Source organism: Diabrotica virgifera, chromosome 3 (genome assembly GCF_917563875.1).
Source record: "Diabrotica virgifera virgifera chromosome 3, PGI_DIABVI_V3a".
NCBI lineage: Eukaryota > Metazoa > Arthropoda > Insecta > Coleoptera > Chrysomelidae > Diabrotica > Diabrotica virgifera.
Window position 1 is genome coordinate 164,072,249 of NC_065445.1, and position 288,358 is coordinate 164,360,606.

At 35.1% G+C, this 288,358-nt stretch overlaps 2 protein-coding genes across 2 annotated transcripts; both read left to right on the forward strand.

Moving 5' to 3' along the window:
• The first annotated feature begins 24,790 nt into the window (after nt 1-24,790).
• On the forward strand, nt 24,791-62,334 carry LOC126882617 (uncharacterized). The gene is made up of 4 exons (XM_050647591.1): nt 24,791-25,517; nt 28,181-28,751; nt 28,924-29,503; nt 62,140-62,334. Exons 1-4 carry the CDS (start codon nt 24,791-24,793, stop codon nt 62,332-62,334), a joined length of 2,073 nt encoding a protein of 690 aa, XP_050503548.1.
• Nucleotides 62,335-98,080: 35,746 nt separating this feature from the next.
• On the forward strand, nt 98,081-217,842 carry LOC126881375 (serine/threonine-protein kinase BRSK2). Its single transcript, XM_050645613.1, has 6 exons — nt 98,081-98,282; nt 98,337-98,477; nt 114,774-114,940; nt 134,394-134,580; nt 211,879-212,042; nt 217,447-217,842. Exons 1-6 carry the CDS (start codon nt 98,081-98,083, stop codon nt 217,672-217,674), a joined length of 1,089 nt encoding a protein of 362 aa, XP_050501570.1. The 3' UTR covers nt 217,675-217,842.
• The last annotated feature ends 70,516 nt before the right edge of the window (nt 217,843-288,358 follow it).

Here is a 288,358-nt window from a genome sequence, read left to right on the forward strand (position 1 = left end):
GATGATTGTTATTAGCAGTCAATTGCGTCGACCCTGGAAAGTGAACACTTAAAAGATGCTCTACAGCCTCCTTCTCTGTGTCCGTATACTTCCCATTGGGCAATTTCATTGACTTGGGTTTGTTAATGTTATCTCTTTTGAGGATTCTGTTAACCCTGGCGCTTTCAGGTACACTTTCAATGTTTTCACAGAATTCTCTCCAGGATCTTTCCTTAGCGGATTGGATTTTCTTATTATAGGTTTTCAGTTTAGCCTTATATGCTTCCCAATCACCTGATTTCTTCGCCCTATTGAAGAGCCGTCTTGTTTCTCTTTTGAGATCAGACAGCTCCTTATTCCACCAAGTTACTTGCCTGGGAGGGCGACTTTCTTTTAACGGGCAGTTTTCCTCATATGAGACGACTATTGCATGCTGCAACCAGTCTACTGCCATCTCAACCTCAACATTGTTTTTTGGCCTTTTAGGATAATTCCGTACCCTTGTTCCAAGATCCCTCTTAAAGGATTCCCAATCGGTCACCTTAGGGTCTCTATAGAACCTTGGTTCCGGTTTGACTGAGTTTATCTCAAAGCATATGTATGCATGATCCGATAAGGATAACGCATCCGACACATGCCAGTCAGATATTATGTTCCCAATCCCCATAGAGCATAGGCTTAGGTCGATTAGTGATTCTGCTCTTGATGTCCTGAAGGTGGGCTTATTACCCCTGTTCAGAAGATCAAGTTCAGTAGTGCAAAGGTACTCAAAAAGTAACTTACCTCTATTGTTTGTATCTCTGCTTCCCCAAATGATGTGGTGGGCGTTGGAGTCGACTCCAATGATAAGTTCTGTATGCTTATCATTGGTGTATTCTAGAAGGTTCTCTATGTTAGTCCCTGGAAGTTGTTCTTTACTGTCAATAGGAAGGTAAAGAGACGCAACAATCAACTCTGTAACCAACCCATTGCAATTCAGTTTAATTCTGGCAGCTGTCATGTCTCCCGTACAGAGCTCCATAACTGGTACCAGGTTAAGGTCAGATCTACAAAATATACAAGTTCTGATTTTATTGTCAGGTACTCCCAAAATTAGTTCCCATCCCTTAACATTTTATCCCCGTATCTTACCTTCATTTATCCACGGTTCTTGAATAAGCACCATATTAATGTTTTTCTCAGCTACTTCCTGGCACAAAAGTGCCGAAGCTGTTTTTTTGTGCTGCAAATTGATCTGTATGATCTTAATGTTGCAGTTTATTCATTTTTGGGGTCTCTAACAGGCCCTCTTGTAATTTCTTCCACCTGCATAGATTCCCCTTCGGCCTCCTGCAGTTCGGAAGTAATCGTTGCAGGTTTTGGTTCCCCAATGTTCCCAGCCTGTCTTGCTTTACCCTCTTCCAACGGTATAATACTTGCTCGCTGTAGAAGGTAATAAGGCTTCCATTGAAGCCTTTCGAGCTGTGCCTCTGACTCCTTATCAATTCGGAGACTCACATGCAGTCCTCCGTCAGTTGCTGGTTTGGAACTCAGAATTGCCCAACGACTGGTCCTTAGTTCAGGATTTTGTTTTTCAATTCGTGCCAGTGGCACTTTCAGATCCTCATTTTTAGTCTCTGGAAGGTACATCAGTACACGCTTCGATTTTGGGAGTTCCTCAGCCTTAACGACCTTCCACTCCGTATTTTCTTCCAAGAAATCCTTTGTGATCTTAAAGGACTCCTCGTCAGCACATATCAACCCATAGTATCCATCCATGAGCCGATTACCTTCGTAACGAGGTGCGCAAGGAACCTCATCGATAAGTTTAATTAGGGCCTCTTTTATTGCCCCAACGTCTTTTTCCGTTACAGATATGTCTGGGTATTCTTTGGGAATTATTGCCGTCTTTACTCCCGTAAGAGCTGCTTTGCAGTTGCTGCTGAGCTTTTTGAAAGAGGCAGCAGCAGTTCTGCTCTTTTTTATTAATTTCTCCTCAGGAGTGCTTCTATCAGACACAGTCCGCTTGACAGCTTGTGTGATTTCGGCATTTCCAGGAGTTTTATTTTGAGGTCTAGGAGGTAATTTGACCTTAGAAGTGTCAATTCCCTGTTCTCTCATTTTCCGAAGCTTTCTTCTCTGTGCCCCAGATATTTTTGGCCGAGAAACCTCATCCTCAGCATCTTTTAAATTAGTCCGCATTGCGTCCTCAGTATTTTTATTACCCGATGTGATGGGATTATTTTCTTCCAGATTCTGCCGAACAGTCTCAGTGGAAGTTTGATTGTTTGTTGGGTTCTCCTGCGAGACCCCTAGGGTTAAATCTTTTAAATTTTTGCATGGTTCCATATTGATCCCACGAGTATGGGAGAAATAAACTGTCCATACCAGCAGCGCTCCCTGTGCCGGTACAAGGCCTTAAATGAAAGGGGGTGTGGCCTGGTTCCCCCAGTCGACCGTTTGAGACAGTTCAATTTAGACACACAACTGCCATGCAGGCCTGGGCACGGTACAATTACACCTTTACCTTGTGTGTTGTATCAACACCCTTTTTAAAGTCGCTATTAATTTTGATAGTCGCTATTTCATGACGTCACTTCGTTAGTTCAACTAAAATCTACAAGGCTCGCACAATCGCATTTCAACCGTCGCCATATTGAAAGTGACTTGTTTTTGGTCGAAATTTGATTTAGAATCAGGGCCCAGAGATTTTGATCATCGACGTATCTTTGGGGTATTGTTATGCATTGAGTATTTAAAATAAAAACATGAAATGTATTTAAAATGAAGAATTTGTGTCCGGTTAATGTTTTATTAAGTTGCTCATATTACGTACATATGTTTCAATACATACAATCTACAATTTTAGATGATGATTTACTTTATTTTTTATGAAATTTTAACCTTCAACGAACACCCACCACTGGCAACCCATTGTTATTTTTGACGTGACCGCCATGTTTTTGGTGACAAATAAACCAAAAACTGGCTTCACTTTTGGAACGTGTGTGTTAAATGAGTATTACCCGTCCTCTCTTTTTTCCTTGTCTAAGGTTTCGGATAACGTCCCCTACCCCGACTGACATTACGATGTTACAACCTGTAGTTATACGGGCAACTAATTTATTACCATTGTGACAACTACATACCACACTTCAGTTTTTTCAACAATCGCAACGACTTAAAAATGTTATAATGCTAAACTAATTATTATATATTTTATTTTGATGGAAATTTTCGATTTTTTTAGCAACCTGTTTATTTGTTTTTTTTAATAGCTGGTTTCCATTCCATTGTTTTATCAGTAGATTTGAGATTTGATAACCATCTTTGTATCTGCTTTGGTAGACAGGGTTGCTCAGTAGATTCTTTTTAGGCCATGTAAATATACAGTAATACAGTGATATGCACATCCGTCCTAAACGTCCCAAGAGGAATTCCACAAAATTGGAAACCTAATTATTCCAAACCACCAACTGGTAACTATCATTTTTTAGCTAAAATCTACTAAATCAAAAACTAAAATATACTGTAGCGGAAGAGAAATCTTGGCCGATCCCCGTATAACAGTAAACACCTCGAGAATGACGTAATCGGATGTGCTAGGCCTCGCCGGAGAATTCTGGAAGGTACGTCACGTAGGCGGAACAAGCCGATAGCTCGAGATGGGAGTCGATTGTTCCAGAATAACAACTGGGTATAAATACGGGCATATTTTGTGAATAAGTTTAGTGTATAAGATAAATTCGTCTGTAACTTATATAAATAAAGTCGTATATAAATTACGAACCGCTAGTTTTATTGTAATTAGAAGTAATTACACTAATCACGCTACAGTTGGTGTCGGTGTTCGGTAAACTTAGTGCGATATAAATAAGTGAATTACAGAGAGACTTTAAAAGACTTTTGAACTTTATTCGTCGGGAATAACCGGAGTGCGTTAATTGTTCGGTATTCGGAAAGACTTTAAAAGACTTTTGGACTTTATTCGTCGGGAATAGTTAAAGTGCGTTGATTGTTCGGTATTCGGAAAGACTTTTAAAAGACATTTTGGAAAGTACGTGTGTGCCGACCAAAGATGTTGCTACGAGAACTTACAGTAAAACAGCTCCGTGAACAGCTAGAGGAACGGGATCTGGACAGCAGTGGGCTCAAGATAGTCCTACAAGAACGACTCGAGGAAGTCCTAACGAAGAACGGAGATGATCCAGAGACGTTCCACTTCCAGTCAGCAGAACAAGCAATCTTATCGAAATTAAAAACTGTTTCTGAAACGATTGATGATACTTCTAAGATAAGCAACGAGAAATTTGAAAGTGTTTCTCAAAAGATCGATGAAACTTCTAGACAGAACAACGAGAAACTTGGAGAAGTTAGTAGAAAAAGCGACGAGAAATTCGAAAATGTTGCTAAAAGATTCGATGAGACTTCTCAAATAATTAAAGAGGTCTGTAGGCAAAACAACGAAAAACTAGAAGAAGTTTGTAAACAGAACAATGAGAAATTTGAAGAAGTTTCTAGAACATTCGATAAGATGCAGAAAAGTGTAGAGACCGTAGAAGAAAAGATCAAACAGCTAGAGAGCAGGATAACCGATACAAAAGTACAACCATCAGTTAATGCAGCAGCGTTAGATCCTTTAGTGAAAGATGAACTACCGAGAGACGAAACGTCGCATAATATGAGATTCAAATTACCACCATTTGATGGAAAGTCCTCTTGGTCCATATATCTTAGACAGTTTGAAGCTATTGCGACCGCCAATCATTGGACCGAACAAGAAAAGGCTGTTTCCTTGACTGCTGCTTTACGAGGTGATGCTGCAGATATATTAAGGTCAAATCCCAAGGGTCAAGAAAATTGTTACCAGACCTTGTTCACTCGTCTAGAAAAACGCTATGGAGATGCCCATCTACAACAAGTATACAAAGCACAACTGCGAAGTAGAAGTCAACGAGCAAGTGAGAATCTGCAAGAATTTGAAGCAGATGTGGCTCGTGTGGTGCGGTTGGCTTATCCAGAGGTGCCAGACAGCGTTTTAGAAGAAATTGCAGTAGATACCTTCGTCAATGGGCTGAAAGATAATGAACTACAGAAAGCTTTACGACTAGCAAGACCGAAAGTTTTAGATGAAGCACTTGCTATTGCATTGGAACACGAAACGGCTAGTCAAACTTCACGAGGCCATAGAGTAAGAACCATTGAAGAAAGTGACGAACACAACGATGAACGTCTGGAGGAAATAATACGGAGAGTATTAAGTAATCAGATGCCAAAGAGACGCGAGCCTAGATGTTGGAATTGTGGAGACGTAGGCCACATTCGTCGTAATTGTAAGAAGATCGTACAGCCGTCGGAAAACTAGAGCGGGTCGACACCAAGGGGCAACTGCCGACCTCGAGAACTAGAGCCCCCATAGTAACTGTCAACCTTACGTCCTCCGGTGGAATCCACAACTTATACATCGAAGGTCGTATCAGTAATAGATGTAGATCATTTTTGGTGGATACAGGTGCAACGAGAACTATCGCACGTCCAGACGTAGTACGAGACCATAATAAATTATCACCTGCAACAGTAAAGCTTAGAACAGCGACTGGTGAGCTAATTAATACATATGGCGAGGCTAATATGTCAGTATCCATTGGCCAGACCACAGTTGAACATCAAGTATTAATTGCCGAGATCTCCGACGAGTTCATATTGGGGATGGACGTACTACGAAAAGTGGGGGCAATATTGGATGTTCAAAATGGAGTTCTCAGGATCAACGGTGAAGAGTTGCCCTTTCACGACGACAAAGAAGATGTCATCCGCTTACTAACTACATGCGACGTAACCATACCCGGTAATAGTGAGAAAATTCTGATGACCATGCTTGATGGACACTGCCGAGAGGGAAGTTTAAGGATGGTCGAAGATGTAGAAAATGTCGAGTTCCTAACGGCGAGAACTTTGGTAAAAGTTCGAGATGTCATCCCTGTAAGAGTTATGAATTTAAGGGAAACTGCTATTAAGTTAAGTAGAGGAGCTTTGATCGGACAGTGTGTTCCCGTGGCTTCAATTTGCTCTATGAATACCAATGAGAAATCATCAAAGTCAAAATATCCAAAAGACCTTGTCGAGATGATCATTGAAAGATGCCAAGACCTTGACTATGAACGAACGGAAAAAGTAAGGTCTATGCTGATAGAGTATCAAGATGTTTTTGCTATTGATAAGAAGGATAAGGGCAAAACAAGCATAGTAACGCATAAAATAAATACCGGAGACGCTCAGCCAATCAGACAACGGCCTAGACGACTTCCATTTGCGAAAAGAGATGAAGCCGAAGAGATTATCAAGGATATGGACAAACAAGGGGTAATTGAACCATCGAACAGTCCATGGACATCACCAGTAGTTCTGGTAAAGAAGAAAGATGGTTCAACGCGTTTTTGTATCGACTACCGCCAGCTCAATGCGGTAACAAAAAAAGATAGTTATCCTTTGCCCAGAATAGACGATACATTGGATACTCTCTCCGGTTCTCGTTGGTTTTCCACACTCGATTTAAAAAGTGGATATTGGCAAGTAGACATGGAGCCAGCCGATCGGGAGAAAACCGCATTTTCGATAGGATCAGGACTTTGGCAGTTTACGGCTATGTCGTTTGGTTTATGTAATGCCCCTGCCACATTTGAAAGATTAATGGAGGCAGTTTTAAGAGGTCTAACATGGAAAACATGCCTGGTTTACTTGGATGATGTAATTGTGGTTGGAAGGTCCTTTGATGAACATGCCAAGAATCTAATAGAAGTGTTTCAACGATTGAGGGCAGCGAACTTGAAGTTAAGTCCGAAGAAATGTCACATGTTTCGACGAGAAGTTAAGTATTTGGGACATATTGTATCGAGTAATGGTGTAACAGCTGATCCTGAAAAGATTGTAGCAATTAAAGATTGGCCAGTACCAAAAGATAAACATGAAATTAGAAGTTTCCTTGGCCTATGTACATATTACCGACGATTTGTCAAAGGATTTGCCAATATCTCCAAGCCCCTAACAAAGTTGACGGAGGAGGGCAAAGAATATACATGGAGTGAAGAGTGCCAAAAAGCTTTCGAACAACTACAAATGGCTCTGATCAGTGCACCGATATTAAGCTACCCGGGACAGGCAGGAAAATTTGTTTTGGATACCGATGCTAGCAACAGTGCTATAGGAGCTGTTCTCTCCCAAATCCAGGACGGACAGGAAAAAGTCATCGCTTATTTCAGCAAAGTCCTGTCGAAACCGGAAAGAAACTATTGCGTTACCAGAAGAGAACTGCTGGGTGTAGTGAAGGCTTGCGAACATTTCCATAAATACTTGTATGGCAGAAAGTTCCTTCTTCGCACCGATCACGCTGCTCTAAAATGGCTCATACAATTCCGTAATCCAGAGGGCCAGATGGCAAGATGGTTAGAACGATTACAAGAATATGATTACGAGATAGAACACAGGGCCGGAAGAGTTCACTCAAATGCTGATGCCCTTTCGAGACGACCATGCAGTGCGAATTGTAATCACTGTGCCAAATTAGAGGAACGATTTTGCCCCGTGAGACGAACCACCGTAATAAATGAGCAATGGCAGCCCCAACAGTTACAAGACGCCCAAGAAGATGATCCATGTATAAAAAGAGTATTGGATTGGATGCGGCAAGGTGAGAGACCTAGTTGGCAGAACATTAGTGCATGTAGTCCAGAAGTCAAGGCCTACTGGAGCCAATGGAATTGCCTGGTACTAAAAGATGATCTTCTGTACAGAACCTTTGAGAACGATGATGGTACAGAATCTAAGCTTCAGTTAATTGTACCTAAAAGTAAAGTGTCAGAAGTATTGCGTCAGTTGCATGACGGTACATCAGGTGGACACTTTGGTATTACGAAGACTCTGCAAAAGGTTCGAGAACGGTTCTATTGGGTGAACTGTAAAGATGATGTAAGAAGATGGTGCCGAAAATGTGAACCGTGTGCATCCGGTAATGGTCCGGTTGGTAAAAAGAGAGCACCCATGAGACAGTACAATGTTGGAAGTCCTATGGAAAGAGTAGCTATCGACATTGCAGGTCCATTTCCAGAAACCGATGCTGGAAATAAATACATCCTGGTAGCCATGGATTATTTTACAAAATGGACTGAGGCCTATGCATTACCAAATCAAGAAGCTGCTACCGTTGCAGAGGTACTTGTTAAAGAATTCTTTAGCCGATTTGGTGTTCCCTTGGAGATCCACTCCGACCAAGGGCGAAACTTTGAGTCAGCTCTTTTCCAAAACGTTTGTAAATTGATTGGTGCCAATAAGACCAGAACAACACCCCTGCATCCTCAATCAGATGGGATGGTCGAGAGGATGAACCGAACGATGGGTAAACACTTGTCCAAAGTTGTATCTGAACATCAGCGAGATTGGGACCAACACATTCATTTATTCCTGATGGCCTACCGCTCGGCCGTAAATGAAACTACAGGTCAAACACCAACCTGCCTGATGTTGGGTCGTGAAGTTCGGTTGCCCTGCGACCTAGAGTTTGGCTGCGGACCTTCCGAGGAACATGTTGCAGGCGAAGACTACGTTGACCGCCTGAAATTACGAATGAACAACATTCATGAACTTGCCCGACAACACATCCAGATAGCCAGTGACAGAATGAAAGATCAATATGATTCTCGATGCAAGAATGAAAGCTTCGAAGTAGGTGATCTTGTCTGGCTTTATAATCCGCAACGTCGTCGAGGCTTGTGTCCTAAACTGCAAAGACAATGGGAAGGTCCGTATGAAGTTAAGAAGAAAATAAATGACGTAATATATAGAATTAAAAAGTTGCCAAACGGTAAACCAAAAGTTATTCACATAAATCGTCTTGCACCATATGCTGGCTCAAATGAAACAGAAGAAGCACGAGTCCTCCAACAGGAGATGAAAGATGTCGCACAGCCAAGTTTTAATCAATTTATGTCAAATTACGCAGCGAGAAAGAGTGCTAGATTCGGCGTGACCACAGAAGTTCAGCAAGATCTGTTTGGTGTTCCAGAAAACGTCTCTCTGGCCCACTGTGTTGCCCAAGACCTCGAGATGACTAAAGGAATATCGTCCGTATTCAATAGAAAGTTCGGCCGCCTGGACGAGTTAAGAAATCAGCAGCCTAAAATTGGAAGAGTACTGCGATTGGAAGATGGTCCTCGATCTTTGCTGTATATGGTGACCAGAAAGTCTTATACGGACACGCCAAGCTACGAGAACATATGGCGTGCTCTAACTAATTTGAAGAAAATCGTGTGTAATTATGACATCAAAAATTTGGCTTTACCAAAAATAGGCCATGCAGTAGAAAATCTGGATTGGAAGATTGTGAGAAGCATGCTTGAAGTGGTCTTCAGAGGAACTGGTGTACAAATCACTGTGTGTTGCATGAACCCGAAGATGTCGTACCCTTCAAAGACAGTAGACTGTTATTTCTTCTTGAAGGGTGTATGCAGAGCTGGAGAGTCGTGTAGATTCCGCCATCCTGGGCCTTCATTTAGAGTTGCTGATCGAGACGCTCAGATCTTAAGAGGGGAGCAGTGTAGCGGAAGAGAAATCTTGGCCGATCCCCGTATAACAGTAAACACCTCGAGAATGACGTAATCGGATGTGCTAGGCCTCGCCGGAGAATTCTGGAAGGTACGTCACGTAGGCGGAACAAGCCGATAGCTCGAGATGGGAGTCGATTGTTCCAGAATAACAACTGGGTATAAATACGGGCATATTTTGTGAATAAGTTTAGTGTATAAGATAAATTCGTCTGTAACTTATATAAATAAAGTCGTATATAAATTACGAACCGCTAGTTTTATTGTAATTAGAAGTAATTACACTAATCACGCTACAATACTTAAGTATTTTTGGGATATATTTGGGATTTTTTATAATAAAAACAACAGCTAACTTAACGGGATAGGCGCAAAATGTCGTCTGTTAAAATGTTCAATGTATTTTAAATGTTTTCGTTTTTTGCGAATCCTTAGAAAACTAATAAGTATTTTTAAAAAATTTAAACGCACAAAGAAAGTGTTGTTTAAAGTATCAACACAGTGGATATCTTACTGGGAAATTAGAAAATAAGTAAAACGCCATGTGCTCTTTTGTATAGTTCAGTATTAACCATGCTTTATTATACATAACCTCACATAATTCTTATACATGGCATATGACATAAGTCATCTTCATAGAACATTACTTTTGAACTAAATATTACCAACACCCCCACTAGTTCAAAATACAATATAACCCTAAGAAACCAAACAAACAATATTCAAACAATTCATAAATTTATAATGTTTAGCACTATGCAAAGCTTTAGTTAATAAGTCTGCTGGCATATCAGCTGTTTCTAAATATCTCAGTTCAATTTCTTTTCTGGATATTGTATCCCTAACAAAATGATAACGCACATCTATGTGCTTCGACCTTTTATGAAATACACTATTCAGAGAAAGCTTTTGAGCCCCTTGATTATCATTGTACAATACAACAGTAAAAGATTTACCCAAGAGTTCTATCAAAATATTTCTCAAATAAATAGCCTCTTTTGAAGCTTCACTAATTGCCATATATTCCGATTCGGTACTAGAAAGTGCCACAGATCTCTGCTTCGTACTCTCCCAGGATATCACAGATCCAGCAAGTTTAAAACAAAAACCAGTGTAAGACTTTCTATCACTCACATTTTGTGCCCAGTCAGCATCAACAAAACCTTCCAAATTTTTGTCATTTTTAGTAAATTTCAGACAAAACGACTTGGTAGCCTTTAAATATTTTAAAACCCTTTTTGCTGCATGCCAATGAGATTCATTAAAACAATTGTTGAACTGACTTAGGTAACTTACGCAATAAGAAATATCAGGTCTAGTCATAACACAAAGATACATTAAACTTCCAATCAAATGTTGATAAGGCACATCTAAATTACAATTGCCTTTTTCAAAAATTGGATTAACTTCCATTGGTGTGGTCACAGTTTTAGAACCTGTCATCTTAAACTTTGCCAATAAGTTGTCAATATATTTTTCTTGATCAAGTGTTATAATATTTTTATCTTTGTTAATATTAATTCTAACACCTAAACAGTTTTTAGCCTGTCCCAAATCTTTGATTTTAAATTTTAAACTCAATTCCTTCTTAATAAACTCAGTTTCATAAGCATTATTCGAAAAAAGGAAAAAATCGTCTACATACAAAGCAATTATTGTCATAAGACCATTTTCTCGTTTAATAAAAACACAAGAATCATAATTTGACTTTTTATAACCTAATTCTGTCAAAACTACTTCAACCCTCTTATACCAAACCCGAGACGATTGCTTTAAACCATAAATGGCACGTTTGAGCTTTAAAACTTTATTTTCCTGACCCTGAATGATAAAACCTTCTGGTTGCCGCATAAATACATTTTCTTCCAGCTGACCATTCAAAAAAGCTGTGGCCACATCCAAATGAGTTATATCTAAGCCTAAATTAACCGATAGTGCTATCAATAACCTAAAAGTGGAATGCCTGACTACTGGAGAAAAAGTTTCCTGAAAATCAATACCATATTGTTGTGTAAAACCCTTGGCCACTAGTCTAGCTCTATATCTAGTCTTACCTTCACTGTCAGTCTTTCTTTTAAAAACCCATTTACAGTCTACCACACTGCCTGTTTCTGGAATGTCAGTCATTTCCCAAGCATCATTTTCATTGAAGGATTGCATCTCTTCTAACATTGCTTGCTTCCAATTATTCCCATCTGGTCTTTCCAGAGCTTGTTGGACAGTAATCGGATCATTTTCTAGATTATTTTCTGTGCATAGATATGTCACATAATCAGAAAAATCTTTAGGTTTTCGGATACGCTGAGGTCTGTCTCTATCCTCCACTGGTATATTCTGCCCCTGCACATCTTCTTCAGGTTCATATTCGCTAACATCACTCGATTCATTTACAGAAGAACTATCAGGTGTAGCAAAGGTTTCTGTGTCAGTTTCTTGCTCTACTAACTCTGGGTTTTCTGGAAAGTTTTCATTTTCCCCCACTGAAACTGATACTTTCACATCTTTTGCAGAATTTTCACTTATAGGATTAATAATTTTATCCTCAAATATAATTACATCTCTGCTAGTATTGATTACGTTTGTTTCTGGGTCAAACAGCCTAAAACCCTTAACGTTTTCTGAATACCCAATAAAAATCTGTTTCTTAGACTTCTTGTCCCATTTCAGTCGCTTTTCTTTAGCAACATGGACCATTGCATGACTACCAAAAACTCTAAAATGGCTAATATCAGGTTTTTTATTATACCACATTTCATAAGGAGTTTTGCTGCCTAATCCTGATACAGTAGAACGATTTCTAATGTATACAGCTGTATGAACAGCTTCTGCCCAAAATTTCTTTTCCAATTGAGCATCAAATATCATACACTTTGCCTTTTCTACAATGGAACGGTTTAATCGTTCAGACATACCGTTTTGTTCTGGGGTATAAGGGTTTGTTTTCTGATGTACAATACCATGACTTTCTAAAAAACTGTCAAATTGTTTGTTCACAAACTCACCCCCGTTATCTGATCTAAATGATTTAATCTTTAGGTCAAGTTGTGTTTCAACTAACACTTTGAATTTTTTAAACACTTCGAAAACTTGATCTTTTGTTTTTAAAAAATAAACAAATGACATTCGTGTATAGTCATCAATTAAAATAAAAAAATACTTAGAGCCTCCAATTGACCTAGTTTCCATGGGCCCACATAAGTCTCCATGAATAACTTCAAGTGGCTTTTCTGCTCTTGTACCTGTGTTTTTAAAAGACATACGAGTCTGTTTACCTTCACAACAAGTAATGCAATTAGATTTACTTAGCTTTGTAACATCTGAGTAACTGAGTCCTAAAACAGAACCATTTTTCATTTTATCCATGTCCAAACTATTAATATGGCCAAGTCTACGGTGCCATAATTCAGAAGAGACATTAAAATTACATTGTTCAGAATACTGTACATTAGCTACATTAAGTTTATACACACCATTACAAAGTTCAGCAACAGCAATTAGACTATTATCAGCATTAAAAATTTTACACAACATAGGTTCAAATACTACCTTATTTCCATTTTTAAGCAACTGACTAACTGACAAAAGATTTGTCGACAATTGTGGTACACAGAGAACATTTTTTACAGTAACATCAAAAACATCTTTATTTACAATAGTTTTTAAAAGTACGTTACCTGTAGCTACTACTGGAACCATCGTTTTATTAGCTACCATAATTTCTTGACAAAAAGAGTCTGTACATACCTTGTTTAACAAATTTCTATCAGCTACTAAATGCGAACTAGCTCCTGAATCTATATACCAATCTGTTTTCTGAAAGTTCGTACTCAAAAATACAACACTAAAGGCATTTTCCTTTTTGTTTTGAGATTTTTCTTTTGCTAACAAAGGACACTTGTTTTTATAATGGCCCCACTGTTTACATCCGAAGCACCTATCTTCACGAGTTCGTTCTTCTTTTTCAACTCTATCACTTTCACCAAAATTGTTGCGCACTGTCGAATTTGACTGATTTCGATTTGGCTTATTTCTGTGACGGGTAAAAAATGCACCACTTTTATTATCACTATCACTTTCCATATCAAGGAGTTTTGTTTTAATACTATCAGTGGTAATTTTAAGAGAGGAATTTTCAATTGCTAGTACCATGGGTGTGAATTTCTCAGATAAGCCCGCAAGCATTAAGGAACCCACCAGTTCATCATCAATCCCAAATCCGGTACCTCGTAACCTCTGGCTTGTTTCTACAATCTGATTAACATAAGAAACCATTGTATCACAATTTTCTAAACGAATAGAAATCAAATTGCGTAACAAACTTATGCGTCGTGTAATGCCAGAATCGTCAAACATTGACTTCAATTTATCCCATAACGATTTTGCAGTCTTCGCCTCCTTTATATGTATATAAAGAGATGGATCTATGGTTAAGATAAGTTTTGCTTTAGTTTTCTGATCTTCACTCTTCGTGGCTTCGTCAGTTCCTGGTTCACTTTCGACACGTTCAGCAAGTCCTTCTAAGATGAGAAAATTCTGAGCAGCGAATGCCCAATCGTCATAATTAATACGACCTTTTAACTTCGGCACGTTCATCAAATAATTGGACGCCATTATCTCTACAACAAAATCTGCACTTACTTGTATTACTATCAATTTTCTAATAATCAACCCTGGATATAACACGAATCAAACTGGACCATAACCTGTTGTTTAAAGTATCAACACAGTGGATATCTTACTGGGAAATTAGAAAATAAGTAAAACGCCATTTGCTCTTTTGTATAGTTCAGTATTAACCATGCTTTATTATACATAACCTCACATAATTCTTATACATGGCATATGACATAAGTCATCTTCATAGAACATTACTTTTGAACTAAATATTACCAACAGAAAGATTACGTTATTACCGAGGACCGAAAGTCCCTGAAAACTTCTGTAATGTTGAAAATTTAGTGACTTTTAATTCCAAATATCTCGTTCAAAAGAAACGTTTTGGTTTTTATAAATAATGCAGTCTTTCATTCTGCGTTTAAATTTTTCAAAAGGACTTATTATAGTTTCCTCATGATTCGAAAAAAATGGATCAAATTCTGTTGAAATATACCAAAAATCTACTAAAAAATATTGCCTACTAGAATTTTTTAAAAAATATCAAAAATCTACCAAAAAAGTAGAAATCTACTAAATGTGGCAACGCTGTTAATGAAAATGATACACTTTTGACACTGGTCACATGACCTCTGTCACCCAATAAGAGGGTGCGTTCTAAAATGGTTTTGATAGTCGGCGCAGCCAGGTTTGGTTGGCGATTGGACTTCTAAGTTGTCTTATCCGTCTAAGGTTGGTAATAAGGTATTTTTTAGTAATATTGGTAATATTGTTTAATGCGCCATTTTGGTTTTACTTGAGATTTTTGGGATGTAAAGAAAATGAAAACACAGAATATAAAAAATGCAGGCATTTTCTGATAACTTTAAAAGCAACATCAATACATTAAATTTATACAGAACATCTTTAACATAAATTTTGACTTTTATATTAAAATTTTATTTTTTAAATTTGCATATTTTTTGTCAAAAATGTCATAAAAAAAGCAGCGCGTGTGTTTTTTAAAGGTGAAATATCCATATTTGACGGTAATCTGAGATGCGTTTATAAATTTCACATCAGGTAATAAGTCCTTTATGTATTTATATCATATAAATTTAAATACCCAATACGATGTCAAAACAGTTTACTTTTTGGTTTTCGCATTCACCATACAGGTGTTAAAAATATAGGTAAAAAACATAACTAGTCTGACTTCTTGAGCAACCATTGCACGCTCAGGTGCTTTTTATAGTCGCTTCAGTTGTCTTATGCAACGGTTACGAAACGATGTTGCTTAAACAGGAGGTTGCCTAGGCAACGTCAAGACAACTCAAAAATCGTCCACCAAATCAGTGCCGAATAGGGTTGTCTTTTAGGCAATAACAACGTTGTAAGAAAACGTTGCCACGCGGTAGACAACGTTGTCGCGTCGACAAATTGCTACTTGGGTGATCTTAAAAAGCTTTTGTTTTGAGTTTGTCTTTTAGCTAACATCTCTTGTCTTAAATGTTTTACTAACCTAACCTAACTTTTAAATTCGTAATTATAACCTATTTTTAAGAAAAAATGTCTTAAATATGGTGTTTAAAAGATATCTTAAATTTGGCGTTTTAAAGATATCTTAAATTTGGCGTTTTAAAGATATGTTTTAAAGGTCTTAAGACATTAAGACCATATTTGGTTGTAAATAAGATATCTTAAAGATGACCTGTGCTGTATTCACACATGACATAATTAGCATATAAGCAAATCACATTCATTGAATGCGCTTCGCAATTAAAATCTAGAGTTTAAACAACTAATTAAATTTCGTCAGCCCTAGCTTTTCACCGACCTTCAAGTGACTTTACATCAATTGATTTTGAATGTTGAGTCTATACTTTCCCAAATTTAATAAAATTTGTGATTTTTTATATTATCTAATCGTTGTTTTAGTTAAGTCAAACATAGCAACAGATCAATCTTTATAGTACCTAATTAATTTTCAGTTTCATTTTTAAGTACATCTAAAAAGTTACTACCTACATAATTTAATTTATTCATGCCTTACAATGTGAATTTTTAAAGTGGTTAGGTAATATAGCAAAATTTTATTATTTATAAAATTCTTTCATACAGCATGACTTGCTCGAAAACCATTTATATACCTTTCCTTTGTAATATCTATAAATTAATAATTTTCCCATTTCTATGTAATATTTTTTAAATAACTAATTTCTCCGATTCATGTTTATATAGGCAACCCAAATTACACGGCGCAAAGTAGTGGGTCAGTATTTAGACAGAATCCATATCCAGCAGTTAACTTAAGGTGGCTTAAGAGTTGAACATGTCGCGTCACGCGTCTGGAAAAATATGTGTTAGTTCTCGATCGCGCTACGTCGTAACTAGAGCTCTTGAACATTATTATTCTAATATTGAGGTACTTATTTTTACTGTACTTATTTTATTGTATTTCAGAATAATTTTGTAAGTAATTTTGTAATAGAATAATGGCGTTGCATCTGTTGAATCCAGTTTTAATAAAAAAGTGAGTTTAATTACATTTTTATAAAATATCTACTATTTGCACTATTATATTTGTCATACTAAAAATGTCAAAATCTTGACGAGCTTGAGTTGTTTCCACATATAAAATATGAGACAGCCTGTTATTTTCTCGATGATAACTTAAACTTAGACACGAATGTTTTGTATTCTCTTTATGAGTTATCAAAGACTGCAGAAAGTGCCAGTAACGATGACGATATTTCTAGTAGTTTTGATGACAGTGATGCTGGTACAGTCAGGGCCGTAACTACCATTGGGGCAACCGGAGCAGTGCCCCGGGGCCCCCGGCCAAGAGGGCCCCCGCAGGGGCCCCCGTTTCGTTGGCCGTGCATAGATTGTAACGAGGTCAAATAAACTTTTTAAAGTACTTTCAGTCAAGTTCTACTTCGAGTTGTCCGATTGTAATAAGTACACGGCATATTATTTCTAACAACTTCAATGATTGATTTTAACCTGTTTCACCTGCACCGTTATAAAAAATTTTGTCCCAAAATATCTCCATAAAGTCACCTTATTTTCTTTGCTTTCAAACCAGAAAGCAGCTCCGTCTTTTAGATGGCTTCTTATAATTTCTTTGCAGTCTTCGAAGTTCAGTATCGGATATCGTTTTCTAAATTAAATCCCCGCCAAATTGAATTCTGCTCTCATTAGAGCTGTATACAATTACTTTCTGACGGTCTCCTCCCTTTTGACATTATCCTATCTCCTTCAATTTTTCTTCCACTTTTTCCATATCGAGTTTTAACGCATTCTAGAATTTTCTTCCACCTTTTGAATTTCCTGTATCGTCTCAGCAATCTGGTTTACCTCTTACTGTATTTTCTCTAAATAAACCTTCATATCTTCATATTTTTCCAACTCCCAACGAACAGTATCGTTCGTTGGGAGACACTGAAGTCCTCATACCAATCTGAAAGATGTTCCTCGAAAGTGACTCTAAAACATCTCAATTCAACACGCTGGACTGGAAGATTTGATGCAGTCAATACATTGAAATACAGATTTTGCGATGTTTTGAAGTGCCTTTCAAGTCTAGTTCTCACAAGTAACAACAAGTAACAAAAGAAATGAAAGAGACGAAGCAGCACAACTGAAAAATAGAAAATAGAATCATTCAAATTTGTTTTGTTACTAGTTGTACAAAATAAAATCCTTGAAATCCTCATAGTCTCGAAAACACTGCAATCAAAATCTTTGGACCTTTTAACAGCTTACAGTTTACTTGAAGAGAGCTTCTTAAAACTAACTGAAATGAGAGGACAATTTGAAACCTTTTTTGAAGTGGCTTCAAATATATGTCAACGTTTGGGACTTACCATTAAAGTTCGCTCCAAAAAGAATGCAGAAGACGAAAAAACATTTCGATGAATTGTGCGAAGATAAAAGACTTCAAGATCTCAAGTCATGCTTTAGAGTAACCGAGTTTTACTCAATGATCGACACATTATGCCATCAGCTAGACACTCGCTTTCAAGGAATGAAAGCAGTGTAAGATACGTACCGAATTGTTCAACCTGATTTTATTTTAAATGCCAACGAACAAGACCTTCAAAACAAAGCAATCAACTTCGTAAAACGTTTTCCAGATGATTCCAGATGAGAGATGGAGGGTTTACCCCCCCACTTCCTCTGGGCGGTAAACCCCCGATACCCCCGTAGGGGGCCCCCAGATCACGTTTGCCCCGGGGCCCCCAACATCGTAGTTACGGCCCTGGGTACAGTTCATCTGAATAAGAACTTCCTAAGATAAAAGCTCTCGTAAATATTACGAAAACAGATAATGAGGTATGTTTAGGTATTTTATAATAAAATAATATTTTTACCTAATAAATATTCTAGATTACTGCTCGTCATATTATATCCTGTATTGATAACGGCCTTTCCAAAATAAGGAGAAAATCTGACGGAAGCTTTGATGAAAACAAGAAGAACCAACGTGAATTTGAACCCATTCCAAATCTTGTGAATATAAGTGCAACTTCCACAAAGGTACAAATTGATGACTAATTTTCTAAACATATTTACTTAATAATTTTTTGTAGGTGCTGTCAGTTTCAACGAATGAGATTCCCGCTTCAAACAATGAAATCTTATAGAAAAAGAAAAAGTGTTGAAAAAAGTCTTGAAAAAGTTGAGAGGAATAAGAAAAAACACCCGATTCGACCAATATGCAAAGGTAAATGTAGAAAAAAGTGTAAATACTTAGACGATGACCCAAATCGCCAAATCATATGGGAAGAATATTGGAATATGGAATACACCAGCCGTCGAAAGTGGTTGAGTAAACACGTCAAACTAGTTCCTGTGAAAACTCGAAAAGTTAATGTACACCATCAAAGATCAGAAAGTAGACAATTCACAATGCCCTTGAAAGATGAAACTGATATTTCAGGATGTAGATTAACATTTCTGAATACCCTAGGGTATAGTAATGACTCCGTTATCACCCAGTTGGTAGCAGCTATGAAAGGTGCACCATGCGGCTCTATGGTAAAGGAACATAGAGGAATTCATTCTAAACCGAAAGTCAATCGAGATATAATCGTGAAACATATTGAATCCTATCATCCATGCGTAAGTCATTACCGAAGACATAATGCTCCCAATGTAAGATATCTGTCTAGGTAGGGAATTAACGATGAACCAAATGTTTCACGATTTTAATTCAAAATACCCAGAAATTTGCAAAATAGATAGGTATCTACCGAGAAGTTATGAAGGCTATGAATATTTCATTGCGCCCACCAAAGTCTGACGCTTGTGAAGAATGTACGCTATAAAATATAAAAATAACTCTAATGACAACCATAGTACTGGTAGCAAAGTATATTGCTTCCTATCATGTCGCAAATAAAATCCAGTTTTTTTAAAAGCAGGCTTGTGGTATTTAATGAAACGTTTGCTTCTTTGGGTAATGCTAGTCATTATAAAAGTTACTGCGTTCTCTGGCACGAGGCAATTGGAGGTAGAAAGGCAGAAGCAATAACCGATTCGATATTGAAAATAATTTTCCAGGAACGTGATGTTTTTGAATTTGTATTTTGGGCAGACAACTGCACAGCACAAAATAAGAACTGAGTTCTCTACCCAACATTAATTAACATCGTCAATCAGGGCCGTCTTAACCATACACGGCGCCGGGGTGCAAGACTCATCTTTGCGCCCCCTTTTGTCAGAAGATTATATAGGTTATCAGCGGTTCCCAACCTTTTTTAGCTTGAGGCACACTAACTTAAAAACTCGTTCAGCCACGGCACACTTGAGTAAATAATCTTTATAATGACTATAATCATAATGTATTGTTATGTGAATTTCGCGGCACACCTACAGGAACTTCACGGCACACCAGTGTGCCGCGGTACACTGGTTGGGAACCTCTGGGTTATAGGTACGCTAAAATTAAAACTAAATATGTTTGCTTCCTTTATTTATTTTATGTATTAAAAACATGGTTTCAGTATAGGGCTTTTCATTCACAGTCATTTGTTTCGAGCTTCTATCATATGTCGTATAATCCGTGTATATTAATATTATACACAGATTATACAACATATGACAGAAGCTCGAAACAAATGACAAAGCCCTATTCAAAAGAGATCAATCTTATGACATTGTACCATACCTTTTAACGTATATCAAAGTCAACTTTTCTAACTTTTAAGTTGGCAAAAGGCTTGTTCCAACTCGACACAAAACCGTTCTTGAACGGTTCGTGAACCGCGCAGTAACGAAAAATGTGTTACTGCGCATAATTGTTCGTTATTGCGCATGAGCGTGGCGGTTCAAGAACGGTTTTGTGTCGAGTTGGAACAAGCCTAAAAGTTTTTATTGCTTCGGTCAACTTCGGTGATATTTATTTTTACTTGCTTTTCTATACTTACTACAGCCAGGTTCGTTAATCTGTCTAGGTCTATTGTTGAGCGCAGGTAATTTTTATCAATTTAAGTTTAGAAAAAGCCCTTTCTCCTTCAGCTATTGTTACTGGAAGTGTTAAAAAATATCCTTAGATATGTAGAAAGATTTGGGAAAACGGAGAGTAAATTATTATTATATATAACTTAAACGTTGGATAGAGTATTCTTTGCTTAAACTATCGAGTAGACTCGTGTCTATATTTTATAAAATGTATTGGTAACAATTCTAACTCATGGAATAGATCTCCACCATCTATATCAGACCTATTTCCATGCGCTGGTTTCTTTTTGTAAATTTAAACATTGTGTTTTTTTAAGTTTTCTTCGGAGTTGCTCAATATACTTACTTTCCAAGAAAGAAAAATTATAATTATGTAACCTCAACATTTCAAATCTTTCACTTAATTTTGCAATGGCAATGTCCAATAAATAATAATAGAAGGTAACTTCAAAATTTTCTTTGGGTCTAAAAGAGGTTCGTCTGCAGCCACGTAATTAAAATGTCTTTTTCGGGGACTAGGACGAACAGTTTCATAAAATTTAGTTTCGCAATCAAATTCTTTAGCAATAATTGATACCGAGTCAATTAATATCTTCTCAAACACAGTGTCAGTGCGGGTGTTGGTTATATCTTTACTAACTTGATCAAGCATCTTACAGCTTCCGAAATAATAATATCGCTCGTTTGCAAAGTTTTGCTGACAATATTAACCTTTGCTAAAGCGGTTTTAATGTAAAGGTAGGTATCTCATTCATTATGACATTCCACCGTAATTTTGATACAGAAAAAAACATACCTAAATTTCTTTAACAATTTAAAATTTGTTATTTCTATTGAGAATTTAGCGGCATAATTTAGCACTAAATTAAGGCTGTGAGCCGCACAAGGAACATAAAACGCACGAGGATTCATGTCTAAAATTTTTTTTGAAGGCCAATAATTTTTTCTCTCATATTTGCCCCATTATCATACCCTTGGCCTCGTAAATCAGCTGAATCAATATTCAATAATTTCATAAATTCTAACAAATAATTTGCTAATCCTTGTTCGGTAGTATCAGTAACCGGTAAAAAACCTAGAAAATGCTCTCTAACTTCGGCAAGCTTTTTTGACGAATTAGGATAAACGAACCTAACAATAATAGTAAGTTGTTCCTTGTGTGAAGTATCAGGTGTGAAATCTAAAATTATAGAATGATATTGAGATTGTTTTAAAAGATCAACAATTGTGCATTTAATTTTTTTACCAATTAAACTTAACAATTCATTTTGAATATTATGTCCAAGGTAATGAGGCATACGATGCTGAACACTTTGAATCCGTGCAATGTGTTCTGATAGCGTATTATCAAAATTGGAAATCCGATTCATACAACCTTTCATTGGTTCCTCTTAATGGTAAATTTTGTCGTGCTAAAAATGTTATTATTTCGATAATTCTTTCTAAAACCGCCTTCCACCTTTTTCTTTCGCGTTCAACTGCTGCTTGATTGACAGAGTCTACTGTATGACTTTATAGTGTAAGCCTTTTTTTAGATCTACATATTTTTTACAGAAATTAAGTGTATAATAACCGTCACCTTTTTGAAATTATTGTCTGAATAATCTAAATGGTTTTCATATTTCATTTGCATATCGTAGGTGTAGTAAGCATTAACACTAGAAAGTCGGAGGGGCCAATTTGGCCCCTGGTGCGATTTAAAGTTATTATAGTTTTTTTATTTGAGGCAATAATATTTTCATATTTTATGACTTTTATTGATACAAAGCCTTCTTTAAAACAAAAAAATATTGTTTACTAAATTTATTTATTGGTTTTTTTAACAAATCTACCATAGAAGTCTAAAGGGGCCAAATTGGCCCCGTGTAAGTTATTATCGTTTTCTGGGAAATTCGACGATCCTTTCTTTCAAATTCCTGTCGAATGGGTAAAATTATATTTATGTATGTTTATTGTAAATGGTTACCCTTATACTGGTACTGATCATCTACGTAATAAAGATACGATTGTTGGCGAACACAAGTGAACACAAACATGCAATTGTTGGTGTAGAGGACCAAATGACGCGTCTTTATACTACAAAAGTAACTTCAAGACGATGGCCTATGTACTTGTTTTATAATACTCTTGACTTGGAAGCAATAAATGCATGGATTATTTATAAAGAAATAACTGGAACTAGACTCAATTTTCGTAAGTTTATTCTTCGGCTGTGTGAAGAATTATGGGCCCCATAATCTGGAACTACGTCTAGCAACACCAGGTCTACCAACAACTATCACTGTTACTATCCAAAAACGAAAAAAATATCAGTTGAAAATATTTTGTAAAGGAAATCACACTTCCAATCATTGCCACGGTTGTAACAAGGCAATGTGTGGCAAATATCAAAAACTGCAAATTGTATGGTGTTCCGAATGTTTTTGATGGGCAGCGAATGTGTTAAACAATAAAAGTAAAAAATAAAATTAGATTCTACCGTCTAGAGTAGATTTAATTTCTTTAAACTGAGTTTTAATTGATTAAAGAACGTGGGGCCAAAATGATCCCTTCCGGCTTTCTAGGTAGGTAAGCTTAGCCCGACTTTCTAGTGTTAATAGCCTTTGCAAAAAAATACCGAAAGTGCACTTGTGTGTTTTTATTATTTGTAATTTTTTTAAGGACAAAAAGCGCAAATTTGAGTTTAGCAAGTGTTTGGCGTGCGCCCCTTGGACTTGGCGCCCGGGTTGAGACGCCCTGTCGTCAATCGAAACGAAGGTCCTTCTAAAGTAATAATCAGATACCTGACAAAAGTCCACACTTATATGAGTGCCGATAGAGTAGGTACATGGAAAGAGAGAAAAAAATTCTAAAACATAGAAATGTCTACGACTTTCAAGAATTATGTGACTTAATACAGTCTAGCAGGGCAAACTTGAATGTGATTCAGTTGACGGAATTTCACGGCTGGGAAAATAAGAAAAAAATATCCACCAAAGGTTCTGGCAACGAGACAATGAAAGACTTCCAGTTAAAAGACGTCGTTGAAGTTTGCTTTACGAAAGAAAGTCGAAACCTGAAATTCAAATTAGATTTTGATGACGAATTTACGAAATTGGATTTCTTGCAAAAAAAGTATCGTCTTGATCACGTCCCACAGTCGTTACCAGTTCGTAATATAGCAACAGCTAAAAAAATAAAATACTTAAGAATTTAGTTCAATTGATGCCAGCAAATAGGCAAATCTTTTGGAAAGGAAAACCCTTCCCGAATCAGATGTATCATCCGATCTAAGTAGTTGAGTTCACGTCGTTCTAGAACACTGGTTTTCGGCAAAATAATTACGTAGGTATTCTGAGTTTTACTATTGGCTCCGTGCGTCTCCCCTCTACTTACAGTCACGTGACACGCTGTCAGATTTTGTAAGGACGTTTTAACATTGAGTCTTATGGGATTATTTTGTTAAACTTGAATATTTTATTTTGTAGTGATAATAACCGAATACAATTGTTAGAATTCATTAGTTATTAATTTATACTGTAATTTATAGTGCAACAAATTATTTTCTTTTTCGTTAATAAAGATTTATTGACATAAACTGCGATAGTGAGGTTATGTATACAAAATCAAACTGATAATCAATATTGGAAAGTGAAGAATTTATATCAGATTAAGTGCGTTTTTATTTTCTGTTTATATTAATACATAGTATCACTAGCGTGACACGGCATTTTTTTTAAATATCTCATTTAAACATACACAAAGCGTCCTTATAAAATTTCAAAAAACCGTCACCATGAGCAGGTCAGTCGATTTTGCTTTGACACTTTGTTAACGCTCGGAGCGAATACTATTAGTACAGTTTAGTGAATAAAAAGTGGATTGGCAACAATAAACAGTGTTATAAATTTTAAGAAAAACTTCTGAAGTAAGTTGAAGTTAATAATTATTGTATTGACACCAACATACTATCAAAACTGCTATCCTATCAAAATGTCGGATTGTCATGCGTGTGGGAAGACGATACCAGCTAATGACAGCAGTTCTCTCGTCTGTTTACAATGTATACGGCCGTGGCACGGAGTTTGTGCCGAACCGCAGCCTACTGATGGAGATCCTACTACACTTCGCAGTTGGAAATGTTCTCGATGTATTTCGCCAAGCGGTGATATTGAAACCTCCACTTTAATGCTATAATGGCCCAGTTTACAATCCTTAATAGCGCTTTAACTGATTGCAAAACGCAAATTAATAATTTAACAGATTTAGTAAGCGCTCAGTCACAAACAATAAGTACATGTGTTGCTGACATTTCAGACTTACGCAAAGAAAATCAAAGCCTTAATAACAATTTAAAGGCTTTAGAAAATAAGGTTATTAAACTGGAAAGCAAAAATGTGCCAACTACGAGTGAAAGCGTATTTCAAGAGTCATATGAAAGGCTTAAAAGATCTGAAAATATAATAATAACGGGCGTACCAGAAAGCAATAATACCGAAGATGATATTTCTAAAGCATCAGAGATCTTAGAAAATGTAATACCAAAAAACCACTTTCAGATAAAATCAGCTGCTCGATTGGGAAAAATAGATTTAAACAAACCTCGAGTGTTCCGCATCACTTTAAATTCACGGGATCAGGTATTGTCAATATTAAAAAATAAATATAAGGTTCCAAAAGACAAGTATCCCAGGATAAACATTATATCGGACTCCACACCCCAACAATTACAGTTTATATCCGAGGTCAGAAATGAGCTCACAAGAAGAAAAGATCAAGGTGAAGAAAACCTAACAATAAAATATGTTAAGGGACAACCAACCATTGTTATTGATGGCAACCCGACTATAATCTCAACACAATCTGACCGTCCAAAACGCAATCGGAAAGAAGACAGTTCCCTTATTCATAATACAAAAAAGGGTAATAAATTGGCTAATTCATCAAAAAACTAAAAACAATTATTTTTTGGAACTGTCACGGTTATTCAAATCTAGAAAATTACTTAAGAGACCACTTTGATTTTGATTTGTTATGCGTCAGTGAAACCTGGCTTGTGTCAAATCCAATATGTTTAAACGAACAGTATAGAATAATTTCCATACCTGCTGTCAAAGAAAAGTCGTTAGGTAGACCAAGTGGGGGTCTCTGTGTTGTATATAAAAAAAACTTTAGGTCTAATTGTTCTCCATCAGTGTTCATGGTGGTTGTTTATGTTAATAGATGCACCTTGTGAAAAATATATAGTATGTAACTTATATTTTAAGCCGTCATTTGATATTGAACATAAGTTAAATCTGTTCCAATGTACCCTGAATGAGATAATAAATAATTACTCTGACTGCGCTATCATAATTGGAGGTGATTTTAATAGCCGTCTCGGGACGTTGGGTTCTATTCCGGATGAAATAATTAGTAATACAAGTTTATATGAAACTAGGTTAAGCCGCGATATTATTAAAAACAAAAGGGGTACAACTCTACTTGATTTTATGAATAACAATTCCTTCAACCTGCTTAACGGCAGAACTTCTAGCGATCGTCCAGCGAAATTTACATGTATCACACCTCAAGGTTGCAGCACTGTCAACCTGGTGTGTAGGGATGGCGGTTTTTGACAAAACACCGGTTTTCGGTTATACCGGTTTTTTTTGTTTACGGTTTAACCTGGCGGTTATAACCGGCCAAAAAAAAACGGTTTTTGCAAAAACCGGTTTTCGGTTTTTTTTAATCCAATAGGTTACAAAGTTACATTTACAATACACTTTAGTTTGCGATACTCCATTCGACTCGATATCAATATGATCAAAATTAGTACTATCGAAAGAACATAATAATGTATTACTTTTAACACGTTTGTATATTTGTAGAATAGGTACATTTTAACGTATTTAATACTTCCTGTATGAGTGTATCGTTTTGAAAACGTAGCGAAATTCTTGGAGATTCGTATTCGTAATCAGTAATTCGATATTCATAGTCAGAGCATTATTTTTGGTAATCAGAAAAAGTCCTTCACCCACTTTCAATGTCAAGATTTAAGTGTGAAAAATAGATGATGTTTGCGTCTAATTCGACCAGATCACTTCTTATGTAAATATTATGATTACAAATACCTTTTCAAGGAAATATTATAATAAAACTTAATAATTGTTTCTGGCTGATGTGAGATTGCACTTTCAATTTGCTTCTGTATTTTATAAAATAAAATAAAATTTGAATTATGGTTTTGTTTGGAATAATTACTTGGGAATAATAATTAGGATTGGGATCCAACATAATGCCTAACCTAATTCTAATCACCGTAAAAACCTAATAACCGGTTTTTTACTTTAAAAAGAAAAAACCGGTTATAACCGGGACAAATAAACAACCGGTAAAACCGGTTATTGCGAAGTAAAAAAACCGGTTTTAGGTTTAAACCGGTAGGTTTTTCCCATCCCTACTGGTGTGGGTAAATAGTCTTTACCTTTCAAACGTTTTTGATTTGGAAGTTGGTGATGATAGGTCTGGATCCAGCGTATGAAAAAAAAGTTGATTAATAGCAAGCTGAAAATTTGTTAATAGCTTACGGGTGTCTAGTCGGACAAACTTTGATATGTGGGAATACTGGAACAGGGGAAGTTTTAATTGTGGAACAGGTTAAAAATTTGGAACGGTCAGACCACGAAAACGGCACATGTATTTTGTCCGACAGAACAGACTTCAACTCTTCGAATAGAGATTAAACTCTCATGCAAAAATCAGACTGCTATTTATCACCAAATGGGCGTTTTAATGAGTGGAACATGTAGAATATGTCAAATGACAGGAATTATGACAGGTGATAAATAGCAGTCTGATTTTTGCATGGGAGTTTAATCTCTGTTTGGAGATTTTAAGTCTGTTCTGTCGGACAAAATAAATGTGCTGTTTTCGTAGTCTGGCCGTTCCAAATTTTTAACCTGTTTCACAATTAAAACTGCCCCTGTTCCAGTGTTCCCATATATCAAAGTCTATCCGACTAGACACCCTTAAGCTATTAACAAATATTCAGCTTGCTATTAATCAACTTTTTTTTCATACGCGGGATCCAGACCTATGACGATTATTTATCAGATCATTTTCCGGTTTGTCTGAAACTTCATCAACAATATTCTATTGCTATAGATAATGTGAGCGCTCCTAGTTCATTCACTAAAAAATTATTATTGTGGGATGATGATAAAGCATTATCGTTTAAATTGTGCATGCGGTCGTCCCCTAATGTCAGATTTATTAATGACGTACAACTTTCATATGACAATTTTTACAGAACTATTGTAGAATGTTGTGAAAGTTTAGATTTAATTAAATAGGTAACTATAAAAACCAATGATAGTAGAAGAAGTTTAAATAAACCCTGGTTTGATCTAGATTGTATTAATGGAAAAAACAAATTTAAAATTACTATTAAGCGAATGTAGGAAACAAAACTTTACCGCAAATGTTAGAGCCAACTAGGTATATTGAACGGAAAAAAGAGTATAAAAAAATTAATTAAGTACAAAAAAAGAACATACGAAACCAACATAATTACCAAATTATCTAACGTAAACGATTCAAAGGAATTTTGGCTAACGGTAAAGCAGGCTATAACAAACGTTTTTCACTAAGCATTGAAATTTGGGAAAACTTTTACAATCAGTTGTACGCCAACCGCCTAACTGACAGCTCTGTCTTTATAGATGTCCGTCATCCTTACTTAGATGCAACAATTACGATTTATGAAGTGTACGCAGCACTTAACAAGTGCAAAAATAAAAAATCTCCCGGCTTGGACATTATTCCTTATGAAGTATATAAAAGTCTTCCTCATAATTGGGTGCTTTATATGTCATCTCTGTTTAATAAAATTTTTGAAACCGGAACCATTCCTAAAAGTTGGTGTGGAATTCTTCTTTCGATGCTTCATAAAAGTGGACCTCCTGATGAACCCACAAATTATAGAGGTCTGGCACTATTAAATTGCTCACTTAAAATTTTTACCAACATACTTCAGTCTAGACTTTCATCTTGGTGCGAGGAATACCATATTCTACCTGAATCTCAAGCGGGTTTCAGACCAGGCCGCGGCTGTATTGACAATGTTTACACCTTGAGCTCTGTTATTCAGTTTCACATAAGGCAAAAAAAAACGTAAGCTATTCTCCATCTTTGTTGACTTTAAAAGAGCATTTGACTCAATAAACCACGCATTACTCTGGCAAAAATTATACCGTTCTGGTGTGACATCTAGGATCCTACAAATCGTTAAAAATTTATATCAAACTGCTTATTTTAAAGTAAATGCTTCAAATGGTTTGTCTAGGTCATTTGATGTTACAGCTGGTGTACTACAGGGTGAAACTTTAAGCCCCTTACTTTTTTCCTTATTTATTGCGGATATTGAAACATTCTTCTACGGAAATGGTGCTCGAGGTGTAAGCATTGATTCAAAAAATGAAATTCTGCTACTCCTGTATGCTGATGACTTAGTTATATTAGCTGACTCTGAAGCGGATGTTGGAAGAAAACTAAAATTACTTGAATCCTACACTAAATCCAACGATCTCACTGTTAATACCACAAAATCAAAAATACTCATATGTTCAAAAGGTGGCCACACCACAAACAACATTAATTTTTTTTACAACAATAATCCAGTGATCTCAACCAATGCATACAACTATTTGGGAGTGACATTTACTAAATCATCACTTTTTCGCGAAATGTCGTATACAACCATCGATAAAGCCAAGCAAGCACTTGGATCAATTCTTCCAATTTTAACATCTAGTAAAATAGACTCGTGGTCACCAAGAATCAAACTCTTTGAGTCACTGGCATTGAGTGTGATGTCAAACTGCGCTCCCGTTTGGGCACTTAGATACACTGAAGCTCTCGAAAAAGTACAAACTACTTATTTAAAACGAATTCTGTTACTCCTAAAAAACACCCCTGATTATGCAACGCGGTTAGAAACGGGACGTGTAAAATATTCGTATAATCTTTTTAAAATGACTTTGAGTTGGTTACAAAAAATTTTGCTTATGGACGATAAACGTTATCCCAAACTTTGTTACAATCAACAACTACGATTAGTAGGTTTAGCAGATGAAGCATATAATTGGGCAGCACAGGTTAAAGGTATGTTTGATTTCATTGATTGTACAGATATATGGATTAATCTCAGTCTACTTCGCTTAATAAAAATAAAAAAATGTTACTGCTAAAATTTTATAACAAATTGCATGAAATGGACATAACTTTATTTCAGAGGTCTTCTTTTCTGTCTTTCTACCCTACATTTAAAGTATATAGAACCCCAAACCCTTACCTATTACTTAAACTGCCAATACAGGTCACGCGGACTATAACCCAACTGAGACTGTGTAATAAATTTCGAATTTCATTCATAATAAGGGATGTTACTATTCTATCGATCCAGATAATATTTGCACTGCCTGTAACACAAGACAACTCGAAACTATTGATCACCTTCTATTTAACTGTCCTATCTATAGCACTATGAAACCAGTAGTTATTTGTTTTCAAAGCATGGATTCACTATTAAATGCTCTTGATAATCTCACTCCCAACAACGCTAAAATCATTGCAGGGTACATATGGAACATTTTAAAACTCAGAGCGTTTATCTTGAATGAATAATTTTTCTCATATAAATTCCATTGTGCAATTCTATGTTTACCGTTTATTTATATATATATATGTTTACATTTTTTTTGTTTGTAATTTTTGTATCACTATTATTCGTCTCTTTGTAATGTAATTTTGTCATGTGTGTATTACTTATTTATTACCTATTTATTGTGTCATACTATCTCTGCATGTCACTATACGTATTTGTTCAAAAATTTTTATTATAGTATTGTCGAACAAACCTCTTGCTATGGACTTATTGTATTCCAAGAAGCAATAAATATTATTATTATTATCAGATTTAGCCATACGGCTCACACTCCCTCTAAGGGGAAAATTGACTCATCCCAGATACCTACGGTGTCAAAAGGATTGAGCTCTGGTGGGACTCTTTCCGTGTTATCGAGCCCTAGGTGAATTGGAATGCAGGTGTATCTCCCAGAAATTTTCGTACGCATCTGGCCGTCGCGAGTAGTACAGCTTTCTGCATGGTCTTATAAAGATGTTCATTCAGACCCAGCTTTTTTTTGCTTTCGAGGAGGGTCTTCGGAATGACTCCAGTAGTAGAAATAATAATCGGTATCGTCTGGGTACTTTGCATTCTCCATTGCCTTCGTATTTGAATTTCTAGATCTCTGTATTTGCCGATCTTTTCTGTATTTGGCTTATTATTATTATTATTATTATCCAGATTTAGCCATACGGCTCACACTCCCTCTAAGGGGAAAATTGACTCATCCCAGATACCTACGGTATCAAAAGGATTGAGCTCTGGTGGGACTCTTTCCGTGTTATCGAGCCCTAGGTGACTTGGGATGCAGGTGTATCTCCCAAAAATTTTCGTACACTTCTGGCCGTCGCAAGTAGTACAGCTTTCTGCATGGTCTTATAAAGATGTTCATTGAGACCCAGCTTTTTTATGCTTTCGAGGAGGGTCTTCGGAACGACTCCAGTAGTAGATATAACAATAGGTATCGTCTGGGTACTTTGCATTCTCCATTGTCTCCGTATTTGAATTTCCAGATCTCTATACTTGGCGATCTTTTCTGTAAATTTACTACGTAAATTATTGTTGTTAGGTATCGCCACATCAATTAGTGTTGTTTGTCTTGTTAATTTATTAACTAGTACGAGATCTGGTCTATTATGTGCCACTGTTTGGTCTGTAAGCACACTGCGGTCCCAGTATAGCTTGTAGTTGCCATCCTCAAGCATACTCTCAGGAACGTATTGATAATATGGGAGATGGTCCGTTTGGAGAAGTCCCAACTTGTTAGCTATCTCTTGATGAAGGATTTTTCCCACTGCGTCATGCCGTTCCTTATATTCAGTTGCAGCAAATGCTTGGCAGCCCCCTGTAATATGTTGGATGGTGTCTTGGGCTTGACATCCATATCGGCATCTGTCGTTTTGAACCTGGGGGTCTTTGACGATATATTTCAGGTAATTTCTGGTTGGTATAACCTGATCCTGAATGGCCAGTAATGAACCCTCCGTTTCAGGGAACATCTTTCCTGATGTCAACCAATAGTTCGACGCTGTATTGTCGACATAGTCTTGGCTGACCTCATTGGGATGTCGCCCGTGCAGAGGTTTACCCATCCAGGCGCGCAGTTTTTCGTCCTTAGTAAGGTGGTTTAAGCGCATTTCTGGTTCCCTCAGTTTGATCGGTGTTGTGTCATCTACTGCGCAAATGGCGCGGTGTAGAGTAGATGTCTCAGCCTGCATCTGAAAATAAGTTCTTAAATTAGCAATTTGTTTATCTAATTGCTCACCTATATCCATAAGCCCTCTTCCTCCTAAATACCGGGGTAATGTCGTTCGTTCTACTGCACTTTTAGGGTGGTGTTTTTGTGCCTTTGTGAGGTGTGTTCGTACTTTTCGCTGAAGATTTTCTACATCCGTTTTTGTCCACTTAACAATACCAAATGAATAGCTAAGCGCGGAACAAGCGTAGGTGTTTAGTGCCTTAAACAAATTTTTACTGTTAAGCTGTGAACGAAGCAGCTGTTTTACCCTTCTTATAAACTCAGTAGTTATCTCAGTTTTCATTTGCTTATGGTCAATCTTCCGCGCCTGCTTTACTCCAAGATATTTGTACATATCGTTGTCGCCCATGGCCTCGATGTTCTGGCCATTTTGCATATCGAATCCACCGGGCTGTACCTTTCCTCTGACTATATTGAAAACACGGCACTTGTCTAGACCGAACTGCATACTAATATCATTAGAGAATGTTTCTACAGTTTTTAGCATCTCTTCTAGGTGTTCTCGAGTGGAAGCCATTAATTTCAAATCATCCATATACAACAGATGATTGAGCTTCGCTACCACAGTATTATTGCTTTTAATGCTAAAACCTGAGTCAGTGGAGTTTAATAGCTGGGAAAGGGGGTTCAAAGCTAAACAGAACCACAATGGACTCAACGAGTCTCCTTGAAATAGGCCCCGGTTGATTGCGATATTTTCGGTTTCGATATTGTTTTCACCAGGTATTTGGAGGTGAATTTTAGTCTTCCAATCTCTCATTATATGCCTTAAAAAGGTCACTAGGTTATCATCGACTTTGTATATTTTCAATATATCTATTAGCCATTCATGCGGTACTGAATCAAAGGCCTTTTTATAGTCAATAAAAGCAGTAAAAAGGTTCCTTTTTTTAGTGAATGCCTGGTTAGAAATGACTGAGTCGATGATAAGCTGTTCTTTGCAACCCATGGAACCCTTAGCGCATCCTTTCTGTTGAGGCTCTATGATATTGTTTAGAGCACAATGTTGGTAGATACGCCGGGTTACACAGGATGTGACCAACTTATACAAAGTTGGAAGACAAGTAATTGGGCGGTACTTGGATGGATCTTGGGTGTTATTTTGATCCTTGGATATTAAATAAGTAGTTCCCTGAGTTAGAAATGATGGTAATTCCTGCGGATTAGAAATAACATGATTAATTAATGTTGATAAGCACTCATGAATACTCCAAAACTTTTTAAGCCAGAAGTTCTGGACTCCGTCTGGTCCAGGAGATTTCCAGTTATGAAGCTCTTTGATGACATTTGAGACTTCTTCAGTCGTGAATGGTTCGTAGTTAGCAGTGACGTAGTGGTGACAGCTGTGCGTCGTATCTTCTATCCAGCCAGCATTGTTGTTAAAAACAGCTGGTGTGGAAAGTTGATTTCCCCAAAACTCATGAATTTCTTCTTGGCTTGGGTAAGACTTGTCGACACTTTCTACGGTGGAATTGAGTTTTCGGTAGAACGCCTTCTCAGAGTTCTCAAAAAGTGCATTGTCACATTTTCGGTTGTTACTAACTTTATACCTTCTTAATCGTCCTGAATAGACGGAGAGTTTTTGTTTTAAGGTATCCAGACACTGTTGGGCTGTGTTATTTTCTGGATCGTATCTCGAGTGTCTTGCAGTGCTCCGCATTATTTCTTCAGCTCTCTTAATGACCTTTCTACTTGTTACACCTCTTACATATTCTGTAACTTGACCAATATCCCTACGCAATAATTCAATTTTTCCGAGAAGTCTTTTTTCCCAGGGTGCAGTTCTGTTACCAGTCCTTCCGTTATTAGTACCCCGTCGTGTTCTGATCTTAACGCCCATTACATTAGCAATTGCTGTTGCTGCACAGTAGATTAGCATATGCAGATATTCCAATGTGTGGGCTTCTACGGCATAATTGGGTAGGACTTCAGTGTTCACAATTTGTAACAGCGCACCTAGTTTCTTACAAGAGTTTATTCGTGGTAGCGGTGGTCTGCTAAGTGGATTTGTTCCATTAAACTCTTGTACGGCACGCGCCATTTCGTTTGCTAGACTATCGCGCAACTCGTTGTTTTCCTGCTGTGTATTGTCAGGTTGAGTTTCTGGTATGGGAATCTCAGGGATCTGCTCATCAAGGATTTCATTAGGGACCTGATCTAAAACTAGCCTAAACCACAGAAACTAGCTAAACAGAACCACAGTGGACTATCTATTAGCCATTCATGCGGTACTGAATCAAAGGCCTTTTAATAGTCAATGAAAGCAGTAAAAAGGTTCCTTTTTTTAGTGAATGCCTGGTTAGAAATGACTGAGTCGATGATAAGCTGTTCTTTGCAACCCATGGAACCCTTAGCGCATCCTTTCTGTTGAGGCTCTATGATATTGTTTAGAGCACAGTGTTGGTAGATACGCCGGGTTACACAGGATGTGACCAATTTATACAAAGTTGGAAGACAATAATTGGGTAGGACTTCAGTATTCACAATTTGTAACAGCGCACCTAGTTTCTTACAAGAGTTTATTCGTGGTAGCGGTGGTCTGCTAAGTGGATTTGTTCCATTAAACTCTTGTACGGCACGAGCCATTTCGCTTTCTAGACTATCGCGCAACTCGTTGTTTTCCTGCTGTGTATTGTCAGGTTGAGTTTCTGGTATGGGAATCTCAGGGATCTGCTCATCAAGGATTTCATTAGGGACTTGATCTAAAACTAGCTCTTGGTTATTAATCTCCCGTTCGACTTCGCTTTTGATCGTATTGCGTCTAGTCTCTGGGATAAGGTTGTTTCTTATGATTACCCGGTATTGATCTGATACTCTTTGCTCCGATACTTGAATATCTGGGTACTCCCTGCAAAATTCGGCATACAGCTGTTGTCTGTAGCCGATCGTTTCTTGACCGAGGTTGGTCACCTTATAATAGAAGCGCAAAATGCTTTCGTTTATGGACACAGTCCATTTCATGCGCTGCCTCGGTCGTCCCGCTTGAGTGAGCGCCGGCTGATGTTCCAGCGCAGCACCTTCAGCGAGTGGAGCTCTTGCTGTTGTTTGGCTCCCTTGTGGTTGTTGTTCTTGTTGTTGGGCTGTAGCTGTTTGTGTGACAGGGGCCCGCCTCCTCAACACCCTGCCACCGACGTCCCGCATGCTGTCACGTCCAGCGCCGGCTCCAGACGTGCCCTGGCGATCCCCAGGCAGCGATCCTAAACATAAACCATAATTCTCCATATCAATGGGTGTGCATTTTAGACCTACTGCCAGGTGTCAGTTTTTGTTCCACGGCAAGTATCCCTGCTACTCTCTGGGTACTGGCGCTACGAATACCCAGAAAGTATCCCCCATTCGCAGGGGGCCGCGCCTGATAGAAGAACTGACAAAAAACTCCCACAGGTTATTATTATTATTATTATTATTATTATTATCCAGATTAAGCCATACGGCTCACACTCCCTCTAAGGGGAAAATTGACTCATCCCAGATAACTACGGTATCAAAAGGATTGAGCTCTGGTGGGGCTCTTTCCGTGTTATCGAGCCCTAGGTGACTTGGTATGCAGGTGTATCTCCCAAAAATTTTCGTACACATCTGGCCGTTGCGAGTAGTACAGCTTTCTGCATGGTCTTGTAAAGATGTTCATTTAGACCCAGCCTTTTTATGCTTTCGAGGAGGTTCTTCGGAATGACTCCAGTAGTAGATATAACAATAGGTATCGTTTGGGTACTTTGCATTCTCCATTGCCTTCGTATTTGAATTTCTAGATCTCTGTACTTGGCGATCTTTTCAGTGAATTTACTACGTAGATTATTGTTGTTAGGTATCGCCACATCAATTAGTGTTGTTTGTCTTGTTAATTTATTAACTAGTACGAGATCTAGTCTATTATGTGCCACTGTTTGATCTGTGAGCACAGTGCGGTCCCAGTATAGCTTGTAGTTGCCATCCTCAAGCATACTCTCAGGGACGTATTGATAATACGGGAGATGGTCCGTTTGGAGAAGTCCCAGCTTGATAGCTATCTCTTGATGAAGGATTTTTCCCACTGCGTCATGCCGTTCCTTGTATTCAGTTGCAGCAAATGCCTGGCAGCCCCCTGTAAGATGTTGGATGGTTTCTTGGGCTTGACATCCATATCGGCATCTGTCGTTTTGAACCTGAGGGTCTTTGATGATATATTTCAGCTAGTTTCTGGTTGGTATAACCTGATCCTGAATGGCCAGTAATGAACCCTCCGTTTCAGGGAACATCTTTCCTGATGTCAACCAGTAGTTCGACGCTATATTGTCGACATAATCTTGGCTGACCTCATTGGGATGTCGCCCGTGCAAAGGTTTACCCATCCAGGCGCGCACTTTTTCGTCCTTAGTAAGGTGGTTTATGCGCAGTTCTGCTTCCCTCAGTTTGATCGGTGTTGTGTCATCTACTGCGCAGATAGCGCGATGTAGAGTAGATGTCTCAGCCTGCATCTGAAAATAAGTTCTTAAATTAGCAATTTGTTTATCTAATTGCTCACCTATATCCATAAGTCCTCTTCCTCCTAAATACCGGGGTAATGTCGTTCGTTTTACTGCACTTTTAGGGTGGTGTTTTTGTGCCTTTGTGAGGTGTGTTCGTACTTTTCGCTGAAGATTTTCTATATCCGTTTTTGTCCACTTAACAATACCAAATGAATAGCTAAGCGCGGAACAAGCGTAGGTGTTTAGTGCCTTAAACAAATTTTTACTGTTAAGCTGTGAACGAAGCAGCTGTTTTACCCTTCTTATAAACTCAGTAGTTATCTCAGTTTTCATTTTTCATTATTATTATCCAGATTTAGCCATACGGCTCACACTCCCTCTAAGGGGAAAATTGACGCAACCCAGATACCTACGGTATCAAAAGGATTGAGCTCTGGTGGGACTCTTTCCGTGTTTTCGAGCCCTAGGTGACTTGGTATGCTGGAGTTTCTCCCAGAAATTTTTGTACGCATCTGACCGTCGCAAGTAGTACAGCTTTCTGCATGGTCTTATAAAGGTGTTCATTTAGACCCAGCTTTTATATGCTTTCGAGGAGGGTCTTCGGAATGACTCCAGTAGTAGAGATAATAATTGGTATCGTCTGGGTACTTTGCATTCTCCATTGCCTTCGTATTTGGATTTCCAGATCTCTGTACTTGGCGATCTTTTCAGTAAATTTACTACGTAGATTATTGTTGTTAGGTATCGCCACATCAATTAGTGTTGTCTGTCTTGTTAATTTATTAACTAGTACGAGATCTGGTCTATTATGTGCCACTGTTTGGTCTGTGAGCACAGTGCGGTCCCAGTATAGCTTGTAGTTGCCATCCTCAAGCATACTCTCAGGGACGTATTGATAATACGGGAGATGATCCGTTTGGAGAAGTCCCAGCTTGATAGCTATCTCTTGATGGAGGATTTTTCCCACTGCGTCATGCCGTTCCTTGTATTCAGTTGCAGCAAATGCCTGGCAGCCCCCTGTAAGATGTTGGATGGTTTCTTGGGCTTGACATCCATATCGGCATCTGTCGTTTTGAACCTGAGGGTCTTTGATGATATATTTCAGGTAATTTCTGGTTGGTATAACCGGATCCTGAATGGCCAGTAATGAACCCTCCGTTTCAGGGAACATCTTTCCTGATGTCAACCAATAGTTCGACGCTGTATTGTCGACATAGTCTTGGCTGACCTCATTGGGATGTCGCCCGTGCAGAGGTTTACCCATCCAGGTGCGCAGTTTTTCGTCTTTAGTGAGGTGGTTTATGCGCATTTCTGGTTCCCTCAGTTTCATCGGTGTTGTGTCATCTACTGCGCACATAGCTTGATGTAGAGTAGATGTCTCAGCTTGCATCTGAAAATAAGTTCTTAAATTAGCAATTTGTTTATCTAATTGCTCACCTATATCCATAAGTCCTCTTCCTCCTAGATTCCGTGGTAATGTCGTTCTTTCTACTGCACTTTTAGGATGGTGTTTTTGTGCCTTTGTGAGGTGTGTTCGTACTTTTCGCTGAAGATTTTCTATATCTGTTTTTGTCCACTTAACAATACCAAATGAATAGCTAAGTGCGGAACAAGCGTAGGTGTTTAGTGCCTTAAACAAATTTTTACTGTTAAGCTGTGAACGAAGCAGCTGTTTTATTCTTCGTATAAACTCAGTAGTTATTTCAGTTTTCATTTGCTTATGGTCAATTTTCTGCGCCTGCTTTACTCCAAGATATTTGTATATGTCGTTTTCACCCATGGCCTCGATGTTCTGGCCATTTTGCATATCGAATCCACCGGGCTGTACCTTTCCTCTGACTATATTCAAAACACGGCACTTGTCTAGGCCGAACTGCATATTAATATCATTAGAGAATGTTTCTACTGTTTTTAGCATCTGCTCTAGATTGTCTCGAGTAGAAGCCATTAATTTCAAATCATCCATATACAACAGATGATTAAGCTTCGCTACTACAGTATTGTTGTTTTTGATGCTAAAACCTGAGTCAGTGGAGTTTAATAGCTGTGATAGAGGGTTCATAGCCAAACAGAACCACAATGGACTCAGTGAGTCTCCTTGAAACAGGCCCCGGTTGATTGCGATATTTTCCGTTTCGATATTGTTTTCACCAGATATTTGGAGGTGAATTTTAGTCTTCCAACCTGTCATTATATGCCTTAAAAAGGTCACTATGTTATCATCGACTTTGTATATTCTTAATATATTTATAAGCCATTCATGCGGTACTGAATCAAAGGCCTTTTTGTAGTCAATAATGGCAGTAAAGAGGTTTCTTTTTTTGGTGAATGCCTGGTTAGAAATGACTGAGTCGATGATAAGTTGTTCTTTACAACCCATAGAACCCTTAGCGCATCCTTTCTGTTGAGGCTCTATGATATTGTTTAGAGCACAGTGTTGGTAGATACGCCGGGTTATACAGGATGTGACCAATTTATACAAAGTTGGAAGACAAGTAATTGGGCGGTACTTGGCTGGATCTTGGGTGTTATTTTGATCCTTCGGTATTAAACAAGTGGTTCCCTGAGTTAGAAATGATGGTATTTCTTGCGGGTTAGAAATAACATGATTAATTAATGTTGATAAGCACTCATGAATGCTCCAAAACTTCTTAAGCCAGAAGTTCTGGACTCCGTCTGGTCCAGGAGATTTCCAGTTATGAAGCTCTTTGATGATATTTGAGACCTCTTCAGTAGTGAATGGTTCGTAGTTAGCTGTGACGTAGTGGTGACAGTTGTGCGTCGTATCTACTATCCAGCCAGCATTGTTGTTAAGAGCAGCTGGTCTGAGGGTCTTTGATGATATATTTCAGGTAGTTTCTGGTTGGTATAACCTGATCCTGAATGGCCAGTAATGAACCCTCCGTTTCAGGGAACATCTTTCCCGATGTCAACCAGTAGTTCGACGCTATATTGTCGACATAATCTTGGCTGACCTCATTGGGATGTCGCCCGTGCAAAGGTTTACCCATCCAGGCGCGCACTTTTTCGTCCTTAGTAAGGTGGTTTATGCGCAGTTCTGCTTCCCTCAGTTTGATCGGCGTTGTGTCATCTACTGCGCAGATAGCGCGATGTAGAGTAGATGTCTCAGCCTGCATCTGAAAATAAGTTCTTAAATTAGCAATTTGTTTATTTAATTGCTCACCTATATCCATAAGTCCTCTTCCTCCTAAATACCGGGGTAATGTCGTTCGTTCTACTGCACTTTTAGGGTGGTGTTTTTGTGCCTTTGTGAGGTGTGTTCGTACTTTTCGCTGAAGATTTTCTATATCCGTTTTTGTCCACTTAACAATACCAAATGAATAGCTAAGCGCGGAACAAGCGTAGGTGTTTAGTGCCTTAAACAAATTTTTACTGTTAAGCTGTGAACGAAGCAGCTGTTTTACCCTTCTTATAAACTCAGTAGTTATCTCAGTTTTCATTTGCTTATGGTCAATTTTCCGCGCCTGCTTTACTCCAAGATATTTATACATATCGTTGTCGCCCATGGCCTCGATGTTCTGGCCATTTTGCATATCGAATCCACCGGGCTGTACCTTTCCTCTGACTATATTCAAAACCCGGCACTTGTCTAGACCGAACTGCATACTAATGTCATTAGAGAATGTTTCTACAGTTTTTAGCATCTCTTCTAGGTGTTCTCGAGTGGAAGCCATTAATTTCAAATCATCCATATACAACAGATGATTGAGCTTCGCTACCACAGTATTATTGCTTTTAATGCTAAAACCTGAGTCAGTGGAGTTTAATAGCTGGGAAAGGGGGTTCAAAGCTAAACAGAACCACAGTGGACTCAACGAGTCTCCTTGAAACAGGCCCCGGTTGATTGCGATATTTTCGGTTTCAATATTTTTTTCACCAGGTATTTGGAGGTGAATTTTAGTCTTCCAATCTCTCATTATATGCCTTAAAAAGGTCACTATGTTATCATCGACTTTGTATATTTTCAAAATATCTATTAGCCATTCATGCGGTACTGAATCAAAGGCCTTTTTATAGTCAATAAAAGCAGTAAAAAGGTTCCTTTTTTTAGTGAATGCCTGGTTAGAAATGACTGAATCGATGATAAGCTGTTCTTTGCAACCCATGGAACCCTTAGCGCATCCTTTCTGTTGAGGCTCTATGATATCGTTTAGAGCACAGTGTTGGTAGATACGCCGGGTTATACAGGATGTGACCAATTTATACAAAGTTGGAAGACAAGTAATTGGGCGGTACTTGGATGGATCTTGGGTGTTATTTTGATCCTTGGGTATTAAATAAGTAGTTCCCTGAGTTAGAAATGATGGTAATTCCTGCGGATTAGAAATAACATGATTAATTAATGTTGATAAGCACTCATGAATAGTCCAAAACTTTTTAAGCCAGAAGTTCTGAACTCCGTCTGGTCCAGGAGATTTCCAGTTATGAAGCTCTTTGATGACATTTGAGACTTCTTCAGTCGTGAATGGTTCGTAGTTAGCAGTGACGTAGTGGTGACAGTTGTGCGTCGTATCTTCTATCCAGCCAGTATTGTTGTTAAAAGCAGCTGGCGTGGAAAGTTGATTTCCCCAAAACTCATGAATTTCTTCTTGGCTTGGGTAAGACTTGTCGACACTTTCTACGGTGGAATTGAATTTTCGGTAAAACGCCTTCTCAGAGTTCTCAAAAAGTGCATTGTCACATTTTCGGTTGTTACTAACTTTATACCTTCTTAATCGTCCTGAATAGACGGAGAGTTTCTGTTTTACTGTATCCAGACACTGTTGGGCTGTTATTTTCTGGATCGTATCTCGAGTGTCTTGAAGTGCTCCGAATTATTTCTTCAACTCACTTAATGACTTTTCTACTTGTTACACCTCTTATATATTCTGTGACTTGACCAATATCCCTACGCAGTAATTCAATTTTTCCGAGAAGTCTTTTTTCCCATGGTGCAATTCTGTTACCAGTCTTTCCGTTATTAGTACCCCGTCGTGTTCTGATCTTAACGCCCATTACATTGGCAATTGCTGTTGCTGTACAGTAGATTAGCATATGCAGATATTCCAATGTGTGGGCTTCTACGACATAATTGGGTAGGACTTCAGTGTTCACAATTTGTAACAGCGCACCTAGTTTCTTACAAGAGTTTATTCGTGGTAGCGGTGGTCTGCTAAGTGGATTTGTTCCATTAAACTCTTGTACGGCACGAGCCATTTCGTTTTCTAGACTATGGCGCAACTCGTTGTTTTCCTGCTGTGTATTGTCAGGTTGAGTTTCTGGTATGGGAATCTCAGGAATCTGCTCCTCAAGGATATCATTAGGAACTTGATCTAAAACTAGCTCTTGGTTATTAATCTCCCGTTCGACTTCGCTTTTGATGGCATCGCGTCTAGTCTCTGGGATAAGATTATTTCTTATGATTACCCGGTATTGATCTGATACTCTTTGCTCCGATACTTGAATATCTGGGTACTCCCTGCAAAATTCGGCATACAGCTGTTGTCTGTAGCCGATCGTTTCTTGACCGAGGTTTGTCACCTTATAATAGAAGCGCAAAATGCTTTCGTTGATGGACACAGTCCATTTCATGCGCTGCCTCGGTCGTCCCGCTTGAGTGAGCGCCGGCTGATGATCCAGCGCAGCACCTTCGGCAGGTGGAGCTCTTGTTGTTATTTGGCTCGCTTGTGGTTGTGGTTGGGCTGTAGCTGATTGTATGACAGGGGCCCGCCTCCTCAACACCCTGCCACCGACTTATTATTATTATTATTATCCAGATTTAGCCATACGGCTCACACTCCCGCTGAGGGGAAAATTGACTCATCCCAGATACCTACGGTATCAAAAGGATTGAGCTCTGGTGGGACTCTTTCCGTGTTATCGAGCCCTAGATGACTTGGAATGCAGGTGTATCTCCCAAAAATTTTCTTACACTTCTGGCCGTCGCAAGTAGTACAGCTTTCTGCATGGTCTTATAAATATGTTCATTGAGACCCAGCTTTTTTATGCTTTCGAGGAGGGTCTTCGGAATGACTCCAGTAGTAGACATAACAATAGGTATCGTCTGGGTACTTTGCATTCTCCATTGTCTCCGTATTTGAATTTCCAGATCTCTATACTTGGCGATCTTTTCAGTAAATTTACTACGTAGATTATTGTTGTTAGGTATCGCCACATCCATTAGTGTTGTTTGTCTTGTTAATTTATTAACTAGTACGAGATATGGTCTATTATGTGCCACTGTTTGGTCTGTGAGCACACTGCGGTCCCAGTATAGCTTGTAGTTGCCATCCTCAAGCATACTCTCAGGAACGTGTTGATAATATGGGAGCTGGTCCGTTTGGAGAAGTCCCAGCTTGTTAGCTATCTCTTGATGAAGGATTTTTCCCACTGCGTCATGCCGTTCCTTGTATTCAGTTGCAGCAAATACCTGGCAGCCCCCTGTAATATGTTGGATGGTTTCTTGGGCTTGACATCCATATCGGCATCTGTCGTTTTGAACCTGAGGGTCTTTGACGATATATTTCAGGTAATTTCTGGTTGGTATAACCTGATCCTGAATGGCCAGTAATGAACCCTCCGTTTCAGGGAACATCTTTCCTGATGTCAACCAATAGTTCGACGCTGTATTGTCGACATAGTCTTGGCTGACCTCATTGGGATGTCGCCCGTGCAGAGGTTTACCCATCCAGGTGCGCAGTTTTTCGTCCTTAGTAAGGTGGTTTATGCGCATTTCTGGTTCCCTCAGTTTGATCGGTGTTGTGTCATCTACTGCGCACATTGCGCGGTGTAGAGTAGATGTCTCAGCCTGCATCTGAAAATAAGTTCTTAAATTAGCAATTTGTTTATCTAATTGCTCACCTATATCCATAAGTCCTCTTCCTCCTAAATACCGGGGTAATGTTGTTCGTTCTACTGCACTTTTAGGGTGGTGTTTTTGTGCCTTTGTGAGGTGTGTTCGTACTTTTCGCTGAAGATTTTCTATATCCGTTTTTGTCCACTTAAGAATACCAAATTAATAGCTAAGCGCGGAACAAGCGTAGGTGTTAGTGCCTTAAACAAATTTTTACTGTTAAGCTGTGAACGAAGCAGCTGTTTTACCCTTCTTATAAACTCAGTAGTTATCTCAGTTTTCATTTGCTTATGGTCAATTTTCCGCGCCTGCTTTACTCCAAGATATTTATACATATCGTTGTCGCCCATGGCCTCGATGTTCTGGCCATTTTGCATATCGAATCCTCCGGGCTGTACCTTTCCTCTGACTATATTCAAAACACGGCACTTGTCTAGACCGAACTGCATACTAATATCATTAGAGAATGTTTCTACAGTTTTTAGCATCTCTTCTAGGTGTTCTCGAGTGGAAGCCATTAATTTCAAATCATCCATATACAACAGATGATTGAGCTTCGCTACCACAGTATTATTGCTCTTAATGCTAAAACCTGAGTCAGTGGAGTTTAATAGCTGGGAAAGGGGGTTCAAAGCTAAACAGAACCACAGTGGACTCAACGAGTCTCCTTGAAACAGGCCCCGGTTGATTGCGATATTTTCGGTTTCAATATTTTTTTCACCAGGTATTTGGAGGTGAATTTTAGTCTTCCAATCTCTCATTATATGCCTTAAAAAGGTCACTTTGTTATCATCGACTTTGTATATTTTCAAAATATCTATTAGCCATTCATGCGGTACTGAATCAAAGGCCTTTTTATAGTCAATAAAAGCAGTAAAAAAGTGTTCTTTTTTTAGTGAATGCCTGGTTAGAAATGACTGAATCGATGATAAGCTGTTCTTTGCAACCCATGGAACCCTTAGCGCATCCTTTCTGTTGAGGCTCTATGATATCGTTTAGAGCACAGTGTTGGTAGATACGCCGGGTTACACAGGTTGTGACCAATTTATACAAAGTTGGAAGACAAGTAATTGGGCGGTACTTGGATGGATCTTGGGTGTTATTTTGATCCTTGGGTATTAAATAAGTAGTTCCCTGAGTTAGAAATGATGGTAATTCCTGCGGATTAGAAATAACATGATTAATTAATGTTGATAAGCACTCATGAATACTCCAAAACTTTTTAAGCCAGAAGTTCTGAACTCCGTCTGGTCCAGGAAATTTCCAGTTATGAAGCTCTTTGATGACATTTGAGACTTCTTCAGTCGTGAATGGTTCGTAGTTTGCAGTGACGTAGTGGTGACAGTTGTGCGTCGTATCTTCTATCCAGCCAGCATTGTTGTTAAAAGCAGCTGGCGTGGAAAGTTGATTTCCCCAAAACTCATGAATTTCTTCTTGGCTTGGGTAAGACTTGTCGACACTTTCTACGGTGGAATTGAGTTTTCGGTAAAACGCCTTCTCAGAGTTCTCAAAAAGTGCATTGTCACATTTTCGGTTGTTACTAACTTTATACCTTCTTAATCGTCCTGAATAGACGGAGAGTTTTTGTTTTAATGTATCCAGACACTGTTGGGCTGTGTTATTTTCTGGATCGTATCTCGAGTGTCTTGAAGTGCTCCGTATTATTTCTTCAGCTCTCTTAATGACTTTTCTACTTGTTACACCTCTTATATATTCTGTGACTTGACCAATATCCCTACGCAGTAATTCAATTTTTCCGAGAAGTCTTTTTTCCCATGGTGCAATTCTGTTACCAGTCTTTCCGTTATTAGTACCCCGTCGGGTTCTGATCTTAACGCCCATTACATTGGCAATTGCTGTTGCTGCACAGTAGATTAGCATATGCAGATATTCCAATGTGTGGGCTTCTACGACATAATTGGGTAGGACTTCAGTGTTCACAATTTGTAACAGCGCACCTAGTTTCTTACAAGAGTTTATTCGTGGTAGCGGTGGTCTGCTAAGTGGATTTGTTCCATTAAACTCTTGTACGGCACGAGCCATTTCGTTTTCTAGACTATGGCGCAACTCGTTGTTTTCCTGCTGTGTATTGTCAGGTTGAGTTTTTGGTATGGGAATCTCAGGAATCTGCTCCTCAAGGATTTCATTAGGGACTTGATCTAAAACTAGCTCTTGGTTATTAATCTCCCGTTCGACTTCGCTTTTGATGGCATCGCGTCTAGTCTCTGGGATAAGATTATTTCTTATGATTACCCGGTATTGATCTGATACTCTTTGCTCCGATACTTGAATATCTGGGTACTCCCTGCAAAATTCGGCATACAGCTGTTGTCTGTAGCCGATCGTTTCTTGACCGAGGTTTGTCACCTTATAATAGAAGCGCAAAATGCTTTCGTTGATGGGCACAGTCCATTTCATGCGCTGCCTCGGTCGTCCCGCTTGAGTGAGCGCTGGCTGATGATCCAGCGCAGCACCTTCGGCAGGTGGAGCTCTTGTTGTTATTTGGCTCGCTTGTGGTTGTGGTTGGGCTGTAGCTGATTGTATGACAGGGGCCCGCCTCCTCAACACCCTGCCACCGACGTCCCGCATGCTGTCACGTCCAGCGCCGGCTCCAGACGTGCCCTGGCGATCCCCAGGCAGCGATCCTAAACACAAATTATTATTCTCCATTCTCATGGGTGTGCATTTTATACCTACTGCCAGGTGTCAGTTTGTGTTCCACGGCAAGTATTCCTGCTACTCTCTGGGTATTGGCGCTACGAATACCCAGAAAGCATCCCCCATTCGCAGGGGGCCGCGCTTGATAGAAGAACTGACAAAAAACTCCCACAGGTTATTATTATTATTATTATTATCCAGATTTAGCCATACGGCTCACACTCCCTCTAAGGGGAAAATTGACTCATCCCAGATACCTACGGTATCAAAAGGATTGAGCTCTGGTGGGACTCTTTCCGTGTTATCGAGCCCTAGGTGACTTGGTATGCAGGTGTATCTCCCAAAAATTTTCGTACATATCTGGCCGTTGCGAGTAGTACAGCTTTCTGCTTGGTCTTGTAAAGATGTTCACTTAGACCCAGCCTTTTTATGCTTTCGAGGAGGTTCTTCGGAATGACTCCAGTAGTAGACATAACAATAGGTATCGTCTGGGTACTTTGCATTCTCCATTTCCTTCGTATTTGAATTTCTAGATCTCTGTACTTGGCGATCTTTTCAGTGAATTTACTACGTAGATTATTGTTGTTAGGTATCGCCATATCAATTAGTGTTGTTTGTCTTGTTAATTTATTAACTAGTACGAGATCTGGTCTATTATGTGCCACTGTTTGGTCTGTGAGCACAGTGCGATCCCAGTATAGCTTGTAGTTGCCATCCTCAAGCATACTCTCAGGGACGTATTGATAATACGGGAGATGGTCCGTTTGGAGAAGTCCCAGCTTGATAGCTATCTCTTGATGAAGGATTTTTCCCACTGCGTCATGCCGTTCCTTGTATTCAGTTGCAGCAAATGCCTGGCAGCCCCCTGTAAGATGTTGGATTGTTTCTTGGGCTTGACATCCATATCGGCATCTGTCGTTTTGAACCTGAGGGTCTTTGATAATATATTTCAGGTAGTTTCTGGTTGGTATAACCTGATCCTGAATGGCCAGTAATGAACCCTCCGTTTCAGGGAACATCTTTCCTGATGTCAACCAGTAGTTCGACGCTATATTGTCGACATAATCTTGGCTGACCTCATTGGGATGTCGCCCGTGCAAAGGTTTACCCATCCAGGCGCGCACTTTTTCGTCCTTAGTAAGGTGGTTTATACGCAGTTCTGCTTCCCTCAGTTTGGTCGGTGTTGTGTCATCTACTGCGCAGATAGCACGATGTAGAGTAGATGTCTCAGCCTGCATCTGAAAATAAGTTCTTAAATTAGCAATTTGTTTATCTAATTGCTCACCTATATCCATAAGTCCTCTTCCTCCTAAATACCGGCGTAATATCATTCGTTCTACTGCACTTTTAGGGTGGTGTTTTTGTGCCTTTGTGAGGTGTGTTCGTACTTTTCGCTGAAGATTTTCTATATCCGTTTTTGTCCACTTAATAATACCAAATGAATAGCTAAGCGAGGAACAAGCGTAGGTGTTTAGTGCCTTAAACAAATTTTTACTGTTAAGCTGTGAACGAAGCAGCTGTTTTACCCTTCTTATAAACTCAGTAGTTATCTCAGTTTTCATTTGCTTATGGTCAATTTTCCGCGCCTGCTTTACTCCAAGATATTTGTACATATCGTTGTCGCCCATGGCCTCGATGTTCTGGCCATTTTGCATATCGAATCCACCGGGCTGTACCTTTCCTCTGACTATATTCAAAACACGGCACTTGTCTAGACCGAACTGCATACTAATATCATTAGAAAATGTTTCTACAGTTTTTAGCATCTCTTCTAGGTGTTCTCGAGTGGAAGCCATTAATTTCAAATCATCCATATACAACAGATGATTTAGCTTCGCTACCACAGTATTATTGCTCTTAATGCTAAAACCTGAGTCAGTGGAGTTTAATAGCTGGGAAAGGGGGTTCAAAGCTAAACAGAACCACAGTGGACTCAACGAGTCCCCTTGAAACAGGCCCCGGTTGATTGCGATATTTTCGGTTTCAATATTTTTTTCACCAGGTATTTGGAGGTGAATTTTAGTCTTCCAATCTCTCATTATATGCCTTAAAAAGGTCACTATGTTATCATCGACTTTGTATATTTTCAAAATATCTATTAGCCATTCATGCGGTACTGAATCAAAGGCCTTTTTATAGTCAATAAAAGCAGTAAAAAAGTGTTCTTTTTTTAGTGAATGCCTGGTTAGAAATGACTGAATCGATGATAAGCTGTTCTTTGCAACCCATGGAACCCTTAGCGCATCCTTTCTGTTGAGGCTCTATGATATCGTTTAGAGCACAGTGTTGGTAGATACGCCGGGTTACACAGGTTGTGACCAATTTATACAAAGTTGGAAGACAAGTAATTGGGCGGTACTTGGATGGATCTTGGGTGTTATTTTGATCCTTGGGTATTAAATAAGTAGTTCCCTGAGTTAGAAATGATGGTAATTCCTGCGGATTAGAAATAACATGATTAATTAATGTTGATAAGCACTCATGAATACTCCAAAACTTTTTAAGCCAGAAGTTCTGAACTCCGTCTGGTCCAGGAAATTTCCAGTTATGAAGCTCTTTGATGACATTTGAGACTTCTTCAGTCGTGAATGGTTCGTAGTTTGCAGTGACGTAGTGGTGACAGTTGTGCGTCGTATCTTCTATCCAGCCAGCATTGTTGTTAAAAGCAGCTGGCGTGGAAAGTTGATTTCCCCAAAACTCATGAATTTCTTCTTGGCTTGGGTAAGACTTGTCGACACTTTCTACGGTGGAATTGAGTTTTCGGTAAAACGCCTTCTCAGAGTTCTCAAAAAGTGCATTGTCACATTTTCGGTTGTTACTAACTTTATACCTTCTTAATCGTCCTGAATAGACGGAGAGTTTTTGTTTTAATGTATCCAGACACTGTTGGGCTGTGTTATTTTCTGGATCGTATCTCGAGTGTCTTGAAGTGCTCCGTATTATTTCTTCAGCTCTCTTAATGACTTTTCTACTTGTTACACCTCTTATACATTCTGTGACTTGACCAATATCCCTACGCAGTAATTCAATTTTTCCGAGAAGTCTTTTTTCCCATGGTGCAATTCTGTTACCAGTCTTTCCGTTATTAGTACCCCGTCGGGTTCTGATCTTAACGCCCATTACATTGGCAATTGCTGTTGCTGCACAGTAGATTAGCATATGCAGATATTCCAATGTGTGGGCTTCTACGACATAATTGGGTAGGACTTCAGTGTTCACAATTTGTAACAGCGCACCTAGTTTCTTACAAGAGTTTATTCGTGGTAGCGGTGGTCTGCTAAGTGGATTTGTTCCATTAAACTCTTGTACGGCACGAGCCATTTCGTTTTCTAGACTATGGCGCAACTCGTTGTTTTCCTGCTGTGTATTGTCAGGTTGAGTTTTTGGTATGGGAATCTCAGGAATCTGCTCCTCAAGGATTTCATTAGGGACTTGATCTAAAACTAGCTCTTGGTTATTAATCTCCCGTTCGACTTCGCTTTTGATGGCATCGCGTCTAGTCTCTGGGATAAGATTATTTCTTATGATTACCCGGTATTGATCTGATACTCTTTGCTCCGATACTTGAATATCTGGGTACTCCCTGCAAAATTCGGCATACAGCTGTTGTCTGTAGCCGATCGTTTCTTGACCGAGGTTTGTCACCTTATAATAGAAGCGCAAAATGCTTTCGTTGATGGGCACAGTCCATTTCATGCGCTGCCTCGGTCGTCCCGCTTGAGTGAGCGCTGGCTGATGATCCAGCGCAGCACCTTCGGCAGGTGGAGCTCTTGTTGTTATTTGGCTCGCTTGTGGTTGTGGTTGGGCTGTAGCTGATTGTATGACAGGGGCCCGCCTCCTCAACACCCTGCCACCGACGTCCCGCATGCTGTCACGTCCAGCGCCGGCTCCAGACGTGCCCTGGCGATCCCCAGGCAGCGATCCTAAACACAAATTATTATTCTCCATTCTCATGGGTGTGCATTTTATACCTACTGCCAGGTGTCAGTTTGTGTTCCACGGCAAGTATTCCTGCTACTCTCTGGGTATTGGCGCTACGAATACCCAGAAAGCATCCCCCATTCGCAGGGGGCCGCGCTTGATAGAAGAACTGACAAAAAACTCCCACAGGTTATTATTATTATTATTATTATCCAGATTTAGCCATACGGCTCACACTCCCTCTAAGGGGAAAATTGACTCATCCCAGATACCTACGGTATCAAAAGGATTGAGCTCTGGTGGGACTCTTTCCTTGTTATCGAGCCCTAGGTGACTTGGTATGCAGGTGTATCTCCCAAAAATTTTCGTACATATCTGGCCGTTGCGAGTAGTACAGCTTTCTGCATGGTCTTGTAAAGATGTTCACTTAGACCCAGCCTTTTTATGCTTTCGAGGAGGTTCTTCGGAATGACTCCAGTAGTAGACATAACAATAGGTATCGTCTGGGTACTTTGCATTCTCCATTTCCTTCGTATTTGAATTTCTAGATCTCTGTACTTGGCGATCTTTTCAGTGAATTTACTACGTAGATTATTGTTGTTAGATATCGCCATATCAATTAGTGTTGTTTGTCTTGTTAATTTATTAACTAGTACGAGATCTGGTCTATTATGTGCCACTGTTTGGTCTGTGAGCACAGTGCGATCCCAGTATAGCTTGTAGTTGCCATCCTCAAGCATACTCTCAGGGACGTATTGATAATACGGGAGATGGTCCGTTTGGAGAAGTCCCAGCTTGATAGCTATCTCTTGATGAAGGATTTTTCCCACTGCGTCATGCCGTTCCTTGTATTCAGTTGCAGCAAATGCCTGGCAGCCCCCTGTAAGATGTTGGATTGTTTCTTGGGCTTGACATCCATATCGGCATCTGTCGTTTTGAACCTGAGGGTCTTTGATAATATATTTCAGGTAGTTTCTGGTTGGTATAACCTGATCCTGAATGGCCAGTAATGAACCCTCCGTTTCAGGGAACATCTTTCCTGATGTCAACCAGTAGTTCGACGCTATATTGTCGACATAATCTTGGCTGACCTCATTGGGATGTCGCCCGTGCAAAGGTTTACCCATCCAGGCGCGCACTTTTTCGTCCTTAGTAAGGTGGTTTATGCGCAGTTCTGCTTCCCTCAGTTTGGTCGGTGTTGTGTCATCTACTGCGCAGATAGCACGATGTAGAGTAGATGTCTCAGCCTGCATCTGAAAATAAGTTCTTAAATTAGCAATTTGTTTATCTAATTGCTCACCTATATCCATAAGTCCTCTTCCTCCTAAATACCGGGGTCATATCGTTCGTTCTACTGCACTTTTAGGGTGGTGTTTTTGTGCCTTTGTGAGGTGTGTTCGTACTTTTCGCTGAAGATTTTCTATATCCGTTTTTGTCCACTTAATAATACCAAATGAATAGCTAAGCGAGGAACAAGCGTAGGTGTTTAGTGCCTTAAACAAATTTTTACTGTTAAGCTGTGAACGAAGCAGCTGTTTTACCCTTCTTATAAACTCAGTAGTTATCTCAGTTTTCATTTGCTTATGGTCAATTTTCCGCGCCTGCTTTACTCCAAGATATTTGTACATATGGTTGTCGCCCATGGCCTCGATGTTCTGGCCATTTTGCATATCGAATCCACCGGGCTGTACCTTTCCTCTGACTATATTCAAAACGCGGCACTTGTCTAGACCGAACTGCATACTAATATCATTAGAAAATGTTTCTACAGTTTTTAGCATCTCTTCTAGGTGTTCTCGAGTGGAAGCCATTAATTTCAAATCATCCATATACAACAGATGATTTAGCTTCGCTACCACAGTATTATTGCTTTTAATGCTAAAACCTGAGTCAGTGGAGTTTAATAGCTGGGGAAGGGGGTTCAAAGCTAAACAGAACCACAATGGTCTCAACGAGTCTCCTTGAAATAGGCCCCGGTTGATTGCGATATTTTCGGTTTCGATATTGTTTTCACCAGGTATTTGGAGGTGAATTTTAGTCTTCCAATCTCTCATTATATGCCTTAAAAAGGTCACTATGTTATCATCTACTTTGTATATTTTCAATATATCTATTAGCCATTCATGCGGTACTGAATCAAAGGCCTTTTTATAGTCAATAAAAGCAGTAAAAAGGTTCCTTTTTTTAGTGAATGCCTGGTTAGAAATGACTGAGTCGATGATAAGCTGTTCTTTGCAACCCATGGAACCCTTAGCGCATCCTTTCTGTTGAGGCTCTATGATATTGTTTAAAGCACAGTGTTGGTAGATACGCCGGGTTACACAGGATGTGACCAATTTATACAAAGTTGGAAGACAAGTAATTGGGCGGTACTTGGATGGATCTTGGGTGTTATTTTGATCCTTGGGTATTAAATAAGTAGTTCCCTGAGTTAGAAATGATGGTAATTCCTGCGGATTAGAAATAACATGATTAATTAATGTTGATAAGCACTCATGAATACTCCAAAACTTTTTAAGCCAGAAGTTCTGAACTCCGTCTGGTCCAGGAGATTTCCAGTTATGAAGCTCTTTGATGACATTTGAGACTTCTTCAGTCGTGAATGGTTCGTAGTTAGAAGTGACGTAGTGGTGACAGTTGTGCGTCGTATCTTCTCTCCAGCCAGCATTGTTGTTAAAAGCAGCTGGTATGGAAAGTTGATTTCCCCAAAACTCATGAATTTCTTCTTGGCTTGGGTAAGACTTGTCGACACTTTCTACGGTGGAATTGAGTTTTCGGTAGAACGCCTTCTCAGAGTTCTCAAAAAGTGCATTGTCACATTTTCGGTTGTTACTAACTTTATACCTTCTTAATCGTCCTGAATAGACGGAGAGTTTTTGTTTTAATGTATCCAGACACTGTTGGGCTGTGCTATTTTCTGGATCGTATCTCTAGTGTCTTGCAGTGCTCCGCATTATTTCTTCAGCTCTTTTAATGACTTTTCTACTTGTAACACCTCTTATATATTCTGTGACTTGACCAATATCCCTACGCAGTAATTCAATTTTTCCGAGAAGTCTTTTTTCCCAGGGTGCAATTCTGTTACCAGCCCTTCCGTTATTAGTACCCCGTCGTGTTCTGATCTTAACGCCCATTACATTGGCAATTGCTGTAGCTGCACAGTAGATTAGCATATGCAGATACTCCAATGTGTGGGCTTCTACGACATAATTGGGTAGGACTTCAGTATTCACAATTTGTAACAGGGCACCTAGTTTCTTACAAGAGTTTATTCGTGGTAGCGGTGGTCTGCTAAGTGGATTTGTTCCATTAAACTCTTGTACGGCACGAGCCATTTCGTTCTCTAGACTATCGCGCAACTCGTTGTTTTCCTGCTGTGTATTGTCAGGTTGAGTTTCTGGTATGGGAATCTCAGGGATCTGCTCATCAAGGATTTCATTAGGGACTTGATCTAAAACTAGCTCTTGGTTATTAATCTCCCGTTCGACTTCGCTTTTGATCGTATTGCGTCTAGTCTCTGGGATAAGGTTTTTTCTTACGATTACCCGGTATTGATCTGATACTCTTTGCTCCGATACTTGAATATCTGGGTACTCCCTACAAAATTCGGCATACAGCTGTTGTCTGTAGCCGATCGTTTCTTGACCGAGGTTTGTCACCTTATAATAGAAGCGCAAAATGCTTTCGTTCATGGACACAGTCCATTTCATGCGCTGCCTCGGTCGTCCCGCTTGAGTGAGCGCCGGCTGATGTTCCGGCGCAGCACCTTCAGCGAGTGGAGCTCTTGCTGTTGTTTGGCTCGCTTTTGGTTGTTGTTCTTGTTGTTGGGCTGTAGCTGTTTGTGTGACAGGGGCCCGCCTCCTCAACACCCTGCCACCGACGTCCCGCATGCTGTCACGTCCAGCGTCGGCTCCAGACGTGCCCTGGTGATCCCCAGGCAGCGGCCCTAAATATAAACTATTAGTCTCCATTCTCATGGGTGTGCATTTTATACCTACTGCCAGGTGTCAGTTTTTGTTCCACGGCAAGTATTCCTGCCACTCTCTGGGTATTGGCGCTCCGAATACCCAGAAATCATCCCCCATTCGCAGGGGGCCGCGCCTGATAGAAGAACTGACATAAAACTCCCACAGGTTATTATTATTATTATTATTAAGTAAAGTGGGGCATTGTTTGGAGAATTTTAATGCCACCCATTTAGTGAAAACTAAATTTATTTTGTTTATTATTTCTTATTATTTTTCATTCTGTACTATTCACAATATTTTGTGATTAATAAATTAATGTTTGAATTTTGTGAAAAAGTTTATTTAACATTTTCCCTATCATAGAATGAAATGTGCTGAACGCTTTACATTTGCAATTAAAAAAAAATGATAACTGAGATTCCACTTTCTTGTTTTTCCGTCGTTATTAGAGAAATTAAAAAATTATTACTTTACATTAGAAACACAGTTATTGCACTTACCTTATTAAAGTTTTTTTACTATTGTCCGCATGGTGTTTAAAAAAAACACAGTAATTTCCTTTACTGTGTTTTATTAAAATAATTTGTATGTTATTTATTATCACAAACCAAGTATAAAAACAAATACTCTGGGCTAATTAGCAAAATTCATGGAAAAGTTATTTACCAGCAATTTCATTGCTGGAATCGAATTATAAGATCCTCCATATTAATAATATATATATGCAAAGTCCGCAGATAGTGTGCTACTTTTTTTATAAAAAAAATGGCGCCGACAAATCGTATTTTTTTTTTAATTATTGCTCTATAACTCCGAAGATTTTAACTTTACAACAAAAACACCCAAATAAAAATTCACCGCAATTAAATTCTGCATAGAGATATGTTTTTCACGATTTGCTCCGACGAAAATTTTCCTCGGAAAATGCGGGTCTTCCTAACAAAAACTCCAATTTTCAAATAAAGTTTTAGGTAAGTAATTATAATTATTATTCAATAATTAAATAACTTAGTGACATCAAAGCTTTCTTAGTATAGATTGTAATTCCAGAAGCCGGTGAAAATTAAACGAATATTTTAGCAACAATTCAATTGTTAATTAACAATTTATGATCGCAATAAAAACCAAAATAATCATGATACATTGATCAAACTTATAAAGATTATAAAGATGAGATGCTTATTTAATATTTTATCGACAAAATATAAATTTTTCTTTTTTTTTGCATAATCTATACATTTTGAAGAAAAAATAGTTATAATACGCTGGTCTAATTAGTAAAGTACAAAGAAAGGTAATTTTATTGCTGGAATCGAATTATAAGATCCTATATATTATTAAAATAGGTATGCAAAGTCCGCAGATAGTGTGCTACTTTTTTTATAAACAAAATGGCGCCGACAAATCGTATTTTTTTCAATTATTGCTCTATAACTCCGAAGATTTTAACTTTACACCAAAAACACTCAAATAAAAATTCACCCCAATTTAATTCTACATAGAGGCATATTTTTCTTGATTTGCTCCGACGAAAATTTTCCTCGAAAAATGTGGGTTTTCCCAACAAAATCTCGAATTTTCAAATAATTTTTTTGGGCCAGTAATTATTTATTAATAATTATATAGCTTAGTGAAATAAAAGCTTTCTTGGCATAGATTATAAATTCAGAAGCAGGTGAAAATGAAACGAATATTTTAGCAACAATTCAATTGTTAATTAACAATTTACAGTCGCAATAACAACCAAAATAATCATGAGACATTGATCAAACTTAGAAAGGTTATAAAGGTGTGATGCCTATTTAATATTTTGTCGACAAAATATAAATTTTTCATTTTTTTGCATAATCTTTAAATGTTTAAAAAAATTGTTATAAACAAATTAACATTTCTCAGAAATTGTTTATTATATTCTAATTTTAAAAAATACTTAAAATGCGTATTTCATAGGTCTTGAAAATGAATGCTTTAAAAAATTTTTCCAACCATTTGCAAAAAAGTTATGAAACACCAAAGTAAATATACGATATCTCCGTTGTTTATAATTTGTTTTAATTGTTTCAAAGCTTAAAAGTGAGTCTATGGTACAATCTAATTACTCACAAAGAATGTCAAAAATTAGTGCAATGGTTATATTTTAATCAAAGATTAAAAATACTTTTTTTGTAATTTTTAGCGCAAAAGTAGGCCTGATAGAGAGTCGGAGCTAAAATGTTCACTCGAAGCGACTGACACGCAGCGTACATTATTTATTAAAAGTGTACGTCGCGCGGCCGCCGGTCGTCGCTCTGAGTGAAAATTTTAGCTACAGTTCTGTATTATTCTACTTTCGCGCGTGTAAAAAAATATATATATAATCTTTAAAATATAACCATTAAACTTATAATCGATATTTTTTTGTAAATAATTAGCTTGTACTTTAAACTCACTTCTGCGCTTTGAAAGAATTAAAAAAAGTTATAAACACCGTAGTAATCGTATGTTTACTTTGCTGTTTCATAACTTTTTTGCAAATGGTTGCAAAAAAGTTTTAAAGCATTCATTTTCAAGATATTTGAAATGCGCATTTTAGCTATTTTTTAAAATTATAATATATTAAAAACTTTCTGAGAAACGTTAAGATTATGCAAAAAAATTAAAAATTAATATTTTGTCGAGAAAATGTTAAATAGGCATCTCATCTTTATAAGATTTCAAAGTTTGATCAGTGTATCATTATTATTTTGGTTATTATTGCGAACGTAAATTATTAATTAACAATTGAATTGTTGCTAAAATATTCGTTCAATTTTCACCAGCTTCTGGAACTATAATCTAAACCAAGAAGGCTTTTAAGTCACCAAACTATTTAATTATTGGTAGATAATTACTTATCTAAAACTTTATTTGAAAATTAAAAATTTTGTTGGGAAAACCCGCATTTTCCAAAGAAAATTTTATCGGAGCAGATCGGGACACGTCTCTATGCAGAATTTAATCACGGTGAATTTTTATTTGGTGATTTTGTTGTAAAGTTAAAATCTTCGGAGTTATAGAGCAATAATTGAAAAAAACACGATTTTCGTGCGCCATTTTGTTTATAAAAAAAGTAGCACACTATCTGAGGACTTTGCATACCTATATTATTAATATATAGGATCTTACAATTCGATTGTCAGGTTGAGTTTTTGGTATGGGAATCTCAGGAATCTGCTCCTCAAGGATTTCATTAGGGACTTGATCTAAAACTAGCTCTTGGTTATTAATCTCCCGTTCGACTTCGCTTTTGATGGCATCGCGTCTAGTCTCTGGGATAAGATTATTTCTTATGATTACCCGGTATTGATCTGATACTCTTTGCTCCGATACTTGAATATCTGGGTACTCCCTGCAAAATTCGGCATACAGCTGTTGTCTGTAGCCGATCGTTTCTTGACCGAGGTTTGTCACCTTATAATAGAAGCGCAAAATGCTTTCGTTGATGGACACAGTCCATTTCATGCGCTGCCTCGGTCGTCCCGCTTGAGTGAGCGCCGGCTGATGATCCAGCGCAGCACCTTCGGCAGGTGGAGCTCTTGTTGTTATTTGGCTCGCTTGTGGTTGTGGTTGGGCTGTAGCTGATTGTATGACAGGGGCCCGCCTCCTCAACACCCTGCCACCGACGTCCCGCATGCTGTCACGTCCAGCGCCGGCTCCAGACGTGCCCTGGCGATCCCCAGGCAGCGATCCTAAACACAAATTATTATTCTCCATTCTCATGGGTGTGCATTTTATACCTACTGCCAGGTGTCAGTTTTTGTTCCACGGCAAGTATTCCTGCTACTCTCTGGGTATTGGCGCTACGAATACCCAGAAAGCATCCCCTATTCGCAGGGGGCCGCGCTTGATAGAAGAACTGACAAAAAACTCCCACAGGTTATTATTATTATTATTATTATCCGGATTTAGCCATACGGCTCACACTCCCTCTAAGGGGAAAATTGACTCATCCCAGATACCTACGGTATCAAAAGGATTGAGCTCTGGTGGGACTCTTTCCGTGTTATCGAGCCCTAGGTGACTTGGTATGCAGGTGTATCTCCCAAAAATTTTCGTACATATCTGGCCGTTGCGAGTAGTACAGCTTTCTGCATGGTCTTGTAAAGATGTTCACTTAGACCCAGCCTTTTTATGCTTTCGAGGAGGTTCTTCGGAATGACTCCAGTAGTAGACATAACAATAGGTATCGTCTGGGTACTTTGCATTCTCCATTGCCTTCGTATTTGAATTTCTAGATCTCTGTACTTGGCGATCTTTTCAGTGAATTTACTACGTAGATTATTGTTGTTAGGTATCGCCATATCAATTAGTGTTGTTTGTCTTGTTAATTTATTAACTAGTACGAGATCTGGTCTATTATGTGCCACTGTTTGGTCTGTGAGCACAGTGCGATCCCAGTATAGCTTGTAGTTGCCATCCTCAAGCATACTCTCAGGGACGTATTGATAATACGGGAGATGGTCCGTTTGGAGAAGTCCCAGCTTGATAGCTATCTCTTGATGAAGGATTTTTCCCACTGCGTCATGCCGTTCCTTGTATTCAGTTGCAGCAAATGCCTGGCAGCCCCCTGTAAGATGTTGGATTGTTTCTTGGGCTTGACATCCATATCGGCATCTGTCGTTTTGAACCTGAGGGTCTTTGATAATATATTTCAGGTAGTTTCTGGTTGGTATAACCTGATCCTGAATGGCCAGTAATGAACCCTCCGTTTCAGGGAACATCTTTCCTGATGTCAACCAGTAGTTCGACGCTATATTGTCGACATAATCTTGGCTGACCTCATTGGGATGTCGCCCGTGCAAAGGTTTACCCATCCAGGCGCGCACTTTTTCGTCCTTAGTAAGGTGGTTTATGCGCAGTTCTGCTTCCCTCAGTTTGATCGGTGTTGTGTCATCTACTGCGCAGATAGCACGATGTAGAGTAGATGTCTCAGCCTGCATCTGAAAATAAGTTCTTAAATTAGCAATTTGTTTATCTAATTGCTCACCTATATCCATAAGTCCTCTTCCTCCTAAATACCGGGGTAATATCGTTCGTTCTACTGCACTTTTAGGGTGGTGTTTTTGTGCCTTTGTGAGGTGTGTTCGTACTTTTCGCTGAAGATTTTCTATATCCGTTTTTGTCCACTTAATAATACCAAATGAATAGCTAAGCGAGGAACAAGCGTAGGTGTTTAGTGCCTTAAACAAATTTTTACTGTTAAGCTGTGAACGAAGCAGCTGTTTTACCCTTCTTATAAACTCAGTAGTTATCTCAGTTTTCATTTGCTTATGGTCAATTTTCCGCGCCTGCTTTACTCCAAGATATTTGTACATATCGTTGTCGCCCATGGCCTCGATGTTCTGGCCATTTTGCATATCGAATCCACCGGGCTGTGCCTTTCCTCTGACTATATTCAAAACACGGCACTTGTCTAGACCGAACTGCATACTAATATCATTAGAAAATGTTTCTACAGTTTTTAGCATCTCTTCTAGGTGTTCTCGAGTGGAAGCCATTAATTTCAAATCATCCATATACAACAGATGATTTAGCTTCGCTACCACAGTATTATTGCTTTTAATGCTAAAACCTGAGTCAGTGGAGTTTAATAGCTGGGAAAGGGGGTTCAAAGCTAAACAGAACCACAATGGACTCAACGAGTCTCCTTGAAATAGGCCCCGGTTGATTGCGATATTATTATTATTTTGGTTATTATTGCGAACGTAAATTATTAATGAACAATTGAATTGTTGCTAAAATATTCGTTCAATTTTCACCAGCTTCTGGAACTATAATCTAAACCAAGAAGGCTTTTAAGTCACCAAACTATTTAATTATTGGTAGATAATTACTTATCTAAAACTTTATTTGAAAATTAAAAATTTTGTTGGGAAAACCCGCATTTTCCAAAGAAAATTTTATCGGAGCAGATCGGGACACGTCTCTATGCAGAATTTAATCACGGTGAATTTTTATTTGGTGATTTTGTTGTAAAGTTAAAATCTTCGGAGTTATAGAGCAATAATTGAAAAAAACACGATTTTCGTGCGCCATTTTGTTTATAAAAAAAGTAGCACACTATCTGAGGACTTTGCATACCTATATTATTAATATATAGGATCTTACAATTCGATTCCAGCAATAAAATTGCTGGTAAATAACTTTTCCCAAAAATGACCTATTCTCCGATAATCAGCCCAGACTAAAAGTAGAGTTGCGTTTCGACGAATATTCACTATATTAAATAAAACCGAATAGTAAATCATGCAGTACAGATTGTATAATGCCATTGCTTAAAATTAGGACTTCCACTGCACTAATATGGAATGGCTGCATTTTTTTGTAAAATGTGATTTATCTCAAAACTTGTGCAATTCGATTTACTGTGTTTAACCGTATGGCAGCCGATATAGTGGTCTACATTTTCAAGACTGACGTTGTCAATAACAAGATTAGTTTGTTCATTACTCATTATTTTTGTTTTCTGAAGATTCATTTTGAGACCTATTTTATTTGACTGCTGGTTTAATTCCTTCATCATTTGATCCAGTTCCTTGATATCTGCACTGAATAGTACTATGTCGTCCGCAAACCTCAAATGACTCAAACGTACACCATCAATGTTTAGACCTTTTTCGTCCCATTCCAGCTGTTTGAATACATTTTCCAATGCAAAGGTAAAAATTTTTGGTGAAAGAGTATCACCTTGTCTAATATCTTTACCAAGGCGTATTTTTTCGGTTTTTTCGTCTTCATTGATTTTGATGTGGAATGTGGCCTGGGCCCAGAGCACGCCAAATAGAATTCTATTTTGCTGACGTCACAAAATAGAATTTCATAATGGGAGAATCGACGGTTGCTAGACAACGTGACGTCACTAAAATAGAATTCTATTTGGCGTGCTTCCGCACCTGTTCATAAATGTTTTTAATGAGTGTAGTGTACCGTGAGTATATTCGAGACAATATATTATTATAGGATAATACATATATGTATGGATGATGTGAAATGATACCGGCATTATATATTTAATTGACAATTTATAAAAATATCGGATGTTCAAAGAATTTAAAACTTAGAAAGGAAAGAACTTAAGTAGACTCAGAAACTTATGATTATAAGCTCCAATATTATTTCAGAACTTGATACTAAGTGATGTAACATAACCCCACAAATTAAGAATATCATTACAAGATAATTTTCCCTTTGGATGAATATTATAGACATTTGAATGATTAAAAGATACTAAATTCAAGGAATAAATTTACTGAGAAGATTTGTTAGTAAAGTAATATTTCAGACGTCAAAGTAGATGAAATAAAATATGCCGGCCATAATTTAAAAAAATTATTACCAGATTTTAATTACCAAATTTCCAAAAGCACTACTGAAAATAATTACCAAATTTAAATAAACTTGAACTTGAAACTACTTATTGAAGCATTCGTAGCGTTGTTTGAATATCTAGTCACCTGCCACTTCCGACTTCAGCTAAACAACAAGTAAAGTCAAAAATTTACCTCGTTCAAAGAGCAAGACGTCAAATTACGATTTAATTTCCTCACTAGGTGGCGTACTTCTATACCAACTTAAGAAGTACCGCCAACTGACATTTAGGTGTGACGTCATTAAGAGAAATATAAATTTTATAGTATTCATTCTTATTGTGATTAAAGTATGATTTAATAACCTAACGTTATTAAAATTAAAATAAAATAATAATTATAAAATTAATAAAAGGTTTCCTACTACCGAATACTTTATTAACGTGACGGAACGTTACAAAGTGTGCATCGCACACAGGCGGCCAAAAGCAGGCCACTGATGATAATACTTTTTTAACACGAAAAAATTCAAATAATTAAATAGTAGTTATTCAGATAATTCTGTAAACTCTAATATTCCAAAATATAATTATTATTACCTGATAATACTAGAATGCGTTTCATTTATCATTTGCGTTACGGATTATTTGGACAAACATTATTTGGACAAATTATGTGAAGTGCTTTTGGTTTTATATTGTTAGATTTGTCCGGCCTCGTCCGAAAGAAAAAGAAAACGAGTTTTGGGCTTTCAATATAGACAAATAAAATAGGCAAAAACCGAGGAGAAATTAAACTAAGTGGTGCACTGGAATCATTTTTGATAAATAACATAGATACACGAAAATAAAGAACAGTGGGATATAAATTTAGGACCTTCAAATTTAAACGAAGTCCAAACTATCAAAAAAAGTACCAAACAATTGAATATTTCTGCAAATAGAGACGGGGAGTTGATGACAATAATGGCGATAGTGCGAGTGCTGATACTGAAATGCCCGAACCTGAAACCACCAAGCAAGACAGAACAATTAATGTTCCAGTTAATCTGGATTGCAGTGTAGGAAGCTCCAACTTATACTTGGTTTCAGATGATCCCGGAAAATGGCCTGCAAAACTGAATCCAAGTGAAGTATAATTTGTTGTTGAAGATTTTCATCGGTAAATTAAAAAAATTAATGTTACTCTACATCCCACCAGACTGAAAACAATTGGAACTTCTCTGGTTACTCCTCCGAAGCTTCTACAAGTTGCAAGCCATACGGATGCTGAGACTAAGGAAGATGAGGGAATTTTACAATTTATAATTCACGCCCCATCTGCTCAGCGCGTAAGGTTCCAACGGGAATGGTTCCCTCCGTACTCCAATCAGAGTAAACATGTAAATTAAAAATGAATAACCATTTTCAATTTCGTTGCAAAACGAAAATACAGCCGCATCATATTCTAGTTCAATCAGAGAGTGCAACAAGCACCTCTACCCTTTTCGAAACTTATTAGTGTCTCATCAGGAGGCACATATGCTGCTCTCTCTGATCCAACCAAAACAAACCCCGGCGTGCAGTCACGTATTGCAACCAACGAAATGGCATAGATGACCTAGCGGCAACTGCTAGCAAAAGACTAAGTTTTCACTCTAATGGTATATAAAGCAACACAATGTTACTCTACATCCCACCAGACTGAAAATAATGGGAACCTTCTCTGGTTACACCTCCGGATTGGAGTACGAAGGGAACCATTCTCGTTAGAACTTTACCGCGCTGAGCAGATGGAACGTGAATTATAAATTGTAAAATTCCCTCATCTTCCTTAGTCTCAGCATCCGTATGGCTTGCAAATTGTAGAAACCTCGGAGGTGTAATCAGAGAAGGTTTCCATTGTTTTCAGTCTGGTGGGATGTAGAGTAACATTGTGTTGCTTTATATACCATTAGAGTGAAAACTTAGTCTTTTGCTAGCAGTTGCCGCTAGGGCATCTATGCCATTTCGGTCGTTGCAATCCGTGACTGCACGCCGGGGTTTGTTTTGGTTAGATCAGAGAGAGCAGCATAATATGTGCCTCCTGATGAGAGACTAATAAGTTTCGAAACCGGTAGAGATGCTTGCTGCACTCTCTGATTGAACTAGAATATGATGCGGCTGTATTTTCGTTTTGCAACGAAATTGAAAATGGTTATTCATTTTTGATTAAAAAATTAACTTATCCATGGATACAAATAATATGAAATTTTTCAAAAACTTATTAGGTATTATCGCATATTACCTAATCAAGACCAAATTCATTATCGCATATCACCTAATCAAGGCCTCTAACGAGGTACGCACTTTAAATAGCGGAAAAGGGTATGATTGGACTTGTGTTGGATGTAGAGCGGTAGGAAAAGATTTAAAGGAATTAAAAGCTCTAATTCTGAAACAGCAGAACGAAATTAAAGAGTTAAAAGGAGTAAAAAATACAAATTTAAATTCGCCAGACTTTGATTTCGAAGAAATTATTTCTGAAATATCTAAGCGGCAAAAACGAAAAAAAAATATTGTAATTTTTAATGTTACCGAACCTGATCAACAAAAATCGATAGCGGAGCAGAACGAATCGGATGGAAATATTGTCAGAGATGTTATGGGTGCAGTGGCTCCTGACTTGTTAAACATTACCTTTAAATCGTATAGATTGGGCTATTTCACCAACAATAAGATTCGTCCTATAAAAGTAGCATTTAAGAATGAATACACCGTAACAAAAATTCTAAAAAACTCCAAACAGTTGAAAACATCAAGACAATTTAACAAGTTCATCATAGCAGCAGACCGTACCAAAAGGCAGATTGAATATTTTAAAAAAATTAAGCAAGACTTAGCGGACCGAACAAATGCCGGAGAAAACTGCCGTATTAAATACTTCAACAATATGCCTAAGGTGGTACCTTTAAACTAAGTCCCCCCAGCAGCCTCAGTACTTGTGATATATCTATTTATTACCAGAACGTAAGAGGTCTCAACACCAAGATTGACTCTTTTATTTCAAATATAAGTGACTGTGACTACAACATCGTTGCACTCAGTGAAACAGATGTTAATTCGAGTGAACTGTTTACTAGTAAATATGAAGTATATCGCAGTGATCGTAAATTTAATCAACTAGATCTCTCTACTGGTGGAGGGGTGTTACTTGCTGTAGACGGAACTATTAAATCTAAACTGGTTAACTCTTCTGATTTTGATACTAATTTTTCAAAGGTTGATTTTTTAGTATGTAAATGTCATCTAGCTTTTAAATCTTTTTTTGTAGCAGTTTTGTACATTACCATCTACTATCTACCACAGTTGATGAGTTTGAACTCTTTTTAGAAGCACTAGAGAACTGGGATGTACTAAACTCTGATAAAGTTATTATACTAGGTGATTTTAATTGCCCAAATTTTGTAGTCAATAATCTAAATGACAGGAAAGCTGCTTCAGTAAAAAACTTATTAGCTTTTTTAAATATGAGGCAATGTAACAATATTTTAAATAACTACAATAGGATGCTTGACTTAGTAATTAGTAATAGAAATTGTACTGTTTCTAGAGATTACGTGCCATTTGTAAACGAAGATCTTTACCATTCATCTTTATCCATTATAATGAGTGGGCTTCGTAAAAAATGTGATAATATTAACACAAATGTCAACAGTAAAACATAATTATAAAAAAGCTAATTTCATATCTTTGTACAACGATTTCATAACAACTGATTGGCACTTTTTAATTAATTGTACGGACGTAAATACTGCGGTTCAACATTTCTATGATAAATTTTATAAAATTTTAGATGCCAATGTACCGCTTTTTAAAAACTTTAAGCATAAATATCCGGTTTGGTATACTAGTGAAATAATTAAACACATCAAAGTAAAAGCAAAACTTCATAAAAAGTTCAAATCTACAAATAATATTATTTATTATCACCAATTTAGTCGATTTAGGTCAAATATTAAGCAAGAAATTAAAAATGCTTACCAATCTTATGTACAAAAGATACAGTACTCACTACGAGATGAACCTAAGTCTTTTTGGTCATTTATAGATAACAAAAACAAGTCTTCAAGAATACCTGGTAGAATGTCTTATAACAATGAACAAATTGATAACCCCCAATCTATTGTTGACGCGTTTGGAAATTTTTTTGCGTATTTTTGCCTCCTGAAAATCAAGATCAGCACTTTGCTATTAATTTCGATCACAACGTACTTTTAGACATTAGTTGTGAACCAATATCAGAAGAAGAAATTATACAAGCGGGTAAAAAACTGAAAAACAAGTTCACAAGTGGTCCGGATAAAATACCGTCCTTTTTATTAAAAGACTGTCTACCATCACCCATATTAAGCTGCACCCCCCACCATGGCGAATAAAGTTCGGACTAGGCAAAAAATTTGGTGCTATTTATGTGCTAATTAGTTGCTCTATGCCGAATTTTGTTGCTCAAACCGTTTACCAGGAAATCGCGTTGAAAGTGGGGGGGTGCAGGTTAATGTAAAGCTGCACCCACCCACACCGAAAAAAGCTCAAACTTCTTGATTTTTTTGGTGATAAATTTAGTGCTATTTATGTGCTAATTAGTTGCTCTATTCCGAATTTTGTTGCTCAAACCGTTTACCAGGAAATCGCGTTGAAAGTGGGGGGGTGCAGGTTAATGTAAAGCTGCACCCACCCACACCGAAAAAAGCTCAAACTTCTTGACTTTTTTTGGTGATAAATTTAGTGCTATTTATGTGCTAATTAGTTGCTCTATTCCGAAATTTGTTGCTCAAACCGTTTACCAGGAAATCGCGTTGAAAGTGGGGGGGGGGGGTGCAGGTTAATGGAAAGCTGCACCCACCCACACGGAAAAAAGCTCAAACTTCTTGATTTTTTTTGGTGATAAATTTAGTGCTATTTATGTGCTAATTAGTTGCTCTATTCCGAATTTTGTTGCTCAAACCGTTTACCAGGAAATCGCGTTGAAAGTGGGGGGGTGCAGATTAATGGCAAGCTGCACCCACCCACAACGAAAAAAGCTCAAACTTCTTGATTTTTTTTGGTGATAAATTTAGTGCTATTTATGTGCTAATTAGTTGCTCTATTCCAAATGTTGTTGCTCAAACCGTTGACCAGGAAATCGCGTTTAAAGTGGGGGGTCCAGCTTAATGGCAAGCTGCACCCACTCACACCGAAAAAAGCTCAAATTTCTTGATTTTTTTGATGAAAAATTTAGTGCTGTTTATGTGCTAATTAGTTGCTCTATTCCGAATTTTGTTGCTCAAACCGTTTACCAGGAAATCGCGTTCAAATTGGGGGGGTCAAGCTTAATGGCAAACTGCACCCACACACACAGAAAAAACTTCAAACTTATTGATTTTTTTGGTGATAAATTTAGTGCTATTTATATGCTAATTAGTTGCTCTAATCCGAATTATGTTGCTCAAACCGTTGACCAAGAAATCGCGTTGAAAGTGGAGGGTGCAAGTTAACGGCAAGTTGCACCCACCCACACCGAAAAAAGCTCAAAATTCTTGATTTTTTTGGTGAAAATTTAGTGCTATTTATGTGCTAATTAGTTGCTCTATTCCGAATTTTGTTGCTCAAACAGTTGACCAGGAAATCGCGTTCAAAGTGGGGGGGTCCAGCTTAATGGCAAGCTGCACCCGCTCACACCGAAAAAAGTTCAAACTTACTGATTTTTTTTGGTGATAAATTTAGTGCTATTTATGTGCTAATTAGTTGCTACAATCCGAATTTTGTTGCTCAAACCGTTGACTAAGAAATCGCGTTGAAATTGGGGCGGTGCAAGTTAATGGCAAGTTGCACCCACCCACAGCGAAAAAAGCTCAAACTTCTTGACTTTTTTGGTGAAAAATTTAGTGCTATTTATGTGCTAATTACTTGCTCTATTTCGAATTTTGTTGCTCAAACCGTTTACCAGGATATCGCGTTCAAAGTGGGGGGTCCAGCTTAATGGCAAGCTGCACCCACTCACACCGAAAAAAGCTCAAACTTCTTGATTTTTTTGGTGAAAAATTTAGTGATTTAGTGCTATTTATGTGCTAATTAGTTGCTCTAATTCGAATTTTGTTGCTCAAACCGTTGACCAAGAAATCGCGTTGAAAGTGGGGGGGTGCAAGTTAATGGCAAGCTGCACTCACTCACACCGAAGAAAGCTCAAACTTCTTGATTTTTTTGGTAATAAATTTAGTGCTATTTATGTGCTAATTAGTTGCTCTATTCCGAAATTTGTTGCTCAAACCATTTATCAGGAAATCGCGTTGAAAGTGGGGGGGTGCAGGTTAATGGCAAGCTGCACCCACCCACACCGAAAAAAGCTCAAATTTCTTGATTTTTTTTATGATAAATTTAGTGCTATTTATGTGCTAATTAGTTGCTCTATTCCGAATTTTGTTGCTCAAACAGTTGACCAAGAAATCGCGTTCAAAGTGGGGGGTCCAGCTTAATGGCAAGCTGCACCCGCTCACACCGAAAAAAGTTCAAACTTATTGATTTTTTTTGGTGATAAATTTAGTGCTATTTATGTGCTAATTAGTTGCTGCAATCCGAATTTTGTTGCTCAAACCGTTGACCAAGAAATCGCGTTGAAATTGGGGCGGTGCAAGTTAATGGCAAGTTGCACCCACCCACAGCGAAAAAAGCTCAAACTTCTTGACTTTTTTGGTGAAAAATTTAGTGCTATTTATGTGCTAATTACTTGCTCTATTTCGAATTTTGTTGCTCAAACCGTTTACCAGGATATCGCGTTCAAAGTGGGGGGTCCAGCTTAATGGCAAGCTGCACCCACTCACACCGAAAAAAGCTCAAACTTCTTGATTTTTTTGGTGAAAAATTTAGTGATTTAGTGCTATTTATGTGCTAATGAGTTGCTCTAATTCGAATTTTGTTGCTCAAACCGTTGACCAAGAAATCGCGTTGAAAGTGGCGGGGTGCAAGTTAATGGCAAGCTGCACTCACTCACACCGAAGAAAGCTCAAACTTCTTGATTTTTTTGGTAATAAATTTAGTGCTATTTATGTGCTAATTAGTTGCTCTATTCCGAAATTTGTTGCTCAAACCATTTACCAGGAAATCGCGTTGAAAGTAGGGGGGTGCAGGTTAATGGCAAGCTGCACCCACCCACACCGAAAAAAGCTCAAATTTTTTGATTTTTTTTTATGATAAATTTAGTGCTATTTATGTGCTAATTAGTTGCTCTATTCCGAATTTTGTTGCTCAAACCGTTGACCAGGAAATCGCGTTCAAAGTGGGGGGTCCAGCTTAATGGCAAGCTGCACCCACTCACACCGAAAAAAGCTCAAATTTCTTGATTTTTTTGATGAAAAATTTAGTGCTGTTTATGTGCTAATTAGTTGCTCTATTCCGAATTTTGTTGCTCAAACCGTTTACCAGGAAATCGCGTTTAAATTGGGGGGGGTCAAGCTTAATGGCAAACTGCACCCACCCACACCGAAAAAACTTCAAACTTATTGATTTTTTTGGTGATAAATTTAGTGCTATTTATATGCTAATTAGTTGCTCTAATCCGAATTTTGTTGCTCAAACCGTTGACCAAGAAATCGCGTTGAAGGTGGAGGGTGCAAGTTAATGGCAAATTGCACCCACCCACACCGAAAAAAGCTCAAACTTCTTGATTTTTTTGGTGAAAATTTAGTGCTATTTATGTGCTAATTAGCTAATTAGTAATAAAACTATGGTTTACAACAATTACGTTACGACTATTGCTGATAAATGTACTTACTTGAAAACGAATTAATTCAAAATTCATTCAAATTTTTTGCATATAAAGAATATATTTAGTCGGAATGAGCGAAGCGAATTCTGAAATTCACATGAGTGACTTAAAAATGTACTTTTTAACACGTATATCATACAATATTTTTTCTACAAACGTTATAAATATATAAAATACAATATTTTTGTTAATTGCTGAAACCATGAAACCTATCACCCGTAAAAGATAGAACTGGTTGTCTACACTCGAGGGGAATATCTAAAAATTCTTAGCGAAAATATTATACCGTTATATAAACTTGTTTTTTCTACAAACGTGTTAAAATGCAATAATAGAGTTTAAATTAAATTTTAAAAAACCTTTTAAACCACCGTTTTCAAATTGTGCAAGTTTTACTCTTAATATTAATGTTAGTAAATGAAATATAAATATTTTGACTTTTCACAATTTGACAATTCACTTTTAACTGCAGTGCCTTAAAAATTTTAAAGCACTAGTGCTATAAAGTAGCATTTTTAACGCTCCAATGGAGTGCTAAAATAGTTATTAATGAAACAGTTCGTGAAGTATGCTTTTTGCGATCGCACGCGATTTTTAGAGCACGAGCGACAACGGAGCGAGTTCGCAAAAAGTACTTCACGCACAGTTTCATACAATATTTTATCTACGATAAACAAATAAAAAAAGCTGTAACTCTTCTATTCTACAATTTTTAGAACTTTGAAATTTAAAAATTACAACTACTTTCAAACCACAAAACTGTCAAAACTCTTGTTATAATCCATTGCTCATATTGTCATCACCATGACAACGCGAAAATTAAGGATTGTCACCATGACAACTCGAAAGTTACAAACAGTGCGAAAAAGTAAATCCCATTTAAAATACATTGTTACTTAACGCCAGGGGCGTAGCTACCGTCGTATCAGCCGTATCAATTATACGGGGCCCCCGACATTCAAGGGGCCCCCGACATTCAAGGGCCCCATCGCGGCATGTCGAAACAAAATTCCATTTGCAAAGATTGAACTAAATATTCTACAGGTATTTCACTATTAAAACGCTTTGAAACAGTGTATGTTGTTTGGATATCAACATTTTGGTGTAGTGGATTCTTTATATATACCTATATAAATCATATTTACCTATTATCTATTCTCTGCCCCATAACAACAGAGCTTTATTGTTTTCAAGGTATCTCTCATTGTCAATTCCGTTGGCTGTGTGTGAGTTATTGTATAATGTATATTGAAGAATGCCGAATTGCAATTTTTGTAATCGCTTTATCTTTGAATATTTGAAACAGTATGTATTGTTCGGGTATATTATGTATGTTCGTATAATCTGTTCTTTATCTTTATTGTATTTATGTATATCTACATTTCTCCAAGAAATTAACGTATCACCTTAAAAATTGGTCATTTTTTATGTCTCATATTTCCTAAACCTGTTTTCGATATATTTTTGAACATTTTCGTTTAATAATATTGTTGCTAGACAGGTAAATAGACGACCGGAGTGTGACGTCACAGCCAACTGCGGCTATATTCAGTGTTATGATGATCACTTGCAAACAAAGATTGTAAACACGTTGAAAAGTAAGGTTTTACCGAATCTCAAGACTTTTTAATTAGTATTCAATCTAAAAAAATAAAATAAAATATAAAATCTAAAATTTATAAAAAACAAATAAATTGTAAACTTACTTCACCGAGATATACATTTTATTGTTATTTATATAAAACGTCATGCTTTATTATTTACACAACCTTCTAAAATTGTTGTAGTAACTATAATAATACTTAAATATTGCAAAAAACGGAAATATTCTCTGTAAAAACTGAAAAAAACAATAAAAAATACAAATTTGCCACACTAAACAACGTTTGTTTGGAAAACTCTGACATGACATATGTCAATAAAAATTGACACTTCTACGTCATCACTCCGGCTGTCCATTGTTATTGTATACCGGGTGTACCAATCAAAAAGTAATTTTTTCTCAAAGTCACCACACCCTGTGGAATATTCTTGCATTTATAAAATACTGAAATTAAAACCCAACTATAGCCTCATGTGTTCTTAACATTCTGTTTTTCGATTCATTCGCTTATGTTGGATAGTAAAAAAGTTAGGTAATAATTTAACAACTCGCCTTATTTTTCATCGATACAGGGTGTTTTTAAATAAGTATGGCAAACTTGCAAACTTTATTGCAGCTTCCAGCTTCTCTTGTACTACATTGCTACCTTGTAATGTCATATTTAAATTCTTGAAGAAGTCAAAAATATAACAAATATACGCTACCTTGATTAACCGATTGGCATCATGAAAACTGTCTTTAAATTGAAATATTGCATCCCTAGCCGTTGGTGGATGTTGTTCTAAGAATATTGAAATTTCTTCCTTGAATTATTCAATTAATTCAAAAAAAGTTTTCTTTAAACATTCCCTTTTGATAGTCAACGCACTTCGCAGTCTAAAAGAAGATGTTCATGTGAAACGGCGAGGCGAGGCGACCCGGCATTTTGCTTTCGTGGCCCGGTACCGGGTCGCGACCCACCATTTGGGAAACGCTGCTCTAGCGCGTAGTTTGATTTTACGCTCGTCGTCCGTAGCAACCGTACAACCATACAATACAATCACATTGAACATTCAAACTGAAAGATATAAAAGTGAATGTTATGACATTATAACGACAGATATAAAATAGTTACAATAAAGTTAGTGATTTAAAAATAGTTTCATTTTATTAAGTGATTGTAGAAAAAATGTTGTATGTATTACAAGCGCAAAGTGACATTATTTCTTTCGAGTAATTACCGCTCTCCGCTACGGTCGAGTGGTAACTCTTACTCTCAAGGAATAATGTATCACTTTTCGTTCTTAATACATAAATAACTATTCAATTTGAATTTTCAAATTGTACGAGTATTGTATGGTTGTACGGTTGCTACGGACGACGCGCGGTAATCAAACTTTAACGCGCTAGCGCTATAAAGTGACGGTACTCAGTAAACGTTAACTTTTCGTTGCCATTGACAAGCGAAAAAGTCTTCTTTATCAAGTGATTGTAGAAAAAATTTAATAGATTTGCTTGAGTTTTACCGCAAATAATTTGTGCTATATCAAAATGTATTTTATTTCTGTTAATATAATAATTAATAAATGTAAGATATTGTATTAGATTTTGTAATAAAAAATTTTAAAACTATATTAGTGATTTCTATAAAACACTCACCAGTGTACAGTCGGGCCAGATTCAGTGTGTATTTGAGATTTTGGATGTGCACTAATGTTTGGCGTTCGGGTTTTCCACATTTTCTGAATTTTATTTTGGTACCGTGAAGGTATTTTACTTGACGAGATGTTATCAAAATAAAAATCACAAAATTTGGAAAATCCGAAAGTCAACAACAATGCGCATCCAAATCTCAAATACAAAGTGAATCTGGTCGGACTGTAAGATACCTCACCGAAGAATGAAACTTCAGCCGCTTCAACACCACCTTTAAGACTAATATTCAATTGTTTTATTTTTAAAACATTCACAAGCCACAAAGATTTTGTATTTTTTTTAGAAATTTATAATTCACACTCGTATTCGTATCTTACATCAACATGATGGTTACTTGGTGAAAGTTTGTATGTTTATTACAAAATGTAGAAGTATGTATATAGTCCATATGGTGAGACCGCTCCATATAGTCCATATGGTGAGTCTGAAAACATTTCTGATTCGGTTTCTTTGTGGATTATTATTAAAACATGTCCCCTTTAAACAAATCTGAAGGGTACCGATTATCAGAAACAAATATTACAATCAAACGGCAGAAATCAAAATAGAAGACCAGTTAACTGATAAAATTGCAATAGAACGAGGAGTACGACAGGGCTGTATTTTATCTCCACTACTATTCAATATTTACTCTGAATGGATATTTAAAGAAGCTTTAGACGGTTGTGCGAAGGGGGTATTAATAAATGGTGAATGGTTGAATAACATTAGATATGCAGATGACACCATAGTTTTCGCCGATAATCTGAATGATTTACAGATATTAACAAATCGTATCACAGAAGTCAGCAACAGAAGAAGACCAAATTTATGACAATTAGTAAAAAACCAATATTAAACGCTCAACTTACAGTCAACCAACAGAATATCGAAAGAGTTGAGCAATATACATATCTGGGTACGAATTTAAATAGCCAATGGAACCACTCAACAGAAATTAAACAGCGAATAATAAAAGCGAAAGCAGCATACGTTAGAATGAGACCAATGTTCAACAGTCGAGACATATCATTAAAAACAAAATACCGTCTGTTGAAAAGCTACATATTCACAGTTCTGCTCTACGGAATGGAAGCGTGGACACTAACTGTTGCATCTATGAATCGGCTCGAAGCTTTCTAAATGTGGTGTTATAGGCGCATCTTACGTATATCCTGGGTTGAACGAATTAATAATGTAAAAGTGCTGCGTAGAATGGGGAAAGACTGTGAAATTCTCATAACCATCAAAACAAAAAAATTAGAATATCTAGGACATGTAATGAGAAATCAAGAACGTTACGGCCTTCTCCAACTGATTCTCCAAGGGAAGGTAAATGGTAAAAGAGGGCCGGGAAGAAGACGCGTTTCCTGGCTTCAAAATTTACGAAAGTGGTATAACACCACTACCACTGAACTGTTCCGCGTTGCGGTAAACAAAGTCAAGATAGTCATGATGATCGCCAACATCCGAAACGGATAGGCACTTTAAGAAGAAGAAGAAGGATATATGGCGGAATTTTTATGCAGAAATTGTTTAAACAATTTTTTTAAACAAATACAAAAGACCACCTTTTTTGCCCTGGAACATATATTTCTAGATTGTAAACTAGCCCTAAGAAAAGATAAGAATAAAAAATCTCCAGGCGAAGATTGTGTAATTACTGATGCAATAAACATCGGAGGCACTTGTCTTCTTAAGAAAATAAAAGACCTTTTTAACATGTGCCTTTTAGATAGCAATATACCCGACAAATGGCGTAATGCTCAAGTAATAAAAGGAGATCCCCATGAATTAGAAAATTACAGATAAGTCTTCTTAGTCACTTATACAAACTCCTTACAAGAATAGTTACCAATCGTCTTGAGAAAAAACTTGATTTCTACCAGCCAATTTGGAACAAATGATCACCCACAGAGCATTAAAACGGTAATAGAAAAGACTATCGAATACAATCGACCACTCGTTTTGGCTTTTGTAGATTTCCATAAAGCCTTTGACACGGTAGAATGTGACAAAATTCTGGAAGTACTACAAGCATGCCGCATTGACTACCGATACACAAGGTTAATTTACAATACATACAAGAACGCAACTATGTCGGTGAAACTACATAAAAACACGGACCATATCCCAATCGGCAGAGGAGTCCGACAGGACGATAACTTATCGCCTAAACTCTTTACCGCAGTACTAGAATATGCTTGTAAATAACTTAACTGGGAAGAGCGAGGCCTGAATATTGACGGTAGAAGATTAACAAATTTGAAATTCGCAGACGACATAGTTTTGTTCTCTGACAACCTCAAGAAGATATGTACCATGCTACATGAACTTTAGTTAGTGTACGCCAGTGTAGGTGTCTCAAAATAAATATCTCCAAAACAAAATTCATGACAAACCTAGTACCTAGCGGAAATATCAATATTGGAGAAAACGAAGTAGAGCTAGTGGAAAAATACATATACCTTGGACACGAAATAAAGATCACAAGAGACAAACAAATATGCAAACTACGAAGAAGAATAAACCTACCATAGGTAGCCTATGGAAAACTCAAAGACCTATTTAAAAGCGACATACCAATTTCTCTAAAACGTAAAACATTTGACCAATTTGTGTTGCCTATGATGACTTATGGTGCCGAAACTTTGACATTGACAGCCACAGCTTCTAAAATGCTGCAAATAGCCCAGAGGAAAATGGAAAGGTCAATGCTGAGTATGTCGCTTCGTGACCGAGTTAGAAATGAAGACTTAAGGCGAAGAACAAGAGTTACCGATGTAATTTCCCGAATTGCCACCCTGAAATGGAACTTGGCCGGACACGTCGCCCGAATCAGTGATGGGGAGTGGACGAAGAGTGCAGGCCGAGATTAGACAAAAGAAGTAGAGGAAGACCATCTACTCGTTGGACTGATGAACTCAAGAAAATGTCAAGAAATTGGATGCAAAGTGCTCAAAATAGAGCACAATGGACAAAAATGAGGGAGGCCTATGTTCAGCGGTGAACGAAAAGGGCTGTATGATGATGATAATGATACGTACTATCGAAATATATCGGTATCCGATTTTGTTGCTAACCGTAGAATTTGCAAATGCATTAGTTAATCCCACCCGACCTGGCTCCGCGCTATGTGTCTCTGTTCTATGTTAAATAAATAAGTTACTCGTACATATTATTTGGTACTAAAATAATTTAGGGAACACGTACCATCAAATTATACTTCTATCTGATTTTATTTCTCATTGTTTTAGTGAACATACAAGTGTTTCGTTGTGCGTCTAATGAGAAGCTGGCACCGCCCCACTTTGAACGCGATTTCCTGGTCAACGGTTTGAGCAGCAAAATTTAGATTAGAGCAACTAATTAGCACATAAATAGCACTAAATTTTTCACCAAAAAAATCAAGAAGTTTGAGCTTATTTCGGTGTGGGTGGATGCAGGCTTGCCATTAACTTGCACCCCCCCCCCCATTTTCGACGCGATTTCCTAGTCAACGGTTTGAGGAACAAAATTCGGAATAGAGCAATTAATTAGCACATAAATAGCACTAAATTTTTCACCAAAAAAATCAAGAAGTTTGAGTTTGTTTCGGTGTGGGTGGGTCAGGATTGCCATTAAACTGCACCCCCCAATTTCAACGCGATTTCCTGGTCAACGGTTTGAGCAACAAAATTCGGATTAGAGCAACTAATTAGCACATAAATAGCACTAAATTTATTAAAAAAAAAAAATCAATAAGTATGAACTCTTTTCGGTGTGGGTGGGTGCAGCTTGCCATTAAGCTGGACCCCCCAATTTGAACGCGATTTTCTGGTCAACGGTTTGAGCAGCAAAATTCGGATTAGAGCAACTAATTAGCACATAAATAGCACTAAATTTATCACCAAAAAAAATCAAGAAGTTTGAGCTTTTTTCGGTGTGGGTGGGTGCAGCTTTACATTAACCTGCACCCCCCCACTTTCAACGCGATTTCCTGGTAAACGGTTTGAGCAACAAAATTCTGAATAGAGCAACTAATTAGCACATAAATAGAACTAAATTTATCACCAAAAAAAATCAAGAAGTTTGAGCTTTTTTCGGTGTGGGTGGGTGCAGCTTTACATTAACCTGCACCCCCCCACTTTCAACGCGATTTCCTGGTAAACGGTTTGAGCAACAAAATTCGGAATAGAGCAACTAATTAGCACATAAATAGCACTAAATTTATCACCAAAAAAAATCAAGAAGTTTGAGCTTTTTTCGGTGTGGGTGGGTGCAGCTTTACATTAACCTGCACCCCCCCACTTTCAACGCAATTTCCTGGTAAACGGTTTGAGCAACAAAATTCGGAATAGAGCAACTAATTAGCACATAAATAGCACTAAATTTTTTGCCTAGTCCGAACTTTATTCGCGATGGTGGGGGGTGCAGCTTAATATGGGTTCTACCATCTTTGCTTTTACCTTTGAAAGTAATTTTTAATCTAATATTGAAAACCTCAATTTTTCCAGATAAATGGAAAGTAGCAAAAGTATGTCCAATTCATAAACAATTGGATCGGGCGAACATTAGTAATTATAGACCCATATCTATATTATGCAATGTCGCAAAGCTCTTGGAAACAATCCTATATAGTCGCATTTATCTGTGCACGGAAAATATTATATATGTCCATCAACATGGCTTCATGAGTTCTAGATCAACAATTAGCAACTTATCAATTTTCAGCCAGTATTTGTGCGAAACATTAGACAGAAGAGGACAGGTTGATGTGGTCTCTACCGATTTTTCCAAGGTCTTTGATAAAATTAGCCATGTCATACTTCTTAGAAAGATTTTCTTGATGGGTTTTCCTGAGACATTGTATCAACTTCTTAAGTCTTACTTACATAATCGTAATCAGTATGTTTGTTACAATGGATATAGTTCAGACACTTACCTTGCAACTAGTGGCGTTCCACAAGGTTCCAATTTAGGTCCGTTATTGTTCCTAATATTCATTAACGATTTATGTGAGTCCATAAGCTGTAATAAATTAATGTTTGCTGACGACCTAAAACTTTATGATTCGGTATCCAATATAAATGATTGCATTATGTTACAACAACAAATTGATTTGTTGCAAAGGTGGTGTTTGAGCAATAGACTTTATTTAAACATAGCTAAATGCAAAGTCTAAACATTTAGTCGTAAAACAAATACAATATTTTTTTCGTATGTCATTGATAATACAATTTTGGAGAGAACTGAAACAATTAGAGATTAAGGGGTTCATTTTGATATTCATTTAACATTTAACGTTCATATTAACCTCATTGTCAGTCAAGCTTACCGCACATATGGATTTATATTTAGAAATTGTGGGAATTTTACTGATGTAACTGCGCTGTCGTGTCTATTTTTTAGTTTAGTGAGAACAAAATTGGAATATGGATCTCTAATATGGACTCCTATTTATGCTCAATATACAACAGCTGTTGAGAGGGTGCAAAAGAAATTCTTAAAATTTCTTAGTTTTAAAGTTGACGGCGTTTACCCTGCTAGGGGTTGCAATTATTTTAATTTATTAGAAAGATTTATCTTTGTCTCTCTAGAAAAACGTAGAAATCAGGCATCAGTATTGTTTCTACATAAGTTATTAAACGGTGGGATAGACTGTGCAGTGTTACTAAATCAATTAGATTTTTTTGTTCCGAGGCCTGCATTAAGACAAAATGAGACGTTTCTGTGCAAAAGAGCTCAAACAAATCTAATGTTAAAAGCGCCGATTAATATGATGTGTGCTAATGCAAACAAACTTTCATCTGTTTGTGACATTTTTTGTTGTAGTGTCTCGGAATTGAAAAACAAATGCAATACTTATTTGTAATTTCTAATCAGTTACCTCATATAAGCATATAAATTTTCTGTTTTATTATCTCTGTAATATTTACCTATATTTTATTCTTTTTCTTTTTGTTTTATTGTTCTACTTTAAGTTGCGCAACCTTAGATTTTAAGTTCTATTATTTGTATTAAGCATGCAGTGCTGTTATAACTTCTTATTCTTTGTATTCCTCTGTAAATGGGAAACTGTTGGGGAATAAAGGCTATTATTATAAGGCTATTATTATTATTATTATTAATAAGACCAAATTCATCGCCCGTGGTTACTTTACTCAGTATCACCGTTGATTGAATACACGATTATTCGAATACTCGGTTATTCAATCAACGGTATCACTAAATAGTCTTTTTTCTGCACCTTGTAAATAGTCCAGAGAAATAAGGATTTTCTCAAGACATTCAAATATCCAGGTAGCTGACTACCTTTTCAGTTGTTGTAGACATATAGAATGAAAACCTATCTGTTTCCTGCCTAGAGTTCGCGTCCGTTTTTTAATTATTAACAATTCAGTGTAAAAAACCCGATTTTTAAAATTTTTTGCACTCCATTAAAAAGCTATATAGTTGACATAAAATTACAAAATTTGATTTTTTTTAGAATATTGAAAAAGCTACAAAATTCTGATTTTTAATTGTTAAAAAGTAAATTTGTTGCTTCGGAACTTCTAAAATAATGAAAATCGATATTTGTTAATAACTTTTACTAAATTTAACTTAAAACTTTAGGGTTTCATCCAAAGTTGTGTATTGGGGTACTTAACAAACCCTCAGAATTTGAGACTGATCCATGAATTAGTTTAAAAGTTATTCTATTTGTTTATCCCAGAGATATTTGCTTTGCAATAACATAAGACAGAAATTCATAAAGATAGGGCAATTCTGCGTATGCCAAATAAAATTAGAAGGTCGATACTATCAAAATTTATTAAAAAAAGTTTAAAAAAATTATTTAATATAGTAAGAAATCTTAATGTCACATTTTTGAAATTTTGTAGTTTAGAAACATTTAGAATAACTTTAAAAATATGGTCCGTAGAAAAAATATTTTTATACATTCGAAAAGCTAGTATTCTAACACGAATTTTCAAATAAAAAAATTAGCCTAGATTCATTCGGGCCAAAGTTAGCCATATATTTTTTTTAATTCACAGCTAATTTGTTCACAACAAAGAATGGGATTTGTATTTTTTTCGTTAAAAAATTTTCACAAACATTGTACCTTTAGAGGACCCTCTAAGAATTTTAAAAAATGCAGTTCAAATGGTTACTAGGGAAAACCTACCAATCCACCGAGTTCAAATACCGAAAAAGCAAAAAAAATAATTTTCTGTACTCGTATCTCCGGACTACTCAATGGATTTTGATGTTTCTTTTTTAATTTACATGTAATTTCTACGTACATTACAAATATGCAATTTGTTTATAAATTTATTAATTAATAAACAGTCTAATTTGTTTAAACCATTCTAAAAAAATATTTTTTTCCAAATATATATATTTTTAATCTTAGTATCATATATGATCAAAACAAAAGTTAGAGTAGGTACACTTTAAATAAATTATTTTTATTAAATAATTATTTGTTTATATATTTATTTATTAAAGTATACCTTAACTTTTTTATGATCATTAATGATACCTACTATGAAAAAATAGATTTTTGGAAAAAAATTATTTTTTCGAGAATTGTCTAAACAAATTAGACTGTTTATTAATTAATAAATTTATCAACAAATTACATATTTTAATGTACACAAAACGTACATACAAATTAAAATAAAAAAGTTCAAAATCCATTGAGTAGTTCCCGAGATATAGAACATGATAGTAGTATTAAGTTGCTTTTTAGTTTTTGGACTCGTGCATTTGTCGGCTCTTAGCTCCCATTTCACTTACCACGACTAGGCACCATTTGATCTACAGTTTTAAAAACTCGTGTAAAATACCAGCTTTTCGAATATGTAAAAATATTTTTTCTACGGACAATATTTTTAAAGTTATTCTAAATGTGTACCAAATTTCAAAAATTTGTCATTTTTTGATTATATTAGATATTTTTTTTCATTTTATAATACATTTTGATAGTATCACTTTTATACTTTCATTTGGCATACGTAGAATTGCCGCATCTTCATTATTTTCTGTCTCAATATAATAATAATGTTCTTGAACTCCTAAGTGGAGCATAGAGATTCAGTGAAAACGCGCCATCAGGTTCTATTTTGCGCTAGGACGTTCACCTCATTCCAAGACTTTCCTTGACTTCTTATCTCGTCCATGATGGATCTTCTCCAAGTTTGTGCTGGGCGACCTTTTTTTCTTTTTCCGTGGGGATTCCACTCTAGGGCAGTTTTTTCAATACTGGAACTATATTTTCGGAGTGTCTGACCTATCTAGCCTCACTTTCTGCACTTTATTTCATTTCTTACCCTCTTTTGTTGGGTCAGGTGTAGCAGATCTTCGTTTCTGATGATGTTTGGCCCAAAAATACGGAAAATTATTCGTAGACATTTGTTCTGCGTTATCCCTAGGCATGCCTAGCATCTCCTGAAAGTGCTCTTTCCATCTCTCTACTTGGTCATCTGTTGTAGTAAGTAGATCACCTGTCTTGGTCTTACAATGTTCGAAGAGTTGGGCCCATTTTTTATTAATCGTCTAGTAATTTGGTACAGCTCTTTAGTCCTGTTGTGTTGTGCAGCTGATTCTGCTTGTTTTGCCAGTTCTTCAGCCCACCTTCTTTTGTCTCTTCTTGCATTCCTTTTAACTGCTTTATTTAGTGTTTCATATTCTTGTTGTCGGTTTTTTCTTCCTTTTACAGTTCTTGCTTGCAAGATATCCTTTTTTCGCTGTTTTTTTTCTCGATAAGATTCCAAGTTCCATCTGATATCCATTCCTTTCTATCTTTCTCTTTTTTATCCAGTTTGTCTTCAGCTATTTCTGTCAAAACATCTGCCAAATCTTCCCAGCTATTTACTTCACGTTCTCTTGTTTTTACTTGAATCTCCTCCCTAAACATGTGTTTTCCTGGGAGCGTTTTTAATTTGTTTAGATTATATGTGGGTCTATTGGCGTTTCTTGTGATTTTGTTTTTTGCCATCTTGATTTTAATTGTACCAATTAAAAGATCGAGGTCACTTGCGATGTCTGCTTCTCTTTACTTTTTGATTAAGTACATCAAGAAGAGATGATCGCCATCTTTTTGATATGGCAATGTGGTCTATTTGATTTTATCTTGTATGACCAGGTGCAGTTCATGTTACCTTGTGAATATTTTTATGTGGGAAGATGGTTCCACCAATAAATAAACGATGATTGGAGCGAAAATTTGTGAAGCTCTCTCCATTTTCATTCATCACTCCCAGGCCAAGGTTTTCTATTACAGTTTCTAAATTAATATTGTCTTCTCCAACTTTAGCGTTCATATCGCCCATCACTATTAGGATATCGCATTTGTTTACTTGTTGGGTCATTTGTTCTAGTTTTTCGTAGAAAATGTTTCGTGGTTTGTCTATTTTCGTGGAGAGATGTGTTCGTAGGGGCATAGCACTGAATAACTGTTATCTTATGGTATCTGGTATAAAATCTGGCAGTCATAATTCTATCATTAATGGGTTTCCATTAAATGAGGCTTTTTTGGCACGTTTGCTGAGTAGAAGACCCACTACGCTCTCGTGACTTCCATTTTCTTTACCACTATCTATATAATAGAAGTTCTCTTGTTTGGGTATGGTGTTCACCATCTTACTTCCGATAGACCAACAAAGCTTAATTTATATCTCTTTAATTTTCTGTCTTATGTTATTGCAAAATAAAGGTCTCTGGAAAAAACAAAAAGAATAACTTTTAAACTAATTAATAGATCGGTCTTAAATTTTGAGGGATTGTTAAGTACCAAAATGCCCAACTGTGGGTGAAACACTAAAGTTCTAAGTAAATTTAGTAAAAGTAAGTAATTTTAGTAAAAGTTACTAACAAATAACGATTTTCACTTATTTTGCAGTTTGTGAAACAACAAATTAACTTTTTAACTTTCAAAAATCGGCATTTTGAAGGTTTTTCGATGTTCTAAAAAATTAAATTTTGTAATTTTATGTCAACTATTTAGCTTTTTAATGGAGTGCAAAAAATCTAAAAAATTGCGTTTTTTGCGCTAAATTGTTATGGTAGGGGAGCCCAAGCGGGGATTTTTGCAGTTACTCGAGCGCGTCAGATTATTACATAGGGAAAAACCTTGTACTCTGAAAATGTACCTCTACCATATATTGGCTGTTAATGCAGGGGAGTTCGTTAAGGGGGGCCGAAAAAAAAATCTATCCTTAGAAAAACTCGAAATTGTCAGATTAAGATAAGGTAAGTTAAGTAGGTACATGCAAAACAGTGTCTATTTTAAAAAATCTGACGATTTGAGCAGGGCGGGGAGTAAGGAAATGGATGAGTCCCAAAGTTTCACAAGAAAAAAGCGAATATTTCGCGAAATGAATGACATATCGAAAAACTAAAAAATACGATCAATAGTTTTCAAAAATCTATCGAATACGACTTCCCACGGAGAGGGGTGGGGGAGGGGGGGTAAATTTAAATTTTTAAATACGAATCCCGCGATATTTTGCGAAATGAACATCAGATCTAAAAACTGAAAAATATACTTATTCAGTATTTTTGAAAAATCTATTGAATGGAACCAAACACGACAACTCACGGAGGTGGGGTGGGATGTTACTTTAAAATCTTAAATGGGAGCCCCTCTTTTTTATTCCAGATTTGGATTCATTACGTAAAAGTAAGTATTTATAACTTTTATTCGAGACATTTTTTCGAATTATGGATAGATGGCGCTATAATCTAAAAAAAAAGATTGTTGGAAATGGAAAATTAAATTAAAAATAGAAAGTCCCTACTGAAATGGAAAACTGTACTTAACTTTTTTTGGTTTTAGGACCTACTCTTCACAACCCAATAGGTCCCCATAACGCTCGAGTGACTGTACATTGATTATACTTTGCTCCCCTACCATTAATAATTAAAAAACGGACGCGAACTCTAGGCAGGAAACAAGTAAGTTTTCATACTATAGGTCTACAATAACTAAAAAATTGTCAGCTACCTGGATAATTCAGTGTCCCGAACATAGTCTATTTCTTGCTTATTTCCCTGGAGTAACTGTTATGTTGTGATGAAAGCAGCCGACATTTACTTAACGGATTTAATGGGGAAGCGACTGGCAACATTTAGCTATTATTTTAAAAACACACGAATTACAGCAATAAAAAAAGAATTAACATTTGTTGACTCTGCTCATCAAAAATTATATGAAGTGGAGAAAAAAATTGGAGTGATCTTGTTGAAAGAGTAATATTAATTGTAAAATGTTTATCTATTCTAAACCATGTTTAGCCTTTGGCCAACTAATGTAAATTCTTTGCAGTTAGTTGAACTGATTTTTAAGTTTGATGCTGTATTTTCTGAGCATGTTCCTCGTGTGGAATCCAAGAGTACAAATTAATTATTTAGGATAGCAACATCAAAATGAATTTATTGTTTTATTGGCAACCTCTGTTCAGGACGTTATCCTAAAGCAAATTCTAGAATCTAAATATTTTTCTGTTATTAAATATTATTAAATATTTTATTAGATTGTAGTCCAGATGTAATACGCGTAGAACAAATAACAATAATAAAATTGTAGTAAGATGCGTTTCAACAATAGGGCAGTCAATGAGGGTATTTGGCTCCGAATTCCATCCTACTACATCGATTTACTTGATATTTTCACAGTAAGTAGGGAATAGCTTAAGAAACAAAGTCTAATCTATGACGATGTGCGCTTTTATCTTGGGGGTGGTTTCCACCCGTTTTCGGGGGAGAAAAATTTTTTGGTTAAAATAACCACGGAAGAGGCTAGAGAACCTAATTCTAAGCAAAAACTGTTCTATAATTATTTTTTGAAATCTCAATACTTTTTTGAGTTATTCGTGATTGAAAATTGGCCATTTTCATTAAAAAATGACACCTGATTTTTGCCAATACAACAAAAAAACTATATAAAATATTTTTGTACCTTATAAACAACCAAAGAGTTTCGTTGCTTCATAGATCTTCTAGTTATACTACAAAAAGAGATAGGGTAGGTGAGAAAAGTTTGTTTTTTTGGTGCATGCTCAAATCGGTGTATTCAACTTGAAATAACAGAGAAACGGTCGATTTTAGGCTTATTTTTTTTAACCATTCATTTTAAACCCGTCCAACTTTTTAAACATAGAAATAACACTATAATAAAATGTGTTGTAGAAGGAAAACGATGCATTTACATTCTGATGGATGGTGGTTAAAATTATTTCTCATTTTTTCTTAAAATACATTAGTTATCAATTTTGTTTGAAACATATCTCGCTTACTTTGAATGTAATGGATATTTAAATATTGCTCATTTTAAAGGTCTTCTCAAGCACTACAAAAGGTATTGATAGCATTATACACCTAAAATCGACCGTTTCTCTGTTATTTCAAGTTTAATACACCAATTTGGGCATGTAACAAAAAAAAAACAAACTCTTTTCACCTACCATATTTTTTTTTGTATTATAACTAGAAGGTTCATGAAGGAACCAATCTCTTTGTTTTTTTATAACCTACAAAAATTTTTTTTCATTTTTTTTTTTTAGTTAGATGCATAGTTTTTAAGATATTTGCGAAAAACCGTTCGAAAAAGTTTCAATGAAAATTGCCAATTTTCAACCACGAATAACTCAAAAGTATTGAGTTTTCAAAAGAAATATATAGAAGTTTTTACTTAGAATTAGGTTCTTTAGCCAATTCCGTGATTATTTTAATCAAAAAAATTTTCCCCCTCAGAAGGGGTGGGAGCCACCCCAAGATAAAAGCACACATCGGCATAGGATAGACTTTGAATTAGGAGATAAGTAGAGGCTATTTCCAAAATTTCATTAAAATCCATGCAGTAGGATAGAATTCGGAGGTAATATCCTATTCTTGCTCCCATTGACTGGCATACAACACCAGTTCGGATATTTGATTACTTCTTGGGCTTTTTCTCTTGTAACTGACAAGGTCTCTTTGAATTTATAGAGAATAAACTGTAAGAAATAAATATAAATATGAATAATTTGCGTGGACAGGGTGACGATAATGTTGTAAATATGCGTGGTAAACACATTTGATGACAGAAAAAATCTTAGAGAAATATCCTCGAGCATTTTTCATTTTTTATTCAGTGTTCTGCGCATAGTTTAAATCTGGTGGTGAATGATTCTTCGAATATTAGATGAAACATTTTATTAAAGCACCTGCTTCAATCCAAAATTGACATTAAAAGCATTGTCGGACAGCCTTAAAAGTTCGTATTTAGTTTTTTTCTGTGTTTATGTTATCTATTCATGGTTTATTTAAATTAAAGGACGTTTTAATTGGATATTAGGGTATACATATACTGGACGTTGGATCATGGATATTAGTCTAAATGTTCAAGTAAACATTTATCTATTTACAAATTATAATTATTAATGTTATGCATCTTCTGCGCATTTCTTTAAATACTACTACCTATGTACTTCTAAAGTATTGGAAGTGGGAGGCAAATATTCAGTTGCACACGGGCGGCCAACACCTTAACGGCGGTCCTAATTCTACCTCAGCATAATTTGAAATATACATTAAGTTCTCACACTGTCTTATATGATACTATTTCAGAGGTGCCGGTCGGTGCGGTTGAGGCCATACCGGGCTCTATGGACGCTTTCCGGTCCTGTGAATTAGACCGGGATGAATTTCTGGTCTACCATTATTCTTAGCGTATTCTCGTGTGTACAGGAGAAAATCTGACACAAGAATAAAATAAAGTGGACAAGTGCGTGATTTTGGCGAAAATACCACAAGTCCAGTGATATTTAGGCTCGGGTGTATGATCTACGGATGTAGAAATATCACTAGGGTCTTAGAGAAAAATAGAAATACGATAGATATATTTTCAACGATAAAATGGCAATGTGAAAAATACGGCAAGTGCCTAACGTACGAAAGGAGTACCACAAGGCTAGTATTTTTCGAAAAAGTGAAAAAGACAAAATAGAAAATAAACAGAAAATAGCATAGAAAAATTATGTTTCAAACGATGTTTTTAACTTACGGAAGAACACGCAGAGAAAATAGAATAGTATGCATAAAAATGTCTAAGTATTTCTTTGACTTACGGAAAGAAATGACCTAGAAAAAGAAAGAAAATAGACCACACATATAACAAATAAATGAGTAAGTGCTTCCTTAACTTACGGAAGAGAAACAGCGTAGAAAAGAAATAAATATGCGACAATAAAATGGCAATATTCTTCGCAAAAATGGCAAGTTTTTCCTTAATTTACGGAAGGAAACTGACTTAGCACAAAACATAAAATATATCAAATAAATGATAAAAGTAAATGGAAAAATATCTCAGATGCGTGACCTACAGGAGAAATACCACTAGAGAATATTTTCAAACAGTAAAAATGCAACTATAAAATGGCAAAGAAATGTGTGTTTTTCAAAGCGCGTGGTCTGCGAACAGAGATACCGCTAGAAATAACACAAAAATAAGCAATATACAAAATATCAACAATTCTCAACATGGATAAATAGCAAGAAATAAAAGGCAGATTCCAGGTGGGAGTGCAATATACCGAACCTAGGAGTATTCGATTACGAGGTACAGATCGTACTCAACTGGCGGATGAAGCAAGCAAGCAAGCAATTTGATTCAACCCGACCTGTAGGAGATGTCCACCCTATCGAAAAAGTACATTCGGGTGTAACAATTAATTGGGGCGAGGTGTTTTGACCCGAGTAAAGACATGGAGCACTCCACCTCGCTTCAATGCCACAGGCCATCCCTTTCCCCTCCCCCTAGCACGCTGATGCGCGATGGGGGCACAACTATCATAGCCAAATGCTCTTCACAATGGAATCCTGGGTAATAAGAAACCAATGTGGTGCCCTAATCGAATTCAAAACTAGGCCAGCGTGAAGCGCTCTATGTCTTTATCTCCTAATTACTTATCCGCGGAACTAAAAATTGCTTGCCTGGGCCTTAAGTCATTGTACCAAGCCCCACTGAAGCCCAATGGCTTGGTGCTCAAGTATTTTTTGTTTTTATCTTTTTTATATTTTTTTGGTGGCTTGCGCCTTTTTGGCTTTTTAAATTTTTTTGGGGCTTGCGCCTTCTATTTTTCTATTGACTGACTTTACCTGATCGTGGTGTTGGACCTACACTTTGGTTACGTGTTTCTTCGGCACTTGGTGTTTTCGAGCTACGAACTATCTATTATTACTTATTTTTACTTCTTAATCACTTTGCTTTCGCTTTCTCTTTATGTGTCTCTTTATTTACTTTATTTATTTCCCTTTATTTTCACTTTATTTTCTTCACTTTATTCCACTATTTGTTGTTTAGGACGTTTGTGCTTCCATCGGTGGAAAGCGTCATACCCTAACATATCTCGCAGTATGGGACTTGGGTGGTGCTCCAGCTCCGCGAATTTGACCCTCGCTTTGTCTGTCATCATTTCGGTAACTCTCACCTGTTGTAGTTCTCTGAACAGGAATCTTTCAGCGACGTATCTCGAGACTCTGGCTGCTTCTCTTAGCTTGTATCTTATTTTTGTGAGTTTTGCGTACTTGGCCCCATGCGAGAGATGCGTATGTTAATACCGGTAATATTATGCTGTTTATTAATGTTAACCTCGTTTTTAGTCTTAATTTGCTTTTCTTGCCTGTGAGTCCTCTTAATGTTGCTCTTGCCATGTTGGCCGTCTGGACTGTGGCTTCTACATGTTTTTGGAAGGTTAATCCTTTGTCCATGATGACTCCCAGGTATTTAGCTTCATTTTTCCACTCGATGGGGTTGTTCTGCACCGTCAGTTGTTCTTCTGGCTGTTGTCTTCCTTTCTTGTATAGTACCGCTTGCGTCTTTTCGGAGTTTATGTCTATCTTCCACTTTATACTCCATTCCTTGATGTCTTCTAACGCTGTTTGCAGGTTGGTCACTGCTATGTCTACGTTTCTATGTTTAGCCGCTATCGCTGTGTCGTCAGCGTAAAGGCTCATAATGGTACCTGGGGTTCTAGGTACGTCAGCGGTGTATATTGTGTACAGCAGAGGTGACAGGATCGTTCCCTGTGGCACTCCAGCCTCCGGGCTTCCGATCTCGGACAGGACTTGTCCTATTCGAACCCTGAAACTCCGACCACCTAAGTACGAGGAGATCAGCCTCGTCATCGCCCCGCTGTACTCATAACCTCGCATTTTATATATGAGCCCCTTATGCCATACTCTGTCGAAAGCTTTGCTTACGTCCAGGAATGCTGCTCCAGTGTACTGCTTGTCGTTGAATCCAGCTGCTATGTACTCAGTTAATCTGAGTACTTGTAGCTCGCTGGAGTGCTCTGTTCTGAATCCGAATTGAGCTTCTGGGATTATCTCTAGTCTGTTTGTTTCCGCTTGCAGTCTGCTGAGAATAATCCTTTCCACTATCTTGCTGATCGCTGGGAGTAAGCTGATTGGCCTGTAGTTCTGCGGGAATGTGTGGTTCTTGCCACGTTTTGGAATCATAATGACATGAGCCTCTTTCCATCTGTTCGGGAATATTTTATATCTTAGTATCGCGTTCACTATGTTTGTAAAATACACTATAGCTCTTATAGGCAAGTACTTTAGGGCTCTATTTGTTATTTCGTCTAGACCAGGCGCTTTTCTCGGTGAACTCTTTTTTATATGTTCGTTTTTTTCTTCCGGTGATGTTGGGGGGATGATGTCTTCTGGATCCTCTGGTCTTTCTTCTTGCTCTTCGACTTCTTCCATGAAGTCTACGTCCTGGTCTGGGTGTTAGTTTAACCTGCATTCTCTTTCGAGTGTGGACCTCACCACCTCTGCTTTTTCTTCTATGGTATATACCATGCCGTTTTCTCCATGCAATGGGGGGATGGGTTTTCTGTCACTTCCTAGCATTTTCTGGAGCTTCCAAACATTTTTCATGTTTGAGTCTAGTTCTTCCATCTCTTGTAAGAAGTTGTCCCATTTTTCGCGGCGTTGTCGAAGAGCCGTTTTGACCTCTCTGTTTAATGTGTTTGCCCAGGTTTTCTCTACTCGGTTTCTTGTTCTTCTGGTTATTTGCTTGGCTCTGTTTTTTTCCTTATCAAATCTTCTTGTGGTACGTCTTTAAACCTTCCCGTGTGGATCTCAACTTCTTCCTCTGTTGTGCTGTTTCTAATTGCTTCTTGGATGATGTTTTCTAGCTCTAGGACTTTTTCTTCTATTTGTTCTGGATCGTTTATGATTGGCACTATATTTATTTCTTCACTCACTAATCTTTTATAATTTGTCCACTTTATTTTCTTTAGCTAGGAGCTACCACTCCTGGAAATCCTGTTTACCGTGTAAACTTTTTCTTTTTGGGTTATGGTGAGGATGGCCCCTGTCTCACTTACGCTCTGTAATTTTATTACAGGCGGCTTTCGGTGTGGTGTTGCCTGTTGTTCAGGAAACACGGTGGTATCTTCACTCTGGTTCGTCTCCATGTTCTCTGTCTCCGAACAACTGGGATGCTGCAAGGCAAGCGTATCTCCATTTGCGTTCGTCGCTGGGTGGATTGGATCTGCTGGTCCTTGTGGCAGGATGAGCAGTTCCTGCATTGGAGGTGAAGCTGCCCTCATGGTATCATCTGCTTTTCGTTCCCATGACGTCGATTCATCTTTCGAGATTGGAGATTGGAGTAATGGGAAGTCTTATTTTGTTTTCTTTGGCTTTTCAGCCTTTTCCTTCATTTTTGCGGTCGGCTGTGACTTTTTAGTCGTTGTCGTCGGCTTCGACAGTTTCGTTGGGGGCTTTACCTGTTGTTGGCGCTTGTTGTCCGCTGGTTTCTGGGCTTCCGTCAGCTCGTTGAACCGGGCTTCCATCCGGTCCGCCATCTTTATCAACGCATCTTTTAGCTCCGCTATTTCGGCCCTCTGCTGGGCTATCTCTTCGTCCTTTTTCACCAGCCATTCCTCGTACTGGGCTTCTCTGGGTTTGGTGGCTTCGAACAGCTGTGTCATCAGCTCTTTTTGGTCTGCTACCTCTTTTAGGAGCTGCTCTTCTTTGCCGTTGTTTTCTTCGTCACTCGCTTCATTTGCTGTCCTGGCCCTTTTGGTGGTACCTCTGCCTGCCTCGTCGGGGACTTCTTCCTCCATGGCCTCTACTTGTGGGTTTTCCTTGTCTTCCTTCTTTTCCTCTGATTTCTTTGTTTTATCTTTCTTATCCTTCTTCTTCCCTCGTCTAGGGATTTTAAATTCCCTGTCTTTTTCATTTATTTCCTTTTTCTGGACGCTGGTCATCTACGGTTGAGTAACCGTCGGATTTTTCTTCTTTCAGCTCCTGAAACAGGTTAAGATTCACTTTTCGTGAATCTTCATAAGTTAGTGGCCATAGAAAGGGGAGGTGATCGAGACGTAGCTCGATCAGTCATCTGAAGGCGAAAAGTCCTAATTTTGTCGAGCCTTTTTTGCAGCCCTCTGGCCCGATGCCAGCACGGTTTCAGGGTCGGCGTCCCTGGACCAATCACGGTTGATTACTTACCCAGACAGAACTGGGTAAGGGTTCCTCTTGCTGATTCTCGTTCTACTGACCCAAGGGGCCGGGGCTGCCCGATGTAGGTTTCTAAAAAACTACACCTTGCAGTGTCGATACCCTTACGGAGGCACAGTAGAAATCCCGTAACGGGCTCACGTCGAGCCCGTTTTGCTTCTTCTGATATCTAATCTTTAGTGGTAGCGTCTCAGAGAATCCAATAAAAATCAAATTCCCTAAATTCACCACATCCAAAAGATTAGCCTTTGCCGCTCCTTCTTGCCTAAGGAGTTAGAAGTGCTCGACTCGCAACCACGCTTAAATTCGTGGCCAAAATGGAAATTCCAGCTTATCGAGACTCCCTTCTCCGTTCAGCTGCTCTCGGCTACTATTCCGCTCCGCTCGCACGTCTGCTTCCTCCGGTGACTGGCACCGGACAACTCCAACTGGCCGATGACAGAAAATCCACCTGATTTTATGGCAATTTTTCTTTTGTCTTGCGGATTAGTGACGTAGCAGAAGTGGACTTTCCGATTAACGGTCCAATAGAAATTTGTAAATCGTCCAAAAACCGGGAAAATCAAAATTCCGGCCGATGGACGCTCCAGGTCAACATAAAAATTATGGAGATATAACCACTTTAAAAAAAAGTGTGTCAAACTAATATGTTATGTTATGTGGATGACTGTGTGTTATTCATAGCCGCGAATTCTAATTCAGCTGATTCACGTCTTTCTAAAATCAATCAAATCCACCCTAATATTAAGTTCACCATGGAACTAGAATCATCCCAATCCATTAATTTTCTTGACCTCACTATCACCAGATTAAATGACCATTTCGATTTCAGTATCTATAGGAAACCAACACAGACGGATCATGTCATACTCCTCTCATCTAATCACCCTATTTCACACAATTATTCAGCATTTCACAGTTACATACATCGTTTAGAAACTATCCCTCTATCACAATCCAATTACAATAAAGAATTGAACATTATTAAACAAATAGCTTTCAATAATGGTTACGAACCCAACATCATAGACAATCTTATCCATAAGAGACAACTAAGAGTCTTGTGAGAGGCTGCGTTACCCAGGGATTTGACCACCAAACCCATTTACACTTCTTTACCATATCATCATGAACGTTTGCCTGGAGATATTAGAGATATTATTAAAAGATGAGTTGATAACAATAAAATTTCATTCAAAGTATCAAGTAATTTAGGACAGTGTCTCTCCAACTCCAAAGACCTTATTAACTACATGAATCGTAGCGGTGTCTACAAATTACAATGTTCTGATTGTGATGCTACATATATATGGAGAACTTGTAGGTCACTTGCCTTCCGTTCCCTTGAACATACTAAAAGAGAGAATACATCAACCTTTTCTCAACATCTTAAACAAAAAAACCATACTTTTAACATCCCGGATAACTTATATCTAATACATAACATTCCCGACAAGAACTTTTTAAGATTGGGCCTTGAGGAGGACCTTGAAATAGTCAAAGAGAAACAGAGAAGTCCGAATTGTGTTAATCGCCATGTGTCTTTCAATCGTGACTTTCAACCCTTACATCGTCAACTTTTTTCATAAATTACATTATAATCTGTTTCTCATTATTATCTTTTGCTTTCCCTAACTATTGTCATCTACATTAATACTGTTCCTATTTCTTTCTTTTATTTCTTTCTTATCCACATTCACACTTCCACCCAATTTTTAATAATCATCTAATCCTTTCTTCAAAATTTTCTCCCAAATAATTCATTTTTAACGATATCTACAACATCCATTTGTCACATTTTTTACACAACTATATCTAATCAATATCTCTCCCATTCTCTTCACATCATCTTTTTCAACCTTGTCTTTAGTGTCCAATCATAACCATTTCATATTTCCAACTCATTCATCCAACAATACTTTACAATAATTCAATCAAGTTTCACACATCAAGTTATTCTATTCAGCCCACTTTTTACTCTCATCATCTGGTTGGTTTGGTTGGCGGGACTTTGTAGTTCCCAGTCTCTCAATAATTATTATCATTAGTCTCAATTCTGATATTAAATTTAATTTTATTCCACAACCTCATTTACCTATCCACCTTTATTTTATTCTGTTTTACGTTCTAATTTAATTAAATAAACACAATTTTAATTTTTCCCACATACTCAACAATTTTACTCAACACTTATCTTCATCTGACCTCACTTTAGACATAGCTGAGATACTTTTATCCAATTGTATTATTTTTCCTTGCCCTAGATGTTATTTAGCATAAAAAGACAGAAGAAAGAAATTTGGACTAAGCTTTTTAACCCTTAACTTGGCGCGCCCATAACCGCTGTAAGAAAAATGTTTTTGCATACTGAATGTCATTTTTAGAGGGCTCCATTACCAGAGTCCATCACATTTTATTTTCTATTTTAAATTTTTTGACATTTTATTGACATTGTATCCCATAAGATACACTACTAGGCGTACCGTACATTACAATGTACCTCGCAAGACACATTGCCAGGAACACTATAAAACAAGTACTGATGCCCAATAGATACATTGCCAGGTTATTACAAAAATACCTCCGTATCTAGAAAGATACATTGCAAAAATGTATATTTGTAATTTGGACCAATGTATTAAATAATATTGGGTCATTGAATTAAAACAAAATTATCAAAATTCCACAAAATATAATGAAAACAATAAACAAATCTACAATAAATTATCTAAAAGTCTTGTCGCTAAAAGTCTTTAGAATTTTCAAGACTTCTAGCGAAACATTTGTAGATTTGTTTAATGTTGTCATTTTATTTTGTGGAATTTTGTGTTACTTCATTTATGAATAGATGGCTTTTTGTGTAGGGGTTTTAACCATACACATAGTATTGAATCAACTAATACATTAATCATGTACATTTATAAATTATAAATAAACTACAATGATGATCAAACATTTATTTTTAAAACTTAAATTCAAAACTTCAAATAAAACTTGGAACACTAAAAAAATAAAAGTAAAAAGTAATTATGAGTAGGTCCATAGTTAAAAAATTACAAAATTTAGTTATTATGAAAATCATAAAAACAATTACGGGATTCCACCAAACAAATTGTCGCCCTACATTTTGTAAAACACATTGCTGTTTGTCCTTAGGAACAGTTTCGGCATCGTCCTTTGGTTGTAAAAGTTGGAAAGTGTCCGAAACGATCTTTTCTGACATCTCCAGGTATATTCTGAACGTGACTACGAATCTTATGCCAAATCGCCATAATGCCATGCCATTATGCCAAAAAATCGTAATTCAAAAATAAAAATCGATCTGTTTAGGGAATTTCTAATAATATTGTTTATTTAGGTAAGAATGAATTTATGTGTTACTTTATAGACGCACTGTATATACCTAATATATAAAAAATAGAATTCAATAATATGAAAACATACTGTATAACAGTTTTTTATACTAATACTTTCAAGAAATATTGACGGGACATACATATATGATTCACAAGCTTTTGGAGTAGATAAGAACATACGATAAATCATTACAAACATAATATACCAAATGTTTTTATCACTTTTCTGTTAATCCTCTAATGGGCAAAGTAGCTAATAAGAAACAGTTAGTATTTGTCCGTATACCGGGTAATGTATCCAAAAATATACTCATTCAATTTTCATCAGTACCTGCCAAAGTATATTCAAGGATACTATCTAAATTGCCGCTAACCTGGCAATGTATTTTCAGAGATACTACTTTTCAAAGTGATCCTATCTGTTTGTTTATAAACAAATTCTGAATATTATTTTATACGATTGTTTGTTGCAGGCCTAATTATCTAGAAATATAGTTTACCAATTCATATAATAACTCAAAACATTTAAAAAATGAATTTACTTTCCGAACGACACAAACTAACACCTTCCTTGGAAGCCATTTTGAGCACGCTTACATAAAACGCTCTCTCATTGGTGGAAATCTCTGTGTATGACATTCAAATTAATTTATTGGTTAGGCGAATGCTTTATGGAGAGGGTATGTTTAAAATCTCGCGGCAACTTTACGTATATATAGAGAAATTAATTTTAATAAATAACGTATCCTGGAGTACACACCGCCAAGTTAAGGGTTAAAACAACTAGTCTTTTAAATTTGTGTTGATGAATCCATCTATATCATATTTACTTATAAACAAGTTTTGCATTTACAACATTTTTCAACATTTGATATCACAACCCCTACTTAGTTGTCTCATCTTTATTTCAGCCAGCTTTATCAGCCATCATTTGTGTTGGGTCACAAATATTACATATCTATAATATCTATTGCCAATACAAAGGACAAAACATACCTTCTGTATTTTGGATTGCCTATCTTTGCTTCATCAATTCAAGTACACCTCATTGATGATTGCGGGTTTTCAAATTCGCCCCTTTTTTACATTTTGGATAATTTATTCTCACATTTTGATACTATTTTTATACTCACACTATTTTTATAATTCCAACACACTGATGTTAGCTGTTATCATTGCTTGTACCTTAAACAACTTTAAATTTAGTGGCTGCGTAACCAACATTTCATAAAACTTCAAGAGTCAATGACAACTGTTGTCCTGACATCAGACCGATTCGCTTTTGAAATCTCATCTCTTAGTTGCCTGTTGCCTGTCACCTCTTGCAACATAATAACCTAATTGTTACCTATTGACCCACTTACCACGTGTGGGAGTCATATCCCTAATAACACAAAACATTCCAGGAATGTTCCTAGAAGGTACACACAGGACATTGAAAACATTCCTGGAATGTCCCCAAAAGCACACGAACGTCCCTGGAAAGTCCCAGGAAAGTGCTGTGTCAGCATTTTAAACATTCCTTGAATGTCTTGTTGGAACATTCCATGAATGTCTACGAATGTTCTTTGAACATTCACAGTATATTGTTTAGACTGAATGTCTTGTTGAAACATTCCATGAATGTTCTTAGGACATTCAAAGTATATTTTTTAGACATTCTCTGAAATATATCGTCAGTGATGTGACAATATGTTTTTTCATGAGTTTTGCAGGAGACGAAAAACATTTTTTACGGTCACCTCCTGTTTTCATACGTAAGTTTTGACTTGTTTTGTAGTAAATAGATAGTTGAATTTACTACAAAACAAATCAAAAAATATATGAAAACACAAGGTGGCCCAAACAAGTTTTTCATCTCCTACAAAATTCATGAAAAAGCAGATAGGAGGTATTGTCACATCACCGACGATATACCAGAAGTACAGTAGGAAAAATGAAAGAATACCCATGAACGAACATATAAAACACGCTGTATTTTCCTGTCACCGTGTCACACAAAAAACTGGTCAGCACAAGTACATGTAATAATTATTGTTACTTGCACTGGACAATTTTCTTTGTGACACGGTGACAGGAAAATACAGCGTGTTTTATATGTTCCTTCATGGGTATTCTTTCATTTTTCCGACTGTATATGTAGCCATACCAAATAATACATCCTTGATAAATATAAACATTTTTATTGCACAAAATCTTGTCATATATTTTTTTCCATAATCATCACTACGATGACGATTCAGTGTATTGAATTGTTCATTAGAATTACAATCTGGTCATAACTCTGACCAATGAGCAATTTTAATTTAACCTAAATTACTACTGTTCCTTAAAATGAAGAGCTTACCCATAGCGTCTCTTATCTAATCTAACAGGCACACAAGCACTATGCTCTGCTTTTCTAACCGCACTATTCTAACATACACATGCACACAAGCATTATGCTCTGCTTTTCACTATCACTCAAACTAGTTCAAAAGGTTTTGTCCTCTTCAATCTTCTAGTTTGCCCAGTAGTATTCAGGAGCTGGATTTCCTCAATATTCTTGTAGGTACTTACGAAGTTGTTGCTTGTGGCTTCCAACTTTACTCCAACTTTAAAAACAAATCCAGCTGTAAAATATTTATGTGCCTGAAGGCTTTTGTATGCTTTCATCTATAATATCTATAATAGTAATTTGGTGGAATGCACTTTATGGTAAAATCCAATTCTGACTGAATTGTATATGAATCTAAATCCCCAATTATTTTCAGCTTCAATAAATATCTAAAACAATAAAAGAAATAATGTTATTGCTTGCAAAATTCATCAATATTGATAAATATCAGAGAAAAATGAACATTGATAAAAATTGTTTGCCTTACCTTTCTCCAAACATCTGGTATCTCCAATAATAATTTCCTTCAATAATCACTTTGCAGTGTGGTAAAGTTTATAAAGTTCACAAAATACAGCAAACGAAATCCAAATGAATCCAAAATATGACGATAAACAGTGAAATGATGAAATGAAATGATATTACTAACATAACCTCTGTAACCTGTATGTATGCCATGCCAACCAGAACCAGAAGTCACGTGGTTTGGATTGCCTAAATACATATACACGCGCAGCAAATTTGAAAATGAATGCAAATTGAATAGTAAATGGCCTCTCTTAAAATATAGGACATTAATAGTATGTTCATAGAATGTCTTGTGGTAACATTCCACGAATAACTTAATCAGATATTCACCGAATGTTCCTTGAATGTCCAGTACATTTAAACATTAATAGAACTTTGATAGTACATTCCTGGAATGTTTTGTGTTGTTAGGGATGTTGCCCTAGGGCCGTAGCCATAGGAAATTTATCCATCCTTTGGATTTTGCCATGTTTGTATCTATATAAGACTTTTAGTCTGTTTTTGAAAGGCTTTGACGTTTGTATTTTTTGGTTGGCTCACCAGTTGTAAGTATAACCAAACTTTGCTTTTACGGTGGTCATCATTTTAACTTTAACATTTTTCTTTAATTAGTATGGTTATAATTATTTTAGGTAACACTGATGATGCTCTTGTTACAGAGCGAAAACGTTTTGTTTCTATGTTTATAGCCCTATAGGGGCTTTTTAAAATAAGATACCTTTTACCAAGACAAAGTTTTTTATTAAATTTTACATATATAACCACTTCTTAAAAAAATAGTGTTTTATACTAATATGTTCAAACTAATATGTATTTTTGTTTTAGTAATAAATATTAAGGCTGATTCTCATTAGACGTGCAAGGAACCGGCAAGGCACGTGATCGGCAAAGATTGTTTCGAAAAGAGCGTCGCATGCCTGGCACGCATAGTGTGAATTACATCCCTTGCAGTGCATAAGATTTTATGTAAAATGTATCTTGCCGAGCCGATGCCTTGCCCATGCCGAGCACTTGCCTTGCATTATAATGAGAATCAGCCTTTAATTTGAGCTCATTCTTTAAACCTTTTTGTAATAAATGCACGGATTGTTTGTTTTTAGCGGGAATGTCATCTCCAGTTAGCCAGCGTCCTTCATCCCACCACACTCATCGAAGCTCCACTCACGTTTCTTCGAATACACATGTGACTGTGACGCCCCCTCCAGCCACCCCGACTCACCATCGAGCTAATAGCAGCGGTGGCGCACCTGTGAGTTCCGGTATGTCGTTAACTTCACCGGAAAGTGACACCACCAGCCTGGTGACGGGTCAGTATACATCAGAAACGAGTCATTCGGTTTCATACAAGGATTTTGTTAAAGGTCCTTCGATTCTTACACCTATGACGCCACCTGGATCCCCGCACTCCAGTACGACTAGCCATCACTGGCGATCGAGGCTGACTACGATTAAGAATAGCTTTTTAGGATCTCCCAGGTTTCATAGAAGGAACAAATTACAAGGTAAGATATGTACACCCAGAACATAATTTACTGCCTCGTAAGTATCAAGGATTAAAATATGGTTTTAGAAGAGGAAATAATTCAAGCATAATATACCTATACATATTAGGAATTATAATATGAAGATATTTTTTTTAAATGATATCCCAATTTATTACAATCTGTCGTTTTTTACAAAGTAATAAGCATTAAGTAATATTTATGGCGGCTAAACTATTGACATATGACGAACATATCCATTAATATGCCTCTATTAATGTTAGTATATTAAACTATTATTGGTTCTGGGAAAACATGAATCAGAACTACACTTTTTTTTGCTCACCTGCATCAAGTTCCTTGGGTGTTCCTGCAATCGGTCCTTGTATTTTTTTATTCGATCTGTAATTTCTTCCTTTACAGGTAAGTTATTTCCGGACTGGGACGTTTCGCCATCGCCGTTTCGCCGTCGCCGTTTCGCCGTCGCCATTTCGCCGTCGCCGTTTCGCCGTCGAGCCACTTCGCCGTCGGCCGTTTCGCCTTCGAGCCAGTTCGCCGTCGGCCGTTTCGCCGTCGCCATACCGGCATTGGTTAAGTTTACAAGAACGTGATAACATACTAACTTTTTTTATACTAAATGTCAGTGTAAATAAAATGCTGATGTTGGTACCTAAACCAAGTTATATTTTCGTATTCAACTATACATTGTTTTCGTCTGAAAAATAAAGTATTTACAGTATTAAAAATATGACTATTATCAGATTCCCGAAAAGAAACAATATTGAGAAAAAGGATTTCAATTTCAATTGTTTTTACTGTATCAAAAATAAAAAACTTCATTATGCAAAAGTGTTCGAAATATAATCGTTCGAAAACCATTCAAAACTTATATACAAGTAATGGCGACGGCGAAATGGCTCGACGGCGAAACGGCGACGGCGAAATGGCTCGACGGCGAAACGGCGACGGCGAAATGGCGACGGCGAAACGGCGACGGCGAAATGTCCTAGACCCAGTTATTTCTGCATCTCGATGTACGTCGTTGTTGGTGATATACCAAAGTATATTTAAAATCATCCTTAGTATTTTGGATTGTATAATATCCTCCTCTATTTATATTAGTTGTTATGTAATGTTATACAAGAATAAAAATCCGCTAAACGCCGTAAAAATGAGTGGCGCATACAATATTCCAGCTACAAAAGATCTGATATGAAAGGCCGTAAAATCCACACCCTTGGACCAGAATGGATGGTTTACATATGAATGGGTGAGTGTTTTCCTGAACTTTAAGATGGGAGTTGGCCCAATTTTCAATTCAGTCAGATTTAGAAAATCGAAAATTTCGTGTATATATACAATATATAGTGTCGCGTGTAGGGGGTGTAGGTGTGCGCCACTGGCGAGAACTGCCGTTCTCTGGTAATATAGTTATGTCAGTTCATATTTTATTAGTTGTCAAAACATAATTATTGAAATGTCCTACTTATTCCATCTGAAGATATAATAAAATGGCTAAAACGTCATATAAAATATATATAAATAAAGATATAATAAATTGGTATGGTAGTGTATTATGCCCGATTCATTCCTAAGGCTTCAACTAAAACGTACCCTCTACGGAAACTTTTACAGAAAAGAGCAAATTTTTTTTGGAATAATTCATGTGAAACAACTTTCAACAAATTAAAAGAGGAAATTGCGAGTGATCATGTTTTGATTCCATATGATCCAAGTTTGCCCGTAGTATTAGCTTGTGATGCAAGTCCAACCAGGGCCGTAACTACGATGTTGGGGGCCCCTACCAGCGCAAGGGGGTCCGGAAAAATGTTTGAATTTAACCCCTTGAAAACGCATTTTCCCTCCTGTGTGAACACCACACTCTCTTCTTTATTTTTTTCAGCATGTCCTGCAATAATTATATAAAATTAGCAGCGCTAATGAATACATCTTCATCTGTATCTGACATTGTGGACGGATCAACAACGAATGCGTTCGTTCGCTTCAATGTAAATGGTCTTACTTTGTAGCGAACAAATAACCAAGCGAACTACCAAGCGAACTACCAAGCAAACGTAAATGCTCTTATCCAATTCATAGTTTTCCAAGTTTTAAAGTCTACAGACTGGCCGGTCCATTGAACCTGAGGAAGAGGAAAATACTCTGGCGGTTCATCCTGCACTGTTCCAAGGAAGCTTTTCCTGGATTTTAGTCGCTTTCGTGGTGTTCGAGCTTTGTGTAGGGCATGCCGCTCGTCCGCAATCTGTTTGATTTTCTCTATGTGCTCTGAAACGCCTCTGCGTGTTGAGGGTTCTGCAAAACCCGCTGCTTTATATAAGCTTGAGAGTGGTGTTGGTTTTATGCACTCCGTTACTATCCTGCATGTTTCATTTAGCGCAGTATTGACTTGTTTAGCGTGGGTAGATCTGCCCCAGACTGGGCACGCATATTCAGCAGTTGAGAAACACAGTGCCTATGCCGTTGTCCTTAAGACGCCAGAACATGCACCCCATTTACTTCCCGTTAGCTTTTTGAGTATGCTGTTCCTAGTTGTTACTTTCCCTCTCGTTTTTTATGCAATGTTGTTGTAGGTAAGGGACCGGTCCAGAGTTACTCCAAGATATATAGATTAGTCTGTGTGCTCTAGTATATTACCATTCCACACAATTTGGAGTTTTCGCTTGGCTTCCTTTGCGCGAAGGTGGAAGGCGCAGACTTGTGTTTTAAAGGGATTGGGTCTCAGGGAATTTTGCAGATAGTACTTTGTCATTGTATTTAAGGTAGTTTCGAGCATCTCCTCCACTTCTTCAAAGCTATTTCCTTGAGCACATATTGCGAGATCGTCAGCATAGAGGAAATGCTTGGTTTCAGTCGGCGTAGGTTGGTCGTTTATATATATATTGAAAAGCATTGGTGCTAAAACACTTCCCTGTGGCAGGCCGTTCTTTTGGACCCTCCACCTACTTACTTTGCCCTCCAGCACAACGAAAAAACGTCTGTTTTGCAGTAAGGAATATACGACCTTACCCAGATGGTGGTCATTGAGAGTGTCGTATAATTTGCGGAGTAATGTTTTGTGCCTTACTGTGTCATAGGCTGCTGTCAAATCTACGAAAGCAGCCCCTGTTATAAGTTTTTCTTCAAAGCCCTCTTCAATGTGTTCTGTTAGTGCGAGGACTTGACCGGTGCAAGATTTGCCGGGTCTGAATCCTCCTTGTTGTGGGATGAGGTGCTTGTCGACATTTTTTTCTTTCTGACGAGGATGAGCCTCTCATATTGTTTGAAAAAGTGACACAACAGCGAAATAGGTCTGTAGCTACTGGGATTTTCTGGGTCCTTTCCTGGTTTTAACAAGGCTATCACTTTAGATTTTCTCCATGATTTTGGAATTTTGCAGTCTTTGCAGCACGTGTTGTAAAGTTGCAAGATCCAGTTTTTTGCTCCTTGGCCTAGATGCTTTATTTGTTCACTGTATATATCATCCACACCTGCAGCTTTCCCGTTTTTTAACCTGTTCATACCGTCGTGGAGTTCTTTTAGTGTAAAAAGAGTTCCTAGGTGGTTTGTCTCCTGATTCAATCCTCTTCTAGTATATGGCCCTGTATATGTGTTCTTGATTCTTCCATTCATAAGGAGTTGAGTAGCAACTTGGTTTGCTGTAACCTTGCAAGGTGGTTTATGTTCTTTTGGGTTACCGCTAAGTTTTTTTACAAGGTTCCATGCTATTTTGCTACTATGTGTCATGTCCATTTTTCCAAGGTTTCAACCCACTTTTCCTTTCTGGCTTGACTCAGGTTTCTAGGACTGCTCTGCAGTCAACCGTTTCTTGGCTAAAAGGGTCAGTGGAATAGAGGGTTTCGTACGCTCTCATTAGTCCTTTGGACTCGTTGGACATCCCGGGAACATATTGTTGCCTACATCCTCTGGGTATAGCTTTTCTAGACACATGTTTTATTACTTCTACAAATTTTTCGTAGTTCTCTACTTTTGGCTCAAGACGTAGCAGCTCAGAATCTTGTATGTCTGCATACTTTTGCCAGTTTGCCTTTTTGAAGTTAAATCTCCTTCTGATTGGAATAGTTTGAGGTCTATTGAGGACAATTGAAAAGATGTTTATATCAATTGGTCTATGCTGAGTTTTGGGTATGGGGCCATGTACTACTTTGGTACATCGGTCTTCGAGGTTATTACTTGAGAAACAGATATGCGGGTTATATCCCCTTTTCCAAACTTTGCTCTGAAAATATGGCGGAGTTTAGGATCGTGGATTTGCGCGAGGCCACTCGTTTCAGCCCATGCTTCTACTGCGTCTCCATTCGCATCCGAATTTGCATAGCCCCAGAATAATATGTGACTGTTAAAATCTCCCAGTATAAGCTGATTCGGTTGTGATTGGAAGTCAGTTGGGGGTGAAAATATAAAAGGCTCGTTTGGGGGCTTGTATACCGAGGTTATTGTGCATTTTCCGATCTCAATGCTTAAAACAAAGTAGCTGGGCCTGGGGCCCCTGTTCCGGTTGCATTTTAATTTTTATTTCGCCAAAATAATTAATTTCCTCAGCAACAATTATTTATATAAAAAAACTAAGTTTTCAATCTAATAGCACATAAAACAACATCCAAAAATGTCATTCTACATCCTACCAGACTGAAAATAATGGGAACCTTCTCTGGTAACACCTCCGAGGCTTCTACAATTTGCAAGCCATAACGGATGCTGAGACTAAGGAAGATGAGGGAATTTTACAATTTATAATTCACGTCCCATCTGCTCAGCGCGGTAAAGTTCCAACGAGAACGGTTCCCTTCGTACTTCAATGGGAGTAAACACAAATCAAAAATGAGTAACCATTTTCAATTTCGTTGCAACACGAAACTACAGCCGCATCATTATTCCAGTTTAATCAGAGAGTGCAGCAAGCACCTCTACCGGTTTCGAAACTTATTAGTCTCCCATCAGGAGGCACATATACTGCTCTCTCTGACCCAACTAGGACAAACCCCGGCGTGCAGTCACGGATTGCAACGAACGAAATGGCATGGATGCCCTAGCGGCAACTGCTATCAAAAAACTAAGTTTTCAATCTAATAGCACATAAAACATGACATGTAGAATGACATTTTTGGATGTTGTTTTATGTGCTATTAGATTGAAAACTTAGTTTTTTGATAGCAGTTGCCGCTAGGGCATCCATGCAATTTCGTTCGTTGCAATCCGTGACTGCACGCCGGGGTTTGTACTAGTTGGGTCAGAGAGAGCAGCATATGTGCCTCCTGATGAGAGACTAATAAGTTTCGAAACCGGTAGAGGTGCTTGCTGCACTCTCTGATTAAACTGGAATAATGATGCGGCTGTAGTTTCGTGTTGCAACGAAATTGAAAATGGTTATTCATTTTTAATTATTTATTTTACGAACGGTCTCGAGGGCCCCAGCTTAGCCCGGGTCCCCTCTTCCAATGGCATTTTAGGTTTTATTACACCGAAATAACTAATTTCCTGACTAGTAATTTAAATTTTTATGGTAAGGTCTCGGGGGTCCCAGCTTAGCTCAGGCCTCAGGGCCCCTGTTCTGTTCCAATTGCATTTTAGTCGAAAAGACTAATTTCCCCAGTGAAAAATCAAGACTTTATGTTGCTATCTTTTTAAAATTGTGTCATTTGAAAATATTTCGTTGATATCGGCTTTTAAAGTGCATATTTTTATTTTCCTCGTTAAAATCTATGCACGGCCAACCAAAAGGGGCCTCTGCGGGGCCCCCCTTGGCCGGGGGCCCCGGGGCACTGCCTTCTTCAATGGTAGTTACGGCCCTGAGTCCAACAGGTGTTGCAGGGGTACTATCTCATGTTATTGATGGAATCGAAAGCCCTATCGCATTTGCTTCAAGATGTCTTACCAAATGTGAACAAAATTATAGTCAGTTAGACAGAGAAGCACTTGCAATTATGTTTTGGGTAAATCACTCCTTCATGTATCTTTTTGGGCGTAAGTTTAAACTCATCACTGATAACAGCCCTCTAACGAGAATTTTTCATCAAAATACAAAATTACCTTCAATGACTTCTGCTAGACTACTTCGATATGCATCATTTTTATCAGGATTTGACTACGAAGTAGAATATAGAAAATCTTCCGATCACGTTAACGTCGACTGTTTTTCTAGAGCTTCTATCAATCAACCTTCATCTTCTTTGGAAAAAATGCTCAACGAAGAAATTAAATGTATCTGTCATGGATTAATAAAAGAAATTTCAACATAAGATCCAACCTATCAAAATATCAAAGATGCCACAGACAAAGATCCTATTTTATCAAGAATTAAATCTGTTTTAAAATCACAAAATCAAAATGAACATGATTTCGCTTTAGAAGACGAGATCCTTTTTAAATGTCAGAGAATTGTTATTTCAACTCAACTCCAACGGCTGGTCCTATCAGAACTTCACAGAACTCACATAGGCATTACAAAGATGAAACAACTTGCAAAAAAGTATTGCTATTGGAAAAACATAGACAAAGACATTGAAATTATGGTCCAGTCATATCAACATTGCGCTGAAATTCGAAAATCACCTTCAAAAGCTCCAATACACCACTGAGATACTCCAACAGAAAATTGGGACCGCATCCATATTGATTATGCGGGTCCATTCCAAGGTTTTTATTTTTTTGTTGTGGTTGACGCTAAATCATGATGGGCTGAAATCAAAGTTCTTAGGGATGCGTCAACATCCGAAAAAACCATCGATCTTCTGTTAGAGATATGTATCAACATTGCGCTGAAATTCGAAAATCACCTTCAAAAGCTCCAATACACCACTGAGATACTCCAACAGAAAATTGGGACCGCATCCATATTGATTATGCGGATCCATTCCAAGGTTTTTATTTTTTTGTTGTGGTTGACGCTAAATCATGATGGGCTGAAATCAAAGTTCTTAGGGATGCGTCAACATCCGAAAAAACCATCGATCTTCTGTTAGAGATATGTTCTACTCACTGATATCAAGTTATGGTGTCAGACAACGCAACAATTTTTGTAAGTGATCAATTTAAAAATTTTTCAAAAACCCATGGTATTTTTCAATAGTTTATTGCTCCTGGTCATCCTGCTACAAAGGCTTAGCCGAAGGAAACGTTAAATCCCTAAAAATGAGACTAAAAGCTATGTCTACTGATCGGTTACCCATGAATAGAGGTCGGGAAATATGCACTTAAAAGACCCTAAAATATGCATGCAAATATGCACAAAAAACAGTTGAAATATGCACTTAACTATGCTTTTATGCATTTAATGCATGTAAATAAACAACACGGTAATCCTTGTTTTGAAGGTATTTAATTATTTATTTGATGCCAATGGACTGTCGAGGCATTTAAGCTAAATAAAAAAAATATTTATTTTATGCTAAAGTCATAAAAAATATTTATTGAAATTTCTATAACCTACATCATATATTCATTTATTCTTTATATTTATCATCATTCTTTATTCTTTATTATTACAATTATTATTAAAACTGTACATTATTAAACGTTTTCTAAATTTTCTACAGAAAAACAGCCCTAGGTACCTATATCTGATTGTAATTGTTTAAGGGGGGGGGGGGGTATAGTATTTTTGTTTATTTTTTTCGATTTCTTTTTATTGGCTTATTTGATTGTAAATATTTTCAAGAGTATACCATTAAAATTTATGGTATATTTATACATTAAAATATACAAAAATTTTCTTATAGTCTAAGAGCTAGTGAACCCTCCGACTAACGGTCGTCCTGTAAGGCTAGAAATTTTTCTAATGATAATTCATAACACCAAGGCTAAAAATCATGACCTGGCAGGCATCAGCGGTGCACGTGTATCTACCAGGTGAATCGAAAAGTGCAAATTTAGGGGGTAAAATAAACTTTCTCCTGTAAGGTTTAAATTTAAGTATGTGTTTGAGTAAGTCATTTAGAAGAAATGTGTACAATGACAGGCGATTCTGAAGAGCATAAGACCTTGCCAGGCGAGGGGAAAGATTAGGGGTTTTTCCTAAAATTCTTCTTTTTGCATCGAACAATTTTTTTTTGGGTTTTTTTTAATCATTTCAAACAGAAAAGGTCTTTAGTGATTTTTCTCTTAAGTTAATAGTTTTTGTTATATAAGCGATTGAAAATTTTAAAAATTGGGAAATCGGCCATTTTTAACCCTAAATCGGACATTTATCTAAAAATTTCAAAGTTGCCAAGGTAGGAAGATATTCTTTAAACATTGATTGATGAAATCCCAAAGAGTTTTTTGCAATACAATATCGGAAACGCCTTTGTCTTTTAATTGCTAATCAAGCGGGCGCGACACTGTTGTATAAGTGAGGACGTTTGAGTTGGCATAAATTCATTATCTCGAGAACTGGCAAATTTCAAGATAAATCCTCAGACAGGTCGAATTTTATTTTTAAATTAGGACTTTTTGGCATATATATAATACTAGTGACGTCATCCATCTGAGCGTGATGACGTAATCGATGATTTTTTTTAAATGAGAGTAGGGGTTGTGTGATAGCTCATTTGAAAGATTATTTAATTCTCTATTCAGTAATATAAACATTAACATAATTATTTATACAGGGTGTACAAAAAAATTTTTTCTTCTATTTGTCACATTTAATCAAAGTTAACTTAATAAAAAAAAATTTTTGTACACCCTGTAAAAATAAATATGTTAATGTTTATATTAGTGAATAGAGAATTAAATAACCTTTCAAATGAGCTATCACGCAGCCCATACTCTCATTTAAAAAAATAATCGATTACGTCATCACGCTCAGATGGATGACGTCACTAGTATTATATATATGCCAAAAAGTCCTAATTTAAAAATAAAAATCGACCTGTCTGAGGTTTTCTCTTCAAATTTGCCCATTCTCGAGACAATGAATTTATGCAAACTCAAACGTCCTCATTTATACTACAGTGTCGCGCCCGCTTGATTAGCAATTTAAAAAACAAAGGGGTTTTCGATATTGTATTGCAAAAAACTCTTTGGGATTTCATCAACCAATGTTTAAAGAATATCTACCTACCTCGGCAACTTTGAAATTTTTAGATAAATGTCCGATTTAGGGTTAAAAATGGCCGATTTCGCAATTTTTAAAATTTTCAATCGCTTATATAACAAAAACTATTAACTTAAGAGAAAAATCACTAAAGATCTTTTCTGTTTGGAATGATTCAAAAAACCTAAAAAAATTGTTCGATGTAAAAAGAAGAATTTTAGGAAAAACCCCTAATCTTTCCCCTAGCCTGGCAAGGTCTTATGCTCTTCAGAATCGCCTGTCATTGTATACATTTCTTCTAAATGACTTACTCAAACACATACTTAAATTTAAACCTTACAGGAGAAAGTTTATTTTACCCCCTAAATTTGCACTTTTCGATTCACTTGGTAGATACACGTGCACCACTGATGCATGCCAGGTCATGGTTTTTAGCCTTGGTGTGCTATGAATTATCACTAGAAAAATTTCTAGCCTTACAGGACGACCGTTAGCCGTCACTAGCTCTTAGACTATTAGTATTATATTGACAAAACTACATTTTTTTAAACGCGTTTTCTGAAAAACATGTTTTTTTGAGGCGGTGTACATCATAACTCAAAAAGTAATGCACCAATCTTTCTGAAATTTTGCACACTTCTTTTTTAGATATTTTATTAGGTAGTCGAGTTTTTGCTTATTTTAATTTTTTTTTGTTTATATTACCATTTTTCTCTTTACCGAACACACTTTTTTTTGTTTTTTTTTCGATTTTTTCACTTTAAAGTTATACCATGAATTTAAAAATCAATATAATCATAAAAACTCGACATCACTACCTCAAAAAACTCTTAAACTAAAATAATCTTTTTGGTTTATATATTTCAAATGATTCTGTCCGAAGATATGGTGTACACCGCAAATCATCTTCTTTTTAGGATCATCTACTTAAAAATGACGCCTCTGCTTCATTTTTTAATATTTTTCAATAAAAATTTAACTGAATAATTTCAAGTGTTGTTCTTTAAGATATCCTTTTACCCATTTAATTAAATCCTACCACTTTCAAGGGAAAACGTTTTAAAATTATGCAAAAAAAGTAGAATTAGCTATACCCCCCCCCCTTAAGCATACACGGAAAAAGTTCTTTCTACTTCACATGAAGTTAAAGAAGCTAACTTAAAATATTGTTTAATTGAGGGTTCTACCTATAAAATTAAAATATCTTCACATTTCCCCATCATAATAATATTTTTTTTTATTATTTTGTGATATTCCTCATTTTTCTTTAACGCCGTGCAGAATTTTTGATACACTTTGTTGGTTTCACCAAGGTGTTTAATTATTTCATTTAATGAATTGATAATTTCAATACTTTGGTCTAAAGAAATGTTTCGCTTTTCTAATTTAGTAATTGGCTAAGCAATATTTACAAAATTGGTTTGGATATGTGTCAAATTACTTTTTAATAACGGTTTTTTTTAAAACATCCACATATTTTTCATAGCACCTGAGTTACGTCTACATCGAAACTACAAATTGATCTCTCCAATTCCTTCAAAATATCGGTTATGAAATTTACAGAATTTAACCATGTTCTCCATCTAGTTATCACAGGTTCAGGTGGTAAAGGCACATTAGGTAAACGATCTTTATGTACCTATACTCGCAGAAGGGCTTTCAAAAATATGTTTTTATTTTTGGTAGAAGGGTATTGACCATTGAAAATTCCATCCTTACAATTTGTAGCCTCCTGCTACTCTATTTGTAGCAGAAGCGTGCTCTAGACAAGTAATAAATTTGAAAAAATATATTTAAATGTTGTCCACTTTTGGTCATATGGCGCAGCATCACCTAACAATAACAAAATGTTTTCACTAACAAAATGTGACTGCATTGCATATTGTAGAGTCTCCTTCGTCTCCTTTATTCGTCGCCTAATAAATAATTATAAAAGGCAGAGAAAGGATGTTTAGGCCAATCAAGTTAGGTTTTTACTTGACATAACGGAAAAGACGAGGTATGACAGTTGAAATCTGTAGTACAAGATATTACAAAAATACTACCATCTTGGGATTCATAAATTTTTTAGTGGAACAGTTTTTAAATAAACAATCAAAACGTCAAACTTAGTTTTTTGCTCATAACTTAAAAACTTAGGGACCGCAGACGTTCGGAAACAATTAGCGTCTCTTTGCAAAGACAATGACGTCGACTTTGCAAAGTAACAAGACACTTACTCAACACACACACTACACATTACTCCCCTGACTTAGTGATAAGTTATACAATTACGTGGCTAAAGGTTCTAGTTCTAAACCAAAGCCAGAATCAGAGAAAAAAAAACTTAAAAACTTGTTTATTTAGAGATTTGACGTCCACGGGTAACTTTTTCAGAAAAAAAAAGATACATCGAATGAGATACGCTAAATGAAAATCAGTTAATAAACAAAAAAGTTATTGCAAAACAGACGGCAAAATCGCTGTTTTTGAATATTGTTAATAACAATTTTATTATTTACTAAAATATGTTTAAATATACCTAAACTTGAGGGCATTATGGTGTGTGAATGGTGTGCAAAAAATGATCCAGATCTGTTAAATAGTTTTTGCAAAATTGAATTTGTTTATAAAATTTTTTGAAAAACGAGCTAATTTCTGAGGCTGGTCCAATTAATTTGGCTGAATGTATCTCAATAATCCGGGGCTCATTTCCTTCGTAAAGATGTATTCTAACAGCCTATGAAAAAAAAGTAAAAAAAATTACATGTACGTACACAAAATTATTTGTTAATAAATAGCAGTTTTTCAGCTTATAAACAATTACAATAATTTCGTAGAAATTAGATCAAATTAAATGGCAATAACAAATACGGAAAGCTGGTTAAAATACACAACTTCGAAAAAAATTTTTTAGGTCCTACGACCCTTGGGGTCTGAGATGGTCCCCTTTTTTGAAAAAATCACTGTTACGTTAATTAACAACACTAAGAGCTGAAATTAACCAATCTTTTATAAGAAAAGTCAATGTTTTTAACAAAATTTTTAGCAAGAAAAAATGTTAAAAATTGTTTAAACAGGAGTGTTATAAACAAAGAGTATTTTGCGTTCCGACTAAAGTAAAAAATAGTGGGCGTAGTCGACTGACTGAATCGTGGGCACGGCTGGCGAGCGTCAGCAACCCCTAAAATTACGTTATACTGACCACAAATATCAACTTTACGTTGAATGTCAAATTTTGGTCATTCCTTATGTTTTCGAGGTCACTGAATCCGAATATGGAGTATATTTTTTTCTAGAATTAGTGAAACATGTTCAAAAATCAAATTTTATGAAAAAATGCGAAAAATAAATTTTGATGATTTTTCAATTTTACCTCGCTGTATTTTTGGTCGCTGTAAATATTTCCTTTTGAAAATTTTACTGTGTCATCTTTGAAGCATTTAGATAACAATGAGATTTGTCCAAAATGATTAAACACATTAAAAGAGAAGTTGTTAATTTTTAAACATTTTGTCGTCAGATTTCGTTAGTTTCATGTTTACTTAAAAAAGTTGAGTGACAGACTTTTTAGTTTATAATTTTAACCAATACAGCAATAAAATATGATTCATTAAGAAGTTTTCCAAAAAAAACTAATTCAAAATATGCAATAGGAAAAATGTTATGTGACTTTATAGACGAGCGGCACACTCCAATAAAGATTATTTCTCGAGATACTGACCACGGTGTGGTGAATGGCTAATTTTGGTCAAACTTTATATTTTTGATGGTGCTGAAAACGAAAATTAGGGTTGTTTTGAATTTTGCGTGGGGGAACATTGTCAAAATCGCAATTTTACTCTAAAAATAAAAAAAAATAAAATCACGTTTTTTGCGTTTAACTCGCTACAACTCAGTTCCATTTTAATATTTTTTTCTGAAATTTTTATAGTATATATTTCTCACCTTTCTGAAGACAATGGGACCTGCTTCAATATTTCTGTCTTACTATAAAAAAAGTTATAAATTGTTTGAAGTAAAAGGTGTAGATTCTTGAATTGCAAAGTTTAATCGCACAAGTTGAGTGACAAAATTTGAAATTTAGCTGTTTAATCAAGTTTATATTAAAATCTAGAGTGCAAGGAACTAAATGATTTATAGAAAAAAAAAATGGTGTAAATTTTAAGAAAAACGTGATTTTATTATTTTTTTTATTTTTAGGGTAAAATTGCGATTTTGACAATATTTTCCCATCTAAAATTCAAAATAATTCCATTTTCGTTTTCAGCACCATCAAAAACATAAAGTAAGACAAAAATTAGCCATTCACCATACCGTGGTTAGTATCTCGAGAAATGAGAGTTTTTTTGGGGGAGTGCCACTCGTCTATAAGGTCGCGTAACTTTTTTCCTGTTGCATATTTTGTCTTGAAATTTTCCAGAAAACTTCTTCATGGCCTATGTTTTATTGCTGCGTTGATTAAAATTATAAACTAAACAGTTTGTCACCCAAATTTTATAAGTTAACATGAAACTAATGAAATCTGACAAAAATTGTTTAAACAATTTTTCGACCGCGATACCTCTTGGTATCCCTGGATTTGTTATAAGGAACTTTTTTTTAGTGAGTTTGTGCACATTAAAATAATAACATTTATCTTATTTTCATTGCAAAATTATCCAAAACAAAGCAGCTAATGGGATGTATAAAACTTTTTTGAAGTGACCTTTTTATTGTTATTTTTTAAATTCATTTATTTAAAATATAATTCTACTAAATAAATGTACAACAGAATAATATTCATAAAATTCAAGTTTCTACCAATATATAATATTAAGCTTCAAATCCGGTATACTGTCAATGTTAAAACTGAGCTGCAACGGTCTAGCGAATGGTAGTGTGCAAATTTCTTCTCATTCGGCTACGCCCACTATTTTTTTTACTTTACTCGGAACGCAAAATACTCTTTGTTTATAACACTCCCGTTTAAACAATTTTTAACATTTTTTCTTGCTAAAAACTTTGTTAAAAACATTGACTTTTCTTATAAAAGATTGATTAATTTCAGCTCTTAATGTTGTTAATTAACGTAACAGTGATTTTTTCAAAAAAGGGGACCATCTCAGACCCCAAGGGACCTAAAAATTTTTTTTAGAGGTTTTGTATTTTAATCAACTTTCCGTATTTTTTATTGCCATTTAATTTGATCTAATTTCTACGAAATTATTTTAATTGTTTATAAACTTAAAAACTGCTATTTATTAACAAATAATTTTGTGTACGTACATGTAATTTTTTTTTTTACTTTTTTTTCATATGCTGTTAGTGTACATCTTAACCAAGGAAATGAGCCCCGGATTATTGAGATACATTCAGCCAAATTAACGGGACCAGCCGCAGAAATTAGCTCGTTTTTTTGCACACCATTCACACACCATAATGCCCTGAAGTGTAGGTATATTTAAACATATATTAATAAACAATAAAATTGTTATTAACAATATTCAAAAACAGCGATTTTGTCGTCCGTTTTGCAATAACTTTTTTGTTTATGAACTCATTTTCATGTAGCGTATCTCATTCGAAATATCTTTTTTTCTGAAAAAGTTAACTGTGGACGTCAAATCTCTAAATAAACAAGTTTTTAAGTTATGAGCACAAAACTAACTTTGACGTTTTGATTGTTTATTTAAAAATTGTTCCACTAAAAAATTGATGAATCCCAAGATGGTAGTCTTTTTGTAATATCTCATACTACACATTTCAACTGTTAAACCTCGTCTTTTCCGTTATGTCGAAAAACGGCTTATTTTTTACTAACTTGATTGATCTAATTACCAGAAAGTGGTTCCACGAGAATTTTCAGATTTATTGTTTAAATCTGGGACTTCTCATTTCTCTTTAAAATGCATCTATGCAAAAAATGCAAAAAAGTCTAAAAATATTCAATTTTAATAAATGCATATGCACTTACAAAATTTATCCAAAATATGCAAATATGCACTTAATATGCATTTTGCATATTTCCCCAGCTCTACCCATGAGTAAGAAAGTACAAGAAATTCTTTTAAAATATAGAGGGACACCACAAGAATCAAACTCGATGCACTACGTTCACCAAAACTTACCAGATCAGAAAATCGACCCAATGGTGCAAGACAGTTAAATGTGGGGGAGAAAGTACAAGTACAGTATTACCAAGGTAACCAGGAACTTTGGAAATTTGGCACAATTGTTAAAAAGTATGGATTGTTACATTACCAAGTCCAACTAATGATGGCTATTGTCTAAAACATCACATTGACCAAATTCGTAAAACCATGGTACCTAAAAAGAATGTGACCTTTGTAAACGAACCAGAAGTAATTATTTATGCTTAAACAAGCAGTGTGAAACATACTGCTTGTTTGTATCCACATTTTTCAATTTTAATTTTTTCATATTGTTAATTTTACATATCTGTTACAATTTTGCAATGTGTAGTCTTGTCAATTTTCTAACTGTTTTATTTATATTGAAACTGTTACGTTTTTGTTGTAGCTCATCACTTTCTCCACACTTTGTTTTATAAAAAAAACGTTTTTTCCACTCTGATTTTACTTCGTATTTGATGCTGTACTTATTGTTTTATATTTTTCTTTGCATTTATCTTTAAAAAATCTCTTTTTATCCCTGAGATAAAGTATTGCAATCCTATGTTAGCAGGCTCCATCAACGCTGATTTAAAATGATGCCAATTTTCGTTAACTTCATGTTTGTTCTGACACTTTTTTCTTGGATCAAATGCTCTAAGTCATTGTTTATTTTTATTTTATGTCATGGTGTATTCTTTTTTCGGTAAATATCCAACATCACTTTGATTATTTTTAATTATTTTTAGGTACCTAGGTAGGTAGTGTCCTCTCGCTTTTCTGGCTTTGCATGCAGAGTCACAGCCGGTTAAATCAATATGTGATGACCGCATGTGATTATCTGAATTACATCCCTAGAGAAACCCTATGGAAATCTAATATATTTTGCAGAGAAATTTGGTAATCTTGTGATTTAATGCAAATAATAGTTACAACTTAAAACATTCACATAATATTTTATAATTTTTCGTATGATTTTTTGTTTTTCCTAGGTTTATTTTTATATGTACTTATAGCGTTATTCTTACTTCTTATTTATTTAAGCCTTTTATGTATATATGGTCCTATTGTATTTTAAAAAGTAATTCTGAATATTTCAACTTCAGAATTATTTCATTCATTATCGATTAAAATTAGGTTAAGTGAAATCCAAACATTCTTTCTAATCAAATAATTTGGGGTTATTTTTAGCTTCTTCGGAAGAAGTTCATTTAACTCCGGAATCATCGCCAGAATTAACGAAAAAAAGTTGGTTTGGTAGCCTGATGACGACCGAGAAGGATGAAACGTTTACGATATTAGTTAAGGGAAAACCTCTGGCCACAGTCAAGGCTGATTTGATACACGCCTTTTTATCGGTAAGTTTATTTTTATTTGCTTTAAATTGATATCAGGAGCTTTTCCTTTTACAGTAATAAAAAATATGGAGCTTAAACGTAACAAAAATAAGAATAACGAAATGCTTTTTAAAAATAACCCAAATTTTTCCCAAAATCGGGAAGTTCACAATATAAAGTGTCTGTCTAAAGTTCAGTTCTAAATTATTTTCTGAACGACACAACTTACCATAAATATTTTAAATAACTATTTCAAGCTATCTTATCTCTTAATCATTCAAAATGGCTACCTAGATAATTTTTATTTTAAATAAGAAATTTTCTTAATGCGAAGTATTATTTCATTTGCTCCGGTGGACTCTGGGCTGAAGTGAGAATGCCAAGTAGAATTCGCCAGACGGGAGGAACATAACTGTGTCATACTGGTATCGTTCCAGGTCACCAGAAATACACGGCACTGAAATTGCTATTGAATTTACCAGAAGAGCATCAGCTACAGAATACGCCCCAGAACTACCAAACATTACCTTCTGCGTCCGGTTCCGCCGGTTTAACAGGTTTCCTTAATCCGACCCGATTTTTTGAGTAATATCGGATCGGAGTATGATTGAAAGGCTGCATAACAGGACAGATGTGTCCAAGGCTTTACGCTGCAGACTCTTTAATGTTTGATACTTTTTGGAGACTACCGAGTGACTCCAAAAACATATGGTACCTACGCATCAACTAGCTGGTACAGATTTATAGAATTCTGAAATTGGTATAATGAATGACTGAAGGGTGTACAATAAGACAATTGTACAATAAAACAACTCCTATCCAAATATCAACCTTATCTAACCGCATACTGATCTTAATTCTGATCATCCGGTTCATCCTGCTAGATAACAAGTGAGGCTCTGACGTCCGAGTGCTTGTCGGTATAAGCAATTCTCTAGTTACTGACCAACGGTTTTGGGCGGATGAGTTGATACGTAGATAGGGTAGGTAGGGTTGAGAAATCGGCGTCAAAGGCGAATGAATCAACAAATGGTCAACGGCATAAGAAAGCAGAAGTCAAAGAGGAACCACTGCATTAAAGACTCATAGTGTATCCCCGGAAAATCACCATAGAATTGACACTTCAATTATTGCAAACAGTTACTAATCATAGAAAGCGTAGGCCAAGATTCGGTAGGAGAGGAGAAACATATTTATACCACGAGGCCTTTCAGGTCGTAAACATACGAAAATCGCATAAAATAATTGAAATAAGAAAATCTAATTTTAGAATATACACAATATTACACATGTATTGTCAGAAGTCAATTTGCGGCTGGGAAACTTGACAACGCAATTCAAGGAATGAAAATAGATCTACTGGAAATCAGCGAATTGAGATGGCCAGAGTCAGGAACTTGTAAAAAGGATGATAATGTGTTTATATTATTTCGGTAATAGTACAGAAGACCCGCGTCACAAAAAAGGTGTAGGGTGTAGGTGTAGGTATATTAGTAACCTCCAAACCGAGTAAATATGTGACCAATTTCGTATTCTCGGATAGAAAAATAGTCATCATCATCATCACAATCATTACAATCCCTAGGGATTATAGCTAACGCCATTGCGTTTAAAATCCTATTATTGGGTGAGGTGGATTATTCCTCTATGTCATTTACAGCTTGCTGTGTGTCTTTGCTGCTGTCGTGACTGTTATCCAATTCTTTCTGTCCTTACACTGAAGTTTCCAGCTTTTAACATTTATTGTTCTGATATCTTCTTATACATCATCCAGCCATCTTCTTCCAGGTCTTCCTCGACACCTGGACCATAGTGGTGTCCAGTGAGTAATTCTTCTCAACATATCTGAGTGTGGGCGTCTCTGTAAATGTTCTATCTACTCTAAACGAGGAGATTTTATGTATGTGACTATATTTCCTCACCTTAATTCTTCTTCAATTTCTTTTATTCTTATTTCCCTCTCTCTTGTTACATTGCGATCCAGTATCGTTCTCATTATTCTTCTTTCAAATGTCAGAAGGCTATTTTTCTCTTTCTTGTTAATTGCTTTCATCCTATATGTAACAACAGGTCTTATTATGGTCCTATATAGATTCATCTTTGTTCTCTTACTTAGAGTCTTGCTTCTCAACAGATTTCTATTAATTCCATATGTTGTTTTGCCTTTCAGAATTCTTTCCTCTGTTTTCTCTTTTCCGGTTTTCCCTATTGTTACTCCCAAGTAGCTAAAGGTGGATGTTGTTTCAAATTTATGGTTGTGTGTGATATAGATATTTCTGAGTGTTTTATCGCCCTTCCCTATCGTCATGTATTTTGTTTTTTGCTCGTTTATCTCTAACCTTATTTTCTGTGCATCCTTATCTAATTTCTCAATTGCTCTCATAAGTGCCATCTTCGCCTTTGTTACGATGACCATATCATTTACGTATGGTGTTACTTGAAATTGATCTGTAACAATGTTCTTACTTGGAAAGTTTCTCCTTATTATTGTGGTAAGGGCAGGGCCGTAACTACCATTGGGACAACCGGGGCAGTGCTCCGGGGCCCCCGGCCAAGGGGGCCCCGTATAGGCCCTCTTTTGGTTGCCCGTGCATAGATTTTACCGAGGAAAATAAAAATATGCACTTCAAAAGCCGATATCAACGAAACATTTTCAAATGACACAATTTTAAAAAGACAGCAACATAAAGTCTTCATTTTTCACTGGAGAAATTAGTCTTTTCGACTAAAATACAATTGGAACAGAACAGGGGCCCTGAGGCCTGAGCTAAGCTGGGACCCCCGAGACCTTAACATAAAAATTTAAATTATTAGTTAGGAAATTAGTTATTTCGGTGTAATAAAACCTAAAATGCCATTGGAAGAGGGGACCCGGGCTAAGCTGGGGCCCCCGAGACCGTTCGTAAAGATATAAATAATTCTTGCTGAGGAAATTAGTTATTTTAGCGAAATAAAAATTTAAATGCAACCGGAATAGGGCCCCCAGGTCCCAGCCCAGCTACTTTGTCTTAAGTAATTTTCCCAGACCACATCTTGGTATGTGAAAGGAACCACATGGTACCACATTTTGAAAAGAAGGGTAAGGGTATTAAGATAGAATGAGCACATTAGGATCAGTCCCACCAGTACACTGACCAGCTTCACTTAGTGTGTTTGGCTCACACTGCAGTGCTTAAGGCACCTTAAAGTGCATTTACGTTTGTTTGGTAGTTCGTTTGGTTATTCGTTCGCTCCAAAGTAAGACCATTTACATTATAGCGAACGAATGCATTCGTTGATGATCCGTCCATAATGTCAGATACAGATGAAGATGTATTCATTAGCGCTGCTAATTTTATAATTATTGCAGGACATGCTGTAAAAAAAAAGAAAGAAGAGGGTGTGGTGTTCACACAGGAGGGAATATGGGGAGAAACCTTGTACCCTGTAAATGTACCTCTACCATATATTGGCTCTTAATACAGGGTTGTTCGTTAAGTGGGGTCCGAAAAAAAAATCTATCCTTAGAAAAACTCGAAATCGTCAGATTAAGATAAGGTAAATTAAGTATATGCAAAGCAGTGCATATTTCCAAAATCTGACGATTTGAACGGGTCGTAATGAAATGGGTGAGTCACCAAGTTTCACAAGAAAAAAGCGAATATTTCGAGAAATAAACGTCAGATCGAAAAACTAAAAAATACGTGCTAAATATTTTTCAAAAATCTATTGAATGATACCAAACACGACCCCCCACGGAGAGGGGTGGAGGGTAATTTAAAAGTTTAAATACAAACCCCGCGATATTTAGCGAAATGAACATCAAATCGAAAAACTGAAAAATACACGTATTCAATATTTTTGAAAAATCTATAAAATGGCACCATAGACGATTTAAAATCTTAAATAGAAATCCCCATTTTTATTGCAGATTTAGATTACTCACGTAAAAATAAGTAATTTTTATTCGAGACATTTTTTCGAATTGTGGATAGATGGCGCTATAATCGGAAAAAAGATTGTCGGAAATGAAAAATTAAATTAAAAAATACAAAGTCTCCACTAAAATAGAAAACTTCACTTATAGTCTGGGCTGATTATCGGAGAATAGGCCATTTTTGGGAAAAGTTATTTACCAGCAATTTTATTGCTGGAATCGAAGCTTATGATTATATATATTTATAATATAGGTATGCAAAGTCCGCAGATAGTGTGCTACTTTTTTTATAAACAAAATGGCGCCAGAAAATCGTGTTTTTTTTCAATTATTGCTCTATAACTCCGAAGCTTTTTATTTTACAACAAAAACACTCAAATAAAAATTCACCGCAATTAAATTCTGCATAGAGAAATGGTTTTTACGATCTGCTCCGACGAAAATTTTCCTCGGAAAATCCGGGTTTTCTCAACAAAATCTTTAATTTTCAAATAAAGTTTTAGATAAGTAATTATCTACCAATAATTAAATAATTTGGTGACTTAAAAGCCTTCTTGGTTTGGATTATAGTTCCAGAAGCTGGTGAAAATTGAAAGAATATTTTAGCAACAATTCAATTGTTAATTAATAATTTCCGGTCGCAATAATAACCAAAATAATTATGATACACTGATCAAACTTTAAAATCTTATAAAGATGAGATGCCTATTTAACATTTTGTCGAAAAAATATAATTTTTTTATTTTTTTGCATAATCTTTAAATGTTTAAAAAAATGATTAATTATTTATATGGGAAATAAGCCACAATTAAAATGAAAAAAAATAATTTTATTAACGTTTCGACTCCCAAATCGGGTGCCGTTGACAACGGCACCCGATTTGGGCGTCGAAACGTTAATAAAATTATTTTTTTCATTTTAATTGTGGCTTATTTCCCATATAAATAATTAATCATAAAAATGCCACAAGGAAATAGCTTCAGAACAACTTAAAAAAAAATAGTTATAAACAAATTAAGGTTTATCAGAAAGTTTTTATTATATTCCAATTTTAAAAAATAGTTAAAATGTGTATTTCAAATATCTTGAAAATGAATGTTTTAAAACTTTTTTACAACAATTTGCAAAAAAGTTATGAAATAGCAAAGTAAACATACGATTACTGCGTTGTTTATAATTTTTTTAATTTTTCAAACCGTAAAAGTGAGTTTAAAGTACAAGCTAATTACTTACAAAAAACATCGATTATTAGTTTTATGGTTATATTTTGATTAAAGATTATAAATATATTTTTTTGTAATTTACACGTGCAAAAGTAGACTAATACAGTACCGTAGCTATGTATTATGTATTATACCCGTCCACATACACAACTCACGCGAGTTTAAAGCATGTCAGTCGCTTCGACTGAACATCTCCGGCTCTGTATCAAGCCTACTTTCGCGCTAAAAATTACAAAAAAAAAAGTATTTTGAATCTTTGATTAAAATAGAACCATTGAACTAATATTTGATATTCTTTGTGAGTAACTAGATTGCACCACAGACTCACTTTTAAGCTTTGAAACAATTAAAACAAATTATAAACAACGGAGCAATCGTATATTTATTTTGCTGTTTCATAACTTTTTTGAAAATGGTTGGAAAAATTTTTTTAAGCATTCATTTTCAAGACCTTTGAAATACGCTTTTTAAGTATTTTTTAAAATTAGAATATAATAAACAGTTTATTCGAAATGTTAATTTGTTTATAACTACTTTTTTAAACATTTAAATATTATGCAAAAAAATAAAAAATTTATATTTTGTCGACAAAATATTAAATAGGCGTCACATCTTTATAATCTTTCTAAGTTTGATCAATGTCTCTTGATTATTTTGGTTTTTATTGCGACTGTAAATTGTTAATTAACAATTGAATTGTTGCTAAAATATTGGTTTAATTTTCACCGGCTTCTGCAGTTATAATCTATAACAAGAAAGCTTTTATTTCACCAAGATATTTAATTATTGATAAATAATTACTTGCCCAAAAAATTTATTTGAAAATTCGAGATTTTGTTGGGAAAATCCACATTTTTCGAGGAAAATTTTCATCGGAGCAAATCGGGAAAAACATGCCTATATGTAGAATTAAATTGGGGTGAATTTTTATTTGAGTGTTTTTGGTTTAAAGTTAACATCTTCAGAGTTATAGACCAATAATTGAAAAACACGATTTGGAGGCGCCATTTTGTTAATAAAATAAGTAGCACACTATCTGCGAACTTTGCATACCTATATTATTAATATAGAATCATAATATTCGATTCCAGGCTGGTAAATAACCTTTCTTTGTACTTTACTAATTAGACCAACGTATTATAACTTTTCTTTTTTCAAAATTTAATAATTATGCAAAAAACGAAAAATTTATATTTTGTCGATAAAATATTAAATAAGCATCTCATCTTTATAATCTCTATAAGTTTCATCAATGTATCATGATTATTTTGGTTATTATTGCGATCGTAAATTGTTAATTAACAATTGAATTGTTGCTAAAATATTTGTTTAATTTTCACCGGCTTCTGGAATTGCAATCTATACCAAGAAAGCTTTGTTGTCACTAAGTTATTTAATTATTGATTAATAATTACTGACCTAAAACTTTATTTGAAAATTAGAGTTTTTGTTGGGAAAACCCGCATTTTCCGAGGAAAATTTTCGTTGGAGCAAATCGGGAAAAACATGTCTCTATGTAGAATTTAGGGAATTTGCGGTGAATTTTTATTTGGGTGTTTTTGTTGTAATGTTAAAATCTTTGGAGTTATAGAGCAATAATTGAAAAAAATACGATTTGTCGGCGCCATTTTGTATCTGCGGACTTTGCATACCTATATTATTAATATATAGGATCCTATAATTCGATTCCAGCAATAAAATTGCTGGTAAATAACTTTTCCATGAATTTTGATAATTAGCCTATAGTATTAACTTTTTTTGGTTTTAGGACTTAATCTTCACAACCCAATCGGTCCCCATAACGCATGAGTGGCTGCACATTTAGCATACTTTCCTCCCCTACTATTTCTTCCAATATCAAGTTAAACAGTCTCAGGGAGATAGAGTCACCTTTGTTTCACGCCTTTGTTTACTTTGATCTCCTCTCCTTAGAGGTTGTACCTTTGAAACTGATCTTTGCTGTGGTGTTCTTTAGGCTCACTGTTAGTACCTATGTGTCCTAATTTTTCTGGGATTCCAAGATTCTCTGGCTCTTCCATCATTTTCGTCCGATTAATTGTATCAAAATAGCTTTTGAAATCCATGAATATTAGGTGCATTTCTCTGTTGTATTCTCTCGATTTTTTAATTATCTGCTCCACTGTATGTATGGATTTAATTATCGATCTCCTCGGTCTGAATACGTTTTGGTATTCTCCTGATATTCGTTCAGAGCATGATTTAAGTCTCATATTTATTATGTTGGCTAGAATTTTATATGTGGTGTTTAATAAGTCATGGGTGCAGTTCAATACAATTGTTCAGAGCTGCAGCTGACAAAGTTAAGATTGCTGTGATGGTAGCTAATCTCCGATAGTAGACGGTACAAGGGTACTACAAGAAGAAGAAGAAAAAGCTCAGGCAATAAATAGTCACCAAGGATTCTGTATTCCGACCTTTAGAAAATAATTCAATTCGAAAAAATAATAATGAAATAACCTCGCCGCGGGGAAAATCGGTTCTTAACAATGAATCACCCTCCCTATTTTCTTGTCAGATTACAGTGAGAAGCCTACTACTACTACTGCTACTACTACTACTACTACTACTACTACTACTACTACTACTACTACTACTACTACTACTACTACTACTACTACTACTACTACTTCCCCGTGTGGGTGCGGGCCACTACTGAAGAATACACCCTCGGTCTCTCCGGCCTGTCGTAAAAGGCGACTAAAGGAGAGCAAGAAATGCGCATCCTTATCCCAGTCATGGGAGGGGGATGTCATTTCTTGCGCGCAGATCGAGATGTCTGGAAGCGGTAACCGGAAATAAGAGCGTTGCCGACTAAAGGTTCATCCGATCGCAAATACACACGGCACAGGGGAGACGGCTGTGTCGTGACACCAGCCGCCCTCCTTTATATGACCTCAGGGTTATATCGAGGAGGGTGGTTACCGTGTCCCCTAATCTCAAGGAGGCGTCGCGCCGAGGAGATGCATGGCCCTGGGGTGACAAAGAAGCGGTCGATAGCGATAACCTCCGTACCGGGCGACCCGGAGGAATGATAGCCCTACCAGCGCAAGCGGGGCTCTGCGCTGGCGGACCGAAAATTTCCCTAGCTACTCGTGTGAACGTACATGGAAAAACCAGAAAAAAATGGCGACGACGGGGGGATCAAGCATGAGGAACACAGGAACAAAGACGCTGCCCAAAACTTAAACAGCGGAAACGAAGTAGTCAAGGACCAACTGTTCACAAGCAGTGCTGGGGAGAACACTCCGGTAAAGGATGCTTTTGCGAGAAGCTCAAGGATAGCACACTCCCCTCAAAGAATGAGGTGTAACTCGCTTCCAGACTACATAGACCTAGGTACTGAGCACGGAAACGAAGGCGAGCGAAGTAAAACTGAAGAGCAAACCAGCAAAAGGAAAAGAATGGATACGCCAGTCAATAGCCAAGAATATCGTTCACAAACAATACAAAAAGCCGAAAGAGAGTATCAAATGCTAAAAGATATCCTCAATAAAATTCAGGAGGAGGCGAGTGTGTTAAAAACACTAATCGTAGAGATACCTAACACAAAAAAAGGTATCAAGAATGCAATAATCAAAATTGATAGCCATACAAAAAGAATACCCAAAGACATGGGATTCATTAACGAACTTCTAAACGAGTTTAAATCAGAAACCATCAATAAAAAAGACGTAGTTGAAACCACCGCCTCTACGGATTCCACCGGAAAGCAAATGATGCAAACTTCAACTCAAACTGTGGAAGGAAAAATCAAGAAGAAGACCGTGGCAGATGCTGATACGCAGACCGAGAGTCCACAGCAGGTGCAAATGTTAAGACTTACCTCCGAGATCGAGAGGTCCCTGGAGCTAAACTTGGATGATGAGAACTTCCTAAAATTTGCCGATAATGCATGGCCAGAACAGGTGTACGTTAAGTCCAAGCGTCTTAGAGGTAATCTGACGGGCGATGAAGAAAATCTAGTCATCGTTATCAAAGAGGACGGCTTAAAAAATGGAGCTGTCATAAACAAATTAAGAGAGAGAAATCCGCAAATAATGAAGTATGTAAAAGAAGAGATACTTAAACCTGGTGAGATGGTTGGAGGCTTCACGGTAAACGGCATAATCGAAGAAGAACAGAGTAGTGGCCAAAATACAGAGAGGTATACTTATGCCACTAGAATAGGAAATTTCTCGACAATGGAGGGCAAAAATAGCCTTAGAAAGAACCTTGCTAAAATAGGTAAGGCCATCAAAGAACGTAACGGGAGAGAGGCCGTCTGCATCATAGAGGAAGGTGTATATACGAGAAATATCATGGAGCACATTGGCAGAAAGGAAGGAATTACCTTTAATATTCTGATGGATAGGAACAGGGCCACTACGATAATTCAAGATGATCCAAAATGGGAAGCTGCTAAGCGAAAAAGAAACCTTGAGGAAACAATAATTGTTAAACCAAAGGGAGATAGTACATACTCAGACATCATTAGGAGTATGAAAAAGGAGATAGGTACGGAAGGGGTCTCGATCGAGAAGGTAAATAGGACAAACAGCGGAAACATAGTCCTAAAAATCAAAGGTAAAGAAGACAAACATAGGGAGGCTTTTACAACCGCCTTGAACTCCAAACTCACCAACCTAGCCCAGGTTGATGTTAAAAAGAAGGGGAAAACCTTTATGCTAATCGACATAGACGAAACGGTAAGTGAAGATGAGGTGAGAGAGGCGATCACAAAGGAGTTAAATATAGAAGGAACCTCTAGAATAGACATGACGATTAAGTTAGCACAAAAGACCAACCAAAGAGGGTATAAATTCGCCTTTGTCACCATGGAACATGATGCAGTGGATCTTATCACTAAGAAAAAAAGAATAGGTGAAGGCTGGAATCGATGGAGAATCAGAGAGCTCGACCTCTTAGATAGATGTATGAAATGTTTTCAAATAGGACATATAGCAAAAGAGTGCCAGAGAAAAGGGAGTCAGGATAGATGCCATAGATGTGGGGAAGAGGGTCATAAGAGAGGACAGTGCAGCGGAGAAGAGAACTGCTACCTTTGCAATGAAAAAGGGCATGGAGCGGAAACCATGAGGTGCCCGAAATACAGAGAACTATTAAAGAGAAAAAATGAGGAGAAGAGGGACCGACTAGACAGTGTCTTTTCGTAAGCTTGACAAAAATGTATACAAAACTGCTACAAGTAAACATCGATAGGAGTCCTGCGGGAACTGACCTACTATTCAAAAATTGCGAAGAAGCAAACGTAGATATAATCCTGATCTCTGAACCGAACAGAAAAAAACTTAAAACAGGCCATTGGTTTGTAGAACAAAATCTGGATGCGGCCATCAAAGTAATCAACAACCAAACTAAAGTTCTTAAGCATGGTGGAGACAAAGGTTTCACATGGATTGAAATAGCCACCATGGTGATATACAGCTATTATATCTCGCCTAATGTGGATATACAAACCTATACACAGTTTCTTGACAGACTTAGGACAAGTATGAAAAAACATAAAAAAGAAATACTCGTAGGAGGGGACTTTAATGCCAAATCAGTTGAATGGGGCTCGAATAGAGACGACAGGAGAGGTGAAATAATGGCAGAATGGCTAGCCGAAGAGAACCTTATAGTTCATAACAAAGGAAATACCCCTACATTCGTTCGTGGAGACTACGGATCAATCATTGATGTTACCTTTTCGACAAGGAAACTAGCTAAATGTATACACAACTGGAAGGTGCTGGAGGAAGAAAACCTAAGCCCACATCAGAGCATCATCTACGAAATAAAACAGCATAATAAACATCAAGACCCCACACCGGTAAGCAAAGGATGGCGAGTTGTAGAGCATAAAATCCAAGCACTCACGTATAGAATCGGCGTAAAGCTCGAGAACAGAAGTGATAATATGACAGCCGAACAGCTCATGGCAGACATTACCAGCGCGTGTGATGAGGTACTTCCCAAAAAACATTGTAGAGGAAAGAAGAAACCAGTCTACTGGTGGTCAGAAAAGGTGGCAGAGATGAGGACTGCCTGCAACCAAAGCAGAAGAGCCAAGACCAGGGCAAATAGAACAAACAACGCACAACAAAAACTTTTGTTGAACGAACGCTATCAGGAAAGTCGACGAGCCCTAAAGAAGGCTATTCTGGAAGCCAAGAGCGATGCCTGGAAAAAAGTTATAGAGGAGGTCGATAACGATGTATGGGGCAAGGGATATCGCATAGTTACTGATAAGTGGATACATAGATTACCGACATGTTTGTCCGACGAGGAACAATACCAAATCGCAGAACGACTTTTTCCCTCGGATCCAGAAGTAAGGTGGAATAAACTGCCAGTATTAAAGAGAGAATCCCACCTTTTACTCTAGAAGAGTTACAAACGGCGACCGACTGTATTAAACCCAAGAAGGCACAAGGTCCGGATGGCGTACCGCCCGAAGTTATTAAAGCCGTGGCAAATGAACATCCGCTTAAACTGCTGCGATTATTAAACAGGCTCCTCTCGACTGGAGTTTTCCCCGACACATGGAAGCAGGCAAGGCTCGTACTCATCGAGAAGAATAAACCAGGGCAAAACGATAAAGCATACAGACCAATATGTGTACTGAATGTCATAGGAAAACTCTTCGAGCAACTTATATTAGGTAGGCTAAAGGAACAGATCGTTCAAACTGGTGACCTAGCATCGGAACAATACGGATTCCGGAAACAAAAGTCAACCGTACAAGCACTAAAGAGAGTACAGGAGATAGCGGACGAGGCAAACGAAAGAGTAGGAAGAAGACGATGTGCATTGATAACACTAGACGTCCAGAATGCCTTTAATACAGCCCCGTGGGAGGGTATAATTGAGGAACTTCGCCGTAGAAATATAGCCCCATACGTTTTTAATATTCTTGCGAGCTATTTAGAAAATCGTATCCTATATATAGGAAACAATAAGGAAATGAAAGTAACGTGTGGAGTCCCCCAAGGATCCGTCCTAGGGCCCACCCTCTGGAACATCTACTACGATGGAGTGCTTAGGATACCAGTTCCTAGAGGTGTCAAATTGATTGGGTATGCCGACGATCTCGCAGTAGTTGTGGTAGCCCAAGATGCCGCCAGCTTAGAAGATACATCACGTGAAGTGATAGAAGACGTGACGGAATGGATGCAAAGAAAGAAGCTAACACTAGCATCGAAAAAAACTGAAATAGTCCTCCTAGCCGCGGGAAGAAAAATTAAAGACATTTCTATACAACTGGAGAATACGACTGTCACGAGTAGGGATAGCATCAAATACCTAGGCATAAATATGGACAAAAACATGAGGATGGGAATACATGTTCGCAAAATCGCAGAGAAAGCAAACAAGGCAATTGGAAACCTCAGCCGAATTATGCCTAACGTAGGAGGCCCGAAGGAATCCACAAGAAGACTACTGTGCTCCGTGGCAAATTCCATAATACTCTACGGAGCAGAGATATGGCAAAGGGCTCTAAGAAAACAAGTACACAGAAACGTCCTTCTCTCTGTCCAAAGGAAGATAGCCATACGCATAGCCAGTGCATATAGAACTACCTCCACTATGGCCCTTCTAGTAGTAGCGAGGGTACCTCCCATAGAACTGCTTGTCGAAGAACGAATAAGAGTAGGAGAAGGCGAGAACAGAGCAGAAGTTTGGAGATCAATAATCGATCAATGGCAAAATAAATGGACACTGAATGAGGATAAGGGGCAATGGACCAAACGCTTGATACCGGACATAAGGACATGGATAAATAGAAAGCACGGCCAAGTCAACTATTTTATAACACAAATGCTAACAGGACATGGAGGTTTCAGAGAATATCTACATCGATTTAAGATAAGCCAGACAGACGAATGCTTCTACTGCAGTTTAAGGGATACCGCAGAACACACATTCTTCGAATGTCAGAGGTGGAGCCTGGAAAGAAATAGGGCAGAAAATGTTCTTGGAATACTCACCCCAGAAAACATAGTTCAGAAGATGTTGGAGAGCAAAGAAAATTGGGAGATCATAAACCAGATGGCTACGACAATAATGTCCAATAAAAGAAGGGAAATTGACAACTAGGAGTGCTAAATAACAGGAGAAGACAGGGACAAAAAATGAAGAGGGAACCACCTAAACCCTTCCCGAAGGGAACGGGTGGACGTACCTCACGACTCATTCCACCAAATATAACTTCACCTCTTGAGGTAATGCAGGAAGCGGTTCCGAGAGGTCTACTACAAGTTCATAAGGGCCACTAGTTGGTTAGCTTCGGCGCCTTACTACGTCCTTAAAAAAAAAAAAAAACTACTACTACTACTACTACTACTACTTCCCCGTGTGGGTGCGGGCCACCACTGAAGAATACACCCTCGGTCTCTCCGGCCTGTCGTAAAAGGCGACTAAAGGAGAGCAAGAAATGCGCATCCTTATCCCAGTCATGGGAGGGGGATGTCATTTCTTGCGCGCAGATCGAGATGTCTGGAAGCGGTAACCGGAAATAAGAGCGTTGTCGACTAAAGGTTCATCCGATCGAAAACACACACGGCACAGGGGAGACGGCTGTGTCGTGACACCAGCCGCCCTCCTTTATATGACCTCAGGGTTATATCGAGGAGGGTGGTAACCGTGTCCCCTAATCTCAAGGAGGCGTCGCGCCGAGGAGATGCATGGCCCTGGGGTGACAAAGAAGCGGTCGATAGCGATAACCTCCGTACCGGGCGACCCGGAGGAATGATAGCCCTACCAGCGCAAGCGGGGCTCTGCGCTGGCGGACCGAAAATTTCCCTAGCTACTCGTGGGAACGTACATGGAAAAACCAGAAAAAAATGGGGACGACGGGGGGATCAAGCATGAGGAACACAGGAACAAAGACGCTGCCCAAAACTTAAACAGCGGAAACGAAGTAGTCAAGGACCAACTGTTCACAAGCAGTGCTGGGGAGAACACTCCGGTAAAGGATGCTTTTGCGAGAAGCTCAAAGATAGCGCACTCCCCTCAAAGAATGAGGTGTAACTCGCTTCCAGACTACATAGACCTACGTACTGAGCACGGAAACGAAGGCGAGCGCAGTAAAACTGAAGAGCAAACCAGCAAAAGGAAAAGAATGGATACGCCAGTCAATAGCCAAGAATATCGTTCACAAACAATACAAAAAGCCGAAAGAGAGTATCAAATGCTAAAAAATATCCTCAATAAAATTCAGGAGGAGGCGAGTGTGTTAAAAACACTAATCGTAGAGATACCTCACACAAAAAAAGGTATCAAGAATGCAATAATCAAAATTGATAGCCATACAAAAAGAATACCCAAAGACATGGGATTCATTGACGAACTTCTAAACGAGTTTAAATCAGAAAACATCAATAAAAAAGACGTAGTTGAAACCACCGCCTCTACGGATTCCACCGGAAAGCAAATGGTGCAAACTTCAACTCAAACTGTGGAAGGAAAAATCAAGAAGAAGACCGTGGCAGATGCTGGTACGCAGACCGAGAGTCCACAGCAGGTGCAAATGTTAAGACTTACCTCCGAGACCGAGAGGTCCCTGGAGCTAAATTTGGATGATGAGAACTTCCTAAAATTTGCCGATAATGCATGGCCAGAACAGGTGTACGTTAAGTCCAAGCGTCTTAGAGGTAATCTGACGGGCGATGAAGAAAATCTAGTCATCGTTATCAAAGAGGGCGGCTTAAAAAATGGAGCAGTCATAAACAAATTAAGAGAGAGAAATCCGCAAATAATGAAGTATGTAAAAGAAGAGATACTTAAACCTGGTGAGATGGTTGGAGGCTTCACGGTAAACGGCATAATTGAAGAAGAACAGAGTAGTGGCCAAAATACAGAGAGGTATACCTATGCCATTAGAATAGGAAATTTCTCGTCAATGGAGGGCAAAAATAGCCTTAGAAAGAACCTTGCTAAAATAGGTAAGGCCATCAAAGAACGTAACGGGAGAGAGGCCGTCTGCATCATAGAGGAAGGTGTATATACGAAAAATATCATGGAGCACATTGGCAGAAAGGAAGGAATTACCTTTAATATTCTGATGGATAGGAACAGGGCCACTACGATAATTCAAGATGATCCAAAATGGGAAGCTGCTAAGCGAAAAAGAAACCTTGAGGAAACAATAATTGTTAATCCAAAGGGAGATAGTACATACTCAGACATCATTAGGAGTATGAAAAAGGAGATAGGTACGGAAGGGGTCTCGATCGAGAAGGTAAATAGGACAAACAGCGGAAACATAGTCCTAAAAATCAAAGGTAAAGAAGACAAAGATAGGGAGGCTTTTACAACCGCCTTGAACTCCAAACTCACCAACCTAGCCCAGGTCGATGTTAAAAAGAAGGGGAAAACCTTTATGCTAATCGACATAGACGAAACGGTAAGTGAAGATGAGGTGAGAGGCTATCACAAAGGAGTTAAATATAGAAGGAACCTCTAGAATAGTCATGACGATTAAGTTAGCACAAAAGACCAACCAAAGAGGGTATAAATTCGCCTTTGTCACCATGGAACATGATGCAGTGGATCTTATCACTAAGAAAAAAAGAATAGGCGAAGGCTGGAATCGATGGAAAATCAGAGAGCTCGACCTCTTAGATAGATGTAGGAAATGTTTTCAGATAGGACATATAGCAAAAGAGTGCCAGAGAAAAGGGAGTCAGGATAGATGCCATAGATGTGGGGAAGAGGGTCATAAGAGAGGATAGTGCAGCGGAGAAGAGAAGTGCTACCTCTGCAATGAAAAAGGGCATGGAGCGGAAACCATGAGGTGCCCGAAATACAGAGAACTATTAAAGAGAAAAAATGAGGAGAAGAGGGACCGACTAGACAGTGTCTTTTCGTAAGCTTGACAAAAATGTATACAAAACTGCTACAAGTAAACATCGATATGAGTCCTGCGGGAACTGACCTACTATTCAAAAAGTGCGAAGAAGAAAACGTAGATATAATCCTGATCTCTGAACCTAGCAGAAAAAAACTTATAACAGGCCATTGGTTTGTAGAACAAAATCTGGATGCGGCCATCAAAGTAATCAACAACCAAACTAAAGTTCTTAAGCATGGTGGAGACAAAGGTTTCACATGGATTGAAATAGGCACCATGGTGATATACAGCTGTTATATCTCGCCTAATGTGGATATACAAACCTATACACAGTTTCTTGACAGACCTAGGACAAGTATGAAAAAACATAAAAAAGAAATACTCGTAGGAGGGGACTTTAATGCCAAATCAGTTGAATGCGGCTCGAATAGAGACGACAGGAGAGGTGAAATAATGGCAGAATGGCTAGCCGAAGAGAACCTTATAGTTCATAACAAAGGAAATACGCCTACATTCGTTCGTGGAGACTACGGATCAATCATTTATGTTACCTTTTCGACAAGGAAACTAGCTAAACGTATACAAAACTGGAAGGTGCTGGAGGAAGAAAACCTAAGCCCACATCAGAGCATCATCTACGAAATAAAACAGCATAATAAACATCAAGACCCCACACCGGTAAGCAAAGGATGGCGAGTTGTAGAGCATAAAATCCAAGCACTCACGTATAGAATCGGCGTAAAGCTCGAGAACAGAAGTGATAATATGACAGCCGAACAGCTCATGGCAGACATTACCAGCGCGTGTGATGAGGTACTTCCCAAAAAACATTGTAGAGGAAAGAAGAAACCAGTCTACTGGTGGTCAGAAAAGGTGGCAGAGATGAGGACTGCCTGCAACCAAAGCAGAAGAGCCAAGACCAGGGCAAATAGAACAAACAACGCACAACAAAAACTGTTGTTGAACGAACGCTATCAGGAAAGTCGACGAGCCCTAAAGAAGGCTATTCTGGAAAAAAGTTATAGAGGAGGTCGATAACGATGCATGGGGCAAGGGATATCGCATAGTTACTGACAAGTGGATACATAGATTACCGACATGTTTGTCCGACGAGGAACAGTACCAAATCGCAGAACGACTTTTTCCCTCGGATCCAGAAGTAAGGTGGAATAAACTGCCAGTATTAAAGGAGAAAATCCCACCTTTTACACTAGAAGAGTTACAAACGGCGACCGACCGTATTAAACCCAAGAAGGCACAAGGTCCGGATGGCGTACCGCCCGAAGTTATCAAAGCCGTGGCAAATGAACATCCGCTTAAACTGCTGCGATTATTAAACAAGCTCCTCTCGACTGGAGTTTTTCCCGACACGTGGAAGCAGGCAAGGCTCATACTCATCGAGAAGAATAAACCAGGGCAAAACGATAAAGCATACAGACCAATATGTGTACTGAATGTAATAGGAAAACTCTTCGAGCAACTTATATTAGGTAGGCTAAAGGAACAGATCGTTCAAACTGGTGACCTAGCATCGGAACAATACGGATTCCGGAATCAAAAGTCAACCGTACAAGCACTAAAGAGAGTACAGGAGATAGCGGACGAGGCAAACGAAAGAGTAGGAAGAAGACGATGTGCATTGATAACACTAGACGTCCAGAATGCCTTTAATACAGCCCCGTGGGAGGGTATAATTGAGGAACTTCGCCGTAGAAATATAGCCCCATACGTTTTTAATATTCTTGCGAGCTATTTAGAAAATCGTATCCTATATATAGGAAACAATAAGGAAATGAAAGTAACGTGTGGAGTCCCCCAAGGATCCGTCCTAGGGCCCACCCTCTGGAACATCTACTACGATGGAGTGCTTAGGATACCAGTTCCTAGAGGTGTCAAATTGATTGGGTATGCCGACGATCTCGCAGTAGTTGTGGTAGCCCAAGATGCCGCCAGCTTAGAAGATACATCACGTGAAGTGATAGAAGACGTGACGGAATGGATGCAAAGAAAGAAGCTAACACTAGCATCGAAAAAATCTGAAATAGTCCTCCTAGCCGCGGGAAGAAAAATTAAAGACATTTCTATACAACTGGAGAATACGACTGTCACGAGTAGGGATAGCATCAAATATCTAGGCATAAATATGGACAAAAACATGAGGATGGGAATACATGTTCGCAAAATAGCAGAGAAAGCAAACAAGGCAATTGGAAACCTCAGCCGAATTATGCCTAACGTAGGAGGTCCCAAGGAATCCACAAGAAGACTACTGTGCTCCGTGGCAAATTCCATAATACTCTACGGAGCAGAGATATGGCAAAGGGCTCTAAGAAAACAAGTACATAGAAACGTCCTTCTCTCTGTCCAAAGGAAGATAGCCAGACGCATAGCCAGTGCATATAGAACTACCTCCACTATGGCCCTTCTAGTAGTAGCGAGGGTACCTCCCATAGAACTGCTTGTCGAAGAACGAATAAGAGTAGGAGAAGGCGAGAACAGAGCAGAAGTTTGGAGATCAATAATCGATCAATGGCAAAATAAATGGACACTGAATGAGGATAAGGTGCAATGGACCAAACGCTTGATACCGGACATAAAGACCTGGATAAATAGAAAGCACCGCCAAGTCAACTATTTTATAACACAAATGCTAACAGGACATGGAGGTTTCAGAGAATATCTACATCGATTTAAGATAAGCCAGACAGACGAATGCTTCTACTGCAGTTTAAGGGATACCGCAGAACACACATTCTTCGAATGTCAGAGGTGGAGCCTGGAAAGAAATAGGGCAGAAAATGTTCTTGGAATACTCACTCCAGAAAAAATAGTTCAGAAGATGTTGGAGAGCAAAGAAAATTGGGAGATCATAAACCAGATGGCTACGACAATAATGTCCAATAAAAGAAGGGAAATTGACAACTAGGAGTGCTAAATAACAGGCGCGGAGCGTACTTGGGATTAGGGAAAACAGGAAGAGAGAAGACACAGGAGAAGACAGGGACAAAAAATGGAGAGGGAACCACCTAAACCCTTCCCGAAGGGAACGGGTGGACGTACCTCACGACTCATTCCACCAAATACAACTTCACCTCTTGAGGTAATGCAGGAAGCGGTTCCGAGAGGTCTACTACAAGTTCATAAGGGCCACTAGTTGGTTAGCTTCGGCGCCTTACTACGTCCTTAAAAAAAACTACTACTACTACTACTATCGGTTTACAGCTTTCTCCGACGCCTTCCGACTCCTAACCGCCATTCTTCTCTGTTTAACCATAGACCTGGAGGAATTTCTCTTTCCTCTAGTTCTTTTTCAATTCCCTCCCTCCAGCTTCCCAGTGAGAAGCCTACGTCTTTTTATTTCCTCTCTACTTTCACTATTATAAATATAACCGTTCAAAAGGTACGAGAGGAGGAGACTTTTGGCTAGCACTGTATATCTATGTTTATAGGTATATTTATTTATATACGTTGTTTTTGTAGATAGCAGAATTAAGTCATTCTGTTTCGAGTCCCATGTCGTTTAGGGTGGAATACAAAAGAGGAACAACTGGGCCAGCGATGTTCCAAAGGCACGTTAGATTTCAAGTAGATATTTCTCCAATAATCAAACAATCAAGGGATAACACCAAAGAGCATCTTTTTGCTATTACCTTTACATTACTCTCAGGTAAGTTATTTGAGTGTATTATTACCATATTTTACAATGATAAAATTGGTGGGTTACGATTATACGTCTATTATAAATTTTCAATCAAGATGCAGTAGAAATAAACAAACCAATACACGTTAAATGCTACTAGGAGCACTCCCGAATCATAATTTACAAATGTATAAACTTTGCTAATCATGATTTGGGATTTACAATGTATATACATTGTAAATTATGATTCGGGAGTGCTCCTAGTAGCATTTAAAGTGTCTTGGTTTGTTTACTTCTACTGCATCTTGGTTGTAAATTTAGTATAAGTATGTTTTTAATATCAAAATATCGTTCTCCGATTGCAAATTTGACAGAGCAACATTAGTCCAGGGCGCATCTGTTTTGAGATACACGTTGAGAGGTGACTCATCTTTTTTGCAGAAATTACTTGAAAATAATTCATATAATAATAATTGAGTTATCGTCCCACTCAAAAAGGTCCGAAACATTGTTTAAATAATCAAAATATCAAAAAATGAAGGAAAAATTCGATTTTCTTCTTCGGTTTTTGATTATAACTTTAAAAGTATTCATTTTCGAGAAAAGTTGCACAAACATAAAAGTTGCATAACTAAATTTCCTATAATATAAGATTTGTTAAAAATTTTAAAAATTGTCACCCTTGTTGCAAAATAGCAATAATTGCGAAAAAAAAACATAAAAAAACAAGTATTCGCATTTTACGTTTTTCGACCATTTAAGCTACACTTAGTACCTTCATACTTCATCCAGAAAAACTTTATGATATATTAAAACAATACTGTAAATTTCATTAGGATAGGTTCAATAAATTTTACAAAATAAATTTTGCAATCCAACTTTCGCAAAAAAATGCATTTTTTCAAAATGTTACTGGACTGAAAATAAAGGAGACAGCAAGTTGAATTTTTTTTACTTCTACAGGGTGTCTGCGTAACTTGGAACTATATGGGAAACTTTTTTAATATCAATTTTATGAAAAACAGGTTTTTCTTCATAAAGTGCTCTGCATAGTCTAAAACCTAAGATGCAATCATCAGGTATCAAATTTTATCAATAATATACGAGGTATGTCCAAAAACTTGAATTTCGCTCAAGAGTAAAGTGCCCTTATGTTGCACAATATCGAAAATTGTCATTAAGAAAAGTTGTTTGTAATTAAAAATTATGTTATAATATGCATTTATACTCTTCTAATTGAAAAAAAAATTGAAAATTTTCCTCAAATTACGGATACTCAACATCATTTTTATTTAAGATAACTCCGTTATTATTAATTTTGCGAAAAAAGTTATTCTTTATAAAAATGTCTGAATAGTCAAAAAACTAAGATGCAATCATAAGATATCAATTTTTTTTCAATTCTATACGAGGTATGTTAAAAATATGAATTTCGCCCAAAAGTAAAATACCTTTATAGTTCACAATATTTCAAATAGAAAGATGCCATTGCATATTGAAACATAGTTTCTAATTCCGAACAACTTTTTTTAATAACAAATTTCAATATTGTGAAAAATAAAGGTACTCTACTTTTCAGCGAAATTCATATTTTTTGACATACCTCGTATAAAATTGACAAAATTTAATATCTTATAATTTTATTTTGGTTACGAGACTATGAAAAACTTTTTATAAAGAATAACTTTTTTTCGTAAAATTAATAATAACGGAGCTATCATAAATAAAAATGATATTGAGTGTCCGTGATTTGAGAAAAATTTTGAAAAATTTTTTTTTTTTCAATTAGAAGAGTTCAAATGAAGATTATAACATAATTTTGAATTCAAACTTTTCTCAATGGCAATTGTCGATATTGTGAAATATAAAGCACTTACTATTGAGCGAAATTCATATTTCTTGACGTACCTCGTATACCATTGATAAAATGGTATATCTGATGATTGCTTCTTAGGTGTTAGACTATGCAGAGCATTTTATAAAGAATAACTTTTTTTCGTAAAATTGATATTAAAAAAGTTTCCCTTGTGGTTCCAAGTTACGCAGACACACTGTAGAAGAATACTGTACCTTTCAGATGCTATTTGCAAAATTAAAATCGATTAACTACAACAACGCCAGGATTTTTTTAAATAAACATTAATTTTGTTGCTACGCGCAGGACAGCGGATAGGTTTGCTCTGATTGGGCATTCCAATGACCTTTGATAATAATTGATAAATTTTAATTTTTAGTATATTTCGATAAAAATAAATAAATTTGTTTATTGCAAAATAAAAACACATACTCTGTCCTTTGAAATAATACTTTTTTTAGCAAAAACTTTCTTTGTTCATATATTTTAACATAGAGAATAAAAGTTTATTATTTTTCAACATATGCAATTGTTTAAACAATATTTCACAAACAATAATCAAATTAGTTTGATTTTTGTGGAAATAAAATATTAAAATACAACAAAATATATAGTAAGAAAATATATTAGATAAACATTGGTAGAAATTTTGGTAGAAATCAACTTGTGTGAATCGAACATTTTACATTTTCCAAATAGAATATATAATTTTTCATCACAATGCTAGAATATTAACACTTAACACTTTGTAGTATAATTAGGACAATCTATATAAAATACATTTTAAGTTTTAAATAACTTTATCAAAATATAATAATAGGGTATTAGCCCGATACGAAGACACTGACACTTGACCGTGAACTAGAAACGTGATGTACTAATATTATGTCGGATATAAATGCAGTGTAGGTGAATTTAGTATTAGAGTTATTATTAGATACTTGAATTATGTACAAGTGTCTTGGTATAGGTAATGTGATGTTATTGTAAACAATTATGGTTGAGTCACCGTTTGTTGGATGTAAATATAATGTTAGCTGAACAACAGAGTTTTAATAAACTTGGACCCAAAAGGCATTATACACACTTATTTATGACATGGCGTTCCTGAAAATTAACGAGAGAATCTTCTGAAAATGGACACTGCAAGCTGGAAATGGAGAAGGCGAAAATAGACCAGGACCCAGGGATCCAATACAGGCAACCCAGTGAGCGCACAGTGAAAAGACGTAAGTGGACTATTTATCTTTGCTATCGAATTTCATTGAATTTATTTGGAAAAACTCTATTCGATTTCGATTTTTTAATATGGTTATTTTTGAATATTTTATATACCTGATAGCGAATTTTTCTAAGAACATCTATCGAATTTTGAAATATGAACTGATTTTGAATTATTTTTATCTAACTTTTGAATATGCTATTATTGAATTTTTATTGAATTTTTGTCGAATATGTATACTATTATTGAATTTTTATTAGCCGGTTGTTTTTATTATTGATATTTACTGAGTATATAGATACATTTTCATAGATTTTGTGTTAAATAATGATTAGTGATGACATAAATATGTTAATATAAGAGCTTTAAGACAACCATAGCTTTCATATATTTAACGAACCGACCTGATTAGTCGAGATAAGGAATTTTGAGAAGAATTATATAGATTAGAGGAAAAGCTAACAGTATTATAAGTTGAATATTATGAGGCAATTTGAGACAATAAGAAACCCACTGCTCTTGTCAAATTAAGAAGGTACTAAGTGATTTATAGAAGCTTGAAAGCTTATTAGAGACCAACTCTGTTTTGAAGGGTACCTATCTTATTCATGATTATTCATGATTAAACAATCGATTCAAAGCAAGGGATTGAGGTTGTGAAATATGTGGAAGAATTTGATCTATCTAACGAAGTTATACCCGCTTTTATTTAGGTAAAATGTAGAGGTCTCGTGGCTAGTGTATGAAATGATTATTATGAGAGAAATGTGTAGAAGAATTTGAGCCATCCGTCCGAGTGAAACCACTTTGATTAGTCGAACGTAGGTATTGCAGGATAGGTAAAAGAAGTGATTATTATGATGTGATATGAAATAAAATGATAAATGATATAGTTTGTTATATGAAATATGTATATGAAGATGAACTATGTACACTGTAGAAGTGTTGTTATATGAAGAAAAATGAAGAAATATATAGTTGTAGTACCAGACAAGAAGAAGAAGAAAAAAAAGAGAATTTTTAGTAAAATATGTGGGAAAAATGATAGAAGATACATACAAATTGTAAGAAAACAAGCAAAATTAAGAAGATACTAATCAAATAAGTAGCTAATCATTAAACTAAATCTACGAATTAGGCTTGTATTTTTTTTTTTTCGAAATCTCTAACTAAAGTAACGTAAATTATAAATAACTTAAAAATTTTAAATATAGATAATGAATTCAGGTTAAATTTTCGCGAGATATAATGGAAGTATTTGGATATGAATAGACAATCTCTTACAGTAAGTGTTAGTTAGTATTAGAGGAAAAAGGAAACCTAAAAGAAATTTTAAACTTTATATTATAAGAGACATTTATTAATATTTATTCTAGCAAGAGACATTAATTTTTGTTTATCATTAAGTATTATAAAAGAAGGGACGAATAGTAATTAATCAAAAGGCTGAAATAGGAATTAATAAAGTAACTTTAAATTTTTACTAAGAAGTTTAGATAATATTAAGTTCTAGTTAAATTTCTAAATATTATTAGGTAGATTCAAAATATTATATACTTATTCACTGCTTATATGACGTAAATTAGTGTAGTACACTAAAAATACTAATTAGGATAAATGTTATTCATTGTTTTTACGAAAGAAAGTAGTAAACGGGAAAAAAAGACTAAAAGACACGAAGGAATAGTACGTGATTTAGTGACAATTATAAACAATTATTTTTAGAAAAGACTAAGTTTTCGTTCTGATGGCATATAAAACAACATATTGTTACTCTACATCCCACCAGACTGAAAATAATGGGAAACTTCTCTGGTTACACCTCCGAGGCTTCTACAATTTGCAAGCCATACGGATGCTGAGACTAAGGAAGATGAGTGAATTTTACAATTTATAATTCACGTCCCATCTGCTCAGCGCGGTAAAGTTCCAACGAGAATGGTTCCCTTCGTACTACAATCAGAGTAAACATGTAAATCAAAAATGAATAAGGGTCATTCCATTTCAAATCACTCAATTTTGGAGCAAAAAAAATTTTGGACCTCCGATTTGTCTGAAAATTGGTATATAGCTTCTGCGGGACGTAAAAATAAGATATTTAAGGTCAAAAAATCTTCTTCTTCTTTTTTTCTCAAAATGTTATTTTATGCGATTTTACAGTGATTTGGTGTTTATTTATACAAATTTGCATTTTCTATCGTAAAGTATCAATGGAAAACATAATATTTTAATAGAAGGGACTAAAAAATGTCATTATATGGCATTATAACAAGTTACTTTGATTCAAAACAAGCTTTTGATCAAATTTAATAGTGTAGAAAACGTTAAAATACCGTTTTTTACATTTTTCTCCATTCCCAAAATACATCATAATCGATTTGGCTGAAAATTTTCCCACAGATAGACAAAACATAGGACTTTAAGTGGTGAGAAGGATTTGAATTATGTTATAATACCAAAAAAGTTACATGCAATATTATAGTCAAAAATATAGGCGTCTACTGTAAGTACAATTAACTCGAAAATATCGACCTCACGACAAAAATTGTTAAAAATAAATTGTAATAATTGTAAATACGATTTATTTGGAACAATTTCAGTTCCTACCATTTTTGTCGAAAAGTTAAAAATGGCGGAGATATTGAGCAAAACAGGTTCTCCTTTAAAATCAAGATGGCGGCTAACGTAACGGAGGCATTCATTATTGATTTTAAATCTAGGCTACTATTGACTCCTCTAAAGATCAGAAAAATAAAATTTTGGGCAGCTCGGCATTCAATTTCAAATGCTATCCCAACTGGACTAATATATACTTTTGAGTCTGATATTACTGCATGTAACTTTTTTGGTATTGTAATATAATTTAAATCCTTCTAACCACTTAAAGTCCTATCTTTTGGCTACCTGTGGGCAAATTTTCAGCCAAATCGATGATGATGTATTTTGGGAATGGAGGAAAATGTAAAAAACCGTATTTTAACGTTTTTTACACTATAAAATTTGATAAAAAGCTTGTTTTGATTCAAAATAACTTGTTATAATGCCATATAATGACATTTTTGAGTCCTTTCTATTAAAATATTATATTTTTCATTGATACTTTACGACAGAAAATGCAAATTTGTTTAAATAAACACCAAATCACTGTAAAATCGCATAAAATAACATTTTGAGAAAAAAGAAGAAGAAGATTTTTTGACCTTAAATATCTTATAAAATACAGCCGCACCATATTCTAGTCCAATCAGAGAGTGCAGCAAGCACCTCTACCGGTTTCGAAATTTATTAGTCTCCATCAGGAGGCACATATTATGCTGCTCTCTCTGATCCAACCAAAACAAACCCCGGCGTGCAGTCACGGATTGCAACGAAAGAAATGGCATAGATAGCCTAACGGCAACTGATAACAAAAGACTAATTTTTACACGCTGATGGCATATAAAACAACATAATGTTACTCTACATCCCACCAGACTGAAAACAATGGGAACCTTCTCTGGTTACACCTCCGAGGCTTCTACAATTTGCAATGGTGTAACCAGAGAAGGTTCCCATTATTTTCAGTCTGGTGGGATGTATAGTAACATTATGTTGTTTTATATGCCATCAGAGTGAAAACTTAGTCTTTTATTAACAGTTGCCGCTAGGGCATCTATGCCATTTCGTTCGTTGCAATCCATGACTGCACGCCGGGGTTTGTTTTGGTTGGATCAGAGAGTGCAGCATATATGCCTCCTGATGAGAGACTAATAAGTTTCGAAACCGGTAGAGGTGCTTGATGCACTCTCTGATTGGACTAGAATATGGTCCGGCTGTATTTTCGTTTTGCAACTAAATTGAAAATGGTTATTCATTTTTTAATTATTTTTAGTTTTATAAAATACCAGTTTAGTATAGGAAAAAATATGAAAAATGAATAAACATTTTCAATTTCGTTGCAAAACGAAAACACAGCCGAACCATATTCTAGTCCAATCAGAGAGTGCAGCAAGCACCTCTACCGGTTTTGAAACTTATTAGTCTCTCATCAGGAGGCACATATGCTGCTCTCTCTGATCTAACCAAAACAAACCCCAGCGTGCAGTCATGGATTGCAGCGAACAAAATGGCATAGATGCCCTAGCGGCAACTGCTATCAAACAGACTAAGTTTTCACTCTAATGGCATATAAAACAATATAATGCTATTCCACATCCCATCAGAATGAAAACAATGGGAACCTTCTCTGGTTACACTTTCGAGGCTTCTACAATTTGCAAGCCATACGGATGCTGAGACTAAGGAAGATGAGGGAATTCTACAATTTACAATTCACGTCCCATCTGCTCAGCGCGGGAAAGTTCCAACGAGAATGGTTCCCTTCGTACTCCAATCAGAGTAAATGTAAATCACAAATGAATAACCATTTTCAATTTCGTTGCAAAACGAAAACACAGCCGAACCATATTCTAGTCCAATCAGAGAGTGCAGCAAGCACCTCTACGGGTTTCGAAACTTATTAGTCTCTGATCAGGGGGCACATATGCTGCTCTCTCTGATCTAACCAAAACAAACCCCAGCGTGCAGTCATGGATTGCAACGAACGAAATGGCATAGATGCCCTAGCGGCAACTGCTATCAAACAGACTGTTTTCACTCTAATGGCATATAAAACAATATAATGCTATTCCACATCCCACCAGAATGAAAACAATGGGAACCTTCTCTGGTTACACCTCCGAGGCTTCTACAATTTGCAAGCCATACGGATGCTGAGACTAAGGAAGATAAGGGAATTCTACAATTTACAATTCACCTCCCATCAGCTCAGCGCGGTAAAGTTCCAGCGAGAATGGTTCCCTTCGTACTCCAATCAGAGTAAATGTAAATCAAAAATGAATAACCATTTTCAATTTCGTTGCAAAACGAAAACACAGCCGAACCATATTCTAGTCCAATCAGAGAGTGCAGCAAGCACCTCTACCGGTTTCGAAACTTTTAGTCTCTCATCAGGAGGTACATATGCTGCTCTCTCTGATCTAACCAAAACAAACCCCAGCGTGCAGTCATGGATTGCAACGAACGAAATGGCATAGATGCTCTAGCGGCAACTGCTATCAAACACACTAAGTTTTCACTCTAATGGCATATAAAACAATATAATGCTATTTCACATCCCACCAGAATGAAAACATTGGGAAATTGTTGAATGGCTTGCAAATTGTAGAAGCCTCGGAGGTGTAACTGAAAAATACGAACTTTTGTGTATAACAGGATTGTTGTTAAGTTAAGTGTCTTATAGCGGCCGATATAGGACCTTAAATATATAAGTGATATAAAGTATATCTCCCAAAAGGCGATGATGGATATATCTAATTTTAAAACACGGAGAGAAATATGTATTTTTAACAAAGCGGAGAGATGTAATATAATTAGGATAATCTATTTAAAATATGTTTTAAGTTTTAAATCATCATCATCAACCCGTACGCGTCCACTGCTGGACATAGGTCTCCCTCAGCTCTTTCCATTCATCTTTATTTTGTGCGGCTTGCATCCAGTTACCGATAACATATTTCAAATCATCGGCCCATCTGGTTAGTGGGCGTCCTCTGCTCCGTAGTGCTTCTTCTCGCGGCCTCCACTCGACAATACGTTTTGTCCATCGGTTGTCTGGCAATCTGGCGACTTGTCCTGCCCAATTCCACTTAAGCGACGCGATTTTTTGGACAGCGTCTATTGTTTTTGTTCTACGGCGTATTTCTTCGTTTGGGATTCGGTCTCTCAGGGAGACACCCAACATCTGGCGCTCCATAGCCCTCTGAGTTACGCGAATCTTGTTCACTACCTTTTTTGTTAGTGTTAATGTTTCGGCTCCATAAGTGAGTACAGGCAACACACATTGGTCAAAGATTTTCCTTTTGAGGCATATGGGCAAGTCCGATTTAAATACATAGTTAAGTTTACCAAACGCTGCCCAAGCTAATCCTATGCGACGTGGGAGTTCACACGTCTGGTTATCTCGTCCCAACCGAATTTCATGTCCCAAGTACTTATTTATAAGATGCAGTCTGCTCAATATCCATTCCATCAACAACAATATTGCGATTTAGCACCAGATTAGTCATTATTTGCGTCTTGTTGATGTTAATCTTTAGTCCGACCTCTAAGGAAGCGTAATATAATTTGTTCAACATTATTGTTGCATCATCCATACGATCGGCTATAAGGACGATGTCATCTGCGAATCTCAAATGACTGAGCTTCTCTCCATTTATATTGATACCATATTCGTTTAGATCTGCCTTCTTAAATGTGTGTTCTAAAAGGATTGTGAACAGCTTTGGTGAGATGGTGTCTCCCTGCCGTACTCCTCGCTGTATACATAATGTATTTGTTTGTTATTCAGACAGTCTTACGCTAGCCGTTGCCGTTTGGTAGATATATTTGATCATGTTAATGTAGCGATGGTCTATTCGGCATTCTGTCAATGCTTTTAACATTTTCTGCTGGCTTATGGTATCGAATGCTTTCTCGTAGTCCACGAATATCAGTGCCAATGATTTGTTGTATTCCGCAGACTTCTCTACTAAGTTTTTTATTACCAGTAAGTGGTCGTTAGTACTATATCCAGATCTAAATCCAGCTTGTTCTCTAGGTTGATAGAAGTCTAACTTAGCCTCCAGTCTTTTTTTGATAATTTTTGTGAAAAGTTTATATATGTGTGATAGCAAACTGATAGGACGGTAGTTTTTCAGATCTGTTATATCACCCTTTTTGTGTAATAAAACAATGACGGCACTGTTCCATTGAGAAGGAGTTCTTCCTTGGTAAATGCATTGGGTGAAAAGTTTGGCCAAAGCCTGGATAATTTTATTTCCACCTTGTTTGATTGCCTCGATTACTATTCCGTCATCGCCAGGGGATTTATTATTTTTCATTTCTGAAAGTGCCTTTTTAACTTCATGTGGTGTTACTTCTGGCATTAATTCTGATTCCTGGTTTGTGATTTTGGGCAGGGGCTGATCTTGCCTTTCGTTGGTGCTCTCATACATTTCGCGATAAAACGATTCGACAACCTTGAGGATTTCGGCTTTATCCGTGGCAATGTTGCCATCTTTGTTTCTGATTTTGTACATATTTTTGTTACCGATGTTATTCGTATTACGCCTCAAAACTTTTAAACCTTTGTTTTCTTGAATTATGTGAGTTATTTCTCTTGTGTTGTTTTCTTTTATGTCTTTTCGGATTGATCGGTGGATATCTTTATTTAATTTCTTCAGTGTTGTGTAGTTGGAGTCGTATTTTTCCGTCAACTGTCTTCTTTTACTTATTAACTCTTTGGAATTTTGGCTTAATTTTTCTTTATGGGTCACGACAGTCGGGCAGCACTCCCTTTCTGTTTCTTTTAGTGCTTTCGTTATGACATTATTTGCTTGTTCAATGTCTTCTATGTCGTTTTCAAGGTCTTGTATACGTCTGGTTAGTACATCTTCATAGAGGTTGTTGTTTCCTGGGGGAATCCATTTCGTCTTTCGTGTTTTGAAGATCATCTTGGTTCTTTCGAAATTGACATTTAATCGTATCTTTGCTCGGATTAATCTGTGGTCGCTTCCTACCGAAAATTTGTTAAGTATTTCATTAAAATACTGAAAATACATTGAAATACTTAACAAATACTTAACATAGTTTTAAATAACTTTATCAAAATATAATAATAGGGTATTAGCCCGATACGAAGACAATGACACTTGACCGTGAATTAGAAACGTGATGTATTAATATTATGTCGGGTATAAATGCAGTGTAAGTGAATTTAGTAGTAGAGTTATTATTAGATACTTGAATTATGTACAAATGTCTTGGTATAGGTAATGTGATGTTATTGTAAACAATTATGGTTGAATCACCGTTTGTTCGATGTAAATATAATGTTAGCTGAACAACAGAGTTTTAGTAAACTTGGACCCAAAAGGCAATATACACACTTATTTATGACAGCTTTTTATTTATCGTCAAAATAAACAATCAGTCATCAGAAAAATTTATAGTAAACGAAGGATTAAGGCAGGGTGATCCTTTGTAATCATTACTCTTCAACTTATGGCTAGAAAAAATAATGCGAGAAGCGAAAATCAATAGAGAAGGACTCATATATCAAAGAAGACACTAAGTTTTGGCGTTTGCGGATGATGTGGTGTTACTGGCAAGAGGAAAGAAAGAGCTACAAGAGATGGTACAGAGAATAGTAAAAGCAGCGAAGAGAATGGGACTGTATATAAATGCAACTAAAACAAAATGTATGGAGTGGACAGATGGTCAGTTCAGGAATGGACAAAAGTTTAAAGTAGAAGTAGAAGAAGGAACATCATACGAATTCGAAATGGTAGAAAGATCTACATATCTAGGAGCAATAATAGCATGTAAACCTGTCATTAAAGAAGAAATACAAGCTAGAATAATGGCAGGCAATAGAAGTGTACATGCGCTTAATGTAATGTTGAAAAGCAAGTTTCTATCAAGAAGGGCAAGAATACAGTTATACAAGACAACTATACAGCCAATAGTAACATACTACAGCGAGACATGGACAATGACAAAAAATGAACAAAATTTACTGAAGATCTGGGAAAGGAAAATCCTGAGGAAGATATATGGAGGAAAAATAAGGGACGGTTTATGGATAAGAAGATCAAATGATGAGTTAAAGCAATTATACAACCAACCGAATATAATAGGAGTGATAAAGTCACAGAGACTTAGATGGCGAGGTCACATTGAAAGGATGCCAAACACGAGGACTCCAAAAAGGGTACTAAACTACACTATAGCTTCAAACAAGAGAACAGGAAGGCCGAAAAATAGATGGAAGCAAGACGTCGAAAAGATTTGAAAAGAATGGGGCTAGAGGGTCAAAAAAGAAAAATGAATAACAGGAAGGAATGGATAAAAATCACATATCAAGCCAGAGAAGAGCTCAGCACATAGAGAAACGTGAAAATATAGAAAAAAACAAACTTTTCAAGCCATGGGCCTCTAAGGCCTTTAGTGCTATTGTATATATATATGTATATGTATATATATATATATATATATATATATATATATATATATATAAACGTATATATATATATATATATATGTATATATATATATATATATATATATATATATATATATATATATATATATATATATATATATATATATATATATATATATATTAATTACACGAAAAGATTTCTCTGGTATACAGAAGAAATCTTTTCCGTAGCGGACGCGAAAATGTAAATTTCAAAGTCTTCATAAAAGACGATGAACGACAAAAGACACCTCTTTGTGTCACAGATTTGTCTACAAAGCCACGTTATTCGCTACACATTCGTCAATAACGGAGAAGAACCGTGATATGAAAGGAAACGGCAATTGCATTTTATTTCACTTCGACCACCACCGATATTCTACACGACGTGTTTCGAGCTCATGTCAAGCTCTCGTCAGGAACATCTAGGTGGATGGTCGAGGTGTAAAAAAATGCTTTTGGCCTTTCTGGTAATAATAAAATAACCAGACTTCAGTACACTTAGTACGACATCTATATTAATTACACGAAAAGATTTCTCTGGTATACAGAAGAAATCTTTTCCGTAGCGGACGCGAAAATGTTAATTTCAAAGTCTTCATAAAAGACGATGAACGACAAAAGACACCTCTTTGTGTCACAGATTTGTCTACAAAGCCACGTTATTCGCTACACATTCGTCAATAACGGAGAAGAACCGTGATATGAAAGGAAACGGCAATTGCATTTTATTTCATTTCGACCACCACCGATATTCTACACGACGTGTTTCGAGCTCATGTCAAGCTCTCGTCAGGAATATCTAGGTGGATGGTCGAGGTGTAAAAAAATGCTTTTGGCCTTTCTGGTAATAATAAAATAACCAGACTTCAGTACACTTAGTACGACATCTATATTATTTACACGAAAAGATTTCTCTGGTATACAGAAGAAATCTTTTCCGTAGCGGACGCGAAAATGTAAATTTCAAAGTCTTCATAAAAGACGATGAACGACAAAAGACACCTCTTTGTGTCACAGATTTGTCTACAAAGCCACGTTATTCGCTACACATTCGTCAATAACGGAGAAGAACCGTTATATGAAAGGAAACGGCAATTGCATTTTATTTCACTTCGACCACCACCGATATTCTACACGACGTGTTTCGAGCTCATGTCAAGGTCTCGTCAGGAACATCTAGGTGGATGGTCGAGGTGTAAAAAAAATGCTTTTGGCCTTTCTGCTAATAATAAAATAACCAGACTTCAGTACACTTAGTACGACATCTATATAAATTACACGAAAAGATTTCTCTGGTATACAGAAGAAATCTTTTCCGTAGCGGACGCGAAAATGTAAATTTCAAAGTCTTCATAAAAGACGATGAACGACAAAAGACACCTCTTTGTGTCACAGATTTGTCTACAAAGCCACGTTATTCGCTACACATTCGTCAATAACGGAGAAGAACCGTGATATGAAAGGAAACGGCAATTGCATTTTATTTCACTTCGACCACCACCGATATTCTACACGACGTGTTTCGAGCTCATGTCAAGCTCTCGTCAGGAACATCTAGGTGGATGGTCGAGGTGTAAAAAAATGCTTTTGGCCTTTCTGGTAATAATAAAATAACCAGACTTCAGTACACTTAGTACGACATCTATATTAATTACACGAAAAGATTTCTCTTTTGGCCTTTCTGGTAATAATAAAATAACCAGACTTCAGTACACTTAGTACGACATCTATATTAATTACACGAAAAGATTTCTCTGGTATACAGAAGAAATCTTTTCCGTAGCGGACGCGAAAATGTAAATTACATTTTCGCGTCCGCTACGGAAAAGATTTCTTCTGTATACCAGAGAAATCTGTAAATTACATTTTCGCGTCCGCTACGGAAAAGATTTCTTCTGTATACCAGAGAAATCTTTTCGTGTAATTAATATAGATGTCGTACTAAGTGTACTGAAGTCTGGTTATTTTATTATTACCAGAAAGGCCAAAAGCATTTTTTTTTACACCTCGACCATCCACCTAGATGTTCCTGACGAGAGCTTGACATGAGCTCGAAACACGTCGTGTAGAATATCGGTGGTGGTCGAAGTGAAATAAAATGCAATTGCCGTTTCCTTTCATATCACGGTTCTTCTCCGTTATTGACGAATGTGTAGCGAATAACGTGGCTTTGTAGACAAATCTGTGACACAAAGAGGTGTCTTTTGTCGTTCATCGTCTTTTATGAAGACTTTGAAATTTACATTTTCGCGTCCGCTACGGAAAAGATTTCTTCTGTATACCAGAGAAATCTTTTCGTGTAATTAATATAGATGTCGTACTAAGTGTACTGAAGTCTGGTTATTTTATTATTACCAGAAAGGCCAAAAGCATTTTTTTACACCTCGACCATCCACCTAGATGTTCCTGACGAGAGCTTGACATGAGCTCGAAACACGTCGTGTAGAATATCGGTGGTGGTCGAAGTGAAATAAAATGCAATTGCCGTTTCCTTTCATATCACGGTTCTTCTCCGTTATTGACGAATGTGTAGCGAATAACGTGGCTTTGTAGACAAATCTGTGACACAAAGAGGTGTCTTTTGTCGTTCATCGTCTTTTATGAAGACTTTGAAATTTACATTTTCGCGTCCGCTACGGAAAAGATTTCTTCTGTATACCAGAGAAATCTTTTCGTGTAATTAATATAGATGTCGTACTAAGTGTACTGAAGTCTGGTTATTTTATTATTACCAGAAAGGCCAAAAGCATTTTTTTTAAACCTCGACCATCCACCTAGATGTTCCTGACGAGAGCTTGACATGAGCTCGAAACACGTCGTGTAGAATATCGGTGGTGGTCGAAGTGAAATAAAATGCAATTGCCGTTTCCTTTCATATCACGGTTCTTCTCCGTTATTGACGAATGTGTAGCGAATAACGTGGCTTTGTAGACAAATCTGTGACACAAAGAGGTGTCTTTTGTCGTTCATCGTCTTTTATGAAGACTTTGAAATTTACATTTTCGCGTCCGCTACGGAAAAGATTTCTTCTGTGTACCAGAGAAATCTTTTCGTGTAATTAATATAGATGTCGTACTAAGTGTACTGAAGTCTGGTTATTTTATTATTACCAGAAAGGCCAAAAGCATTTTTTTACACCTCGACCATCCACCTAGATGTTCCTGACGAGAGCTTGACATGAGCTCGAAACACGTCGTGTAGAATATCGGTGGTGGTCGAAGTGAAATAAAATGCAATTGCCGTTTCCTTTCATATCACGGTTCTTCTCCGTTATTGACGAATGTGTAGCGAATAACGTGGCTTTGTAGACAAATCTGTGACACAAAGAGGTGTCTTTTGTCGTTCATCGTCTTTTATGAAGACTTTGAAATTTACATTTTCGCGTCCGCTACGGAAAAGATTTCTTCTGTATACCAGAGAAATCTTTTCGTGTAATTAATATAGATGTCGTACTAAGTGTACTGAAGTCTGGTTATTTTATTATTACCAGAAAGGCCAAAAGCATTTTTTTTAAACCTCGACCATCCACCTAGATGTTCCTGACGAGAGCTTGACATGAGCTCGAAACACGTCGTGTAGAATATCGGTGGTGGTCGAAGTGAAATAAAATGCAATTGCCGTTTCCTTTCATATCACGGTTCTTCTCCGTTATTGACGAATGTGTAGCGAATAACGTGGCTTTGTAGACATATCTGTGACACAAAGAGGTGTCTTTTGTCGTTCATCGTCTTTTATGAAGACTTTGAAATTTACATTTTCGCGTCCGCTACGGAAAAGATTTCTTCTGTGTACCAGAGAAATCTTTTCGTGTAATTAATATAGATGTCGTACTAAGTGTACTGAAGTCTGGTTATTTTATTATTACCAGAAAGGCCAAAAGCATTTTTTTACACCTCGACCATCCACCTAGATGTTCCTGACGAGAGCTTGACATGAGCTCGAAACACGTCGTGTAGAATATCGGTGGTGGTCGAAGTGAAATAAAATGCAATTGCCGTTTCCTTTCATATATATATATATATATATATATATATATATATATATATATATATATATATATATATATATATATATATATATATATAATGGGGTTGAAGTTTATTGGGTATCCAGCTGAATAAAACCAAGTGGTACTCTGTTTAACAAAACGTTATATTTCGCTGATTTTCATCAGCATCATCAGACGAAAGCTACAATATTTAAAAATGGTACAATTTTATAGTATGGTTTTTTACAATTTTTATCACCTAATTGAGGTTGATGGTATTTAGATGATATTTAGATGACATCGAGATACTGCAATTTTGATAAAATGTGGGTTAAATTTAGTTAATTATGTAATAGGATTAAATGAAATTTGTTTTATATTGACAAGAATGAAAATTTTATTTGAAGTTGATTAATGTCAATCAGATATATATGATTGTTAATATGTAATGACTGTTGGAATGTAATAAAAATTTTTTTGGGGAATGCAGTCAATAAATTTTTGGGCTATTCAGTGAAACACTTTGAACTTCAGTGTTAATAATTGTTAAGTTGGTGTTTTAGTTTTAAGTGTTTTGAGAACAGAGGCAAAAGTAAGCTGATACTTGAAGTGACTTTTTAAATAGTTTTTAAAAGCAACAGCGTTAAAAATAGAACAGCGAGAAATAATATATATATATATATATATATATATATATATATATATATATATATATATATATATATATATATATATATATATATATATATAATAAAAATTGTTTTGGGGAATGCAGTCAATAAATTTTTGGGCTATTCAGTGAAACACTTTGAACTTATTAGTCGAGCTTTCGAAAATTTTATTTTCTTTATCAAGACTATCTACAAATAAAAATGTTTAAATTTAGATAAAACTCCAAACAAAACTTAACTTACTGCTTGATTAATTGATTATTAATTGACATACTATCAAAATTTTTACGTTTACATATTACTTTTAAGAAATTTTCATGTTTTTATATAAGTTGTATAATTATTAATTTGTAACCACGAGCAGTAAGTTAAGTTTTGTTTGGAGTTTTATCTAAATTTAAACATTTTTATTTGTAGATAGTCTTGATAAAGAAAATAAAATTTTCGAAAGCTCGACTAATAAGTTCAAAGTGTTTCACTGAATAGCCCAAAAATTTATTGACTGCATTCCCCAAAACAATTTTTATTATATATATATATATATATATATATATATATATATATATATATATATATATATATATATATATATATATATATATATATTATTTCTCGCTGTTCTATTTTTAACGCTGTTGCTTTTAAAAACTATTTAAAAAGTCACTTCAAGTATCAGCTTACTTTTGCCTCTGTTCTCAAAACACTTAAAACTAAAACACCAACTTAACAATTATTAACACTAACACATTTTTTATCTTTAGCCGCAATATTCGATAATTTTTGACAGGACATTGGAATGCCCAATCAGAGAAAACATATCCGCTGTCATGCGCGTAGTACCAAAAATTTATGTTTATTTAAAAAAATTTCTGTCATCCTAGTAGTTAACCGATTTTAATTTTGCAAATTGCGTATGGAAGGTACCGTATTCTTCTATATGCAAAAAAATCAACTTGCTATCTGTTTTATTTTCAGTCCTGCAACATTTTGAAAAACTGCATTTTTTGCGAAAGCTGGAGCTGTTGATCTAAATCTGTTGACCCGATCCTAATTACAGTATTGTTTTATTATATCATAAATCTTTTCGGGCTTAAATATGAAGGTCCTAAGTGTAGCATAAATGGTTAAAACACGTAAAATGCGAATACTTGTTTTTTATGTTTTTTTCGCAATTATTGCTATTTTGCAACAAGGTTGACAATTTTAAAAATTTTTAATCAATCCTGTATTGTAGGAAATTTAATTACCCAGATTTTATGTTAGTGCAACTTTTCTGGGAAATAAATACTTTTATTTAAAGTTATATTCAAAAACGAAGAAAAAAAATCGAATTTTTCCTTAATTTTTTGATATTTTGTTAATTTAAACAATGTTCGGGACCTTTTTAAGTGGGAGGATAACTCAATTATTATTATATGAATTATTGTCAAGCAATTTTTGCAAAAAAAAGATGAGTCACCTCTCAACGTCCAAATAAACTAATAATTTTACAGATGCGCCCTGGTCTACATGTAAATTCTGCTTAAATGCGGAGGAAAAAGTACAGACCTTGAACAGGTCTTTTTAAAATATGACCAGGTAACAAATCTCTACAGTTTTCTTAGAATCCTAGATTTTTAGACCGAACATAATGTAGATATATAGGTATTCAAAAAAGATTTTTCAGGTTGCAATGTAGAAAGAGCTACGGGTCCAAATAACCCTTACAATCTACATAAAATACAATTAGAAAAATATTTTCCGATTGCCTCTACAACTCGATGCAGCTACTCAATTAAATATTTTAATTAGTAACAGGGGTCAACTGATAGCTCATCTCAACGGTGAAATGTTTGGTACAAAAACACACTTGGAGTACAAATTAACGTTTATTTGTGTAAAACTATAGCACAACTACTGGTATATGTTGCTTTATATAATATAATGGATATGATGTCCATACATAAGCACCGTAGCGGGATTTATTCGTAAACCTGGCCAATACATTACACCACCTCACTATAAAATTCTACTTGTAACACAACTAATTGAAAACAACAAAAATTAAAAAAATACAGTGCATTCTTAAAGTGTGGAAACGGTCTCTTATCTCATGACTTAATTATTTTCAGAGTTAAGGTTCTGACTAGGGATGGCGGTTTTTGACAAAACAGTGGTTTTCGGTTATACCGGTTTTTTTTGCTTACGGTTTAACCTGGCGGTTATAACCGGCCAAAAAAAACCTGTTTTTCCAAAAACTGGTTTTTGGTTTTTTTAATCCAATAGGTTACAATGTTACAGTATTTCTCATGATCATTTTTCAGTGCGTAACAAATGATAGGAAAAAGGGTAAGTCCGTGATAATACACATTTATGACACTTATTCTAACATGACATTTTAGTTATATCTGACAGTTGTCACATTTTATTTTCAATTTGAAATAAAAACAAATCAAAAGTGTTTCTTGGATTTATAAAATGATATTTTCTTTGATTTGTATAGTCTTATAAATTATACAGATTATATTTGTAATATTATTATCTAATTAAAAAAAATTATTTTTTTATTATGGCGCCATCTATCGACAACTAGAATAACTAGAATAAATGTTATAAAAATATCACCGACGAAATGTAATCACCGACGTGCCTTTTTTTCTGTCACATACAATTTAATGCGTTAGAAAGAAATCGAAAAACTGTGACGCACTGAAAGATGATCATGAGAAATACTGTACATTCACAGCATACTAGCTGGTAGAGAAATTGAACTTGTTATGGAGTTCAAGCAGACTAATCTGAAACTACTTGCACTAACTGAAGTAAAGAAAAAAGCGAAGGGAGAGATGATGATTAATGATTGTACGTTAATGTACAGTGGAGTCGACAGTTCAAGATGGGCACAAGCGGGAGTAGGATGCCTAGTTAACAACGATTTTGTTAATAATATAAAAAGTTGGGAAGCAATTAATGAACGATTAATGACAATAAGAACCGACCTTGACGGAGAGAATATTTGGACTATTAAAATTGCTTATGGTCCTAATGAAAATGATAGTAAGAAAAATAAAGATTAGTTTTGGGGTAAACTGCAAGAATTATATGAAAACAGTGCTAGTCCAATCCTAATAGTAGGTGATTTAAATGCAAGGGTTGGTAAGGAAGCACAAAAAAGCAATGGCGTCATAGGTAAATTTGGAGAGACTACAAAAAATATTAACGGTGATATACTAATGGATTTTTGCAGATTAAACTGTCTAGTTATAATGAATACTTTCTTTCAGCATAAAGATATACACAAATATACCCGAGTAGTTCCAAGCCGGAATGAAAAATCTATTATCGATTACATCATAATAGAGAAAATTCACAAAAATAAAATCCAAGATGTGAAAGTGACTAGAAATTCAGAATTAGGAAGCGACCATTTTCTAGTTGTTGGAAAAATAAAAGGAAAAGAGCAGAACACAAATAATACTAGAAATGCAAATATACAAGAAAAAAGATCTGTAAGAACACATAAATTAGCCAATATTGAAGTGAGAAACAAGTTCAACAAAACCACTGACGAAAATTTCAAAGAAAAATGGATACAAAGAAAAACCATTGAACAACAGTGGAAATTCTTCAAAGATACTATTTCCAATGCTGCTGGTGAAATTTGCGGATATACAATTACTGGTGGCTCAAAAAAAAGGACTAGTTGGTGGAGCGAAGAGATAAAAATAGCTGTGAAAGAAAAGAAAGTAGCATGGAGAGCCTATCTAGAAAATAACAGTTCACATATGTATCAGAAATACAAAGAAGCAAGAAAGCTTGTGAAAGAAAAAGTTAAAAAAGCTAAATCGGAAGAGTGGGAGAGATTTGGAGAAAAGATGGAGCAAGATAGTAGGACAAACCAAAAATTGTTCTATAAAGGTCTGAAAAAAATGAGAGGTAAATCAGGTAGTACTGTCGTGCAAATAAAAAATAAAAATGGTGAAATACTTACCCAACCAGAAGATATAGTTAACAGATGGAGTGAATATTTCAAAGAGTTACTGGAAGCAGATGAAACAGATGATGAAGAAGAACAAGAAGAAGAGATCATATATAGGACGGCGAGAAACGAGAGCAATGAAATAACATTGGAAGAATTAACCGAAGCCATCGCAAAAATGAAAAATGGTAAAGCGGCAGGAATAGATAATATCAAGGCAGAATGGTTGAAATATATGGGAGAATCTGCATTACACTACTTACACAAATTACTGATAGCAATTTGGAAACAGAAACGCATTCCAAAAGATTGGGCAACAGCAGTAATGGCTCCTTTATTTAAGAAGGGAGATAAAAAGGAATGTTCAAATTATCGAGGTATTTCCATGCTAAGTGTCCCGGCTAAGGTTTATGAACGAATACTGGAGATGAGACTGAGAAAGAAAGTGGAACATCAACTACACGATGCACAAAGTGGTTTCCGACCGAGGCACAGTGTCCAAGATCATATCTTTACTATAAGATAAATAACAGAAAAATTCCTTAATTTTGACAAAGATATATACATGTGTTTCATAGACATGGAAAATGCCTTTGACAAGGTACCCAGACAGCACATTTGGAAAGCAATTGAACAGTTCGATGTTGGAGTAGAACTAATTGATGCAGTAAAATCTATGTACTGGAAGAGTTGGAACATTGTCCGAGCATTAAACTGTGAATCAAACACATTCGCTACTACACAAGGAGTAAGGCAAGGTGGAGTTTTGAGCCCACTGCTATTCATTATATATACGAATGAAGTAATAGAAAAATGCAGTAGAGAGTCCCGAAAATTAGATTTAGGTTACCATCGATTAAAAAGTATAACGATAAGTGAATGTGTATTTGCAGATGACATTGCATTAATAGCAAGTTCAGAGAAATCTTTGCAAAACAACCTAAATTTATGGACGAGAGAACTTGCAGACAAAGGAATGAAAATAAATTTAGCAAAGACCAAAACTCTACTTATATCCAAGACACCCAGAGAAATCCATATAAACCTAGACGGAAATTTAGTAGAACAAGTGGAGGATTGTGAATATTTAGGAACTATAATAGATGGAAAAGGAAAAATGCAAAAAGGGCTGAACAACAGAATTGCTAAAACATCACGACTATATCACTCCCTGAATTCAGGTTTCATTAGCAAAAGAGAAATTAGCAAGAAGACAAAAGTGTCAGTATATAAGACAATATACCTCCCTACTTTGTCATATGGAAGTGAAACATGGACACTAACTGAACGGGAGAAGAGCAAGATACAATCTTCTGAAATGAAGTATTTAAGAAGAGTAGAAGGAGTTACGCTAATGGACAAAGTAAAAAATGAAACGATAAGAAACAACCTAGATGTTGAGAGTGCCAACAAAGCAATAGAAAGATCGCAACTAAGATGGTTCGGTCATTTAAATAGGTTAGATCCACATAGACAAGTCAAGGTAGTTTGGGAAGCAAAGGGAATTGGTACAAGGAGAAGAGGAAGACCGTGTCAACAATGGAACGATGCTGTGGGAAAATCATTACAAAGCAGAAACCTCACATGGGAGGAAGCCAAGAGAAGGACATCCAACAGAAAACTTTGGAGAGAGATGATTAGGAAGTAAAAGCAGATTTCTCGACACCTCACGGTAAAAGATAACCGGATTATATATATATATATATATATATATATATATATATATATATATATATATATATATATATATATATATATATAAATTATTTTTTTATTATGGCGCCATCTATCGACAACTAGAATAACTAGAATAAATGTTATAAAAATATCACCGACGAAATGTAATCACCGACGTGCCTTTTTTTCTGTCACATACAGAAAATTTAAAAATTTAATGCGTTATAAAGAAATCGAAAAACTGTGACGCACTGAAAGATGATCATGAGAAATACTGTACATTCACAATGCACTTTAGTTTACGATATTCCACTCGACTCGATACTCGATATCAATATGATCAAAATAATTAGTACTATCGAAAGACCATCAATATCAATATTAATAAAGCACAATTTTTAATAAAACTATTTTATCCTATTAATTATTATATTTATTTATTATTTTATTATTACTATATATTTATTGATTATTATTAAATAATATAGCCTAAGATTAATATATACATATTGCAATAATATACAATTTAACCCAACCATTTCAACTTATAAAAAATTTCCCAGACTCTTTCAAATGGGATTTAAAAAAAATAATATCAACAAAAATATTTTACTTAAAAATAAATTGGATAATGCAATTTATCTTTTATTTTTACTACCATCAAAAAAATTTAGCAGGTATTTCTTTTAAACCGTTTGTATATTTGTATAATAGGTACATTTTAACTCATTTAATACTTCCTGTATGAGTGTATCGTTTTGAAAACGTAGGGAAATCCTTGGAGATTCGTATTCGTAATCGGTAATTCGATATTCATAGTCAGCACATTATTTTTGGTAATCAGAAAAAGTCATTTACCCACTTTCAATGTCAAGAGTCAAGTGTGAAAAATAGATGATGTTTGAGTCTACTTCAACCAGATCACTTCTTATTAGTCCAGAAAGCCACTGCGCATACGCCAGGAAAAATATTCTAATTCGGATTTTTTGCAAAATCTTACTCAAAAAGGACTCCTTTTAACAAATTTGCATGTTGCCAGGACCAAAATGTGGTCAAAATTTTTTAAACGTTTTTTTTTTTGTTTTTTTTTCCAAAATAATTTTTTTTTGCATGGAAAAAAGTTTTTTTAGGTTTTTTGGATCATTCCCAACAGAAAAGGTCTTTAGTGACTTTTCTCTAAAAATGATAGTTTTCGACATATAAGCGATTAAAAATTGAAAAATTGCGAAATCGGCCATTTTTAAGCCTCAAAAACTATGTGAAAAACTGAAAATTTGAATGTTGCCAAGGCAGGTAGATATTGTTTAAACGTCGATTGATGAAATCCCGAAGAGTTTTTTGCAATACAGTTTTCAAAACTCCTTTGTTTTTAATTGCTAATCAAGCCTGCGCGACACTATTTTCCACCGACAGTATGGTGCAAATGAAAGGAATAAATTCGTTATTTCGTAAACGGGCGACTTTAAGGAAAAATTCCGAAACATGTCGATTTTTATTTTTAAGTTATGATATTTTGGCATATAGGGTATACTAGTGACGTTATCCGTCTGGGCGTGATGACGTAATCGATGATTTTTTAAATGAGGATAGGGGTCGTGTGGTAGCTCATTTGAAATGTTCTTCAATTCTCTATTCAGTAATGTAAACATTTACATAATTATTTATACAGGGTGTCCTTCTACTTCTTTTTTGTCAAATAATTTAATTTAATAAAAATTTTTTGCACACCCTGTATAAATAATTATGTAAAAGTTTATATTACTGAATAGAGAATTGAAGAAGCTTTCAAATGAGCTAGCACACGACCCCTATTCTCATTAAAAAAAATCATCGATTACGTCATCACGTCCAGATGGATGACGTCACTAGTACCATATATGCCACAATATCATAACTTAAAAATAAAAATCGACCTATTTCGGGATTTTTCCTTAAAGTCGCCGGTTTACGAAATAACGAATTTATTCCTTTCATTTGCACCATACTGTCGGTGGAAAATAGTGTCGCGCACGCTTGATTAGCAATTAAAAAACAAAGGAGTTTTGAATATTGTATTGCAAAAAACTCTTCGGGATTTCATCAATAGATGTTTAAAGAATATCTACCTGGCTTGGCAACATTCAAATTTTCAGTTTTTCACATAGTTTTTGAGTAATCGCTTATATGTCAAAAATTATCATTTTTAGAGAAAAGTCACTAAAGACATTTTCTGTTTGGACTGATCCAAAAAACCTAAAAAAACTTTTTTTCATGCAAAAAAAAATAATTTTAGGAAAAAAACAAAAAAAAATGTTTAAAAAATTTTTGACCACCTTTGGGTCCTGGCAACATGCAAATTTGTTAAAAGGAGTCCTTTTTGAGTAAGATTGTGCAAAAAATCCGAATTAGAATATTTTTCCTAGCGGATGCGCAGTGGCTTTCTGGACTATATGTAAATATTATGATTACAAATAACTTTTCAACGAAATATTATAATAAAACTTAATTGTTTCTGGCTGATGTGAGTTTGCACTTTCAGTTTGCTTCTGTATTTATAAAATAAAATTTGAATTATGGTTTTGTTTGGAATAATTACTTGAGAATAATAATTATGATTGGGATCCAAAATAATACCTAACCTAATCCTAATCACCGTAAAAACCTAATAACCGGTTTTTACTTTAAAAAGAAAAAACCGGTTATAACCGGGACAAAATAACAACCGGTAAAACCGGTTATTGCGAAGTAAAAAACCGGTTTTAGGCTAAAACCGGCAGGTTTTTCCCATCCCTAGTTCTGACAGGTCGATTTTTATTTTTAAGTTATGATTTTTTGACGCATATCCCATAATAGTGACGTCATCGATTTGGGCGTGATGACTTCATCGATGATTTTTTTAAATGGGGATAGGGGTCGTGCCGTAGCTCATTTGAAAGGTCATTCAATTCTCTATTCAGTAATATAAACATTAACATCATTATTTACACCGGGTTGCCAAAAAAATAATTTTTGAATTAAATTAATTTCCGCAAAAAAAATATATGTAATTTATTTAACTCAAAATACATTTTACTGCTGTCAGAAAAGAGAAAAAAAATGTTTATTTGACACATAAACATTGCTTTTCGCTTAAATTAAATGTCAAATAGCCACAACTCTTGACAGTTTGAACATTTAATTTAAGCGAAAAGTAATGTTTATTTGTCAAATAAACATTTTTTTCTCTTTTTTGACAGCAGTAAAATGTATTTTGAGTTAAACAAATTACATATATTCTTTTTTTGCGGAAATTAATTTAATTAAAAAATTATTTTTTTGGCAACCCGGTGTAAATAATGATGTTAATGTTTATATTACTGAATAGAGAATTGAATCACCTTTCAAATGAGCTACGGCACGACCCCTATTCCCATTGAAAAAAATCATCGATGAAGTCACCACCCCAAATCTATGACGTCACTATTATGGGATATACGTCAAAAAATCATAACTAAAAATCGACCTGTCAGAACCTTAACTCTGAAAATAATTAAGTGATGAGATAATATACCGTTTCCACACTTTACCAATGCACTGTATACCTATAAAATATGACTTTGCGAATTTAAAACGTTTTGATTATTTTCGAAGTCGTATTGGATATCTGTGTGGGATGCCTGACTGTTGGATATCATCGTTATAAGTTGATATTATATTGAGTACATGCGTGGTAGAATTTCTGTTGAGTTTGTACTGTGGGCCTGGATAGCATTTTCCTGGTTATTTTGAAAATCGTCATTTTCTACTGATTTACTGACAATAGTGAAAATTATTTTAATTTGATTACAATGTCCTTTCAACGCAGATCCTAACAGATCTATCAAATATGCTTTTCTATCTAAATTCGTAAAACCTTTGTGAACAAAATCTTTATACACAGCAACCTAATGAAGTTTTGAATGAACAAGATCGTTATACAGGAACGTAATGAAGTTCTAAAGGTTAGTAAAACCAATTCCAATAATGACCGTTTTATTGACACTAATCCGGATTTACTGACTTACGATCTCTAGCTTGTTGTTTAACTTCTACTCCCTACTCTTATCTGTTGAGTGTTTTTATAAATGAATTACGAGCTGATGATCTACGCTTTAAGCCTTATTACAAACATGATTAAACAAATAATTGTCACAGCTGAAATCAACAGCATGTATCAAACAATGTAGGTTACACATGCAATAATATTATTGAGAAAATCAACGTTCTTACACGTGGCAATACAATTCATTGTTTAACGTGCAATCCATGCAAATTAATTCTCCTACAAGGATTACAAAACTACATCTAACATAATCGATTATATTGTCTCAGATTTCTCACCCCTTAATGTCTGCTCTAAATATATTAATGCGGGACTATCTGATCATGAAGCAGTGTATACGAAGTTTCACATCTTCAGCAAACCCTCCTCGAAAAGCCGACGTTTAGGAAGGATTTTTCCACTCCGAATTTTCATAAATTCCAAAAATTTATGCTTAAGATCTGAGTGGCACTTTCCTTCTATTGACGTGGACTATAATTTCAGTGTTTTTCTAGTTAATCTTCTCTGCATCTTCAATAAGGCATTTCCTTTAATTACAATTAAGCCAAAACATCGGAAACGGGGTTATGAAAGATATCCGCATATCAGCCAAGAATATGCGTTCACTACTATACATCAAGAAATGTACTACCAACGGTTCTGTCACTGAATATACACAAAGTACAGGGCAACGTATCTAAAACTTATCAAATCAGCTAAAAAAGCCTACTAACAAAATCGTCTGGGAAGCTCTAAAAGTATTGCAAAAGAAACTTGGTCCACAATAAACGATCTTCGAAATAAAACTCACACAGCTCAATCATTTTCCCTTCCAAACCCTGAAAGTCTAAACGAATACTTCGTTAATGTAACTAAAAATATAATATTAACTATTTTGCCGCAATAAGATCCCATTTACTATCTCTCTAATTCAAGAGAGGTCTCGAATTCATTATTTATAAGACCAGTCGATAACATTGAACTGATCCAAACAATAGTATCAAAAGCAAATCATCCTATAGTACTGATGGACTATCTATAAAAATTTTCTAAAATCTCACAGAAAATGTGTTGGAACTACTCGTCTCACTAATTAATCATTCCTATGAAAAAGGTAAATTTCCAGAGAGCCTGAAGACAGACATTATTATTCCTTTTCATAAGGGTGGTGAAAAATCTAATGCTTGCAACTATAGACATATTGCCTTACTACCGGTACTCTCCAAAATTATTCAAAGACTCATAAAAACTCGACTTATGTCCTTTCTCGTTGATAACAACATTTTATCACAAAATCAGTCCGTCTTTTTAGATAATTTAATGTACAACTGTTGCCATGTTTTCTGTACTACATGAGGTTTACGGTTTACGCGGTGTACTAAGCAATAATCTTTATACTGCCACTGTTTTCTGTGATTATGCCAAAGCTTTTGTTTGTGTAAATTACGACATTTGGCAAAAAAAACCTAAATTTCTACGGAATTCGAGGTATTTCCTTGAATTGGTTCTAATCCTACTTGGATAATAGGAAACAACTGGTTTGAGCAAATGATACTTACTCTAGTCTCAAAAACATTGTGTAATGTACCACAAGGTTCAGTATTGGGTCCTCTACTTTTCCTTATCTTTATAAATGATATAACAAATTTAAAAATCGATGGAAATTTTTTTCTTTTTGCTGATGATACCAGTATCACTTGGAGCAACTCAACTATCGCAACTCTTCATGCAACTATAACTTCGGATCCACTGAGTTAGTAAAGAAATCTACACTGCGATGCAAAAAAATTGATTCACTAAAAATTTGGTCGTTTTTAAAGTTTCGTAATTCCTAAACCTGTTGTTCGATTTAAGCAATTTTTTTACCACGTTATAGCCTTATTCATTGACAATATCGCTTTATCGCTGTAATAATATTGTTGCTAGACAGTCAAACTGTCATTGTATACTGAGTGTACGAATCAAACTGTGTTTTTTTCTCAAAGTTCGCATCACCTTGTAGACTATTCTAGCACTTATAAAATACTGAAATTAAAACCTAACTATGGCCGCACTCAGGTTTTGTTAACATTTTTCCTTTCGATTCATTCGCTTATGTTGGATAATAAAAAAGTTAGGTACTTTAACAACTGGCCATGTTCGTCATCAGTACAGGGTTTTTTTTTTAAATAAGTGCGGCAAACTTTAAGGGGTAATTTTACACATGAAAATAATGACAGTTTGCTTAATAATCATATGTCTGCAAACGCTTCGTTTCCGAGATACGGGATGTTCAATATTTTTTTACAAACTGACAATTTATTTATTGTTTTAAAACCAGTTGACTTATGCAAATCAAACTTGGTGGGTTTTAAGACGTAGTTTTTGCACATTTTTTGACATACAATTAAGAATTTTATATTCACCATTGGCGTGCGTACGGGTAATACTATGGGTCATAATACCCGTTTACGCGCCAATGGTGAATATAAAATTCTTAATTGTATGTCAAAAAATGTGCAATAACTACGTCTTAAAACCCACCAAATTTGATTTGCATATCTCAACTGGTTTGAAAGCAATAAATAAATCGTCAGTTTGTAAAAAAATATTGAACATCCCGTATCTCGGAATCGAAGCGTTTGCGGACATTATGATTTACGAAGCAAATTGTGATTATTTTCTCATGTAAAATTACCCCCTAAAGTTTGTCACACTTATTTAGAAACACCCTGTACTGATGACGAACATGGCCACTTGTTAAAGTACCTAACTTTTTCGTTATCCAATATCAGCGAATGAATCGAAAGATAAAATGTTAAGAAAACCTGGGGCTATAGTTAGGTTTTAATTTCAGTATTTTATAAATGCTAGAATAGTCCACAGGGTGATGCGAACTTTGAGAAAAAGGCACAGTTTGATTCGTACACCCGGTATACAATGACAGTTTGACTGTCTAGCAACAATATTATTACAGCGATATTGTCAATGAATAAGGCTATAACGTGGTAAAAATAAATCACTTAAATCCAACAACAGGTTTAGGAAATTCGAAACTTCAAAAATGACCAAATTTTTAGTGGATCGATTTTTTTGCATCTGAGTGTATATTATATTCCGCAAAAAAACTATGCCACCATCTCCCTTTACAACTTAAATCTGCAACATCTTTCCCAAAGTTCCGTAAAATGACAAAAGTCTATCTATCTAAAAGACCATATTATGCAATAGAAGAATTGCTTAATGAATAACTAAGAAAATTTGGGTTTCATATGCAGCAGCTTAAACTTATTAGTTTCTAATGTTTTATTTTATTTGCTGTATGTTCAATTTGCAATTTATATAAATTTTGCAACATATTGTTTATGTTTTTGCTTTACTTTCATTATCTTATATATTGTATATTGACGATTTATCTCATTTTAGTTGTATTTGTTATTGTTATTTTTTGACTGTATGTAAGCTTTGTCCATAAAATTGTAAAAATTGTAGTGACAATAAAGTATATTTCTATATCTTCTATTACTATTTAAATGATGAGATTAAACATATTGCCAACGCGAAGACCAAAGTAGAATAGACCAAAAAAAATAGATAATATGGTGACAATAAATACGGTTTTACGATTTAAAAATATAAACCTAATATAAACAGAACAATAATCAATATAATGTCAATAGTCTTTGAATTGATCGTCCACCCTAACAGTGCAAATCTTTAAGTGTCAATATCAGATTCTGATTCAAATTTTAAGTCAAATTCATATTGGTTGGTGGAAAAGATAGCGAGTGGGATAAAAGTTTCAGAGTTATTATTTTGTCCCTGTTCTAGTGTTCCCAGACTGGGAGCCAGCGTGGTTAATTTGCGGTCACCCCTTGGTTTTGTCTTTTGGATGACCATAGTTTATAACTGGACTGGCTTTACTTCCATAAAGCATAGTCCGATAACAACAATTGAATTAGTAACTCTACTAACTAATAGTGACCGCCAATGTGTATCTATAACGATCTGCCGTTAAATATTAATTAATTCTTCTCCTAAAGTCTCTTCGTCTATGAAGATATGACAGTTCTTCCCCTTGTATGTTTATTCGACCATCTTGAATTTTAATTTGGTCACGACTGGGTCTAATCTTTTTAAAAATGGATTCTGCACTTAACAAGAGGCTGAAAAACTTAATTTAGTGGTACATAATACTTTTAATTTTCGGCAAAACAATTTTTCTGGTAACATTTTGAATTTGAATTCTGAAAATAAGTGAATTGCGAGGGCTCGAAGTAGAAAAAAATTGAAATAAGACTTACAACTTTTTGTAGTAATATGCCATGATAAAGAAGAAGAGGCGTGACTTGGCACAATGAAGTTAGATATAGGTTAGTAGGTTAGAATATAAACATGTAACGTGGAGATTGTAAATCTTATAAGTGCTTTTATTAAATATAATATTTAATAAATACCTGAGTATTATTATTACATGGCGCAGTCAGTACAAGAGCTAAAAGTACAGTTATCCAGAATGGAAGGAAAAGTGCCAGAATCCATGAAATTCGAGGGAAACCTTCATGAAAATTTTAGACGGTTTTACCAACATTTTGAAATGTATCTTATTGCAACTGAGAAAGATGACAAAGCCGATAGAGTAAAAATTGCTTTGTTTTTAAATATGATTGGACCGGAAGGAGTTGATATATATATAACATTCTCAAAATACCAGAACCTAATAAATTTGATAGTGTCATATCAGAATTTAAGAAGTATTGTGCTCCCAGAAGGAATAAAACATATGGACGTTTTGTATTTAATAAAATAATTCAAGCTGCAGATGAACCTTTTGATAGTTATCTTAGTGATCTAAAAAAGTTGATACAAAGCTGTGAATATGACACTCAAGAAGACAGCATATTGACAGACAGGTTAGTTTTAGTAACAAATAATCCATCAGTTCAAGAAAAATTATTAAATGCTCAAAAGTTAACGCTTGAAACAGCAATAGAGATATGCAGAAACTCTGAAATAACAAAAAGGCAGTTAGAATCTGTAAGAAACAATGAAAGTTTGGAAGTAAATGCAGTAAAAAATAGACAAGAAAGTGGAAATACACAAAGTGAGTTAAAATTTTTGTGTAAAAATTGCAAACGTAAACATGTAGCTCCCCAGTGCCCAGCGTTTGGAAAAAATTGCTTTAAATGTGGTGGAGCAAATCACTTTAGTAATGCCTGTTTTGCTTAAATGTCCAATCAACAAAGATATAAAAGGCAAAATGTTAAAAAAGTTGAAAGAAATTAGAAGACATGACGAGAACATTGATGGCTATTCAACAGATGATGACATATATGTGCATACCGTGAAAGGAGTTGGAGCAATCAATAGTAGAAATCGTAATCAATGGATCGAAGTAGTCAACATAAACAACCAAGACATTGAGTTCAAGATGGACACTGGATCAGAAGTAAATATATTACCTAGGGATATCTTAAATGTCTTAATCAGAAACAGTAAGTACAAAACTGAAAAGTGTAATACTATGTTAGAAGCTTATGGAGGTACACGTTTGAAAACTTTAGGGAAAATTACTCTAAATTGTAAGAGGTTAGATAGGAACTATAATTTAGAATTTGTAGTTGTAGATTTAAAAGTCCAGCCAATTTTGGGTTTAAAAACATGTTATTCTTTTGACTTAATTAAAGAAACACAGAGTGTGAATGTTGATGAGGAACATACTAATAAGGAACAATTATTACTAGAATATAAAGATGTATTTGAGGGAATGGGCACATTCACAGGTTTTTGTAAAATACAATTGAAAAATGATAGTGTTCCAGTAGCTAGACCAGCTAGAAAAGTACCATTTACCATAAAAAATAAGCTAAAAGAGAAATTAAGTAAATTAGAAAGTAGAAACATTATATCCAAAGTAACAGAAGCATGTGAATGGGTTAATAATATAGTTCTAGTTGAGAAGCCAGATGGTTCACTGCGTCTGTGTGTAGACCCTCAAGAGCTTAATAAATGTATTGTTAGGGAATATTTTGAAATTCCTAGTTTGGCGGAAATAAGTTCAAAACTGTCAGGAAAAAAATATTTTTCAGTATTAAACTTTAAAGATGGCTTTTATCAAGTTAAATTAGATGAAAAATCTAGTTCCTTAACAACATTTGCAACTCCATTTGGGTGTTACAAATTTCTTAACCATTCGGTCTAAATCTGGCCCCAGAATATTTTCAAAAATTAAATTGTAAAAATTTTGGTGACATTGAAAATGTTATTATACAGTGAGCTGAGCACGTAAAGGTTGGAATAAATTCATTTTCTCGAGAATGGACAATTTTGGAAAAAAATCCCAAAACAGGTCAATTTTTATTTTAAAATTACGACTTTTTGGCATATATATCGTACCAGTGACGTCACCCATCTGCGCGTGATGACGTCATCGATGATTTTTTTAAATGAGAATAGGGGTCGTGTAATAGCTCATTTGAAAGGTAATTTAATTCTCTATTCAGTAATGTAAACATTAATATAATTATTTATACAGGGTGTCCAAAAAAAATTTTTTTGATTAAATTTATTGACATAAAAAGAAGAATGTATAATTTATTTAATTCAAAATACATTTTACTGCTCTCAGAAAACAGAAAAAAATGTTTATTTGAAAAATAATCATGGCTTTTCTCTTAAATTAAATGTTTTAACTGTCACGAGGCTGGTGGGTGGCTGCTTTAATATTGAATTTAAGCAAAAAACAATATTTATCCGCTAAATAAACATTTTTTCCTGTTTTCTGATAGCAGAAAAATGAATTTTGAATTAAATAAATTACTCACATTCTTCTTTTTGTGTCAAAAAATTGTAATTTTTTTTTGGACGCCCTGTATAAATAATTATGTTAATGTTTATATTACTGAATAGAGAATTGAATTACCTTTCAAATGAGCTATCACACGATCCCTATTTTAATTTAAAAAAATCATCGATGACGTCATCACGCCCAGATGGATGACGTCACTAGTATAATATATATGTCAAAAAGTCTTAATTTAAAAATAAAAATTGATTTGTTTCAGGATTGTTTTCCAAAATCGTCCATTCTCGAGAAAATGAATTTATTCCAACCTTTACGTGCTCACTGTATATTATGAGCATGACAAAACACTTAAAAAAGTGTTTGATAGAGCTAGGGAAAAGGGTGTAAAGTTTAAGAAATCAAAATTTCAGTTTAGACAACTGACAGTGAAATATATGGGACACATTTTTAGTGAAGATGGTATGAAAGTAGATAATGAAAGATTGAGCTATAAATGAGCTAAAAAATCCGTCAAACAAGAAAGAGCTTCAAAAACTGCTGGGTGTGGTAAATTATGTACGAAAATTTGTTCCAACATTGGGTGAGATTGCAAGCCCACTGTATCAGTTACTGAAAAAGAATGTTATTTTTGAGTGGCTTGGAGTTCACAGTAAAGCACTGGAAGTGATAAAACAGGAACTTGCTAAAAATATATCTCTAAAGAATTTTGATTCTAGTAGAGATATTGTAATTCAAACAGATGCATCCCAGTTTGGTTTGGGATGTTGTCTAATGCAAGATGGAAGACATGTTGCTTCTGCTTCTAGAGGTTTAACAGGTACTGAGGAAAATTATGCTGTTATAGAGAAAGAGTTATTCGCAAAATTAAATTCCAACAGAGGGCGCTCAAAATTTCAAAGATGGACGACAACGCTAGGAAAACAATTCATTTTGTCATTTGAATTCACAGTTCTAAAACGTTAAATTAGAATCATTTACAGGAGTGTTTTGCCAAAATAACCACTAAGTTTTGCAACTAAGACATCTTATAAGTTAAAGACGACTCAAAATTATGTTTAATCTGTATGCATTCATTAAAATTTGATGCTAACTACTGATTTGTTTTTACCTTTTTTTCATAAAAAAATCTGGCACCCGATAATCACACAGCGTTCTAAAAATTATTAATCTATCTTAGGATTTCTAATTTTGTTTTTAATTTAATTAATAGGTGCACTACAGTTTATTTTACACCTACAGATAACAATTTTTAATTAAATAAAAACTGGAAACTTGGAAACTAAGTACATAGGTGAATTTATTTTATAATAATTGTGTTCTGGAAATTACGAAGTGGTCGGGATATTTTTCATAACAATGTACATTCTATGTACAGAATATATACTACATTTTATTCATTTATTTAATTTTGCAGTCGCTTAAACATTAAAAAATACTACGTTTAATACAAACGTTAACCCTTTAATCGGCAAAATAGAAATAGGGGGTTCAACTTTCTGAAAATTTTGGTTTCGGGGCAATTGTGCTACGTGAAACACGAATGGAAAGTTAATTTTTTGATATCGTCATTGACTCAGCCACAAAGTGAAAAAGAAGAATGCCGGCCGTACGGCCGGTATATCGTTCTACAGGAAAAAATTAACTAGAGCTTTTTGTTGCTTATAAAAACATTTAAATTGTTATTGATATAAACTTGATAAAAAAATTATCAGGTAAATACTAATGAAAGAAATACATTAACGACGGACGTGGTAGTCTTTCCAACAATTCTTGGCACCTTAATGATATACATGTAGTTGACAATTCAGGCAGAAAGTGTGTGTTTCTGATTTCTTGCAGTATTTGCAGGCCTTTTTGCTACCTGGAATCCATTCAGGAACATGATCTACTCCATCGTAACATACGTCTACAACAGGATGTGCTGCCTTTATACCAGCTTTAGTACTATTAGTAGTGAGCGAGCAGTGAATTTGAAGGTCGACCAATGGATCTTTTCTGAAGAGAAGAGTACAGAACTTGAGCAATTTTCACACGAAATTGGAATAGTCTCATGTTTTTATCTTGTGAAGCTCCTTCTTCTTTGAAATATGTTTTCGCAGCATCTTCATTATATGATCTATCTGATACAAAATGAACGCATTTGTGACAACCATATCCAGAAAATGGTAAAAGATGCGTTTCATTGCATCCATTGTTTTAATGCGCAATTCACTTCGCCCCATATGAGAATTCATGAGGTCAACTCAAAGAAAGAGAAAAAATTAGTATTACATTGTGACTTTCCGTGTTTTATTATATGCCTGTGCCAGTGAAGCCCCCGCTGATGGTACTATTTGGGGTCCCGTAGCTTCTACAGTTGGTAACGGGGATCTGGGTCTTTTCTTTGGTTTGAATTTAGTGGTTGTTGCTAGTTGTGTGGAAGTGGATGCAATTGGTTCTTCTGATGCTAACGGTACGGGTGATACTGAAACGTCCATTTGAGTATCCGGATCAGTTGTTGGAACTTCTGGTGATGTATTTTCTGATATTATAAGTTCCGGCAAAGTTAATGTTGCCATTTTAGAAGTAGATATATTTGCATGTGATTCTAAAACACCCACTAAACCAGTGATCCTACTAAAACACTAACATCAGTGATATTACTTAGCTCCAACGGAAGGTTCATGGAGAGTTCCAAATCAATAATATTTTCACGTAAACAGGAAAAATGATCTCATCGTTCTCGGCTGTGAACACGTAGTCATAATCCGGATCGGCTGTGCTATCATCATCATCTTCGTAAACTATCTCGTCATCTGAATCAAGATTAGAGTTCATGATCTCGTCGATTTGTTCATCGGTTATTGTGGAAAGATCGTATTTTGTCATTTTTCCGCGTCTGTCGGCTCGTTATACCTTTTCGCACCATACATTCTTCGTCTTTGAGATCTATTTTTTCCATATTCTACAATAGAAAGAAAGAAATGTATAAATAATAAAAGTAGAATAATACAAATATGTACTTTTATTCAAATACGCGAAGGATTTATTTTACCGTACACCGACATGCCGGCCAAAAGGCGGGTATCACTCAGCACTCAAAAACAGCACTAATTTTATATGTTTCACCAAATACGCTAGTAAACTATCAAACAAATACTATAAGTACTTACCAAAAAAAATATGAAATCAATTGGTCAACTAGAACTATTTTATTTTACGGTTCGATTACACGTGTTCCAGAGCAATAATTTCTATGTACGATTCACTTGCATGTTTCCAAGTTGACCATATTATCTCTCAAGTAACCGAACCTACAACTTTTAAACCGTTACCACTGGTCGACACTATTCTTGCCGAAAAGCGGTGTAGTCGATGTGAGAGCAAATAAATTTTACATTTTAAAATAATTCGATTATTTGAATGCCGGCCTTATGGCGGGATTACCGATTAAAGGGTTAAATTAACAAAATGTGTGATTTGGCATTGGTTAATTTAGGTCATTACGTAGAGTATAATAGGAATGAATACTGAGGAACACTGCAATAGTTTTTTTAAGTCGAAATTATTTTTAATTACAACATAAACTGACCGCAAATATGTACACAAGTTAATGGCAAAGTCAATGTTTTCCTTGAGTTGATGCTTTTCAATTTCGCCACCAGGCGTCGCCCACTTTGCGGTTCCTCGCCAATTAGCTGTAGTGTTTGCATGTCAAAAATTTCATAATTATATTTATGGTCGCTCTGTAAAATTCATAACAGATCACAAACCTAATGTAAGTATCATGAGTAAGCAAGTAAGTCAAATTAGTTCTCCTAGGTTGCAACGGCTAAAACTGAAGCTACTGAAATATGATATACAAAATCAGTATGTACCTGGTAAATATTTACATATTGCTGATTATTTTTCTAGAAACGTAAGTGATGAAAGTGCGGAGAATGATGCTGATTTGAATGAAATGGTGAATTTATTAGAAAAGCATTTAAGAATGAGTGATACTAGAAAGATTCAGTTTAAAGCAGAAACAGTAAAAGATAATGTACTGAGTAAAGTCATTGAGTGTTGTCTGAGAGGGTGGAAAAATACAAAGTATGAAGGAGAGATGAAAGTTTTTCACAAGTTAAGAACTGAGTTGTTTGTTAATGATATTTTTTTATTTTTCAATGATAGAATTGTCGTACCTAAAGTTTTGCGAAAAGAGATGCTTCAAATTGTACATGAAGGTAATTTTGGTATAAATCGTTCAAGAGATCGAGCAAAAGATGTCTTATTTTGGCCAGGGATGAGTGTGGATATTGCGAATGAGATACAGAGTTGCAAAATTTGTGAAAAGTATAGATATGCAAATAGTAAAGAGTCATTAATATCTCATGATGTCCCGGAATTTCCATTTTAAAAATTGGGTGCTGATATTATGGAACATGGTGGCAAAGCTTATTTGGTTGTTGCTGATTATTTAACGAAGTGGCTAGAAATAATCCCTATAAGAGGTAAACAATCGTTTGATGTTATAAATGCACTCAAGTAGATATTTGCAACACATGGTATACCAAATGTAATTATAGCTTATAATATGCCTTTTGGATCGTACGAATGCAAAAAGTTTGCAGATAAATTTGAGTTTAAATTTCAAACTAGTAGCCCCCATTACCCTCGATCGAATGGTTTAGCTGAGAGTTTTGTACAGATATCTAAAAATATTATTAAAAAATCAGATGACATGTGGGTTGCTCTAATGAACTATCGTATTACTCCTGTTACTGATCTCAAGAGGTCACCAGCTGAACTTTTATTTGGCAGAAAACTTAAAATTAAATTACCATTTGTTGAAAAGCATAATGATTATATTAAAGAAGTTGGGTCAAATTTAGAAGAAAGGAATAAGTGTATTAGTGTATCCACCACCACAGAAAGAACCCAGTACCTTCTGCTCTCTCACATATACTGGCAAGATAACAACAAAGATAGCCAGATACATAAAAAAGAAAGGAATAACACCAGCTTTCAGAACTAACAACAACTTAAGCAAATATATTAAGAACAATAAAAGCCGAAAGAGAAAGCAACTACAGAGTGGTGTGTACAAACTAACTTGTGGTGACTGTCCGAAAACGTACATCGGTCAAACTGGCAGAACTTTTGACAAACGGATAGCAGAACACAAAAGGGCATTCAACAATAGAAAAACAGACACTTCTACATACGCACTTCACCTTCTAGATCATAATCATTCTTTCAATGAAGAGTTTCAAATTCTACATATTCAAAATAAAGGCCTTAAGCTATCTTTTTTAGAATCTATGGAAATTAATAAACTGAAAAATACAGATATAATTCTGAATGACCAACTCGAGACAAACAGCTCCCCACTCCTCAACCTCTTCAGTTGAAGACTTAAAAAGGCAAACACATTGTAAACTATATCACTTGAGAAAGGCACTCCGCCGAAACAGCTGTAGTCACTTAGTTATAATAAATTTTGTGGAAGTATAGAAAACAAACGTTTTCAGTGTTTTATTGTTAGATAAAATGAACTTCCATCAAGTAACGGTCGAATCCATCAATTATATAGAAAGGAATAATACTTATAAGGAATATTATGATAGGCAGACAATAAATAGGCCCGAATATAAGCAAGGTGAAAATGTGGTATACAAGGACAATAATCAATGGAGTCCGGCTGTTATTGTCAATAAACATAAGGCGCCAATGTCTTATTTAATTGATAATGGTAAAAATAACTTAAGAAGAAACAGCTACCACTTGCGTAAGTCAAAAATTGATCATGATATTAGGCAAACTCAGAATTTAAATGATGACAATGATGATACACCTAGTTGTGGTAAAGATCAGAGTTCTAGCAGTTCAGAGTGTGACATGAGCTTGAGGCCATCACGTACTATCATACAGCCTGCCAAGTATTCTGATTATATTTTGTATTAGTATAGTTTACTCTGATTGTATTTTGTATTAGCATAGTCTTGTTTAATTTAAGTTCGCTGTTGTGTAAAAAAAATAGAAAAGGGGGAGATGTAGTAATCGGCCATGATAAATAAGAAGAGGCGTGACTTGGCACAGTGAAGTTAGATATAAGTTAGTAGGTTAGAATATAAACATGTAACGTGGAGATTGTAAATCTTATACTTTTATTAAATATAATATTTAATAAATACCTGAGTATTATTATTACACTTTTTAATCACACTGTATATTTATTTTATATTTGACACGCGAATATTTTTAAAGGTGTCCAATCAAATAATTTATTTGTAATTATAAAAAATTCAGGTCAGGATTAAAAAATATTGGAAAAATTCTCCGACCCAAAAACAATACCCTGTTTATTAAATTGTTTAAAAACGAATTCTGACCTTAAGGTGATGCAGTAGCGATCAACAGGTAGCCAAAACGCGTTCCAAGATTGCGGCTGTAATTTTGAATATTTTTTCGAGATATTTGGCACACGTATTCGTAATATAATAAAGAATGGCGGTACAGAGCCCAATTTGAAAAATATATTAATATGTGGAAATTACTCTGTAATTAAATACAATATTAAAAAAACGAGCCTGTACCGCCATTAAGAAGAACAAAAAAATACACTTTCTTCAAATAAACTTCTTTATCCGATGCCTAGATTTTGTGTCATTTTGGAACTACTAATGAAATAAAAAATTTTAGTAGTTCCAAAATGACACAAAATCTAGGTTTATTTGAAGAAAGTGTATTTTTTTGTTCTTCTTAATGGCGGTATAGGCTCGTTTTTTTAATATTGTATTTAATTACAGAGTAATTTCCAAGTATTAATATATTTTTCAAATTGGGCTCTTTACCGCCATTCTTTATTATATTACGAATACGTGTGCCAAATATGTCGAAAAAATATTCAAAATTACAGCCGCAATCTTGGAACGCGTTTTGGCTACCTGTTGATCGCTACTGTTTCCTCTTAAATAAATAGTGCAGTCACTGAAGGTTTTCACCTCCGATTTCGTTGAACCTGCATCGATTTTCATGAAAATTGGTGAGCAGTTAGAGGATACCTCAAGGAACAAAGGTGACATGATGCCAACTTGCGCTTTTACCCTGGGGGTGGATGCCACTCCTTTTCTGGGTGAAAATTATTTTATTAAAAATAATACCATAAATCGATAGAGGGACAAATTCTAAGCCGAATTTGTTATATTAAGTTATTAACATAAATCAGTACTTTTTGAGTTATTAAAGATCAACAGTTTTATTTTTTCGTAAAAAAATACATGTTTTAAAGCTGTTTTTCACGTATAACTCAAAAACTATTAGCTATTAGAAAAAAGTTATTCTTACCAAAATTGAAGACAATAAAAAATTTAATACACCATTCTCCAAAGTACTAAACTAATGTTAATACAAAGTGAGTTATAGGTAATTGAATATATATTTTTTTTTTCGCTGAGTACTCAAATCTAAGTATTCAAGCTTAAATAACGGGAAAACGATGCATTTTATATAATATACCGGTTAAACACTTATCAAAGTACTTCAGAATACCTAACAAATGAGCTCCAGAAGAAGTTAATATCATCAAAATTAAGCAAGTTATGATGAAACTAAGAGAACCTTTTTGAATTTTTTAGGAAAAAGTGAAATATTAACCATACGCCATTTCCACAAAAATTAAAATTTATAGTAATCCTTGCAAAAATTTCTTTGCATTAGCATAAGTAATGATTTTAACAATTTTCACCAGGGTAGAATGCATATTTTTGAAAAAAAATATATAATTTATAAAATCAGATTTTTTAAAATTATCGTCATTTTCATTTTCTTTTGATAATAACTATAAAAATACTCAATATACGTAAAAATAGTAAATAACCAAATTATATTTTCTTCTATATCAAATATTATACCATTTTTACCATTTGTGTAGGGTGAAAAATAACCGAGATAGAAACGTTTAAATCTTAAATTTTGCTGCGAGAACCATGTAACCGTGGCCATTTAATCTTTGATTTTTAAAAAAGTAAGGGGTTTGAAAGATTAAATTTTTTAACGCTTTTTAATAGCCTTTGGAACTACCTTTCCAACTCTTTTTAGATGAACCTGATATCTTAAAAATTAACGGAGTTATTAAAAAAAAGGATAACATTTTTTGGAAAATTTTTTAAAAGATAAAGTTTGAAAAATTTTTGGATCATAAATTTTAATGCTATTAACTTGTTCGGTATCTCATTTGATAGATATTTCTAAGTATTTTCACAAATGCTTAATACGTTTATGTTATAAAATGCATCATTTTCCCTTAAATTAGGCTTGAATAGTTAGATTTGGGTACTCGCCGAAAAAAATATGCATTCAATTACCTATAACTCACTTTTAGTTAATATTAAAAGGTTTTTTAAGTAAATAGTTTAGTTAGCTTTTTATTAGCTTCAATTTCGATAATAATAACTTTTTTGTAAAAACTTATAGTTTTTGAGTTATCTATAAAAAATCGGTTAAAAACATGCATTTTTTTTACGAAAAATTAAAAATTTTGGTCTTTATTAACTCAAAAAGTTTTGATTTATTTTAATAACTTTATATAACAAATTTTGCTTAGAATTGGTCCCCCTATCTAATTATGGGGTTATTTTTAATAAAATAATTTTCACCCCGAGAAGGGGTGGCATCCACCCTCAGGGTAAAAGCGCAAGTTGGCACAATGTCACCTTTGTTTCTTGAGATATCCTTTAACCACTCACCAATTTTCATGCAAATCGATGGAGGTTGAAGGAAATCGGAGGTGATAGCTCATATCCACCTTCAGTGACTCCACTAAAAGATGAAAAACTAAATTTAGAATGAATAACGTCTGATGCAGTTACTAATAATATACGAATATTAGTTTCAAATGGGACAGCGATTCGATTGTAGACATCTAATAATCAAAAATTAAAATTATTTAGTTCATTATAACAGTAGAAATTATATTATGTGAGTCAAATTCTACATTTTTAAAATCTGAATATTTATATGATCAGTATCATTGATGCCCGATGAGGTATACTTTGAATGATTTATCTGGTAAAATTTTGAATTTGAATTCTGAAATTATGTGAATTGCGAGAGCTCAAAGTAGAAAAAAATTGAAATCCGACTTACAACTTTTTAATGACACATAATTATAAAAACCAGGTCCGGATTAAAAAATGTTAGAAAAATGCTGTGACCCAAAAACGACACCCTGTGCATTAAATTTCTTATAAATGATTTGATTTTATTTAAGTTTGTTTAATTTTATTTAGTTGTATTTAATTTTATACAGTGTTATTTAATTTTATTTAATTTTATTCAGTTTTAGTTCATTTTATTTATTTTAATTTAATTTTAATTACATTTAATCAACGGGGTTGATAATAGGATTAAGACCACCCCGGACCCAGTCAATAATGAAAATTTTTGAATCTATATCTAGTTTTACCTAAATAAAATGTGTCGCACTATATTTTCCGAAAAACTGAACAAATTGACCCTATAGGGTTGAAACCACCCCGAAGCCAGTCATAATCTGTGACCAGTTAGGAATCTATATTTAGTTTTAGTATAAAATTATGTGCCGCACTATATTTTTTGATTAAAATTCAACAAATCATTAACAAATCACCCCCATAGAGGTGAAATCACCAAAAACTCAGTCAATAATTTAAAATTCGGGATCTATCGGTACTTCAAACCACCCTGAAACCAGTTAAAAAATAGAAAATTCGAGATCTGTACTTAGTTTACTAAGGGCCGGTTGTTCGAATACTAATCAACATTGATCACTATCAAATATTTAATTACTGTCACAACTGTCAATGTCAACTTTGGTTGGGTTGCTGAAAACATAGTTAATTATAATTATGAGATTAGTTAGTCAATTAACATAACAATTATTAACATAATTGATTAACTAATTTCATAATTGTCATCGATAATTATGTTTTCGGCAACCCAACCAAAGTTGACATTGACAGTTGTGACAGTAATTAAGTATTTGATAGTGATCAATGCTGATTAGCGTTCAAACAACCGGCCCTTATATTAGCAAACACAGTATATAACTTAAATAATATGTATATTCCATTAAACACTGTAAAATTTAATGTCTTTCAAATATTTCAGCACTTGGTTGAACTGGTAGCTTAGTAGATCCTTCATGTTGGTAGAGAGGTTATTTTTTCTTCTTTCTAGGGTGTATGATTTGCATTCTACCAGAATATGTTTCACAGTGATTTGGTTCTTGCAGTTGTGGCAGAAAGGGATGGCTTCTTTATTTATTAAGTGAATATGAGTTGGTATAGTATGTCCTAATCGCAGTCGAGTTATTATTACTTGTTCACAACGTTTGAGTGGGAGTGGTAATGTGGTGCCGACAGTTTCTATTACATCTTTTAATTTGTTGGATGTGGAATTCCAGTTACTCTGCCATAAGTTGGTAATATGTTTTTTGATGGAGGCTTTATGGTCGTTTCTTGTTAGTATGTTTGACACAGGGATGCTTTCATCTAGTGCACCTTCATTTGCAAGTTGGTCCACTGCTTCGTTTCCCTTGATTCCCACGTGTGATGGCACCCATAAAAAAGTTATTTCTATGTATTTTGTTGATAGTAGTATAAGTTCATTTTTTATTAGCATTATAATTTCATTTGATGGATACAATTGCTGTAAAGCTTTAAGGGCCGGTTGTTCGTACGCTAATCAACAATGATCACTATCAAATATTTAATTACTGTCACCAACTACTGTCAATGTCAACTTTTATTGGGTTGCTGAAAACATAATTGATTATAATTATGAGATTAGTTAATCAATTAACATAACAATTATTAACATAATTGATTAAAGTAATTTCAGAATTGTAATCAATTATGTTTTCAGCAACCCAAACAAAGTTGACATTGACAGTTGGTGACAGTACATAATTAAATATTTGATAATGATCATTGTTGATTAGCGTTTGAACAACCGGCCCTTAGAAAGTTAAAATAAGTGTTTAGATATGTACATTACGGTATACCGTTCACGCGTCTTGTTTTTAGAATGACGGCAAATACGATTTTAGTCCCGTCAAAATGGCATATCGGGCAATAACAAGTATTCACTTCAAAATTGATTTTATGTTTGTTGCCTGATTATTCAAGTATTGATTCTGAGAGATTATGATTTCAGAAATTTATGAAATTTTCTGAAATCAGAAATACAAGAATATTGGAGATAATGGATGTAAGCATATTATTATAATTGATGATATACAAACAAAGCAACTAAGATGGTTTGGCCACTTACAACGTATGGAAGACTACAGATCTAGGAAATCATAGGGAAGTTAGAGAAAGAGGCTTGAACGAAGACATGTGTTACGATAGAGAACAATAGCGATTGGGAATCGGATGAAGTCGTAGAACGTTATGAACCGATTATATTATATTATATACAGGGTGAGTCATGAGGAACTGTACATACTCCTACCTCGTATAGAGGCCTCTATGGGGAATAACAAACGACCATTAAAAAGTGTCTGCTCCCATTGTTTAATAATATACAGGGCGAGTTTCGCATTTTGACAGAAACTTGTATTCGTCATAATTTTTGAACGGTCAAATCGATGTGTCTCTTATTTTGGTCAATCGTTACACTATTACCACCTAATCAACTGATTTAGTCAAACTAGAAAAAAATCAGGTCCGGCTTTAAAAAATTAGTTCGTTTTGGTCTTAGAAAAAATTTCACCCTGTATACGCTTTTTGAAAACTCTAATATGAATTTTACAAATTAGACAAATAGGCAATTAAAATGGCATATTTATTTTTTTCCCCACACGATTACTTAATTTTTTATAAAAAAATCAAATTTGACTATGAATTAAAAGTTTCGTAAAGTGAACCATAGATTTAAAAAAATTAACTTCTATTACAAAAATTAATTTTTTTTAAACAAATATTTAATTTCTGTTACCACTCAATCAACTGATTTATTGAAACTAGAAAATAATCAGGTCCGGCTTTAAAAAATTAGTTCGTTTGGGTCTTAGAAAAAATTTCACCCTGTATACGATTTTTGAAAACTCTAATATGAATTTTACAAATTAGACAAATAGGCAATTAAAATGGCATATTTATTTTTTCCCCACACGATTACTTAATTTTTTATTAAAAAATCAAATTTGTCAAAATCGCAATTTTACCATAAAAATAAAAAAATAAACAACGTTTTTCTTAAAATTAAAAGTTTCACCATTTTTTTTTCTATAACACGTCTAGATATAAAACTCGCCATACACTTCTCTTTGGACTCTATAGTTTAACATAGACGTGATCAAATAGATAAATTTTAAATTTTTTTACTTAATTTTTGCGATTTAACTTTGCAATTCACGAATCTGCACCTTTTATTTTTTAAAATGCTTAGCTTTTACGAGAAGAAGACTGAAAGTCTACAACAATTTTCATAGTCTTCACAATGTATGAATTTTACAAATTGCCTATTTGTCTAATTTGTAAAATTCATATTAAAGTTTTCAAAAAGCGTATACAGAGTGAAATTTTTTCTAAGACCCAAACGAACTAATTTTTTAAAGCCGGACCTGATTTTTTTCTAGTTTAAATAAATCAGTTGATTGGGTGGTAACATAAATTAAATATTAGTTTAAAATTAATTTTTGTAATAAAAGTTATTTTTTTTAAATCTATGGTTCACTTTACCAAACTTTTAATTCATAGTCAAAGGCTATAGCGGGATAAGATGGTCAAAATTGCACCAGGCTCGATTCAGTTTTGGGTTTAGCCATTCGAAAATATAAAATTTAAAACTCACTCAGCCAAATTTTCAAGTCCCTAGGTGCTCCGGGGGGTCCGCTATGGAAAAAAACGTGTTTTTTTGAAAACATTTTTTTCCAGACGTTCTATTGCTGCAAAAAATCTGAAAAAATTAATGAATGCGTATCTTAACAACACAAACCTGCCTGATTTTTTTCAGATTTTTAGCTTTAAAATTGAGCGCAGGAAAAATTTTTGAAATTTTCAAAAAAATTTTAGGTTATGTTGTAAATTTTTCACCAACTTTAAAATATTGCTATTTTGTGTATTTTTTTCCATTCTTTCGAATGGCATAGGCATCATTATCATTTTCGACGTGAAAAATACCTAAAAATAAAAAAAAAACTGTTTTTTTTTTGGCATTTTCTGAACTTTTTGACTCATAAACTCAACAACATACAGCTAAATTAATCATCATTTACATTTGTATATGTATTGTTACATTTACAATCAAAATCAGCTATAAGAACTTATTTTTTTTTTACAGCATGCTCAAAAACCCCGTTTTTCGGCGTTTTTACTAAATAGCCTCAGAAATCAGTAAAAAAAAATAATTCTTTTAACGTTTAAAAAATTAAAATTTTGTTCTCGATAGAATGTAATACAATTAATACTTAAATAAATTATTTTTTTGTTTTGCACGATTTTTTGAATTTCATATATAATAATATCGTCCCATTATGGTCCCCTGCCATAGGTTTATAAAAAAAAATCAATAAATTAATTTTTTTAACGTTTTAACGTTTAAAAAATAAAATTTTTGTAGTATTCGATAGAAAATGTTGCCCCTTTATAAAAATTCTTGTTGCGGTTGTGATTTTCAAAGCGCGCTAAGGTTAAAAAAGCTCCTCACTTTGGTGCCGTACGCAAGGAGGCGCTTCTAGCCACGTTTTTGGCAAAAACTCAGGATAAACCAGTCCTCAAGTACCCGCCGTCGAAGCCACTAACTACTTACGTAATAAAAATATTTTTAAAATAATAAAATAAAAAAATCTACGGTTTCGTTTTGGTTAAAAAATAACAGGATCCCCAGGAGCTAGGTGCTTTGGAAAAAACGTGTTTTTTTGAAAGAAATTATTTTTAGACGCTGTATTGCTTCAAAAAATCTGAAAAAATTAATGAAGGCGTATCTTAACAATACAAAGCACCCTGATTTTTTTCAGATTTTTAGCTTCAAAATTAAGCACAGAAATTTTTTTTGAAATTTTCAAAAAAATTTTATGTTATGTTGGAAATTTTCGCCAACTTTAAAATATTGTTGTTTTTTGAATTTTTTTCCATTCTTTCGAATGGCATAGGCATCATTATCATTTTCGACGTGTACAAATACCTAAAAATAGAAAAAACTGTTTTTTTTTCTGAAGATTTTGACTCATAACCTCAAGAACATACAGCTAAATTAATCATAATTCACCTTTTTGTATGTATTTTTATCTTTACCATCAAAATCAGCTAATAAAACTTATTAAAATTAAAAATTTGCTGTTATCGATAGAATGTAATACAATTAATACTTAAATAAGTGATTTATTTGCACGATTATTTGAATTTCATATATAATAATATCGTCCCATTAAGGGTATCCTGCCATAGGCTTATAAAAACATCAATAAATTAATTTTTTTAACGTTTAAAAAATAAAATTTTTGTAGTGTTCGATACAAAAAAACCACTCCTCAAGTACTGCCGTCGAAGTCACTAACTACTTACGTAATAAAAATGGTGTTATTAAACGTTAATGAGGCAAATTTTTTAACGTTTAAAAAATAAAATTTTTGTAGTGTTCGATACAAAAAAAAACCACTCCTCAAGTACTGCCGTCGAAGTCACTAACTACTTACGTAATAAAAATCGTGTTATTAAACGTTAATGAGGAATTATTATATAAATAAATTACTAAATTATTTGAATTATTTAATTGCTTAAATAGTGCAAGCTAAAGAGTGCAGTGTTTAAAGGGATTAATAAATGAATTATTAAAAAGTTACTACGTACTCATGAAATTACAAAATTCAAATTAATATATAGTATGATGCAAAGGAAAGGAATAAATTCGTTATTTATTAAACTGTCGACTCTAAGGAAAAATCCCGAAAGAGGTCGATTTTTATTGGGATTTTTTGGCATATATCTATATCATACTAGTAGTGACGTCATCCATCTAGGCGCGATGACGTAATCGATGAATTTTTTTAATGAGAATTAAGGTTATTTGAAAAACCATAGTAAAGAACTTTGGTTTGTATAATGGTATAAAATTTTATTAAAAAACTTTTAAAAAAGTCATCCAAGAACATCCAGAATGTTTTCGATCTAGTCAAATCATCTTCAGTGACATTCTGTGTAGTAATTGAAACTAGCCCACTAGTTGATATATAGTTTTTAAAATTACATAATTTTATTAAAATAAAATGTTTATTAAAATTATACTTCTGGAATGACAAGTCAAGACGAGTGACACAGACCGAATTCCGTCTTGATCTCGAACTCGTTGTGACAAGTACCCCTTCAGTTTTTCGAGCAGGGAAGCCATGCTGCTTTTGAGCTTTAGTAAAATCATTAATATCGACATTGTGCTGCATTTCAAAAGTATAATTTTAATGTTGTTCTGCAGCTATTTCCTTTGGCATTTTTATGATTAACTATTTATATGGGAAATTTTAATAAATAATTATGTAATTTTGAAGACTAAATAATAATATATCAACTAGCGGGCTATAGTTTCAGTAACTAAACAGAATGTCACTGAAGATGATCTGACTAGATAGAAAATGTTCTGATGTTTTTCTATAATCTATTTGGATGACTTTTTTAAAAGTTTTTTAATAGAATTTTATACCATTATACAAACCGAAGTTTTTTATTTCTGTGTAAGTTTTTTAACTATGGTACACAGCCAATCACTGGGACTTTACTATAATTTGGTTATTCGAAAGGTTATTCAATTCTCTATTCAGTAGTATAAACATTACCATTATTAGAAAGGACTAAGTTTTTAATCTAATAGCACATAAAATAACATCAAAAATATTATTCTACATCCCACCAGATTGAAAACAATGGAAACGTTACCCATTATGTATACAGAGTGACTAAATTTTTTTAAATAAATTAATTTACAAAAAAAAATAATGTATGTAATTTATTTAATTCAAAATATATTTTAGTTTCAGAAAACGGAAAAAAAAAATTTTTATTCGAAAAACAAACATTGCATTTCGCTTAAATAAAATGTTCAAACTTCCAAGAGGCAGGTGGCTAGCAGGAGCTGACTTGAACATTGAATTTAAGTGAAAAGCAATGTCTATATCTCAAACATTTTCTTCTGCTTTCTAACAGCAGTAAAATATATTTTGAAGTAAATACATTACTTAAATTCTTCTTATTATGTCAATTAATTTAATTCAATTTTTTTTGGTCACCCTGTATAAATCATTGTGTTAGTGTTTATATTAATGAATAGAGAACTGAATATCCTTTGAAATGAGTTGCCACACGACCCATATTATCATTTAAAAAAATCATCGATTACGTCATCACGCCCAGATGGATGACGTCACTCGTATCACATTCGACCCTTTTCGGGGTTTTTCCAAAAGTCGCTAGTTTACGAAATAACGAATTTATTTCTTTCTTTGCACCATGCTGTATATTAATTTGAATTTTGTAATTTCATGATTGTGTAGTAACTTTTTAATAATTAATTTATTAGTCCATTTAAACACTCTGCACTCTTTAGGTTGCACTATTTAATCAATTAAGTAATTCAAATAATTTAATAATTATTTATTTATATAATAATTCCTCATTAACGTTTAATAAAAATATTTTTTTTTTATTTATTTTTTTTATTTTTTAATCAAAACGAAACCGTAGATTTTCTTATTTTATTATTTTAAAAATATTTTTATTACGTAAGTAGTTAGTGGCTTCGACGGCGGGTACTTGAGGACTGGTTTATCCTGAGTTTTTTCCAAAAACGTGGCTAGAAGCGCTTCCTTGCGTACGACACTGAAAATCACACCCGCAACAAGCATTTTTATAAAGGGGCAACATTTTCTATCGAATACTACAAAAATTTTATTATTTAAACGTTAAAACGTTAAAAAAATTAATTTATTGATTTTTTTTATAAGCCTATGGTAGGGCTTAATGGGACGATATTATTATATATGAAATTCAAACAATCGTGCAAAACAAAAAAATAATTTATTTAAGTAATAATTGAATTATATTCTATCGAGAACAACAAAATTTTAATTTTTTAAACGTTAAAAGAATTATTTTTTTACTGATTTCTGAGGCTATTTAGTAAAAACGCCGAAAACGGGGTTTTTGAGCATGCTGTAGGAAAAAAATAAGTTCTAATAGCTAATTTTGATTGTAAATGTAACAATACATATAAAAATGTAAATGATGATTAATTTATCTGTATGTTGTTTAGTTTATGAGTCAAAAACTTCAGAAAATGCCAAAAAAAACAGTTTTTTTCGATTTTTAGGTATTTTCCGCGTCGAAAATGATAATGATGCCTATGCCATTCGAAAGAATGGAAAAAAAATACACAAAATAACAATATTTTAAAGTTGGCGAAAAATTTACAACATAACCTAAAATTTTTTTGAAAATTTCAAAAAATTTTCCTGCTCTCAATTTTAAAGCTAAAAATCTGAAAAAAATCAGGCAGCTTTGTGTTGAGATACGTATTCATTAATTTTTTCAGATTTTTTGCAGCAATACAACGTCTGGAAAAAAATGTTTTCAAAAAAACATGTTTTTTTCCATAGCGGACCCCCCGGTGCACCTAGGGACTTGAAAATTTGGCTGAGTGAGTTTTCAATTATATATTTTCGAATGGCTAAACCCAAAACTGAATCGAGCCTGGTGCAATTTTGACCATCTTATCCCGCTATAGCCTTTGATTTTTTTATAAAAAATTAAGTAATCGTGTGGGGAAAAAAAGTAAATATGCCATTTTAATTGTCTATTTGCCTAATTTGTAAAATTCATATTATAGTTTTCAAAAAGCGTATACAGGATGAAATTTTTTCTAAGACAAAAACGAATTAATTTTTTAAAACCGGATCTGATTTTTTTCTAGTTTGACTAAATCAGTTGGTTGGGTGATAATAGTGTAACGATTGACCAAAATAAGAGTCACATCGATCTGACCGTTCAAAAATTATGACGAATACAAATTTCTGTGAAAATGCGAAACTCGCCCTGTATATTATTAAACAATGGGAGCTGACACTTTTTAATGGTCATTTGTTATTCCACATAGAAGCCTCTATACGAGGTAGGAGTATGTACAGTTCCTCATGACTCACCCTGTATATTATATGGAGCAATGACTGTCAAACTCAATAAGTAGTGAAGTGGACAGTGGAATTTGATGGAATTCTTTTCACACTGTGACAAATGAAGGTTTCAGTCAAAAATATGGAGAAATGAAAGCCAGATGTTTATACTATTCCATATAATTAGCGGATACGTTCGTTCAAAGTTTTTAGAATATCATCAGTCCCAGTATCTAGAAGAGATAATTGCCTTTAGAAGGACATAGTTGTGACGAGAGAGCCAGAAAGCAACTGGGCATCTCACTGGAGTTAAGTTGATTAAAAAAAAATGAATAAATTTACTTATCTATATGTGGCCACATACAACATATCTACAAGAGGCTGGACCATCAGTTTACAAATTCACATAATAATAGAGGTGAATTGATCATTGCAAGCGTGACAGGAAGATAACTTCTATATGATTATTGTTTGTTTTTTAACCAAGAGAAGTGATTCAAATTTACCGCGCCGTAATGCCTGTTTTTAATTGGTCCAACCGCAGGCAAGTTTACTCCACTGTTATTAAATTTTGACACTAATGAACTTTATTAAATTTTGGCACTTCTGTCATTTTATAGGTTAATTAAGCATATCGGCGATTTTTTGTGTTTTCTGCATTATTCCTTTAAGAGGAAATGGTAGCGATCAACAGGTAGCGAAAACGCGTTCCAAGATTGCGGCTGTAATTTTGAATATTTTTTCGAGATATTTGGCACACGTATTCGTAATATCATAAAGAATGGCGGTACAGAGCCCAATTTGAAAAATATATTAATATGTGGAAATTATTCTCTAATTAAATACAATATTAAAAAAACGAGCCTGTACCGTCATTAAGAAGAACAAAAAAATACACTTTCTTCAAATAAATTTTTTATCCGATGCCTAGATTTTGTGTCATTTTGGAACTACTAATGAAATAAAAAATTTTAGTAGTTCCAAAATGACACAAAATCTAGGCGGCATCAGATAAAAAAGTTTATTTGAAGAAAGTGTATTTTTTTGTTCTTCTTAATGGCTGCACAGGGTCGTTTTTTTAATATTGTATTTAATTACAGAGTAATTTCCACATATTAATATATTTTTCAAATTGGGCTCTGTACCGCCATTCTTTATTATATTACAAATACGTGTGTCTAATATCTCGAAAAAATATTCAAAATTACAGCCGCAATCTTGGTACGCGTTTTTGCTACCTGTTGATCGCTACTGTTTCCTCTTAATTTTTAGATTTTTAGTCTACTTTTATATAAAAACAATAATTGTTTTTAGAACTCTTTAGCGATGTGTTAGTATAATATATGTATGGATTATCATCGAAATCTGATATGATCAACCAAAAAAGAAGGTGAATTTGGTGACTTTTCTAGTAACTTTCTTGGGTGTAAATCTGTCTTTTTAGTTTACTCCTCTTGGTTAAAAAATCAACTATAGTGAATAAATTCAGTTGACTGTAAAAAACTGTCACAGTTTTTTTGGTACATAACATTGACGTTGATTATGCAGTTTGCACTTTGTAAAACTTCATGGAAGTGTATAAAAATGATTTTAAAAAGGAGCAGTGAAAACATCATAAGACGACAGACTCAGTAAAACACAGGTTAAAACAAAATACCAATCAAAAGAAATAAAAATAAAATATGATTCTATTCCTCGTTGAGTCGCAGCGAAGTCCTCCTCTGAATAGACGTCTGAAAATGAAGAGCAAAAATTAACTTCTTCTTCTTCTTTCTCATAATCCTTAGTGCCCTTCAGGGCGTCGGATGTCGGGTTCCGCCTTTTATCCACTTCTTCCAATTGCTTCTATTGGTGGCCAGGTTCTTCATATCCCTCATACTGATGTGTCTCCTTTCACCTATATCTTGGATCTGGTCCATCCATGTCTTCCTCGGCCTTCCCTTTTTTCTTTTGTTTCCCATTTTGGCTTCATGTACCTTCTTTGTAAGTCTATTTTGCTCCATTCGTTGTATGTGTCCAAACCAGCTTAATTGTTTGTTTTCGATCTTCCTAATTATCGGTTCTTGTTCCAACTCTCTTCTTATATCTTCATTTCTGAATCTGTCAAACTTCGTAACTCCGGCTATTTTTCTCATGTATTTCATCTCCGTCGCGTTTATCATTGATTCATGTTTCTTTTGGACAATCCATGTTTCCGCCCCATATGTCATTATCGGATTTACTATGCTGTTATATACTCTGAGTTTAGTTTTGTTGCTTATTTCTGACTTTCCAAAAATTGTATTATTTAAAGAGTAATACACGCTAGTTGCCTTCTTCAGTTTATTACTTATTGCCAAGTCCGTTTTCCCATCATCTGTTATTATATTTCCCAGATATTCAAAAGTAGATACATGTTCTATTACTTTTTCCCTTACTATTATATTAGTATTCCGTTCTCTTTTCTCATCTTCATTTATTATCATAAGTTTTGTTTTGTTGAGGTTCATTTCCATTTTTAATTTATGTATCTCTTTTTGCCAAATATCTATTAGTTTCTGCATTTTCTCTACTGTGTCTGTGATTAGAACTATATCATCAGCGTATAGAAGGGAGTTGATCTTTATTGCATTTAAGTTTTTATATCCTACTATGTATTGAAGGTTTCTTGTTTGATCTTTGGTATTTTTGATTAAATTATCCATGACTATTATAAACAAGAGGGGGCTTAGTCCATCTCCTTGTTTAATTCCCTTATCCCATTTAAAAGTGCCTGATCTTTCTCCATTTATTTGTACTTGGCCTTCTACTTCCATATATATAGATTTTATGACTTTTATCATCTTTTTTGGTATATTATAGCTCTCCAATATTTTCCACAATATTTCTCTGTTTATCGTATCAAATGCCGCCTTCAGATCGACGAACATGAGAAATAGTTCATTCCCTTTACGGCATTGTCTCTCTATTATATTTCTTATGATGTAGACGTTATCGTTTGTTTGACGGTTTGATCTGAATGCAGCCTGTTCGTCTTCCAATTCTTTCTCTATCACTGATCTTAGACGCTTCTCTATAATTCTCGTGTATACCTTGAAGGCGACCGATGACAAGCATATTGCTCTATAATTCTCGCATTCATTATGTTGTCCTTTTTTGTATATTGGTAGAACTATGTTCTTCTTCCAGTCATCTGGGATTTTCTCTGTACTCCATGCTTCCTTGCATATCTGTAATAGCCAGTCCTCTCCTTTTTCACCCATCCATTTTATCATTTCTGGATCTAGTTGGTCCTCTCCTGCCGCTTTTCCAAGTTTAATATTGTTTATAGCTTCTTCCAGTTCTTCCTTCCTTATACTCTCTGGTTCCTCTTCCTCCTCCAGTTCTGGTCTATTTCTTCCTGCTTCATATATTTCTACTTCTTCGTGTTTGAATTTATCTTCGTAGTATTGTTTCCATACTTCTACTATTTCTGTAGTCTCTATTTTCAATTGGTTATTTTTATCTTTGATTCCATACTGTTCCCTACCTTTTTTCCCTCTTAGACCCTTTATACGGTTCCAGAATTTTCTGTTATCTGTTTTGTAATTTGCTTCCAATTCTTTTCCGAATTCTTCCCAGCTCATATTTTTCGCTTTCCTTACTGCTATCTTTGCTCTATTACGTTTCTCCATGTATTCTACTTTGTTATTTTCATTTCTACATTGTTGATATTTTTTCCAGGCTTGCTTCTTTTCCTTTATTATTTTCTTTAGTTCTTGACTCCACCATTCTGTTCTCTTATGATATTTATTTATTGACTTTTTTCCACAAATTTTCTCTGCTGTTTTATATAGTGTGTCTTTTAGTATTTTCCATCTTTCTTCCATATCCAATTGCTCTCTTTCCAGCTCCATTCTTTGCAATTCCTCATATATTTCTGGTTTATAGTCACTTTTCTCTTTCTCTGTTTTCAGCTTCTTAATATTTATCTTAGTGTATGACTTATCGACTATATATTGCTTTTTCTTTGTAGTCATTTCGGCTACGAGTAGCTTGTGTTGAGTATTAAGTTCTGCAAATTTTTCTGTTTTTATATTTTTGATAATATTCATTTCTGTAGGAATCACGATGTAATCTATTAGACTTTTGGCATTTCTTTCCTGTGCTTCAAAAGTGTATCTGTCCTCCATATTTTGATACCAGAATGTATTTCCAATTTTTAAGTCGTTATTTACACAAAATTGTATCATCTTCTTCCCATTTCTGTTCTCAGCTTTTTCTCCATACCGCCCAAGGCTTCCAAGTCCCTTGTTGATGTCATTTCCAACTCTAGCATTCCAGTCTCCCATAATAATTATGTTCTCAGTATCTTCTCTCACTTCGTCTAAAGCTGTTTGGAGTTCGCTATACAATTGAGACATTTTCTGTTCTTCTGTGCCCTCGACTGGTGCATATATTTGTATTATGCTAACTAACTCGTCTAGTTTTATACTTACGGTAATTATTCTAGAGTTTATTGCTTGGTATTTTACAACTCTCCCACTCAGATCATCCGTGATTATAAAACCGACTCCCTCTTTTGCTCTTTCCATTTCTTGTACACCTGAGTAGAAGAGCTTGTAACCATCGCCACATCTCATATTTCCTCTTCCCTTCTTCTTCGTTTCACTCAGGCCTAGGATGTCAATGCCGTATGTTTTCATTTCCTCTGTCAATTCGAATTCTTTACCATAAAGACTTGTGATATTCCAAGTACCTATTATTGTTGTTTCCTTTCCATTATTTTCGTTGCCCTTTTCCATTTGCGTTGTCTTTTTTACTAGTATCTTTGCAGTTTTTGGTGCCTGTGTTTTCAGTTTTTTGAGTTATATGCTCCCCCTTCTGCTGTTCTTATTGATTTTGGTATTTGCTGTATTTCGTTTCCTGGGGATCTTTCACTCGCTTTTCTCCCCTTTGTTTTTTGTTCCTCTGCTCCATTTTCAGGTTGAATTTCTCCATTGTTATCATTTTTGTAGCCCAACTGCTCCGGGGTATATATTTCTCCATCTATTTTGAGCCCGTTATAGTTTAGGAACGCTCTGTAACCTTTATCTCTAGCCAATTTCAGTTGGTGGATTAGAAATTTCCTTTTCTGTTGGTATTCTTTTGAGTAGTCTTCCGTAATGAATATTTTGCTGCCCTTGAGTCTGCGTGTTTGGCTTAGTATCTCTATTTTTTTCGACACATGTTTAAGTTCTATTTTTATAGGCCTGCTTTTATTATTTTGGTTTCCTACTCTATAGATATCTTGTATCTCCTCGTTTTCGTCTATTGAAATGTTCATTTTATTAGTTATTTCTTTGAATTTATTTTTTAGGATTGCTCTATTTTCATTTGTTGTTTCGTCTACACCATGTATCACAATGTTTTTCTTTCTTACTTCTTTTTCTAGAGCCTCGATTCTTCTTTCTTGCAATTTCATCTCCTCTTTGATTTCCAGGTTTTCCTTTTTGATCAGTTCATTTTCTAATTTTAGCTTATTGAGTTCGATTGATATAGCATCTATTTTATTTTCTACCCTAATCTCTCTCTCTTCCATTTTATTAAGTTTTTCTATTATTTCTTCCATTATTTTTTCCATGACGATGTATTTGTTTTTACCTTTCCCTACACGACCACTCGCCGATAAAGGTTTATCCCAAGTCGACCCTGCGGAGGAACCGCCTTTCCTTGAGTGGTTAAATGTAGTTTGTTTAGATTTTAAATCAAATATTTTATTTTTAAATTGATTTTTAAGTTGATTTTAGGCTTACTTTATTTATTATGGTTTAAAGAATATTTATACTATTATAATCCAATACTTTAACCATCCAACCGTCCAGAGGATCCAAAATCTATTTTTAATAATAAAAATATGGAATATTCTTACCTTGAATTGTTACGCCTATGTTTATGTTATTGTTATTTTTGAGTACCTTATTAAATTCTGTCACCACGCGTCTTACTTGTTTGTAGGTTAATAAACTAAATTTACACTTCCACAATAAAATATTAAGAATTTTCACTATGTAAATATTTTAAACCATTTAACTATTAATTAAGTTTTATTAATTGTTGTTTATAAGTTTTAAAATTCACTTTTTACCACCAAAAACTTGATTTTTAGACGATCGATCTAATTAAACGTATCTTCTAATATATAGCCAGTGACGGAACCGCAAAAATTAACAATAATATGAAATGTTCTTACACCTCAGCACAGTGTAAGCTTGCAAAACAGTCACGCTAATCAAATATATAAATTTATCGGGAGCTCGCTCACCACACTTGCCACCGTTTTCTTATGAGCCGCAAATTACCTCACCACGGTACACCTTGCGGCTCACGTTGGCCTGCCTTAGTTTGCAAGATCACTTCACCACGGTGTCTCGGTACTCAGGTCGGCCAGCGTAGCTCACCTCGCTTGGCTGGTTGGGGAGCCCAGAGCTGTCGCTTCTAGATTGGCGGATCTCTGCTTGTGGCCTCCTTAAATATTCCTCTGCCAGTGTTGTTTCGGAGAAGTGGAACTGAGTGGGGTTAATAATACTGTAACAATAAAACGAGCGGTTCGTATTTATATACGACTTTATTAAAATATTTATACAAGTTTACTTTTCAAACTCTAGCTTAAACTAACTGTATTTAAAAAATTCGTGTCGTTATATATTCTAGCCGTTATTTCTGGAACTTTCTGTCCATCTTTAGTTATGATCACGACATTCGGTTGGTTGCACGTCCTTCTCGCCGCTGCATCCCGTCTTATCTCGAAACAACGATATTGTGCTGTCTGTGTGGAGATGGGACCTATTATACGTGGGTCGGTCAAAACTACTCTTTTGTTACACTGCTCCCCTCTTAAGATCTGGGAGTCCAGATCAGCAACTCTAGATGAAGGCCCAGGATGGCGGAATCTACAGTACTCTCCAGCTCTGCATACACCCTTCAAGAAGAAATAACAGTCTACTGTCTTTGAAGGGTACGACATCTTTAGGTTAATGCAACACACAGTAATTCGTACGCCGGTTTCTCTGAAGATCACTTCAAGCATGCTTCTTACAATCTTCCAATCCAGATTTTCAACTGCATGGCCTATTTTTGGTAAACCCAAATTTTCGATGTCATAATTACACACAATTTTCTTAAAATTAGTTAGAGCACGCCATATGTTCTCGTAGCTTGGCGTGTCCGTATAAGACTTTCTGGTCACCATATACAGCAGAGATCGAGGACCATCTTCCAATCACCGTACTATTCCAATTTTAGGCTGCTGATTTCTTAACTCGTCCAGGCGGCCGAACTTTCTATTGAATACGGACGAGATTCCTTTAGTCTTCTCGAGGTCTTGGGCAACACAGTGGGCTAGAGTGACGTCTTCTGGAACACTAAACAGATCTTACTGAACTTCTGTTGTCACGCTGAATCTAGCACTCGTTCTCTCTGCGTAATTTGACATAAATTTCTAAAACTTGGCTGTGATGCATCTTTCATCTCCTGTGGGAGGACTCGGGCTTCTTCTGTTTCATTTGAGCCAGCATATGGTGCAAGACGATTTATGTGAATAACTTTTGGTTTACCGTTTGGCAACTTCTTAGTTCTGTATATTACGTCATTTATTTTCTTTTTAACATCATACGGCTCTTCCCATTGTCTTTGTAGTTTAGGACATAAGCCTCGACGACGTTGTGGATTATAAAGCCAGACAAGATCACCTACTTCGAAGCTTTTATTCTTGCTTCGAGAATTATATTGATCTTTTTTTCTGTCACTGGCTATCTGGATGTGTCGTTGGGCAAGTTCATAAATGCTGTTCATTCATAACTTCAGGCGGTCGACATATTCTTCTGTCTGCCGCCAAACTCTAGGTCGCAGGGCAAACGAACTTCACGACCCAACATCAGGCAGGTTGGTGTCTAATAGGGTGTATCATAATAAATACTCAAATAATGAATTTTCGAAATTCAAACTTTCAAGTTGATAAAAAGTTGCCTCTTACATTACTCTTTCAGGGAAAAAAAGTTTTGTTTTAATTAAAACATATTTAGGTCTCCCGGAATCGACTTAAACTTTAGAATTTTTTCTCAAAAACACGATTTTTCATCTATTTTTAAATTTTATATTTTTATTGTCAACTTGAAAAAAATTCAAACTTTCAAGTTGATAAAAAGTTGCCTCTTACATTACTCTTGCAGGGAAAAAAAGTTTTGTTTTAATTAAAACATATTTAGGTCTCCCGGAATTGACTTAAACTTTAGAATTTTTTCTCAAAAACACGATTTTTCATCTTTTTTTTTTATTGAAAATAAATTTTATATTTTTATTGTCAACTTAAAACATATTCAGTACGTGATAACAGTGAACAATAAAAATTAGGATAATATCTGTAACTAAGCATAAAGTCACCCGGAATCTTTATGAAAATCTCAATTGTAACAACGAAAAATCGAGGTACGAAATTTATTAAAGAAATACAAAAGTTTACGTAAAGATTACAGATAAAAAGTTGACAAAGAAAAACCTCTAAAATGGTTCTTTATTTCATCTTGAAGGATGTTGGCTAAACAAATCCAGTTAGCCTTCAAAGCCACAGGTATTGTAATGCTTCTTCGATCTGAAACCAAGGGAATTTGTTAGGGCGAGTGTCAGATTGTAATTATAGTACTAATACTAAGTTACTATTCAAAATAGAATGCTGTGATGTAATCCTAAATAAGTATGAAATAAATCTTACCTGTAATTTATTTTTGCAATACAGCTGTAGCAGATGTGTACTGTCGCTTAGTTTCAAACTTAGGAAGATACTTTCTGTCCAATAATCTTGATCTTATAAAGCCTTCTCGTTCTTGAACGCCACAAACGTGCTTAGAAGCTGCAGTAACTTCCTTTACAACTCGTTCTACCGCTTGAGTGTGAAGTGGTATTTTGAAGTCTTTTCTGTCACTGCTTCCTGAATTAACAACCATCTCAATATCTTCTTTGCTGAAGTCAGCTATAAGTGGTGGTTCTGTAACTGTGGTGGATTGCCAGTCAATGAGATCGATGTAGTCTTCTGCCTCAAAATTAACTTGTGGTGGTTTGAAGACTCGATGTGCCATTGTTTCTGTCTGTCGAGCTTTTTCTATCCGTTTGCCTACCAAAGCTCTTATATGTTTTCGAGAGTTAAACAACATTCCTAAAAGGATGTGTTCAGGATGAGCCATAAAGGCGTTTCTTTGTAAGGAAGACTGAGCCACAGCCTTCAGTTCACTGTCTTAAAACTTGGTTCACTGTACGATGAAGAAAAAGTGTTGTGATGCGTGGATAATTTTAGGACGACATTTTATGGTAAACCATGAGGTAGCATAGACTTTCATGACGAACTCAGCAAGCTTTCTAAGTTGTGGGGTTGGTTCAATAGTTGAAATATACAGACGTAAGATTCTATTTGCTAATGTCAGCCACCGGGCGTGGGACAAGTTTCCGGGGTTTCTACTGGCCAACTCAGTGGGACATTCACCTTTGACTACAGCCTGACATATATCCCAAAGGTATTTCTGGTCCGTACTTAAGTCTTTACTATCGACTTCTGGGAAGGTGCTATCTATTTTGTCATAATTAACAACTGGGAAGTCTGGGCTGTTGGTCAAACCTTTGCCTATTGGCCCACTGAATGATGTTGGTCCTGTGGTTGGACCGTCAAGAGCAACAAAAACTTTTCTCAGAGGCAATTCGTTTAAGTGCAACATACATATTACTACTTGGACCGGATGTTTCAATGCGCGTTCAAACAACAAAACTGCTCCTTGCGATGTTCCAGTATTCGTTTCCGTACCATCACATCCAAGCGCTTTGATATTTGAGTTATCAATGGAGTTATCACTCATGTAACTTAATATTGATGATACTATATCTTTCGCAGATCCACTGTTTGGAGTTACATGACCGAAATATGCTGAACCTGGTTCCTCGACCAAAGATATGTGTACTTCTTTTATGGTTTTACGGACAGATTTCCCACGTACAATTTCTTTGATTATGGTTTCATCCTTCCTACCATCGAAGTAAAGAGCAATTGTTTCGTTTATGCGAGTTGAATTAATACTTCGGCGGTACTTAAACCTTTCACGAAAAATCTTGGACTTGTCAATAACTGCGGCTTGGTTTTCTGGTGATATGACATTCAAATCTTGTAGAAGAGCATTTGCTAGTTGTGCACCTGCTCTGTTTGAAATGCCTCTGCGATCACATGCCCTAGAAAACAATGACTATAGTGAGGCTGACGATGAAGATCCGAGACAAACTGAAATAAGGTACTTAAAAAAAATTATTAATCAGAATGAAACAATAATATCAAATCAACAAATTACGATAAATTTATTGAAGGAACAACTAGATTTATTTAAATATATGCAAATAGCTGATCAGTCGCCATCTACAAAACAAAATACGAATTCAATCAACCATTCAAACAGAGACCCAAATTTTGAACGACCGAAACAGTCTAGCAGTAAAATATATCCAAAAAACGAAAACACTACACCCGCAAAAAATGTTGCTGTAAATGAAAGTCTAGTTGTTGACAAAGAAAGGAGTTCCCCAACAAAAACTCTATTTAAAAATAGTACCAATAAAAATAAACAATTTGTTTCCTTAATCGAAAATAATAAACAATTATCAGCTGATATTTTAAGAATACAAACGGAGGCAAAATGTTCAGATATCATTAATTTAACAAACGATGAGAATTTGATAAATACTGAGAGTAAAAATTCGGTTCCAGTTCCAAATAATAATGGGCAAGAATGGAAAACTGTTAGGTATAAAAGAAGGAATGGAACTATTGTTATTGGCAATAATGAAAACTCTGAAATCAGTGGTGTCCCAAAATTTAGTCATCTTCATGTTACTAGGGTAAACCAGCATACAACGGCAGATAATCTTAAGAAGATGTTAGAAAAACACTTTCCAGAAGTGATATGTGCGTCCTTAACGGCTAAGCATCCCAACATATATTCATCCTTTAAAGTCTCAATTTTTGAACAACATTTTGGTTTAGCGATGGACCCAAAACTATGGCCCGTAGGCTCTTATGTAAGCAGGTTTTTTATGAAGCGTCCAACACATACTCAAATAAAATGAAGGATGAAGAAACGACCGTTAACCCTCCATCAAATTTTCAAAATAACCTAATTCAACAAGGCACGGTAAGCATGTTTCATGTCAATTTACAGTGTATATCAAATAAAGTCGATATGATCAATGCTTTTCTTGCGGATAAAAAGTTCTATGACGTCATATGTTTTTCAGAGCACTGGCAAACTGAAGAAAATCTAAAATTAATTAACATCTCCGGCTTTTCACTAGCTAACTTTTTCTGTAGGGTTGAAAAGAAGCAAGGTGGCGTTGCAATTTATGTAAAAGAAAATCTTATGTATTCTTCTCTTAATCTAAATGAATATAACGTAGAGCAAACTTCAGAGTTTTGTGCAATTTATATACCTTCAATGAGAACCAATGTTTTAACTGTATACAGATCAGGTAATGGTGACTGTGACTTGTTCTTGGTGAATTTTGAGAATGTTATAGCATTCTTACTTAACAAAGCAGACAAACTGATTATACTTGGGGATTTTAATATAAATTTTAAAATTAAATCTGACTCTTCTTATGATATTCAAAATCTGTTAATGTCTTTTGGTCTAGAAATAACGATAAACGATTATACTAGAATCACATCTCAATCCAGTAGTTGCATCGATAACATTATGACTAACTTTTCTGAAAATATCTACAGGGTGGGCGTATTTGAACCTTGTTTCTCTGACCATCGAGCACAATTTATACCTATTGATTCTGATCTTAAAGTTGTTGACACTAATCAATCACTTCAACGGTCTATTACTTCTTCTGGTTTGCAGAAGCTTAAATATGCACTAGCTAGTACAAAGATGGACTTTTTCTATGACACCAATAACGATCCCGATGTCTTGATGTTCTTTTTAACTGAAACTTATAACAACTTAATATTAAAGTTTTTTCCATTAAAAAAAGTACGACAAACTGCTAAAATAACACCCGTGCAATGGTTTAATGACGAATTAAGGTCTTACAGATCTAATCTTTCTCTCATTAAACACATTGCAGATGTCACTAAGGATCCCGATATTTTCAAACTATATAAACAACAAAAATATGAATATAATCGGCAGTTACAAAATGCTAAAAAGTCGGCTTACTCTGGTTTTATTACTAACTCCAATAATAAACCTAGAGACTGCTGGAAAATATTAAACTTCGAAAGAGGCAATACAAGATCCAGTTCGGTACAACCAGATCTATCTCCAGACGAAATAAATCAATTTTTTATTACAATCGCAGAGAATATAATTACATCCCTTCCCACTATTAATAACGATATCCTCTTCAGTTACAGAAACTATCCTTCCCCGAGTAAGTCCTTTTGTTTCCGACCCGTTGTGGAAGATGAGATCTCTCAAATAATTAAATCTCTTAATAATTCCAATTGTAAGGACGTTCACGAAATTAATAGCAAAATTTTAAAAGAAACTTACCAAATAGTTTTAACACCTTTCACTCATCTTATTAACTTAATTTTATCAACTGGAGTATTTCCAGAAGCACTAAAGTACTCAAAGGTACTACCTATCTATAAAAAAGGTGATTCCTCGAAAGCTGACAATTACAGACCCATAAGCATTGTTTCTACATTCGGGAAAGTGATTGAAAAGGTGATCAAACAACAATTATATTCTTATTTTGAGTCTAAAAGTTATTTTAGCAACTCGCAATATGGATTCAGAAGTGCTCGTTCTACTACAAACGCGGTATATAATATTGTGAGCAAGGTGATTGAGGGGCTTGAACGTGGCAATCGCATAGCAATTTCTCTCTGCGATTTGTCGAAGGCTTTTGACTGCGTTTCACATGACATTTTGCTCCACAAATTAAACTATTATGGAATCAGAGGTATCCCTCTTAAGCTTATCTCTTCGTACCTATGTGGTAGACACCAGGCTGTAGTGTCTAAAGGTTACCTCTCCGATTTTCGACCCGTAAAACATGGAGTCCCACAAGGTTCGGTCTTGGGACCTCTTTTATTCATTATATATGTCAACGATTTGCCTCATTTCATATCTCCGTACAAATCAGTACAATTTGCGGAGGATACGACATACATAATATCAGGTAATAAAAATGAGGATTTAAAAATGGCTTACGAGGAAGTAGCTGATAAATCTAGCACATGGTTTGCTGCGAACAAACTAAAACTCAATACTGAAAAAACGCAGGACTTGATTATATCTGCAAGTGGTTTACATGGCGATCCAGATGACAAAGACACTGCTAAACTATTAGGAATAACCATAGACAATCGATTGAACTGGTCGGCTCATATTTCACAAGTAAAGGCGAAGCTGTCTAGTTCATTGTTTCTTATTCGTCAACTAGCAAGGATTGTCAACTTTGAGACATTGAAGGTGACATATTTTTCTTTATTTCACTCACACCTAAGCTATGGATTAATCTTATGGGGCAATTCAACAAATGCTCTTCAAATTTTCAGGATGCAAAAGAAAGCTATCCGGATTTTAGCAGGGGTTAGTTATCTGGAACATTGCCGACCTCTCTTCATCAAATTAAAAATTATGCCGCTACCTACTCTGTTGATATATCAAGTTCTGACTGAAATTCACAGAAAAAGGTCCCATTTAACAAAGCAGTCTGATGTTCACGTTCACAATACGCGATACTCTCACTATTTACGAACAAATCGCTCTAGATTGCGTCTTTCAGATAAAAATTGTCTTAATTATAACTACTACAATATTTTACCAAAAGATATTAAACAGCTAAGCTGTAACAGTTTCAAAAAAGTAATAAAAAGGTATCTGTTGAAACATTGCTTTTATTGCTCGGAAGAATATATGACTCATTGCAGAACATCTACTGAAATGCTTACCGTGACACAAAATATTTTTTGTTAATCTATATTCTTGTTTGTGATACATATTTATAAGTTGTGTTTTATATTTCTGTTTTATATACCTTGTGATTTTATATACCTTGTAATTTTTATATTCCTTATTTTGACTTTGTAATTTTGACTTGCTACAAACAAAATTTTTTTTGTAAAGTAGTTAAATAAATCTATCTATCTATCTATGACAGATTCACTGGCAGGCCTTGTTTTACTTTCACGCTTGGACTTTCAATTTTGTTTCTTAGAGGAGTTATTTTAGAACCTTGAACTTTTTCATCAGGCCTACTTGATTCTTCTTCCATGGATTCATCATCAGAGTCACTACTAAGAATATCCACATTTATTAAATCAGGTGGAGTAGTTAGTTCCACATTCCTACTTAATTTAGATTGCAGGGACTTTTCCTTCCGTTTGTTTCGTTTTTCAATTTTTTTAGTCTCTGCTTGGTCAATATCTCCGATAATCATCATCCTCAAGTTCCGTTGGTCTGTCAAGAATGCATGTTCTAATTTTGGTATTTTTCTTGGAGCTGGGCACAAACATTTGTCTAGTTCACTACATTTGCATGAACAAATATCAAAAAGACTATTATCAATGTCAGATCTAAACTTTTCAACTGCAACTTTAAAACTCTTGGCATTTTTTGTATTACAACCTGAAGATTTTTTAATCTTTTCACACCTCTCATGCAATTGTAGAATCTTAAAAACAATATTGTTAGTAGATGAAACAGGTAATGATGATTTTTTCCAAATTTGCTCTAACTTATGTGTCACTCGCATTGCAATTAACTTTTTCTGTGGTTGGTAGCATCCTTCAGATTTCAGCTGATTTCTCACCCATTCAAAATACCTCAGCACGTCACTTTTAGTAAGTAAAACATTAATATCACTAATTTCAAGAGGCTGTCCGACTATAGGAGCTTCAGTGCATTTCCTCGTTGTTATAGTGTTTGTCTTTTTACTCATGATAGAAAAACAACAGAACCACACGGAATTCACCAGTCATAAACCACACACACTAAACAAAACACACTGAAATACATGTAATAACGTGCAAACCTCGTGCTGTCAGATTGAACGGTGGAGTCAGACTAACAGAAACAAAGGGTGTGAGTGAGTGGTGGAGGGGAGCCAGACGCCAGACATCCGGTGACTCACAAGTCAGTGCCAGCTGCCCGTCTCATTGACCCATTGCATTAAAATACAGCACTGTAATGATTGTATTAGAATTTTTTTTACTGTTCCTGATTCATGTCACACTTGAATTAAATATGAAAATTGTGATATATTTAGGGTAATTCCGGGTTACCTAAATAATTTAACTCAGAACCAAAATGTTTACTATGGATAAATTAAATGTAAAAATACACATTTTTTAACTTGATTACATCATTTGTAATTTATAAACTGTGTAAATTATTTTTTCAAAAACGTATTTTTTTACAAAAAAATATAAACTTTTTGTACATTCCGGGAGACTTACATATTGTTGGAATTCAAAAAGATTTTTTTTGGTAGATCTATGATGGTAGTAACAAGTTTTAATCAACTTGAAAAATTAAATTATAAAAAAAAATTTTTGTGATACACCCTAGTGTCTAACCTGTAGTTTCATTCACGGCCAAGCGGTAGGCCATCAGAAATAAATAAATGTGCTGGTCCCAATCTCGCTGATGTTCAGATACAACTTTGGACAAGTGTATACCCATCGTTCGGTTCATCCTCTCGACCATTCCATCTGATTCAGGATGCAGGGGTGTCGTTCTGGTCTTATTGACACCAATCAATTTACAAACCTTTTGGAAAAGGGCTGACTCAAAGTTTCTCGCTTGATCGGAGTGGATCTCCAAGGGAATACCAAATCGGCTGAAGAATTCTTTAACAAGTACCTCTGCAACGCTACAAGCCTCTTGATTTGGTAATGCATAGGCCTCGGTCCGTTTCGTAAAATAATCCATAGCTACTAGGATGTATTTATTTCCAGCACCGGTTTCTGGAAATGGACCTGCAATCTCGATTGCTACTCTTTCCATAGGACTGCCAACGTTGTACTGTCTCACAGGTGCTTAATATTTACCAACTGGACCATTACTGGATGCACACAGTTCACATTTCCGGTACCATCTTCGTACATCATCTTTACAGTTCACCCAATAGAACCGTTCTCGAACCTTCTGTAGAGTCTTCGTAATACCAAAGTGTCCAGCTAATGCATCGTCATGCAACTGACGCAATACTTCTGACACTTTACTTTTAGGTACAATCAACTAAAGCTTAGATTCTGTACCATCATCACTCTCAAAGGTTCTGTACAGAAGATCATCTTTTAGCACCAGGCAATTCCATTGGCTCCAGTATGCCTTGACTTTTGGACTACATGCACTAATGTTCTGCCAACTAGGTCTTTCGCCTCGACGCATCCAATCCAATACTCTCTTTATACACAGATCATCTTCTTGGGCGTCTTGTAACTGTTGGGACTTCCATTGCTCATTAACGACGGTGGGTCGTCTCACGAGGCAAAATAGTTCCTCTAATCTGGCACAATTATTACAATTTGCACTGCATGGTCGTCTCGAAAGGGCATCAGCATTTGAATAAACCCTTCCGGCCCTGTGTTCTATCTCGTAATCATATTCTTGTAATCGTTCTAACCATCTTGCCATCTGGCCCTCTGGATTACGGAATTGTATGAGCCATTTTAGAGCAGCATGATCTGTTCGAAGAAAGAACTTTCTGCTATACAAGTATTTATGGAAATGTTCGCAAGCCTTCACTACGCCCAGCAGTTGTCTTCTGGTAACGCAATAGTTTCTTTCTGGTTTCGACAGGACTTTACCGAAATAAGCAATAACTTTTTCCTGTCTATCTTGGATTTGTGAGAGAACAGCTTCTATGGCACTGTTGCTAGCATCGGTATCCAAAACAAATTTTCCTGCCTGTCCCGGGTAGCTTAATATCGGTGCACTGATCAGAGCCATTTGTAGTTGTTCGAAAGCTTTTTGGCACTTTTCACTCCATGTATATTATTTGCCCTCCTCCGTTAACTTTGTTAGGGGCTTGGAGATATTGGCAAATCCTTTGACAAATCGTCGGTAATATGTACATAAGCCAAGGAAACTTCTAATTTCATATTTATCTTTTGGTAATGGCGAATCTTTAATTGCTTAAATCTTTTTAGAATCAGCTGTTACACCATTACTCGATACAATATGTCCCAAATACTTAACTTTTCGTCGAAACATGTGACATTTCTTCGGGCTTAACTTCAAGTTCGCTGCCCTCAATCGTTGAAAGACTTCTATTAGATTATTGGCATGCCAACCACAATTACATCATCCAAGTAAACCACCATGTTTTCCATGTTAGACCTCTTAAAATTGCCTCCATTAACCTTTCAAATGTGGCAGGAGCATTACATAAACCAAAAAGCATAGCCGTAAACTGATAAAGCCCTGATCCTATTGAAAATGCAGTTTTCCCCGATCAGCTGGCTCCATGTCTATTTGCCAATATCCACTTTTTAAATCGAGTGTGGAGAACCAACGAGAACCGGAGAGGGTATCCAATGTATCTTCTATTTTGGGAAAAGGATAACTATCTTTTTTTGTTACCGCATTGAGCTGGCGGTAGTCAATACAAAAACGCGTTGAACCATCTTTCTTCTTTACCAGAACTACTGGTGATGTCCATGGGCTGTTTTATGGTTCAATTATCCCTTTTTTGTCGATATCCTTGATAATCTCTTCGGCTTCATCTCTTTTGGAAAATGGAAGTCGTCTAGGCCGTTGTCTGATTGGCTGAGCGTCTCCGGTATTTATTTTATGCGTTACTATGCTTGTTTTGCCCTTAGCCTTCTTATCAATAGCAAAAACATCTTGATACTCTTATCAGCATAGACTTCACTTTTTCCATTCGGTAATGATCAATATCTTGGCGTCTTTCAATAATCATCTCAACAAGCTCCTTTGGATACTTCGACTTCGATGATTTCTCATTGGTATTCATACAGCAAATTGACGCCTCGGGAACACACTGTCCGATCAAAACTCCTCTACTCAACTTGATAGCAATTTCCCTTAAATTCATAACTCTTACAGGGATGACATCTCGAACTCTTGCCAAAATTTTCGCCGTTAAGGAACTCGACATTGTCCACATCTTCGACCATCCTTAAACTTTCGTCTTGGAAGTATCCATCAAGTCTGGTCATCAGAATTTTCTCACTATTACTGGGTATGGTTACGTCGCCTGTAGTTAGTAAGGGGATGACATCTTTGTCGTAGTGAAAGGGACACTCTTCACCATTGATCTTGAGGACTCCATTTTGAACATCCAATACAGCCCCACCTTTTCTTAGTATGTGCATTCCCAATATGAATTCGTCGGAGATCTCGGCACATAATACTTGGTGTTCAACTGTGGTTTGGCCAATGGATACTGACATATTAGCCTCGCCATATGTATTAATTAGCTCACCAGTCGCTGTTCTAAGCCTTACTGCAGGTGAAAATTTAAGATGGCCTCGTACTAATTCTGAACGTGCAATAGTTCTTGTTGCACCTCTATCCACCAAAAACGATCTACATCTATTATTGATACGACCTTCGATGTATAAGTTGTGAATTCCACCGGAGGACGTAAGGTTGACATTTACTATAGGGGCTCTAGTTCTCCACGTCGGCAGTTGCCCCTTGGTGTCGACCCGCTCTAGTTTTCCGACTGCTGTACGATCTTCTTACAATTACGACGAATGTGGCCTACTTCGCCGCAATTCCAACATCTAGGCTCGCGTCTCTTTGGCCTCTCGTCACGAGCTACTCTCCCTATCATTTCCTCCAGACGTTCATCGTTGTGTTCGTCACTTTCTTCAATGGTTCTTACTCTATGGCTTCGTGAAGTTTGACTGGCCATCTCATGTTCCAATGCAATAGCAAGTGCTTCATCTAAAACTTTCGGTCTTGCTAGTCGTAAAGTTTTCTGTAGTTCACTATCTTTTAACTCATTGACGAAGGTATCTACAGCAATCTCTTCTAAAACGCTGTCTGGCACGTCCGGATAAGCCAACCGCATCAAACGAGCCACATCTGCTTCAAATTCTTGCAGATTCTCACTTGCTCGTTGACTTCTACTTCGCATTTGTGCTTTGTATACTTGTTGTAGATGGCCATCTCCATAGCGTTTTTCTAGACGAGTGAACTAGGTCTGGTAACATTTTTCTTGACTCTTAGGAATTGATCTTAATATATCTGCAGCATTACCTCGTAAAGCAGCAGTTAAGGAAACAGCCTTTTCTTGTTCGGTCCAATGATTGGCGGCCGCAATAGCTTTAAATGGTCTAAGGTATATGGATCAAGAGATCAATTACCAGAAGAATAAGGTTAGCGTGGGCAGGATTTGGAAAACTGAGTTGGATCTTGAAAAATAGTAAAATAGAACAATATTTGGGAACCAGAGTTTACGATCAGTGTATCCTCCCTATACTTACGTATGGTTCACAGACGTGGACACTCACCAAGGCCAATATGGATAAAATAGTAAAGGCACAGAGAGCGATGGAAAGATCAATGCTCGGGGTGAGGCTCATAGACAAAAACAAATAAATGGATTAGAATCAAAACCAAAGTAAAAGACGCAGGAGAACATGCTGCCAAATTAAAATGGAAATTCGCAGGACACAATGCCCGACTGAAGGATAAAAGATGGAATCACGAAATACAAGAATGGAGACCGTGGTTAGGAAGAAGTAGAGGAAGGCCACAAATGAGATGGGTTGATGACATAAAGAAGTTTGGAGGACACAACTGGAAACAGGTGGCGCAAAATAGACAACACTGGATTTAATTAGGGGAGGCATATGTCCAAAGTTGGATTACTGAAGGCTAAAGTAGAAGAAGAATATGGACCAAGAAGACTTTCCATCAAATGGTGGTAATTTAAATCTCATATGATGCGACGTTTCGTCTCTCGGTGTTTCATATTTCACTACAAGATCTAAAGCTACTGCATTAACTGATGGTTGCACTTTTGTATCGGTTATCATGCTCTCTAATTGTTTGATCTTCTCTCCTAGCATTGCTTTATTGTCGTCTACACTTTTCTGTATCTTATCGAATGTTCTAGAAACTTCTTTAAATTTCTCATTGTTCTGTCTACAAACTTCTTTAATTACTTGAAAAGTCTCGTTAAATTTTTAGCAACGTTTTCGAATTTACCGTCGCTATTTCTAAAAGTTTCATCGATCTTTTGAGAAGTTTCATCGATCTTTTGAGAAACACTTTCGAATTTCGATAAGATTGCTTGTTCTGCTGACTGGAAGTGGAACGTCTTTGGCTCATCTCCGTTCTTCCTGGCACCCTCGAGTCGTGTTTGCAGGGTTTTCTTGGCCCCACTGCTGTCTTCATCCCGTTCCTCTAACTGTTCCCGTAACTGTTTTACGGAAAGGTTTTTTAGCAACATCTTTGGTCGGCACACACGTACTTTTAAAAATGTCTTTTACTTTAAAAAGTCTTTCCTAATACCGAACAATTAACGCACTTTAATTATTACCGACGAATAAAATTCAAAAGTCTTTTTAAATTCAATTTTAATTTATTTATATTCCACACCGTTAACACCAACTGTAACAATAAAACGAGCGGTTCGTATTTATATATGACTTTATTAATTTATTTATACAAGTTTACTTTTCAAACTTTAGCTTAAACTAATTGTATTTACAAAACTTGTGTCGTTATATACTCTAGCCGTTAGTTCTGGAACGTTCTGCCCATCTTTAGTTAGTTGCACGTCCTCCTCGCCGCTGCATCGCGTCTTATCTCGAAACATCGATATTGTTCTGTCTGTGTGGACATGGGATCTGTTATACGAGGGCCTGTCAAAACTACTCTTTTGTTACAATACAAATTAATGTTGAATAACAGGATGACAGTTAGTCATCGTCAAGTTTTACAAACTATATAACATACACAAACCGATCGGAGAACTACGACAAGAATTGGCAAAAAGCACGATGTCAACAAATAGATCAAAACGTGACAGGCGCACTAATATTTAAAACGGAAATATCTAAGCAACCACAGGAAAGCAATGCAGTAATAAAAAAAAAACAAAAAAACGGGGTCGTAAAGCACTAGACTTTTATTAAAAAACAAAACAGAAAACACCTGGGGAAATTATCCAAATTAGCAACAGACAAAAAATAAGGTATAGTCTAATGGTTATTAAGAAGCAGCTGAATTTGGAAAATTTTAATACAGGTCAGAATTTAGAAATGAGACCTCAATTAATAAATAAATAAAGTCTGAACAAGCTACGGATAATGTGGCAAATAAGGGACAGAATGCAACACAAACCACAATGGCACTCAGGAAATAATGTAACCTGACACAAGAAGTCACTATTAAGGAAGTGAGCAGCAGTGGTTGGGGGTAAATCTCCTTCACGCCAAAAAACGCAGCATGGAAAAACCAAAACAAATTCATTTAGGATTGTTGTGGAGAAAACAGTACAGTAAACACTGAAAAATGGAAAACCGTCATAAAAACGGAAACAAGTTGTATTCCAGGAAGTTGGTACAACACTCAGTCACATGTGACAAAGTTCCAAGGAACAATACGAGATCTCTAGAAGTCAATCAGAAAGTAAGGAAGAAAAATGTAAGGAACATACTGGTAAATAGGTGCAGGCTCATTAGATCATGAGATACCTAATAGCTGGTCATTAGACAGGAAGTAATCCCATTGTTTAGTGATGAACGACGCAACCGTGAAAAATCTACAATCACGCAAACAAGTGGTTGATCAGGGTTGGTTAGGAAAACAAGTGTGTCTGTCAGATAGTATGGTTGTTTTGAAAGAATACAGTTAATGAAGAATAGGTGACCTTCAACTCCACAAGGGACGGTTTTATGACAATTTGTTATGTAAGATCAGTGACTAATATATTACGTTGAGGTGGTCGATGTCATTGTGCCTATTCATTGTAGCAGGCTGCTTTAGAATATGATACATTTCAAGGAAGGACTTCTTGAAGTAATTGTTATCAGTAGCAAGAATCAAAGTGTTATTCAAGTCTGCTTGATGTCCTGTAAAAAGTATATGCGTGTTCAGGGTACAGGAGTGTTTATTGCAATTGATGTCACTGCGATGAGAATTGAGACGCCCCTTAACAGAGCAAGAAGTCTGTCCAATTTAAGATTATTCAGTCACAACAAGGGACCTTGTAGACGACGTTGGTCTTTTCATGTTGAGATAATGATGTTTTAGTGTTTGAGAATAATCTACGTATCGATCTTACATTTTTAAACCGATCCTGATGGACACAACCCTAAGGAGCCTAGACATATTGTGAGTAACTTGAGGAAAGTAGGGTAGAGAACAATAAAATGTAGTAGTTGTGGAAGAATTCTGAGAGATAGCACCTGGTGGATTTGGTGAGTTGTGAAAAATGGCATCTGTCTCTCCAAAATCTGACATGGGTGAAGATTGTCTGTGATATAAAGTAATGAACAAATATTTATTAATGGGCCACAAGGGATAAGAATTTTGCAAAAGGACTTTTTTTAACACTAACAAGAAATCCATTCTGTAAAGAGCATGCGTCAACCTGTAAACTCTAAAACTAAGACCTTGGAGTAGGTTGCGTTTGAACCTTATGGGATGGCAGGAATGATAGTTTAAGAATATATTGCTAGCCATATCTTTTCTATACCAAGAGGTTCTTAATATTTAGTCACAACTTCGGTGAACCAAATAAAGGATCTCTGAAAGATCATTTTCAAAACCTCTCTCTGTAGCTGAAAGATCATTTTGAAAACTAAAATTGATAAAAACCTATCAAGAAACTATATGGGACAAAACAGGCTACGTAACTTGGCAAATTTGTCTATTGACAATGGTCTATGGCCCAATATTTAAAACTTGATCATGTTATTGATACACAGAGCTGGGAGAAATAGTTAGTTTCATAACTAGTGTGGAAAGTGATACTTTCCCGCACGCGACTGCCGTTGACCCGAGCGACGCGATAGCGGGGTTCGGCCAAGCAGTCGACTGTGGGAAAGATACTTTCCGCATGAGTTAGGAACAATATTTTTTCTACGGCCGTACGTTTGAACAAAAGCCACAACAAAGAGATTTGTATCAATTTTTATTTACGAGTAAATAAAACATACAACAAGGCGTAATACGAAAATGTATGCAAATGTAATCATTTGGAAAACAAGAATGTCTTTACTTATTGCTTGGTAATATTAAATAATGTAAATGAGCAATTCGTGAAATTTTGCAAACGTATCACTGACGCAAGCAGTACCGGCGCTAGGGTATAAGGTGCCCACCTGCAAATCTAGCATAGGCGCCCTTTGATTTTCTTTTAATCAGTATTTTGTATAATACCAGCCATAAAAAGCTCATTTTGGCGCCCTCCAAGCAGGGGCTCCCGCCTTCACTGCATCCCTTGCAGGCCCGTTATCGCCGGCCCTGGACGCAAGCTTATCCTTGAATTGTTCAATACGTTCTCTGAAAAGTTTGTCAAAATCAAATTTAAATAAAATACAATTGGTTTATATGACGACGATTCAAAACCATTGTTATTGTCTACTGATTTGACTTTTGAATAATATGCCAAAATAATTCTATTTTAACGATTTATCGCGTTAATTTCATTAAAACATGAACACAATAATAAAAATTTGAAATAAATTAGTAAGTAATATATATATTAGTTTATTGCATGTATTATAATATACAGTGTGGGCCAAAGAAAAGAGTCCACCTCGATATTTGGCAGTATTTAATTAGATTTTAAGGAAATAAAGAAACAGGTCGATTTTTTATCTAAGGGGACACATTTTTACGTACCTACATACATCCGTCATTTGTCAACCCCTCCCTTCCACTTCCCCCACCCCTTATTTTTAAATAGGGAATAGGGTTCGTGAGCTAGCTCATTTGAAAGGTTATTCAATTCTCTATTCATTAATATAAACATTTACATAATTATTTATACAGGGTGCCAAGAAAAATATATTTTAATTAAATTAACTGACACAAAAAGAATAATGTATGTAATTTATTTTATTCAAAAAACATTCTACTGCTGTCACAAAACAGAAAAAAATGTTTTTTGATAAATATAATTGCTTTTCGCTTAATTTCAATGTTCAAACTGCGACCCATCTGCCGCTTGGTAGGTTGAATATTGAATTTAAGCAACAAACAATGTTTATTTGTCAAATAAACATTATTTTCTGTTTTCTGTCAGCAGTAGAATGTATTTTGAGTTAAATAAATGACATATATTCTTCTTCTTGTGTCAATTAATTTAATTCAAAATAATTCTTCTTGGTATAAATGATTATGTCAATGTTAATATTACCGAATAGAGAATTGAATAACCTTTCAAATGAGCTAGCACACGAAACCTATTTCCTATTTAAAAATAAGGGGTGGGGGAAGTGGAAAGGAGGGGTTGACAAATGACAAATGTATGTACCGTAAAAATGTGTCCCACTTAGATCAAAAATCGACCTGTTTCTTCATTTCCTTAAAATCTAATAAATACTGCCACATATTGAGGTGGACTCTTTTCTTTGGCCCGCACTGTATATAAACCCATATTTTAAGGTATTCTACTTTCCTAAACTAGTGTGGGAAAGTAAATTTTTTAGTGCGAGAAAGTGCAGCTGCCGGAAAGGAAATGCGTGCGGGAAGGTGGCTGTTTTAGCACGGCCGTAGAAAAAGAAATTTTATTAATAAAAAAATTGTCAAAGCTAAAATCAATACCATTACAAGAAGTAATATTAAAATTTAACTCACCAGGCTTGCGGGTTGGACCGCGTCGATATTCTCTGGTTCGAGCTTTCGACGTTCTCTCTAACGTCAACTTCAGGGCTACCGGGGTCCCACTCTCCTGAGCTCACAGGTACTACACAGTTCACAGGACACTGCAATATGTTGTTTCCGATGGAGGCCGTTCATTTATACCGTCGTTGCTGGAGTGGCGCTTGGGTGGGGGTTGGCGCAAAGAGTTTTGACGGCGGGATTTCCATGTCGAAGGCAACCGGGTGGCGTCATCTCTTTTGATTAGACCATTTGGCCGTTTTTCGATCTCTAGGGCTTCTTGGATAATTCTTGGTTCAGAGAAGCAGATAGGGGCTATGGCAAAAATCCTCTTTTGGATAAAATATTGTTTTTTTTCCTCGTGATTTGAGAATTTGTTGATTTTGTCAGTAACACCTTTGATGGAAATAAGAAAAGGTCTTGTTTTAAAGAAGAGACCTCAGTAAAAAACCTATCCGTATAAACCCATTACTTGCATGCCAACTCTAATCACGCACCTTCACAAATTAATTCAGTCATTAACACCCTTGTCTCCAGATCAATGCCCCTTTGAGATAATGCAAGCAGATCTCCATATTACATTTAAAACATTATACCTAATAGGTCTGGATCCCGCGTATGAAAAAAAAGTTGATTAACAGCAAGCTGAAAATTTGTTAATAGCTTAAGGGTGTCTAGTCGGATAAACTTTGATATATGGGAACACTGGAACAGGGGCAGTTTTAATTGTGGAACAGGTTAAAATTTGGAACGGTCAGACCACGAAAACGGCACATTTATTTTGTCCGACAGAACAGACTTAAACTCTCCGAACAGAGATTAAACTTTCATGCAAAAATTAGACTGCTATTTATGACCTGTCATAATTCCTGTCATTTGACATATTCTACATGTTCCACTCATTAAAACGCCCATTTGGTGATAAATAGCAGTCTGATTTTTGCATGAGAGTTTAATCTCTGTTCGGAGAGTTTAATTCTGTTCTGTCGGACAAAATAAATGTGCCGTTTTCGTCGTCTGACCGTTCCAAATTTTTAACTTGTTCCACAATTAAAACTGCCCCTGTTCCAGTGTTCCCATATATCAAAGTTTGTCCGACTAGACACTATAGACTATATAGACTATAATAGACTATAGACTATAATTAGTTTTCTATTTTAGGAAATATACGAAGGTTTAGACGAGTTTGTGAACATATACAAGCTCAAGTGTGCACGAGAAGACCTCCTCCGAGTCCGAGAGCTCAAAGGAAGTTTACTACGGAATTAAGCGAAAGTTCTAGTTGTGGTTCGGATTCTAGTGAATTGTTTTTGAATACAAGGCAGGTGAGTATTCGCAGTTTATGAGTTTTATAGATCTTTTCGTATGGGTAAATGAACCGGTAGGCATATCTGTAGGAAATAAATTAAAATATGTTTTAAACAATAACTCAGAATTCTTTTCTATTTTGGAAAAAATGGCAAAAGTTCATCAAGGTAAACCTTTGTCAGATCTTTAACTTTTGTCCTTCAACATAAACAAGTTTAAAAATACACTAATACTTTTGTTGATGTTGAAAGAAGGTTTTCGATTTATAAACGTTTATACACAGATAGAAAGCATAATATTTTAAGCTACACTTTTTAGAAAGTGAAATAAAATCGATGTAAAGGAACAAATTCTTTTTGAAATCACCTGATATTGGAATTTTTTTAAAATTTGAAGTGAATTTTGCAAATTTAAAGAGTAAATAATAACAGATATTTTATATCATTTTTCGTCACAAAAACTACAATCTATTAACCCGGGAGCAGTCGCGCTCACTTCTGTCACGTAAGTAGTCGCGCGTAGAGAAAAAATATCACAATACGAATTTAGAACAAATTTCTATTTTATAATATTTTTACTTACTTGTTATGTTAAAAGTTTCTATTTCTAACATTTTAAAGCTAACTGGTTCTAACCAAAGCCATAAATTCCACAAGAAAAATAAATTAATTAAAAAATTTAAAAAAAATCCCATGCATTACTACAATCTTCCTCGAGGCACTTGCGAGTGGAAAGTTATGTTGCAAAATTTTTTCATCAAGTTATCACGGAAGAGAATAAAATGTTATAAGATTTTTTCTAACGGGGACTGCTCCCGGGTTAAATATTAGATTAATTTTTGTACTTCATAAGCTTTTCAATGAAGACAATAATTGGACGTTGTGAAGTTAATGAACTTGTCTTCATAAAAAATTAAGACTTCAGGATTCAAAATGAAATAAATAAGTAAGGTAACAAAAAACGCGTGATAGTACACGAAGTTAAAATTAAAACAGATTGTCTAACCTCTAAGGGAATTAAAACCGAATCCGTATAATAATTCGAAAAAAAATTCTTGTGAATGCATTTTTAATTTTACTCGTCTTCTTTACTCTCACTATCAGATATTGATAATTATGAAACTCGATCTACACGTTTGTGTTTACTAACGTATTGTTTGAAAGATCACTAATAGTACGGTATAGTTAGACCCGAACCCAGACATCCAAAGTGAAAGTTATCCTCCAACACCAAATTGTTCTATATGGTCCACATAATGTTCAGAAAAAAGTCACACCATTTTGAGCGTCGGGTTTGGGGAGAAATCTGCAAATTCGTAGTTTTTTACGTTTTTCGTCAATATTTCTAAAACTAAGCGGTTTAGCATGAACAACGCTCTACACAAAATTGTTCTACATTAAATTTGAAATAAAAAAGGCCCATGCATAACCCTTCTAAAATGAAGGGTTTCAAAGTTACGGAGGTAGAGTTGGTGCAAAACCTCGTGAACCTTGAAAATGCGTATGTACAACCGAAATAAAATGAAGCCTAAAAACATACGACTATTTTATTTGCTGTGAATTGCGCGACAGGGTCCCATCTACACCCTGATATTTTCAGTAATGTCGGATTCAATCGTTTCTTTCGTATATTGACGTCACCAAATGAATGAATTAGGTTCACGAGATTTTGTAACAGCAATAGTATAGTATAATTGGTCCAAAAAAAGGCCTAACCCAGACATCTAAAGTAAAAGTTTTCCTTCAACACCAAATTGTCCTGTATGGTCCACATATTGTTCAGTAAAAAGTTACACCATTTTGGGCGTCCGGTTTGGAGGGGGAGATGGGGGAGAAGTCGGTAAATTAGTAGTTTTTTAAAGTTTTTCGTCAATATTTCTAAAACTATGCTTTAGCGTAAGGAATGCTCTATAGAAAAATGTTCTACATAAAATTTACAATAAAAAAGGTTCTATACATAATTGTTATAAAATCGACGGTTCCAGAGTTACGGAGGGTGAAATGTAGAGGTTTTCGATACTTTTTATATTTACCGATTTCTCCCCCCTCTCCCCCCCAAACCCGACGCTCAAAATGGTGTGACTTTTTTCTGAACATTATGTGGACCATATAGAACAATTTGGTGTTGGAGGATAACTTTCACTTTGGATGTCTGGGTTTTTGGTATAGTTATATCATAAATATTGCCCAAAAAATATAAAAAGTATCGAAAGCCTCGACTTTTCACCCTCCGTAACTCTGGAACCGTTGATTTTATAACAATTATGTATGGAACATTTTTTGTTTTAAATTTCATGTAGAACAATTTTGTATATAACATTGTTTACGCTAAAGCATAGCTTTAGAAATATTGACGAAAAGCCTAAAAAAACTACTAATTTACCGGCTTCTATCCCATCTCCCTCCCAAACCGGACGCTCAAAATGGTGTAACTTTTTACTGAACAATATGTGGACCATATAGAACATTTTGGTGTTGGAGGAAAACTTTTACTTTGGATGTTTGGGTTAGGCCTTTTTTTGGACCAGGTATACTATACTACCTCCGTAACTTTGGAACCATTCATTTTAGAAAGATTATGCATAAGGCCTTTTTTATTTCAAATTTAATGTAGAACAATTTGGTATAGAAGGTTGTTCATACTAAACCGCATAGTTTTAGAAATATTGGCGAAAAACTTAAAATACTACGAATTTACCGATTTCTCCCCCTCTCCCCCCAAATCCGACGCTCAAAATGGTGTGACTTTTTTTTGGACATTGTGTGGACCATATAGAACAATTTGGTGTTGAAGGATAACTTTCACTTTGGATGTCTGGGTTATGCCATCTTTTGGATCAACTATACTATACCCTATTCCACGAACATACGCCTGTTTTGGATTACTTCGACAACGAATATTTTACTGTGCAAAACAAGAAGAACGAAAGTAAATTGCAAATTACATTGTTGTTTATTGGAATAATTATTAGCGCCATTTAATTTCGTACTTCTTATGTTGCGCAGTAAAATATTCGTTGTCGAATTAATCCAAAACAGGCGTATGTTCGTGGAATGGCCCATATACTATAAGTACCGATTCGTCGTTCCACATTGTAAAAAAAAATTCACTAAGTAGTTTGAAACCGAACTCCACAATAACGCACTTAGTGAATTGTACCATAAACTATATCAGTAATTGTTATAGAAGGCTTTAAGAACTTTCCACGGCTGGGCAGTAGCGTATTGAGTACAAATTGATGAAAATGTCAAAATTCCAAAAAAGTGCACTTAGTTTTACCTCTAATGGGACAAATAATATATTACGCATATTCTCTAAGCATCTTTGCATATTTCCGCCGGTTTTATGCATCTATATGCGCATATTTGCTCTGTTTTCTGTTGCATATATTCCGGTCTCTAATCCTCATCATCAATCATCTAGTTGATTCTACTGCTTAACATAGGCCTCTATCATTTTTAAATTTTCTGCATTCTGGACTTCTTGAAAGTAGTTTCCTTTTTTTAACCTTCCGATGACCAACCTTTTTTTGTTAGACGGATGACCAACGGGAGTAAAAAACCACCTTAAGTCAAAAATGACAATTGACAAAAGAAATAAGTTGTTTTAAGAAATAAAATAATGTATTCGTAGCTTAGTGTATAATAATATGTAGTAATAAATGATAAATAAACATTAGTAAAACATATTTCAATCACAACGGAACCAAAACAGGAATAATTATTTTGAACATAGAACTAAAGAAATTTTGAAAATACACTAATTTACGTCGCCACAGGTTTAACAAACAACTTTTTTTCAATAATGGAGTGTTTCTTACAAACAATTCCACTTAATAGACGGTATTTACTTAATATAAAATTGGAACATGGAAGGCCAAGGGAGTTCGTCTTTGAAACCAAATTCAGAAAAAAAAATTTTTCGTAAAATATACTGAATTTTTTTATTACAAAATATGAGGGTATCTAGAATGATATTAAAGTTAAATAAAAAAATAATGAGTTTAAAATTGAAAATATTTTTGAATTTATTAAATTAAAACATACATTAAGGCCAAAATTTACCCCCCTTGGTCATCCGAAGGTTAATTGAATTTCATTAGTTATCTTAATATCCATTTTTAGAAATGTAGATTCCTGTGGCGACTTAAAGTGGAAGGTGCACGCTTGTTTTCGGAATGCAGCGTCGAGTTTGTGGTGTGCGAATAATCCTAGTCTAAGTATCTGAATATAGGTCGATCAGTACCCATCTGCTTGCCGGATGAAACATTTTTTTTTATTAAATGTCGTACATAGACAAATCTTTCTAGCAGGGATTGCCTATCAAAATCGTGTCATAGCTATCCTTAAGGGGGGGGTAGGGGTTGAAATCAATATTTCAAGCACCTTTTTTTAAGTATGGTAATATTATTTTATTTTTAAATTAAAGAGGCACATTCAGTACAATTCATAGATTATTCAAGAAAAAAAATCAAGGAAAAAAAATATTGAAAAATATGCCAACGGTGGCAAATTTTTGAAGACACCTTAAAATATTATGAATTTTGCGGTGGACATCAGAATTCATCATTGGATCATGGTAAACAAACAATTCAAAAATATTCTATTACCTTATGAGTTTTTCGAGGTAACGCTGTCGAGTTTTTTTAGTTTTATCGCCTTTTGACTTTTTGATATAGCAAGCAAAACAGATCGAAGATAAGTCACTAGAGATAGCGGGAATAGAGCGCCTCACGCTGGCCTGCATTGATCGGGGTAGGATTTCATATGGGAGTCCGTGTACCCAAGACTCCCATATGATAAGCACTTTGCTGATTGAGAGCCCCTATAGCGCATCAGAGTGCTATCGGGGGGTAAGTGGATGGTCTGGAGCATTGAAGCGGGGTGGAGTGATTCCTGCTTACGGGAGTTAATCCTCCTCGCCCCAATGAATTGTATCACCCGAATGTCATTCTTTAGGGGTGAGCAAGTCTCTCAGGCTGGGTTAAATCACTATGCTTGCTTGCTTGCTTGCTTTTTGATATCACTCAGAAGTCAACACAACGAATTTTTTTGCAAAAATCGGTGAAAATCAACTTATTTATTATTGTTAAACAAACAAATAAGCATTAATCAAAAAATATCTCGACAGCATTGCCTCAATGCTGCCGAGAACACTTTATACCTGTACTTTGGACAGGAATGTCAAAAGAAAACATATACACAATTCCAGGTCGGTCAAGTAGTTTTTGAGTTACAATGTCTACAGCCTTTGAAAAAAGCAGTTTTGAGGAAAAAGTGTTTAAAATATTAAACTTTTATATAATTTTTTTTGTCTGTCAAATCGGAAAATGATGCACACCTTAACAAATATTGAACTATAGTGTTACAACTGACTAGTAATTTGATTAATTATATTATAATCTACGACATTTTGTTACAGTTAAATGTCCTCCAGTTAGAAAACAGCGATTTAGAAAGTGAATGCAGTGTTTTCGATGTCCGTACTGCCACACGGGAAGTCTCCCGACGAGCGTCCACGAACAACAACACAGAAACGTGCGAGCAGAATAGCCCTGGTACCCCGAAAGCGGTTCGATCTAACTCGGAAAACACTGAGACTTGTGAGAAAAAATGCATCACGACAATGTCCGGTAGTTCTATTGCGTAATATTTTTTATATATAGCCTAATCTCCTCATAACCATAGTCGCGAGTCGTGATAATATGGGACAGTTTTTCAACAGTACTCAGTATTTCAAAAACTTTTTACTTCATCTCCACGATTTTTTGACACAAGTATCAATAATATTATTCCAACTAAATGCTCGTCCGCTATAGCACCATATTACTGACTTAGTTATGTTGTGTATGTTATATTATCTATTATGTTGTCCAGGTTCACTTTCATTCTGTGCATGTATCAAAAATGAAATTGAAGTTGACTCAGTGAATAAGAAAAACAAAACACAAAATAAATAGCCAATTAGGGAAAACAAAATTATCAAATGTACAAGAAAATTCTACGAAGAATAAAGAATAGGCACTGAGAAAAAAGCAAAGCAAAGAAAACAAGAGCAGAAAAAAAGAAAGAAAATAAAAATAAAGGAACAAAAAAAAGTTAAGAAAAAAAGTAACAAATAAATGGGGATATAAGATGAAGGAAATAGGACAAGAAAAAAATAAAGAAAAAGAATGAGTGTGAATAATAAAAAAAGAAGCAAAAATATGAGAAACAACTGATTAAAAAAGAGTTGAAGTGTTGAAAAAGAGTTGAAAAGTACCTAATACATTTGAACAAGTCTATAATTTCTAAAAATAACAGATAGCCTTACAAATAATAATATAATAAATATAATAATATAGGTAATATAATAAATAAATAACAGATAACATGTATGTAGTTGTTACAGTGTTTCGATTAAAAAAACAAAATGCAGGAATCTAGAGTACTTTGAGAATAACACCAAACAAAGAAAATATGAAAAGTCACCAATGAACGTGGACAATTGTTTTATTTACATATTTATTTATTATATTGTTTATTTACTTTCGTTATAGAAAATTGTCTAAACCTAAAACTGGATGAAGTTGTTTTGAAACTGTCCTATTGGTAAAGGGTAACAGTTGCTGTTGTTTCAGTTGTTTTTTAGTCGAATAAAATTGTATTTATTTATTGGTTGTGGATTAAAATCTTTTATAACATTAGAAATGATAGAGCACAATCATTGAAAGCACAAGAGCAGACAAAAGAAAGAAAATAAAAATAAAGAAACAAAAAAAAAGTTAAGAAAAAATGTAACAAATAAATGGGGATAGAAGATGAAGGAAAGAAGACAAGAAAACGAATAAAGAAAAAGAATGAGTGTGAATAATAAAAAAAGAAGCAAAAATAAGAGAAACAACTGATTAAAAAAGAGTTGAAGTGTTGAAAAAAGTTGAAAAGTACCTAATACATTTGAACAAGTCTATAACTTCTAAAAATAACAGATAGCCTCACAAATAATAATATAATAAATATAATAATATAGCTAATATTATAAATAAATAACAGATAACATGTATGTAGTTGTTACAGTGTTTCGATTAAAAAACAAAATGCAGGAATCTAGACTACTTTGAGAATAACACCAAAAAAAAAGATGAAAAGTCACCAATGAACGTGGACAATTGTTTTATTTACATATTTATTTATTATATTGTTTATTTACTTTTGTTATAGAAAATTGTCTAAAACTAAAACTAGATGAAGTTGTTTTGAAACTGTCTAATTGGTAAAGGGTAACAGTTGCTGTTGTTTCAGTTGTTTTTTAGTCGAATAAAATTGTATTTATTTATTGGTTGTGGATTAAAATCTTTTATAACATTAGAAATGATAGAACACAATCATTGAAAGGTTTTAAAAAAATTGTTAGAGTTCACGACACAAAACAAGTCACGAATTGTCAAAAGGGCTATGTGGCTTGTCCTAGGTGCACTTGGAAGAAACATAATAATTTCCAAATAGAAAAACAGTCAAATATGAGGACTGCTATTTTACCTTAGTTAATGGGCATCTCGGAAATAAACGTTGATATCTTCTAAACGTCAAATACAATTATGGTTTATTTTGACCAATTTATTGAAAATAATTTTGAAAATCTTTCAGAGTGTGAGTATACAAAAATGCGAAGGGCAGATCATTCACATTATACAGTGTGTAACAAAAATACAGGTCATAAATCAAACCACATATTCTGGGACCAAAAATAGTTCGAATGAATTTAACTTACCTTAGTACAAATATGCACACAAAAGAAGTTACAGCCCTTTGAAGTTACAAAATGAAAATCGATTTTTTTGAATATATCGAAAACTGTTAGAGGTTTTTTGTTGAAAATGGACATGTAGCATTCTTATGGAAAGAACATCTTAAAAAAAATTATAGTGAAATTTGTGCACCTCATAAAAATTTTATGGGGGTTTTGTTCTCTTAAACCCCCCAAACTTTTGTGTCCGTTCCAAATAAATTATTATTGTTGTGCCATTAATTAAATTCCATATTTTTAAAACTTTGTTGCCTCTCAGTATTTTTTCGATAAGGCAGTTTTTATCGAGTTGCGGCTTCTTTTTTAATATGTTTACATAAACATTTTATGGGGTTTTGTTCCTTTAAACCCCCCAAATGTTTGTGTACGTTCCAATTAAACTATTACTGCGGTACCATTAGTTAAACACAGTGTTTTTAAAACTTTTTTGCCTCTTTGTATTTTTTTGATAAAGCATCTTTTATCGAGATGTGGCTTCTTTTTTAATATGGTTCAAAATATACTTAAAAATGTAAATCATAAATAAATTTTCTATTACCAAGTCTCCATAACCGTACTTTACCATATACAAATACAGTAGACTGGCGATTATCCAAGTCTTGGTTATCCGAGCCCCTCGGTTAACCGAGGCAAAAGTTATAACTGGTGAGTTACAACTACAACTTTCAACTTTGGCGCAACATCGCCGCCTCAAAAAGAGGAATGAAGCTTACGCAAAAATCAATTACTTTTTAAAACAGTAAAATGATAAGGTAAATGTTTTTAGCTTTTATAGACAGTACTGTATTAGTTTTGTCATTAAAATATCCACATTTATGGATATTTTCGTGTTTTTCTATCAATATAACCAATCTCAGTGTTAACCGAGTTTTTCCGTATCCGAGGTAGTCACGGTCCCAGTTACCTCGGATAATCGCGAGTCTACTGTATGTGGTGGATTTGACAAATATTCAAATATCTCGATAAAAACTGACTTTTGAAAAAAGTACTAAGAGACAAAAAAGTTTTTAAAAACTTGTGTTTAACTAATGGCTCTACAATAATAATTAAATTGGAACGTACACAAAAGTTTGGGGGGGGGGGGTTAAAGGAACCAAACTCCCATAAAATTTTTATGGGGTGTCCAAATTTCATTATAATTTTTTCTTAAAATGCTACTACCATAAGAATACCACATGTCCATTTTTAATAAAAAATATCTAATTGTTTTCGATATATTGAAAAAAATCGATTTTCATTTTGTAACTTCAAAGGGCTGTAACTTTTTTTCCGTGCACATTTGTACTAAGGTAAGTTAGGTTCAGTCAAACTATTTTTGGTCCCAGAATATGCGATTAAATTTATGACCTGTATTTTTGTTACACCCTGTAGATACAGTTTACAATCCAGGTTCTGTTTAGTAGATTTATAGCCGGTTTCACCAACGACATATTCGATGAATGACCTCAAAATAAGTTATTCGATTTTGGCGGATTGACGCCGCTAAACGCCGTAAACATTTTTACGGCGTTTAGCGGTTTTTTATTCTTGTATCCATGGGCGCCCATACCCATGGGCAGGGGGGGCCGTCGCCCCCCTAGCTTTTCGGTTGCTGTAAACTATATATGGTTATCCAAGGTATACAAAATATATTGTGCAACATCTTCACGTCTGGCCCCCCCTGAAAATTTTTATATGGGCGCCCGTACTTGTATCAGGAGTTTTTTTATCAGAAGTTATTTATAAATTAAATATATGAAGTATTACTCGATTACACGTTGCGTTATAAAGGGTCGCCTTTCTCGCATTATCTCCCAAATGATCTAGTGTCCATCGAATGTATAGTTTTTTTTAATTGCCGTATTGCCAGATTTTAGTAAGAGCCTAAGAAGGCATCCATTGAAATCTAGCAGGCAGCGGTGGGGAAATCTTTTTTGACATCTAATTTCAAGGAGCAATACAACCTAGCGTCCTCTGGCCGAGTATGAGACTAGAACAGAAGACAGCAGGGTAGTGCCGGATTAACCGTATTCCTGCTAAAACCTTAACCGCTCTAGAGTAGTGGTAAAAGACTAGGAACCAAAATCCAAACACCCTCCTTTTGTTCAATTTCCTCTTCTCTCCTCCTGCTCCTTCTTCCTCATCACCCCCGAGATCAGACAGTGCACCTCTATCACGCTCAGAACGCTCAGTTATAGGCGCAATTCAGGTTGAAATTTTGAGTAATTGTCGAAAAACCGAAATTTTCAAAGTTTAGTTTTTCAGTTTTTTGGCTATACTGAGCCGTGTGTATATCTGAGCCTGACCACTTAGACACCATTTGACAGCTTAATTCAACTCTATTGATTTGGTGTATTTGCGGTTTTCCTGTCATCATCTCATTGTTTGATTTGCTTGTCTAGAAAAATGCTTAGAAGAAATGCGAACAATGTGTGTCCCTGTTTAGGATTTTGTCCTCTTCAGGGTTTGTGGTGAATGTTTAGTGTTGGCAGCAAAGCAAACAGTCCGAAAAACACACTGGGGCAAGCGCCGTGTCCTGGTGTTCTTGGATCCTTGGTTGTGCCGGACGGTGGTGTCCAGAAGGCTAAGAAGACAACAGAGAAGAAAGTTTGGTGGGTTGTTGTTGGTTCCATAGACATTTACGTGTACTGTCCGTGCTTTGCTCTCGACCAGTCTCCCTAGAAACCCTTGTACAACGACAGGCGAACCTGCGTCCCTCGTCGGCGGTCAGGAGGTGGCTTTGAGCGCAGCGTGGACAGTGAGCGTTCGAGTGGAGAAAATAGTTGCGGCTATTTTCTTGGGTCGAACAGGTATAATTGTGCAATGAAGTTGGGAAACCGCAAAAAACCAACTTCTCCCTGTTCGGGGTAGGGAAGAGGAAATGTTAGAGGTGGGTACGGTAGGCTAACGGGGTAGCCTCAAGGATGTTTTCGTACTCCACCGGGAGTTCGTCAATGCATGTTTGCATTAGAGCGGACGGTACATGAATCTTTTTGCGTTTGGGCTTTCGGTGGAGTACGTGGCCGGAAGATGAACAGGAACATTTGAGAGATTCTTGTGTGTCGGAAGGGGGGCCGTTGATTACTTTGATTGTGAAGTTCCTGTTCAGAGAGTTTATTCTCTCGGTAATTTTGGGGGTGTTCGAGATGTTATGGATTTCGTTTGAGGGATATCGCCAGTGCTCATAGTTACATCTACGCAAGATTCTCCGCTCTGCCCTCAACAACCTCTCTTGTTTTTGTCTTGAGCAAAGAGAGTAGATACATGATTTGTACTCCATGACGGGTCGAATAAAGGTCTTGTAAGTGTGAATGAGAGTCTTCTTGTGTGTCTTGCCAATTTTTCCCGAGAGAGCGTTAAGAAGTCTGGCCCTGTTCCTTACCCTATCTAAAGTTGCCTTTAGATCTGCGTCCCAATTGAGAGTCCTGGTAAACAGTACTCCCAAATAGTTCACAGTCGGGCTAACAACAAGCCTTTCTCCCAACAGACTCAGAGGATGTTGGTCGTCATCATTACAAATGATTCTATTTGACACAGAAGGGGCGCGAAACACAATTGTTGTTGTTTTGTTCGCATTCAGCGTGACTCTCCACTTACAACACCATTCGCCGACGCCGTCCAACAGAGCCTGGGCTCTTCTGAAGAGGAGTCTTGGGTTGTATCGAGAGGTAGTTGAGAGCAGAGTCGTGTCGTCCGCATAGAGAAACAGCCGAGTACCTGGGATATTTTGGTTAGTGATGTCGCTGTTGTAGATAATGTACAACAGCGGTGCTAGGACTGAACCCTGGGGAACTCCAGCTTGTGGAGTGAAGGGGGTGGACTTTTGATCGCCTATTTTAACTCTGACAGTACGGTTGTGGAGGTAGGAGTGTACAATTTTGGTAAATTGCAATGGTAGCCCGATGTCCAGAAGTTTCCGAACAAGCCCGTCGTGCCAGACCTGGTCGAAAGCCTTCTGCACATCCAGAAATGTGGCTATGGCGATTGAACCATCGTTGATGGTTTGAGTAACTTTGGTGGTGAAATCTATTAATGCATGTTTAGTAGATTTACCTGACTGGAATCCATATTGAAATTTTGGTATGATATTGTGGTTTTCGAGAAAGTTATTGAGCCTTTCTTTTAGGATTAGCTCAAGAACTTTACCCAGAGTATTGATTAGTGAGATTGGTCTATAGGATTCCACGTCGGTTGGGGGTTTGCCTTTTTTCAAAAGCATGATGGTGTTGGCCACTTTCCAAGGAGTAGGAAAGTGGCTGTTTTTGAGACATGCATTGAATATTTTAGTTAGAAGAGGAATGATACTCTCTGGAAGTTTTTTGAGGCACCTTCGGTTGATGCCATCAGGTCCGGGAGCGCTGTTTTTGCCGATTTGGCAAAAGCTCTCCGTTTCCCTGTCGGTGAGGGGGTCCATGATAGGATCATAGACTGGAATGTAGTGGTTGAGAGTAACATTTACTATGTATTCTGTGTTGAATTTAAATATGCGATCAAAGTTCGGGTTATCTGGCGTTTGAAAATTGTTTTGAAGCGAATTTCTGAATGCTTCGGCTTTCCCTTCTGGGGAATTGACTATGTGATTGTTGACCAACAGATGAGAAGGTTGAGATAATTTTTGTTTTGTTAGGACTTTGAATTTTTGCCAGAATTTACCTCCGTCTCTGTAGTCCAGTTTTGAGGTAGCATCTTCCCATCGGCGAGCCGTTAGGACAGATATCTCCCTCTTTATCCTGGCACAGATCCGGTTGTACTCTGTTTTGATTAGTGGGTTTCTGTTGGCCTTGTATTGACGTAGAAGACGTCGTTTTTGTTGAATTTTGGCAATGATGTATTGTGGAAGTGCCGGTGATGTATAAGTTATTTGTTTGAGTGGAATTGCGTGCGTGATCGCCTCAGTGATGAGGTTCTCGATATCGGTTGCACTTGTGTCGATACTATCGTTAGTATCGAGTTCGCCTAACATTGGGAGATTTTGTGTGATGAAGTTTTGGAATTCAGTCCAGTTAGCGTGACGATAGTCTCTTATAGATCTTGGAGGGTTTGGTTGTTTTGGAATGAGTATGTCGGTGTCGACAAGAAGAGGTAAGTGGTCTGACGTAATCGAATCGCCTATGTGGCATCTATCCCCGAACCGATCCAGAATGTTACTAGTAACTAGGATGTGGTCGACAATAGAAGCCCCATTGGCGTTCAAAAACGTGAATTCAGTGTTGGTGATTCTTGAAATAGGAAGGTCTAGTAGATAATCCGTGAGGCGGATGCCTTCTGGGTTTTGACGATGATCACCAAACTGTGTGTGTCTACAATTTAGATCGCCCATCAACACAGCCTTGCCGAGCCTCGAAAAGTACTCTAGCAAATGCCTGTTGAGTGGTTGATCCGGGTGTTTGTAGTAAGAGACTATCGTGAGGGTTTCGTTATTGGGGATGTGCACGTCAATTGCCAGGAAGTCCACGTCAGGTGGACGAAAATTTTGTGGGAATGTGTGTATGTTGTGCGGTATTCCGTGTTTCACGAGAATACCATTCCCACGTGAAACCTGACAGCGGCTTCGATGGATGATCGAATATCCTGCGAAGTGTGGATCGTTTTTCGACAGAGTATCTGTGAGTGCGAGGATCTGGATGTTATGCTTCGACAGGATATTCTTGATGAGGGGTCTCTTTTTGGAGAGACCCTGACAGTTGACTGTGCCTAGGGTGAAATCCATAAAGGGAGGGTGTTTAGTGGTTGGGGCGGAATGTCACCGTGACATTGCTCCCGTACCCGTGGACCACTGTGGAGTGGTCGTAGAGGTTTTCCTGTCTGAACCTAAGATATATATACCCCCAAAAAATATGCCGTTATTTACCTATCCAGTCCTATAGCTGGCTTATCTATGGTCGAAAGTCACAAACTACACCGGGTTTGAATCGGCTTTGATACCCTCTTGAAACATAGAAAAAAATCCAGATCGGTGTAACTTTTCCACACATATACCCACATACATACATACATACATATTCCCCCTTTTAAATAAAAATTGACTCATATTTCTGAGCCCGATAACTTTTGAATGGTATAACCGATTTTCAAAATTAAACATGCGTTGGAAAGGTAATGATCAGTACTATCGGAAGCCGTAAAGGTCGGACTTGCATTTTTGAAATTTTTGGAAGTTTTGTCTCGGAGACAAAACTTGACTTGGAGAAAGGGTCGTAAAATCCACACCCTTGGACCAAAATGGATGGTTGACATATGGATGGGCGAGTCTTTTCCTAAACTTTAGGATGGGATTTGGGTAAATTTTCAGTTCTGTCAGATTTATAAAATCGAAAATGTCGTGTATGGGTGAGGCAGATAACTGGCCTATTAGAAATATCTCGAGAACTAAAGGCAACTTCTTCTTCTTTATGTGCCGTCTTCTACCGAAGGTTGGCGACCATCAAACGATAGGTTTCTCTGTTTTGTGCCGCATGTATTATGTTCGCAGCTTCTGGTATTTGAAACCATTCTCTCAAGTTTCTCAGCCAGGATTTCTTCTTCCTGCCCAAACCTCTTCTACCTTCAATATTGCCTTCGACGATAAGCTGTAGCAGACTGTACTTATCATTACGGAACACATGGCCCAGGTATGACGCTTTCCTCCTTTTAACAGTTGTTAACAATTCCAACTCTTTACCCATTCGTCTCAATACCTCTGTGTTGGTCACCCTGTCTGTCCAAGGAATTCTCAGTATGCGTCGATACAGCCACATTTCTAGAGCTGCTAACTTCTTTATAGTTGCTGCTATTAACGTCCACCCTTCTACTCCGTAAAGAAGCGTAGAGAGTACATAGCATTTTGTGGCGCACCATCGGAGGTTAACGCTTAGGTTGCGGTTGCTTAAGAGCTTTCTCATTTTTATGAATTTGGATCTTGCTATTTCAATTCGGATCCTAATCTCTACGTCTGGGTCCCACTTATCATTTACTGTATATCCCAGATATTTAAATCGGTGTACTCTTTCAATACGTTCGGCTTCAATATTCAGGTCGATATGTTGAATGTTCTTTTTACTGATCACCATAAATTTAGTTTTCTTTCTATTGATCTTCAGTCCAAATTGGTTGCCAGTTGTATTTACTCTATTTAGCATCATCTGTAAATCTTCGATGTTATCGGCTAGTATAACAATATCATCTGCTTATCGAAAATTACTTATTGGTACGCCATTAATCTTGATGCCCTCATTGTACTTTTCCAGTGCCTCTAGAAATATTTGTTCCGTGTACAGGTTGAAAAGCAGTTTCGAAAGAATACAGCCCTGTCTAGCCCCTCTAGAAATGGTTATGTTTTCACTCACCATATGTCCATTCTTTATGTGGGCTGTTTGATTCCAATATAGATTTTTTATAATCTGGATGTCCTTAGTGTCAAGTCCTGAAAGATATAATAGTTCTATGAGTTTGTCATGTTTGATAGTATCAAATGCTTTCTCATAGTCGATAAAACAGGCGTAAACATCTTTCTGTTGATCCAGACATTTTTGAATCAAGACTTTTATTGCAAATAGGGACTCTCGAGTTCCAAAACCGCATCTAAAACCGAACTTTGTTTTACTTATGCTGTGTTCTAATTTTGCTCGTATTCTGGAATGGATAATACGCAAGAATACTTTAAGGGTATGACTCATTAAACTTATAAGGCGATATTCGCTACACGTCTTAGAACTGGATTTCTTGGGAAGGGGCACAAATGTAGATTTCAGCCAGTCCGATGGAATTTGACCAGTATTGTATATCTTATTGAACAGTTTCAATACTACATTCATGTTGTTCTCGTTAAAAACTTTTAAAAATTTGACTGGTATTTCATCGCATCCTGTTGCTTTCCAATCTTTCGTTTGATCTATAGCTTTTATCACCTCACTTTTCAATATTTTTGGTCCATTCAGATCAAGAGTGTTCGTAGAAATATGACGATAATCCGTAAACAAATCTTTTATGTAAATTGCCCCAAGTCTGTAACTGTTCTTCTTTATCTACAATAAGTTTATTGTTCTCGTCTATTAACTTACCAAACTGTTTTTTCTTGTATAGGCAACAGAATCATGAAAATTGGAATAAAAGGGTTTTGAGGGATGATCTATTAAATAAAAATATTTTCATCTCTTTGCAACTTCCGGTTATACCGGAAGTTGCTTATAACTTGGTTTTTTAAATGGGACACCCTGTATATTTTTACATTTTTGGATTCTCCTCAATATCTTCTTTCTTAAAATATGAGTTTTTGTAATATTATACAGGTTATTTTAAAAGATATTTACGTTTCTTTTTAATTTCGTAGCAACATTCACACCCTATAGAATTGTAATACTTTGACATTAAAAACTCTGTTTAACATGCAAGTGATTTTTAATATAGTCTATTATAGTTAAGAATCATTAGTATAGCTAATTTTGAAATTTTAGTATACAGGGTTGGTCGAAACTCGGAATGAATATTTTCTGAGTTTTCTTAAATAGAACACCCTGTATTTTAGTATTGTAATGAAATGATATTTCATAGTACTTTTTTATTTTATAAGTATTCCCTATACCTAACTGCTTTAATTTGTGAGTTATTGGTGATTCAAGCTAAACATTAATTGCAACAAAAATATGTAACATTTTATTAGGTTGGCCGTGAAAATATTATATCACAAATAATTTTTCAGAAATAAATACATATTAATCCAGACTGATCCTTAAAATTACCAATAATGGTTTAGCTATCAAAATACCTACGTCGTTAAGTTTGTTGGTGCGACTAACAATTAAGCACAAATTAAAGCAGTTTGGTATAGGGAATGCTTAAGAAATAAAAAAGTACCAAAAATATCATTTCATTACTAAAATACAGGGTGTTCCATTTAAGAAAACTCAGAAAATACTCATTCCGAGTTTCGACCAACCCTGTATACTAAAATTAAAAATTTAGCTATACTAATTAGTCCGTTCTTTAACGGTAAAATATTGCAAAATCTGTAAATTTTAAACAACCGCTTGGATTGACATGAAATTTGGCATACACATAGCTAACAAGTCAAAGAAAAAAAGTGATATTGTGCCGATATGTGCTTTTGCCCTGGGGGTGGTTTTCACCCCCACTTGGGGTGAAAAAATATTCGTCCAAAGAAAATCAGGAACTGGAAAAACTGGCTAATTTTAAGTAACTTTTGTTCTATAGAGTTTTTTCACTAAGTCAATATTTTTCGAGTTATTTGGCAGTGAATATGTTCATTTTTTCAACAAAATAACCATGCTTTTAGACGGTTTTTCGCAAATAACTCAAATAGTAAGTATTTTGTCGAAAAAACATTCTCAACAAAAATATATCCTGTAAAATTTTTTAAAAAATAATGCATATATCACGTCTCTACACCTAGTAGAAGCAGAGTTATAGCTAATAAAATATAGGTTCATATTCGTCAAATTCCAAATGGAATACTTTAACGTGAAATAACCAAAAATGAAACACATTTCGGGGAAAACTCATTACAACTTATTTAAAGTGTTTAAAAAAAGCTTTATCTTTGTTTTAGAAAAAAATTTCTAGCATCAAAATTAAACAAGTTACGCTCAAAATAAAGTTAGTCCCTTTTGGTTTTGGTAAAAAAAATCGAGAAAATCACCCCCTAATTAGTATCTTAAATGAACTTATTCGTTACGACTTCACAAGTTTCTTGACTCGTGTATATATTGTTTATATGATCTGTAAGTTTCATCGGTTCAAAGTCCTTATTATTGAAAGAGCTGTAGTTAAAAGGGGTTGAACGAGTCACTGATCACGAATGTATGCAAATTTAGAAACACCAAATCTTAATCAATTTTTGGTCTAACAGAATAACAAAAAAATACATGATATTCAGAAAAGCAAATCTGACTTTTTTTTGTTTTTCGAGATTTTTGGTATCTCTAACAATTTTTAAGTTATTTTGAAAAAAAGCATATTTTTCAAAACTTAAATTTTTAAAAATTTTACTTTGAAACCAAATTTTTTCAAAAATAAGCACTTTGAATCGATGAAACTTACAGATCATATAAACACAACATAAGTAAAATAATTTGTGGAGCGGTAACGATTAATTTCATTTAAGTTTGCTAATTAGAGGGTGGTCTTCCCGATTTTTTTTTTGGAAAAACAAAAGAGACCAACTTTATTTTGAGCGTAACTTGCTTAACTTTAATGCTACAAACTTTTTGTAAAAACAAAAATAAAGCTTTTTTTAAACGCTATAAAAAAGTTGTAATGGGTTTTCCCCAAAAAGTGCTTAATTTTTTGGATATTTCACGTCGAAATATTCTATTTGAAATTTGGTGAATATGAATCTATTTTTCATTGGCTATAACTCCAGTTCTACGAGATCCAGAGACCTAACGCGTACACAATTTTTTTTTTACTTTTTTATAAGCTATATTTTTGCTAAGAACATTTTTTAGACAAAATACTTACTTTTTGAGTTATTTGCGAAAAAGCGTCTAAAAATGTGGTTATTTTGTTGAAAAATGAACATATTCACTCGCAAATAACTCGAAAAGTGTTGACTTGGCGAAAAAGCTCTATAGAACAAAAGTTACTTAAAATTAGTCAGTTTACCCATTTCCGGACTTATTTTGGACATATGTTTTTTCACCCCCAATAGGGGGTGAAAGTCACCCCCAGGGCAAAAGCACACATCGGCACAATATCACTTTTTTCTTTGACATGTAAGCTATACGTATGCCAAATTTCATGTAAATCCAAGCGGTTCTTTAAAATTTAGAGCAAAAACCGTGAAAGAATGGACTAAATGATTCTTAACAATAGTAGACTATATTAAACATCATTTGAACGTAATTAGAGTTTTAGCTGTCAAACTACTACAATTCTACAGGGTGTGAATGTTGCTACGAAATTAATAAAAAAACGTAATTATCTTTTAAAATACCCTGTATAACATTACAAATCCTTATATTTTAAGAAAGAAGACATCGAAGAGAATCCAAAAATGTAAAAATATACAGGGTGTCCCATTTAAAAAACGAAGTTATAAGCAACTTCCGGTATAACCGGAAGTTGCAAAGAGATGAAAATATTGTCATTTAATAGATCATCCTTCAAAACCCCTTTATTCCAATTTTCATGATTCTGTTGCCTTTAGTTCTCAAGATATTTCTAATAGGCCAGTTATCTGCCTCACCCTGTATATAGTGTCGAATGTACGGAGGTTGTGCGCCACTGGCGAGAACTGCCGTTCTCTGGAATTTTCTATTACGTTGTCCAGGTTCATTTTCATTCTATGCATGTATCAAAAATGAAGTTGAAGGAGAAGGAACTCAATGAACAAACAAAATATAAAATAAATAGCAAATTTGGGAAAAGAAAATGAAATACGATGAGATGTACTTACAAGAAAGTTATATAGTCCAGAAAGCCACTGCGCGTCCGCTAGGAAAAATATTCCGATTCGGATTTTTTGCACAATCTTACTCAAAATGGACCCCATTTAACAAATATGCATGTTGCCAGGACCAAAAGTGGGTCAAAAATTTTTTACACGTTTTTTTTTTGTTTTTTTCCTAAAATTATTTTTTTTGCATGTAACAAAGTTTTTTTAGGTTTTTTGGATCATTACAAACAGAAAAAGTCTTTAGTGACTTCTCTCTAAAGTTGATAGTTTTTGACATAAGCGATTAAAAATTGAAAAATTGCGAAATCAGCCATTTTTAACACTCAAAAATTATGTGAAAAACTGAAAATTTGAATGTTGCCAAGGTAGGTGGATATTCTTTAAACATCGATTGATGATATCCCAAAGAGTTTTTTGCAATACAACATTCAAAACTCCTTTGTTTTTTAATTGCTAATCAAGCGTACGCGACACTATTTTTCACCGTTGCATATGTATACTTATGGCATTGATTAATAAGTACAAGAGGAATATTTATAATCAATGCTTATGGTGCAAATAAAAGGAATAAATTCGTTATTTTGTAAACCGACGACTTTAAGGAAAAATCCCGAAAGAGGTCGATTTTATTTTTAATTTATGATATTGTGTCATATATGGTATACTCGTGACGTCATCCATCTGGGCGTGATGACGTAATTGATGATTTTTTAAATGAGAATAGGGGTCATGTGCTAGCTCATTTGAAAGGTTCTTCAATACCCTATTCAGTAATATAGACATGTACATAATTATTTATACAGGGTGTCCAAAAATTTTTATTTAATTATATTATTTGACAAAAAAGTAGAATGTATAATTTATTTAATTCAAAATACATTTTACTGTTATCCGAAAGCTAAAAAATGTTTATTTCACAAATAAACATTGCTTTTTGATTAAATTCAATGTTCAAGCCAGCTCCCACCAGCCACCTGCCTCTTGGAAGTTTGAACATTTAATTTAAGCGAAAAGCAATATTTATTTGTGAAATAAACTTTGTTTTCTGATTTGTGAAAGCAGTAAAATGTATTTTGAATTAAATAAATTACATACATTCTCCTTTTTTTGTCAAATAATTCAATTAAATAAAAATTTTTGGACACCCTGTATAAATAATTATGTAAATGTTTATATAACTGAATAGAGAATTGAAGAACCTTTCAAATGAGCTAGCACACGACCCCTATTCTCATTTAAAAAATTATCGATTACGTCATCACGCCCAGATGTATGACGTTACGAGTATACTATATATGCCACAATATCATAATTTAAAAATAAAAATCGACCTCTTTCGGGATTTTTCCTTAAAGTCGTCGGTTTACGAAATAACAAATTTATTCCTTTGTGGAAAATGCAACGGTGGAAAATAGTGTCGCGCACGCTTGATTAGCAATTAAAAAACAAAGCAGTTTTGAATTTTGTATTGCAAAAAGCTCTTCGGGATTTCATCAATCGATGTTTAAAGAATATCCACCTACCTCGGCAACATTCAAATTTTCAGTTTTTCACATAGTTTTTGAGTGTTAAAAATGGCTGATTTCGCAATTTTTCAATTTTTAATCGCTTATATGTCAAAAACTATCAACTTTAGAGAAAAATCACTTAAGACCTTTTCTGTTTGGAATAATCCAAAAAACCTAAAAAAACTTTGTTCCATGCAAAAAAAAAATAATTTTAGGAAAAAAACAAAAAAAAAAGTTAAAAAAATTTTTGACCCACTTTTGGTTTTGGCAACATGCAAATTTGTTAAAAGGAATATATATTATATATATATATATATATATATATATATATATATATATATATATATATATATATATATATATATATATATATATATATATATATATATATCGAATATCGAATAACGAATCGGAATATTTTTCCTAGCGGATGCGCAGTGGTTTTTTGGACTAATATGAAGAATAATCATCAACTGTGAATGTGAATCAACTAATAAATTTTATTCGACCAATCGCTATTTACCGATTTATTTTTTGGTGGTGACACCTGTCCTTAAAGATGTAAGTAAACAGCATTATATGTATACTTATGTTTTACATATGCTATCACCAGTGCTCTTATACTTAGATACCTATATCGCATACCTAATTAGGTACATATTATACCCAATCAGAAAAATTTCTTTAAAATTATGGTGAAGATTATAGGAAACGGCTTAATAGTAAAAGAAACCCAAACGATAGGGTTGTATTCACAGAAAACTTAGAAGATTTACATACAGTGATCGCGATTGGGACTTAACATAACGAAGACAAAGTATCTATATGGTTATTAATAAAAGACGTTAAAAATAAATCGTATAAAATACACAATTAATAACAATTAACCATCTAGCTTCAACAGGTTGAAAATAAAACCTGGTAATTAAGCTTTTGGTAGCAACGTCAGTAGACAGAATAGGTAGCCAAATAGCCTGAATCATGGTATGACAAACGAACAGAAATTGAAGCAAAAATAAAATAAAGAACACTTAGAATTAAAAGAAAATAAAAAATTAAACTCATCAGTGATTGTCCTACCAAATTTTTATGTTTAAGATTTTTCATGCTATGTATAAAGTATCTGCACTGGTTGAAATGTGTTAAAGGCAACATTTTTGTTAGTTATATTTTTAATAATGTTTGTACCAGTCTTCATATTATGTATGAAAGTGTCTATAAACAATAAAAAATACTTCATTAGGGAAAAGGTACTTTAATGGGATACTATTTTGTTTCATTAATGTTTATCGATAAAATTGTCTATTCATCAATATCATCCGTAATGATACAAGAAGCCATTATTGAATCACATACATATAATATGCGGATTAATGAAGCCTGATACAAATACAAATAGTACTCTAAAATTTAATCTCTTTTTAAGGCAAAATTACATATTTTTCATGCCTCTATCTTGAGCATTGACACTTTAACTTCTTTATTTTAAATAATCGGCTTTAAAATCTCTTTAATTAAAAAATATCTATACCAGTGTTTTTGTATGCAAAGTATGGCTTTTGTATGTATAACATATATTACATATGATAGTTATTTTTTATTTTAAGGGATAAATAATCAGAAGATACATGCCTATATTAATCGATGGCAAGCCTTCAAGTAAAAAAGCTTTTTATCGCGTGTTTGATTATTGGTCTTGCTCATGATTTCTAGAAGCGTACTTTTCCATCTAATCTTATACTCTTATCTCTCCATGTGGTATTACTCAGTCATCCTGATACATTCTTCTTCTTCTCCTTAAGGTGCGTTCTACTCAATGGAGGCAAACTCTTCTCTGTCTTCATATGTTTTTATTAGCTGTTCAAAATTTAGCCATGCCCATTCCATTATCGGATGTTTCTTAGGCACGATAGGCTTTTCCTTTATATTCCTCTCTTCCCTCGACATTTTCTTTTAGTATTAGTTTGCACATTTCCTTTCACATCCTGATACATAAACCACTTTATTCACACATGATTTCTATGCATACTTGCTCGTCTAATCTCATATCCTTATCCCTCCATATCATGTCGCTTAAACATACATAAACCACTTTATTCACACATGATTTCTATGCATACTTGCTTGTCTAATCTCATATCCTTATCCCTCCATATGATATCGCTTAAACATCCTGATACGTAAGTGTTGACCCGTTTCCTTACACTTTCTTTAATGTTTATATCGACATATTTCTATTTAAAGATAGTCGTATTTCATATTTTATTATTTCGGCGTTAATAACAATTTAACATCCCATGAAAAATTCTGTTCGTCTTTATTATCTTTCTTATCTGAGATTAGCAGTGTGTTGTCTTCATAATAAAGAATTTTTATTTGTTTTTCTGCCCAGCTCGTTTTTCCCACTTCCTTATCTTTTTCTTGCATTTGATCCGTTATCGATTTTCAATGTTAGTTAATAATTACTCGATTTCTTGGTCAAATTAAACTTCAATATCTGACTAGGAGATGGAACTTGAAGATTAATCGTTATTTAAGTATCTAGATTTGTAGACCTAGTATATAATTTTTAAAATATGGATCCTTTGGCATAAACTTTTGATGTCTACATTTAGTCGATCTAGGTATCTTTTTATGATTAAAAGCGACAAAAAAGATTTACTGTCTAAATTCAAATAAGGAATCGTTAACTTGTTAGTTCCATCCCAATAACAGACTAGATCCTATAAAATTTAGACTGGATAATAGCAAATTTAAATAAAAAAATAAAATTAGGTCTAATGAGAGAAATCACAAACAAGATATTAACAAATGTATTCTTTCCTCGACTATGATCTATTATTGGATACGTAGATACTCTCAGATTTGCTAAATGGAGAACATTATGCGAAACACCAATCAGTGTAATTTTGCCTTGAAAATGTCGAAGTGTATTGTAAAGTAAATAATTTGGCGATGACGTATCGAAACTCGAAAAATTATGAATATTGTGTTCTCCTAATACATAAAAGAAATATTGTTACGCTTCTGTAAATAGGCCAAAACAAAAAAGCTTATGTGATTTTCAATATTGTCATCAATGTAAAATGTAATAAAACTGTTAATAATATTTGTAAACCGTTTCTCAGAAGGACATACGTATATCGAATGCAATTTATCAATATTTTCCTGTTTATCGTTACAGTGTATTAAATAGTTACAGCAATAATAGTGCAGTCAATGAAGGTATGTATTTGGATCCGAATTCCATCCTACTGCATCAATTTACTTGATATTTTTACAGTAAGTAGGGAATAGCTCAAGAAATAAAGTCTACCCTATATCCTATATCATTTTTACCTCGGAGGTGGTTCCCACCCCTTCTCGGGGGTAGAAAATTGTTTGGTCAAAATAACCACGGAAGTGGCTAGAAAACCTAATTCTAAGCAAAAGTTGTTCTATAATTTTTTTCTATTCTCATACTATATAATATATCAATTATGATTTCACTACCTGTATCATAATGAACTTCATTATGATACAGATTTTCAAGCAAGCAAGCAATTTGATTTAACCCGATCTGTGGGAGATGTCCACCCTTTCGAAAAAGTACATTCGGGTGTAAGAGTTCATTTGGGCAAGGTGTTTTGACCCGAGCAAAAACAGGGATCACCCCACCTCGCTCTAATGCCCCGGGCCATCCCTTTCCCCCCTATAGCACGCTGATGCGCGATAGGGGCACAACTATCAGCCAAATGCTCTTCACAATGGAATCCTGGGTAATAAAATTCCAATGTGGTACCCTAATCGAATTTCAAAAACTAGGCCAGCGTGAAGCGCTCTAAGCCTTTATCTTCTATTTACTTATCCGCGGACTAAAAATTGCTTGCTTGGGCCCCAAGTCATTGTACCGAGCCCCACTGGGCTCGGTCCAATGGCTTGGTGCTCAAGTATATTTTTTTGTGGTTTTGTGTTTTTTGTATTTTTTGGTGGCTTGCGCCTTTTTTATATTTTTTTTTGTATGCTGACTTTACTTGATCGTCTGCCTGGTGCCTAAAATGACTTCTTGGACTACCTTAGTCACTATGTTGGTTACCATACTAACTAGGTCGTCTTCGTCTTGGAGGATCGCTGTGGTGTTCTGCGTCTTTTTGGCTTGTGTAGCTTGTGCATAGGATACCCCGGTTGCCTGCTGTCGTCTGTTCGTCTGTTGTTGTGGCCTCTGTGGCGGTGATCTTCCCCAGGTTGGGCACCTAGGGCATCCTCTGTAGTTGGCTGGGTGGCTTCCTTTGCAATTTGCACATGTTGCATTTACTTCTCTTGGTCTTTTGCACAGCTTCGTGGGGTGATCTTTGCCGCATTTCACGCACCTCGAGTCCTTGTGGCACGCGTTCTGTGCATGGTGGTAGCCTTGGCTGTTGAAACACTGCGTTGGTCCTGTCGCTTTTCTTAGTTCCTTTACCACGACCTTCATGTGGCACAAATTGGAGATCCGCTTAGCCCTATCCACGTCCTCATGATTCAGAGTCAGTATGAACATTGGAAATTTTCTTTTGGGGCCGGCTCTGGTAGTCATGTTCTTCGCGGAGTGACAGACTATCTGATGTTGTTCTTTCATTTCTTCTTGGATTGCCTTCTCGGTGGTGTTTGTGGGCTGTCCTCTTAAAACCATTCTGGGTTTTATGTCCTCGTCTATTGGGAAGGCTATCCATTGTAGCCTCTTATCTTTGTATGTCTCTGCATACTCTTTTACTATCCTCACCATTTTTGGATAATCTTCCAGGCTTTTTGCCTGGATGAGTGTTTCCCTGCCACTCCTGGAAATCCTGTTTACCGTGTAAACTTTTTGTTGTTGTGCTATGGTGAGGATAGCCCCTGTCTTGCTTACGCTCTGTAATTTGATTACAGGCGGCTTTCGGTGTGTTGTTGCCTGTTGTTCAGGCAGCACGGTGGTTTCTTCGTTCGTTTCCATGTCGTCTGTCTCTGAACCACTGGGACGCTGCAAGGCAAGCGTATATCCATCCGTGTTGGTTGGCAGCGCTGTCTCGGCTCACGTCGAGCCCGTTATCTCGGACACGTTCGACTATTTTCGAAAATCCGAAACAAAATTCTCGAACGTCGAGAGGGTATCTCGGACACGTTCAGGATCATTTTTCTGTAGTGCGCGAATACCGAATTAAAAATCCGGAGGGTGTTCAGAGGGAATAATTCGACCTCCGCGAACGCTCTATTTTGTAATGCGCAGGCGTTCTCCCTCTTAGCCAGGGAGGTAGTGTCAAATTTGACCGGAGCATTTTAGCATGGCTGGTTTCTTATTATTTAGGTAGGTGTTCCAAAGCTTATTAACAAATGATGTGTCAGCTGGCCCAAAACCGGGGATTTTAGACAAGAAAAGCTAAAATATGAAAGTTGATGGACCAACGCTACAGCTTAAATGTCAAATATTTATATACGTTACTCAGAACATTCAATGGACTTGCTTACTTGGCTCCTACGTTTCACTCAGGAGATCGGGGTTCAAATCCTGGCGCGGAAAATTCTTTTTGTTTTTTAAATTGACATTTTATTTTGAAAAATATTTATTTTTATAATACCACGTTTTTATTATTTATACGAGACAATATAAAAAAATCTGTATGTCTTTTATAGAATCGCAAACTATGCATTTTTGGTCATAATATTATGATTGATCTTAATAAGCAAATTTGTTGTACATGAACCCCTGAAGGTTCCTGAGTTGGTAAGACCAACAATCTAAGTGAAAAGGGAGATATTATTTGTTATTTTTTTGGACAAACTGTTTTTTCTTAATTTTATATGTTGTACAACCGAAAGATACAACCCTAAATTTTCACTTTTTTATGACCAACCCCCATGTTTTAATAGCAATCTAAATATTTCCCTATTCTCTATAATATATAAAAATGAATGTTTGTCTGTACCTATGTCCCTTATAGAATCGTAAACTATGCATTTGGTAGAAAAAAGTATGGGTACGCAATATTTTTTAGTATTTTTTGGCTTTCTGGTAATTTTAGGTAATAAACATTCAAACATTATTTAGTTTTAAGGCGGTACGAAGTTTGCCGGGTCAGCTAGTTAATAATAAAAAAGTATTAACTCTTTTAACTCTATTAATTATTAAGTATATATTATTAAGTATTAACTCCTTCCTGGGTTCATGTAAGTACAAAAACTTTGCTTGAGGTCATCATAATATGATTAAATGCATAGTTTACGATTCTATAAGGGACATACAGACAAAAATTCATTTTTATAATATAGAGAACAGGGAAATAATTAGATTGCTATTAAAAAAATGGGGGTTGGTGATAGAAAAGTGAAAAATTAGGGTTGTATGTATCTTTTGGTTTTACATCACATAAAATTATGCAAAAAACAGTTTGTCTAAAAAGATAAAAAAATGTCGGGAGTGGGGTGGGGAGGCCAACCCCCTTTTTCACTTAGATTGGTCGTACTAACTCGAGAAGCTTCAGGGGTTCATGTACAACAATTTTGCTTATTAAGGTCAATCATAATATTTATGATCAAATGTATATATGCTATTTCATAAGTTCTATGCATAATTCTATAAAAGACATACAGATTTTTTTTATATTGTCTCGTATAAATAATAAAAACGTGGTATTATAAAAATAAATATTTTTCAAAATAAAATGTCAATTTAAAAAACAAAAAGAATTTTCCGCGCCAGGATTTGAACCCCGATCTTCTGAGTGAAAGGTAGGTGCCAAGTAAGCAAGTCCATTAAATGTTCTGAGTAACGTATATAAATATTTGACATTTAAGCTGTAGCGTTGGTCCATTAACTTTCATATTTTAGCTTTTCTTGCCTAAAATCCCCGGTTTTGGACCAGCTGACACATCATTTGTTAATAAGCTTTGGAACACCTACCTAAATAATAAGAAACGAGCCATGCTAAAATGCTCCGGTCAAATTTGACACTACCTCCCTGGCTATCTGGGTACGTTCGGGTTGTCCAGCCCGATCAAAGCTACTAAAAGATACAGATTTTCATTATGATACAGATTTTTAACCAATAGAATCGCGATATGGCATTCGAGATAAAGGTGGCGCATGCGCAGTGACCAATGGCGTGTCAAATACATACGCTTTGACAGTTCTCAATAGTAAACAAACTGTCAAACTGACAAACTACTTAATTTGTTTGCGTTACAAAATTAATAAATTTGAATATATTTTGTGTTGTAAATGATCATAGAAAAAATCGTGTATACAACTTGCATTTAACTATCATTATGAAGCTCGTACTCTGTACGTATCCCTCATACTCGTTTCATAATGACCATCACTAAATTCTCGTTGCATAATTTGTATACTATTTGAACTCAATACTTTTTGAGTTATACGTGGTTGAAAATTTGCCTTTTCATGCAGTGTTTTGCGAATACCTTAAAAATTATCCATCTAATGAAAAAAACTATATAAAATATTTTTGTAGCTTACGAAAAAGAAGAAATACAAAGACTTAATGAAAAGTAAGTTACTGAATCTCGAGTCTAAGCTTAGAATCTACAACAGTAATTAGACCAGTGGTCACATATGGATGTGACTGAAAATATTTGAGCGCAAAATACCAAGGAAGATATTTGGACCAACCCATTGCAGCGATGGTTCGTGGAGAATTAAAATTAACTACGAGCTGGAAATTTAATTTAAATAATGTTAGTTTAAAATTGGCTTGGTCACTTAGAAATAATGACTGATAATCGAGCCGTAGGAGTAATCCAGAGATAGAAGCCCCAAGAAAATAGAACAAGAGAAAGGTCCCGTAAAAGATGGATAGACGACGTAGAAGGGGATCTTAGTTAAGCAGGCCAAGACCCACAAAGGGTTGTAGCATCATTAAAATAAGAAGAACAAGAAGAGCTTATGAAAAAACAAAGAGATTTGTTTCTTCATAAATCTTCTAATTATAATACAAAAAGAGATATGGTAGGTGAAAAGAGATTTTTTTGGTGCATGCTCAAATCGGTGTAATTACTTGAAATAACAGAGAAATTATCGATTTTAGGGGAATAATGCTGGAAATATCTTTTGTAGTACTTGAAAAGACCTTTAAAATGAGCACTGTTAAATGTCGATTACATTTAAACTGAGCTAGATAGGGTGCAAAAATTTTTATGACTTATGCATTTTAAGGAAAAATAAGAAGTATCATCATCATAATAGTGTGGGCTAAAGAAAAAAGGCCACCCCGATATTTGGCAGTAGTTATTAGATTTTAAGGAAATGCCAAAACAGGTCGATTTTTGATCTAAGGGGGATTTGTCAACCCCCTCCCTTCCACTTCCCCTTTCTCTTATTTTTAAATAGGGAATAGGGGTCGTGAGCTAGCTCATTTGAAAGGGTATTCAATTCTCTATTTAGTAATATAAACATTAACATAATTATTTATACAGGGTGTCCAAGAAAAAAATATTTTAATTAAATTAATTTACACAAAAAGAAGAATGTTTGTAATTTATATATATATATCGGGTGTTCTACAGCATTCGCCGTTTCCCGCATCCTATTCGCCATGCTTTTCGGTCACGAATATCTTCCTCGTTGAGTTGTCTACTGTTCATTGCTTTCTCTACATCTTGTATCCATGTTCTCTTCGGTCTGCCTCTTTTTCTTCTCTCGGGTGGTACATACTGGATCATTTTCTTGGGCCATCTTGTTGGTCCCATTCTCTGGACATGCCCGTACCATATTAATCTTTTTTGTTCTATTCTGTCTATAATATCCTTTTCTACTTCCATTCTTTCTTTTATTTCTTCGTTTGGGATATGCTGCAGTTTAGATATTCTGCAGCTTCTTCTAAGCGCGTCCATTTCTAAAGCTTGAAGTCTTTTATTTTGTCGGTCTTTTACTTCCCACACTTCCGAGTTGTACAGGACAATTCCTTCCACGATAGTTTGGTAGATTTTTTTCTTTGTCTGATTCTGCAGTCCTGTACTCCACCAAATGCCATTTAGCTGTTTTATAGCTTTTCTTCCTTGGCTTATTCGATATTCGTTTGTAATTTATTTAATTCAAAATATTATTTAATTCAAAATACATTCTATTGCTATCACAAAACAGAAAAAAATGTTTTTTGATAAATAAGCATTGCTTTTCGCTTAATTTCAATGTTTAAGCTGCCACCTGTTTGCCTCTTGGTAGGTTGAATATTGAATTTAAGCAATAAACAATGTTTATTTATCAAATAAACATTATTTTCTGTTTTCTATCAGCAGTAAAATGTATTTTGAGTTAAATAAATTACATACATTCTTCTTTTTGTGTCAATTAATTTAATTCAAAATAATTATTCTTGGACACCCTGTATAAATAATTAAGTCAATATTAATACTGCTGAATAGAGAATTGAATAACCTTTCAAATGAGCTAGCACACGACCGGTATTCCCTATTTAAAAATACGGGGTGGGGGAAGTGGAAGGGAGGGGGTAATGACAGATGTATGTACCGTAAAAATATGTCCCCCTTAGATCAAAAATCGACCTGTTTCGGCATTTCCTTAAAATCTAATAACTACTGCCAAATATCGAGGTGGACTCTTTTTGGAGGATTGGGGTGGATTTTTTTCTTTGGCCCACACTGTATACATCATCCACCAGAATTTAAATGGATCGTTTTCATTCCAAAATACGTTCTCATTCATGGTTTTTGAAAACATAAGATCAAATTATAGAGCGCATTTTTAAATTTTCTTAAAAATATATCTTTTTCTCCAAAGAAACGAAAAAAGTGATACAGTACAAAAATATATCTAGAGTTTTTTTAACAATAATTTAGTTTTATTTTTCATTACTATAACATAAAAATTGTCAGAGATATCACTACTTTAATTTAGGTTGGTAGTGCTAATATCACATTTATTGCGCCCTTTCGCCCTTTACCTTTTAAAAATGATAGATCTTGAACAGATTTGGTCAACGTATTTTTTTAGTCCTTTAGATATCCTATAAACTGGTTTTTGAATGTATACGGTAACTTTAAAATTAACGGAGGTATTGAAAAAACCCTACAACTTTTTTTTTTATTTTGGAGCATATACGAATTTTAGACCTGATGAGAATGGGATCTCGGTCTACCGACTATACTCACTTTTCATAGTTGCTGGTGAGAAGCACTGCTGTAAAATTTACATTACTCATACCTGCATTAGATGCTTTGGACGAGCACATGAAGAGAGTTTATTAACAAATTCAAATTTGGCTACACGATAAAGCTCTAAATTCAATTAATTGGGGAAGGGATAATTTTAATGGATATTTGCAGCCGACAAAAGTGCATAAATCACCTGCGTCGCAGGATTTACTAAAAATAATATTTTTCAACTGCAAAAAAGCTGCGTTATGCAGCTGCAGAAAGATCGTTATTTTTGTAACCTTACATTTAGAGGATGTGTAGGTGTTAAGTGCCAAAACAGTGCTCCATTTTATAACAAAGATGAGCAAGGAACGAACGACAGTCAGGACAGTTATGAAGATTAGAATAAGTTAGTGACATGACTGTTTTTCATTAAAAGTCTATTTTTTTACATATTTTTCTATAGATGCATGTATGGGGTTTTTTTCCTGTATAGCACCCAAATGTTCGTGTACGTTCCAATTAAATTATTACTGAGGTACCATTAGTTAAACACAGTGTTTTTAAAATTTGTTGCCTCTTTATATTTTTTGATAAGGCACTTTTTATCGAGATGTGGCTTATGTTTTAATATTATTCAAAATATACCTAAAAATGTAAATAATAAATAAATTTTCATATTATTATTACCAAGTATCCATAATCGTACTTAACCATATACAAAAATATATGGTGGATTTGACAAATATTCAAAATATTTCTGACTTTTCGAAAAAGTACTGAGAGGTAAAAAAGTTTTATAAACATTGTGTTTAACTAATGCTGTTACAATAGTAATTTGATTGGAACGTACACAAAAGTTTGGGGGGTTTAAAGGAATAAAACCCCCATAAAATTTTTATGCGGTGTCCAAATTTCACTATAATTTTTTCTTGAGATGCTACTGCCATAAGAATGCCACATGTCCATATTCAATAAAAAATCTCTAATAGTTTTCGATATATTGGAAAAAATCGATTTTCATTTTGTAACTTCAAAGGGCTTTAATTTTTTTTATGTGCACATTTGTACTAAGGTAAGTTAAGTTAAATCGAACTATTTTTGGTCCCAGAATATGTGATTAAATTTATGACCTGTATTTTTGTTACACCTTGTATATTTTTATTAACTTTAATTATAAAATACGGCATATATGAAACTCATCAATATAAAAAAGAATAAAAAAACTTTTAAAAATGAGTAGTGTTGGTATTTCTATTGTGTAAACAAGGATTTTCTCGTAGGAGCCCCCAAACGTAGTTAACCATCATGTCCTCATTATATTCTCCTTAATACTGTTGTTCGAAGTTCATTATGAAAGTGTTCCCCTTGCTCTTCTGAATATGCACCTAAGTTATCTTTAAATAAATATCTCACCTGTGAAGCTGTCACAGTGGCGCACCCAGTGGGCTTTGGGGGTTAAAACCCCTCCCAGGGCATATAAAGGATAGTTAGAAAATGTAACTTATCTTTAACAAACCATACAAAAAAATTACGTGCCCAAGCCAAATCCGCCCCCCCCCCAGAGGAAAATTCTAGGTGCGCCACTGAGCTGTCAAGCATATTAGAAAATTTTTCTTAAACATTGAAAGGCCTCAGAATCATGACGAAGAGCCTTTACGAACTGCTTCATGAGAATTGTATGTGCAATACATGATGGGGCTCCACATTTGAAACTCACTTCGATGAGACCATGAGTGCTGCTGGTAATGAAGTACATGGGCTCTACTATCCCATAACCTACGGTAATATGGATATTAGTGTATCTGCATTTGCACCAGAAAACCAACTATTTTTATACTATCACTGGCCAGACGTACTCTTCATATTTTATGACGTACTTGAACTTGAAGCACCATTTTAACACTCTCGTAATTTTCTTTGAGCGTTACAGAATTAGCCAGAGGAAGAGATGGAAGTATATTTCCATTGTAAAAAAGGACTGTTTTATGCTTCTTGTAGAGCTGCCGAACAAAATTGTTTGACTCCCACTTTAATGAATTCGCCACAAATATAGCAAACAGAGTTCACGTCATTTTTACACTATTTGGAAGATATTTTTAGGTCACGCGACACATAAAATAGGTTAGGTATTATATTTCAATGCTCACGCGTATTAGGCTATTGATTATATTCAAAATAAGATAGCTAAAAGGAACTACAACGTTACCGGGGTTTTATTATTTCATATGGTCAATGGACATCTATATATGAAAAAACCATGCTACCATTTAAAGGGGTGCGTTTTTGAGAAAAGGGTGAATTAGTCCCTGGGCAAAGGTTACATTAGGGTGAGTTCTATGCACTTTTGGTACAAACATATCTACATAAAAATTGTTCCTGGTTAAATTTCCTATCTAAATATCACTTTTTAAAGTCAATGATAGTTATTTACAAAAATATATTCAAAAGAAAATGCACAAAGAAACCCAAAAGAAAGAAATTTTGTTTTTTGTCCCATAACTTTTGTCCACGAGGATATAGGTATAGACATTGCCTTACAGAAAAAAAGCTACATATTTCTTCTTTAAAATATTGTTTAGTAGAGGTAATTAGGATTTATAATTTTCGAAATATGATTTTTCAAAGTTCTCCACTCACAGCAATTTTGGGCAATTTTCCTTGTTATTTCGCAAATATTGTTATGTAACTTTTTTTCTACGTAACTTTAGGTATATGCAATAGTACACGACATAGGAATAGAAATCAATTACCTTTAAAATGGTCTACTGTATAACGTTGTACGAATTTTTTTAAAGAGATTATGGTTTTTCAAAGTTTTATACTTTTAACGATTTTTTATAATATAATATAAAAATCAAATAATATTATTTTATAATATAAATATAATATTATATTAACTATATACCTAATATATACCTTATATAATATACTAATACCTAATATAAAAAAATATTATTTTTCATATTTTTTACGATTATTTTTGAAATTTCTCATTATAACTTTTTTTCTTCAACATTTAGGTATACAGTGCTAGTCAAAAGTCCGTACCCCCCCTAGTATCTTTTGAACGGTTATACATATAATAGTGAAATTTGGAGGGAGGAAATAAACGGACGTACGCTTCTTAACTAGTCATGACAGGTGACGTAATAGTGACAGATAACTTTACAGCGCCACTGTGACAGATAATTTTAAATGGGACCTTATGGCAAGTGACACCTCATTTGAAAGGTATTTAAAATACCTATTCAGTCATACTAATTTTTTGGGTTTAAGTTGATTTTGGATTTTGGTGAATAAATGAAATAAATATAACTTTGTAGTTTCGCATTTAATTATTAAAAATTCAAATCTCCGCCCATGGTTATTTTGTCAAAAAAGTTGACATTTTTCAGCTCTCTAGTAGTTTTTACGTCAACGTCAACCTTTTTGACAAGTAACCATAGGCGGAGGTTTGAATTTTTATTAATTAAATGCGAGACTACAATTTTATATTATTTCATTTATTTATCCAAATGAGCTTAAACTCAAACAAAATTAGTATCGCTGAATAAGTATTTTCAATACCTATCAAACGAGATATCTCTTACCATAGGGTACCATTTAAAATTATCTGTCACAGTGGCGCTGTAAAGTCATCTGTCACTTTTACGTCACCTGTCATATCTAGTTAAAAAGCATACGTCCGTTCATTTCCTCCCTCCAAATTTCACTATTATAAGTATAACCGTTCAAAAGATACGAGGGGGGTACGGACTTTTGACTAGCACTGTATATTATATTATATAGTAAAAAAAAGCTTATTTTGTTTACTTTAAAATGGTGTATTACAAAAAATTCTAGGATTATTTTTGAATAAGATATTATTTTTTAAAATGTAATAAGTACTTGCAACGATTTTTGATTTTAGGATTATTTTTTGAATTTCTCATTATAACTTTTTTTTGTACATGAATATACTATACATTGCTCAATAAAGAGGGCTTACTTTCTGTTTTTTAAAATGGTGTATCATCTATATTTAAATAATGGAAACCGAGTGATTCTTTAATATTTTTTTACCTGTATTAGTTAAAATTATTTCTTTTACAAAAATTACATAAACATTAGTCTTGGAAATACACCCATCCAAGGAATAATGCACAAGTTCAACGAAGCACCAACAAATTATAACGGAGATTCACTAATAAAGATATGTGCACACAACGAATTGCGTATCAAGAATACATACTTTGACCACAAAGAACAACATAAATATACATTCACTAACACAAGGGGCCACAGATCGATGATTGACTATGTGATAACCAACAGAAAAGTTCACCCACGGGAAGTACTTGACGTACGCACAATGACGTCTGCGAATGTGGGAACGCAACACGGAATGGTCATATGTAAGGACCGTCACGCGTACATAATAGAGAGAAAGAAACCACTTAACTACATCACCAAGTTCAACATAGAATCCCTACAAGACGAAAGTACTAAGGATCTCTACCAAAAAAGACTTGAGGAAAAGATCACTCTTAGCCCTATTGAAATCACAGACAATATAAACGAAGCATGGGAAAAAATAAAAAATCATATAACTAGTAGTGCAAAAGAAGCCATTGGAGAATGAATAATTGACTTAAACAGCGGCAGAAACCAAAAACCATGATTCACACAGGAAGTCAAAGATTTAGCAAAAGAGAAGAAAGATGCATACGTAAGATATATTAACAATAGGACCCCAGAAGAGTACCAAAGATATAAATCAGAATGAAATAGAACAACTAACAGAGTCAAAGATCTAAAACAAATATATTGGGAAAAATTCTCAAATGACATGGAACATGATTTACGAGGAGGTCAAAGGAAGGTATGGAACATGTTGAGGAACAGAAAGAAGCCGGTTACCGAAGAATTACAAATTAACGCAATAAAACCAGAAGAATGGGTAACTCATTTTGAGAATCTATACAAAGACGATAACGACGATAATAATGAAGTAAAAAAAAACGACCTACAAAACATTCACCAAGAAGAAACAGAGAATGACAACATCACCCAAGAAGAACTAAACGAAGTAATCAAAAGATCAAAAAATAAAAAATCACCAGGTCCGGATAATATACCAAATGAATTAATTAAATAAGGAGGTACAAAAATAATAGAAGAGATAACAACATTATTCCAAAAAATTGTAAACAACATGACAGTACCAGAGGAATGGAAAGAGAGTATAACAATACCCATCTACAAGAAAGGCGTAAAGACAGATCCTACGAACCACCGAGGAATTACACTACTCAATTCTACATCAAAACTATTGACAAAAATTCTATCCCAAAAAATATATAAGAAAGCCGGTGTATCGGAAGAACAACAGGTACAATGCAACAATTAGTTGAGAAATCAATAGAATTCGACAAGCCCATGTTCACATGCTTTGTAGATCTGAAACCAGCATTCGACAGAGTACGATTAAAGGACGTGCTCACTATCCTTGAAACGAAAAACATAGGCCAGAGGTATAGAAACATAATCAAAGAGCTCAATAGATCCAACAAAACACGAATTAAAACCACACACGGGCTCACGGAAGAAATCAAAATCAGTGCAGGCATTAGACAAGGGGACAGCCTCAGTCCATGCCTATTTAATTTAATAATGGATGAAGTTATAGGTAGTGTTAACATAATGAATCAGGGATACAAAATGCGTAACCAAACCATAAGAATACTTTGCTACGCAGATGATGCAATCTTAATAGCCGAAAACGAAGATGACTTACAACGCCTACTACAAAAATTCGAAATAACCGCCGAAAGGTATAACCTGACACTATCCAAAGAGAAAACCCAATCGATGGTAATATCCAGGAACCCAATTAGATGTAAATTAGTAGTGGACGACCATATAATCGAACAGGTAATGAATTGTAGATACTAGGTGTGAAAATATCTAGCGACAGGCATCTGTGGCAAGAATCAAAACAGCAGGCAACGAAAGCAGCGAGAATATCTAGTTTCCTGAGGGATATAATCTGGCGGAATAAATATATGAGCACCGAAAGCAAAGTCCGCATTTATAAGACATGTGTTAGACCCCTACTGACATACGCAGCTGAGACAAGGGCCGAGATAACAACGACCAAACAAATAATGAGAACAACAGATATGAAAACCCTAAGATCTATAAGAGGTATCACACTCAGAGATAGAATACGAAACGAAGACACATTGAGAGAGCTAGGCGTTCAAGACATAGTGAGATGGACAAGAGCGCGACGACGCATGTGGAGAGACCACGTAGATCGGATGGACCCTGAACGTATGGCGCATTGGGCGAAATCACAGAAGCCCAACACCAAGCGACCCATAGGAAGACCCAAAAAACGATGGTACGAGAGTTGGAGCTCCGAATCGCAGCAAATACCGTAACAGGAGAAACAGGACGTAGTCCTATTACAAGAAAAAGAAGATTAGTCTTAGAAAACATCACTTTAGTTTAAATTATTTTAACGTTGATATTTAAAAAAATTTAAAAATCAAAGTCCATCTCTTCGTTAGCACTAGCTTCAATATCTTCCTCTGACACCTCAGTTATCTTAGAGTTCCCACAATTAGTACCCATGCACATGCACCCTTTGCAGAATATTGAACAACTAATTCCTATCTTCCTACAACCGCAGTTTTTTGTACATCCTTTGGTATATACATCCATACAAACCGCAGCTTTGACAGTAAATATTAGAATTAATCCATATTTTGAAGTTTGCCCGGCCGAGTCAAGTGGATCCAAAGTACTACCTATAAAAAATAAGATTCAATCATAACACACAATCACATAAAAAAGTTATAATGAGAAATTTAAAAAATAATCCTAAAATCAAAAGACGTTCCAAGTACTTATTACATTTTGAAAAAGCATATCTTATTCAAACATAATCCTAGAATTTTTTATAATAAACCATTTTAAAGTAAACAGAATAAGCTTTCTTTTTTATTATATAATATATACCTAAATGTAGAAAAGAAGTTATAATGGGAAATTAAAAAATAATCGTAAAAAATATAAAAACTCGTTAAAAGTATAAAATCTTGAAAAAGATAACCTCTTTAAAAGAAGTCGTCCAACATTATACAGTAGAACATTTTAAAGGTAATTGATTTCTATTCCTCTTACATGTACCATTGCATATGCCTAAAGTTACGTAGAAAAAAGTTACCGAACAATATTTGCGAAATAACAAGGAAAATGGCCCAAAATTGCTGTAAGTGGCGAACTTTGAAAAATCATATTTCGAAAACTGTAAATCCTAATGACCTCTACCAAACATCATTTTAAAGAAAAAATATGAAAGTTTTTTTTATGTGAAGCAATGTCTATACCTATATCCCCGTGGACAAAAGTTATAGGACAGAAAACAAAATTTCTTTCTTTTGGGTTTCTTTGTGCTTTTTCTTTTGAATATATTTTTGCAAAAAAAAGTATCTTTGACTTTAAAAAGTTATATTTAGATAGGAAATTTAACCAGAAACAAGTTTTATGTAGACGTGTTTGTACCAAAAGTGCATAGAACTCACCCTAATGTAACCTGTGCCCAGGGACTAATTCACCCATTTCTCAAAAACGCACCCCTTTAAATGGTAGCCAGTGGCGGCTCGTGGAATTTGAGCAGGGAGGGCGCAGATAATAACAATTGCACACAAAAATTTGCCCTCAGGGATTTAGTAGGAATTTGATCAGGGGCAGCGGGTTTTCATTTTTCTATCGGGTGCAAAGTGGATTTCCATTTACTATTTGAACGGTGTCTTTGCAATTTTTTCCCTAGAATGTTTGCTGAGAACTATTGTAGGTTTATATACGCAGATGGGCAAATATGACGGCAAAGCTTTTGACGCGGCAAACGATTTCAAGTTCATAGAAAACAAATTGGCGTTACGCAGGTAAACGCAATGAAGGGCAATACTCAAATAGGGGCAATAATTTTTACGATGAGCTGGTCGGCAAATTTCTCAAATTATGGGAAAAACCAACCTTACCGACTTTCGGCTCTGGTCAAAATAAAATAGTTAGGTACAACTTACAGGAACTAGGTACCTACTACATATTTAAATTTTCAAATACAAACAAATTTGATTTATAATAGTTTAATAGTTCTATTCAAGAAATACACTACGACATTGCGTTCATAATAATTAATACATTACAATTACTGTTTAAAATTAAAATCGGCTCTACGGTCTTTCATAGCAATAAATTTTTCCATAACTTTTTCCTCGAAATCATTGATCCCATCATGAAGTAAATTTCGGTTTATGGACATCATAGCTAGGGCATTTAGTCGATCATTAAGCATTGTGTTTCGCAAAAATGTTTTTATGCGCTTAAGGGTTGAAAAACAACGTTCCGATTCTGCAGTTGTCATTGGAGTTGTCACAATAATTTTTAACACCATTATTGTTTCTGCAAAGGTTTCGGCAAGATTATTCTCTAACATAAACGTGAGAATGTTCATAGCTCCAACAATTTCTTTTAAGTCTGGCCTCGAATATATTACTTCTAATTCAGTCTTTAATCTGGTCTTGCATAACACGGGATAACAAGTAGTTACAGCATCTAGAATATTAACTGGAAAAGTTTTCGAATATTTTGAGTACATGTCTTTGTTGAATAGTTCAGCCGCTTGCAAATGGCCCCGATAAGAGAACCTTTCCTTCATTTGTGTTGTTATTACATCACACACCTCCTTGGCAATAACACTTCGCATATTATCATCAGTTCTTCTTCTTTTAGCACTTTCAAAATTTGATTCAACACTTTCTTTAATTTCATCAGTATCATTTCGAATGTTGGTAATACTTTGCTCAAAAATTTCTAAGTCCTTCTTCAATTCAACACTGTCCTTATTTCTTGATTGGAGTTGATTATAAAGTATATCGACTTGCGGCAAGACTTTATGGAAAATCGTTAACCAAAACATAAATTCTGGATCTTCTAACGCTCGCCTCAAGCCAGAAGCCTCATTGGAAGTAACACTCTTTTCACATCTGTCCTCGACCTCTTCAAAAACTTCTATAAGTTTCTCACGATTTTCATATACAGAATTAACCGTACGAATATTATAGTTCCATCTAGTGACGGCCACTCTCGGTAATCTTTTATTTACTATTTCTTCTAAAATATCGCATCGATGGGAAGAATTTGAAAAAAAACGCTGGGATAGCTGATAGATTATTAAAAAACACTCGCACTTTAGGGTTTTGCGATGCGGCTTTCTGCATAATTAGGTTTAATTGATGGGCATAGCAATGTATAAAATGTGCACTGGGATATTTCTGTTTAATTTGGATTTGAACACCGCTGGTAGAACCGCTCATAACATTTGCACCATCATAAGTTTGCGCTATTAGTTTTTGAGGAGTTTTTAAAATTAACGGATCTATTTCGTTTTCAATGCAGGTTTTTAACCCAGCTGCTGTTTTATCCATAACCCTTAAAAAGCCCCAAAAATTTTCATAAATGGAATCTTCGTAGAAATACCGTAATATCAATACCATTTGACAATTATTTGAGACATCGGTGGTTTCATCGCATTGGATAGATAAAAAGTCGGCCTTTTCAATTTGATGGGAAATTTCTTCCCGACAAACTAGTAGCATACAGTCCAAAATATCATTTTGTATGGTCTTGGAGGTTCCTTTAAACACAGTTGCTTTCTGTAAATGTTCTTTAAGTGTAGCATCCAACTCTGCAGTAAAATCTATCAACTCTCTAAATATTCCTCGATTTTCAGATCCCTCGCTTTCGTCATGACCTCTAAGTGCTAGTTCAAAAGAACCGCAAAATTTTACACAGCTAATAATTCTTTTCAAAATGTGTCGGTTTTTTCTGACTTTATTATTGTGTAGTACTAAAGACTCCCTGTATGCAGAACTCAATTGTGTTAAAATATTGACTTTGCCAAGCAATGCGAACCCTGTGCATGAATTAATATGACCACGAGACGATTCATGTTTTTTTATTTTTGCAGGAAGGTGGTGAAGATCTTTTATCCCTGTTCTTGCCCAATTTCGGTCCATCCCTGATCCGGCATTGTAAAGTAATAAACACGGGAAACAGTACAATAAATTCGAAACGTCACAACCACAAATCCAATTATTTCTTGTATAAATGTCTCTTGAAAAATGGCGGGTGAAACTTCTGTTTCCTGCTTTGCGTTCACTAATTTGCGTTAACTTCAAATTTGGCAACGGCCTGCCCAATTCTTTAATTTTTAACTTATCTTCAAGTGGCAGATTGGAAAAGTTCGTATTTAATATATTATGAACAGTATTCATGATGCTAAAATAAATTCGTTCTAATTAGCCCATGTGTTATAATATGAAAAATATGTGTACTTACGTAATAAGAATAAGTGAAACTTTAAACACTACTACTGCAAACTTTTCCACTGCTTTCGCTTTATTGTTGTCAGAGATAACTGCTTGCAAAGCTTCTTGCCGCGTGCTTTCTTGCTCACTGAGGCCGCTAAAGAAGTGCGGCCAAAATGCAACATCACGCAACGTCTGAAGATGAGTGGGAGTGTTGGTCGACCGTCCTCGATTGCTATGGTTACGTGGCCGCACTTCTCTTGCGCCCAAATATCGTGCGTGCCCTCTCAACGTGGTCTCAACGATCGCCTACGTCCTATAAAGCTATGACAAGCTGGTTGAGCGTCGGAAAAATATCAGACAGTGTTTTTATGTGAATTTCAACAAATTAAAATTAGAATAGAAAATGTTGAAGTTGGTTGTATCAGAATTTTTTAACCAACATTATATCTGGGAGGGCGCGCGGCCATGCGGCCTCAAAGAGGAGCCGCCACTGGGTAGCACTCCGCGGTTTTTTCATATATAGAGATTCCTTGACCATACGAAATAATAAAACCCCGTTAACGTTGTAGTTCCTTTCTACAGTATATAATCCATAGCCTATACGCTCTGAGCTTCGCTGGTGGCGCTCCTAGCGGATTACTAATTCAACTTCACCAATAATTTTTAAATTTATTATTTAATTGTTATCGCTTAATATTTACAACGCAAAAAAGTAATTAAATTGCAATCGATTTTTTTAAGATTTTGTTACGTTGTTCCGTTTTTGCTCTCATCGACTGGCGTATAACGAAATTTGTACAAAAGGTATAATATGAGAAGTTTATCCCCAATATACATATTAGTAAATCTGACAACAAACACCTAAACATGTAGTTGAGAATATAAAAAGTCCATATTCACTGTTCTAACCATTTTTTCTTGAATATCCTGTTCTCTTGTCACTATCTTCTCAGTGATTCAGTCATTTTTGTAGACAAGTATTATCTTAATTTTGAAATTAATAATATGTGTCCACTTAAGGATAAAGTTCGGAGCTTATTTCCTTTTTTACTCCAAGAGTATCCTAACTTATTTTTCTTCTAATTTTAAGATATTATGTCGATCTTTCTTTTGGCGGCTCTCTAATAATGGTCCCTTGGTCTACAGTGTACATGCTAGGCTTCTTAATTCATTTTTGATACTCTAAGACCTATTTCATACTTTACGACTTTGGTCGTCACGACAAACGGTCGTACGACCGTTTGTCGTGCTCATCTGACTTTCACACTTTACGGCAGTATTCATCTTATTGTCGTAGAAAGCACAGGGCGTAGAATGAATCGGGCAAAAATGTTGGCTTTATTGTTAATTTACCGCCGTAACAAAAAAACAGAGACGTAATCGCCTACATTGGGTGCATCCAATCAACGGAAGAAGAGAAGAAGTAGGTTTATATCATACACTTTTTGGGGATTTAAGAAATGACCAAAATAATTTTTTTAATTATTTCCGCATGTCAGTCACATAGAGTTTCCTCGCCCTTTTCGGGCGAGTTTCGGATCTTTTGGGATCCTTTTCTCGTTCCATGTATCTTTGCATATTGTTCACAGCCAGTCTTTCCCTTTCTCTCCTAGAGATTTGATCATTTTTGGTGGAATTTCATCCTCCCCTGGAGCCTGGAGCTTTACCTATCTTTAATTTTCGTATCGCTTCTACCAGTTCTTCTCTTGAAATCTCTCTTAATTGTTCCCCCATGTGATTTGTTTCTCTCAGCTTTTCTTGCGGTGTACTTTCAAATTTTTCTTCATACAACTTATCAAAATACAAAACATTAAATTACATAAATGTTGTTTTTGTTCACCCTGATCATTTTTGGTAATCCCAGCTTATTAAATTAAATGCTTGCTTTAAGGATTGTTGTTCCATTTTTGTTGTCTCAGTCCAGTAGCAATATATATTGTATAACAAATATATAGAGTCCTTTTCATAGGCATTTTTCAGTGCGTCTCAAATTATAGAAAAAAAGGTAAGTCCATGATAATACACATTTATAACATTTATTCAAACATGACATTTTAGTTAAATCTGACAGTTGTCACATTTTAGTATCAGTAAGCAAACTTTAGGTTCTATCAGTGTCTTTACTCATCAGAAACTTTTGTTTTCGAAATCAAGCCTAATCATATAGATAAGTTCATATTTTATAATCTAATTATATTTTAATAAATCAATAGTTTTAACAGTTCATTTAAACAAATTCAACTCTTGAATATAACAGATAATGGTCATCATCATCATCATCATCATCATTTGGCTCTACAACTCTATGTGAGTCTTGGCCGCGTTTACTATTTCCCTCCATTGTTGTCGGTCCTGAGCAGCTATTTCCCATTGCTGTACTCCCATTTTGCGTAGATCGCTGGCTACTGCGTCCTTCCATCTCTTTCTTGGGCGACCAACTGACCTTTTTCCATCGGGCCTTTCCCAGAATGTGGCGTTTAGAAGTCTTTCGTCACTTGATCTTAGTACGTGACCCGCCCATCGTATTCTGTTTGATTTAATGTAGCGTACTATGTTTTCATCTCCGTATATTGTCTAAAGTTCATCATTGTGTCTTCTTCTCCATTCTCCTGTTGTCTCTTATCTGCAAGGCCCATAGATAGTCCACAGTATCTTTCTTTCAAGTACCAGTAATTTTGTTGTTTCCCGCTGATTCAGAGTCCAGGTTTCGCTTCCGTACGTTATTGTGGGACGAATTATTGTCTTATATACTCTTATTTGTGCTGGTCTTAAGAGTATTTTTGATTTAAGTAGGGTCCTTAACAGATAATGGTCGCGGAGACGAAATTCAAGAGCAGTTCTCGATGGAGCGGTAACCGTTGTGTTTCGTCTTGTGAACGTTCCGCTCCCTAAATTCGTGACAGCTTATCACGTTCTGTTATACATATGTGAGGTTATATACCTACTTGCCTCTGCGCAATAATTTTTTTTCATTTTATAATCATGGTCAAAAACATGGATTGTTCACCGTCTGCACTATTTTCCAATTGAAAATTAGTACTTGACGCCATCTTTCAACGAGTCTGTTGACAAAAGTAGCCATCTTGGACGGAGGTAGCGAAATCAAAAAGATCTCACTGTCATGGCGACTGTTCCGTAACACGTTCCGAAAGTAGCGCCACATTCAGAGAACGAATTCCCAACAGTTGCAGAACCGCAATTTTTCGTCTCCTGAATTCGACAAATGAACCAATGATATGGCATTGACGGTTGACGTAAGACGTCTCTGGGCATTTTAGTTTATCTTACGTAATATTCAAACAGCTATCATCATCTTCTAGCGCTCATTTGATAGATTTTTCTAAGTACCTACTTTGAAAAATACTCAGTAAATATTTTATAAAATGTATCGCTATTGTAAGCGATATGTATTGTATGTTCCCGCTATTTAAGTATTTAGATTTGAGTACTAGCCAAACAAAATATACAGTCAATTAGCTATAACTCACTTTGAATCGACATTGAACGGTTTTTCAAATAAGGAATTTATTTGATTGTTTATTAGCGTACTTCAATTTTGCTAATAACAATTTTTTTGTAAAAACTTATAGTTTTTAAGTTATTTATGAAAAAAAGTTTAATTTGATAACTTTAAATACCAAATTTTGCTTATAATTCGTTCCTCTATCGATTTCGGCGGTTATTTTTAATAAAATAACGTAGAATGAAGTAAACATTTCTGTTGTATGTAGGTGTAGGTATATGAATTTATAAAAAAATCTTTAAAATTTATCCACAAGCTAGTGGAAAATTACAATACACAAAACGTTTTTGGTCAAAACTGGCCATCCTCAGTGTAAACGTCGAGTGTACCAAGTATCTGAAACTAGCCACTTTATTAGGTGTAAAAACCTCTAAATTACATTATTGATAAACATTGTAAAGTAGTCGACATTAACACGTTGATAGACAATACGTCAAATGTATAAGCAAGTGTTGTGAAACTATATATATATATATATATATATATATATATATATATATATATATATATATATATATATATACATATATATATATATATATATATATATATATATATATATATACATATATATATATATATATATATATATATATATATATATATATATATATATATATATATATATATTAAGTAGAATAAGCAAATTGCTGAATTTCTTTTAGCGCTTATACTTTATGGAAACAATGAATTTTTTACCATTTTTTATAAACGTGCCACCCATGGACATCCTGTCATATTTTATATGCGTCTGTTGATGTAATGAGACATTTTTTGTCACCGATTTTTGGTCACAACTCGTTATTTTAAAGCTGTCGTCTACAGACGTTGTGTCACATTACATCAATGGAAATTAGACGTCTGTAGACGTTCTGTCCATCAACGTGTTAAGTCGATGTATTAAGATTATTTGAGTACCATGTGGATGCACGGGCGTCCATATAAAAATTTTTAGCGGGGTGCAGACGTGAAGATATTGCACAATATATTTTGGATATTTTGGATAACCATATATAGTTCAAAACACCCGAAGAGCTAGGGGGGGCACGCCCCCCCCCCTGCCCATGGGTATGGGAGCCCATGTGTGGATGTACTTCATCTTTGCTCGAAAATTGCACGTAGTGCTCAAGTGAGAGGTTAACGGCAAAATTCACATAATCCTAATACATCGACTATTTTACAATGTTAAATTCGGTAAAGGTTAACCAACTTAGCTGTTAAGTTAATTAGCTAAGCAGCAATTGGTCGTTAACCTCTCACTTGAGCCTTACGTGCACTTTTCGAGCAAGGATGAAGTACATCCACATGGTATTCTAATAATCTTAATACATCGACTTAATCTCGACTACTTTACAATGTTCAATCTATCAATAATGTAATTTAGAGGATTTTACACCTAATGAAGTGGCTAGTTTCAAATACTTGTACACCGGACGTTCACACTAACGATGGTCAGTTTTGACCAAAAACTTTTTGTATATTGTAATTTTTCACTACATTGTGGATACATTTTTAAGAATTTTTAATAAATTCATATACCTACATACAACAGAAGTGTTTACTTCATTCGATGGTTCAACAAAATCGGAGGTGAAAACCTTTAGTGACTGTACTGAGTTGGAACAAATTGGTTGATACTATGTTCTTATTATAGATAGTCCCTTTAAAGCATTATTATTCCAACAACACATCTTCAGAAAAACGGTTTACACCATCGCATAAAACTAATAAAGAAGGAACTCATCATTAAGAACCCCAAAATCGAAAATATTTTTTAAAAACTACCTTTCAATAGTTAGAGGAATCAATACAAATATTTATAATGATAGCAGAGTCAAAATTATAAATAATATCCTTAAGAAATATTTTCGACTATACTTTGGCGTAATAGATAAGGATCATCATCATGTACATAACGTAAACATTTTTCAGCAATTATACACCCCAATCAGGGAGCAGTCTATCACAAAAATTCTTGTAAACGAAAGGTATCATTGTCTTAATTTTTTATATACATTGCATTCAAGAGTAATTATTGATCTCATAGGACAAAGATGAGATCTCCTATCTATATTACACCTAAATAGGAGATTTCAGGTATATTTTATCGTTGTTTTCGTTGTATAAAGTCAAAATATAAATATAAAACAACAATATGACCTATTTTAACATATGCGGCAGAAACAAGCCCAGACACAAATACAACGTTACAAATGTGTGTGTGTGTGTGTTCACAAAGAGGGGATGGCATTAGATAAACTGTTTGCCACAGATATTTGAAAGTTGAAGATTGAAGATGTCATATCAAATTTTTATTTTAGAATCTTTAAGAAATTGTATGATAATATCATTAATAGTTTTGGTATTGAAGCTTAGTAGATGTGAAATATTCAGCGGTAAACTTACATTCCGCTCCCGAAGTCTAGCAATTAGTGCTTTCGTATGGTTTTTATTAAGTTCACAATTAAAGATTATATGATTTAAATCTGCAGTAGAGTAGTTATCACATGAACAAAGAGAGTTGATACGCATTCCTATTTTAGCTAAATGTGCAGGAAAATTGCCATGGTTTAATTTTAAGCTACTTAGGGATGTGGAATAAAATCGAGTAACGTGATAATCAAATATATGTGGGATATTTTGCGGAAGTTGTGGGTGTATGTAAGTGTATGGATTTCTCGAAGTTTGTACAAACTTAAGCCAAATAGTTTCCCATTTCTTTCTTAATTTTTTATGCAATTCTGGAATGTAATCGCTGGAGATTGTTAAATCTACTATTTGATTTAAAGTTGCTGAATTCTTTGCCATTTCATCCACTATCTCATTTTCTTTGATTCCGGCATGTCCTTTTACCCAGATAAAGACCAAGTCACTGCTATTATTTTTAAATCGAGCGATTGTCTTTCTATGGCATAACAACTCATTGTTGTATTTTTTGATTATTGGTTGTGATATGGCCTCAAGAGCAGATAAAGAATCTGATAGTATAACCGTGTCTCCAAAGTTCTGTTCAACCGCGTAAGTTAGGGCTCTTTCAATAGCATAAAGTTCGGCAGTGAAGATAGATGTACATTTAGGTAGTCTAAAAGAATTACCACTTTTTATATTAGAAACATAATAAGCGCTACCTACACTATTACATGTTTTTGAACCATCTGTATAGATGTATTTATAATTAGAAAATTCAGATAAGATTAATTTTATAATTTTATTGTTTTGGCATGGTAAGTTTCTGTATGTAGGTTTTATGATCTTTGGAAAGATTGCGATTTCCTCAATAGAAAGGTTATATATGGGTAATATTTGTTTAGTGTTAATGTTAAAGTTGTTAGTTTCTAGATAAGCATCTGTAAGAGGGGGAGAAGTTTTAATTCTCCAATAAGAATTTGTTAAGTTATATTCAGTGAGACTGTTAATTTTACTTAATAATTTATGTGAGTCTAAAGCCCTGGTCTTTAATAGAAACTTATTAGACAAGAATTCTCTTCTAAGGTTTAGAGGAGGTTCCTGCGCTTCTGCTAGAATTGCAGCACATGGCGTTGACTTAAACGCACTAATACATATACGTATTGCCTTATACTGCCGTTTGTATAGTTTGAGACACGTTTATACTGGTTCAGGGCTTCTTTTCTGCGACGAAACATATCATAGCATTCGGTATCCCACCATATTGGACGTTGAGTTACTTGTTGTCTTGCTCTTTTTAGGGGAATAGTTGCGGATGCTGCCTCTGAGACCTTTTCCATAAAAATAGAGAAGCTTAGTAGATTGGAGTTTAGATTTTGGTTTGTACTAATTAACGAATTTTCCAGTATAGTGGAGTATGCAGACCAATCAGCTAATTTATCATTCCATTTAGATGCTGGATTTTTATTTATTATAACTCTATCCCTAATAATTTCAAATTTGATTAAACAATGATCTGAACCTAACGCATCTGGTACGACATCCCATACACAACAATCACTAGCCAAACTAGCAGAGCAAAATGTAATGTCTACCGCCGAAGGTAGCTCTTCTGGACGAGAAATTCTAGTTGGTTTACCATTATTGAGAACAACAGAGTTATTATCATCTAAGGCTTCTACTAATTGATTACCACAAGTTTTATTAATATGAGATCCCCAAAGTGTATGATGGCTGTTAAAATCGCCACAGAAAATAACAGGAGAATTAAATTGCCGAAAGATATTTGACCAATCTGATTTAGAAACATTTAATTTAGGTGGTTTATACACCGATACTAGTATGATATTTAAGGATGGAAATTTAACTGCGCAAAGTTCTAAATCTTTTTTATGTGCAAAAGTAATAGGAAAATTTATAAATTTAATGTCTTGGCGAACTGCAATGGCAACACCGCCAAAGCCATTTGCACGATCCTGTCGGATAATCTTATACCCTTTTAGTTTAAAAGAATGGTTTGGTTTTTTGAAGGTTTCTGATAAAACTATAATATCTACAGGATTATTGTGTAAAAAATTTAATAAACTTGGATGGTTTTTAGAGAAAGAACGAATATTCCATTGGATAACTTTAATGTTTTTACTATTGAGTGTACTTATCTTATTAGTGCATTGAATCATCAGAACAAAATTCAATATCGATTTCTGGAATTAGATTTGAAGGACTTAATATAGAGGATATCATATTTCTAATATTCTCTTCTAAATTGTAATTTGTTTCGGATGAATCTGAATTAACTACTTGTTTAACTACGGTTATTATCTGACTTGTTAGTTTTTCCTTATATTGGATAAAGTCATTTCTGTGAGGATTTGGTATTATGGGATTATGTGAAGATTTGGTTTTTTTTATTGAAAATGGGAAGAAGTAGGCAGAGACTGAGAAATAGGTGGAGATTCCGGAGCAGATGGTTTACGTTTTTTCACTTGTCTTTTGGGTGAAGTATTTCGAACAATGGGTTTACGTAGGAAAAAGCTAGAATTTGAAGTTTGCGACGTACTAGGGAGTGGCAGAGAGGGAAAATTAGTGGAATTATTTAGAACTAAAAATCTATTATTTGTAGAAATCTTCGCATAAGATGGATTATCATGCAATCTTTCAGCTTCTTTAAATGTAATATTTTCCCTGGCCATGAGTTGTTTGATTTTTTTTTGTTTCTTATATACTGGACAATCTCTGGATGTAGAGCAGTGTTCATTATTTTGGCAATAAATGCAGAATTTTTCGCAAGAAGAGTCTGACGTATGATTTAGGCTAGAACAGTTTCGACAGTGAGAAGATTTGGTTTTACATTGCTTGGCAGAATGTCCATATCTCAAGCAATTAAAACACTGAACAACGGGGAATATATATGGTTCTACAGAGAAATTGCATAAATTAATTTGTATATTTTGAGGAAGTTCATTTCCTACAAATTGAACAATAACCATTTGTCTGTTTACATATGAAATATTACCGTCTTTATCTGTTACCTTTCGTTTCATGCGTTGAACTTGAACCACCTCTTTATTAGATATTATGGCATTTTTTAAATATTCCTCAGAAAAGTATGTGTCAATATTCCTCAACACACCCTTCTTGTGTGTAAAAAATTTGGGTATATACGCTACTAAGTTATTATTAGACATAATTTTATTATTAACTAGATAATTAGCTTTTTCATACGACTTAAAAATAACTTTAACGCGATTAAGACCAACCGATTTGATATCAAGGACATCGGATTTTATATAATTGTCAGTCAACAAAACGTGACCAATCCGGATTGGGAAAATTCTTCCCAAATGCTTATCATTACTCTCAATATATACAAAATATGGACCTTTATCCTCAGTTCTATACCTATTATTTAAATCTATAAAATTATTTACATACCTATCCTCCTCTGCGTCCTTATTTTCGGGTGGCGAAGTGCCACCCGAGGTCTCATCCATTATATATTTTTTTAATCACTTACCTAACCTACCTATTATAAACAATAAAGAAAATTAACAAAAGGAACACTAATTAACACAATAACACACAATACACCGAGAACTGCTCGTTTGTATCGTTAAAATCAAACTATTAAAATGCGGAGAATACAAATATTCGTGTCCTCACTTTGACAGTTATTTGACAATCGATACACAACGTTACAAATGATGAGAACAGTTGAAATGGGAACACTAAGACCTATATAAGGCACAACTCTACACTCACAAGGAAAAAGTTTTCCTGTGGTTGGCTGTATACCATGTAATACAAAAAACAATAAAATCCTGTGTACAAGGTATATTTCACTTGCCGTCATACTTTCAACATGTAAACAAGTCAAATCTACAGCTCAGATGTTACCTGGGGCAGATTAGCTAAATATTTTAAATATCCACACTTATGTAGCATTTTAAAGCAATGTTTCCTTGACGGACTACTTTTACTGGGCTTTGACCCACATATTTTTGTTAAATAATATCTTGGTGGTTAGCATGTACATTGCACGAAGCTCTGATGATGACTGGTAAACCAGTCGAAAACTAGTTATGTGATTTTGATGTAGCCCTTTTGAGGGATTTTAAATATACCTTTTATAAAGGATTTTACTGTTTTTTGTACAACTCTACGTGACAGAATAAGAAGTGAAGACATCAGACAAAACTATGGAATACAGGACATAGGAAGGTGGGTCAGACAGAGACGAAGATATAGGAACAAACATACAAAGAGCATGGAGGACAGCAGACTTGTTAAAAGTACAAAAACGGGTGACCCAGTAGGTAAAAGACCACAGGGTAGAACACCAAAACGGTGGCGAGGATGCTGGACCTCATCGTCCCGGAAAGACTTGATGGCAATGAACAGGAAGTAGTCTACTATTAATAGCATAATCGATCATGCTAGAAACAAGAAGAAGAAGTTTTCGTTGTATACTTTATATAGTGTTCCTCAATATTTTAGTTTTGTAATTGAATATTGCTGTTTTATATAGCCTTTTGTATCTTGTATTTGTTTTACTAAGACCTTTTCGGTCTGTACTTGTCTTGTATATTCCTCTTCACACTTTGTGCTTAAATTTTCAATCCTCTTCTTACAAACTTCCTATATATATATATATATATAAACATAAGATGTAGATCTTTGAAACACACTCAGTGAACCAAAGATCCAAGGTTATTGGTTTAACGACCACTCGTACGAAATCAAATAGATGAAATAGAGAATGTGGAAAAATCCCCTTACGAAATGGTGGATGTGTGAATTGTTCGTAAGGGGATTTTTCCACATTCTCTATTTCATCTATTTTATATATATATATATATATATATATATATATATATATATATATATATATATATAAACAAGGTTGAAATATTGGGGTAGCAGCAATCTCAAAGAAAACTCTTTATAATAATTCCAAGCTTTCGATAATGTTTATTATCATCTTCAGGAAAATTATTTGAGGATGTAGAGCCTAGTTGTTAAATACTGACATAACAATGAAATTTTGTCTTGGTAAATAGTAAATAATATAAATTAAAGTAAAAACTATATAAAAACTTATAAAAATCTGAGTATAAAGCGATAAAAGCTAAAATATTTTTTAAAAAATTATGTATGTCTAATTGGCATTTTACAAAATGTCTAAATCTAAAATGCCAATTAGACATACATAATTTTTTAAAAAATATTTTAGCTTTTATCGCTTTGTACTCAGATTTTTATAAGTTTTTATATAGTTTTTACTTTAATTTATATTATTTACTATTTACCAAGACAAAATTTCATTGTTATGTCAGTATTTAACAACTAGGCTCTACATCCTCAAATAATTTTCCTGAAGATGATAATAAACATTATCGAAAGCTTGGAATTATTATAAAGAGTTTTCTTTGAGATTGCTGCTACCCCAATATTTCAACCTTGTTTCCTAACTGTTCAGCAAAGATTATATACCTATTATATATATATATATATATATATATATAAAATTTGATTATACCAAAGAATTAAACACAAATTTTACCAATAGAATAAACTGTAAAACAAACAATATATGAAATGATTATGCAAATAAATGTAAACAAATATGAAAAATATCGAAAATTATTGTAAATTAGAAAGTTACCATGTATAGATACAAAAATGAATTAAAACTGGTAAAACAAAAATCAATTTAAAAAAATTACGAAATTGTTTATGTAAAAGTTTATGTCCAATTCCACGGAGTCTTTATGTATACGTCGATGAATCCAAAGAACCGAAATCGTCGCTACGGAGAATAGTAATAGAGAGAGACTATGGAGATCAGAACACCTTGTTACAGCTGCTACCACTTGTCTTTATTGAATTTACTGTTAACTTAAAAAAACTTTTACTAAGTACTTTGTGTTTACGGGTGCCTATAAGGCTTTGATTAACGAAAACCGGCACTTTTTTCTTCTCCTTCAACACTCACTTCCCTTTTAGCTATCTCAAATAAACTCTCCCCCGTCTTCTCTCTTGCCAAAAACTGTCTTAGTCAGTCTTGGCTGACTTCCCCTTCCATCCATAGCATCACCTTTAAATCTCACCGTATCCAAATTACCAATTGTCATTACTTTTATATTTTCTAAGAATCGGAAATTCCGACTCTTTCCAAATAGTTCTGGTAAATTCCGATAACAAAACGTCTTTCGTATCCAAACGCTTTCGCCGCGAATTGTTCTTAGAAGCACTCTCATAGAATTATTTTACCATTATTAAAAGAGAACTTATATCTAACAATACAATACGGATAATTTCAATCGGTACCTATTTTACAGGGTGAATGAGAAAATTAAATAATTAAAAAACTATTTTAACGTAATATAACTTGACAAAATTTATGCATACAAATTATTATACCATTAAATAATTAGATTTTCTTCTTCTTCCTCTCTGCCTTTCTTTATCTATGACAACTTCCCCTACCTTGGGTATGAATAAAAATCGAGATTGAAAAGAAAAAAATTTTTTTCAGGCCCAAATTACTTAAGTAAACTGTACACAAATTCCAATTACGGGCTCCTAGATAAATACTTGTGCCCCCATTACTTTGTTTAATAATGACTACTACATCTATAGAGATATTATAAATACATCTATACAGATGGTTCAAAAACATGTAATAGTGTAGGTAGCGCTTATTATGTTTCTAATATAAAAAGTGGTAATTCTTTTAGACTATCTAAATTTACATCTATCTTCACTGCCGAACTTTATGCTATTGAAAGAGCCCTAACGTACGCGGTTGAGCAGAACTTTGGAGACACGGTTATACTATCAGATTCTTTATCTGCTCTTGAGGCAATATCACAACCAATAACCAAAAATCACAACAATGAATTGTTATGCCATATTAGAAAGATAATCGCTCGATTTAAAAATAATAGCAGTGACTTGGTCTTTATCTGGGTAAAAGAGCATGCCGGAATAAAAAAAATGAGGTAGTAGATGAAATGGCAAAGAATACAGCAACTTTAAATGAAATAGTAGATTTAACAATCTCCAGCGATTACATTCCAGAATTGCATAAAAAATTAAGAAAGAAATGGGAAACTATTTGGCTCAAGTTTGTAAAAACTTCGAGGAATCCGTACACTTACATATACCCACAACTTCCGCAAAATATCCCACATATATTTGATTATCACGTTACTCGATTTTATTCCACATCCCCAAGCGCTTAAGATTAAACCATGGCAATTTTCCTGCACATTTAGCTAAAATAGAATGCGTATCAACTCTCTCTGTTCATGTGATAACTACTCTACTGCAGATTTAAATCATATAATCTATAATTGTGAACTTAATAAATACCATACGAAAGTACTAATTGCTAGACTTTAGGAGCGGAATGTAAGTTTACCGCTGAATATTTCACACCTACTAAGCTTCAACACCAAAACTATTAATGACATTATCATACAATTTCTTAAATATTCTAAAATAAAAATTGAATATGACATCTTCAATCTTCAACTTTCAAATAACTGTGGCAAAAAGTTTATCTAATGTCATCCCCTCTTTGTGAACACACTCACACATTTAGGTATTCTGAATGACATCTTTCAATTATTTTATTTCTCCACCTGTTATCGATTTCTTGACCTACATATTTTCTATATTTACACGGATTATAATATCGCTTCGAGCGGAAATTAGATAAGTTTTTTCTTTTGATTGTGTGTTCGTATTTTGTCGCTACTCTATTTTCTGTTTTGATTTCTCCCGCATGTTCTGCCAATAATCTTTTTAAGTCATGCGTCATTTCTTCTCCACAGACTATTATTGATGTCTCTTCTTCCTTTTCGATATTCCTTGTTTTTATACACATATTGAACTCAAGTTCGTTCTCATTCTCCTCCGATTCTTCTTCTCCAAAAACTACTGTTTCTTCCTCATCCAATATTTCAACTTTTTTTGTCATGTTTTTACACACTATTTTCGGCGCAGTACTGACCTTTAAAATTGTCTCCTCTAGTATTCCCAATTCTTCTTCTTTTTCTTTCATTCTTGTACCCACCTTTTTCGGCGCAGTACTGACATTTAAATTTTCTTCTTCCTCTTCTTTCTCTTCTGGTCCTACAATTGTGTCCACCTGTATCGGCGTTACACTTCTTTTCTTCCTATTTCTTCTCCTCCTCTTCTTCCCCTCTTTTCTTTCATCGGTGTCCATCGTTTGCGATGCCACACTTCTCATTTTATTAGATTCAAAATGTGTTGTTAAAACATTTACTTCATTACCTGTGTCCTCTTCTTCTTTCTCCTCTTTATTTTTATCTTCCTTGTTAGTCATTGATGTACACACCTTATTCGGCGCTGTACTAACTTCCTGCTCATCTTCTTTTTCCCTTAAACCTTCTTCCAGTGTGTCCTCTCCAAATTTTATATAGTTGTTTGCAAAATTAATTTTCGTTCCATACTTATTAAATTCATCCATTCCAATGACAATATCATATTCCATGTCCTCAATTATAAAACAATTTATCAAATATTCTCTATTTTTAAATCTCAATGTCAAACCAATAGCCTCATTCGTAGTCGAAGTCTTTTTTGAATTAGCACTCACTAACCTTATTCGAGAAATATTATACTTTTGAGAATTTAGTCCTAAATCCTTTATCAATCGTTTATTAACTAATGATACCTCTGAACCATTGTCCAAAAGGATATCAATCTTTTTATTTTTAATATAACCCTGTACCATAACCAAATTATTGCGCCCGTATTCAACTTTTTTTCCCGCTAAAGTGATAAATTCCCTAGGGTGAGTATATATCAGTGGCGAAGCGTCCATGTAACCACTGTTACCATTGCTAACAGTTACAAATCTTGCAAATAAATATTTTATGACTACTACGAAATAATTCCATTTATATTTTTTACCAACAGAAATACTTGTTAATAGTACCTAATTCAGTAAATACCCAACTAGACGCACGAAAATATTGGCGAGATATGTGAATCCATGACACGTTATCATATGCCGTTACCAATACTGGCACTGGTAACTGTAACGCAGGAGAAACCTCGCCATCGCTCGGGACTAGCTCTGAAAATTTTGAAGGACCGACGGGTCTAGAGACGGCGCGCGGGCACGCGGTGCATATCAGTATTGTTACCATTTTGAAGATTGGTAAAACGTTGGTTTAGTATGTTTAGTACCTATTACATATTACAGTGTGCGTGCATTTAAACATGGAAGAGTGTTGCTACGTATTGCGTAATTGATCAACTACTTGAAAAGTCATTCTACTTGTATATTTTTTTAAATATTATTTTAAAGAAAAAAATGATATTATTGAAAATGGAAGAATTAAAATATAAACAATAGTCTTCAACACCTGTTCTTTTTCCTACTTGTTCATTTTTTTATGTTAATTTTATGGTAGAATAATATGTTTAGTTTTGTTTATTATATTGTTATACCTGTTACATATACATAATTACATACATAAAATTTGGGAATAGTGATTTGTTTAATTTTATCCCACAGGATTGAAAACAAAAACTTATACTTGGGAGGTTCAAAATATTTTTTAAATAGGATTTTTTTACATCTGGTTTTGGTAACACTTTAGAAAAAGTCACGCGTCGCCACTGGTATATATTCCTGAATTTGATTTTTTCGCTGTTTTTAGTGAGTGCTCTCATTGCTTTCTACTTCCACATTGTCTATTTCTTGGTGTCCTTGCTCATCTTCTCCTTCTCTGATTAAACTTAGGTTGTTTATTTCTCTGTCTTGTTCTCTTCCTTGTCCATTGTGGTTGTTATATTGGTTTCCTCTGTTAAAATTTTCCCTTCCTGGATTTGGCTGATATGGTTGACTGTTATAATTCCTCCCATTGTTTTGAAATGTATTTTGCTGATATCCATTTCTATTCTGCTCATATCTATTTTGATGAAAATTGTTTGTAAATATTTGTCCTTCGTTATCTCTATATCCGTTGTATCGGTATGTATTTTTCATTACGAGACGGTCTGTAGTTTTGTGTGCGGTTTGTTTGGTTGTTCCCATTGTTTTCCGTTTACCTACGTGTCCTTCTTTCTTTTCTTCGGGCCTCTCTTACAACTAAGAACTGGCATAAACTGTCCATGTCTCTATATCCTTGTAAGGTGACATAATATTCCATTGTATTGTCAAAATGTCTTGCTATCAATTCAATAGCTGTTCTTTCCAATAATTATAATTGAAATATTGCCCACTAGCATATACTTGTAACGCATATCTCTTTTCGGATATTCCTAGTTTCTCATCATACTTCCCATTTTGTGGTTCACTATTTACGACCATCTGTTTCTCTTTTCCCCAATAATATCTCAAAAATTTCCTTTCAATTTCTTCCCAATCTTGTAACTTATTTTGCTTACTCTCGAACCATAATGCTGCTCCATCCTTAAAATGATTCCTTATCATATCCTTAATCTCTTCAAACTCTTCATATTCTTGTTTTTTATTTTTAAGCATCCTAATAAACGGGACTGGGTGCTGTTTCTTGATATCCCCGCCAAATTGGACCTTATTTTCTGCACCACTGTGTATAATTACTTGTCTTCTTTCTCCAGTATTATGCTGTGTTTTTACTTCCAATAATTTCTTATCTATCTTCTCCAATCTATCCTCTATTTCCTCTTCTCTATCTTCTACATGTTTCTCCAAATTATGTAGTTTCTTGGTAAGTTTTTCTAAATTTTGGCTAATTTCCTTTGTTTTCTGCTCTACTTCATGTTTCATCTGCTGTAAATACATTTTTGTACCTCCTCGTTATGCTGTTCTATTCTCTGCTCCATTTGTTTAAAACCTAGATCTTGTCGTTTACTGTTTTCGTCTATACGTTTTTCTATTCTTTTGCTGCTTTCTTCCTGTCTTTTACTGTTTTATTCCTGTCTTTTACTGTCTTCTTCCTGTCTTTGACTACTATCATTTATTTTTTTATTTTCTTCTGTCTGTCTTCTACTGTTCTCTTCTTGTATTTGTAGCATTTTAATATCCTATCCATAGTTGACATTTCTGTGCTACTCTCCTTGATTGTTGTTTCTGCAATATTATTTTCTTCGTCTACATTTTCTATTTCTTCCTCGCTATAACGTTCTTCTGTTTCCTTTTGTTTTTTGTTGAGTCTTGTCTCCATTTTCTTTCCTTTTTCTATTAGTACAAACCAACCGAACTATTATCTTTGCCTATTCCCCACGAATGTTAATAAAAATAAAAATATCTGGTTATGTAAAAAAATATAATTATTCAAAGCGAAAAAGGTTTGAATAATAAAATCAAAAAAATAATTTGTCGAAATTTGGCAGAGAAAAAAAATTAGAAAAATCCTGTAACAAAATATATATTTTCCAGTACACCTTGTCTGGGTATTGGTATTTCTGCTTTTGCCTCACACGCTTGGGCGACAAGTTGTTTTGATTCTATTTATTTTCTATATTATGTAAGCATTTAAAATTACACTTACCTTTATTTTCATTTATTATTATATATAATAAATCTTTTTTTTGGGCTAGCTCAAATTAATACATTATCTCAGGGTTTTACGTCATTTAATCACAGAAATACAAAACCAATACTCAGAGAAAACTCATGGAAAATAAAATTCAAAAATAAATTATATCCGTATATTAAAAAAAATTTGATTATACCAAAGAATTAAACACAAATTTTACTAATATAATAAACTGTAAAACAAACAATATATGAAATGATTATGCAAATAAATGTAAACAAATACGCAAAATATCGCAAATTATTGTAAATTAGAAAGTTACCCAGTATAGATACAAAAATGAATTAAAACTGGTAAAACAAAAATCAATTTAAAAAATTACGAAATTGTTTATGTAAAAGTTTATGCCCAATTCCACAGGAGTCTATGTATACGTCGATAAATCCAAAGAACCGAAATCGTCACTACGGAGAATATTAATAGAGAGAGACTATAGAGATCAGAATACCTTGTTACAGCTGCTACCACTTGTCTTCACTGAATTAACTGTTAACTTAAAAAAAAACTTTTACTTAGTACTTTGTGTTTACGGGTGCCTATAAGGCTTTGATTAACGAAAACCGGCACTTTTTTCTTCTCCTTCAACACTCACTTCCCTTTTAGCTATCTTAAATACACTCTCCCCCGTCTTCTCTCTTGCCAAAAACTGTCTTGGCTGACTTCCCCTTCCATCCATAACATCCCTTCAGTTCTATTGGCCAACACCCATCGATCTCTTCTTCAAATCTCACCGTATCCAAATTACCAATTGTCATTACTTTTATATTTTCTAAGAATCGGAAATTCCGACTCTTTCCAAATATTTCTGGTAAATTCCGATAACAAAACGTCTTTCGTATCCAAACGCTTTCGCCGCGAATTGTTCTTATAAGCACTCTCTATTGAATTTAATCGCACTGATAACATGATAAACATTTGTCAAAAATTCATAGAATTATTTTACCATTATTAAAAGACAACTTATATCTAACAATACAATACGGATAATTTCAATCGGTACCTATTTTACAGGGTGAATAAAAAAATTGAATAATTAAAAAAAACTATTTTAACGTAATACAACTTGACAAAACTTATGCATACAAATTATTATACTATTAAATAATTAGATTTTTTTCTTCTTCCTCTCTGCCTTTCTTTACCTATGACAATATATATATATATATATATATATATATATATATATATATATATATATATATATATATATATTTGTACAAATATTTTCGACCGTACTGTGTTAAATAGTGATTTTTTGAATAACGGCAATTCGGTCAGATGAAATAAAACTCTATTTGTTCTAGGTCTCAATATTTCGTCACTATTTGGTGACTTCTTCAGGAGAAAACTGTAAATTTATTAAGATTAGATATGGACAAAAGACAAAACATTTCATTACTTACAACTATAAGAGTGATAATTTAAATTCGTTTAACATATTATATTGAACATTGACTTGAGAAATGACTGATGTTATTTTGACATATATTTCGGAGTTATGGTAACTGCAATATATTTTATGTTAATAGAATATTGTCTAATATTGAAAAAAATTTTTAGTGAATACGTCAAAGTAAACAAGAAAAAGTATTTGCGAAATTTTAAGGTGGAAAGGTAATAGTAGATAAATGAAAAAGGACTTGAAGTATTTTAAATTGACTATAAAATGTAATCGATGGTACGTAATGAGTTAGTGTAAGACTGGTATTCAGAACTTGAATAAAAATAAGGTAGATTCATTGTTAGTAGATTAATTGAGTAATTTGTTTGTATTTTTTAAATTTTGGGAAAGAATGTTATGAATTGCTTAGAATATTACAGTAGATATTACTCAAATGGTAAGTGTCAGTCTTATGAATATATGAATAATATATTTATATAATATATTTATATATAATATATTTATGAATAAACAAATGAAATAGAGAATGCGGAAAAATCCCCTTACGAACAATTCACACATCCACTACTTCGGGCTGGGAAAAATTTTTTGAATAGAATCGAAGATCCAAACACCAGCTCTTAGAAATGTGTTTCGCCCTCTTCAACCTCTATGGGCTCATCGGTGAAGATGAGAGGTTGAATATCTTCAGACACATTCCAATCAAAAATTCCTTTTTCAATTATCTACTATTACCTTTCCACCTTAAAATTTCGCAAATACTTTTTCTTGTTTACTTTGACGTATTCACTAAAAAATTTTTTCAATATTAGACAATATTCTATTAACATAAAATATATTGCAGTTACCATAACTCCGAAATATATGTCAAAATAACATCAGTCATTTCTCAAGTCAATGTTCAATATAATATGTTAAACGAATTTAAATTATCACTCTTATAGTTGTAAGTAATGAAATGTTTTGTCTTTTGTCCATATCTAATCTTAATAAATTTACAGTTTTCTCCTGAAGAAGTCACCAAATAGTGACGAAATATTGAGACCTAGAACAAATAGAGTTTTATTTCATCTGACCGAATTGCCGTTATTCAAAAAATCACTCATATATATATACTTTCTGTTGTTTTCCGGGTTTGACTCCGCGTTGAATAATTTTGGTTTTGAGAAAAACCATTATTTTGACGACGTTTCGGCAAGATCTCACTTGCCATTCTCAAGTCAGGTAGTTCCGCTTCTCGCTGCTGCTTGAGAAGTTTACTGCCTGATCTTCTCGGATTTTATCCCGTATATATATATTTCTAATTTTTCCTTTATGTTCTTTCCATACAGTCTGCCTATAGACGGTATAATGCTGATTTCTGGATAGTTTTCGCAGTTTTTTCTATTTCCTTTCTTATATATTGACGTCATATTATATGCTTAAGTCCATTTTGCCAGTAAGTCCTCTGCATTCAGAGCTCTCTCAAACATTTTGTGTCTCATACAAAATAACTTTTCCGATCCGTTTTTTATCAAATCATTTGGTACTCCGTCGGGGCCTTCTGTTTTTTTATTCTTTAGAGTTTCTTCTTTCCTTCCAAACAAACTTATTAGAGCACTTTAGATTTCCTCAGTTTCCTTATTAGACCATTTTAGATTTGGCTGCGTTGAATTTTTGATTCCGTCATATTCAGGACTTATGACTGCTTTGGTGTTACACTATCCTCCAACATTAGACTTATACGACACGAAGAGATAATATCAACAAAATTGGACGAATGTATAATAATCACCATTCATAAAAGGGAGCCAAACTAGGAGCTCTAATTATAGAGGTATCTTCTTACTTAATACGGCGTACAAATTCTTATCAAACATCCTATTAAACAACTTCTAAGTGTTAACACAAAGTAGATTAACACCTTTTGTAGAAAATCTAATAGGGAAATACCAAGCAGGATTCAGAAAAAATAGATCGACCACAGATCAGATTCTTACTCTAAGGCAGCTGTTTGAAAAAGGAGAGGAATTCAATAGAACATTAAAAGGGATCAGATGTGAAATGCAATGACAGAACTTATTCAAAAAAATTATCCAGCTGGTTAACATATGTGTAAATGGCTGTAAATCCAGACTCTCTCTCTTAAATCCTGACCCCCCGGAGGGAGTGTAGTTGTCGACGTGATGTCGTGTATTGTCCGTCTCCAAAGATCTCTGTCTCTGGTCATTTCTTTTAACGCACGCACAGGTCTTTTGCATATTCCTGTAATTTGATCGATCCATCTTGTTGGGGATCTTCCTCGTGATCTTCGGCCTTCCACCTTTCCTTGTATAATGAGTCTTTCCATGTTTTCTGTGTTTGCTCGCATAACATGTCCAAAGTATTTTAATTGTTGGAGATGCACTTTACTGGAGAGTCGTTGGCTAACATTTAGCTCTCTTAAAATTGAATTATTTGTTCTATGGTTGGTTCAAGGAATTCGTAGCATTCGTCTCTAACAGAACATTTCAGTGGCGTCTATCATTCTTTTTTCCGAATTTCTCAGGGTCCAAGATTCACATCCGTAGGTCAGTATTGGGAATATTAAGCAGTTGATCAACCTCATCTTTAAAGCTCTTAAAATTTGACAGTCCTTCCATATTGTGGTCATTTTTGCTGTGGCGACTTTTGCTAGATCACATCTACGTTTTATTTCTTCCTGTAGTGACCCTGTGTTTGTGATTAATGATCCCAGATATAAGTATGAGCTCACAACCTCAAACCGATCAATTGTGGCTATGTGTGGATGATTGTTAATTATGTAGTCTATCCACTATCATGATCTTTGTCTTTGATATGTTTAATTGCAGGCCAAATATTTGACTTTCGTGGAATTTCTCTTTGAAGGAATGTTTTTAGTCTCTCATTGATTATATTTATGTAGCATTATTTTACTGGTATGTGATATAAGAGAAATATTTCTGTAATTGTCGCATTTATCTAAGCTGCCTTTTTTTATGAATTGTCGTTATTGTAGATTTTGTCCAGTCTTCAGGCCATTGTTTAGACTGCCATATTTGGTTACAGAGTAGATGAAGTTATTTTACGCCAGTTTCTTTTGTGGCTTTGAGCATTTCTGCTGTTATCATTTCTGGACCTGGTGCTTTATTATATTTGAGCTTACTGATCGCAATATTTCTATAATTGTCGTATTTATCTAAGCTGCCTTTTTATGAATTGTCGTTATTGTAGATTTTGTCCAGTCTTCAGGCCATTGTTTAGATTGCCATGTTTGGTTACAGAGTAGATGAAGTTATTTTACGCCAGTTTCTTTTGTGGCTTTGAGCATTTCTGCTGTTATCATTTCTGGACCTGGTGCTTTATTATATTTGAGCTTACTGATCGCGAGTCTTACTTCATTTTCAAGTATATCAGGTTCTTCTTCCACCTCGTCAGAGATTTGGTTAACAGATTCTTGGCGTTGATCATCTTTATATAGGTTCCTGCAATACGATCTCCATGTCTCTGCTATATCTTCTCTGTTTGTTCTCATATTTCCAGTGTTTTCTTCAATGGCCCAAGTTCTTGGTTTGAAGTCTCTTGTTAAGTAGCGTATTTTTCTAAATAGATCTCTCGGCTGATTATTCTGATCATGTCTCTCAATTTCTTTGCATATACTTTGATAGTACGGTTTTTTATCTGCCTTGCATCTTCGTTTTATTTCTTTATTGAGGTTTCTTAAACTAGCTTTTTCCCTCTCACTATGCACATCACTTTGACAAAGATTTCTTCTATTCTCAATGATTTGAAAGGTTTCATCTGTTATCCAGTGTTTCCGTTTCACAGGATTATTTTTATCTTTGGATGATCAATTGGTGTTATTACACAATGTTTAAAAGTCTCCCATATTTCTTGTGATGTTCCGTGACTAATACATTTTATGTACTTCCTGGATAAAGTCGTCCTTCTTTCTTAGTTCTATTTTATTTGTCTCTTTTCGTTTGTTGGGAGCTTTAAGTTTAAGCTTTACTTTAGCTACGAGGAGAGTATGATCGAATCCGCATATCGCCCCTGGATATGATCTGGCTAATAAACTATTTTTAATGGGAAATAAGCCACAATTTTACCAAAAAAATGATTTTATTAACGTTTCGAAGCCCAAATCGGGTTTCGAAACGTTAATAAAATCATTTTTTTGGTAAAATTGTGGCTTATTTCCCATTAAAAATAGTTTATTATAAAAATGCTACAAGGAAATAGCTTCAGAACAACATTATGATCTGGCTGTTTGAATTGACGATCTCCAGCGAATATTGGTAAGGATGTAATCTATTTGATTTCTAGACCTATCTCCAGGACTTTTCCAAGTATAAAGTCGACGTACATGGTGTTTAAATCGAGTATTCATGATAGAATAATTGTTTGTGATAGCAAACTCGATTAAACGGTCTCCTCTTTAGTTTCTCTGGCCTATGCCGAACTTCCCCAGTACATTTTTTATGTCGTCATTTTGTGTAATGTTGCCAACTTTTGCAATGAAGTCACCACATATTAAAGTAATCTCTTAATTTGGTATGTTGGCGATTGTCGTTTCCAGTTTTTCGTAGAACTCCTCGATCTTTATGTCATCTGATGTGCTGGTTGGCGCATAAACTTGTATGATATTAAGTTTATGTGATTTGCCTTTCAGTTTAAGTAGAACTATCCTATCGCTCACAGCTTTAAATTCGACGACAGATTTTTGTAATCTTGGTGAGACCAGAATGGCAACACCTGTATAGTTTTGGGTTTTAGCGCCAGAGAAGTAAATATAATTGCCATTATGTGTTCTGAAATGGCCCTCTCCTAACCAATGAATTTCAGCTAGTCCAGAGATTTCTATATTGTATCTTGTTAGCTCGTTTTCAATAATTGCTAGCTTACCTGTGATTGTCTTTAGCCCTTGTACGTTCCATGTACCGACCTTCAATATCTGTCTGAGTTTCAGTTTTTCTTTTTGTAGACTAGTAGTGAATATCCACACGATGCCTGGTCATTAACATTTGCGTGGTCGGTGGCCAATCTTGCACTACTTGACCAAGACTCAAGGTAGCGCGGGTCGTCAACCGGGCTGCGTGACAACATCCAAGGCATTTCATTCGACGACATCACGCATAACTTTCTTGGGAATGATTATGAAATGGTTTCCCCTGCCCTATTGCATCGCAGTATCACAATCTTTCTGCTGGTACAGCTCCGCTTGTGAAAATCCAATGATATACCGGTTCAGGATAATTTTCTAGACGCCTTAACTTGGTACTGGCGGTCGCTGCTGCCCTCCGTCAAGAACGTTTATCGACCTTCCGGTCAAATTTTGAGGAACTTAGGAGTGTGTGAATGGTAAGAGGCGCAAGTTACGCAGTTTGTGTGTAGGGTGCGCGACATGTATATGCCACACACACCCCCGCGCAAAATGGATCCCATCCACTCAAACACGGTAAAAAGGACTCATCCAACACTCGGGGTGTGGTTGAGATAGGTTTTAGGTAAATAGGTAGGTAAAGGACGAGAGGGAATTTTAAGTAGGGACACCGGTCAGTTGCTCCTGCAGTCGCTTGTTACAAGGAGGAGATCCTGTGGGTGTATTCTTTTTAGTGGCTCGCATCCCACACGGGGAAGACCCAGACTACCGATAGAAAAACTCATTTCATATAATCAGTGGTCTGAAACAAGGACACGCACTGTCACCCCTCTTTTTTAATATAATCCTGGAGAAAGTAGAAGAACAGCGGAAAGTAGAAAATAACTACTGACAGAAAATGAACTGAAATTGCTACTAGCATACGCAGATGACATTGACATTGTGGTAAACATAGTCACCAATTAAAAGAAGACTTTCAATTAATCAAAGATAGAAGCAATAACTACTGGTCAAAGGGGCAATGAAAAGAAAACCAAATATCGTCTAGTCCGAATTGTGTTCCGTTTCTTGGGCCTTGTCGAATTGCGTCCCAAATATTTTGCTTATCTGACCACCGATAACGTCTAGTCCGAATTGCGTTTCATTTCTTAATTAGCCAACCCAATTGCGGTCAGAGGATAGCTTAATAAATATTAGGTAAGCAGGAAAATATAATAAACGTAATATCAACTAACAGTTTATTTTTATATAATATGTTATATTAAAAAGCACCGAATTTATAACTAACACATTTAACGAAATTGTATCTTGAAATTTCACCCCTGTTATACTGGTTAATTTTCTGTTCGAGAAAAATATTAATATATTATCTACATTTCTAGAAATATTTTGTTTAACAGAATTTATTTTTATATAAGAATCGGTTTGAATGCGCTTTAATGTTTCAACAAACAAAAAAATATTAGGATGTGAAGACAAACAATAATTTTTAAATTTTGAATGAAATCCCTCACAAGAATTAGTTGTTCTATACATAGATGCGCTATTCTTTGCCCAAATTTGTGGAGGAAATGTGGAGTCCTCTTCGATATACGTTTCAACTAGATAGTTTTCAAATGCGTCAACTCGATGATCATCTGGTTTTTCAGGCATAAAATCTTCCACAAAACAATCTCCAACTTGGCTCGGAGGAAGATACATTAGGCCAAAAATATGCTTCAGCCATTTACCGATTTCTGAGTTCTCGTTCTTTTACTCAGAACTCAACCCCACATTTTGTACTTTACGCCACCTGTAACAAGATTATAGAATAAATTCTTTATTTCAGAAAGTACTTGCATTCAAGAAAAAGTTTGAAACAGGTCAAATTTTATAAAAAAATACATCTTTAAAAAATAATGCGAATATTTAGGAGCCAATTTTTAGACAGAGGTTATGACATCTTTTTTTTATGTCAAAAAATATATTTTTTTGAAGATATTTTACCTACAATTCTTGTTTTAACTTATATCAAATGCTGTTTTTTGTAAAAAAAATTGAAAAAATAAATACTTATTTGAAAAAAGAAATTACAGTAAAGTTTGAAATAAACATATTGAAATGTTTAGTTTTACAGCAAAAAAATATGATGACGTCATAACTCAAGTTTTTCTTAACAATCTACTATTTGCCAGTTACATTGCTATACGTATTACTTACCAAGTTTGAGCAAGATGAAATCGACAACCAACAACATTTGCTTCCGGAAAAACTTCTCGCACGCTGGAGTGGATACCTAATTCGTAATCAATCACTATTTTCGTTGGATTTAAATTGCATCCCAAATCTTGACATTTTTTCTTTAATAATTCGAATAATGATTTGTAAGTGAATTTCTGCTTATTAGGTAACAAACAAAATGCAACCGGAACATAAGTGTCATTAATCAATGTATGTAATGTAAACATTTGAAAAAAACATTTTGTGCAATAATCGAATGTTCCATCCATAAATAAAGTGGAATTGTTACTAGTCCAGAAAGCCACTGCGCATCCGCTAGGAAAAATATTCTAACTCGGATTTTTTGCACAATCTTACTCAAAAAGGACTCCTTTTAACAAATTTGCATGTTGCCAGGACCAAAAGGTGGTCAAAAATTTTTTTAAATTTTTTTTTTGTTTTTCTCCTAGAATTATTTTTTTTGCATGGAACAAAGTTTTTTTGGGTTTTTTGGATCATTCCAAACAGAAAAGGTCTTTAGTGATTTTTCTCTAAAAATGATAGTTTTTGACATATAAGCGATTAAAAATTGAAAAATTGCGAAATCGGCCATTTTTAACGCTCAAAAACTATGTGAAAAACTGAAAATTTGAATGTTGCCAAGGTAGGTAGATATTCTTTAAACATCGATTGATGAAATCCCGAAGAGTTTTTTGCAATATAATATTCAAAACTCCTTTGTTTTTAATTTCTAATCACGCGTGCGCGACACTGTTTTCCACCGTTGTATGTGTATACAGTATGGTGCAAATGAAAGGAATAAATTCGTTATTTCGTAAACCGGCTACTTTAAGAAAATAACCCGAAACAGGTCGATTTTTATTTTTAAGTTATGATATTGTGGCATGTATGGTATACTAGTGACGTCATCCGTCTGGGCGTGATGACGTAATCGATTATTTTTTTAAATCAGAATAGGGGTCGTGCGGTTGCTCATTTGAAAGGTTCTTCAATTCTCTATTCAGTAATGTAAACATTTACATAATTATTTATACAGGTTGTCCAAAAAATTTTTATTAAATTAAATTATTTGACAAAAAAGAATTAGAAGGACACCCTGTATAAATAATTATATAAATGTTTATATTACTAAATAGAGAATTGAAGAACCTTTCAAATGAGCTAGCACACGACCTCTATTCTCCTTTAAAAAAATCATCGATTACGTCATCACGGCCAGATGGATGACGTCACTAGTATATCATATATGCCATAATATCATAACTTAAAAATACAAATCGACCTGTTTCGGGATTTTTCCTTAAAGTCGCCGGTTTACGAAATAACGAATTTATTCCTTTTATTTGCACCATACTGTCGGTGGAAAATAGTGTCGCGCACGCTTGATTATCAATTAAAAAACAAAGGAGTTTTGTTTATTGTATTGCAAAAAACTCTTCGGGATTTCATGAAACGATGTTTAAAGAATATCTACTTACTTTGGCAACATTCAAATTTTAACTTTTTCACATAGTTTTTGAGGGTTAAAAATGGCCGATTTCGCAATTTTTCAATTTTTAATCGCTTATATGTCAAAAACTATCATTTTTAGAGAAAAGTCACTAAAGACCTTTTCTGTTTGGAATGATACAAAAAATCTAAAAAAACTTTGTTCCATGAAAAAAAAATAATTTTAGGAAAAAAACAAAAAAAAATCGTTTAAAAAATTTTTGACCACCTTTTGGCCCTGGCAACATGCAAATTTGTTAAAAGGAGTCCTTTTTGAGTAAGATTGTGCAAAAAATCCGAATTAGAATATTTTTCCTAGCGGATGCGCAGTGGCTTTCTGGACTATACACATAAATGAAAGATTGGACAGACATGAAAAAACAACAATATTAAACTGTTCTTCATTAATCAACAAAAACTGTTCATTTTTGATAGTAAATAATATTTCAATTTGTTTCAAAAATTCTTGAACATCCTTGGCTGATTTTGGCAATTTTGGAACCGTTTTCAATCACGTGCGATTAATGTTCTTTTTTATGTATTGGACATCTTTTGTTGACAGAGAGGTAAGTACTTCGCTTTGCTTTTCGATTTCCTTGTGTAACAACTTCGCAGGTCGTTCCGCAATATCTTCTGTTGCTTTTCTTTTAAGAGAATTGTTAACTTTCTGGCGAATTAATACTTCTTCAGCAAGCTCATGATTGTGTTCACCACTAACTTTAGAGAACACATTATTTAATGTATACAGTTTTGCTTTACACTTTTTATTTGTACAATACCACACAGTTTCACCAAACTTTTTTAATTCACGAAACTTTCTAAATTTGAATTTTTGAAAAACTGTAAGTGGTTTTCCCCGTTCACTTAACATCATTTCAAAATCCATTGCGCGGTGCGATTGTCTAAGTTCACTCTTTACTGTTTGGAAATAAACTGCAATTTTAAAAATTCCACCCTATCAAGTTAACCTCCACTTTCTCTTATTTTTACTAAGAAACTAATTAGGTAAACCCTCTAAACCCAGGTAATACTGTGTAGGATTAAATTTTATTGTTAGACCCGGAACGCAATTGACCATACAAAACACATTAGCGATATTACCTGAAAATCCCTCAAAATTTTGGACGCAATTCGGATACCTTCCCAAATATATGTGCATTAACAGACAAAAGAGACGAGATCTAATAAAGCAAAATTTAACAATAGACCCATATAATTTGAAAGAGTAGAGAGTTTTAAATATCACAGAGCGACAATAACCGCAGACAACAATAGGTAGCAAACAGAGGTAATACCTGTACCTATCTATAGCCTCCAAAATACTATTAAATCTCCTAACACGAACATATACGAGATTAATCCCATCTAAGAAAGGTTGGCTATATCCATAAACTCACTAATAACCGCCTTTTATTTTAATTACCGTTCGACATGGAAGAGAGTTATGCAGTCAGCCAAGACCCAACCCGAGTTGTAGTACTACGAGAAGAAGAAGTTTCTATTTTTTGAGAACCATGAGTATGTTTGCTATTTTTCAAGGATTAGGAAAATAGAAAAAGCTCTTAATGGTAGCATTGATTTATTCTGTGATTATTGGAATGATAGTATCTCAGGGAGCCTTTTGTTTACACAGTATCCTAATGGTGTTCATGTCTGCAGGGGCACTGATCAGAGGAGCAATCTCCCCTTTACAATAAATAGGTTGTTGTCTTGGGCAGTTTGATCCAATGTGTTTCTTTTATTTCTGATATTGGTGACAAAAAATGCTATCTGAAAAAGCTAAAACTACTAGCTTTGCTAAAGTATGAAGCTTGTTCTTCTTAAGTGTTGTTAATTTTATCATTGTCCGTCATAATTAGGAACATTATCTTTGATAATATACAAACCGATGATTGTCTGATGGATTTTATACAATAATGATGCCATGCGTTTTTGGGGCATACTTGAGATTATACAGTAATTTTTATATTGAGTTGACTAGTTAGGCCTGGATGCCGCGTACCAAAAAAAAGTTGATTAATAGCAAGCTGAAAATTTGTTAAGAGCTTAACGGTGTCTAGTCGAACAAACTTTGATGTACGGGAACACTGGAACAGGGAAGTTTTAATTGTGGAATAGTTTAAAAATTTGAAACGTCAGATTAGGAAAAGGCCTCATGTATTTTGTCGGACAGAACTTCCAATTGATTTGTTACCGTTTCATTAATCTCTCATGCAAAAATCAGACTGCTATTTATCACCAATATAATTCCTGTCATTTGACATGTTCTTTGTGTTGAACTCATTAAAATGCCCAGTTGGTGATAGACATCAATCTGATTTTTGCATGAGAGTTTAAAGAAATGGTTACAAATTAATTGGAAGTTCTGTCCGACAAAATACATGGAACGTTTTCGTGGTCTGACGTTCAAAATTTTAACCTGTTCCACAATTAAAACTTCCCCTGTTCCAGTGTTCCCATACATCAAAGTTTGTCCGACTAGATACCGTTAAGCTATTAACAAATTTTCAGCCTGCTATTAATCAATTTTTTTTGGTACGCGGGATCCAGGTCTAAGTGTTTCGATACTTGTTCCATTTTATCTTTTCCCATGCGTCATGATTCATTTTCAAATAAATTAAATCAAAACATAAAGTGAAACGTATGTCGATGTGTAAAGTATACATATATGGTTCTTTTCATGAGCATTTTTCAGTGCGTCACAAATGATAGAAAAAAAGGTTAGTCCGTGATAAATACACATGTATGACATTTAGTCTAACATGACATTTTAGTTAAATCTGACAGTTGTCACATTTTATTTGCAATTTGGTGTAAAAACAAATCAATTGTGTTTATTGCATTTATAAAATGGTATTTTCTTTGATTTGTATAGTCTTATAAATTGTACAGATTAATTTTTTTTTTATATATAAATAATATAATATTATTTAATATTATATTATTAGCGCCATCTATTGACAACTAGATTAAATGTTATAAATGTCACCGGCGAAATGTAATCAGCGACGAGCATTTTTTTCTGTCACATACAATTTAATGCGTTAGAGAGAAATCGAAAAACTGTGACGCACTGAAAAATGCTCATGAAAAGAATCATAGTATGCAGTATTCAAAATGTTTATACACATCGACGTACGTTTGGCATAGACATTAGTCATTCGGTCAGTTGAAATAAATTTGTTTGAAAATGAATCGTGACGTATGGACAAAGTTATAATGGAACATCATTATATCATTCGCCAAGAAAAGTTGTTTTAATATTAGTCTATTTCACTTTTCATTACAAAATTTAAATTCTTTTTTTATGAATTGAATAATTTAATATAAGCATTAGGACATTTAAGTATTAGGACAATAAGTATTGTGACGTGCAAGAGACAAGAAGTTGACACAAAAATCTGAACTAATATTAAAAAATTTAAAATACTGCTCCCTGTTGGATGAGCTTAGACTATGGACAAAATATAAAAAAAATCTATATAAGGGTTTCAATATAATTTTAAAGGTAAACAATGTATTAGAAATTGCCGGCCATATATAAATTTGTCAAATAATTAGATAATAAACATTCCGTTATTGGTATTAATTTTGGTAATGGATATTTTGAACGAAGAAAATATCGTTTTTAAAACTTTTACTGACAACTGACAATATTTTTCTGTGTTATGTAACAATAGAGAAAAGAATAGATAAAATGTATCTACATGTACTTGATATTTTTTTTTATGCGCAATACCCACGAATAATTTTCTAGCATACTTCTCTGTAATAAACAGCTACTTTTTCTAAATCACACAGTTTTACTTAGATTTTAATGATTTCGATAAAATTAGGTCAGAGGAAGCTGATGACCACGATTGGTTGCGATCATAAAATTTTGCCTAATCCAATTCTGGTAGAGGTCCCGTCATTTGGGCAGGCACTAATTTGCATAGTACTTGTACAGAGGTTAAAATTTGCTGTTTCTTTTTAAGCCACGCCTTAACATTAAATAATTTCAATACTCAGTAGGTAACAGTTTCAAATGTAGAGTAACCAATCACTAACTTTAAAAGTGGTTGTTATATAATGTCTAGATGCGCCATAATGTGAAAATTGGTGCCATCCCAAATTACGGGACTTCTAGAACCTCTCTAGACCTCTATATCTTATGTGTCCGGAATGCATCGAAAATTTATCTGTTGTGAATGAAAACACCAGGTTGTGTAGTACACGGTTTTTGTATAAAATATTTATTTCAATTTCATTATAATTACGGTGACCATATGTACTTATTTAAGTAGGACAGTACTTATTTTTAAATATTGTCCTAATGTACTTTAAAACTTTTCTAAGGACACGCGAATGTACTTATTTTTTCTAAAAAATGAATATTTTTATGCTTTATTACTTTTAAACAAATTTCTTTGTCTACTGTTCCAGGTATTGCAGCTTTTGTGTCTTGATGGTTTCCAATATTTCCATTCTTTTGTTGACTCTTCTCATGACTTCGTTGTTTGTTACAAGCTCGGTCCATGCTATCTTCAGGTAAATACCTTCACCCACAGTTCAAATGCTTCCAACTTTTTAGTAGTCGACGCGTTAATTGACCATGCTTCTATCCCGTAAAGCAGAGTGGAGAAAATGTAACACCTTGCCAGCCTAACTCTCAAGTCTTAATTATTTCAGTTCTCTTGCACAAACTACCTTTCTGATTTTATTGAAGTTGGTTCTTGCCTTCTCTATTCGAACTTTGATTTCTTTGGAGTAATCGTTTTTGTGTGATTAATTATTGTGCCAAGATAGTTGTAGTTTTCAACTTGTTCTAAAGTTTTAACTTTAATTGTCAGGCTTTTATCATTATTTTGGTTTTTGATATCTTCATAAATTTAGTTTTCTTGATGTTTACTGATAATCCATATAGTTCTCCATACTCAGCTATCTTGTTCATTAGCTTTTGGAGGTCTTGGAGGTTGTCCGCTATTATGATAGTGTCGTCCGCATATCTAATATTGTTAATTGGCGTTCCATTTAGGTACCTTTATTCCTGCTGTTTTTCCCTCAAGAACTTTTTTCATAATTTCTTCAGAGTATGCATTTAATAGTAGTAGTGACAATACACACCCCTGTCGCACTCCTCTTTTAATTTAGAACTCTTCTGATGTGTGTTCGTTAATGCGTATGTGTGCCTGCTGTTTATAATATAGATTTGATATAATTCAAAGGTCATTGTATTGTAATTGTTTTGCTTTGGGGACGTCCAGTAGCTCTTTGTGGCGGACTTTATCGAAAGCCTTGTTGTAATCTATGAAACAGACGTACATATCCTGGTTCACATCCAAGAATCTCTGGATTGGTACTTGGTAGTGTAACTCCAAGGTGGGTTTCTTCAATATCCATATCAAGTGTTTGGTAAATGCGTTTATGAATGATCTTTAAAAACATTTTAAGTGTGTGAGACATCAGACTTATGGTGCGGTGGTCGTACACAAAACTTCACTGCACAACAAGTGAAACATTTTTACACAAAATGTGTAACCTACCTAGAAAACTGGAGTACAAACTTTCGTGAATTTAAACTATTCAAAAGCATAGATCTAAAGCGGGCTTCACACTCTCGGCGAAGTTACTTCGTCAAAATTGACCGAAGTCCGAAGTACCCTCTCTACACACTCGTTCTACTTCGCGAGGAAGTGCGATACCGACAAAGAGCGGTGCGATACCGGCAAAGATCCCTTTGACCAGACCGACAGATAATGGAAGTAGAACAAAGTGAGGCAAAGTTACACAAGGTGGCCGTCTACACTCTCGTACTTGTTGAACCTCGATCGACTTCAGCGAGAGTGTGGAGCTCGCATAAGAAGTGAAATAACATGGAACGATGTTTGTTATTCTCCCGAAGCTTTTAAATTGTATATCAAGGCAACCATGTTAAACGAAGATCAACTCTTTGGCGAACTGGGAATTTTGAAAGACGTGGCTACAAGTGAAAAAATTGCTGAGTGGAACAGAGAAGAAAAAGATAGTCAGGATCGATGGCTTAACGTTTTTTAGTGTGTAGATCAATTCAAACTGAAAAACTTACAAATATTATGCGCATTTATTTTTTGTTTTCCGGGTACTAGTGCTGCTATCGAGCGTTTATTTTCTGTAATAAATAATTATTATTGGACGTCGGAAAAGTCACAAATGTCCATATCCAATCCCAAGGCAACGATGCTGGTGTACGCAAGTTTTGATGAGATTTGTATGAAATGTTTCATTTACTTCAGTCGAAGCCGGACATTCTTAAATTGATTTTAAGTTCAGAAAAATATGAATGATGCAAAAAACCGAAAGAAGATGAGGCTATTCCAGGTCCCTCATCTAAAAGCTCTTAAATTACAGGCTTGTAACTTTTTCAAAGTTAATGTAATGTGTTATGCTTAGTTTAATTGATATAATTTTTTATGTTTAGCTACATAGTTTATTTATTTTTAATGCCAAAAAGTTATATTTGTCCAATAACAAGATACATTTTGCGTTTTTAATACTTTTTTGTTTTTTGTACTTTTTTTTCTTTAAAAAGATATGGTCACCGTAATTATAATGCAAAGTAACCAGAGATAATAGTTATTCATGTATCAAGAGCGAAAAGTGATACATTATTGCTTGAGAGTAATATTTCTCCGCTACGCGTCGAGCGGTAATTACTCGAAAGCAATGATGTCACATTGCGCTTGTAATACATACAACAGTTTTTCTACAATCACTTAATAAAATGACTATTTTTAAATCATTAACTTTATTATAACTATCTTATATCTGTCATTATAGTGTCATAACATTAACTTTTATATCTTTCAGTTTGAATGTTCGATGTGTTTGTACTGTATGGTTGTACGGCTGCTACGGACAACGAGCGTTAAATCAAACTTTACGCGCTAGAGCAATAAAGTGACGGTACTCAGTAAACGTCAACTTTTCGTTGCCATTGACAATCGAAAAAGTCTTCTTTATCAAGTGATTGTAGAAAAAGTAATATTTATCGTGGTAGTGACCCGTTAAGCGACTTGGCACTTACTACTTCTAAATTGAATCTTATAATATTTATTTTCTGAAGCATTATTCAGATCCTCTTACTCATTCGAACATTTTACGAAGACACAATACTTGTTTAGCAGTTCAATCACAATGTGTTCACCAATAGTAATCACACCCTCAATCACTGAGAGAACATAATATGTTATACATATTTTGTATATACGAAACGAGGACGTGCGAAGCAGGACGAAGGTGGAAGATGTATCGGAAGAATTACGTAAATGAAATGGAAGTGGGTAGGACACATGGCACGGCAAAACAACGACAGGTGGATGATAAAAATTTTACATTGGAGACCACGCGAACACATTCGTAGTAGAGGAAGACCACAAAAATTATGGCTAGGTGACATCAAAGCCACAGTGGGAAGAAACTAGTACCAAATAGCACAAAACAGAGAAGAGTGGGGAGGCCTTTATGCAGGAGTGAATGCAAGCAGACTGAAGAAGAAGAAGAATCACACCCTTATCTATCTTAAACTCATCAGCACATACGAAACATTCAAATTCGTTTAATTAGGAGCCGAATTATGTGATTTAGGAGCAACAACCAGAGATCTGCTGAACACTTCTAATAATAGAACTGAAATATATATTTTTTTGTAAATTAAAGTAACAATCAAACCAGGTAACATTTATTTTAAAAGTAATATTTTTTTATAAACTT

What these genes read in the sequence shown, in the direction of transcription:
- LOC126881375 (XM_050645613.1), top strand. Translation starts at nt 98,081, where the DNA reads ATGTCATCTCCAGTTAGCCAGCGTCCTTCATCCCACCACACTCATCGA. An exon ending in TACCTTTACATTACTCTCAG is followed by an intron (nt 134,581 to 211,878) that starts GTAAGTTATTTG and finishes TTTCTATTTTAG; the next exon opens with GAAATATACGAAGGTTTAGA. An exon ending in TGTTTTTGAATACAAGGCAG is followed by an intron (nt 212,043 to 217,446) that starts GTGAGTATTCGC and finishes ATTTTGTTACAG; the next exon opens with TTAAATGTCCTCCAGTTAGA.
- LOC126882617 (XM_050647591.1), top strand. Translation starts at nt 24,791, where the DNA reads ATGGCCCAGTTTACAATCCTTAATAGCGCTTTAACTGATTGCAAAACG. An exon ending in CACATAAGGCAAAAAAAAAC is followed by an intron (nt 28,752 to 28,923) that starts GTAAGCTATTCT and finishes TGGTTTGTCTAG; the next exon opens with GTCATTTGATGTTACAGCTG. An exon ending in ACACTGAAGCTCTCGAAAAA is followed by an intron (nt 29,504 to 62,139) that starts GTACAAACTACT and finishes TTCTGCAAATAG; the next exon opens with AGACGGGGAGTTGATGACAA.